At 46.9% G+C, this 243793-nt stretch overlaps 7 protein-coding genes and 2 pseudogenes across 34 annotated transcripts; 4 read left to right on the forward strand and 5 right to left on the reverse strand.

Annotated features, from left to right (window-relative positions):
- Nucleotides 1-5963: 5963 nt before the first annotated feature.
- Nucleotides 5964-6228, reverse strand: LOC118671164 (annotated as a pseudogene).
- Nucleotides 6229-67137: 60909 nt separating this feature from the next.
- FZD2 (frizzled class receptor 2) lies at nt 67138-70222 on the reverse strand. Its single transcript, XM_036341902.1, has one exon. The coding sequence runs from the start codon at nt 69877-69879 to the stop codon at nt 68182-68184; it is 1698 nt and encodes a 565-aa protein (XP_036197795.1). The 5' UTR covers nt 69880-70222; the 3' UTR covers nt 67138-68181.
- Nucleotides 70223-99623: 29401 nt separating this feature from the next.
- GPATCH8 (G-patch domain containing 8) lies at nt 99624-173528 on the forward strand. 16 transcript variants are annotated; one of them, XM_036339553.1, is made up of 11 exons: nt 119465-119543; nt 121952-121992; nt 125677-125694; nt 128801-128873; nt 139226-139287; nt 140543-140587; nt 142563-142630; nt 143275-143361; nt 145861-146004; nt 164011-164141; nt 167366-173528. In XM_036339553.1, the coding sequence occupies exons 7-11, from the start codon at nt 142604-142606 to the stop codon at nt 171249-171251; spliced, it is 4275 nt and encodes a 1424-aa protein (XP_036195446.1). In that variant the 5' UTR covers nt 119465-119543; nt 121952-121992; nt 125677-125694; nt 128801-128873; nt 139226-139287; nt 140543-140587; nt 142563-142603; the 3' UTR covers nt 171252-173528. The 16 variants fall into 16 exon arrangements, with proteins under 16 accessions (XP_036195438.1, XP_036195451.1, XP_036195445.1 ...); XM_036339552.1 differs by lacking the exon at nt 121952-121992 and having other exon boundaries at nt 119463-119543; XM_036339550.1 differs by lacking the exon at nt 139226-139287 and having other exon boundaries at nt 121952-122028.
- On the reverse strand, nt 160575-160692 carry LOC118672558 (annotated as a pseudogene).
- Nucleotides 173529-177275: 3747 nt separating the features above from the next.
- Nucleotides 177276-193464, forward strand: ITGA2B (integrin subunit alpha 2b). Of its 3 annotated transcripts, XM_036339562.1 has the most exons (30): nt 177277-178219; nt 179165-179286; nt 179376-179473; nt 179580-179745; nt 180427-180476; nt 180556-180601; nt 180740-180868; nt 181172-181219; nt 181373-181416; nt 181567-181620; nt 181760-181812; nt 181991-182202; nt 184531-184713; nt 184963-185008; nt 185085-185189; nt 185272-185327; nt 185420-185571; nt 185715-185840; nt 186385-186452; nt 186603-186753; nt 188027-188119; nt 188376-188455; nt 188827-188907; nt 189029-189125; nt 189220-189372; nt 189492-189617; nt 190402-190515; nt 190782-190883; nt 191076-191192; nt 192399-193463. In XM_036339562.1, exons 1-30 carry the CDS (start codon nt 178032-178034, stop codon nt 192456-192458), a joined length of 3120 nt encoding a protein of 1039 aa, XP_036195455.1. In that variant the 5' UTR covers nt 177277-178031; the 3' UTR covers nt 192459-193463. The 3 variants fall into 3 exon arrangements, 2 of the variants coding, with proteins under 2 accessions (XP_036195456.1, XP_036195455.1); XM_036339563.1 differs by lacking the exon at nt 191076-191192 and having other exon boundaries at nt 177276-178219; nt 192399-193464; XR_004972755.1 differs by lacking the exons at nt 191076-191192; nt 192399-193463 and having other exon boundaries at nt 177276-178219; nt 188376-188493; nt 190782-190806.
- Nucleotides 193465-196082: 2618 nt separating this feature from the next.
- Nucleotides 196083-216618, forward strand: FAM171A2 (family with sequence similarity 171 member A2). Of its 4 annotated transcripts, XR_004972778.1 has the most exons (9): nt 196084-196360; nt 199575-199802; nt 200031-200123; nt 203167-203325; nt 203405-203584; nt 203678-203794; nt 203915-204041; nt 204540-206159; nt 212666-216618. XR_004972778.1 is itself a non-coding variant. In XM_036339971.1 (8 exons), the coding sequence occupies exons 1-8, from the start codon at nt 196243-196245 to the stop codon at nt 206008-206010; spliced, it is 2493 nt and encodes an 830-aa protein (XP_036195864.1). In that variant the 5' UTR covers nt 196084-196242; the 3' UTR covers nt 206011-206644. The 4 variants fall into 4 exon arrangements, 3 of the variants coding, with proteins under 3 accessions (XP_036195866.1, XP_036195864.1, XP_036195865.1); XM_036339971.1 differs by lacking the exon at nt 212666-216618 and having other exon boundaries at nt 204540-206644; XM_036339972.1 differs by lacking the exon at nt 212666-216618 and having other exon boundaries at nt 203936-204041; nt 204540-206644.
- GRN (granulin precursor) lies at nt 206638-213414 on the reverse strand. Its single transcript, XM_036339974.1, has 13 exons — nt 213277-213414; nt 210751-210892; nt 210506-210631; nt 210308-210392; nt 209490-209602; nt 209262-209397; nt 209046-209140; nt 208689-208812; nt 208312-208409; nt 207981-208226; nt 207503-207736; nt 207185-207403; nt 206638-207102 (listed from the first exon to the last, which is right to left on the reverse strand). Exons 2-13 carry the CDS (start codon nt 210883-210885, stop codon nt 206965-206967), a joined length of 1749 nt encoding a protein of 582 aa, XP_036195867.1. The 5' UTR covers nt 210886-210892; nt 213277-213414; the 3' UTR covers nt 206638-206964.
- Nucleotides 216619-229233: 12615 nt separating the features above from the next.
- Nucleotides 229234-233450, forward strand: SLC25A39 (solute carrier family 25 member 39). 3 transcript variants are annotated; one of them, XM_036340603.1, is made up of 12 exons: nt 229234-229390; nt 230177-230276; nt 230404-230463; nt 230582-230626; nt 230846-230979; nt 231330-231397; nt 231529-231653; nt 231832-232005; nt 232341-232450; nt 232623-232704; nt 232784-232864; nt 232948-233446. In XM_036340603.1, exons 2-12 carry the CDS (start codon nt 230192-230194, stop codon nt 233061-233063), a joined length of 1080 nt encoding a protein of 359 aa, XP_036196496.1. In that variant the 5' UTR covers nt 229234-229390; nt 230177-230191; the 3' UTR covers nt 233064-233446. The 3 variants fall into 3 exon arrangements, with proteins under 3 accessions (XP_036196496.1, XP_036196497.1, XP_036196498.1); XM_036340604.1 differs by having other exon boundaries at nt 230870-230979; XM_036340605.1 differs by lacking the exons at nt 229234-229390; nt 230177-230276; nt 230404-230463; nt 230582-230626; nt 231330-231397 and having other exon boundaries at nt 230891-230979; nt 232948-233450.
- A 709-nt stretch (nt 233451-234159) lies between these two features.
- On the reverse strand, nt 234160-243450 carry RUNDC3A (RUN domain containing 3A). 6 transcript variants are annotated; one of them, XM_036340598.1, is made up of 11 exons: nt 243087-243450; nt 239163-239278; nt 238665-238798; nt 238407-238492; nt 237569-237658; nt 237375-237455; nt 237074-237239; nt 236804-236961; nt 235898-236035; nt 235681-235787; nt 234160-234723 (listed from the first exon to the last, which is right to left on the reverse strand). In XM_036340598.1, the coding sequence occupies exons 1-11, from the start codon at nt 243191-243193 to the stop codon at nt 234581-234583; spliced, it is 1326 nt and encodes a 441-aa protein (XP_036196491.1). In that variant the 5' UTR covers nt 243194-243450; the 3' UTR covers nt 234160-234580. The 6 variants fall into 6 exon arrangements, with proteins under 6 accessions (XP_036196491.1, XP_036196490.1, XP_036196489.1 ...); XM_036340597.1 differs by having other exon boundaries at nt 238665-238801; XM_036340596.1 differs by having other exon boundaries at nt 238665-238813.
- Between the last annotated feature and the right edge of the window lie 343 nt (nt 243451-243793).

The following is a 243793-nucleotide window of genomic DNA, read 5'->3' on the forward strand; positions in this document are numbered from 1 at the left end:
TTTCCCGCTCAGAGTAAACGGGTTCGGGATTGGCCCGGACGGGCAAGCACCAGCCCGATGATTGGCTAATAGCGTAGTTGAGGGGCGGGGCGTGGAAGGGAAAGAACGCGAGCTTACCGGGTGAGACAAGTGAGGGAACTGGTCGAAAGGTTTGAGAAGTCGATCAGCAACTGGCTGATAATCATAAACCTGTCTTGTGCCAACATTTGATTTTTTGTCCCTGAGCCCCCTCCCCCAACTCCCAGAATCCTTTGGAGCCGCCCGGAGAATAATAGAGCTGTGCCCGTTGACAGAGGGTGAGAAAACTCCTATGGAATTGGGTGTTGTTGGGAAACTCCCGAGGGAGAACCGCCCTCTGTCCTAGGTCCCAGGAAGCGAGGGGTGAAGGCATTTTGGTGTTAACTTTTGAACAAAGTTCATTTCTATATGCCACGGGCAAGCCATTGGCAGGCCCATTTAGAGATGTGGTATCTCAGAGAAAAACAAGTTTTTGTTCCGAGACAATGCTGAAAAAAATGTGTGTGCGTTGAAATATTGAAGATGATAAAAGTAAACACAGTAAGCACCTTTTAGGGTGTTTATATTTAAAACGAAAACTCGAACACTGGCCGGATCGCTCAACTTGGTTAGAACACGGACCCCATACGCCAGGGTTGCGGGTTCAATCCCTGGTCAGGGCACACGCAAGAACCAACTAAATGTCCTGGCCGGTTTGGCTCAGTGGATAGAGCGTCAGCCTGGAGACTAAAGGGTCCCAGGTTCGATTCCAGTCAAGGGCACATGCCGGGTTGCGTGCTGGATCTCCAGTAGAGGGCGTGCAGGAGGCCGCTGATCAATGATTCCCATCATTGCTGTTTCTATCTCTCGCTCTCCCTTCCTCTCTGAAATCAATAAAAATAACAAAATTTAAAAAGAACCAATCAATTAATGCATAAAAGAGTGGAATAACAAATCAGTCTCTCTTGTTTCTTTCTCTCTCTCTCTTAAAAAAAATCAATAAATAAGAAATAAATTAAGAAAAAACAACCAAAAAACCAAAAAACTTGAGAAGCAGTTAAGTGGAAGATGTTCTTTTAACTCAGGCACAAAATAAAAATAGAAAAGGGGGCACGTTTCACTGGCTCATGTTGACCTGATCGTTAGCTTGGATCTCTACTCAGTTTTGATTTTAGAAAGTGGACCAGGTGACCTGGCTTTTCCTACCTCACCCTTTAAATTACTGATGTGAAACTCATTTCTCCTCCTTGCATTGAGAAATTACTGTTCTCTCTGCCTGCCTCTCTCTCTCTCTCTCTCTCTCTCTCTCTCTCTCTCTCTCTCTCTCTCTCTCTCATAGTACCCACAAAAGTTTGAAAAACTATGAATCTTTTAATGTATTTTTACTGTAATAAGATATACATATGATTTACCATTGTAACCCTTTTCAAGTATACAATTCATTGGCACTTAGTGCATTCACAATGTTGTGCAACTATTACCACTATTTCCATAAAAATTTAAAAATATATTTTTCTTCATTTCAGAGAGAGGAAGGAAGAGGGTGAAAGAGATAGAAACATCAATGATGAGAAAGAGTCATTGATCGGCTACCTCCTGCACGCCCCCTTACTGGGGATGGAGCAGGAAACCCTGGCATGTGTCCTGACTCAGAATCTAACTATGATCTCCTGGTTCATGGGTCAATGCTCAATCATGGAGCCATACTGACTGGGCATCCATAAATTTTTTTTATTATCCCAAGCAGGAACTATGTAGCCAATAAACAATAATTCCCCAATTCCTCTATCCCTAACCCCTGGTAACCTCTAGTCACTATGAACTTGCCTATTCTAGGTACCTCATATAAGTGGAATCAAACAATATTTGTCCTTTTGTGACTGTCTTATTTCATTTGCATAATATCAAGGCTCATGCATGTGTCAGAACTTCATTCCTTTTTATGGTTGAATAATATTCCACTATCTGTGTATAGCACATTTTGTTTATTCTTCATCAGTTGATGGACATTTGGATTGTTTTCACTATTGTGATTAATGATGCTATAAACATTAGTGTTCAAATATTTGTTTGATTTTCTCTTTTTTTTCCCAATTATTTTGGACATATAGCTAAGAGTGGAATTGCTGGGTCATATGGTAATTCTGTTTAACATTTTGAGGAGTGCCTAATTGTTTTTTAACAGCACCTGAATAATTTTACATTACCATCAGCAATGCTCCAGTGTTCCAATTTCTCCATATCCTCACCAACACTTACTTTTATTAAAAAAAAAAAAAGTCAGCCTGGCCGGTGTGGCTGTTGGTTGAGCATCATCCATGTACCTCAGTGGGAGGTTGCCCATTTGATTCCCTGTCAGGGCACATGCCCAAGTTTTTGGCTTGCTCCTCAGTAGGGGATGTGCAGGAAGCAGCTAATTGATGTAATGATGTTTCTATCTCTCTCTTCCTCTCCCTTCCTCTGTCTGAAATAAATAAATAAAAACCCAACCTAACATGCTAAATAAAAAAGCCATTCAAGAGGGTGTGATGCAGTATCTCTGTGATTTTGATTCGCATTTCCCTATAGCTAATGATGTTGAGCATCTTTTTATGTGCTTATTGGCCATTTGTATATCATCTTGGAGAACTATTCAAGTCCTTGTTCATTTATACTGTCTTGTTTAGTATTGGTATGGTTTGTTTTGGAAATGAAGATTATAGGACAATTTAACAAAATATTGAACTCATGTGACTACATTAGTAAAGGGAATATTTTTGTTATGGAGCAAGTATTTAGTATATAGTTAGCTTTTCCTTTCAGTTCTTATATATTTTTTTTTGGAAGTTCTCTATTGTTGAACATGTATTTTGAGAAGTGATTGGAATTGGTTTCATAATCTTACCCAAAGATATAGACAAATCTCAGATTAAAGCGAGAAGGCATTAGAAATACTCAAATAGCCCTGACCAGCAATGCTCAGTGATGAGAGCGTCAGCCCACACACCAAAGGGTCTCTGGTTCAATTCTTAGTCAAGGGTATGTACCTGGGTTGCAGGTCAAGGTGTGTGTGGGAGGCAACCAATGTGTCTCTCTCACATAGATCTCTCTCTCTCCCTCTTCCTTCCGCCCTCCCTTTCACTTTTTCTAAAAATCTATGGAAAAAATATCCTCGGGTGAGGATTAACAACAACAAAACACACATACACACACACACAAAAAACCCTCAAATAACTGTTTTATATCTTCCTTGCCTCCATCAGAATTTAAAGTTCTTTCTCCATTTCTTGAATGTCCCTATATAGGAACAATCATGAAAGATTTTTATATATAACTAGAGGCCCGATGCATGAAATTTGTGCAAGGGGCTTGTTCCTTGCAGCCCTGGCTTCGTCTGGAAGGTAGTTTGGCTATCTGGTCTAATTAGCATATTAAGCTTTTATTATTATAGATAAGGTAGATCACATTTCAGTAACCTTGACTCAGCTCAGAATGATGGTGTCCTCTAGTAACAAACCCATTTTTTTCTTGCTATTTTGGGGATAATTAAATGAATCTGAATTTATGATTGGATTTTTAAAAAATATATATGTATTTAAGAACATTCTTTGATAGAACTGGGAACAATTTAAACCTATTTCATCCTGAAAACTTAGTGCAGAAGGCAGACTTTCACCTCCAAAATATATTTAAAGGTTGCCTTCTTCTCCTCCCCCTCCTCCTTCTCCTCTTCCTCCTCCTCCTCCTTTTGCAACTCTGGAAGAAAATGTACAATGTGGTACTTCTTCAGTTACATTAATGAATCCTTTTTATATTTTTACAGTTTTGAGTGATAAAATAAATATAATTTAATTATTCTCCCAAGTAAAACTTTGAATTTAAATAAAGCACTTATTTTTGAAAGGTTAAAGTATATTGTGGGCATAATCTCAGTGCCAAAGAAAGAACTGAATTAATCCTCCATAGAAAGCAATCATAGCATTCCAAGGCAGTGTCCAACTAAATCTCTGCACGATTATTATACATGCTCACATCTGTATTTTAAAAAAGTTTTTTCCTTTTTCCTAAAGGACTAGTGGTCCAATGACTTAAATGAGCTGCAAACCTGCTGTGATTCAAACTTACAGTTCTTCTCAGACTTCTCTGACTCAAGGGACTAAATTCCTTTAATTATTCTTTATGACATTAACTGGGTTGCCAGACATGGTTTCTCAACCTCTAATAGTTTGTTGGGAGATTTACAAAGTACTCCTTTTAGAGTTATTTGCAACTACTTCTCCCTTTTTAGATACTCAAATTAGTGTTTTTCTGGTCCTCTTGCATTATTTTTATAGTTTCTTCCTTTGTAGGAAGTAAGCTTGTTTCTACTTTTTTCCCTTCTGGTTGGATGGGGTTCCAGGTTACTGTCTCAATCTGTGTTCCAGGAAACTTGTAGGTTTTTACATAGTTTGAGATGAGATCCTGAAAGATTTATGCATTTACCTTTGCTGAGTAAGTGTTTCTGCTTGGAATGGGGGAAGATACTTAAGCTGATTAATATTTATCAGAGATAATATTGTTGTGTTTTTCCTATGACAAAATCATCTCTCTTCAAAGGCCAGAATTAATGTTCTTTCTTATCTCTTTATATTTTGATATTTTTCTTTTAAAAATATATTTTTATTGATTTCAGAGAGGAAGGGGGAGTGAGGAGAGAGAGAGAGAGAGAGAGAGAGAGAGAGAGAGAGAGAGAGAGAGAGAGAGATCAATGAGAGAGAATCACTGATAGGCTACCTCCTTCACACCCCCTACTGGGGATGGAGCCCACACCCATGTGCCCTGACCAGGAATCGAACTATGACCTCTTTCTTGGTTCATAGATCCATGCTCAACCACTGAGCCACGCTGGTTGGGCGATATTTTTCTAAATATAGCATTTCTTGAATTGATTTTTATGGGATTGTATTTGATATTTAAACAAAGAATTAGACATTGAACTAGGGTTTTCTTTGTAAATTAAGAGTTCTGAAATCTCTGTTTCATTGCCCTCCAAAACTGAGTTTCTAGTTCTCAGTGTTTGATTGGAACCAGATGTTAGAAAAGGTTCATAGTAGTGCCACCAGAAAAAGACACCATAGAAAAATGTCTACAAATTTTCTTTAGGCCTTTAACTTTCTCCTGAATTTGAGAGATCCCCAAACTATATTTGGGTCTTCTGATATCAATGGACCAGAAAACAGCTTCTTTAAAAAATTTAAAAAGTTAATAAAGATATACCTATATAGAGATTAAAGTGCTTAATAATTTTAGTCAACTACTATGAATATTTTACCAATTAAAAAATTATGATCCAGAATTTTAATTTAGGTCACAAAGTTCAAGGACTTATGAGGAGACCTATTTTTAAAGGTCCATTAAAGCTTTGCACATTGCAATATACCACAGCAAGCAAGCTTTCTACCAAAGGGTAATCAAAGGACATACATGAAAGATATGGATTCCAAATTGGATGATTATATACTCTTACAGTGCAAAATAGATTCTGGATTTATAGAATCTCCCTGAAAATGCATATCCCACCTAATAGTTGCAGTTTTTGAGCAGCCCCAATTTCTATATTATTTTAAGTCTCACATTTTTTTACATTTTTTCAACAAGTATTTATTTATTAATTTATTATATTTCTTTATTGATTTCAGAGTGGATAGGAGAGGGAGAGAGAGATAGAAACATCAATGGTGAGAGAATCATTGATGGGCTGCTTCTTGCATGCTTCCTACTGGGGATCGAGCCTGCAACCTGGGCATGCGCCCTTTGCTGGAATTGAACGCGGGACCTTCAGTCTGCAAGCCAATGCTCTAGCCACTGAGCAAAACCGGCTAGGGCCCAACAAGTATTTATTATTAGTTAAACTATGATTCAGGATCCTAGGGTGGGATATACCCAGGTCCCCCTTTACCTCCATGGGAGAAGGATGGAGGACAGAAAACAAGTGGAATGCAGCCAGTTCAGATCTTCCCAGGAAACATGCCTTCTGCCCAATGGTCATCCTAGGCTGACATCCAGGATATGGGGCAAAGGGACTTATTTGTACACATGCTGTTACCATTTGCACATGGAGACATCACCCCATTTAGCAGTCATTGCCTTCTCATAGTGATGGAAGTCCAGGTAGTTCTGCCAATAGTTCCTGGTCTGGTTCTGGTTGGGGAAGAGGCTGTCAAAAGGGGCAGTCTGGTAGTTCTTGATTTTGGTCTTGATGCCTTCTGCCATATTGCTGACTCCTAAAGACATCCCTGAAGCTGCCTGTCTCACTTTCTATTTTAGCAGTCTAAGGTACTGTGACAGGACCTACGTATAGGTTCATTCTGGAAGTTGGTTTGTTTTGTAAATCACTGTGTTAAATAAGAAGAGGCTGAGTATCTTTATTGGAGTTTGTCAGAGCTAGGAAATAGTTGTTTCATTGTAAATGCTTCTAAAAATGGCTCATATTCTGAGCTGGCCACTAATTAGGCAGGTTTCTCCAGCCCTGGCCTTTCCCAGGACACCTACAAAATTGAAATCTGGAGAAGCTACTTCTTTGATTCCTGCTTTGGAGGCAGAGTAGGGAGGTTTCCCCAGTTGTAAGGCCCAACCTCTGTTTCAAGGTCTTTTACCACTGGAGTCCTAATGTTTTTCTGACTTAATAATCTGGTTCTCTGTTCTCTGTCTCTTTCTCTCTTTTTTTTTTTTTTTATATATACTTTATTGATTTTTTACAGAGAGGAAGGGAGAGAGATAGAGAGTCAGAAACATCGATGAGAGAGAAACATTGATCAGCTGCCTCCTGCACATCTCCCACTGGGGATGTGCCCGCAACCCAGGTACATGCCCTTGACCGGAATCGAACCCGGGACCCTTCAGTCCGAAGGCCGACGCTCCATCCACTGAGCCAAACCGGTTTCGGTGTGTCTCTTTCTCTTTAATAAACTATTTTTTAGAGCAGTTTTATGTTCCCAACAAAATTAAATGTAAAATGCAGGGTTCCTCTTATTCATATATGTACAGCCTACCCCAATGTCAGCATCCTGCACCAGATGGGATATTTGTTACAATCAATGAACCTGCTGCATTCAGACATCATTATCACCCAAAGTCTATAGTTTACATGAGGGTTCACTCTTGGTGGTGTACATTCTATGGGTTTTGACAAATATATAATGACATGTATCAACCACTATAATATCATACAGTATAATTTCACTGCCCTAAGAAATCCCCTGTGTTCCACCTATTCATTCCTCCCTCACCTCCTAACCCCTGGTAACCACTGGTCTTTTTACTATCTGCATATTTTACCTTTTCATATTGGCATCTTTCACTTAGTAATATGCACTTAAGGTCCCTCCATGTCTTTTCATGGTTTGATAGCTCACTTATTTTTAGGATTGAATAATCTTTCATGTCTGGCTGTACCACAATTTATTTATCAATTCACCTACTGAAGGACATCTTGGTTGCTCCTAACTTTTGGCAATTATGAATAAAGCTGCTATGAATGCCCATATGCAGCTTTTTGTACTCATTTGGGTAAATACCAAGGAGTGCTGAATTGTATGATAAAACTATGTTTAGTTTTATAGGAAACTGCCAACCTGTCTTCCAAAGTGCCTATATCATTTTGCATTCCCACCAGCAGTGAATGAGAGTCCCTGTTGCTTCACATTCAGCATTTAGTGTCATCAGTGTTTTTAATTTTGGCTATTCTATTAGGTGTATAATGGTATCTAATTGTCCAGTATTCATTTTTTACCTCTTGTTTTTATGCATTCCTGGCTCCTAATTGCTTCTCTGCTTTTCTTTCTACCCCATCTTATAGATGAGTGGTTCTCAGAGCATGGTCCCCAGACCAACAGCATCAAAACCACCTAGGAACTTTTTAGAAATGCAAGTTTTGGGACCTTGCCCAAACCTACTAAATGAGAAATTCTGGGGGTGGGGCCCAATAATCTGTATTTTAACAGCCCTCCAAGTGATTCTGATGCAAGCTGAAGTTTGAAAATAGTGTTCTAGACCTGCACTGTCCAACATGGTAGCCTCCAGCCATATATAACTATTGAGTTCCCGGAATATGGCTGGAATGCATTGAGATATGCTATAAGTGTAAAATACACTCTAGATTTTAAAGACCGTTAAAAAAAAAAAAGAGTGTAAAATATCTCATTAGTAATTTTAATATTGATTATATATTGAAATTATAATATTTTGAATATACTGGGTTACATAAAATATCTTATTGAAATTAATTTTACCTGTTTCTTTTTAATAGTTACAAGAGGTTACTAGAAAATGGTAAGTCACATATGTGGCTCTCATTATATTTCTAGTAGACAGCATTATTCTAGACCATGAGTCTGCAAACTACAGTCTGTAGACCAGGTTTTTGTTTTGTTGGTTTTTTAAAAATATTTTTATTGATTTCAGAGAGGAAGAGAGAGGGAGAGATAGAAACATCCATGATAAGAGAGAACCATGGATCAGCTGCCTCCTGCACGCCCCCACCTGGGGATTGAGCCCGCAACCTGGGCATGTGCCCTGTCCGGGAATTGAACCTGTGACATCCTGGTTCATAGGTCAATCCTCAACCACTGAGCCATGCCGGCTGGGCCCTACTGACTGTTTTTTAAAAAAATATGTTTTTCCCAGCTGGCATGGCTCAGTGGTTGAGCATCAACCTATGAACCAGGAGGTCATGGTTTGATTCCCGGTCAAGGCACATGCCCAACTTGCAGGTTCCATCCCCAGTAGAGAGGGGGGTGTGCAGGAGGCAACCAACCAATGATTCTCTCTCATCATTGATGTTTCTATCTCTCTCTCCCTCTCTCTTCCTCTCTGAAATCAATAAAAAAATATTTTAAAAAATATACATGTTTTTATTGAGTTTTAGAGAGAGAGAAACATCAATCAATCTGTTGCCTCCCAAGAAACATTGTTCGGTTGCCTCCCATATGCATCCCAACAAGGGGCCAAATCTGAAACCTGGGCATGTGCTCTGACTAGGAATTGAACTGGTGACCTTTTGGTGCACTGGACAATGCTCAACCCACTGAGCCACACTAGCTAGGGCTGGCCTCCTAACTATTTTTATATGGTCCATGAGCTAAGAATGCTTTAAATTTTTAAATGGTTGAAAATATTTTTTTACAAAAGAATGATATTCCATTATATGTGAAAATTGTATGAAATTTAAGTTTCATTGTCCATAAATAAGCTTTTATTGGAATATGAGCAAACTCATTTATTTGTGTATTGTCTATGGTTGCTTTTGCTCTATAATGGCAGAAAAGTATCTGTGACAAGGACCCCATGGTCTACAGTCTAAAATATTTACTATCTGGCCCTTTGCAAAAAAAGTTCCAGACTGCCAGCTGCCACATACTCCCTGTGAGAGGATCCTACTTTATATATATATATATTTTTATTGATTTCAGAGAGGAAGGAAGAGGGAGAGAAAGTTAGAAACATCAATGATGAGAGAGAATCATTGATTGGCTGCCTCCTGCACGCCCCCTACTGGGAATTGAGTCCGCAAGTGTCCTGACTGGGAATCGAAACATGACCTGGTTCATAGGTCGACACTCAACCACTGAGCCACCCAGGCAGGGCAAGGACCCTACTTTTAACTTGCTCCTAACCTTTGCTTAGCTTTTAGGCACAACTGCTTGCCCAAATATTAGTAGTATTTTGGGGTTACAGAATTTGACCTAATGCATTATTTAACCTACAAAGAGGTGAGCCCAAAATGTTCTTGTTTTCCTAGAACTGCACAAGGAACTTATGGATCCAGCAAACGGGAACAGAGATGTTCAATAGCTTCTTTCTCCAAAGGTAGGGCCTTCCTTCTCAGAGGACAAGAGAACCCAGGACTGGCATTTCCATCAGATTGAGAGGTGAGCCTATGATTTAGAGCTGGCTGTTCTATGACTTAGGGCTGGCTGTTTCTTTCCAACTCAGCAACACGCCTTGAATTAAAACACACACACACACTCTCTCTCTCTCTCTCTCCACACCTTATGCCTACTCTCAGCTAGTTTAGTTGGCTTCTGAGCAACTTGTCCTGCCACATATTATGGTTTTTCCACTCCAGTGAAGCAGACGTCTGGATTCCTTTGTGAGCCTCTTGATCCTTATTCCCTGCCACCCGCAGCCACAGCCTTGTTGGCTCAATGAATCTTTATGGTCTCATTTTATAGGATCCCAAAGAAGGGAAGTATGGCTGTGGTTTCCAGAATGTTAATTGATAACAGTTCTTGGCAATAGTGTTCTTTATGACTTTCCCTCCTTAACATGCTCCTTCTACCCATGATATCATTTCTTAATAGATTGCACCAGTCTGGAGTTCTCAATCCCCCCACCCTATCCCATCCCCACTCCCAGTCCCACTCTATGTACATCACCTTCTTCATTCCTTTCTTCCTTGCTCTACTGGTTATATTTAGGACTGTATAAGTTTCTAATATGAACTACTTTGTAAGCAAGCTCCTTGAACACTATTAAGATGTAAATATCAATGATTAAAAGGGACTCACAGAGTTATTGCTCCCCATTTCAACCACACTTCATTGTCAAAGTTAAGGAAAGGTCTTGCCTCTCTATTCATTTAAGAACTCTTTCCTTAGATTCTATAGTTGAGTTGAATTTAGGCCCTAGCCTGAGGTTGGGAAGAGACAGGAACCACCTATCACATAGGTAAGCCCTAAACAAGCCTGGCTTTTCATATGTAGCGCATCGCAAAATATTGGGCACCAAGAGGGAAATCTGTTGGGAGGTTCCCATTGGAAAATAAGCTGAGGATCAAGTGGCCTAATGTTTTATTCCAGCTCTTGTCCAGACAATCTCCAAATTTCTGGCCTTTGTCTTCTCTGGGTTTTACTTTTCACATCTGTAAATAAAGGGTTTGATTCGTCAACCTTTAAAGTTCCAACTCTAAAGTGTTCTGATTCCACATCCCCATCTATCACCTAAAGACGATAAACTCTAGCCTCATCATTCAAAGATTGAGTAATGTTAATGCACTGCCAAAAAGAAAAACTTGTTGAATTCCTCAGACGAGAGAGAGAGAGATTCATTGAACTCCCTCTTAATCAGAATGATCAAGAAATAAAGTATTCCAATGTATTCCATATGTTGGTTAAATGGAAGTTGTTATATACCATATACATATTAGCAAATATTTATGTAATTAGAAAAGAATAAAATACCTAATAGTAGAATTATGATAACCATAACATAAGCGGTTTTTAAATTGATTTTTAGAGAGAGAGGAAGGCAGAGGGATAGATAGAAATAGTGATGAGAAACATTATCAATTGGCTGCCCCCTATTGGGGATCGAGCCCACAGTCCAGGGATGTACACTGACAGGGAGTCGACCTCTTGGTACATGGGACAATACTCAATCTATTGAGCCGCACTGGCCAAGATAAACTTTTTGATTCAGCCTCTTACAGTGCCCTCAGGATAGATTCTGAACTCTTATAATAATTGTAGAGCACTGGGGCTACAGATGAGATGAGACTGGACTCAGTTAACAATATGTATTTCAAATTGCTTCCTGAAAGCTTTGTGTATCATTTTTCTTTCTCACAAAATAGAATACAGCAAAATTCAAATTACTAGAACCACAGAATTATGTAATTTTAGATCTGGAAGGGCCCTTGAGGATCATTTGACCCAATCCTCAAATGTACACATGAAGAACCTCAGAGAAGTCCAGACCACAGAGCTGGGGGTGCCAGGGCTGACTCTAGAACTTGTTGCCTCCTGGAGAAATGGACGTTTATAACATCACAGTCACTTTTTGTGGTTGTTGTTGTTTTTAAATATTTTTATTGATTTCAGAAAGGAAAGGAGAGGGATAGAGAGATAGAAACATCAATAATGAGAGAGAAACCTTGATTGGATGCCTCCCGCACACCCCTCACTGGGGACCGAGCCCACAACCCAGGCATGTGCCCTTGACCAGAATCAACCAAGGACCCTTCAGTCCGCAGGCCGACGCTCTATCCACTGAGCCAAACCAGCCAGGGCGTCACTTTGTTTTTAAGTCTGTAGTAAGGCATCATATTCTTTTCACAATTATCTGCTCATGTAACCACTATCATAATCATCCATCATTGAGATAATTTCCTGCTAGCCAGAATAGTACTGATGTCTTTTGAAAATGATCAGTAAAATGTGAGGCATGTGGGACTACATTAATACTGTGGGGTTTTTTTTAAAGAGATAAAATATAAGTTTTCAAAAGTAACATTTTTAAGTTTACATAGCACCAAATATTTTATTTGCAAAAATTTTCAGTTTTTATCTAGATGGTTTTGGCATCATGTAGATCAGACTTCTTGACAAATAATTAGATATTTATTCATAAATTTAGAAACTACTGTCCTGGGTTTACATTAGTTTTTTAATAGGAAAGAGAGCATAATATATAAGAATACATTTTCTCACTGTCTTTCATTCTCTCTCTCTCTCTCTCTCTCTTTCTAACATATACACACACATATATATCTTCTGGTCAAATAGATTTGGGGTGTGGCCCCAGAATTTGCATGTTTAACAAGTTCAAGGATGATGTTATAATAGAGATGGGAGACACATTGTGAAATAGATAATATTTCACCAGACAATATTTTATGTAGATCTAGGTCTATCTATCTATATTTATTTGAAGTATTTTCTTATGCAAATGTTCTATAACTTATAATAAATTCTAATATTTATTTTATTTGATTATAAAAGTAATACATGCTTGCTTTAAAACACTATAGAAATAGACAAACTAAAATTTTTCTTCCCCTAATCTTCCCACTCCCTTCTAGGAATATCTACTATTAATAGTTTGATATGAATCCTTCCAGACTTTTTTACTTATAATACAAAAAAATAATCAACTGTAGCTTTTAATTTTTTATAAAAATGAGGTTATAGTATAGTGTAATATGATTCTACAACTTACTTTTTTCAACCAACAATATATCTTGTTACATCTATCAAAGTATACACTATTTTAAATGACTACATAGTATTCCAGTAGTATGAATCAATCCTCTATTGATTAACATTTATGTCCCCCCCCCCCCCAATTTTCACCCATTATTTTTTGTTCACTTCTCTTATTAAATCTTAAGGATAAAGTCATTATAGTGGGATTTCTGTATTGAAGAGTAAGTCCATTTAATATGTTGATCCATGAGACAAAAATGCCTTTCAGAAAAGTTATACCATTTTATACCTTTACCAGAGGTGTAAGAGGATCTATTTTCTGGGTATCATAATTTTTTTCTTTATTAATTTAGTAATCAATAAATACTATCTCCTTGTTGGCTTTATTTGTATTTCTTTGATTACTAATGAGGTTAAATATATTCTCATATGTCTATTGACCATTCAGTTTTTCTTTTATAAATTATCCATTCTTATTTCCAAGAAGTGATTAGCTTTCTCTTATTAACTTGTGAAAGTTCTTTGTCTATTGAAGAAGTTAGTTATTTATCATGAGTTGCAAGTATTTTCCCAATTTGTTAATTGTCTTTCAACCTTGGTTATAGAAATTTTTGCCATGCAGAACATACAGAAGTTGCTTTCATTTGTGTGTTTTGTATGTATGGTCAAACCTATCAGTCTTTTCCTTTTGGATTCCAGGGATTCATGTCAAGCCTATAAAAATCTCCCATTACCCCAGGATTATAAAATGTGCTATCGTATTTTCCTTCTAGAACTCTCATGGTTCCATTCTTCTGCATTTAATTCTTTAATCCATCTGGAATTCATTTTGGTATTAACTGAGAGGTATGGGTCTAGCTTTATTTTTTTCTAAATAGTTGGCCATTTGTTCCAATAGCATTTATTGAACAATTCATCTTTTCCCCACTAATTTTAACTGTTTTATTTAGCTAATTTCCCAAATACTCTTGACTCTACTTTTGGACTCCATTCTGTTCCCTTGGTCTATTGTCTATCCCTGTCCCAGTAACACATTGTTTTAATTTCTGTAGCTTAAAATATTTTCTAATAATTGGGAAGCCTACTTCTTTAAAAAAGTTCCACGAGTTTTATTTTTTTAAATAATTCTTTATTGTCAAAAGTATTACATATGTCCCCTTTTTCCTCCCATTGGCCCCTCCAGCCCGACCCTGTCCCCGCCCCGCCCCCCCCTGCCCCCGCCTTCAGCATCCTATTGTCTGTGTCCATAGGTTATACATATGTGTATACCATGAGTTTTAAAATTGAGTTGAGCCCAGCTGGCGTGGCTCAGTGGTTGAGTGTCGACCTATGAACCAGGAGGTCATGGTTCGATTCCCTGTCAGGGCACATGCCTGGGTTGTGGGCTCACATCTCAGTGTGGGGTGTGCAGGAGGCAGCCAATCAATGATTCTCTATCATCGTTGATGTTTCTTTTTTTAAAAAAAAAATATTTTATTGGTTTTTTACAGAGAGAAAGGGAAAGGGATAGAGAGTTACAAACATCGATGAGAGAGAAACATAGATCAGCTGCCTCCTGCACACCTCCTACTGGGGATGTGCCCGCAACCAAGGTACACGCCCTTGACCAGAATCGAACCCGGGACCCTTCAGTTCACAGGCCGACGCTCTATCCACTGAGCCAAACTGGTCAGGGCATCGTTGATGTTTCTATCTCTCTCCCCCTCTCCCTTCCTCTCTTAAATAAAAATATTTTTTAAAAAATAAAATAAAATTGAGTTGAAATTCATGTAACATACAGTTAACTATTTTTATTTATTTTATTTTATTGGTTGATTTGAGAGAGAGAGAGAGAGAGCAAGAGAAACATTAATTTGTTGTTCCACTTATTTATGCACTCATTAGTTGAATCTTTTATGTGTCCTGACCCAGGATTGAAGGCACAACCTTGTGTATCAGGATGATGCTCTAACCTGTGGGAAACTGTTTATTGCCTTCACTATCTGATAAGCATAGACAGAGAACTCCCCAACCCCCCCCCCCCCCAAGGCTGGGTGCCTTTGAAGCCCTAGAAAAGGTCTGAGCTAGGCGCCACCTCTGTTTGTCCAGACAGTGGTAGCTGAAACTACTCCCCCATTTATTATTATGTAAATCCTTGCTGATGGGCTAGTCTGCTTGTTACTAGGGGGTCACCTGCCTAAGGGCTATGCTATGGGTGCATCCCAGATCAATAAAAGCTTGGTGAGGCCTGAGCACGGAGGAAGTCCTTCGGGACTTGCCGCCTGGTCCCCCAATATTGCAAAATTATCTCGTGTCTTTTTCTCTCATTTGTTGTGCGGCTCCTCTTTCAGATACCGAACCCTACTCCGCGCAGAACGTGGAGGGAGTCTTACTCGACACTAACCAACTGAGCTACTAGGCCAGGTCCTAAAGTTAACCATTTTAAAGTGAACAATTTAATACATTCACATTGTCATGCAACCACCTCTTCTTTCTGGTTCAAAAACATTTTTATCACGCTAAAAGTAAACCCCATACTCACTAAGCAATTTTCCCCCTTCCACCCTCTCCACAAATTTTTAACACATACAAAAAAGTTGAATTTTTATTATAAAATCTCAGGCTTCAGGTCCACTGTGTATTAAGGAAACTTAACATTCAAGTTCAAAATCAGAGAAGCCTTACCTGATTAAGGCCATCTTCCATCATACCACTGTATCCCCCAAGGTTGTTTCTGCATCCCCGGTAGCCCAAGGCTCAACTTGGATTCTGTTAATCTGCTGCTAAATTGCTTTGTGATTTTTCTCAAGCATCTGCTACTTGTGTTATTGCTCTTCAACAACCTTGTAAACCTGCTACTTTTTTCTTTTCTCCAGTCCACCCTCATAGCATCTGGCACTGGCTTTACACCGTCACATTCTCATTAAATTATTTTTGATTGATTGTTACCAAAACTTCTGTATTGGACTCAGCAGGGTGTCAGGAGACTGCCTAGAGCGTGATTTAAATGGGAATAAAGAGGGAATTCAACATATGGCATATTACTTTCTGATAATATAATACTACTAGCTGCCATTTATTAAGTGCCTATTAATTGCCCTGTCATACACATTGTCTTGTTTAATTCTTTTTCTTTTAAAGCCTCACCCGAGGACATGTCCATTGATTTAGAAAGAGAGAGAGAGAGATGTGAGAGAGAAACATTGATCGGCTGACTCCGCACATGCCCGGGGGATAGAACCCACAATCTGGGTATGTGTCCTGACTTGCAATAGAACCCTTGACCCTTTGGTGCATGGGACAATGCTCCAACCAATTGAGACATACTGGTAAGGGTTTTCACAGCACTTTCTACCATGCTGTGTTTCCTCCATATATTCTTGCCATCAAGGGCTACCCATTTGTTACTCCAGTTCAGGTTTCTACTTTCATTGTTACAGTCAGGTTTACTTAAAGGAAACAGCTAAGCCCTCCTGCTGAGGTGTATTATTAGGATAGTTATGAAGCACCAAAGAATCATTGCTTCTCTCACACACGCCCTCATGCCATGCCCTGGGTAAGCTCTCAAGTTCATTCTTTGCTTTATTATGTCCTATGTTCTGGATGGAGTCCCATGATGGCTGGCCCAGGTGTTACAACTGTCATCTTGGCTGGAGCTGGAGTTCATAAATAAAGTGGAAGCCAGGCGCAGCAAGCTCCACTGTGAAGATGGGAGACATCATTTTCCTAAGCAGGAGAATCCCGGTGGGTACCGGAGAGCTCCACCTCCTCCTAATCGACCCACACTTGGCATCTCCCTATTTCCTGTCTTCTAGAAAATGTGTGAAACTCAGGGATGTCAGAGAGATCCAAGTCGGTTGCCATACCCAGCCCAGTTGCAGGAAGACAGGCCACCTCTGGGATGGCCTAGTCCTGGGTCTGTGTTCTCAGAGGACAGAGGCCCTGGATATGGAAGTACAAGGCATGGGTTTATGATGCAGCTATGCCGATTAGCAGCTCTTGTGACCTTTGTGAATGGAAAAGACACTTAGTCCTAATAAATTCCCTTATCTGTTAAAAAGTGTTTTTTTAAGGAAAATAATAGCATCTTTCCTACCTGCTTATAAAGTTTTTGTGATGTCATAGTTCTAGTTTGCTGTAAACGATTAAGCCATTATCATCATTTAACTGCTTAATAAAGACTTTGAAGAGGTAATAAGTGATGATAATGACCAAATTAGGTCAAATGGGCTGACACTTTATAAAATGTCTATAAGACTTTTACTTCAAGGGAATATTAAATAAGAGCTAACATCAATAACTATTTTTATTAGATGATCCTTTAACAGCCCAACCTCTTAGATGACATAGTAATTCAGTCAATAATAACAGAAACCCAGACAAGAGAGGTACTATGATTATCCCAAGTACTATGTATGAATGTTCTTTGGTGTGTGTGTGTGTGTGTGTGTGTGTGTGTGTGTGTGTGTGTGTGTGTATGAGTGGGGGTGTTGTGTTACATGCTATTGAGTCAGCTATGACTCCTGGCGATCCTGTGAATGAGTGATGTCCACAATATACTATCCTCAACAGTTCTGCTTAGCTCCTGTAGACTCATGCCCGTGGCTTCTTTTGTGGAGTCAATCTCATAGTTTCTTCCTCTTTTCCTGCTGCCTTCTCTTCCCCCAGCATTATTATCTTTTCCAAAGAACCCTGCCTTCTCATGATGTGCCCAAACTAGGCCAGCTTCAGTTTGGTCATGTTTGCCTCCAGGGATGTTCCAGGTTTAATTTGCTCCAGGACCCACTTGTTTATCTTTCTGGTGGGTCAGGGTATCATAGTGCTCTCTTCAGGCACCATATTTCAAGTGAGTCAATTTTTTTCCTATCAGTCGTCTTCACTGTCCAACTTTGTATCCATAACATAGTAGTTGGGAATATGAGGGTGTAGATGATCTTAGCCTTCGTTTCTAATGACACGTCTTTGCTTTTGGTGATCCTTCCCAATTCTTAAAAATAAAGATCTTAATGCTGTAAGTTTAGGCATCATTAAATCCAATTTCCTCATTTTCCAGATTTTAAAAAAATGAAGCCCATTGAGACAAAGTAATTTTGCCTGAGGCCACACAGCTAATGACTGAGCTGGGGCTCAAACCTAGCTTTTAGTCCTTATGCCTTTCACACACTCATTACCAGTTTTTCACACTGCAAATTGTAACCCATTAGTGAGTTGTGAAATCAACTAGTGAGATATAACCAGTATTAAAAAAAGAACAGAATGGAATAGAAAAGATCAGAGTGCATGGCTGGTGGGAAGGGTTAGTATAGTCTTGAGAAACTTTTGTTTCACTTATATACTTACTAGAGGCCCGGTGCACAAAAATTTGTGCACTGGGGGGGGGGGAAGGGGGTCCCTCAGCCCAGCCTGTGCCCTCTCGCAGTCTGGGACCCCTCTGGAGATAATGACCTGCTGGCTTAGGCCTGCTCCCAGGTGGCAGAGGGCAGGCCCAATCCCTAGGTGCAGCCCCTGGTAGGGCTCAGAGCAGGGCCGATTGGGGAGTTGGGGCGCCGCCCCCTGTCATGCACAGAGCAGGGCGGATGGGGAAGTTGCGATGCCACCCTCAGTCACGCTCAGGGTAGGGCCGATTGGGGGGTTGGGGCACTGCCCCCTGTCACACTCAAGGCAGGGTCGATGGGGAGGTTGCGGCGCCACCCCCTGTCACGCACAGAGCAGGGCCCATCAGGGGGTTGGGGCGCTGCCCCCTGTCACGCACAGAGCAGGGCCCATCAGGGGGGTTGGGGCTCTGTACCCTGTCACGCACAGAGCAGGGGCCATCAGGGGGTTGGGGAGCTCCCCCCTGTCACACACAGAGCAGGGCGGATCAGGGGGTTGGGGCGCCGCCCGCTATCACCCACAGAGCAGGGCCGATCAGGGGGTTGGGGCGCCGCCACTGTCACACTCAGGGCAGGGCTGATGGGGAGGTTATGGCTCTACCCCATCACACACAGAGCAGGGCCCGTGGAGGGGGGGTTGGGGCACCGCACCCTGTCATACACAGAGCTGCAGGGTGATCAGGGGGTTGGGGAGCTCCCCCCTATCAGTCACAGAGCAGGGCTGATCAGGGGGTTGGGGCACCTTCCCCTGTCACTAACAGAGCAGGGCGGATAGGGAGGTTGTGGCCCCACCCCCTGCCACACACAGAGCCGCAGAGTGATCAGGGGATTTGGGCGCTGCCCCCTGTCACACTGATCCCGGTGCTGGGAGGCATATTACCCTTTTACTATATAGGATAGAGGCCTGGTGCACGGGTGGGGGCCGGCTGGTTTGCCCTGAAGGGTGTCCTGGATCAGGGTGGGGGTCCCCACTGGGGTGCCTGGCCAGTCTGGGTGAGGGGCTGAGGGCTGTTTTCAGGCTGGCGGGTGACTGACGCTCCCAACTGCTCCTTTTTTTTCTTTTTTTTTATTCTGGGCCAGCTTTAGCTCTGGCTCCAGCTCTGAGGCCTCTGCTGCTGAAAGCAGGTATCTGGTTTGTTTGGGTTCTATAGTCGAAACACTGTATCAACTCCAGCTCTGAGATCCTGGCCAGGCTGAAAGCAGGTTTCTGGGGTTTTGTTTAGCTTCTATATTTGTAACTATGTTTCAAACTGCAAGCTCAGAAGCCAGCAAGGCAGGCGAGGAACGTTGGTTTCCTCTGTCACTGAAGCAAGCAAGCCTTCATGTTAGCTTCAAGCTGCCGGGCTGTCGGCCACCATCTTGGCTGGCAGTTAATTTGCATATCTCGCTGATTAGCCAATGGGAAGGGTAGCGGACGTATGCTAATTACCATGTTTCTCTTTTATTAGATAGGATACAAGTACTAGAGGCCCGGTGTATGAAATTTGTGCATGGGGGTGGGGGAGTCTCCTCAGCCCAGCCTGCACCCTCTGCAATCTGGGACCCCTCGGGGGATGTCCGACTGCCGGTTTAGGCCCTGGGGATCGGGCCTAAACCGGCAGTCGGACATCCCTCTCACAATCCAGGACCACTGGCTTCTAACTGCTTACCTGCCTGCCTGCTGATCGCCCCTAACTGCTCCCCCTTCTGATCTGGTCCACCCCCAACTGCCCCCCCTGCCATCCTGGTCACCCCTAACTGCCTCCCCCACTGGCCAGGTCGCCTCTTACTGCCCCCCTGCCAGCCTGGTTGCCCCCAACTGCCCCCCCCCACCAGCCTGGTCGCCCCTCACTACCCTGCCAGCCTGGTCACCCCCAATTGCCCCCCCTGCCGGCCTGGTCGCCCCACGCAGCCCGCTGCTCAGTCATTTGGTTGGCTCTGACTAACCCCCCTGCTGGCCTGGTCGCCCCACACAGCCTGTTCGGTCCTTTGTTCAGTTGTTTCGGTTGCGATGGTCACTTAGGCTTTCATATATATAGATATGTTACCTGACTCATATTTAAAATGTATTTCTTGCTATGGGTTATGATTTTTAAAAGTCTAAAAATGGCTACTCTAAAAGGACATGTACTCTGTCCTCGGATTCTTTTTTTTAAAAATCTTTATTGTTGAGACTATTACAGATGTGCCCTTTTTCTCCCCTCATTGCCCCCCTCCACCTGGTTCCTGCCTTACCCCAGGCCTTCACCACCCTATTGTCTGTGTCCATAGGTAATGTATATATGCTTATAAGTTCTTTGGTTAATCTCCTCCCACCCCCTCTTCCCGCTTCCCTCTGAGATTTGTCAGTCTGTTCCATGTTTTCATGCCTCTGGTTCTATTTTATTCATCAGTTTATTTTGTTCATTAAATTCCTTGTTTGTTTATTTTGATTTTTAGATTCAGTTGTTGATGGATATGTATTTATTGCCATTTTATTGTTCGTATTTCTCCTCCTTCAAGAACACCTTTCAACGTTTCATGTAATACTGGTTTGGTGGTGATGAACTCCTTTAGCTTTTTCTTGTCTGTGAAGATCTTTATTATTATTATTATTGATTTCAGAGAGGAAGGGAGGTGAAGAGAGGGATAGAAACATCACTGATGAAAGAGAATCATTGATTGGCTGCCTCCTGCATGCCCCTTACTGGGGTTGGAGCCCACAACCGAGGCATATGCCCTTGATTGGAATTGAACCCAGACCCTTCAGTCTGCAGGCTGATGCTCTCTCCACTGAGCAAACTGGCCAGGGCTATGAAGATCTTTATCTGATCTTCAGTTCTAAATGATAGCTTTGCTGGGTAGAGTAATCTTGGTTGTAGGTCCTTGCTTTCATCACTTTGAATATTTCTTGCCACTCCCTTATGACCTGCAAAGTTTCTGTTGAGAAATCATCTGACAGTCTTATGGGCGCTCCCTGTAGGTAACTAACTGCTTTTCTCTTGCTGCCTGTAAGATTCTTTCTTTGTCTTTAACCTTTGGCATTTTAATTATGAGGTGTCTTGGTGTGGGCCTCTTAAGGTTCCTCTTGTTTGTATTCTGTGTACTTCCTGGACTTATATTAGTAATTCTATTTCTTTCACTAGGTAGGGAAAGTTTTTTGTCATTATTTCTTCAAATAAGTTTTCAATATCTTGCTCTCTCTCTTCTCCTTGTGGCACCCCAGGATGCAAATGTTGGCATGCCAGTTTCATTCTGGGTCAGAGCACCTACCCAGATTGCGGGTTTGATTCCTGGTTGGGCCTGTATGGGAGGGAACCGATTGATGTTTCTCTCTCACATCGATATCTCTTCTCTCTCCCCTACCTCTTCCTTTCTCTCTCTCTCTCAAAAATAAATAGAAGCTGTATCTTTAAAAAACAACAATACAACTTTGGATATGATCCTATGCTCAATGAAAAGCCAATGAAGGGTTTTTAAGAAGGGAAGTGACATGATCCAACTGATGTCTGAGAAAGATTATTCTGGGATGCTGTAATGGAACAGGATTGATGTAGCAAAGAGTGGAGGTGACAGCAAATTGCAGTCATCCCAGAAGGTTGATGATGGCTTGGAAGTAAGTACAGGTTTACAGTTATGAGTACGAGAGGAAGGGAGAGAGAGAGTGAAACATTGATTTGTTGTTCCACTTATTTATTATTATTGATTTCAGAGAGGAAGAGAGATGAAGAGATTGGTTGATTTGTTGGTTGATTCTTGTATGTGTCCTGACTGGGATCAAACCCACAACCTTGTATATCAGGACAGTGCTCTAACCAAGTGAGCTACTGTTCCAGGGCTCCTTAGCCTGATATTTCTAATGTTAGTACCTTTATGCGGATTTTATGGTCAAAGTTCTGGGTTTGGGAATTTTGATTCTTCCATTTGCCAAGTGTGACCATTAGCAAGTTTATTTTACCTCTTTTATTCTCAACATTTCTTACTTTGTTTTGTTTTGAAATCTTTCACATTCATTATTGCCTAAGTTAATTTTCCATGAGAATTCTGTCAGGGAAGTAATACTATGCCTGTTGTGAAAACAGAGGCAGAAGGTTTAGTAATCTAAGAGTACCAAGTTAGTAAATGGCAGTCTTTTTTTCTTTTTTTAATCTTCACCCAAGGATATGTGTGTGTTTTTTTGTTGTTGTATTTTTTTTTTTAGAATAGTTTATTGGTTTTTAGAGAGAGAGGAAGAAAGAAGAGAGAAATATCGATGTGAAAGTGAGAGTACAACATTGATCAGCTGCCTCCTGCACGCCTCCCACCTGAAACTGGGCATGTGCCCTGACAGGGAATCGAACTGGCAAACTTTCAGTGCATGGGACTACACCCAACCAACTAAGCCACATTGGCCAGAGCCAAATAGCAGTCTTTTGACTGTTTGGCTTATGCCTGGCACATAGTAAATGCTCAATAAATACTTATTAGTGTTCTTTCCACTACATTATATTGTCTTTCTTCAGAAATATTTATACACAGTGAGGATGATAATTATCATCTTCTTCTCAGTTCTTATCTCCCCAGGACTTAGCTGAAAATCCCTCATCCTTGATTCTCTTCCCTAAAGTTCTTCCAGTGTCAATAAATAAATAAAGTTCTAGTGTCCTATACCCCTAATTCCCACTCAGTTTCCTATTAGTGCCACATCTCGTTGCTAAATTCTCATAGACCCTGACACAGCACACCCCTTCATCTACCCACAAGCCCTGTTTTCTCCATGTCTTCCTCCCACTAAAGCTTTTCTTCCTCATGGCTCCCCTTCCTTGCTTCCCCATCTAGTCCACATTTAATTCAGATAGCAGGAATGAAGAACTACACCCCTACCTGGGAATTTCTTCTACACTAGAGTGCTTATGTCCAGGAGGTGCCTACGCTTCTAAGGGGGTGGAATTATTACTACTCATTTGTTGGGTGGCTTGGGCAGGTCACATCCCTCTCGAAGCCTCAATTTATTCACCTATAGCAGTGATGGCGAACCTATGACACGTGTCAGAGGTGACACGCAAACTCATTTTTTTGGTTGATTTTTCTTTGTTAAATGGCATTTAAATATATAAAATAAATATCAAAAATATAAGTCTTTGTTTTAATATGGTTGAAAATATAAAAAAATTTCTATATGTGACACGGCACCAGAGTTAAGTTAGGGTTTTTCAAAATGCTGACACGCCGAGCTCAAAAGGTTCGCCATCACTGACCTATGGAGTGGTAAGACGTTATCATTTATCAAGCATTTACATAGGTACATAAGCATTACATATATTATAAGAAATAAATAGCCCTAACTGGTTTGGCTCAGTGGATGGAGCGTCGGCCTGCGGACTGAAAGGTCCCAGGTTCGATTCCGGTCAAGGGCATGTACCTTGGTTGCGGGCACATCCCCGGTAGGAGGTGTGCAGGAGGCAGCTGATTGATGTTTCTAACTCTCCATCCTTCTCCCTTCCTCTCTGTAAAAAACCAATAAAATATATTTAAAAAAAAAGAAAAAAAAGAAATAAATAATGGCAGATGCTTACAAAGCACTTATTGTGTGCCAGTCACTATACCAAATGCTTTGCATGTATTTATTCACTTAATCGTCAGACCATCTTATGAAAATGTTAACCTATTTCACAGATGAAAAAAACAGAGTTCTCCAAATTAAGTAATTTACTCTAGGTCACCCCAGCCAGTAGGTGGTGGAGCTGGGCTTCAAACTCTGGTGTTCTGGCTGTGGAGTCCCTAGCTTAACCACTGCCCTATTCTACCTCTTATTACCTCATAAAATGAGGGGGGGCTAGTTAAAAATAATCCCCTAGCATTTTTATAGCACTTTTTCAACTCTAAAGCACTGTTCACATTTTGTATTCTATTTGATCTTCATAACAACCCTAAGGGTACACATTATTAGTCCAATTTATGGGGCAAGAACTGAGACTTAAGAGGGTCATGTGTCCAAGGGAATACAGCTGGCAACGGCAGAGTGGGGACTCAAATCCAGACTGCCCGTTCCCGGTGCCACAGGCCACATCCTGTCCTTTCTAAGTCTCCTCCAGCTCTAACACCGGCTTTTCTTTCTTCTCTTCAAGTGTTCAGTGAATCCCCTCCTTTGTCAGCTAGCACCCACTTTGTGCAGTACGTGCTCACAAACAGCAGGGGGTGCTGCAGACCGTCACACCAGTACCGCACTGCCCTGCCTCGGGAGCCCCGCTTGGAGGAAACAGCCATAGATAGGCCTGACATTCTCTTCTTTTTAAATTTCTTTATATTAAAGTCTTAGTCAATAGTACTTGTACATGGTATAAAATTTTAAAGCTACCCAGTTTGCTAACCTAGGGGCAATCCCCAAATTTTTCTAATGTTTAATTCTGGAGATATTCTATGTTTATATAAGCAAATGTGTATTTCCCCACACACAAACGGTAGCATACAGACACGCACACATTGTTTTTATTGTTCACACAAATGGCACCATACTACATGCTATTCTTTTTTTTCTAGTTTTTTGAGGTAATTTATCTTGCTGGTCAGTCCATATAATAACTCATAATATTTTTTTAAATATATATTTTATTGATTTTTTTACAGGGAGGAGGGGAGAGGGCAGAGAGTTAGAAACATCGATGAGAGAGAAACATCGATCAGCTGCCTCCTGCACACTCCCCACTGGGGATGTGCCCGCAACCAAGGTACATGTCCTTGACCAGAATCGAACCCGGGACCCTTCAGTCCGCAGGCCGACACTCTATCCACTGAGCCAAACAGGGCATAGCTCATAATATTTAATTGAATGGATAACTCATAATCAAGTTACTAGTCCCCTATTCTTCTCTATAGTGTACAGTTACGAACAAATCTTCAAATTAAAACACTGTACATAGGCCACTGTGCACATGTGCGTTTCTGCAAAATAAATTTTCAGAAGGGAAATCATTTGCCTGCAAATTACACAGATTTGTAATGTCGATCAATATTGCTAAATCGCTTTGCACAGAAGCTACCCACTTATGGCTGTATCAGCAGGATATTTAAGGGTCTGTTTCCTACACCCTCACAGACACGGCATCTTATCAAGCTTATTCATCTTTGCCTATCTCATAGGTGAAAGATGCCTCCTTGTCACAGTTTTTATTGCATTTTTCTTAAAATGAGTGTCCCCTGACCTCTGAGATTCATTCATGCAATCTGTAAGTAATTAGCAGGTGCCTCCTGGGTGCCAGGCACCAGGTTGGGGTATCCTCCTCTAGCTGTTCCTGGGCTGACTTTCACTGTCTTCCTGCCTGCCCGGTACTAGCCTTATCATACCCCCCAATAAGCCATTTTCCTTGCTCGGCCATCCTCACCAGGTCAGGCGGGGTGACCTCGCTTGACCTCTTCTTTAGAGGCTTAGGAGTGAGGAGAATGTAGTTTCTTGCCTTTTCTCTGTTTCTCAAGACTAATTCCTGTAACCCAATTAGGCAAAGCGGAGGGCTAAGGGACATGTGCCTTGAGGTCAGAATTAGCCCAAGTCTTTGGGCTTCTCAGACACACCGAGTCCAATGGGTCAGTCAGTGCTTCAGTTTTCTCATCCTAACCCCTCTAGGTTGTTAGGAAGGTGGACAAAGAGCAGGAACCTGAGCACTTGTCTGTGTTCAGTGGATGTTGTTTGCTTCACGCCTGGCTGATTGAAACTTCCTCAGATGAGGTGCCAGCTAAATGAAAAATGCAGTACTATTTAGATTAAATAGGGAAGACATGAGGTTAGGATATCTTCTATGTATGAGGCTTCTGAACTCTTTCTCAAACCCCCCTTCTTTTGCAGTCCCAGAGTCCTTGGCCCCATTGCAGAGTAAAAGCTTTTTCACCTGCCTCCTCCCAAGGCTATGAATCAGTTGGTCTACAGCTCACGTCTTTCATCCTTGTTCATCTTTGTATCTCTCCTCAGAATAAAGGGGGGACCAACACATGGAAATTTTGAATATCTTCCTGCCTAATAGTTCCCAAGACAGCATCCCTGTGAAGGCCTGCATTATTCTATAGTAGCTTATAATGGGACCTCCAGTGTATCCCGTGCACGGCTGCTGGAGTTTTCCTCCTAAAGCACACTTCTAATCCAGTCACTTGTGGAGGTTCCCTGTGGCCTACTAAATGAAGTGCAAATTCCTTAGCTTGGAATTTAAGGGCCTCTGTGGTGATATGGCTCCCGTCTACCTTTTCAATTCTTTCTTCCACTACCTCATGCTCTGAATTACTCAACGCTTCTCAACTGTGCCCACACTCCACCCTGTGCCTTTGTCCGTGCTGGGCCTCCTGTGCCTAGAACACCTTCCTCTCTGCTCCCCTTCCATCACCCCTTTCATCACTGATTCTCTCTCTCTTCCCGCCTCATCCTTTATTTAAAAACGGGTAGTCAGCTTGGTGGATTGAGCATCATTTCATGCACAAGAGATCGCTGGTTCAATTCCCGGTAAAGGGGGTGCAGGAGACAGCTGATTGATATTTCTGTTTCTCTCTTCCTCTCCCTTTCTCTCTCTCTAAAAAAAGAAGAATTAAAATTTTAAGAAAAACATATTTACGAACATAAAATAAAAATTAGGCTAAACAGTTTTTCAAAAAGAAGAAAGAAAATAAAATTTACATATCTTTCTGGATCCTTCTAAAATAAAATGACCCCCAAAGACTCCTGTTCAGCTCCCCCAGCAGAATATAATCTTTCCTTGCTTAGCTCTCATCAGACTTTGCTTTTGCTTCTCTCTTGACACAGGTCTTCTCTATCTTGCTCTGTCATTCCCATCCCCCTCCCACACCAAGCTCTGGAAAGTAGAACTGGGGGAGACCCATTTTTGTGTCCCCTACAGTTGGTCAATGTTTATTGATGAGGCGTTCTTAAGTCAGAGGAGCCTTTGAGTATGAGAAAAAGTTTGGGACTTGTCACTGCCATGGCTGTAGCCATCCCTTCAGACCCTCCTCTAAGAGGGGTCTTCTATCAACTCAGAGCCTCCCCCCACGCCACTAAAGTCAGGAGATAATGTCAACCTGTACTGCACCCTATCTCCCCCTATACAAACCCTATAGAGAACAGTGGGAACCTGTGCCTCAGGCTTGGGAGAAAAGTGTCCTGTTTGCTCCTTTTCTGAGGGAAGGTAACATGGTGATGAATCTAAGGGACTGAAAGGAGGAGTGTTTGTTAGCTTTGAGCTCTTGGAAGGAGAAATGGAAAGCCACCTCTTGCTCTGACTGGTTTGGCTCAATGGATAGAGTGTCAGCCTGCGGACTGAAGGGTCCCAGGTTCGATTCCGATCAAGGGCATGTACCTTGGTTGGGGGCACATCCCCAGTAGGGAGTGTGCAGGAGGCAGCTGATCAATGTTTCTAACTCTCTATCCTCTCCCTGCCTCTCTGTAAAAAATCAATAAAATATATTTAAAAAAAAGAAAAGAAAAGAAAGCCACCTCTTTCCTTCCCTGCGGCCCTGGTCTCCCCCGCTCCAGCAGATGGGCACAGACACTTATTTGTTAGAAGGCCCGTCTGCATTATTAGGTGGTGATATGTGCACTGGCAAGACTGGAGGAAGACAGCCTGGTCCTTCTCCAGGGCTTTCTTTTGTGCCTTCTGCAGAGGCAAGATCGGTGCCTTGGAGTTCAAATACCCAGTTTTAGTTCTTACTCTGCCATTCAAAATCCAGATGACCTTGACCAAGTCCCTTAATCTCTCAGCCTAAAAATAGAAATAGCTTCATCGTTTCAACCTTCCACATGGGCTGTTCTGAGCACCAAAAGAAAAAATGTACATGAGAGTGTTTTACAAATTATATTTTTTAAAATGTTATTTTTATCCTGCCTGTTGTGCAATGGATTTACAGAGACTTAAAAGATACACAAGATATAAAAGATGGCATAAATTAAAAGTGAGAGTAAAAGCAGAAGAAAAAAAGAGTGAAGACAGCGAGCCCAAAATGAGGTTAAATGCATACCCTGTTTGCTATGGGTGGATCTCAAGGTTGTTTACAGATAACACTGCAAAGTGTTATCTGAATTGGTGAAAGGGGTCACTTGAGTGGTGGTGTTTCAGGGTGTCCAGCGTAGAGATTGAAGGCTCATAGTAGGGCTGACAAATTCAGATCCACTTGAATTTGGAGGCAGTTAGTCCTTCTAACCATCTTATCCATCCCCCCACCCACCCTACACAGCCAGCATTATTTCCCTCTGGGGATGGACTCACCTACCTCCCACTTAGGCACTCATTAAAACACAGCAAACCAGCTTTATTATATACTAGAGGCCGGTGCATGAATTCGGGCACCAGTGGGGTCCCTCGGCCTGGCCTGCAGAATTGAGTTGAAACCGGCTCTCCAATATCCCCTGAGGGGTCCCAGATTATGAGAGGGCGCAGGCCAGGCTGAGGAACCCCACTAGTGCACGATCGGGGCTGGGGAGGGACGTGGGAGGTTGGCCAGCCAGTTAGGGACCGTGGGAGGGCTCCAGGGCATGTCCAGCCCGTCTCGCTCAGTCCCAATCGGGGGGACCCTAGCAGTAAGCTAACCTACGGGTCAGAGCATCTGCCCTCTGGTGGTCAGTGCACATCATAGTGAGCGGCTGACCAGCCTTAGCATATCATTAGCATATTACACTTTGATTGGTTGAACAGCTGACCGGACACTTAGCATGTTAGGCTTTTATTATATAGGATAACCCATACCATAAAGTTCACTCTTTTAAAGTGTACCATTCATGGTTTTTAGTATATACTCTTAATCTTTTGTACTGAACACCATACCCATCCAGCCTTCTTTGCCACACAGACCCTCTTTGCTCTCCCCCTGCCCCAATTCTTAACTCCCTAAGAGTCTGGACTCAAATTCTGGAAAAGTTGCCCCTTATTTCTGGCATTTTCCACATCTGACCCATCTCTTTGGCTAGGCGCCCCCATTGAATCAGTTACACTGGAAGTAATAACTGGGGACGGTGGGGAATGCACAGCAAAGCCACCAGCGTGATCTCCACATTTTGTAGAGGAACGCCCAGTGAGAATCCAGGCAGCGGGAGGCTGTGGGCAGGACCAGCCCAGGGAGCTGCAGTACTTGACAGATCACATTGTTAGACCGTGACTCACTCCCCTCGGCAGTCTGGAAAGCCGAACCTCTCAGTCTGGCCTTCAAAGGAGGGCCGCTTGGGCTGTGGGTGGACCCTCCGAGCAATCCTCCAAGGGCCAGGTTGGGCAAGCAGAGCTGGGACCTCTTAATTGCTGAGCTGGACTGTTTCATGCCCCTTGACCCCACATGAGAATCTCACATGTCAAAAGGCCATGTGTTGGGAGCCTGAAGGGAGAAGAAAAGGTATCCTCTTTGTGCTTTCCAAGAGAGAAGAGGGAGGTGTCTCAGCTCCTGACCCTGCCAGAGATCAGGGCTCTCCTGACTCTTTGTGGGGACCCAGACCCCAGCTCTGGAGTCAGTGACAATCAAGCAGGCCCCCTCCAAGGGACCCTCTCATTATTTTCTTCTCCCGTTCAAGGCTGTTCCTTGACTTTGTGACACTCGCATACCTTTTTCTTCTCACTCCCCTCTCCTCCTACCCCCTCTGGTTTCTCTCCATCATTCTGTTTCCCATTCAGCACATCAGCCCATCAGATCTTTCATAATATAAGGAAGAAAGTAGGGTGGGGATGGAATCTTCCTTTTCCATCTTACTCAGTTGGCTTCAGATTCCTTCTATTTTGAGTCCTCCTTGAAGTACAGATCTCTGACAAAATTGTCTCAGTCCAAAAGCCCGAGGGGCTGTTGAATGTTACCTTGTGCAACTTCAGGCCATCACGCTGTCCTGCTCGCCTTTCGTGCTTGGGCCAGGGCCTGATTGGAGTGTTGAGAGGGTGACCCAAAACTCCTTGTCTGATGGGGGAGGCAGAGTTTGGTCTCTGGAACGCCCAGTCTTGGGGAGGAACTTAGATTAACATAATGAAGGACTATTTCACAGAGCAGTATGTTCCCAACTGCACATCCTACAAAGTGCTGAAGCACTTTGAGATTGATTGGGATGGTGGCAAGAGTCCCTCAAAAGCTCATGAAAGCCCTGGTGGGGACCATCACATGAATATGGTCACAATTTCTAACACTCCCCTAACAAAGCCAAGTGGAGAGTGCCCATTGTCTAGGGAAGTTAATGCTGGGCTGAGTTAAGGTAAGCTGCCCTGGGTTAGGTGTCTTTAAAAACAAGAAAGACGGCCAAATCCAGTAGTCTTTTCACTACCCGAGCCATTTGAACTGTCTTCAGATAACATGAGGAACATGGAGAGTGGGTATGTTGGTGAGTTGGCTGTGCAGTCAAGTGGGAAAACCACAAGATGGTGAGACCTGCTCCATCTAATAAGGGAAGAGGGATGAAGGAGCAGATCCATGTTTCTCAAAATAGTCCTTTCTCTTCTGTGAGAATAGCCAGGTGCATCTGGAGGAGAGAGGAGAGGTTCCTATTTTGTGGGGAGGTCAGCCATTTACACAGCTTGGGATACCATTCCATAGCCAATAATGACACCTGTGTGGTTATTTCTCCCAGTTACATAAGTACTTGGACCAGCTCACTACTCACAACCATTCTATAAGGCGTGTCACTGTTATTACTCCCATTTTCTAAGTAAGGTTCTTTCTGAGAAGTGAAATCACTGGCAGCTGGTTTACTGCAGATTTGGGACTCAAGCCCAGGTCTTCTGATTGTAAGTCTGGTGGTTGTTCCACTATGCTGTGTTGTCACTCCAGGAGGCTGGTGTCTAGGGTCAGTATTGATTCTGAGGTCCTCAGTGTAAGCCCATGTCCTTGACCCAAGGAACTGCCCTGTTCAGTGTATGGGGGAAAGTTGGAAAGGCACATGCTCAGGGCGCAGAGACCTCTGGCCCCTTTCCCAGGCTCAGCAAGCAGTTCTTAGGCTCAGTTTTACACTGCCTCCCACCCCCACTCACACCCTCCTAGCCCCAGCTGACTTGGAAGCAGGGAGAAGGAGGCAAGGCCAGAAGGCTTTTGTTTTCCAATGATGGAGAAATGGCTGAAATCCTGGCATCTCCCCCAGAAGACAGAGGCAGCTCTGGATTTCCTGTTGCTCCCAACACAGGCCAGATAATTGGAGACAGATTTTTGGGCTTGGGTTGGGAGGTGAAGCTTGAAGTACAGTCATCGGGCCTCCTGTGAGTCTGTGCGCGCCTGCTTTCTTTGTTAATACTGAATGTGTGTGTGTGTGTGTGCATCTAAGTGTGTGTGTGTGTGTGTGTGTGTGTGTGTGTGTGTGTGTGTGGTACGCCGTGTTCCTTGTACTTCTTTGTTAGTGTATAGGACTCTGTGCGTGTGTGTGTGTGTGTGTGTGTGTGTGTGTGTGTGTGTGTTAAGAAAATGTGTAAGCACGTGTCCGGGCCTCCGGGAGTGGCTCCCTTGTTTTGTTTTCTGGTTTGTTCCTTTGTGAGAGTCAGTCCAGCCGGGGAGACCTCACTAACTCTTTCAGGATCTTATTACTCAAGAGCCTTAGTGATTAAATGTAAAACAATAATTAAGATTCAAAATAAAAGACAGGAAGGCAGATGGCCTTCAGGGAGAGGATATGAGGGATAGAAACAGCCAGAGTACAGTCAGAGGGAAGAGCAAAGGGGAACCTTCTTATAGGGCAGAGAGTCTCTTTTAGGGGGTCCCCCACTCTCTAATGGACAAAGGCACCACGCACTTCCAGAGGGTTCAGCTCTCTCCACTCTCCTGAGGTTGGGCAGGGGAGGGAGCTGCTATTGCCTTCCTGCCTGATTGGCTACCCTGAGAGGAGAGTCAGGCCCCTTTCTCCTAAGCTCCTCTGTGCACATTTACAAATGTAGGGTCTTTTAAAATATATGTGTGTGTGTGTGTGTGTGTGTGTGTGTGTGTGTGTGTGTGTGTATGCTGTTTATTTTAAGTAGTTAAGGAACATTATAACATTAATTCTATAAAGTATGCTCTAGAGAGCTCCCCAAGCCTGAATTAAAAAAAATTATTTGCCTCTTATATGTGATCTGACCGGGGATCAAACCTGTAACCTTGGTGTATCTGGATGATGCTCTAAACAACTGAGCTACCTGGCCAGGGCCTGTAGTGTCTTATTTTGCTACAAATGAGATACAGACCAATTGGGAAGAAGCCTAAATCATAACACTTAACCCAGCATTGCGTACCTGCTGCATGTCTGACCCTGGGCTTGGGCACTCACTTTACGTACATTTTGTATCAACATATGCACTTACGTATGTAGGTATATGTGTGTGTATAAAACCACTTATGAGCTTGGTATTAGCTTTCTGCAGAGGAAACTGAGGCTTATGATAAAGTAAGGACTTTAACCCTCCACGATTCCCCCAAGTGATAATTCATTTGTTCATTCAACAAACATATACTGATACCTATCTTCATCAAGCACTATGCTAGATAAAAAGATGAACAAGACACAGTTCCTGCCCTCACAGAGGCCACCCTCTAGGGAGGGAATTTTTTTAAAAAATATATTTTATTGATTTTTCACAGAGAGGAAGGGAGAGCGATAGAAAGTTAGAAACATTGATGAGAGAGAAACATCGATCAGCTGCCTCCTGCACATCTCCCACTGGGGATGTGCCCGCAACCCAGGTACATGCCCTTGACCGGAATCGAACCTGGAACCTTTCAGTCCGCAGGCCGACGCTCTATTCACTGAGCCAAACCGGTTTCGGCGAACTTCTCACTCTTAACACTAGAGAGAGGTGGTTGTTGTGGGGCTGAGAACATTTCAGACTGGGGCAAGATTTATTCCCAGGATTAGTGCTTCATAAAGACATTTGAAATAGGACTGGCTGGGGAGGAGAAGACATGGTAGAAGTAGAGGGCAGTGGACGTGTGCTCCGCCCACCCATCTGCTTCATAGCCCAGCATTCTCTGGATGGACATGGCGTCCTTAGGTGGCCGTCCCTCTGGCAGGAGAAAGAAGGGAAGCAGGGAGATGCCCACACCCTCTCCTCTCTGGCCTGGTCTCTGTGGTCCCAGGGTGGCTGGTTGAGGGGTCGGGAGGATAGAGTCCCCTACTAGCTCCTGGCGGCCTGACTCAATTCCCTAGTGCTGCCGACTCAGCGCGCTGCCGCCAGCATTCTCTGGCCTAAATCGCTTCCAGTTTGTTTAGTCAAAACCCTTGGCCCCAACATCAAAGCCCTTTTGGAGTTTCTGGGGGTTGTTGTTCTTATATGGTGTTTATTTCAGAGACGGTTCTGCTGTCACCGGCTGTGCCTGTGTGGGGTGGGGCAAGAGGGGCTGCTGGGGCCCTTGTGTTTCAGAGACATGAAGTGGGCCTGGGGGGAAGGTGACGGGACAATTTCCGTGACGGCTGCCCCCAGGACATTATCTCCCCCAAGCCTCCCTCTACCTGGCACATAGGGGCACAAAAAAGGAGACTGCCTTCTCCTTTGCCTAGGGCCCCCAGATGAGCCTCCATTCCCCTCAAATTTATACCAGACATTTTAGTTTGGGCTTCCAGGGCCAAGCCTTTGCCACATCTCCCTTCCCCCACACCAGCCTTCATCTTAGAGCCATGGGCTCACTCTAGGTAAACAGCTTTCCACTCTCCAGCTCCCAATCTTTGGCCCTCTGCGCTTCGCCTGGATCCCAGCTCCTTCTACACCCCCATGTCCCTTTTTCAGGAGAGCCTTTCCCTGCCTTCTGAAATCTGATTCACTGAATGTGTACTCAACTATTTGTACTCACATTTGGCTCCAGTTACCTCTGGAAGCTGAACTTTTCTTAGTTCTGATCCTGCAAGTTCTAGCAGGTCCATTTCTTCCTGTGACGCGTTCTCCAGTGCCTAGCATGGAGTATGTACACTGAGAAGGATTGCTCTGTCCAGGTGAGGCAGATGGAGAAGCTGCTTTGATGGGGGCAGATAATATAGATGCAGAGTTGGAGGCCTGGTTGGAGGCAGAGCTCCTAGGAGTCTCCCCAGGGAAAAAGTCTGCATTGGGTGAAGAGAAAGCCAACTCCAGGCCTTAGCCATTTGCTAGAACATAAAACAAGGAAAGAAAAAGACACAGGGAAGGGGAGAAAGAGAGAGAAGTAGAGAGAGATAAGTAACGAAGAGAAAGAGAAAGCATAGTAATAGAGCCAGATCTTTGGTAGTCAGTTGTTGAACGCAACAGGTTCTAACAATGCTCTACAAAGACAGAGTCTTCTCTGGGCTGAAGACCTTCTTTCCCAGGGTGTTCCTAGGAACCAGAGGGATCTCCACACCTTCCTTAACCTTTCTCCTCTCCCTGGGCAACCTCATCTGATGCTGTTTTTCTCTCCTATCATCTTCCTGGGCTATGCCCTTCTGACTTCTTAACTGTCCATGCTCTCTCAATGTTCCCAGACAAAGGGCACCTGAAGGCACCAATGGCCATCTTGTAGCCTGAGTCATTGGATGATACTTTACAGCTGCTTGCTGAAAGTGGGACCCCAGCTGGGAGAGATGGAGGTAAAACTAGAAGTGGACTTAGACATCATCCCTTCCATGAGACAATGGGCAAGCTCTGAATCAGAATCTCCTTCACTTTTGCACACAATTGGAGCCAAGAGCTAGGTCTTTACAGGGGCCTTCAGTCTAGAAACTTCGCCAGGCACAGGTGAGTTCCCTGCTCTGTGGACTCTCCCAAAGGGAGCTTAACTGACGGTTCCCCCAAGATGTGCTAATTCAGAATGCCTGGACATAGGCTCCCCATCTTCAAACTAGTGTCTTCAATGTCCTAAGAAGCTAGTCTCCTAATTAAGGAGGATGTAGTTTTAAGTCACTCTTTCCCAGGGTGGCCCCTTGACTCAGTCTTATAGCAGGTGCCTCCCTCTCCACCCTAACCCCTCACCCAATGTCCACTCTGCCTTAGCAGACTGCTCATTAGTTAGTAATGTTAATGTGGCTGCATCTAGTGATTAAAACCATTGGTTGGATGAGGGTTAGTAATCAACATCCCTGGCATAGTTGCTAATCCCTTGGAAATATGTTTTTAATAATCATAGGGGAGGAGGTCAGGGTGGGTGGTCCTGGGAGCTGGGATCCAGTGTCTCCTGTTCTCCCAGCCCTCCGTTCTCGCGGTTTCTCCTAGGCAGGCACTGTGGCATATGCTGGGGTAGGGGAACCACTAGGGAAGACTGGCCAACTCTGCAGCAGATGGAAGTGATGCTTGGTATACAGCTGCTTCTGCTAGTGGGGCAGGGACAGGGATGTGCCAAGGGTGTGGCTAGTATGGCTAAATGAAGTGCTCAGGGTCAAGAGGCTTTAGCCACATGGAAGGATTAAATCTGAGCCCTGTATTGCTCACTCCTGTGCCAAATGCTCAGGGAGGAACCACAGGTTCCAAGGATCCCCTTACCAAAGCAGTCCAGTTCCAGGCCTCCTCAGTCTCTACCAGTCAGAAAAGCCTCGAATCAGAAGGGCTCCATTTCCTTTCCCTCAGGTTTCTTGAGCCTCCTGATCGTCCTATTCAATTGTTTAATTTATGTAATGCCTTTAATAATACATAATTATAACTGTTATATTAACAATATAATAGCAGGCACAGAACAAATGTAAACTCTATATTAATATATTATGTGTAATAATATAATTATTATGGTTAACGTTTTATTGACTGCCTACTTTGTCAGGCCCTTTATATATATTACCTCTTATGTTCATAACACCCTGCCAAGCAGGCCTTATTATCCTGTTTTATATATGAGAAATCTGAGACTCAGAGAGGTTAGCTTGCTCAAGATCATATAACTAATAAGGGGTGGGGCCAGCATAAACCCTAGGTCTCTAGCTAATTTCAAACCCATTCTTTTACAAGCCTAACATTGTAGGAAACTTGAAGAATAAAATAATACATCATCAGTGCTATTAAAACATTGATAATCCAGCTCCCTGGACATGGAGGTGTGCACGTGCATGCGCGCGCGTGCACACACACACACACACACACACACACACACACACAAGTTAGATAACAGCATAAATAGTTTTTGGATGGCTGATACCAGGCAGTGTGGGTGAGGACCCAGCGAGTGGTACTGGCAGTAAATGTCACAGTTTGGAGGAAGGCGAGGCCATCAAGGGCAGCAGGGATCACTGAAGACTTTATGCAAGGAGGAGAGGGATGTAACGGTTAGGTAGGAGTTGGTGATGGGAAAAGCCAGAGCAAAGGTACGCAGTAGAGAATTCAGTGGCAGTGAGTAGATTAGACAGGTCTACTTCCTCCTGATAACTTCTGTCCTTTCATTCACCATCCCTGTGAGCAGGCCTGCCCTTCACATTTGTGGGGCTTGAGGCAAGAATACAAATAAAAGGCCACAAACAAAATTTCTAAATACTTACAAGTTACAAATCAAGTGAAAAATGTTAAATAAGATATATGCTAGCCTCTTACCTTGACAAATCTACTTTCATAATGACTTCAGAGTGTTGCCCTAGAATGAGGTGATGCTACCCCATCCTCACACATACCTACCTTCTCTCTCTCTCTCTCTCTCTCTCTCTCTCTCTCTCTCTCTCTCCCATTTTTAGATATATTTTTATTATTGATTTAAGAGAGGGAGAGAGAGATAGAAAAATCAATGATGAGAGAGAATCATTGATCGGCTGCCTCCTGCATACCACCCACTGGAGATCAAGCCCACAACCCGGACATGTGCCCTGACCTGGAATCGAACCGTGACATCCTGGTTAATAGGTCGATGCTCAGCCGCTGAGCCACGCCGGCCAGGCTACCCACCTTCTCTTGCCAACAACAGTTCCTTTCTACTCTGCTCTGGTGAGGCCAGCTCCCTAGCCCATGTGTGCAAGCTCTGCCTACCCCCAAACATGGTCTTTACAGGCGACTTGACCACCCCTGAGCACTGAGGGTATGCACACTTGCACTTGGCCTGCCCTTGGGAAGATGGATGGGGAAGAGCTCTGCAGTCCTTGAAGCAGTATGGGGCCACTTAGGTAGGAAATTCTGGAGATCAGTGAGGCCCTCAGCTCGGGTGTAAAGCTTAAGGCAGTGATGGCGAACCTTTTGAGCTCGGCGTGTCAGCATTTTGAAAAACCCTAACTTAACTCTGGTGCCGTGTCACATATAGAAATATTCTAATATTTGCAACCATAGTAAAACAAAGATTTATACTTTTGATATTTATTTTATATATTTAAATGCCATTTAACAAAGAAAAATCAACCAAAAAAATGAGTGTCATAGGTTCGCCATTACTGGCTTAAGGGATACCAAAAAACTCAGAAATAAAGATAAATCATATTTAATGCAATATTTTAAAAATAAAAGTTAATGCAGAAGAGCCATAATAAGCAAAATATCAAACTTTTTAAACAAACAAAGACAGGATTTGTATCACTGATTTCTTTTTTCCTCAGACTTCAATATGATCTATTCCACCCTGGGCCAGGAACCTAGAGCATGGTATTAGAAAGGAGAGTGGAGGGGACCATGTAGGCTCTGGGTAGGCACATCCCTTGAACTCTTTGCTGTGTGGGTGGGGAGCTACTGGAGACCCCCAGAACAGGGAACCCCTTGCCTAGAGCCTAAGGGTGATACTTAGGAACTGTGGGCTCCAGGAAGGTGTCCAGCATCTAGCAGAGGATCTGGCATTTGTAGGCCCTCAGTAAATACCTCTTGAATAAGCAAATGAATAGCACTAACTTTTCCAAAATCATCACAGTCCTATTCATTACAAGGTTGCTGGGACAGTGATTCTCAGTGCAGCCCCAGCATCCCTGTCATCATGTTGACTGTGTCAGGGCCATGAGTCAGGAACGGAGGCAGGGAACCTATCAAGACCTTTAGAAGAGCCCTGGCCGGCTTGGCTCAGTGGATAGAGCATCAGCCTGTGGACTGAGGGGTCCCAGGTTCGATTCCGGCCAAGGGCACATGCCTGGGTTGCGGGCTCGATCCCGGGTGGGGGGTGTGCGGGAGGCAGCCGATCAATGATTCTCTCTCATCATTGATGTTTCTATCTCTCTGTCCTTCTCCCTTCCTCTCTGAAATCAATAAAGAAATATATTAAAAAAAAAAAAAAAAAAGACCTTTAGAAGAGACTGAGGGAATCCTAAACGGTTTTGGGAGAAGGAGGCAAGGACAAGGCTGAAGGAGGACCAGAGAGATGGCTGCTAGGAGTCTCATAGGCTCAAAAAGGACAGGGTTTGGAAGGGGGCTAGGGCTTATAATTGAGGGTGGGGGGAGGGAAAAGCTGGCTCTAGGAGGACTGAGGGGCAGGCTAAGGAATGAGCAGGAGTGGGAAACAGGGAAGGGAACTGTGGAGCCTGGCAGGAAGAGCACAGCGTCTGGAAGGAGTGACGGGGGCGGGGAGGGGGGGTGTTTCTGCAAAGTGAATAGGGGCCTGGAGAAGGGGAGTCAAAGCCTCTGAGTGGGGATCCCAGAAGCCAAGAACAGGTCAGTTCCTCAAGAAAGGTTCTGGGCAGGCCCCTCTCCACCGACTCAGGTTACACACTGGTGTTTCCTATTTCAGGCCCTTGCCAATTGCCCAGCCTCCACCCTGTCCTCCCTCCCCCTTGCCCCACCTTCCCCAGGGAGGGACAAACACACTTGATATATGAAGTGTTTCCACCTCCACGCTTGGGAGTCCCACAAAGGCTTCAGTGTGTGGCGGTCCCTCCTCCCCTTCTACCCTGCCCCTCCCCTTCCTCCTTCTGTCTGGGAGTCTGGGAATGCCTCCTTTTTCCCGGGGGTGACAGAGAGGAGGAGGACAAGCAGTAGGTGGGGAGTTTCCTTGTCCTCTCCAACCTCATCACCCCGATAGTGGGTGGGTTGATGTGGGTGAGTGTTGGGGGTTGGGATGATCACTGTTTCTTTGGTTTCCCATTAGGACCAGGCTCCAGAAGTTGAAGTGGTGGTAGTTGGAGCAGAGGGGGGGAGGAATGCCTCTTTGCTTACCCTGCCCACCTCACTCCTTGCTGCTGAAACCTCCACCCACTGGTCAGGAGAGTGCTGCATGTCCCCCTTTTCTCCATACAGGAATCCAAAGAAGAAGAAAAACTGAGTTTTCAAACGCTCCCTGTGTTACAGGCACTGTGCTAGGCCATGTTACAAAAATCATCGCAATTTCTCCCCAGAAAGCTTTTGAGGTGGGTGTTTTTACAGCAAGCGAAATTAGGGTGGTATGGCACAGTGTTTAAGACCATGGACTTGGGCGACAGATAGACCTCGGACCCAATTCCAGCTCTTGACATCATTAGCTCTAAGAATGGAGCAAGTTTCTTTACCGCGCCCCCCCCCCCCCCAAGTCTCAATTTCCCCATCTCTAAGAGAAGGGTATAAGGCTCTTCAAAGGTTTGGTGGAGGTATTAAATAAGACAATGTGCATGAAATACCTGGCAAAAGGTATGTAGTAGAGGCTAGCATTATCATTGCACAGGCCCATAACTGGGGAGAGGGCAGGGAAGTTCGTGAACTTTCCACTGCTTGACAAGGCTGGTCTCAGAGGGCAGGAACCCTGGGCCCAGCAGAGTGGATTAGATGCCAGATAATGAGGGTAGGCAGAGGAAGTATGTGTACAGAAGAGAACTCCCTTCCAATGCCCAGGAGCCCTCTATGAAAGTACAGATGGGGGGCCCTGAGGGACACAGACATCCAATCTCCCACCCACAGGCAGGGGTGGACCCAACACAGCACAGTGGGTGGTCTCTCTGGCCAGCTCCTCCTCTGACTCAGGAGAAGCTGCAGCTGGTCCTGGGCCACACCAGCCACTTACACTGCCAGTCACACCACACATGTCCCATCACTCTAACTCTTCTTGCCACCAATAGTACAGTGGAGAGTGGAAATGGGCACAGTTGAGTGTTTGAAATAATGTTTCATGTGTGAACGAGTGAGGCTATGTGCTGAGCATGCATGCACAGGTACCATGTGCTCATGTGGGGGTATGCGCCTTACATCTTATCTACATGTGAGGGGTGCCTGTATATAGACCCATTTGTGGTCACAAATCCCAGACTCACCCTGGAGCCCCAGGGTGCATGTGTGTGCCATGTGCCAGAATATGTGCTTGTGTCCACGTGTGTGACTGCGTGTCAGACAAACTCCCTGGAGCTGGGGCTCTGCAGGAAAGGTCAGACAGCAGTCTGAGACACTTTTCATGTGTCAGGAAAACCAGGCTCCCCTTTCAGGAAGCCTGCCCAAGGAAAATAAACTAGCCCAGTTCCTGGGGCAGAGGGGCGGGAGCTGGGGATGGGGAAAGAGAAGAAGGTGGCTGAGCTGCTGGAGGAGGTCACAAGCAAGGCAGTCAAATTACACCCTTTGACCCCACCCTATGACCCCATCCTGATCTCTGGAAATTCTCTTCCTTTCACTTTGTCCTAAGGGTGCTTTGTCCTCTTTCTCCTCTTCAGATCCTTTTTTCCCCTCTCCATCTCTTCTCTCTCCCTGCTTTCTTCTATCCCTTCTCTTTCATCTGCCCTTCTCCCTCCAATTTTCTGTCTTTCTCCCCACTCCTATGACTCTTGCTGCCTGTAAGTCACTTATGCTTCTCTCTCACCTCCACTGCAGGAGCCAAAGCCATGAGAACATGTGGTCAGGAATCCCAATAAGCAGCTGTCCATGTGTACAGGTTGTTTTTAACTGTTGTGTTTTGGTGCCAGATTGGCTGCAAGCCCGTGGATCTTTTATATGCCCTTTGGCTAATTGACTGCATCGATTATCACATGTTTATTAAACACCTGGTCTGTGCCAGGCACTGTGGTTGGTTCTAGAGCTATAAAGATGGACAATAAATGGGAAAAACAAATTGGTTCTGCCTCACAGAAATTTCAAACTGATGGGGGAATCAGAAATTGATCAATTTACGCATAATGTAAAATTAAAACAACATTGAGGGTGGCAGAGAGCTTCTAGTGGGGGGATTAACATGGTCAAGAGAATAGGAAAGATTCGCTAAGGACGTGATTAGCCCAGGTTTGAGGGAAAAGTAAGAGCTAACCAGGCCAAGGAGTAGAGGGGGTGGGTGTGAAGAGAAATAGATTACTGCATTATTGTAGGCAGAGAAAACAGCATGTGCAAAGGCCCTGAGGCCAGAGATCCATTTGTGTACTTGAAATAAGGCCTCTGTGGTGAGGACAGAGAGGGAGCCTAGATGAGGCTGCTGGAGCAGTAGCTTAGACCAAGTCATCACACACTGTAAAGGATCATTCATTTGGACAAAAGTCAGATTGACAAAAATGTCAATATATTTTATAATTTTTTATGTAAAGAAAGTATAAATTTATTAAGATGTTTAAAGGATTTTATGTTTTTTCACCACAACACCATCCACACATATTTGAAGAACAATAGCATGTAAACCTGGATGACATTGGAAACTGTGTGCTCTACAGATGATGCTTGGTCACTGATGAATTCCCAGGGCCCCCACAGGTTGAAGGTCACTGCACTGGGGAAGAGAGGAAATAGAGAATCACCTCGGTATGTTGCCAGGGCTTGGGTCAGACAAAAAAAGGCAGGCTTTGCCCTGACCAGTTTGGCTCAGTGGACAGAGCGTCGGCCTGCGGACTGGAGGGTCCGGGGTTCGATTCCCGTCGAGGGCATGTACCTTGGTTGCGGGCGCATCCCCCGTGGGGAGTGTGCAGGAGGCAGCTGATAGATGTTTCTCTCTCATCGATGTTTCTACCTCTCTATCCTTCTTTTTCTCCCTTCCTCTCTGTAAAAAACCAATAAAATACATTAAAAAAAATAAAGAAGAAGCCAGGCTGAGCCCAGCCCTGTCTTCCTGGAGACTCTGACCCTGGCCCTCTGTCCCCAGCCATGTGCTCAGACCTTAACAGCTGGGGTGGCTTGTGCTGTGGGTTGGGGGGACAGGCAGGGGCTTGGAGAGAATGAGACAGCTGAGCAAGAAGAGAAGAAAGAATGGGTAGGGTGCTACTCAAAGGGTAGCCTGTGGACCAGGAGCTCTGCATCATGTAGGAACTTGTTGGAAATTCAAGTTCTCAGCCCTCCCCCTGGACCTACTGAATCAAAATCTCCGAAGTGAGGTGGCCTTTGTGGCAATATGTTTTAACAAGCCCCCCAGGTGACTCTCAGGCACTGCTAAAGTTTCAGAACCAGTGGCATGGAGGGCAAAAGGTTAGTGGGAAGTGCTCTAGGGTGAATCAGTGAAAATAGGAATTGAGTCCTCTATTCACCCAATTATTCAGTCATCCAGCCGTCATCTATTGCTGGATGACCCAAGTGTTTTCCATGTAAGCCTTTCTGGGCTCCTTAGGCCCAACCCCCTCTCTCATCTCTTCCCAGTCTCTGTCTGGCCTCTTATTCTGGATGGGTGGAGAGTACCCCCTCCCCCCATCTCAGCCCATGTGTGTGGGGTGGAGGAGGGGAAGTGTCTCAGGAGGGGTGTCAGGCAAGGCTTCCTGGCAGACCCAGCTGTCCTTTCCAATCCACACTGTCTCCCAGCTCTCTCACAGCAAGCACACCCAGCAGCTGCAGGAACCATCCAGCCTGGCCCACCTCTAGCCCCAGTATCCCCTAGCTCAGGGGAAGTAGAGTTCAACCCGTTCTTCCCTGATGGCTCCTCCCAGACCTCCACAAGGGACCCAGACCCACCACAGCCTGAACCCAGGACATCCACTGAACCCTTCTCTCCTTCCTCACAAATCTCTCTGTCTTGAGGGTATTGGGGAAAGCTGCCACAAGCCATGTTCTCACCCCACTGCCCCTAGCCTGAGCCCAAACTCAGCTGTCAGCTCCTCAGGTCACAGCCCATCCCCACTGAACACCATCCCACACTGTGGGTGGGACCTCATCTCTACCGAGGCCAAGCAGCTGGCTGGACCACCTGCCCCAGGAGAGACCAAATGGAAGGCTGAAAGGAAGGGCAGGGGTGGGGGAGGCTCTGAGGGAGAGGAAGCAGGGGTGAGAGGGCTGGGGCCAGGAAGTCTAGGCAGTTAGAGCTGGAAGGGATCTTAGTGATCAACTAGTGCAGTCTGGACATTTTACAACCCTTCCCCAGAGGGGGAGAGTCAGGGCATCTGTGGAAAGTGCTCTCCCCGCACTGACTGTAGTCCCCTTCATAATGGGTCTTCTCCCAGGAGCTTTCTTTAATGAACTCTGCATTTCTTCTCCCCTGTCACTCATTCTACTATTGATCTTCAGTTCATTAGGTCATCTCACATTCACTCCATGCTTATACTTTGTGTGTGTCTTAGGAGTGTGTGTATGTCCATGTCCTGCCTCCACCATCAGACTGAGGTTTTCCCCAGGACAGAAGCTATGTCTCTACCATCAAACTAGGTGTTTCTAGAGGACAAATGATGTCTCCCTTCCATGTAAGAATAGAAGCTCCCTGAGGGCAAGGCCATCCCGCTTATTAGACTGGGGTTCCATAAAAGCAGAAACTGAGCCTCCAGAATTCCTGTGGGCCTCCTCCTCACCTCCACAATTCTCGTTAACAGAGACAGCCCTGGTGTTAGTCTCTGAGCCATGTAGCCTAGGACCTAAGAGCAGTGAGGCCCTTGGACAAGGAGTACCCTTTTAGAGACTATGCCTGAAATGGCTAGTGGCACTTGGGGACATGACTTGGGAATTCTCAGACAGCTGTTCTCATTCCTTGCCCATCCCAAGATTCCAATTTTTTTTTTCTCACAGTAATTACCAGCCTTGGTGTTCTGTGGTTCCTGTCCCCCGGGGGAAATTCTCAGAAGTGTTGAAAGGAGCTCACCACACCTAAGCTGGAGACCCTGTGAAGGAAGGGAGTCTTGTGGGGAATGAGGATGAGAGGAGAGGCCCTTCTTCCTTCCCTTGGCCAAGGCCTCTGGGAATGGCTGAGGCAGATGACGCCTCTCCAGGGCTCCTCAGGCCCCTGCCTCTCACTGACCTTCCCTCTCTCATTTGCCGTAGCCTCTCCTCAGAATCTCCCTGAAGAGTTGAGACTGTAGTTCAGCAAAGGCATCAAAGCTATCCCTCTCTAAGGAAATGGTCATAGTCTCCCTCCCTGTTCCTCAGAGAGGGCATTGGGATTTTTGTCACAGTTCCCAAGCTACCAAAGTCCTAGTAGAGTTCATTCAGGAACCTTTTTGATATTAATTACCCTGAGCATTCAATAGCCCCAACCCCCAGCCTGAGCTAGGTCTGAGTGAATGCTTAAGAACAAGGGGACCTCGCCCTGGCTGGTGTGGCTCAGTGGATGGAGCATTGGACTGCGGACTGGAAGGTCCCAGGTTCAATTCCAGTCAAGGGCACATGCTCGGGTTGCGGGCTCGATCCCCAATGGGTGGCGTGCAGGAGGCAGCCGGTCAGTGATTCGCTCACATCATTGATGTTTCTATCTCTCTCTCCCTTCCTCTCTGGAATCAATAAAAATATATCTTAAAAAAAAAAAAAAGAAAGAACAAGGGGACCTCAGCTCTGTCCCAGAGGATCCTCCCACAGCCTCATCTCACACTGTGCTGGACCTTATAGTATACAGGGCACCTTTGCAGGTGTCATCCTAAGGACACATACGTAACAGGATAGCCAGCAGGGCTTCCTCCTCCACTCTCCATGACACCGAGTGAGAGCACTTTCCACATTTATAGTGTATTTGCACATGTGGCTAACCTCACCCCTTACTATTAAGGATGACATCTAGCCCTAACCGGTTTGGCTCAGTGGATAGAGCGTCGGCCTGCGGACTGAAAGGTACCAGGTTCGATTCCGGTCAAGGGAATGTACCTTAGTTGCGGGCGCATCCCCGGTGGGGGGTGTGCAGGAGGCAGCTGACTGATGTTTCTCTCTCATTGATGTTTCTCTCTATTCCTCTCTGTAAAAAATCAATAAAATATATATATTTTTAAAAAAGGATGACATCTAATGGTCAGGGTCCTTATTTGCTTTTGTGGACCCAGCAGAGTTTATGGCATATGGTAGCTATTCAAGTTTGTGGGGTGGATGGATGGATACACAGATAGACAAAGGAACATGAATCAGTACAATGGCCCTATAAGGTGCATAGGACAGACCCTATCCCAATTTGTGGCTGTTGTGGATAAAGGAAGGCTCAGAGAGGTTAAGAAATGTGTCCAAGGCCCCACAGCTAGTCAGTAGAGCTGGAACACCATGCCAGGCTTTTTTTGGATTCATTGTACCACTCTTTGTACCATATCCTATGGCAGTGCTAGCTTGGAACCAACCCAGGCTCCCAGACTCTCTACACCCAGGGCCCTGTGTGTGGTTGTACAGGTTGTACACTGTGCTACCACAGGGGGTGCTCCTCTCATTGGAGTCTCTGTTAACGGCATCCCTTGTTGTTGCTGCAGGATATGACCTCTGTGGTGGCCTCCACACTCACTCCTCAGCCTTCTTTGTGCACATATTCAAACACTTGAGGCAACAGGAACTCATCTCCTCCCCTTTTCCTGCAAGCTAGGGTGCCAGCGGGAATGTGTGTGTCATGGTGGTGGTGGGGTGGGGTGGGGGCGAGGTGAGGATCCCTGAGGAGTACACAGTACCCCCTCCCAGATCCACTGTGTGCCTCCTGCCTCCCCAGGTAGGAGCACTTCTGTCAAATTTCACTATGTCCCCTATGTGCCCAAACCCCCAACTCCCCACACACTTTCCCACACACATGTGCACCATGCAAGCGAGGTGCAGGGCCCCAAGATCTCCAGGCTTCTGTCTGAGACTCAACCAAGCAGGGGGCTGAGGGCTGGGAGCTGGCCTCCTGTAGTGGAGTCCCGTCCCCCTCCACTCGTGTGCAGGGCCCTGGCCCCTCCCGGGGAACAAGGCTGGGATTAATAAGCGGCCGGGCTCCCTCCCCTAATGGGCTCCAGCTGCACAAACATTCCCAGAATTCAGAGCCGGCTCTGTCTGGGGCGGCCCAGGCCTCAGCCCCAGCATTCCTGGGCCCCTCCCCCCTCAGCCTGGGACAGCTGCTCCGGAACTCGGACAACTGGCTGGGGATCGAATCCCAATTCAGCTTTTCCAGAGGTAGGGGACATTAGAATGGCTGGGGGTAGCGTGGGGTGAGGAGGAAAGTAGAAGGGAAAAGGTAAGCAACTCTGGCAGGACATCTCAGTTCCTGCCCTACCTGCCCCTCCCCCTCCCGCTCTGCCGCCCAGCCGCCCCCAACACTGCTCACACTCTTAGCAGTAGGTACCAGGGGCCCAGTTCAGTCTTACCTAATTTGTCTCACTAGGCAGTGCCCTTGGCTGGCAATGCCCAGGAGGGGGTGACAGGACAGAACTGGGGGGAAAGATAAACATCTCCCCTTGTGTTTTAAGAGGTCCAGCTGTGTCTCAGATGGAATCCATGGCCTGGCAGGAGCTTCATTCGTACGGATTCTTATACAAGAAGGGGGAGAGGGGTGGCAATAGAGCAGGAAAAAGGTAAGTGGGGTCCTCACCTTCCCATTATCCACTCAGGGAGGGACAGTTAGGGACCCGGTGGCAGAAGTCCTAAGTGGACAAAGACGTGCTGTGGTGATGACAGCTCTGAGCCTGTCTGTCTTTTCTTTCCCACCTCTGGATCAAGGGCCAGGACGGGTCATTCCGCTGTCCTTGCCCAGTTGCCACCCGTTAGGCTAGTTTGTGGGACACTGAGGGCTTCGGTCAGGTGAGGAGTCCTGTGGCTTGTGTTTGTGCAGGGTCCATCTGAGTGGGGGGACTAATGGATAGCATAGGGAGGTGTGTGTGTGACTTTCCCTGTGTGCATATGCCTCAGACCCCAAGCACAGCACGAGCGATTGTGCTAAGTGTGGAAGTGGATAAGTAGGTGTGCACACACGCACATCAGCCTCTGGTATTCAGAAATGCTGAAAGTCCCACACTCACGAGGAAAGGCTGCCTGCTGATCACCCCCACCCCCAGTTGGAAGTGCCCCTACCATGGGCATGTGTTAGAGAGAAGGTGAGAAGAGAAGGAATGGTAAAAGAAAAGAGAGGGCCCTGGCCAGGTACCCCAGTTGGTTAGAGCATCGTCCTGATGCACCAAGGTTGTGGGTTTGATCCCCCATGAGGGATCAACCAGTGAATGCATAAATGAGTAGAACAAAAAAATCGATGTTTCTCTCTCTCTCTCTCTCAAATCAATTTTTAAAAAAGAAAATAATACGAAAGGGAGGTGGGTGAGGGTGAGCCCTGCAATAGGCTGTGAAGGCAGCAGAGGGCATCCACTTGGGAGCTTAGAAATGTGGGGGTCCTGGCCTCATGAACCAGCTGGAGACTTTGGACAAGTGACTTCTCTGACGTGGGCCTTGCTTTCTTTATCTTGAATATGAGAAGGCTGGACTAGTCTCCCCTGAGTCCCTTCTTAGATTCCATTGTGACTAGAGCTGGGTTTGGGGGCACAGGGGAGAAATGGGCTCTGAGCAGGTCACAAGGAGCAGTCAGCAGGAACTGTGAGGAGGGTCCCTGGGTCTTCTGGCCCTGGAGGGGCAATTCTGAGGAAGGCGGATTGTCCCTGCCCTGGGGAACGCCAATTTGTGGGTAGGCTGAGTACACTAGACATGGAGCCATATAACAGCAGATTTTCCCAACTGACCGAGTTCTTGGTGGCATACCTCTGTTAGAGGAAAAGAGGGCCATTGAGACAGCAAGCATGGGGTCAGTCACCCCCTTTCCTTAATGTACGCATGGCAAAGACACACCCTCCCTCCCCAGGCCTCTGCTGAGAAATACAGACAGACCTCTCTGGTCTTTGTCCCCATCAATCCCCTCTAAATCAATCTCTCTCTAAAATCAATTTTAAAAAAAGAATAGCAAAGGGAGGTGGGTGAGGGTGAGCCCTTCAATAGGCTGTGTAGGCAGCAGAGGGCCCATGTCACATCACCCACTTCCTCTTGGGCCCTGCCATTTCTCCATGGAGGTCCAGAGGGGATGGCTGACTGATGGTGTCTGAGCCCTTTGACTCATCATTACCATACATCTCTACCCGAAGCTATAGGACCAGTTCTTGAGATTCAGAGAGAAGGTGAAGTGAGGCCTTCTCCTTGCATAAGTTGAGCAACTGAAGCGTTTTGGTTAGTCACTAAACGTTAGTGGCAGGAACTCAGGAATTGGACTCAATTTAGGATTCTCTCCAAATGAGTCTCATTAGTCATTCATTTAGCACTTAGCAAACAGCTACTTTATCTTTAAAGATAAAGGAGTTCAAAGAAATAACATTTCCCCCAAGGGTATGAGTCAGAAATTTTTTTAAAAAAAATTCCTTCCTAAGAGCGAAGGTGGAATTGGAACCTACCCTGGGCTAACCCAAGGAAACAGTAACTAACCTGCAATTGGATTTCAGAGCAGTTGATGTGGGCACTGGGCAAACAACAGACAAGGACACCTGAACCTCCTAGATAGAAGAAGTTCCGATCATAAAGCTGCAGGTGTTTAGCAGATACATACATACATACATACATACATACATATATATATAAAAATAGACTATATATATATATATATATATATATATATATATATATATATATATAGAAAAGCAACAGACCATGGTATGGAACTCTAAGGTAGAGGTGGGCAAGAAACTGAACTCCTAGCCTCTCTCCCCTACCCCTCCCTATCGCGTTTGGTTATCTGTTGAGTAACAACCCACCCCAAAACTGAGTGGCCTAAAATAAGAACAAATAAGAAAATTTGCTCATGATTCTGCAATTTGGGCAGGGTTTGGTGTGGACAGCTTGCCTCCACTCCCTGTGGTGTTGGCTGAAGCCTGGGCAGCTCCACTGGTCCTGGAGCATCCAAGAGGCTTTACTAATGTGTCTGGCGCCTCTGCTGGCATGGTTGGAGAGCTGGGGCTGGCTGGGCCTCTCTCTTTCCCTTCAGACTCTCTCATCTTCCAAGGCTGTCTCTCTTCCTCTCTTTCTATATAGCCTCTCGCTCTCCTGCAGGGTAGTTGGACTTCTTTACATTGTGGCTAGCTTCCAAGAGGCCAAAAACTGGAAGCTGTTCCAGGCCTCTTAAGACCTAGACCTGAAGTGTCAGGATATCAATTTTGTTGCATCCTCTTGGTTAAAGCAAGTCACAAGGCCACCCTGATTCAAAAAGAGAAAAAAGCAGATGAAAGTACAGGGAAGGCATTATTGGTGGCCAGTTTTGCAGACCATCTACCACATTCCTTCAACTGTGCTTCTCTTTGGTTCCCCTTGGCTCACCAAAGGGCACTCTCCTTCCTGGGTATCATCCTTAACCCATTCCTCTTTCATACCCCACATCTAATCAGTGCCCAACTTCTACTGTTTCTGCTCCCTTGATGACTCTCAAATCATCCCCACAGTTGCTACCATCTTCTCTTACCTGGAATGCTCAGTGGCTTCCTAAAAGGTTTCCAGTTTCCACTCTTGCTTCATTGCCATGTTGTTTTCCACCCTGCAGCCATAGTGATCATTCTATGTGCCAATTGTTTTTAGCCTCTATGCTGCTGAAGCAAGCATCAGCATGACCATTCTAAAGCCACACCTACGGGAAGCTGGTGGGCGGGGACAGGAGAGCCAGGGAGATGGCAATTCATTATGTGCCCTTTTGTACCATGTGTGCACCTTTGCTAAGACTAAAACACCTCTTAAAATTGGACTCAAGCCCAGCCGGAGTGGCTCAGTGGTTGAGCATCGACCTATGAACCAGGAGGTCAGGGTTCGATTCTCATTCAGGGCACATGCCTGGTTACGGGTTTGATCCCCAGTGTTGGGTGTGCAGGAGGCAGCCGGTAAATAATTCCTTTTTATTATTGATGTTTCTATCTCTCTCTCCCTCTTCCTTCCTCTCTCTGAAATCAATCAATATATACATATATATTTTAAATGAACTCATAATTAAATTTAGCCTGGCCAGCATGGCCCAGTGGTTGAGCATTGACCTATAAACCAGGAGGTCAGGGTTTGATTCCCGGTCAGGACACATGCTTGGGTAGCAGGCTTGATCTTTTTCTTTTTAAATATATTTTATAGAGAGGAAGGGAGAGGTACAGAGAGCCAGAAACATCGATGAGAGAGAAACATCAATCAGCTGCCTCCCGCACACTCCCCACTGGGGACATGCCCGCAACCAAGGCACATGCCCCCGATCAGAATCGAACCGGGACCTCTCAGTCCGCAGGCCGATGCTCCATCTACTGAGCCAAACCGGTCAGGCTGCAGGCTTGATCTTGATGTTTCTATCTCTCTCTTCCTCTTCCTTCCTCTCTGAAATAAATAAAACATTTTAAATCAAATTTAATAGTATATAAAATAAACCAAATTCTCATTGAGTCACTTTTCTACTAAAAACCCCTCTATGATGGCCCATGCTCCTAGGATAAAGTTTGAACACCTTAATGGAGCTTACAGAGTCCTTCACCACCTGCCCTGCCTGGCCCTGCAGGCTCATCTCTTCCCACTTTGCATTCTATGCTCCAGCAGAGCAGAACTTCTTCAAACTTCTTGCAGTTCCTTGAAAGCACCATTTTCTCTCTTGCCTTGCAGGTTTTGCACAGGTGACTGCTCACAACACTCTATTGTTCAGGTCTCAGATTAGACGTTTCCTCCAGGAAGTCTTCAGTAGTCCATAAAGTTGGGGTTTGATGCTTCTTCTGTGAATTCCCATAGCACCCTGGACTTGACAAGCACTGTGCTCATCATGCTCTATTGTAGTTACCTAGTGCTTCACCTTGTTCCTCCCTCTAACACACACTTCCAGTGGGGCAGGAACCAAGCCTACCTTGCTCACTGCTCTTTGCTGAGCACTTTTGCCTGGTGAAGGAAAGAAAGGGAGAGAGGAAGAGAAGAAAGGTAAGTTGGTTTAAAAGTGGCGCAGCTCAGGATGTGGTAAGGATTCAACCATGTGGATGGATCTCATAGACATTAGATACAAAAGAGAGCATATTATATTATTCTATTTCTAGAAGATTTAGAACAGACGAAATTAATAGGAATGATAGAAGTCCAAATAGTGGTTACCTGTAGGGCAGTATTTACTGGGAGATGGCAGAAAGAAAATGTCCTATTTCTTGATTTAAGTAGTGTTTACATGAATGTAGACACATGTAAAAACTCATTAATCTGTACTTAAAATGAATTTTATTCTATGTCATATCTCAATAATAAAGTAGAAAGAAGAAAAAAAGAAAGTAGAAAGGAAAGGAAGTGAGGAAGAGAGAAGAAAGAAAGGAAGGAATTATGTGTAGTCAGAAATTCAGTTAACTTGCCTAATTGGTAACAGTGGTAAATTAGTTATAATCTAGGACTGAGGTATAGAATTAAGATCTGGGCAGAAAAAGTGTGTGTGTGTGTGTGTGGTGTGTATACATAAATGTGCATGGAATATGGTAGGAAAGTAATGAGAACAGTTTTACCCATATATTCATCACCCGTCTACCTGTCCCTCCACTGGTTTTCCATACTACAGCATAAAGCCTGGCTTCCTTGATCTGACATTAAAAACATTCCACTGCCCTGACTGGTTTGGCTCAGTGGCTAGAGCGTCGGCCTGTGGACTGAAGGGTTCCAGATTCGATTCCGGTCAAGGGCATGTACCTTGGTTGCGGGTACATCCCCAGTAGGGGGTGTGTAGGAGGCAGCTGTTTGATGTTTCTCTCTCATTGATGTTTCTAACTTTCTATCCCTCTCCCTTCCTCTCTGTAAAAAATCAATAAAATATAAAAAAATAAATAAAGTGGTAAGTTACTGGAAAAACTTATTTTAAAAAAAGAATAAAATAAATTAATAAATAAAAACATTCCACTACCTGCCCCCTGCCCACCTGCCCTTCTAGTATGTTTGGGGACTTACAGGTCATCCCATGTGGCTGGATCTCAGAGTACTAAGTTGTAGGGGAGGCTGTCAAGTTTGACCAGGCAGTCAAGGTACTTTTGGCTTTTATCCTACATAAAGAGAAAATTAGGTAGTTTTTAAGCCAATGAGTGTGTGATGAGATTTGTGTTTTAGAAAGAGAATTCTGGAGGCAGTATGTACATGCAGCTTTTACCAACTGGAATGCCCTTCCTCCCATTGTCTATCTGGCAAACTTCTACTTATTCTTCAAAACCCAAATTAAATGTCCTCTCTATGAAGCTTTATTCATATCTCCAGGCAGAATTATTTTATACCTCTTTTGTGTTGCCCAGGTACCTTGAACCTTCCTCTATTAGCATTTTTCACTAAAATTTTAATAATTCATTTACAAGTTTGCCTCTCCCACTAGACTGAAAGCTCCTCACTGACAGAAATGGTATCATCCATCTTTTTACCCAGAGGGGTGAAGCAGATAAAAGCACATTGAAAGAACAAGTGAACAAATGGATAGATGGATCGAGAAAAGGGTTTTCTTATATCTGTTTCGTACTTAATGTATACATTGTTTGTACCCCCAAATTCCCTCAATGTGCAGTTATTGGTTATCTATTACTATGCAAAAAATTACCCTAAACTTAGTAGTTTTAAATAGCAAACACTTATTATCTTATAGTTTCTGTGGGTCATGAGATTGGGCACAGCTTAGTACCTTTGGCCCAACATATCCCATGAGGTTGCAGTTAAGCTGCTGGCTGGGGTTGGGGTCCCATCCAAAGACTGGACTAGGATAAGATGGGGAAAAGGAGTCTGCTCCCAATCTCACTCACATGGTGTTGGCAGACCTTAGGCCCTCACCATGCAGGAAAGGTGAGGAAAGAGATTACACAAGGACATGAACAGTAGGAAGCAGGGATCATTGGGCACCAACTTAGAAGCTGCTGACCACATGTAGTCATATAGTTTGCTACTATAAATGACATGAGGAAAGAATGGAAAAGAAGGACAAGAGAAATTCCTAGTGTAGGACCTTGAGCCAGGTTAATACCTTTGAAAGCAAAAATCCTGATCTCTGAGATGGTATCAACAGAAATTTTACCTAGCTCTGATGGAAATGAATGTGTGTGTGTGTGTGTGTATATACACACCCAGAAGTCCTGAGAAGGAGTTAGTCATTTGTGTACATCTACAGTGAATGGCAGAGATTGAAACAGAGATTTTTAGTACAGTGGCCTAGGAGGGGGGCAGATATGGTGGTCCAGAGGAAAGGGGTGTTGAGAGAGAAGAATGTTTCATTCTTTTTTTTTCCCTCTAGACTGAGAGTCTGCAAATTGGGATCTGGTCCTGACTTAGCGCAAAGACACTGTGGGGACCTGGGGTTATTCATTTAATCATTCTGGTTCTCCATTTCTTTATCTGTAAAATAAGATTTCAGTCCTGTGATCTTTAAGATCATTTTAATCTCTGTTTTCTACAGTGTAAGATAGGGGTTTAGGGCATGGGCTCTGGTGTCAAATTGCCTGGGTTCAAGTTCAAGTGACCACATTTTTAAGTTGTTTCCTAGAAAAAATTACTTAACTGCTCTAGTTTCTGCATTGTCTTCTTTGGAATAAATGAGTTAATACACGTCAAAAACTTAGAACAGTGCCAGATACATAGTATTTAATAAACTTAATTATTATTAGTTCCATTTGTTTCAGTTGCCTATTGCTAATAACAAAGTGCCCTAAAACTTAGTAGCTTAAGCCCTACCTGGTTTGGATCAGTGGATAGAGCGTTGACCTGCAGACTGAAGGGTCTCAGGTTCGATTCTGGTCAAGGGCATATGCCTGGGTTGTGGGCTCTATCCCCAGTAGGGGGCGTGATTCTCTCTCTCTCTCTCTCTCTCTCTCTCTCTCTCTCTCTCTCTCTCTCTCTCTCTCTCTCTGTCTCTCTCTCCTTTCCTCTCTAAAATCAATAAAAATATTTTTAAAAATAAATAAATAAAACTTAGTAGCTTAAAACAACAACCATCATATTATACCTCACAATTTTATGGATCAAGAATTTGGGTTACTTGTTCCACAGGTGAGATTAAGGATACCTGAGGATATTCAGCTGGTGAATGGCCTGGTCTGGAGGACTCAGGATGGTTTCACCAACATGTCTGGTGTGTTAATAGAGATGGCTGAAAGGCTGGACTCAGCTAAGACTATTAACCAGAGTGTTTTCATGTGGTCTCTCTAGCATGGTGGTCTCAGGACAGTCTGACTTCTTACATGGCAGCTCAGGCAGCTTGAAAGGCAAGGGTTCCAATGAACAGGTTGAAGTTGCATGGGCTTTCGTGACCCAGGCATGGAAGTCACAGAGCATCACTTCCACCATATTCAATTGGACAAAGTAGCCCAGATTCTAGGTGAGGTGACATAGACCCCACCCCTCAACAGGAAGTGTCAAAGAATTTGAAGTTGCCCTAGCTGGCTTGGCTTAGTGGATAGAGCGTCGGCCCGCGGACTGAAGGGTCCCAGGTTCGATTCTGGCCAAGGGCACATGCCTGGGTTGCGGGCTCATTCCCCAGTTGCGGGTGTGCAGGAGGCAGCCAATCAATGATTCTCTCTTATCATTGATGTTTCTATCCCTCTCTCCTTCTCCCTTCCTCTCTGAAATCAATAAAGAAATATTTTTTAAAAAAAAAGAATTTGAAGTTATGCCTACTGGTGTGGCTCAGTGGTTGAGCATTGACCTCCATAGGTCGACCAGGAGTCACTGTTCGATTCCTGGTCAAGGCACATGCCCAGGTTGCAGGTTCGATCCCCCGTGGGGGTGTACAGGAGGCAACTGATCAATGTTTCTCTTGCATCGATGTTTTATCTCTGTATCCTACTCCCTTCTCTCTCTAAAATAAATAAAAATATATCTTAAAAAAGGATTTGAAATTATGTTTTAAAGCCACCTTACTTTTGACCCTCCAGGAAGTGTCTCATGTGAATCCCAAAGGGGTATAAATGAGATAGTCTACCCTCTTTCTCTGACAAGTCTCAGGGATCATATTTCCTGGGACTTCAAGGCAACCAATTCACACACCTTTCTGGAGGTGTGCATGTGTACACTCACATATGCATCCATCCATACACACACACAGAGGCACTGTCACATGGTCAGATCTGGCACATACATATAGCCAAGCCTGTCTATCTCTAGCCATGTCTCAGGTCAGGGAGACCCAAAGTCCTGCCCTAGAATTATTTCCCAGGAAGTTAAACTTCACTGACCATTCCCGTTGGTGTGAGAAGGGGAAGGGAATGTTGATAGGGATGGAATCTAGTCAGTTGTTGATTGGAGAGAGGGCATAGATCCAAAACCTACTAACATTTGGCTTTAACAAGTCCTTTGGTGTATGTGTGTGTGTGTGTGTGTGTGTGTGTGTGTGTGTGTGTGTGTATAAATGTCTCCTTATTCTGATTGGCTCAAGTCACCAAAGAAATGAGATCTGGTGTTGAAAGCAGGCGGGGTTGGCTCAGACATGTACTTCAGGACCAAGCCAGCGTGAGATTTAATTTTTGCTGGGGATCAGCCCAAATCCTCACTTAGATCAGCCCTGCCACTCTCCTTCACATTCGTTCTGTGTCCGCACACTCTCCTTCTCACTGTTCTCTGATCATGCCATGTTCTTCCATGGCTTTGCCCATGTTGTTTCCTCTGCATAGAATGCCCTTGTCTTTTTTCCAGACAATCTCAGTGTCTGCCTCTTTTATCACATGATACTGCAATTATCTGCTTACATGTCCCCTTTCTTCAAGAGTATATAGACCATGCTCTATTCATTGCTGTATCTCCAGTGCCTGGCACGGAATAGTTCTCAATACTACCGGTTGAACCAATGATTAAATGAGCAGCTATTGCTCTCAGAGTCAACACTATTTCCCCTTCACATCTCTGCACTGCCCAACTCCACCCTAATCCACCCAAACTAACTGAGCTCCTATGAGAAGGGGCAAAGGTACCAAAGGCTAGGGTGGATGGTTTGGGCTGGATTCCTGAGGCCCTAGGGAGACTCAGGAAACAGGAAAAGATGTGGTGTTGAGCTATAAGTGGTGTGGCCAGCAGCCCCAGAGGCACTCATATTCTTAGTGGGAAAAGTCAGAGAATCCTGCAAGGTTTTATCAGTGTGGGAGAGGATGTCTTTTTTAAATATATTTTTATTGATTTCAGAGAGGAAGGGAGAAGGATAGAAAGATAGAAACATCAATGATGAGAGAGAATCATCGATGGGCTGCTTCCTGAATGCCCCTCACTGGGGATCAAGCCCACAACCCAGGCATGTGCCCTTGGCCGGAATCGAACCTAGGACCCTTCAGTCCGCAGGCTCTATCCACTGAGCCAAACCAGCTAGGGCGAGGATGTCTTTTTTAAAAAAATAAATCTTTATTGTTCAGATTATTACAGTTGTTCCTCTTTTTCCCCCACCTAGCTTCCCTCTACTCGGTTCCCACCCAACCCCCTGCCCTTACCCCCACCCCCACTGTCCTCTTCCATAACTGTAGGATTTTTGTCCAGTCTCTTCCCACACCCCCAATACCCCCTTTCCCCTGAGAATTGTCAGTCCACTCGCTTTCTATGCCCCTGATTGTATTCTATTCACCAGTTTATTCTGTTCGTCAAATTTTTTATTCACTTGGTTTTTAGATTCACTTGTTGATAGATATGTATTTGTTGTCACTTTGTTGTTCATAATTTTTATCTTTATCTTGTTCTTCTTCTTGCTCTTCTTAAATTATAGCCTTCAGCATTTCATATAATACTGGTTTGGCAGTGATGAACTCCTTTAGCTTTTCCTTATCTGTGAAGCTCTTTATCTGACCTTCAATTCTAAATGATAGCTTTGCTGGGTAGAGTAATCTTGGTTGTAGGTTCTTGCTATTCATCACTTTGAATATTCCTTGCCACTCCCTTCTGGCCTGCATGGTTTCTGTTGAGAAATCAGCTGACAGTCGTATGGGTAATCCCTTGTAGGTAACTAACTGTTTTTCTCTCGCTGCTTTTAAGATTCTCTCTTTGTCTTTTGCCCTTGGCATTTTAATTATGATGTGTCTTGGTGTGGTCCTCTTTGGATTCCTCCTGTTTGGGGTTCTCTGCACTTCCTGGACTTGTAAGTCTATTTCTTTCTCCAGGTAGAGGAAGTTTTCTGTCATTATTTCTTCAAATAAGTTTTCAATATCTTGCTCTCTCTCTTCTTCTGGTACCCCCATAATTTGGATGTTGGTACGCTTGAAGTTGTCCCAGAGGCTCCTTGCACTATCTTCATATTTTTGAATTATTTTTTCCTTTCACTTTTTCAGTTGGGTGTTTTTTGCTTCTTCGTATTTCAAATCTTTGACTTGATTCTTGGGATCCTCTAGTCTGCTGTTGGATCTCTGTATATTATTCTTTATTTCAGTCAGTGTATACTTAATTTCTAATTGGTCCTTTTTCATATCCTTGAGGGTCTCACTATATTTCTCAGAGGTTTCTAGAAGATTCGTGAGTAACCTTATAACCGGTTTTGAAGTCTATATCCAGTAGTTTGCTTTACTCCATTTCTTTCATTTGTGACCTGTTTCTTTGTCTGCTTCCCTGTGTTGATAGAGTGGCTTTGTGTGCTAGGTGTCCTATAGGGCCCAGTGGCTCAGCCTCCCTAATTGCCTGAGGTGGACACTCTTGGTGCACCCCTTTGTGGACTGTTGCACAATCTTGTTGTAGTTAAGCCTTGATTGCTGTTGGTATCACTGGGAGGAATTGACCACCAGGCCAGTTGGCTGTGAGGACCAATTGTGTCTACAATGCGAGAACTTCTGTGCTGGAGACACCCTTATGGGGCAGGACTTGCTTCAGTGGGGCTTTGGTGCTCACTGAGTCTGCCCCCTGAGTGTGTGTCTTATGGATGTGAAGAGTTGTAATCTGGATGGTCTCACTCTGACCACTGGGTAGACTGGCTCTTGGATCTCCAAGGAGGTGCAAAGTCAGCGACTGCCTAAGGCCACCCAGCAGGAGCTACAGAGAGATCTGCAGATTCCTCCTCTTTGTTTAGGGTTTGGAAGTGCCCAGATGAGGCACAGCTGTGAAGCAATGCAGGCTGCTGACAAGCTGTAGGCCTTCTTTTGGAAGCTCTGGGGTTCTCTGACCCAGCTACAGTTTGACAGGTTTTTAGGTGGAGAAAGGCCAAGCCATTCATATGCAAAAGCCTCTGCACACAGCTTGGGTGGGGTTATAAATTGGGTGGGGTGGAGTCTCAGGGAATCACCAGTGTGGAGCAAACCGCAATGGCTGCCAGTCTGCTCTGCCTTGGAGAGGTCCCCGGGGTCTGTGTCCTGCAGCCCCGTGCAGGAATAATGAACGCTGCAAGCACCTCTGTGAGAAAGCCGCCCTCACGTTCCGGGCCGATGCCAGACAGTACAGTTTCTCTCCGTTTGAGTCTGGGTCCCCAAATTCTCGCCTGGAACTGGAGTTCTGAGTAGACAGGAGCTTGTATCTCCCTCCCAATTGAAAAAGACAACAGTGTACCCCGCTGCCAGCCCCTTTCGCGCACGCCTCCGTACCTCCACACTTCCACACCTCTGCACCTCCTACCGGACTCAGTGTGCTTTTCTCTTTCCTTCTGGTGGTAGAATTTCCACTCAGCCAACCTTCCTGTGGTTCTGGATGATATTTGTTTTGTCTGTTAGTTGTAGTTTTAGAAGAAGTCCAATGCGCTATCCATTGCGCAACAGAGTGTTAGTTGTAGTTTTAATGTGGTTGTTCGCGGTAACAAGTTCAGGTGTTTACCTATGCCGCCATCTTGGTTCGGTCCGGGGGAGGATGTCTTAAAGTCTTCATGCCTCAATTGAAATAGTCTGTAAACCCACCTGGTCCTGTTGGGTTAAGTGGTAGGGCCTATTGGGAATATTCAGACCTGGGCCTGAGCCAGCACCTTCTTGGAAGAAGATGATTCTGGCTGCTGAGGTGGGGAAGGTGCAATTGAGATGGAAGTCCCCTGGATGCACAGTGTCTAGCACATAGCATCTTAACTTCCCTGCCCACCCTCTGACTCACACTTGAATGTATAAACAGATGCTCTGGGAATCTTGTTAAAATGCAGCTTCTGATCCAGTAGGTATGAGGTCAGACTCAAGATTATGCTTTTTTAACAAGCACAGTGATGGGACTGTTGGGGAGTGGGAGAGGGCCAGGCAGAAAGCAGATGGAACCACACTTTGAATAGCAAAATCCTATAAAATTGGCAATAAGATCTAAACACTGAGGGCTCAGGGCTCAGTCAGGCCTTAATGGGAGAGGCTGCTATCAGGAATGTAAAAAAATACAGTCCAGGGGATGATGCAGTTGACAATATAAAATAAAGCCAGCCTGACAAATATCTAGTCTGCTTGCCAACCTTTACATTCTTTTTGATTCTGTGACCATGACAGACATCACTAGTGGATTTCAGCACTATCTCCCACTAAACCAGAATTGAATCCAACTCAGAATCCAACTGAACACAATACTCCAGGAAACCACTACCAATTATTACAGTTGGCATGTGAACCAACCCCATTTGTAGTTCTGGTATTGTGGTTAAGAGTCTGATTGCCTTTGCTCTGCTCTGGCTAGCTAGCTAGATGCCTTTGGAACAGCTGCTTCCATGAACTTCAGTTACTTTAATATGCTATAATTTGAGGTAAAGATAGAACTCATTTCATAGTTCTTTTGAACATTAAATGCTATTATGAATATACAGTGCTTAGCACAGAGTCTAGCACATAGAAAGTATTCAATAAATGGTAATTATGCCCTAGCCTATTTGGCCCAGTGGATAGAGCGTCGGCTCTCGGGCTGGATTGAAGGGTCCTGGGTTCTATTGCAGTCAAGGGCACATACCTTGATTGCAGGCTTCATGCGGGAGGCAACCAATCAATGTGTCTCTCTCACATGGATGTTTCTCTCTCTCCCCCTCCTTTCCACTCTTTCTAATAATCAATGGTGAAAGAAATATCCTCCAGTGAGGATTAAATAAATAAATAGTAATTACCACATAGCGGGTGAATGGATTGGCTGTGCAATTAGAGGGGATGTGAGTGGTGGGATGGAAAAGAGGAAGGCAAGGGAGAGAAGAGAGAGGAACAAGGGTTGGGAAGAATGGTGGACAAAGGCTGTGCCAACATGGGGAAGGCTGAGAGACATCCAGCTCTCTCTGGATGGAAAGAAGCTTCCTACTGGCACTAAAGCTCATAGGTTGGAAGGGGTGCATAGCACTTATCATCTTCAGGTATCTGAGTTTAGAACTTCTTATTAAGGAAAACTGTTAACTTAAAAATGGTCAAAAAGAAGACTGTGTCCTTGCAGGTTATCCCTGAGTTTTATTATTGTACAGTTATTTTACAACCCAGACAATTGATATTGAAAATGATTTTTGTCGCCAAAACCGGTTTGGCTAAGTGGATAGAGCGTCGGCCTGCGGACTGAAAGGTCCCGGGTTCGATTCCGGTCAAGGGCATGTACCTGGGTTGCGGGCACATCCCCAGTGGGAGATGTGCTGGAGGCAGCTGATCGATGTTTCTCTCTCATCGATGTTTCTAACTCTATCTCTCTCCCTTCCTCTCTGTAAAAAATCAATAAAATATATTTAAAAAAAAAAAGAAAATGATTTTTGTCCATAAAAATATAAATTGTGTCTGGTGGAGATGCAATTGATTATTGCCCAGTGGATATTACCTGCTTTTACATTAAGCCAATTTATTTCAGTATTCTTTTTTTGTTAATATATTTTATTGATTTTTTACAGAGAGGAAGGGAGAGGGATAGAAAGTTAGAAACATCGATGAGAGAGAAACATCGATCAGCTGCCTCCTGCACACTCCCTGCTGGGGATGTGCCCGCAACCAAGGTACATGCCCTTGACCGGAATCGAACCTGGAACCCTTGAGTCTGCAGGTCGACGCTCTATCCACTGAGCCAAACCGGCTAGGGCATATTTCAGTATTCTTGATGGCCTAGCTATGTTTCTGTTCTTTGAGTTCTCCTTTGAACATCTCACTGGTTCCTTCATTAATGAATGAGTTAAATAAAAATTTTGATGTATTCAGTGTATATTTGTATGAGAGTAATTATTCTGCCTTGTAGGGAAAAAAAGTCTTTAACATTCTCATTAGCAGTGAAGATTAAACAGAAGACTTCCAGAACCCTCTGTCCTGGACAATTTCCCCACATGCTCCAAACACTAGATTACATATGTCAAGTTTATAAGGGATCATCCTCAATTTCATTCCTTGTTTTACACTATCCAAATAGATACATCATGATTCCATGTTTGAGCCTGGACACGCTTTCAAACACTTACATAGACAGCAAGCTTTTTTTTTTTTTTTTTAACAAAACACATACCAAACAGCTCTGGCTGGTTAACTCAGTTGGTTAGAGTGTCGTCCTCATAGGCCAAGGTTGCAGGTTCCATCCTCAGTCAGGGCACATACAAGAGTCAACCGATGAATGCATAAATAAGTGGAACAACAAATCTATGTTTCACTCTCTCTCCCTTCCTCTCCCTCTCTCTCTCTCTCTCTCAAAAAAAAAAAATTTAAAAATGTTAAGAATTTAAACAAACAGCCTGGCCAGCTGGTGTGGCTCAGTTGATTGAGCATTGTCCCATGCACCAAGAAGTCATTGGTTCAATTCCCAGTCAGGGCACATGTCCGGGTTGCAGGCTTGATCCCCAGTAGGGCGTGTGCAGGAAGCAGCCTATCGATGTTTCTCTCTCATCTATGTTTCTCATCGGTGTTTCTACCTCTCCCTCTTCCTTCCTCTCTCTAAAAATCAATAAAAACATTTTTTTAAAGGCTCTAACGTTCATGGGCCCTGAGCAAGGGTACAAATGAAGGCTTGCACATTAAAAACCAACAACTTAAACAAACAAACAAAAGACACATATCAAACAAACTCAGAAGCACTACACCTAATACTTATCCATTCATTCATCCCACAAACTAGATGGCAGTCTCCATGCCGGCAGGGGTTGAATTTGTGCATCTCTAGAGCTTAGCAAGTTCCTGACTTGTGGTTAGCAGTAAGTACACATCTACAAAGCCAACACATAAATGAATAAGCTTAACTAGCATTTATTAAGCACTTACTATGTGCCAGGCACTGCTTTAAACATTTTACTTGAATTTGCTTAATCTCATACCAGTCTAAGCCAGGTAAGTATACTTTCCCTGTTTATAGACAATGCACAGAGAGGTTAATTAACTTGCCCAAAGTCAATAGCTAGCAAGGGGCTGAAGCAGGATTTAAGCCCAGGTAGTCTGGCACCAGAGCCTGTGATCTTGGGTACCTGCTATGTGCCAGGCATATTGCTAGGCCTAGGGAAATAGAGATAAAAGAGCAAACACAGACTCCCTCAAGGAGGTCATAGTTAAGAAAGGAGACGAGCCCTAGCTGGGTTGGCTCAGTGGATAGAGCACTGGCCTACGGACAGAAGGGTCCCAGGTTCAATTCCAGTCAAGGGCACATGCCTGGGTTGTGGGCTCAGTCCCCAGTGAGGGGCGTGCGGGAGGCAGCTGATCAATGAATGATTCTGTCTCATCATTGATGTTTCTGTGTCTCTCTCCCTCTTCCTTCCTCTCTGAAAGCAATAAAAATATATTTTTTTAAAAAGAAAAGAAAAAAAAGGGGATGAATAACAATAAGGGGATGTGTTGTCATAAGCAAGAACACAATGTGGGGACAGGATTGACCTAGGATAATGGCTGTCTACAGAGGGGCCACCTGACCTCATGTAAGTTCTGAGCACCAGTAGCTAATAGCCAGGCTAGGGAAAGGGAAGGGCATTAGGGCCACAGGAACAGTATGTGCAAAGTCATGGAGCATGGTTGGCCTGGGAACATAAGAGTTCCAGAGGCTGGCACTTACAAGTGTAGGGAAAGACATGGGACAGTAGTCTAGAAAAGTAGAAGCCAGATCCAGATCTTGGAAAGCTTTTTGTGCTGAGTGAGGAAGGGGTGGAGCGAGGGAGGGAGTTGGAACACTTCTTGGAGGCCTTGTAGGATTTTAAGCAGTGTTAGAAGCTCAAACCCCACAGTCTGCCCCCTCCCCACCCACATGACACTAAACCCAATACTCAGAATTCCCTAAAAGCCACATTCATCCCCAGAGAGTTCCCTGGGAGGCCTAGACCTAGAGGGAAATTCACTTTGAGTCTGGGACACACCCAGTGCCACCTGGGAGCAGTGGCTGAGAATCCTCTCACCCTTCCGCTCCCACAATTCCTGTTGTCACCTCCCACCCCCACCCCAGCATGGGCACTTCAGGCCCACTCCCTCCTCTCACGTTTCTCCAGAGATGAGAATTAAGCATCTTTACTTCCCTGCCCACCCTCTGACTCCACCATCTTAATCAGCTTCAGAGCCTGGCACATCCTAGGCCCCAGTCAGTGGAAAAAGAATATGGACACCGAAGCTTCCTGGGGGAGCTGTGGCTCTGGGCTCTCCCCTCCCCTCCACCAGGCTGAGGCTGGTGATTAGCTGGGTTAATTACATCCAAGCCATTTCCGATTGGCACAAGCCCACCCACCCACTGAGCCTGTCCAGAAGGCATGCAGCCCAGGCCAGGGTCAGGATGCCAGGGCACCAGCTACCCTGGAAGGGTACCGACCCCTGCAGTGGTCAAATGGAGAGTGGTTTTCCTGCCCCCACCCTCACCAGGACCTCTGCCCCTCCCCTCACCCCAGGTTTTTCTCATCCCCATCCTCCTTTTTGCAAGTCCCCACACAAATCCCTTCCCCTCCCCTCTCCCCCCAGGTTTGGAATGAAATCATGGGGCTCTGAGTTCCGCACGAGGCCCCAACATAAACATTCTGATTGGGGCTAATTACAAGGGCCAGGTTGGGAGGCTGGAGCCTTCAGAAAGCTTGGCTTTCAAACAAAGAACCCAGGGCTCAGCCCCCAGCCCAGGCCGGCTCCTCTCCAGGCTTCATTAGGAATAAGGAGGGGGCCTGGGGCCATAGGCGGTCCTCTCTAAACCCAGTCAAGGGTCTCTGAGCTGGTTCCATGTCCCAAGTCCCATCTTGTCCTTTCTCCAGGCCTCAAATCTTGGCCTTTCCCATATATCCTGGAAGAGCAGCACATCTGCATTAGAAGGCAAGGCAGCCCAGGGAGGGGCACTCAGGCTGTGAGTCTGGGGATGGGGCAGAGGAGGGGATGGGGGGGGGGGGGCGGGCAACGGGGAAGCCAGCTGTGACAGCCCTAGCCCTAATTAGCCAGCTTCAAAGCCAGCTGGAGAGAGAGCCCGCCCACCTTCGTGCCCTGCTCACTCAGGCGGGTAAGACATTTCTGTCCTAATCAGAGGAGAGGGGAAGAAAAACACTGCCCACTACCGCCCCAAAGAGCCTCCGGACGGACTGTGAGCGGGCACCCTGAGTCAGGTAGAAAAACTGGGAGCACAGAAAGTCATTCTATTCTATTAAAACTGCCAGTAACAATAGGTTAAAAAGTCCTCAGGAAATGCACATCCTTTGATCCAGGGATTCTCCTGTATTTTTAGCAGCTTATCTTAGATTGGAAGAGTGCTACAATTTGTTGAGCTTCTACTATCTACTGGCTTCTGTAAATACACCATCTGATCTAATCCTTGCAACAACCTTGCTGGGACAGTTACTATGGCCTTTTTACAGATGAGGGCTGCGACTCAGAGCTAGGCACTTTCTCATGTCAAAGCCTGTACTCTACACATGGCTGGTCTGTGTGTTTGTCTTTCTCCTGTTTCTTTTCTCTCGACTACACATATTACACATTCATTCCACTGCTGCATCTAGATAACTTGTTCCCTGTGAGAGAAAAGGGATTGATGAATAATCTGGTTTGTGGTGTTCCTGGTTTTGTAGGCCTGATGGTTTTCCCTTCTACACACCCTTTCCACAGCAGAGGTGATTAGAGACTGGGGACAGGAGTCTGAGAAGATAAAAGCTGCCCCTTGGAGAACTGGAGATACCCAGTAATCAGGACTAGGAAATGTCTAAACTAGGAATTGGAAAACTACCTTTGGGGCAGGGCATGGTGGTGTGTGTGTGTGTGTGTGTGTGTGTGTGTGTGTGTACAGCTAGAAGGTCCATAAACTCTCTAAAGTTAAATGCAAAATTGTGTGTTCATGGGGGGTCTGACCATTTTCTCCCAGGAGGCCCAAAGATTTTTCAGGTTCTCAGAGAGGTTAGTGGCCCCCAGTTTAAAATCCGTTTAGAGGAGAGGAGGGTAGGTCTAGAAAAGGAAGGGACCCTACTACAGTGAGCAGTGAAATTATCAAAGGACAATGACTAGGAAGTGGCAGGAGCTTGGACTGGGCTCCCCTAGCCAGACATGTGCCCCATGCACCCTGGGACGGCATCTCCCCACTTCTAGAATCCATCCCAGATCTGAGGTCCCCAACACCTCTTGGAGAGGCTTTTGAAATAATCCAGAGGTCAGCAGCTCCAGATCTTACTGATCTTCATTCTTTGGGGATGTTCAGAAAAATTTTGTTTTGGAAAATTTTACTGTCCTTTTCTGGGGCTGGCTCTTAAAGGACAAAGAGTTTGTAGCTAATGGAACTATTTTTTTCAGGAGGGGAGTTTGGGGAAGGGGAAGAAAAAGCCAAAGTCTGATCAATGAGGGAGGAGTCCGGAGACGAGATGCCCTGAATCTTGAAAACGAGCAGCCTTGCTGCTTTGTGGGATGGGAGGGCAGGTAGAAAGCAGCTGTGGTCTGAGATCTGCCCCAGGCCTGGGGCCTCAGGTGAAATGTTTTCCTTCTGGGGTTGAGAAGAACAATCTTTACCAAAATTCTCTCCCTCTCACCCCTACTCAGGGAAGGAAGAGGTCAGTGTTGCTAATCTGCCATCTCCTGCCACGCTGATAGCATGGGTGTCCACTGACAAATGAACCCAAAGCACACAGAGCTGGGATGCTGAGGCCTTAGAAGTGGGAGACGTTCCTCCCCAAATCTTCAACAGAGACCAGCGCTCCTCTTCCCACTGGGTTCCATCCAGTCACTGGAAAACCAACCCCCCCCACACACACACACACACACACTCACACCGTCCCGTCCCCCCCCCCTCCCCCATTCACAGGCTTTCACCATTCTTTCCAGGAGGGGCACTAACAATTTGTTTGTAATTTAACTCTTTCCTGCAGGCCTTGTGGGGTTCCTTTAGAATCCGGCAACAAATGGAGCTACAGCCTGGTGACACCCTACCCACTTATTTCTTTGACAGCTCAGGGAATCTTATGTTGGAACTTCACATACGCCATTAGGGGAAAAGCTGGTTTTAACGTAGGATTTCGGTCACTGGCACAAACGATTTGGGAGAAGGTTATATATTTTGGGAAAGGGGCTCTGCTGAAATCCTCAGACTTCATACAATTCCAAACAAAGCCCCACATACGACTTCAATTACCACCAAACATTTCCAGATCCCCTCCCCCAACATAAACTAACACTGGGAAGTAGGGGTTCTAACTTACTTTCTCCCTTGTCCCAAACACTCAACAAAGGGTAGTAAGGCACCATTTTCCCCATCAGCATTTAGCTAAAAAAGCAAAATCCTGAGCAGGGAGCCTCTTTTCTACCCCATCCCCAACAGAGAAGTTGTGGGTAGAGGGAAGGAGGAAGTGTGGTTTGGTTAAACTAATAAAATGTTACAACCCTGTTAAATACAATTAAAGGGCTAGATCGCTAGAAGATAATTAAATGCACTTTATTATTATGATTATTAGCTTTTAATTTGCACTATTATCAAGAAACAGGAGATGGTGAAAAATTGAGTTCTGTGGCATACCTGTCCCACCCACCCCCTTGGTCCTCAAATCAATCCTTTAGAATTAAAATTCTAAAATAATCCAAATAGTTGAGGGAAAGGATGTGTATTGGAAACTGCAATTCTCATACCAGTGTCAAAGATACTTTAAGAAAGAGTCTTGACTTTTATTTGTGGGGGGTAGGGGGAAGATAAGAAACATCTGTTATAAACATTCTATCAATCTTGTGATATAGAATGTCATGTAAACACTCAACCCCACCCCCACAGTCACAAAGAGCCTGCCCAGAGCCTTCTTCCAAAGCAAAGATACCCACCTCCCTCCCCCCCTTTCTGGACAAGTTTGAAAAGAAACCAGTCTTTTGTCAAAAGAAAACTAAAAATCCCACCAGCCCATCTCAGCCCATCTGTCCCCTCCCTCCAACCCAACCCACTTTTTATTGCTTTTAGAAAAAAATAACCCTAAACAACAAAAACCCACACATAACACCCAAACCACCCCACAAACCTGAAGCTTGAGAAGATACTCGTTGAGAGAGTGGGGTTGAGGCACAGTCTGCTGGGGAAATTAGGGGAGAGATGCAAGGACATCACCAAACCCCAACATTTGTGAGCTAATGCTCCCCCTAAAAATGTAAGGGTTCAGGATGGATACTCAAGGTAGTGTATGTGTGTGTGTGTGTGGGGGGGGGGTTGTTTCAAAGCACACTTCACAAAGCACTTTGGGCCCACTCCAAGGGCTTGGGGCATCAAGTTGAAAAGAAGAAAAATTGAGGAGACAGATCTTCCTGCCTGCAGGGGAGTGGGCCAGCGGGTGGAGACCATTCCACACACGCTCTCCGCCCTCTCCCCACCACCCCACCCGTAGGGTTTTTTTTCCACATCTTCATCTAGGTTGGGAGGGTTCCAAAGATCTAGTGAAGGAAACAGGACAAGTGAGGAGAGAAAGAGGGGGAGGGGGGGAGGGAAATAAAACAAGAATCCAAGTCTTGTTTAAAAAAAAAAAAAAAATCCACCATCTTCCCCAGACCCAGCTTCAGTGAGAAGGCTCACCAATTTGGCTTTAGAAGTTGAATGTAACAAACTAGCCAAACCTCTTCCAGCAGGCTCAGCCCTGCCAAATCACCAAAAACTCTGAACCAAAGTGCGGTGTAGTTTTGAAAGGCGAGAACCCCTTCAACTCCCCTTCCCTTCAATCCTCAGCCCTGGCGCCCATTGCTGTTCCTTTTTTTTTTCTTCTTTTTTTCTTTTAAATAGAAAATATATAATTAAATTTACAAAGACTATTTACAGTTTTAATTACAAACCTGGTGGGGGTGGTGGGCAGAGTTATCTTTAAAAAGCGACCTAAAAAATAAATGGTTTCGATTGTTCTTTATTTAAAAAAATAAAATAAGGAGTCTGTAGGAGCCCCCCCCGGAGAGGAGGAAAGCGCGGTGTGGCCCCGGCCCCTGGGACACCCCCTCACACGGTGGTCTCGCCGTGCCGGCTGTTGGTGAGACGTGTATAGAACTTCCTCCACGAGTGCAGCGTCTTGCCGGACCAGATCCAGAAGCCCGACGTGATGCCCACGATGAGCGTCATGAGGTATTTGATCATGTAGACGGTGAAGTCGGGCGACATGCGCGGCGTGTAGTGCGCTGGGCACGGGATGGCCAGGCTCTTGCAGTGCTGGCTCACCCAAGAGCGCTCCCAGTGCTCTCGGAAGGCCTGCTCGTAGAAGTAGCAGGCGATGACGATGGTGGCGGGCACCGTGTAGAGCACCGAGAAGACGCCGATGCGCACCATGAGCCGCTCCAGCTTCTCGGTCTTGGTGCCGTCATGCTTCATGATGGTACGGATGCGGAAGAGGGATACGAAACCGGCCAGGAGGAAGGACGTGCCTATGAACAGGTACACGAAGAGCGGCGCCAGCACGAAACCCCGCAGCGGGTCCAGGCTATTGAGGCCCACGAAGCACACGCCGCTCAGCAGGTCGCCGTCAATCTGGCCCATGGCCAGGATAGTGATTGTCTTGACCGCCGGCACGGCCCATGCGGCCAAGTGAAAATACTGCGAGTTGGCCTCGATGGCCTCGTGGCCCCACTTCATGCCCGCCGCCAGGAACCAGGTGAGCGACAGGATGACCCACCAGATGGAACTGGCCATGCTGAAGAAGTAGAGCATCATGAAGAGGATGGTGCAGCCCTCCTTCTTGGTGCCCTGCACCACCGTGCGGTAGCCGTCCTCGGAGAAGCGCTCGTTGCACACCACGCGCTCCTGGAGCACGAAACCTGCGATATAGGCCACCGATACCATAGTGTAGCAGCCGGACAGAAAGATGATGGGCCGCTCGGGGTAGCGGAAGCGCTGCATGTCCACCAGGTACGTAGTGACGGTGAAGAAAGTGGAGGCACAGCACAGCACCGACCAGGTGAGGATCCAGAGGCGCGCAAAACGCGTCTCCTCCTGCGAGAAGAACATGGAGCCATCCGGTCTCGCCGGCTCACAGGGCGCCGCGCAGTCGCGCTCGCCCAGGAACTTGTAGCTGAGATAGGACGGCACCTTGAGGACACGCGGGCAGTGAAACGGGTGTTCCAGCGTGGCGTAGCGCGGGGGCGAGCCGCCACCGCCCGGGCCGCCTGGGGTGCCCCCAGCACCCGGCTGCAGGCCCGGCGGCGGCGCAGTGGTGAGCAGCGCGGGCGAGCCGTCTTCGGAGTGGTTCTGGCCCACGCAGATCTGCTCCGCACCGTGGCGCGGGAAGTGCTCGCAACGCAGACGCTCGGGCCACTGGAAACCAAACTTGTTCATGAGCGCCTCGCAGCCTTGACGTGCGCGCTCGCAAATGGAACGGCACGGCGGTATGGCCTGCTCCAGCACGGTACACACCGGCGCGTACATGGAGCACAAGAAGAAGCGCAGTTCGGGCGAACATTGCACTTTCACCAACGGGTAGAACTGGTGCACCTCCAGGCCCGCGTCCTCCTGGTTCGTATGGCCCAGAAGGTTGGGCATGATGGTCTGGTTGTAGGCGATGTCCGTGCACAGCGGGATGGAGATGGGCTGGCAGAAGCCGTGGTCCGGGATGGAGATACCCTTCTCTCCGTGGAACTGGGCCGGCCCCGCGGCGGGCAGCAGCAGCAGCGGCAGCAGCAGGCGGGGCAGGGCGCTGCGGGGCCGCATGCTGGCCGCCGCCCCCCACCCGGCTCCGGGGCGGCCCCCCGCCCCCCGCCCCTAGCCCGGAGACCGCGCGCCTTCCCCGCCGCCGCCTCGCCCCAGCCGCCGCCTCCCGCGCCTCTTTGCAAACTTTGCTCGGGGCCTCAGAGTTGGGGAGGCCGGGCGGGGGAGGGGGCGGCGCGCCTGCCCGCTAGCTCGCCGCAGTCTAACTGAGCAGCTGGAGACACCGCGCACTGCTTTGCTCTCTCCTCTTTTTCCTCCTCCTCTCGCCTCTCCCCTCCCTTCTCCGCCCAGCGACTCCTTTGTGCCTTCCTCCGGCCCTCACCTCGGCCTCTCGGATCCCAATTAGTCGGTTTCAAGGGGTCCCCGGCCGGCGGCCCCGCCCTCTCCTCAGCCCCCCAAAAAAGGGAACCTTGAAACCGCCCCGTCGAGCTCTAAGCACCATCCCAAAATGTGCTCTTGGCCAATCAGATTTAAACCCGGGGACCAGCCCCGAGGGCTGGATTGGTCGATCACAACATAATGAGATCAGAAACCAGATGCCAACAAAACTTTCCCCCCCTCCTTTTGCTTTTTAAAGAGACATGGCATTATTATATTAAGGGCTGTTTGCCCAGCACGGGATTTATGCTGGCTCGCGGAGGCGAGATCCGTGGACACGCATTCCCCAGCACTGCCGCGGACCCAAGCCCCTCGAGTTTGGATCACTTTTCTTCCGGGGGCCAAGGCACTCTCCAGGGTAGGGCCTCTTTAAATCCTTGCCTCCGCCCCTGCTTCTCAACCCCACCTATTCCAGTCCAATTTTACAGATCAAGTGAAAAAATCTCAAGTTAAAGATTTTTTTTAAAAGAGAGACTTTTAAAAAACTAACAGTTAATAAATACTTTACTCTCAGCCCCTTCTCATGGAGTCCAGGCAAAAGTTTCACTTCACCCAATATGTAGACCCCTAGGAGTTTTCCTCGCCCCGCCCCTACACACACCCTAAATAACCCTCTGAAAAAACGAGAGCCTGTCTCTTTAAGAGGCTCTTAAAGGGGCCTGGACTCCGGGGCGTAATTGCCCCGTAGCGAGCACAAAGAAGCCCATTATGGTTCTTTGTGTTCGGTGGCACCTCAAAGTGAGAAAACTTAGGAACTTAGAGGCCCAGAGCTGGAGGGTTTGGGCGGGGGTGGGAGGAGGTGAGGTGAAAGAGAATGGCCGGGAGCTGCGGCTTCTCCCTCCCCCTTCTTCCGAGGCAAATCTTAATTATGCAAAGTAAAGTTTAGTTGCCATAACGAGGAGGTCTTAATCGAAAGTTAATGGTGGGGGGTAGGGGGTGACGGGCAGTTTTAAGTGAAGAGATGACTTTCTTAGGCCGTTTGGGGGAATTTTACTCCTCTCTCCCCGCTCTGCCTCCGCCCCCTAAAAGCTTCCAGATATCTTCTCCTGGGAAGAGAGTTTTACCCAAATCTTAAGTGATTCCACACCAGAAAGGGATGGTGTGAGTGGGGAGGGACGAGGCTGGGGTTGTTGTGGATTATCACCCCCTCCTAACTCTCACCTGGTTTGGGGTGGGTGGCGGTGGCCAGCAGGGTTCCTGCTAGTTTAAAAGGGTTTTCTTCTTTTTTTCCCTTCTACGATTTTAAATTTAAAGGGGGAGGGGATCTGAGGAGGAGAGGAAGGATTTGCATGTAAATCTCCTGGGCCTGGTACTGGATGATGGATCAATTATTTCTATTGTCTCTCCTGAGGGAAGGGGGGTCACTTAAAAAGAAGAAAAACAATTGAGTTTAGAAAACGCCTTTGCTTCTTAGTATGGGCGAAATCCTCCCAGCCTGGTGAGCTATTGCTCCAGTCTAGAAAATGGTTGCTTTAAAAACAAAAGAACAAAACGAAACAACAACAAAAAGAAATGTAAGGAAAGAATAAGAGTGGGGAGAAGGAAAGACATGGTAGTGGATACATAGAATGGATCCAGGTTTGACAGGATTTGATTTTTTTTTTCTTGATTGAATGATATACAGTACAGATTTTCCAGGTTCTTCACAATATGACAAGGATCCTTATTGTATCCTTGAGAAGTTGCCTTTTTGGTACTTTAAGTAAAATGTTTTCCTTCAAAACCAGGATAGTCCACTTTTGTCTCCAAGCCATCTGGGAATGGGAAAGTTGTGCTCTCCTGCCCTACCTGGCCCAAACTTAGCCTGAGGAGCTGGTCCTTCTGCTCTCCCCTCCTACCCTACCCCCTCCAGGGCATCTTGAGAGCTGGTGCCAAGCCTCAGAGCTGAGCAGTGAAAACAAGAATGAATAAGATAGGCTCCTAGACTCCACCTAGGAAACTGAGAACAAATCTCCCATGGAAGTGCAGCATCTTCAATTTCCTTCCATGACAAACTTGTTTTCCTGCCCTAAGGCCAGGCTTGAGTGACAGTTATCCTTCCCCAGCCATCCTCAACACACAGGGGAAGCTGGGGCTGGAAAAAAAGAAATAAAAGACATTCTTTCATTCACTCAGTCTACCTTTCATTCCTTCACACTTTTATTGAGTTTCCTGACTTCGAACCATGGTGGTAGATTGTGGGGGATATAGAGAAAAATGGCAGCATCCTTGCCCTTCAGGAGTTTGTAGCATCCCAGAAGAAAGTGATTCTATGAAGATCTCCCATTTACCTAGCATTTTTACATGAAATAAGAAACCATGGCATTTCATGATTACTCTTTCCTTTCCTGTGAGGGATTTGAGCGTGAACAGGACCAGAACCTGCATCTTCAGACTACAGGCCTACCCACAGCACTTTCCATTTCACCAACTTGCCTTTTGATTAAAGCAGGTCTGTAACTAAAGAAAATTAATAGACTCTCCATTTAAATGTTTCATGATGTCATTTGATAAATATGGCACTTATTTCTCATTTTTCTTTTTAAAATATGTTTGTATGGGTTTTTTGAGAGAGAGAGAAACATCAGTGTGAGAGAGAAACATTGATTGGTTGCCTCCTGCACACACCCCAACCAGGATTGAGCCCCAAAGGGAGGTTTGTGCCCTGACTGGGAATTGAACCCAACAGATTTTTAAAATATGAAACTACACAGCCAAAATAATTTCTGAATGACAAAGATAAATGTCATAATAGTGGAAAAGTACCTTTCAAAGCAAGAAGTTACATGAATTACTACTATTCAATCAGCAAGTTTCCTTGGGTACCTAAGGTAATTGCTACCATTTATTGAATGCCTACTGAGCACTGCACATACATTATGTGTATGCCTACAAAGTAGGTGTTACATTTTGTTTATGGATGAAGAACTTGACCTTAAGTTTCTCAAGGTCATATAGTAAGTAATAGAACTAAGATTTATGACTTTCTCAAGGTCATATAGTAAGTAATAGAACTAAGATTTAAACCCAGGCCTGCTTGGCTCTTAAAGCTGTGCTCTGCCCGGCCGGTGTGATTCAGAGATTGTGCATCCACACATGAACCAGGAGAGTGAGGTTCATTTCCCAGTCAGAGCACATGACCGGTTTGCAGGCTTGATCCTCATTAGGGAGCATGCAGGCAGCAGATCGATTATTTTCTCTCATCGTTGATGTTTCTATCTATCCCTTCCTCTATCTGAAATCAATTAAAACAATTTTTTTAAATAGCTGTGTTCTGTCTCCTAATGTCTATAAGAATTGTGTGCTTTTATGCACTTAACAAATATATGCTGACTGCCAGACCCACCTCTGTTGTATGGAGCTTATATTTTAGTGGGAGAGACATTCATCATACAGTCACTTAAATGGATGTAAAATTGCCCCAGGTTTCAGTGCTTTGAAGGGAAAGTCCATGGGGCTGGAAAAGCATAATGGGAGAGGGACTCTGAGTGGGGGAGGGCAGCAGAGGCCTGTGTGGTTGGAATAAGGAGTAAAGCAGGATGAGGGAAAGAAAGGCCGGCAGGTATGAGACCCATAGGGCCTTGCAGACCTCATGTGTAAGGTGCTAGGTGCAGAAATATGAACCCCATCTCAAGGCAGGGAAAGGCATTCCAAACAGAGGGAACAGCATGTGCAAGGACATGGTGGGTGAAATAAATGCAATGAGAAGGGAGCACAAGTATATAAGTATTTTGGCCCTGTTAGAGCCCTATGTACATCAGGAGAGTGATGGCAGAGGAGGTTTTGAATAAGCAGGGACCTGCCCTGACCAGTTTGGCTCAGTGGCTAGAGTATCGGCCTGTGGACTGAAGAGTCTCAGGTTCGATTCTGGTCAAGGGCATGTACCTTGGTTGCGGGCACATCCCCACTAGGGGGTGTGCTGGAGGCGGCTGATCGATGTTTCTAACTCTCTATCCTTCTCCCTTCCTCTCTGTAAAAAATCAATAACATATATTTAAATAAGCAGGGACCTTATATACCATGTTCACAATCTGGACTCTTGGAGATAGAGATACATACACTAGAATGTTTAGGGAAGGGAATTGGTTACACTTAAGTTTTAGACAGTGCATTTGGGCAGCTGTGAGGAGACACCGGTTAGGAATAGATAGCAAGACTCCAGGTAAGAGATGGCAAAGGCATGATCTGAGCTGTGGCAGTGTACATGGAGAAGAGGGAGAGAAGGGAGGAAGCCCAACAAGGTTTCTGACCAGATGACCTGATATCATTAACCAGGCTAGGAAACACAGGGGCAGGGTGAATAGTGAACGTAGTCAAGCCAGTCCAAACCTATGGTATGTCCAAGGGCAGGTGTCCAGAACACAGGTAGATTTTCTAATCCAGTGCCCAGGAGGGAGCTCTGAGCTAGATTTAGATCTGGTACCTCTAGCCTATGGTTGGAGCTGTCAGAATGGCTAGGATCACCTAGGAACTGGTGGAAAGACCAAAGCTTTGGGGATGCCAACATTTAAGGACCATGAGCCTGATGAGGAAGGAGAGGGGAAAGGAGTGGTAGGGCCAGAAGAGAATGTCACAAGGCTTGTTACTCCTGGTCTGGAGCCTCAAATCAGAATTCTTATTTACCTTGTTTCAGTTATGAGCATTAAGTGATATAGTGTATAGCACTCACTTGATCTGATCCAAAGCTAAAAGTTCGGTAAATAACAACTATTATTTTTATCCAGTAAATTATTGAGCAGATAAAGTCTGCAGAGACCCAGGCTACAGCTTCTGGAAGCTTACAGTCTAGGGGGAGCAACAGTTTGCTGGCAAATCTGGGCCACTATTCTTCCCGAAGAAACATTTCTGGTGGGTCCTGGGCTCCTGCTGTGGGCTGGGAACCTAGGCGTCTCCAGTACACAGTGCCAATGCCACTTCTCCCCCAAATCCTGGGGCACTACTGCCAATCATATCTCGGCTTACAAATCTCATATCTGGGATAATTGTTGAGTGCCCACAGTAAAGATGCTACATACTCCATTCCATGGGAGACACCAGTTAGGAATAGATTGCAGGAGCAGAAATATCAACCTAATAGGAGAGCAGACCAAATGGAAACCTGATCTGGGGCTCAGAATACCCAGGCTGCCGGCTTGGCTCCACCCCATATCTGCTGAGTGGCCTTAGGCAAGTCGTTTTTCCTTCCTTAGTTTCCACTTCCTCATCTGTATAGGAAGATCATAAAATCGTTGATTTCTACCTTTGGGCCAGATGTAGGGGGCTATGGAAATAATATATACGGGCCACTGAAACTGTTCTTGCTTGATGTCACCTGAATAAGGTGAAAGGCCAGTGTGTTACAGATGAATAAAATGACAGCCTGTCAGTAATATCCAGCACACCACAGGCATGCTCAGAGACCACAGGGAACTTCTCCCAACTAAGGAAATCTGGGAGCTCTGCCCAAGGCTCTCCACTCTTATGCAAAAATCCTCTTGTCTCTGGCCTTTCACTTTGCCAAGGGGATGAGATCTGTTTAGGATGGGGAGCGGTGAGGAAGAGAACATAATTTCAGATACTTTGAGATCCTCAAATATTTATTCTTCGAGTAGCAAAATACTCTACTTTGAATGGGGTAGGACCTAGACACATTGTGGAACGTAGGTTTGAGCCTTCCCCAGCCCACAAGGCATTCCTCTCCTCTGTGAGAAACTTCCCTTTCCTGCTCTCTCCCTGATCCTGGCCACCAGGAGCTGGAATCTACCTTCAAGTGAGACTCCAAATTCCCTCTCCCTGAACGCCATCCTCCTTTTAAGCTCTCAGGGAACAGGCCCTTAGAATGGGCCACAGAATAATCAGGTCTAGGAATCCTGGAACCCCTACTTCCTGCTCACTGTAGCCCCTTCAGTGCCCCTCATCCCACCCTCTGCCAAGTTCCAAGGCTGCTCCAGGTACTGGGGACAGAGGGAAGGGGGAGTTAGCAGAGTATAGTTTTGATCCCCTTTATCTCTTCAGCACCCTCCCCCAAGGCCTCTGGATGGCAAAATGAGTCATAAAAGGATTAAACTGATAGAACAGATTATCTCTTAATTAAGGACTTTAATTAGCCCAGGCCTAGGTCAAGCAAAAGCAAAATGTGGGCTGCTCAGAGCAGACTGGAGAAAACAAAGCTGAAAAATGAATACTGAGTTTGGTTAGTGAGGTTCTTAGGGGTGACTATGCCTTGTTGGCCCCCAAAATAAGCATCTCTGGGAATGTATGAGTCAAATATTTTGTCTCATGGAAACTTCTAGAGCCTAAGGCCAAGAGAAGAGGAATGGGAGAGCTTGAATGTTAGACTTGTAGATGTGGAGAGATCCTCAGGTGTGATGAGTGTGGGGGTGCTCACTGGGGAAGGAGGGCTGAGACAGGTTTGCTTTCCAGTTGGGGCCCCCTCCTGCTCCAGCACAGCACAGGATTTCATTCCTGGCTCTGCACCCCATCTCCCATCTCCTACTTGACTTCCTTCCTTCCTTCCTTCCTTCCTTCCTTCCTTCCTTCCTTCCTTCCTTCCTTCCTTCCTTCCTTCCTTCCTTCCTCTCTCTCTCTCTCTCTCTCTCTCTCTCTCTCTCTCTCTCTCTCTCTCTCTTTCTTCCTAGTCCCCTTTCCTTCTCCCAGAATTTCTCTCCTTTTCCTCCAGGCTGGGCCACCTCACCCCCTCCCCTTTCTCTTTCCTGTAACTTAAGCTGTTGTTGGGAGTTGGAGGAACTGGGCTGGTTTGAAAGGAGGCCCCACTGCTTTTCAGGGAGGAATTGAAACCATGGAGCTGGGGGTGAGGGGAGGCAGAGGGGGAGGGGGGCGACTTGAGAAATCAAAGCGGCTGCAGCTCCATCTGGGAAACCAACTTTGATTTACTAGCAAGGACCTGGCTCTCTAACCACCATCCCCCCCCCCACTCCCCGCCCCCCACCCAGCCTTGCCCACTCCCCCTTCTTCCCTGGACTTTGCTTTGTGGTGTTAACTGGGGGGTTGGGGGGGGCGCTGACTCCCTCCCCCAGCCTGAAAGCCTGTTTTTGTCCTGGGAGAATCAGCCCGGAGAAGCAAGGCCTGGGGGACCCTGGCTAAGCTGGGCTGCAGATGCTTCTAAAGGGGGCCCTGGGTTTCAGGAGCTGGGTGTGGGAAGGGACCCTGGGGAGGAGGAAAGCCCCTGCACTCAGGCGGCCTGGCCCCACAGCCTCAGCCCTGCTCTGGCTTGAGGCGACCCACTTCCCCAGATATATGGGGCTGGGGTATCCAGAGGAAGCCAGGACTTCTTCATCTGTCTATGGCCTACCCCTCAGAACTGGAGGCTTGGGACCAGGAGTAGAGAGAGAAAAAGCCAAGAACAGAAAATTACTGATTTAAAAAAAATGAAATTCTATTTTAATAGATTTTTTTTTTAAATTTAAATCCTCACCCAAGGATATGTTCATTGACTTTTTTTTTTTTTTTTTTTTTTTTTTTTTTTTTTTTTTTTAGAGAGAGAGGAAGGAAGAGAGAGAAAGAGAGCAGAACATCGATATGAGAGAGAAACACATTGCGCCCCAACCAGGATTCGAACCCCCCAGGGCTTCATAGATTCTTTTGTGTTGCAATTCAGTGTGGGCTACGGACAACACTGGGTTCCAGTGGGACTAAGGCCATTTTGGATGTGCCACCTCTCTCCTCCGTTCCTCTACTGTCCCGTTTCTGTTTCACCTTGCTCCTTCTCTGTCAAATCCTTAAGCTCCTCAAGGTTTAAGGTGGTCTCTAATGGGAACTCTGCAATCAAAATAGGGCCCTGAATGTCAGTGCCAGGGCTGGAATAGAGAAGAAAGTGGGCATGACTGAAGGCAATGCTTGTGCATGTTGTTGACTAACCACCTAGTGCTCCTCAGTGGAAGGGTGATGGTTTAAATCCCTGAACTCATGGGTTCCAGGCAGAGCCCCTTCCGCCCACTTCACTGGGTATTTTTCAGGGTTCAAGCATTCAACCTTCAGGACTAGCTTTGAGGAAGGGATCAATTAGGCATGTGCCCTCCACAAATCAAACCTTTTTAGAGCTCGCAGCTCTATGTGAGCTCCTACCCTACGACAATGTTCTTGAGAGCTTAGGGTCCATGCAGTAGAATCATGGAAAAAGGGTTGCTGGGATAGGGTTCGCCTATTAGGAATTCAGATTCCTGAGTCCTCCCAATGATCTGAATTTATAGTCCCCAAGTGATTCTTATACACTATGACTATCTGCTTTCCAGACCACTCATTTAATTTTCAAAGCCCTGGTTAATCCTGGCAGCTGCCCAGTCCTGCTCTGTCCCCTACTCCAAACTCATTCAACCACCTTTCAAAATAAAACCCCAATGTATCTGCCCAGCATGAGCTTCTGCACTCGCCCTACAGTAGTGGACAAGATGAACTGAATCCATCCCACTTCCTTCTAGGTAAATTCCTGTAAAGCAGAGGTTGGAAAGCCAAAAATCTCATCTCAGCCTCTTAGCAGCTAGAGTTCTAGATGCAAAAGGCATTCATTTGAGACTTGGAAGGTGGAAGGGAGATGAGGCCATGTTCTTGCTGTTCTGGCTATTTCTGCTGGTAGAGAAGGTCCTGGAATGGGGTTTTCCTGGCAGCAGCACCCAGTGTTCCGTGACAGCAGGAGCAGCATGGCACTGATTCCTATGGGGCTATGGGGTTACATCCTTGATCTTAGTTCCAGTGGCAGCCTCCTGATTCTCCCTGCCTGCAGGGAGCTCCTACTGGAGGGTCATTTCTGTGGCTTCATTATAAAGTCTACTCCTCCAGTTCACCCAACGTTTTTGCAAGCACCTAATTCCCTGTTGGCTTAGTCTACTCAGGCTGCCGCAACAAAATACCATAGGCTGAGTGGCTTACACAATAGGCATTTATCACCTCAGTTCTGGAGGCTAAAAGTCCAAGATCAAGGTGAAGGCCTTCCTGGCTTAGAGAAAGCAGCCTTCTCGCTGTGTGCTCACATGACCTTTCCTTGGTGTGTGAGTATAGCAAGAGAAATATCTTTCTCTTTTTCTTCTTATAAAGCCATCAGACTAGGATTAGGACTCCACCTTTATGGCCTCATTTAACCTTAATTACGTCCTAAGAGCCATATCTCCAAATACATTCCAATTGAGGATTAGAGCTTCAACATATGAATTGAGGGGTGCACAGTTTAGTCCTTAGCACCTGCGCTAAATAGCCTTCTGCATAAAGCACCTAGAATGGTTTCTGTTTCTTGTACCAAAACCTGACTTTACCCATGAACTAGACAGAGCAGAACACTTGGTACTTACATACTCCCTGTCCTTGCCCCAGCGGGCTGTTTTTAGGATGCCCTTCTACCATTGTAAATCCTTTAAGGCTCCTTCTTTGTGGTGCTTATCTGATCCTATTCCCTGCCTCCTTTCTCTGGGTTCATGCTTATGGCATTTAGCATTTGGTATTTGTTATTTATGTATGTCTAACCAGCCCCACTCTCAACAAGATACTCTTGAGGGCAGAGGCTATGTCTTAGTTTTTGTGCACACCCTAGTGTCTATAATAGGTGATATATAGTAGGTGCTCAGTAAACATTTGTTAAGTGAATCAATGTTCTCTACAGGTAAGGCAGGGCCTGAAGAACTCCCTACGTTGGATAGTCTAGAGCAGCGGTTCTCAACCTGTGGGTTGCGACCCCTTTGGGGGTCGAACGACCCTTTCACAGGGGTCGCCTAAGACCATCGGAAAACACATATATAATTACATATTGTTTTGTGATTAATCACTATGCTTTAATTATGTTCAATTTGTAACAATGAAATTGGGGGTCACCACCACATGAGGAACTGTATTAAAGGGTCGCGGCATTAGGAAGGTTGAGAACCACTGGTCTAGAGACTCAAACATCCTGCCTTGGACAGACAGCCAGCCTGACTCCCTGACTGCTTTGTCTACCTCTGGAACCCACGCTTAGGAAGGGGAGAAGCTAAACTCTGAGGAGGAGAAATGAGCAATCCAGGTTTCTAGGGTTCAGGTTTCAAGCGTCTAGTTTGACAAGATTATCCAGTTCCTTAAAGCCATATTAAATTCCAATCTGAGAAGGTGTGAAGGAAAAATCAAATTTAACATCATGGGGAGATCCCATGAAGTGGACCAAGGAGATCTGAGTGCTTGGGCCCTGGCTTTGGTACTTACTGGCCCTCTGACCTTCAGTGAGTCATTTCGCTTCTCCTTCTCTGAGTATGGGCTCCCTACTTCCTTACTGCATCCCCTGGACAGGTCACTCAAGCTCTTCGAAGGTCAGACCCTTCATCTCTAAATTGCAGATGTTAATCTTCCCTCTCAAAGCTTTCGGAGAATCAGATGAAGTGGTAAGTGAGCAATCACTTCGATTAATGGACACTCAAGTCTTTTGTACTTGTTTTTCCTCCTCTCCCTAGAACAGGTAGAGGCAGCGGGAGAGGAGGTTTTCTAGGGAAATTGGGGCAGATGACAGACTTCTCAGACCAGAGAGCTTCAGGAAGCTTTCCCCCCCAGGGCTTGGTCACTCTGGTTAACCCCTAAGGAATTCTGTGGCCTGAGAGCTGGCAGAATAGAGGGATAAATATGCTAATATTTTAGTTAAATTCAAAATCTACAGGTGAATTCAGTTTTGGGGACAGCAACACAAAGTCTCTTTGAAGCTGGGGCTGACCCAAGTCACTCTCCAGGCATCTCTTTGGACACCTTCCCCAACTCTTCCAAACATCTCTAAGCATCCCTGAAGGAGAGAGGCTGACTCATTAGGAAGCAAAGAGATAAACACTTTAGCTGGTCCTTCTGAATATCTGCTTTTGTTGGGAGGGAACTTAATGTTGAGGACAGAAGTGGGAGAAGCAGGTCCTACCTTGTGGACGGGAGTCACTGAGAGGAGAAAGCACTTCTCTCCTCTCCAGGAAGCTTTCCTTCCCTGCAGCTGGTGCCCCAAGGATCCCCCCCCCCCCCCCATCCCAAGCCCTTTCCTTAGAGAGAGCCTGCTGAGCCTGGAATGAGAAGAATCTGAACTACAAACAGACCTCCCAGAGGCACCCCCAACTCTCCTCTAACCACTCCAAGCCAGCAAAAGGCTGGCTTCCTGGAGCGGAGACTAAGAGGCAGGGCTGGGGTTTGGGCTGTGGAGAAGGGGCCTAGGTGGGGGTACTCCTTTCCTGGAGAGGGAGGGGAGGAAAGAAAGGACTGAGGCCCTAGCTGGTCTGGCTCAGTGGATGGAGCGTCGGCTTGCAGACTGAAGGGTCCCGGGTTTGATTCCGGTCAAGGGCTCATGCCCGGGTTGCGGGTTTGGTCCCCGGTGGGGGGCGTGCAGGAAGGAGGCAGCTGATCAATGATTCTCTCATCACTGATGTTTCTATCTCTCTCTCCCTTTTCTTTCCTTTCTGAAATCAATAAAAATATATTTTAAAAGGGGGGGAGGGAGAAAAGAAAGAAAGGAACTAGGCCATATGAGGACCATATTTTCTAAGCCAAAAATCATAACCAGTAAAAGTATACTTGCAGGGACCATGGGTTTTGGGAGATGAAGTCAAGCCTGTCCTAAAATAAGCTAAACTGTGTTCCCCACCCTAGGAGTGAAAAGCAGTCACCCAACTATAACCCAGGAGGAGAGAAAGAACCCCATCAGTTCCCTCCGCCTCTCAGCCCCTCTTTGGCCGCTCTGCTTGGCTTCTCTCTGCCTATCTCTCAGTCAGTGGTGGTGGGCCAGGGAGGGGCTCCCAGGCCCTGCTGGAGCCAGGCTCCTCTGGTCCTCAGTCTGGGCTGCATAAGTGAGTCTGAGAAGGCTGTGAGTGAGCTCTGAGGAGCTGGGGGCAGGGCCTGGAATCAGGGGAAAGATGGAGAGACCAGCCAGAAGGACTGAAGGCACAGAGCCAGAGGGGGCCCCCTCCTGCCTGCCACACTTCCCCAGACCCTGGACTCATGCCCACTGTCCCCCTGCTAGCCCCCCACCTGGACCCAGCCTGGGGCCTTGATCTGAGTAAGCCAGGGCTGTTCGTGCCCACGGATGGCCAGGCAGTGTAGTAGGGGGGGAAGCCCTGGGGAGGTGACCAGGGAGGAGAGGCCGCTGGAGCTGGAAGCTGCCTTAGGCAGGATGACCTCTTTGCGGGGGCTGCTCTCTCCAGCTTGTATAACATAGCTCCTGCCAAGGGTGGTATAGAAAGGCACAGAGCCCTCAGCAGGCTGGGGAAGGCCGCTGAAAAGGCAGCTTATTGGCTTCCTGCTGGGTGAGATGGATTAGGGGCCAGTGGGGAGAGAGCCAAGCAGGGAGAAAGGCACTGGCCCAAAGCCAGAGCCCCTTGGCCGAAGGCCCTCTGGGATCAGGAGCCCCTGGGTGTCTGGCGGGGAGGCAGGTGGGGTGGGGGGTAGCTCTCTCCACCTGGCCAAGGAGCCCAGCCAGGGCGACATACTGGAATGAGGAGATACTATGGAGTCCCCAAAAGAGAAGGAAGCAGGAAGGGGAGAAGACACTCCTGGATGAACCAGCAAACTGCTAGTAGGAAAAGGAGGAGGAAATGGAACGAACTGACTAACCCAGCTGTTTCACCTGGGTCTTCCTCCCTGCTGCCCCCCAGAGAGAAGGTTTCATCTCAGAGGTTCCCAGGGTGGGCAGGACTGGACAACCCTTCCTACTCTCCAGCCAGCCCTCTGCTTCTCAGGGACCCCGATGTGGAACAGAATGAGGGGAAGCCAAGATAAACGGTGCAACAGAAACACTGGGTGGTGTCTGGACTGTGACAGCCAGGGCTGGTTTCACTCTGGCCTTGGGCTCCATTGTTTGATCTGAGAGATGGGGTCTCTGAGGCCACACGGTGGAGTGGGATGAGCACTGGGGGAGGAGCCATGGGGATCTGACTTCCCCTCTAAATTTTGATGTCGCCAAAAGAAAAAAATCTATTCCATGTAGCGTATTGTCAAGAGCTGACGTGCATTCTGGAAACTGTAAAGCGCTATAGGAATGTGAAGTACCAAGATGTCATTATCCCTGGAGATGAGAGAGAGAGAGAGAGAGAGAGAGAGAGAGAGAGAGAGAAAGAGAATATGGATGTTCCCAGAAAGTGAGAGCACACTGAGAACCAGGGACTGCTATGTAGGGTGCTTTCCATTTCTTTCAAGGACTTTGAGAGCATGGTATCATTGCCCCCCCCCCCCCCATTTTATAGATGAGAAAAGTAGGATGCAATAGATTGTGTAATTTCTTGCCCAAGTTTATAGAAACTCATAAAAGGGGCATCCAAATTAGAAGGCAAGACTCTCTGGCCCTAGCGGTTTGGCTCTGGATAGAGCGTCAGCCTGTGGACTCAAGGGCCTGGGTTTGATTCCAGTGACGGCCACATGCCAGGTTGTGGGCTTGATCCCCAATAGGGGGCGTGCAGGAGGCAACTAATTAATGATTCTCTTTCATCACTGATGTTTCTATCTCTCTCTCCCTCTCCCTTCTTCTCTGAAATCACTAAAAATAAAAAGAAGGCAAAACTCCCTGGTCTTTAAAGGTTATGTAGCCCCAGGCTCTGGGAGCATTATTCCTACATTTAGAGGATTTCTCCTGAAGTTTGATTTCTTCTCCTCCCTGGCTGGGCTCAAGCAGGAAGCTGACTTGACTTGGATCCTCAAGACCCTTCCCGCTCCCCATAGTACAAACTGCTCTAAGGGTGGGCAGAGTGGATGAGGAAGACTGAAAGGGAGCCTAGCTGACCAGATAAGGTACACGTGGCCACTGCGGCCATTCTCTGGGGACAAAGGGCTCTGCGACGGGTACTGTTAGCTCTGGGCATCGCCGGATCAGAGCTGCCCTGTCTCCCAGCTCAGCTGAGCCAGCCCCCTTCTTTGTGCTCAGCTTTTTCCCACAGCCTGGCAAGGGGGGTGCTGGGATCCCAGGCCCACCCCCTCCTGCTGGGAAGCACCCCATCAAGCCCCACCATAAAAAGCTTGAGAGTGGAGGAGGAGGAGGCCTCGGCACCCTTCTCCCTCTCTGGGGAACAAGAAGCTTGCTAATGGGTTGGGCCCCTTCTCCAGCCCCTGGCCCCAGCCCTGGCTCCCCCAGACAAAAAGCTGCTTTACATGAGAAGAGCAGGCTGGCCTGGCCTTACCCGGGCACTCAAAGAGGCGGTAGCCCCTGACAGCCGAGAGACTGCCCCTTCCCCCACACCGAGGCCTCATTTAGTTGCAATTAGCAATTCTTTGCAACCCACGGGGCTGAGGGGACCAGCGCCCTCACCTCCCAAACCTGGCCTCTGGGCCTCAGTTCCCTGTCTCCCTCCTCTCTCCTCCCTCCCTTCAGCCCCCTTCTCACTGCCCCACCCCCAGCTCTTGGACGAGTATGTTGGCTTCCTTGGAGTTGTCCAAGAATTGAAGCACCCAGAGGGGCCAAACCAACAGTGGGGGTGGGGTGAGGCTGAGCTGCCTAGGCTGCGGGACCCCCTCTTCAACCCACACTGCCCTTTCTCTCTGCTCTTCCCACTTGCCACCCCCTCTCAAAATCAGGCTCAGTGGAGGGGACAGATGGAAGGAAGAGAGGTTTTTAGATATCTGAGGATAAGAGAGTGGTATAGGGCATGGGGGGCACGAGGTGGGGAGACTCTGTCTCAGATAAAGTCAGGACTCACCTCTTTTTCTTCTTCCCTGGCTGGCCTGACCCTTGATGTTGCAATTTGGGCTTCCCCTTTATTCAGGGGGTCTTAGAGTAGGACTGGGGGCCTGGAGCCTTGATGCAACAGCAGCCAGGCAGCTTGGAAAATGAGAAAGTAGAGATAGAATCCCAGGGCCCCTTTTAGGCTCCCACAAATCCACTCCTTGGTGTCTGGTCTCCACAGAGAAGGGGTGGGGGTACAAGTGAGGGAAGGAGAGGGGAGAGGTCTCCAAGGCACTTATCCCCCTTTTTCATTGTTTAAAGTATTACACATGTCTCTTTTTTCCCCATTGAGCATCCCCCCGCCCTCCCCAAACCAAGGCCCACCATACCCATTAGTAGTTTCCAAAGTCTCTGGTGGGCTTTTTCTGTCACCACCAGGGGGAGTCCTAGGTACAGAGGGGGCTCTCAGGTCCAGTGGGGATATCCTGCCAGGTCTGCACACTTCCCTACACCCACTGGACTTCCTTTCCCCATGGAGGAGAGTGAGCATCCCTGGCTGCAAAGAGCCCATACTCGAAGGGGATTCTGTCCCAGCTTTAAACGGTATGTGGGGGTGAGATGAGATATCCAACATGTGGTTCAGCAGGTGATCGAGGGACAAGGCAAAGTTAAGGGACTACGACTCCCCTGGAATCACCTTAGCACCCTCTTCCCTGGGGGCTCTTTTGGGAAGAGTTAGGGATTCCTGGTTGGAATGGTGGTGGTGGGGCATTTCCTAGGGGTCTTCGGGATTTATGAAAGGAATAGGACAAGGGTTACTTAAAGGCAGAGAAGAGGTTCATGGTTGAGTTGAGATGAGCTGGGCTGTTTCGGGTGGTCCTCTCCCCATTTTCAGTATTGATATTACACTACCCAGGTAAATGTGGAGGGGGGCATAGCTGAAGCTTGAAGAGTAAGAAAGAAATGTCTGGCCCCTTTATCAACCTCCAGTGGGCTCTCAAAACTCACCTCCTTAGACCCTCACCTCGGAACCAGGGAGGAAACTGAGATTAGATGGAGACCCCAGGTGGTTCTAGGGAAGGAATCACTTAGTGTTGTTTCCTGTGGAATTTGCACATAAACCCCCCTTTTCCTTCAGAAACCCCCCAACCTCTGGAAAGAAAAAGTGCCCCCCAAATGAAGAAGGAATGTGAGTTCCCACCCAGAGCGTAAACAGGCCAAAAGGAAAGTGAGGTCCTTGCCCCGGGGGAGGGAGGCGGAGTTGGACTCCTCTCCCCTCCACCATCTGTCCAAGAGGAGTTTCACTGTCCGCCTGGATTCCAGGCCCTCAGAAGGGCCAGGGGAGGCTAGGTACCCGGACACCTGGGATCCTGTCTTCTTCAGCTGCTGAAATGCTTGGGTCTCTAGACCTACAAAGCTTGTGAGGCCCTCATGGCACCTACCTCCCCTGGGAGGAAAGAATTTAATGGGGGTCAAGTGCTGGAGCTCCGAGCAGGAAGCAGTTGTGAGCCAAAGGCAGGAAATGCTCCTCAAGAGCCATCCTCCCACAGCCAGCCGCCTTTGAGTAGTTTGTTCACTGCACGCCCCTCCTGGAGCAGCGAGGAGGGAGGACCTGGGAAGGGGAAAGAAATTGGGGTGGAGAAAGAAGGAAGCAGGGCCTGCCACTCACTGCCCCACTGCCCGCCCCTCCCTGCTAGAGCCTCTTGCTGGCAATTTCCCCTGTCCCTCCAGGCCCTTCTCAATCTTGGGTGTCTGAAGTTCCATCCTGCAGTCAAAGCCCCCCCCCCCCCCCACACACACACACACGTCAGAGGTCTACCCCCTTGGCTCCCTCTACTTACCCTGGGAGCACTAGATGCCCCATCCTCCCTGGTTGACTAGGGGCGGGTGGGTGGGGGGGCTCCTCCATGGTGAAACTTCCCTGGTTTCCTATGCCACTTCGTCCTCACTTCTCAGGACACAAACCACACTTTCCCTTGCTTTAGAATTATCTGAGATCCTGTCTGTCTTTCCACTGCGCTGAGGGCTCCTAGAACCCGACCCCACAGAAATAGAAGGTGAGTCACTTATGCCATTTAAAATATTCTAGTAGCCACATTTTAAAAAGTAAAAAGAAGCAGGTAAGATTAATTCTAATAACACTAAGTCTTTGGAGTTTAGCGTGTATTTTACACTTATAAGCACAACTCAGTTTGGCTTAGTCCTGTGCTCAACAGTCATGTAACTAGTAGTTACCATATGGGACAACACTGTATTGAGCTCAGGAATGGAGGCCCAGGTCTACACTAAAAGTCCAGGTAGCATCTGTTTAAAAAGCCCAGTTGTTGGAACAAGATAGTTTGAGCTTGAGTACTAGTTCAACCACTGTGTGACCTTAGATAGGTCCCTTAACCACTCTGTGCCTTAACTGCCTCATCTATAACATAGGTCTAATGAGCACCATAGAGTTGTTGTGAAGGTTATGTGCATACAACAACAGCTGGCACACAATAGGTACTTAATAAAGGTTGTGTTGTTCATCTGTGTATGCTGCTAACATTGGCCCCAAACAGTAAACTGGAAGACTAAATGAAACAATTAGTCCTTTGCTCTGCAGCAGATTGAGGCAAAGTCAGCTGGGTGGAGTGAGATTTGTCTGGAGAAGTTGGAACAGGACTGAGAAGGAAAAGGCTGTGGGTGGCTGGCAGAAAGCTCCTTAGAGGGCCAGGTTTACAGATGTGCTGCCATGGAATTTGGAAACAGTAACAGAGCAACATAAGGCTGGGATGATTCATTGCTGAAATGAAGCTTCTGGGGTTCAAAGTAGGGAGGTCTGGAGCCCTGGAGCCGTCACAAAAGGCCTCACAGAACAGGGTGAAGTTTGGAAAACCAGCCGGCAGCGGGTGATCGGAGTTTGCAGAGTGCGGGGAGGAAGGGACTAGTTGAGACAAACGGTTTGATTGGAGTCAGGCCCACCCCCTTGCCAGTATCCTCCCTCCCTCCCTTAGAAGAGGATTTCCTCGAGGGAAGGGTCTGAGGGCTGCATTTTGAGGCTACAGCGCCCTCTGCTGGATTTGGAGACCTGGGCAGCAGCAAAAATGAGTGGTGCTGTAGATTAGGGGAGGAGGGTGACAAAATTCTGTGCAGGGAAAATTCTGTGTCAGATACAGACCTTCCTCATCGCCAGACAGTCCTGAGAAGTTCACACAATCAAAATACCTTAATAAAAATGTGGGAAATTTATGCAAAATGAGCAGTCTCTGAAGGTAATTGCCCATCGGATCATCATTATTTGCTCAGTTGTTGAAGATAAATGTGTACTATATTAATTTTACCTCATAATCCTTTGGAGTTATAGTGCTATGAGTTTGAGGCAAATAATAATAATAATAATAATAGTAATAATAATAACAATAATAGTAGCAAATGCTTATATAGCCCTACTTTGTGCCAGGTACTATGCTTTTATTATTTTATAGATGATGAACTAAGGCACAGAGAGGTTTACATCACCTGCCTAATGTGACACAGCTGACAGATGACCAAGCCAGACTGCACACTCTGGCTCCAGAGTGTGTGCACGGAAACACCATCCCCACTACTTCTCTGAGATCATCGAGACCATTTCCTCCCTTACGTGAGAGATGGTGCGTCTGGGTCAGTGATGGCGAACCTATGACACGCGTGTCAGAGGTGACACACGAACTCATTTTTTGGTTGATTTTTCTTTGTTAAATGGCATTTAAATATATAAAATAAATATCAAAAATATAAGTCTTTGTTTTACTATGGTTGCAAATATTAAAAAAATTCTATATGTGACACAGCACCAGAGTTAAGTTAGGGTTTTTCAAAATGCTGACACGCCGAGCTCAAAAGGTTTGCCATCACTGGTCTCGGTGCTCCATGAATCTAGACCTTTCTAGTTCTGATTCTGATTCTCTGAACACTGCTCAGTAGTGTTTTTTTAAAAATCGGGGCTAACATTTGTTGGTTTTTGTGTGCACTAAATACATGCCAGGCACTGTGCTAAGCACGCTCTTGGGTGACCCCACTGAAGCTCCGTTATGGCCCTATGAGATGATCATCTTTTACAAATGGGCAGGTGTGTTTGTTTTCTAGAGCTACATAACAAGTGACCGCAGATTTAAAGGCTTAAAGCAACACACATTTATTATAGTTTCTTCTTCTTCTTTTTTTTTTTTCCTAATTGATTTCAAAGAGAGAGGGAGAGAGAGAGAGAGATGGAAACATCAGTGATGAGAGAGAATCATTGATTGGCTGCCTCCTGCACGCCCCCTACTGGGGACTGAGCCGGCAGCCCAGGCATGTGCCCTTGACCGGAATCAAACCTGGGACCCTTCAGTCCGTAGGTTGACACTAGACCAGCTGAGGCTATTATCTCATAGTTTCTATGGATTAGAAGTCCAGACATTCTCATCACAAGGAGAATTTTTTTTCTTTTTTTTTCTTTCTTTCCTTCATATTGCATCTGTATGAGAAGATGGATGCTAGCTGAAACTTTTGTGGTAATCATTTCACAATATATGTAAACCAAACCATCATGGTGTATGGCTTAAACTTATACATTTATGTATGTCAATTATTTCTCGATAAAACTGGGAAAGAAAAAGGAAGTTCAGGCATGGCTTATCACAGTGGTCGGCAAACTCATTAGTCAACAGAGCCAAATAGCAACAGTACAACGACTGAAATTTCTTTTGAGAGCCCAATTTTTTAAACTTAAACTATATAGGTAGGTACATTGTTATTAACTTCATCAGGGTACTCCTAAGCTGGCCTTTGCTAAAATAATAATAAAGCCACCAACACAAAATAATTACAATTCTTAAATTGATGACAAAAATACCTGTAGGATTTGCAGCTGGTTGGAAAAATACAGGTAATTTTATGCTTCGAGGAGGTACTTTTGTCACCCGCACGCGATTTGCAGACGCGACTAGCACTAACCACTGCACAATGAGACTGCTGCCTGAATGGCTCACTCAACTCGTGCATGAATCGAGCGCGCCTCCCCCACACTGCGTATCCCAGGCCCGCCTGCGCCGCGTCTCCCGTAGACTCGCCCAGGCCGAAAACCGACTTCTGCGCATGGGCCACGAAGTTTCAATCGCACTGTATGTGCGCGCCCGCACGTGGTATTTTGTGGAAGAGCCACGCTCAAGGGGCCAAAGAGCCGCATGTGGCTCGCGAGCCACGGTTTGCCGACCACTGGCTTAGCGGGTCCTCTGCTCAAGGTCTCACAGGTGCAATCTAGGTGTTCTTATCTGGAGGTTTGACTGGAGAAGAAATGTTTCCAAATTTAATCAGATTATTGGCAGAATTTTTCCTCCAGGGCATAGGACTGAGGATCCTGGCTTCTTGCTGGCTGTCGGCTGAAGGCAGTTCCTTTCTACCTGGAGAAAAAGCACCAGTAGAGAGAGAGAGTGTGTGTGTGTGTGTGTGTGTGTGTGTGTGTGTGTGTAAAGATATTTATTCCAAGGAATTGGCTTTGGGCGCTGGCAAGTATGAAGTCCACCCACATTACCAAAAATAATCTCCTTTACAAAATATCTCCACAGCAACACCTAAGTAAGGGTATGATTAAATAATTGGGTACTATAGATTAGCCAAGTTGACACATAAACTCCTAACATAGCTGCTTGCATCACCAAGCCAGCAACTCACTCTGGAGTTGGGAGTGACATCCCACCCCCTTTGCCACTGCTGCATTAAAACCTTCTAGCCCCAGAGGACCCCCTTCCCAGAGCTGGAAGCTGTTGGGAGAGGGAGCTTCTAGTCTGGAAACCCCATTTCTGAGATATCCTGGGAGCAGATGAGGAGTCCCCAAGGCCTTTGCATTGCCTCGGTACGACGGTAGGTGGCAGCACACACATTCTCGTTGCAGCCCTGGGAGCTGTGCGCGCACTTCCGGGTTGGGCCAGGACCTAACAAGGCACAAAGGAATGCGGTTGCCTCAAGTTGGACCTCCGTTCAGTCCCCAGTGCCCGAAATAGAGTTCGGTAAACAACCTCCCCTCCAACCCTCTCCCTGTCTCTCTTCCTCTGGGCATAGTGCTAGGCAATCCCCAACGAATTCCAGTTTTGGGTCCGGTACTGCTTCCTTGCCTGCTTAACCTTTGCCCTTTCGGTACCACCGACTGAAATGCTCTCCCTTTCATTCCACTCTCCTAACCATTATCAGCTCAAATTTTTGTGTTGTTCCTGTTTTTTGAATTGGTTACCAGGATCTTAAACTTTATATATGACAATGAGTGCCAAGAAAGTATGACAAAGAAAGTGAGCATTAACACAAGCATAGCTTTAGCCAGGTTGCCCAATGGTTAGTGCATGGGCCTGCATACTGAAGGGTTGCGGGTTCAGTTCTGGTTGGGCGTTTGAGGAAGGCAATCAGTGGATGTGTCTCTCTCACATCGATGTTTCTCTCTCTGTGTCTCTCTCCCTCCCTTCCATTCTCTCTAAAAAAAAAAATCCATGGAAAAAAATATCCTCTGGTGAGGATTAACAAAACAAAACAAAAAAACAAGCGTAGAATTCTGAGTTCAGAGCCCTGTTTGACAGGCCTGTGCCTCTGCCTGGAACTGTCTGCCCCAGTTTACAATACCCTGCTCTCAGCTCAAATGTCACCTCTTTTAGAGGTGTCATATGATTGTAGCTGAATTTAAAGTAGCCTCACCCAGTTCCTCTCTATTGCATCACCCTCTATCGCATCATCTTCCCAGTACCTGGCTGTATCTGAAATAATCTCACTTATTTGTGTATCGTCTGTCGTCCCCCAGCCCCCTCGATGAACGCCCTTCCTGTCATGCGCACCTCAGTATCTCCAGCATTCAGAGCAGGGCTGTTTCAGGCTGGGCACATAATAAATATTTAATGAATAAAGGAATGAATATGCTGAAGAATGCACTCCAAGAAGCTGGTCTAGCATATTGGACACCTCCCACATGGCCAGCACGTTTTCTTTTTTCGCCTCTGAATTATATTTTCATGCCTTTGGGCATCCTGAATACCATACGCTCCTTTATTCTCACTGCCTTAATTCGATCCCAATTCACACACTTAAGTTCCTGTCTTTCCTCTGGGTGAGCGGGGATGGACAGGCCATGTTTGAATCTGATTATCTGTGTGACTGTAAACAATTTATTAGGCCTCTCTGAGCCTTGCTGCCTCATGTGTTCGATGAGGATAATTATGCTACCAGCTATTTGGATTATTTTCAGATTAAATAAAATGACACCCACAAACTGCATGTAAATACTAAAATGTTTAAGAAATGTCACTGTTACTAGCTTAAGGGAGGCAGTGATGAATGGGAAGGCTACAGGGTCTGGTCCCAGCTCTTCACATTACTATCTGTGTGACCTTGGCCAAGTGACTCTACCAGCCTGGACTCCCTGTCCGTTCCCACAAAATGGTTGTGATAACAGTGACAGCTATTGCACAGCATTGGGATCATCAGGGAAAGTTCGAGATGAAAATATGAGGTGTTCTTACTTTTCCCTGACGGAGCACGGGGAGGGGATCATAGTAGGAGCCCAGGGACAGCCCCTCATGTGGCATGTGGTCACTAGGGGCCTGTTCTCCTTTGCATTGTATCCCGGGCTCCCCAGGAGACAGAGCTAGTTCCACCCGGCCCAAACAGAGACGGCTCTTGGTTTCACCATCTAAACTGCCTCTCTCTCTAATGAGAAAGGAACAAAAGTCTGATTTCACAGATAAGCAAGTTACCTCCCCACCCCTGACCATGTGGTTTTGTTGTTGTTGTTTTTAAAGCTACCCTTTGTGACTTCCAAAACATGCAGGTTCCAGCTGACAGGGTTCAGAATATGTTATCTCCAAATGTGGCAGTGTGACATCTTGCATATTTCAAGCTGAAGGAATTTAAGAAATGGCATGTGCAGGACTTTCTGACCTTCCCCTGAAGCAGGTCATAAGACCTTCATGTGAGAAGTGCCTTCGCTATACCAGGAAGAAAGGAGCATCCTTATTCTGAAAACTAAGGGACACCGAGAGCAATCTGAATGAACAGATCTTGCTTGCTAGCTTTCTCCCAGTTTACTATACTTACCTCATATTCTCTGTCCTGTTATATCTCTCTACAACGTTCATATCTTTCTACAATGTTTCAACCTAGCTTAAAACCACTCAGGTTTAAGCATTTCTTTAGGTTCTCATTTCCCTATGAAGGCTCCCCTATCACTTAAAACTTATATTATGTAAATATGTATGCTTTTCTTTTGTTCATCTGTCTTTTGTTACAGGGGTCCCAGTCAAGAATTTAAAAGGGTAGAGGAAAAAGATAGTTTTCATCTCTGGCCCAGCCCTCTACCCATGCTTATTGATCCTACACATTTTTAGGCTGGAGGTTCATAGAGTCAGTCCCACTCTTGCCATTTGTCTACCAAGAGTCTGACCTTGGGTGAGGGTGAGGGTGAGGGGTGGGAATGTCTGGAAGAAAAATGGCAATTCTATATTCTTTCCTTAGTTCTTCTTACCACCGATTCTTGTTATTTGGAGCCAATGACTTTCAACTTTTTCTTAGCTCTTTTTTTTCTTCCTTATTTTAATCATGCTTATTTCCAGATATTTCTTATTTCTAAATAATAGGCTCATACCAATATTTCTTGATTTTTTTTAAAATGTAGACATTATCTATTGAATTCCTATTATGGAAGATTTAGATCTCTCGAATTATTGTTCCTTTGCCACACCCCCACAATATACTTTTATCAAACATTTCTATTAGATCAATATTTATTCCTTATATTATTGTGATTGTAAATATTATTCACAGTTAAATCATGTTGTATAGTAGGCTTACTATGATCACATTTTTTTTCATATAATTTCCACTCATGAACTTAATGGCCTCTCCCCCCATTTGTTTAGTTTTGTATATTCTTTTTTTAAAATATATTTTTATTTCAGAGAGGAAGGGAGAGGGAGGGAGTGTTAGAAACATCAATGATGAGAAAGAATCACTGATCCGCTGCCTCCTGCATGCCCCACACTGGGGATTGAACCCTAAATCTGGGCATGTGCCCTGACGAGGAATAGAACTGTGACCTCCTGGTTCATAGGTCCATGCTCAACCACTGGAGCCACACCAGCTGGGCAAGTTTTCTATATTTTGATTCCTCTAGAAATATTCTATTTCTATCACTGATTCCTCTCCCCCCCCCCCCCCCCACACACACATTCTAGAGAGGTGTAAATCTCTCTTTCAAACCCACTAGATATTCCATCAGATTTCTTTTTGCCAACACCCTTCCTAGGGCCTCTGTCCTCCCGTGTCCTCCTGTTCTCATCCGGACTGGATTTTTTTTTCTTTTAGGCCTGCTCTACAGTTGTTATCCTGCAATGTCTCTACACTGTCACCCTGGGAATTCTCTTTGCCTTTCTGTCAGGTTATATCTCTGCTTTCTGGGTCTCAAGTCTCCCCTTTTCTTATCTTACTCCTTTGTTTTGCTGTAGAACTTTCTCTAGTGGCTTCCAAAGAACGAGTACATGGGAAATACTCTTTTTGAGTGCTTGCAGGTCAAAAATATCTTTTTCCTCTTTCAAGTTGATGAATAGTTGACTGGATATAGATTTCTAGGTTGGAAACCTTCCCCTCTTAGAATTTTCAGGCCATTACTCCTTACTCTCCTTCCCTCTGGTGTTTTAGAGACGTCCAACATCATTTCAACTCCCAGTCCTTTATTTGTGACCTATTTTTCCTGTTTGGAAACCTTCAGGAGCTTCTCTTTGACCCATGTGTCCTGAAATTTCACAACACTGTACCTAGCAGCAAGTTATTTTTAATTCATTGTGTTGGGCCTTCTCAATTTGGAAACTCAGGCCCTTAGTACTAGAAAATGTTTATATTTTATATATATATATATATATATATATATATATATATATATATATTAGTGACCTGGTGCACAGATTCCTGCACATTGAAAGAAAATTAATTAAAAGGTGGCCAGCAGGGTGGGACTGGGCGAGATGGACCAGACACGCCCTGGAGCCAACCTCCCCTGTCCCTCCCCGACCGGCCTCACCTGGGGTGGCACAGTGGCTCAAAAGGCATCTGCGGAGTGAGTGGGGCACTTCCAGCAGGTGGGGTCCCTCGGCCTGGCCTGGATCGGGCCAAAACTGGCTCTCCTACATCCCCCAAGGGGTCCCGGAGTACAAGAGTGCACTCTGCAAAGTTGCTGTTGCACAGGGTGTGGGATGCAAGTGTGCAGTAAACCAGATTCGGGCTGACAATGCCCCAGCAACAACATAACTCGTGGCCAAAGGTGGAATTGTGTGGCCCTGCAAGGAATGGGGCTCCTTCCTCTCTAGTTTCGGGGTGCATCACCCGAGAACCGCCACTGCCAAGTCACTGCAGTTCGGCAGCTCCTGCATTGAGCGTCTGCCCCCTGATGGTCAGTGCATGTCATAGCGACCAGTTGGATGGTCAGACACTTTAGCATATTAGTCTTTTATATATAGATATATTTTTTATTGTTTAAAGTATTACATATGTCTCCTTTTCCCCCTGATTGACCTCCCTGCCACTCCCACCCCCCTATATATTATATCTTTAGTATTCTCTTCCTTCCATTTCCCCCGTTCGTTCTGGAAATTCTATTATTCAGATATTGACTCAACCCTCTTATCTGTTATTTCCCATTTCCCCTCTTATCCTTATTTGGTGACCACTATGTGCCGTTCATTATTCTAAGTGCTGGGGATCTAAAAGGGAACAAAACTGAGAAAAACCCCTGCTCTCATGGAGTCTAAATTACATTTTAGAAAGCAATAAGTATTATGGAGAAAAATAAAATTAGGGAAAGCCCAGCTGGTGTGGCTCAGTGATTGAATGTCAACCCATGAACCAAGAGGTCACTGGTTCTATTCCAGGCCAGGACGGCACATGCTGGGTTGCAGGCTGGATGCTCAGTAGGGAGCATGCAGGAGGCAACTGATTGATGTTTCTATCTCTCTGTTTCTTTCTCTCTCTCTCTCTCTCTCTCTCTCTCTCTCTCTGTCTATCTTTATTTCTCTATCTCTCTAACCTTCTTCCTTTCTCTCCCTCTAAAATCAATAAGAACATATTAAAAAATAAAATTAGGGAATGATAGGCAGAAAGAACAGCATATACTAGTACCTAAGCCAGTAAGTGGAGCAGGCTGGTGCAGGAACAGGCCCATGGGATGAAGGTAAAGCCTGGAGTCAGTGTGTCCAAAGAGGTGGGAAGCAGGATGCAGAGAGGAAATGAAGTCTGAAAGGGGAGGTGGAGGTAGGTGGCCTTTTCACTGTGAATGATAGGGAAAGCCACTGAGGTTTGGAGCAGGGGACTGATGTGATCTGACTGACCTTTTTACAGGATCACTGTAGCTCCTTTCTGAGTGTAGGAGGTCAAGATGGAAGCAGAGCACTTAGTAGCTATTGAAATAAAGAGAAAGTAAAGGTGACGTGGTCCACCTTCTTACTGTTTTCTGGGAGATTTCCACAACTTTATTTCTATTCTATTGAATTTTTTATTTCTGCTTGAGAAATTTGAACTTCCAAAACTTGCTTTTTTTTCCTTCTTATTGAATTTATTGGGGTGACACTGGTTAACAGAATTATACAGGTTTTAGGTGCACAATTCTACAACACATGACCTGTACACTGTATTGTGTGTTCACCACCCCAAGTCAAGTCTCCATCCGTCCATCACCATTTACCCCCCTATAACCTCCTCCACCCCCCACCCCCCATTTCTGGGCCATCAACACACTGCTGTCTGTGTCCATGAGTTTTTTTTCTCTTTTGCTCTATCCCTCCTTTTAATCCTCACCCAAGGATTTTTTTATTTTATTTTATTTGAGAGAGAGAGAGAGGAAGGGAGAAGGAAGGAGAGAAAGAGAAACATCGAGGTGAGAGAGAAACATCGATCAGTTGCCTCCTGCATGCACCCTCACCAGGGATTGAATCCTCAGCCTGGGTATGTGCCCTGACCAGGAATAAAACCTGCAATCTTTTGGTGTAGTGGATGATGCTCCAACCAACTGAGCCATACCAGCCAGGGACCCAAAGTTACTTATTCTTTTTTTGCATCCCTTGTTCCCTGATGTGATCTTATAGTTTCGAGAATACTGATTATAATTCTTTTAAAAAGATCTTTCATTGTTTTGTGTGTGTGTGTGTTTTGAGAGAGAGAGAGAGAGAAAAACATTCATGTGAGAGCAAAACATCTATCAGCTGTCTCCTGCATGCCCACTCCTGGGGATTGAGCCCACAACCCAGGCATTGGCATGTGCCCTGGCTGGGAATGGGACTGAAGTGCACAGGAGGATATGCAACTGACTGAGCCACACTGGCCAGGGCTGATTATAATATTTTTGTGGTTTCTTTTTATGCTTCCATTATCTCTGACTCCTCTGAATTCCTTTTCCTGTTTGCTTTTGGGGTGGGGGTGTCTTTATCTTTCTTGTTACAGGTTTCCTTCAAATGTCTGATAATCCTTGGCTACCCATTCTTTTTATTTCTTATTTTTAAATATATTTTTATTGATTTCAGAGAGGAAGGGAAAGGGAGAGAGAGAGATAGAAACATCAATAATGAGAATCATAGATCAACTGCCTCCTGCACACCCCCTAGTGGGGGTCAAGCCCACAACCCCAGGCATATGACCTTGACCAGAATTGAACCTGGGACCCTTTAGTCCGCAGGCCGATGCTCTATCCATTGAGCCAAACCAGCCAGGGCTTGGCTATCCATTCTTACATAACAAACAACTGAGTGGAAGCTCTGTGTAAATGGGGTACTTGAATGATGGGCTCTTCTGTGGACTATTTGGGCAGGAACATGACCTTTATGTTGAGGAGACCCTACCCCTCACTCCATTTTTTTGGTATATGTTTTTTCTCTGTAAGCCAATTTCCTAAGAGGGACTTTATGGCCTTTTGCTGGGAGAAACACCACTCTCTGACCATAATGTTGGCTGTTACCGAATCTTCCCATTTTCAGCATGGTCTCTCCTTCCTTAGCTGTGCCAGATATGTTAAAGTCTCTCTGGTTTAGCTTTTCCCAGCAAAGGAGAGCCCTCCAGTTTGCTGGGCAAGGGATTTAGATTCTAACTGCCCTCCAAACTGCCTTGTAACCAATCCTGTTTTCAGTCCCACCTACACCCTCACGGTACCTGGTGATTCCAATTCCTGAGCATTTCTAGTACTCCTCAGCATTAATCAACTTGTTTCCTGGTTTCCCCACTCCAGAACTTCCGCTTTCTCTATTCTATTAAAGCCATTTCCATTTACCTATGCTTTTCAGCTTCCAAAATGTTGACATCTCTTGTCTGCTATTGTCCCTTCTTCAGGTCTCCGTCTATGTGAATTTATGCTCTTTTCATCCTTTACTGTCATTTTAGTGGGGCTGGTAAAGGGAAATGGGTAGTTGTGTCATGCCTCATCAATCTGCCACATTTACCCTCAAGTCTCTTTACAATATATAAATTGTGTGTTCTGCCTCTCCTAGGTAGAGAGCTCTTTTCACCACTTAGAACTGTATTCTGCTTGGACTGGGGTAGGATGAGGCAGAGGGTAACAAAAGAAGATACACACCCTTCCTCCAAAAAATTACATTTCATTCGATTCTCTCAGGGTGGGTAAGGGCCATTTTTCCATTGTGTGATTTCTCTCAACTACTTTTTTCAAAAGCAGGGAAGTCCTGCTACCCATTCTGTGTTTTATGTATTTTGGCTAAGAGAGCAAGAGGGCTGGGTGGGGTCCTCAGGAAGGTCATAAAATAGGAAAAATTGATTCATAACCCATACAAAATTAGTGCTGGGCATGGGCAGTAGAGATTACCAAATCCAATTTCCTTACTTCATGAAAAGGAAACTGAAGCCCAGACAGCTTTAGTTCATTTGGATCAACTTTGGTCACTCAAGAAGTAACTCTACTCAAATGATCGCTTGAAAAATGCCAAGTTCTTAACAGTCATTGGGTCTTTGGTTTCCTCTGCCCTAAGGCGTGGACCCATCGCTGTTCCTCGGGGAAAAAGGTCGTTTCAGAGGTCGTCCCGCTCCTCACTGTACCTAGTTTTACTGCATGTAGCACTCGTTAATACCTGAAATTATGTAATTATTTTATTATTTATCTGATAGTCCTCACTGGAATGTAAGCCCTATGAAAGAAGTTATCGTTCCTGTTTCGTTCACAGTTTAATCCTCAGGAGAACTGGGATTTGAAACTAAGAAGTCTGGCTCTAAAATCCGCGCTTTCAGCCACTATATTGTGCTGCTAAGCAAGCAAAGGCGGCCCTAACCGGTTTGGCTCAGTGGACAGAGCGTCAGCCTGTGGACTGAAGGGTCCCAGGTTCGATTCCGGTCAAGGGCATGTACTTTGGTTGGGGGCACATCCCCAGTGAGGAGTGTGCAGGAGGCAGCTGATCGATGTTTCTAACTCTCTATCCCTCTCCCTTCCTCTCTGTAAAAAATCAATAAGATATATATATATTTTTTATTTTTTTTTAAAGAAAAAAAGCAAAGGCGGAGCTTCTGCAAACACAGGGAAGCAGGAGGTTAATGAAAGCTACACACAGGAAAATCAGCAGGTGGAAAACATCCGGAGGCGTGCATACCGCGCCCCCTGTGACCTTTCTCTCCGGAAGCACTTGCCCTCCCCGGCGCCAGTGCGCACGCGTTGTACCCGCGGTCGCCCCGGGAGGTGCGCTGAGCGGACCACGAAAGGGAAAAGTTCCGCCTCTCGGGCTGAAAGGCGCATGCGTCTCGGGGGGCTCCGATTAGGACCCACCTTCTCGCTTCCTCCCTCCCTATCCGGCGCGCGCAGGGTGGGCGTGGGAGGAGGCGGGGAACTGGGGAGGGGAGCGAGGGGGCGGGTGTCGCGGGAGAGAAGGAGCGAACCGGAGAGCGTCGTTCTGAGAGCAGTGAAGGCGGCAAGATGGCGGACCGCTTCTCCCGCTTCAACGAGGACCGAGACTTTCAGGTAAACACGGGCGTCGCCGAAGATCCGGGGGAGGCGCTGGCCGAGCTGAAACCTTCTTCTCCTCCGCTCCTGGCTCTCTTTCCGTCGAGGTTCCGCTCCGGCTTGCCAGCCGGCTCGCTCTTCTCCGCCTCTGATTCCTCCGGGGGCCTCCAAGCTTGAGTCGAGGCCGCATCTAACCCCGTATTCTCCTGCCTCTTAGACTCAGGTCGCCGGGTTTGCGGCTTCGGCCTATTTGGGCTTCGGAAGCCCGGCCTGACCGCTGGCGGGGTCCGTGCTTCCCCGGGTCTCCCCTGCCTGCCGAGGCACAGGGCTGGCTCCCCGGGGACAAGAGGGTTGGGTCGGAGGGTTTGGGAGAATATTACTAGATCAGAGCTTCCGAACCCCTGGGTTTTGCTTGCACGGCTTTTTTTTGGGGGGGGGGAGGGGGACGGACGGACGGAGAGGGTCCTCCTCTTTTTAATAAATAAATTACTTTCATTGTGTTTCCGATTCCTCACCCGCAAAAGGGTGCTTTAGTTGTTAGACGCCTTCTTAGTAAAAAAATTGAGATTTCCCGGGCCTGTTTTGTTATTATTCTTAGGCCGTTATTTGGGCCTGAAAAACAGTAAGTTATAGGACGTGAGTTTCGCCCCAAATTTTACCTCGAAAGGAGATTCGTAAGAAGCAGAATGATAATGGACTTTGCATGCGTGTGATAACTAGTGTCCAAAGCTCGATTTTTCTTTTCAGTTGCAAATACCGTATAGAAAAATGCCCTTGTGCTGGCAGGCATTATTGAGAAAAAAAAAATAAAGGCAGATTAGAATAACTCATCTTTCGGCTGTTTAAAATACCTTCCTGGTGAGCATTACCACAGAAATCTCGGCAGTTAAAAGGGATTTAGTAGAGATAGGCTATTCCTAGGATAAAATACATCCTCAGAGTCTCAAAGAGACCACTGCATGACTACCGCATATCCTGGCAACAGCAATTTGAGTCGGGATGAGCCTCTCAATTCTTTTCCTGCTGCAAATCTTCCTCGAAGTAATATAGGGAATATTCCGGATAGGTTTCAGAAGGCAGTTTGAAGGGTTTGGATTCCCTGAGGTGATTGGGTTGGTAAGTAAGCAGGTTAAACCAACACTGGACAGTTTAGTGCCTTGCACGCTTAAGAAGTTTTGCAGCAGTGAGGGACCTGGGCTGTAGGGAAGCCTGCGATCATGCGCCTGCTGTACCGCTCGCTGCAGCACAGCACAGGAGCTCAGGGTGTCTGAGGATGTGTAATGCGGGCCGTTTGGTCCCCGGGAAAGCTGGTTCTTTAGCAAGCACCGGGACACAGGAGTAGGCTGCAAGATGTGTGGGCTTTATTAGTAATTTTTAAAGGGACATGTCGATACCGAACACCCTCAAGTGCTTTTCAGAGGAGAAAATTTCAAGGTGACCTAATAAAATTTTAAATAGATAACATGAACAATTGAGCTTTGAGGGAAAATGGCTGTCAACCACATAATTTCAGCAGACTTAAACAAACAAAAACAGGATTTCCAGGGCCTTGAAAGATTTTGAAAACTGGATAGCCTCGTATGAATGCTGTCACCTGAAAAAAAATTGAGAAAGCCTCTACCTTTTCAAGTGAGATGACTTTCTTTTTTTCTTGATGCTGAGGATACTACATGTATTTTAAGTATATTTTCTCGTAAATTGGAATAACCAATTCGTGCTGTATTGAGTCAGCCAGGGAAATGTTGGGGTTTTTTTTTAATCCTCGCCCAAGGATAGTTATTCCATTGCTTTTTAGAGAGTGGAAGGGAGGGATGAAGGGGGAAGGAGTGAGAGACACATCGAATGTCACCCCCCCACCTGTGTGTCCCCTGACCCGGGCAGGTATCTAACCTAAGTGTGTGCCCTTGACTGGTAATCAAACCTGGGACCCTTCGCTGCAGGGGCCGACTCTCTAACCACTGAGTAACACTGGGCAGGGGTTGGTTTTTTTTAAAGTCAGATATCCTAGTATTATGAGTGGGTAAATAGGGCATTGGGAATGAAACCTTTTAGACAATTACAAGATGTTAAAAATTTTGTAAGTTATTGTGCTAACATTCCAAAACATTCATTTAAAAATAAAGTAGTATTTTTTACTAAAGGGAAAAGTATAGATAGATTTTCATTAATGATGTCCTTTGATTAAAGTTATTGGAGAGAAAATGTAATAGGACACTCCTGCATATAATATAGTATACCAAACATTTTGAAGGTCAGGTTATTCAAAATTAAATATGGCCTCCTTTTAAGATTTTAAGTGATAAACAAGGTGAAGCCACTGAATACATTTGAAAACAAATCCAAAGTAGGTTTCCAAACACAGTACACAGATCCTGTTGCTTTAAACAGATCTTACAGTAATGGAAAATTTTTCTGTGCATCTTCTCTGGTAAGTTCTAGATGGCTATCATTTTCTTTGCCAATTTACCATCAAGTGCAAATTTTGAAGACAACATCAAGTTGTCTTTTGAACTTAGTATGGAGTCCGAGGTGGGTTCACTATTAGATTTTGTGAACACCTAAAGTTTCAAAGGTGTGTCAAGTATAGTGAGGAGCATAACTGTGGTATGCCACTTGAAGTACTTATGAATATAAAGAGTAATTATTATTAGGGATATACAGTTAAAAGTTTTCTAAATTAAATTTATTGGGGTGACATTGATTTATAAGATTATAGTGGTTTTAAAAGGCTTTGATAGCTTTATAATAATAAACAGGTACTACTCTACAGACTACATGTATTATCTCAATCTTCACAATAACCCTATGAGATAGCTACTATTACATTTTCAAATGAGGCAGGTGAGGCAGAGTTTTAAATACTTTGGCCAAGTACTGGTACACAGCTGGTTTGGCAGACTGTGGATTTAGACTCTGGCTTTTTAACTCTTGAACCTGTGCTCGGGACCCTTATCTCTACTGCCAATTATATGTTTTGTTTTTTGTGTTTTTTTTAAATATATTTTATTGATTTTTTACAGAGAGGAAGGGAGAGAGACAGAGAGTTAGAAACATCGATGATGAGAGAAACATTGATCAGCTGCCTCCTGCACATCTCCCACTGGGGATATGCCAGCAACCCAGGTACATGCCCTTGACCGGAATCGAACCTGGGACCCTTCAGTCCGCAGGCCGACGCTCTATCCACTGAGCCAAACCGGTTTCGGCAATTATATGTTTTATATAACTAATTGAGTCATCAACTGTGGAGGATAAATTTATAGGTCACAAAGAACAAATGAGCTTTTAGAGAGGTGATTCAATTAATTTTACTCTGTTCTAGTTTGTTCAGATCTGTTGATTTCCCAAGGACTTCTAGGGGGACTTCTGTTGCACTGTTATAGAGGATATATTAACTGTTGTTTTAATTTAGACATTCTTTTGTGTAGCCTTTTTGAGTGGTATTTTATCTTTGGAAATCTTTATGATCTATGCTGATTTTTTTTAATGCTGTAAAGAGTTTTAACTACTTTAAGAATCTGTCCTGTTTCTGAATGAGACATGCCTTCTGCCTACATTTATCAGATTAAGGCATATTTATTCACAGATTGAAATGTAATGCAAACTAAGGGAAAATACATACTAAAACTTAGAATATAGATGTATTCAACACTTTGACTAATAGGTTCACTAAAGAAAGTTTTATTTGTACAGTGACTTACAGCAGTAACGTGTTAAACACACAGCTTAGCATTTAGTTGTTGCACAGCTATTAATGGTAATGCAGCTCAGTACTAGTGAGGAACTGTTCTTCAGTTTGTATACCTAGAAACATCAATAATGAGAGAATCATTGATCTGCTGCCTCCTGCCCGCCCTCTACTGGGGATCCAGCCCATAACTGGGGCATGTGCCCTGACCAGGAATCCAACTGTGACCTGACCTCCTGGTTCATGGGTCGATGTTCAACCACTGCACAACACTGGCCGGGCTGCACTAGATTTCTACTGAAAAGGAGCTATGATAATAGTGAGTGGTAAAGTAATGAGAGAAATACATATTATCTTAAAGGTCATAATTAAACTATAAAAATTACCCAAGAACTTTATATACTCTGTATAAGTAATCATGGTGATAAATAGCAATAAGTCATGTATTACTTTTATGTAAAAGTTCATAGGATTCCTCCTTGTGTTTCATATATGATATCAGGATGTGACCTTTAGATAATTATTTGAGACCATTAAATGAGGGTGTTTACAGTTTAACAATACTTAGGTCACAAAAGTGTATCAGAATATTTTCTTTGTGGTACTATAGAGTTGGCATTCTGATTAAAGTAGGCATGCTAGAGATGATACATGGGCAAGTGCTTTAATCTCTGTTTTCTGGGTCTCTCTCCCATCATCTGAGAGAGAGAGATGCCACTAGCAGTGAAAATCAATGTTAGCTTTGCTTGAGATACTAAAACTGAAGCAAAATCATAACTATTCTCTTTCTTGTGCATGGTAGGTGGAAAGAATTGGAACAAAGGCCATACAGATTTCAAAATACTGATGATGAATCAGCATGATTATAAACAAATTCAGAATTATTGGTTACTATATTCTCAGGGGATCAATAGTGACCAAATAAGGTCAGCATAAGGAAAGGCTCCCTGGTGATGATTTGAAGGGTAAAGGATATATACATTTAAGATAGAAGGCACTTAAAAACATGGAACATATCAAGGAATAACATCAGAGAGAAAGATATAAGTTGTACTGTTGGGAGAATGGGGTTGACAAGAACTGTGCTTATGGGGCTTCATGTGATGGTATGCTTGCTTGTTTTCAAGGTAGGCATGAGAGACCAGGAAGAAACAGATCTAGACAGATACACTTACTATTAGGCTGATTATTATAGGGGCTGTTCTAATGCCATCAACATTATAGAAAAAATAGCTGTCGTGTTGTATTCTTTACTTGTATTCTGTATTTGTCACACAATTCTCATTAGAGTACTGCAGTGATACTTTTTTTAAATCACATTTTCTTATCTCTTTAGAAGTTATATAACCAGAACTAAAATTTGTGACTTACATTTATAAAAACAACACATATATAATTAACTATTCTGATTTTGCTGCTTCATGGCTGAGATAAATTTCCATATAATTTCTCTCCATTTGGGTACATGGTAAAATGAAACAAAAAGTTTTCTGGAGGTGGTCAAAATTACCATTTTCTGAAAAGGAATAGCAGAAGTTCATGAGATCTTGAATTATGGATTTGAAATCCATGTAGAGGTTTCATCTTTGTTCTTGTGATTTAATAAGTTTCTAATATTTTATTAATGAAAATTGATTCCAGCTTGAGGTAGACATCCAGTTCTTGAATTCTATTAAAATTCCTTCCCTGAAACAACTTGGTACTTTTGATTGTTTGTATGTCTGGCATTAATTCTCTTTTCATATTAGCATTGCCATTTAGTATTAAGTGAAAGCTGACTCATGGTAATTACCAAAGGAATTACAAATGACCACCACAAATACTGAAAGAAGTCATTGATTTGCTATTGCAGTGAATACCAGAAGATGTTGTAATGGTTTTTCCCATTTATAAAAAGTGAATTGTCCATTTAATTATGGAAGTCTAATCAGATATGCTTAATGCATATTGCATTAGTCAATACAAAAATTTAAATATGCTCAGGCTGAAAGACAAAATACTGTATTATCTTGCTTATACAAAATAATTTCCTTGGGATTTAACAAATACATTTAGTATTTTATACCTAATTTAGGAATGTATTGAAGAAAAGGTAGTTAAAATTGCTTTGGCATTGTACATAGGTTAATAGCACATAGTGTTTTAGTAAGTGCTATAGATAGGAAGAAATTACAATTAGGGCCAAAACACAAGTTTCCTGTTAATTTGCTTTAATTCTTTTTTCTTCTTCTTTTTTTTTTAATTTTTTTATTTTTATTGACAATGTTGAGGTCAAATAAATCTTGCATTGTGTGTCACTCAAGCAACCAGAAACTATCTTTGTAATAGTACATTTGATGTCATCTCACAAGGTATCAATTATTTATTGTCATCCTTGCTTTTGGCAATTGCATTGATTTAAAAGAATTTCAATTTATCTCTGTGCTTTATAGAAGTGAAATACAAAAGTTTTAAAAGTTGAAATAGAAAAAAGTCATTGATCATGTTTGTGGCTGACATTTTAAATAATGATTGTTAGAAAAGCCAGTACTCATATCTCATGTAACATTATTTTTCCAGAGTTGATGAGGGAACAGAAGCCTCATTTTTCACCCTTTTTGTAGGCAGTACTGATCAAAAACCAAGAAATGAATTTCATACTCTAGGTCTTGACTAGAGATGAAATTGAGGCTGATGCTTGTGGATTATATGCTGTACTATCAGTAATTTCCCTTGTTGCTATGAGTAATATGAGATATCTTAATAGAAAGAATGAAAGTGGTTGAAAATTTAGATGGCTTAAAAGTATTAGGGTATCATCTGCACAAGAGATACCAAGGATATATTTACCTCGAGATTATTTTCTAGAATATAAAATAATTTTTGAAAAGATTGTTAAAACTATTTTAATAGTAGTTGTACAGAGAAGTATGTATATGTCTGGGGGAGTTCATTAAATGGTGTTTTTCAAGGAGCTTTTGTTATAAATGGAGAGAGAACAAAAATAACAATAATACTTAGTTTATTAAGACCAACATGATTATCAGATGAATAGTGTAATGCAGAACTCTAAGGCAGGGGTCCTCAAACTTTTTAAACAGGGGGCCAGTTCACTGTCCCTCAGACCGTTGGAGGGCCGGACTATAGTTTAAAAAAAAACTATGAACAAATTCCTATGCACACTGCACATATCTTATTTTGAAGTAAAAAAACAAAACGGGAACAAATACAATATTTGTATTTGCATGTGGCCCGCGGGCCGTAGTTTGAGAACCCCTGCTCTAAGGAATGGAGAGAACCCTTAAAGTCGGATGATTGGGCATGCCTTTATGAAGAGATTAGCATTTAAGCTGGTCTTGAAATATGATGGGAGTGTATCCTTGCAAAGGAAAAGAACGGGAGGCATTCAGTTGGAGAAAATAGCCAGGGCAAAAGTACAGAAGTGGAACAAGCAGAATTGGTGTGTGTTTTTTTAGGACAGTGAATAAACTTTTGGACATAGGGGAAAAGTGGAAGTTAGGGCTACAAAAGTAAGTTTAATTTTAATGCTTTCAGCAGGAATGTACTAGCTATTAGGCTATTTAAACGGGGATAGACTTCAAAGCAATTTTTCTTCAGGGAATATTAATTCAGGTATAATTGTGTTAGATGTTGCTATACATACAGTTAAAGCTGTGATAACCAGTTTCCATTAGTCAGAGTAAGGGCAAGGGAAGAGGGTGTATACAAGTTAGTGATTTTAATAATGAACTGTCTGATTTTAAGCTTGGCAGGGAGATAGGTGAGGATTTTGGTGTTGAGGGGTAGGGGCGGAGTGAAAAGTTGGATTAATGGATTGTAGGTTCTGATGGGGTTTAAGAATTGGAGTGGAGGTATTAGAGCAACGGCTCTCAACCTGTGGGTTTCGACCCCTTTGGCGGTCGAACGACCCTTTCACAGGGGTCGCCTAAGACCATCCTGCATATCAGATATTTACATTATGATTCATAACAGTAGCAACATTACAGTTGTGAAGTAGCAACAAAAATAATTTTATGGTTGGGTCACAACATGAGGAACTGTATTTAAAGGGCCAGAAGATTGAGAACCACTGTATTAGAGGAGAACACAATGTTTGAAATGGAGATTATGGAAAGGTTGAGAATATTGGTAATGACATTGAGAGTGAAATGGCTACATTAGAATGGACAACAGGATTTTTCATTATAAGAAAGGAAATTAAGGAACTGAGGCACCAGGATATTGTAAAATCATCTGACCTGGATATTAGAATGGTAATGCAGAGGAACCTCGTTTCTCAAACCTAATTCGTTCTGGAAGGCTGTTCAAAACCGAATCATTTTTTCTCATTAGAAATCATGTAAATTGAATTATTCCAAACCCCCAAATGATTCCCTATTTTAACTTTTCTTACGTACAGTACACGTCTGTTGTACTGTTTCATCTATAAATGAACACTTTAAAAACAAAAAGGACATGAAATGTAAATGAAAATTTAACAAAAATGAAAATGTTAAAATAATTATAAACAGCAACAAAAGCAAAAAAAAAAAAAAAAAAACCAACACAGCACAATATCCTGAGATTTTAACAGTGGTAAATTGACTCATATTTGCGCATTCTCTCTTTTGTCACCTGAGAGATGCGTGACTCATCATACAGGTAACAGCATGAAGGGTTGTCAGGTTGAGAAGTAAATTGTTCGAGATGGGAGATGTTCGAGAAACGAGGTTCCACTGTATTGTATAGTTGTATACTGTTACGGTTTACTAAGTGCCCTTATATACATTCTGTCTAATTTTTCCAGTAACTCAGTAAGATAAATGGAATAGAAGTAACTCCGGCCCAGATAAGTTATTTTGCCTACTATAGAGCTGGGTTTTGTACTTTAATATTCTGATTTCTTTTGTAGTGTCCTTTCTGATTTGGTATATACTTCGGCCTCTTTTCAAGGAGATGAGTGCTGGTATTGTCTACAGAATATAAAGCATTGTTTCTCTTTAATACATAGCAGTATTTTCTACCAGTTAACTAACTGATAGGACATAGTTGGTATGCTTATCATTAAATATATAGTTTTTCCAGAAACATTTCAGTGTTATAAGTTTAATTGATTGTTTAAATCAGTTAATTTTGTTCATCTGTTCCAGTACAGAGTAGCCAGAAGAGGAGAATGGTACTTCCTAGAGACTGTCAAATTAGGGTACTATAAATTTATTCTTGACCATTATCAGAATCAGAAGTTTTAACTGCTGTGATATCTAGTGATGAGAACATCAGCTACTACTTGTTGAGTATATATTACATGCTAGGCTCCGTGCCATGGCATTTGGATATATTTCACCTAAGTAACCATCTAAACCAGGTGGTGTCATTTTAGAAATGAGAAAATAGGCTTAGAGAAATTGAGGCCACACAGTTAGTAAACTCAGATTTGAACTTTGATCTCTCATAAGCTGTGACTTTTCCTGTGGTTCCTGGTTGTTTCAAGAATAAGATCCAAACTCACTAACTTGGTTTATAAGACTTTTAAGCATCCTGAATCTCTTGTAATAGGTATATCTCTTTTCCCCTCATCTTGCCATCCAACAGTTTCTGTTATCTGGATCAGCTAGGCTTTTCCGTTATTCTTGTTTTTGCGTATGTTCCTACCTGTCTGGAATTCCTACTATTCATTCTTCAAGACTCAATTTGATGTTATCACTGACATCTTTCCTAGGCAGAGTTAGTTGTTTCATTTTCTGTGCTTGCACAACACTTTGGCCATATTTCAGTAATAGCACTTTCATTAGTAAACAATACAGGGTGCTTACTCTATTAGGAACTATGTTACGTATTTTCTCATATAACCCCCTAGTAAGTTAAGTTCTATTGTTCCCGTATTACAAATAAAAAACATATCCCCATTCACATAGCTAGTTGAAGAGATAGCTTTCAGGTAGTTTGGAACTGGTCTCAGCCTTTAACCACTGTGATGTTTTAACTTTTCTACTATATACTTTCTTATAATTTATCTCATCTCACTGAACTTAAAACTTCTTGAATGAGAAGCTTTTTTGTTGTTGTTGTTGTTGTTGTTTTTCATTTTTTTCCAGCATTGAGTTGGGGTCTGGCACTGGAAGTTGCTCAGATATTTGAGTTAATGGTTAAGTAAAGGCAAGTATATATGTAGGCTTAGTAGAGGCTGAGAAGAATGTCCAGACTAGAGATTCAGCTTCCTGCTGTGCTGTGGATTATTTCTGTGATATCCTATAAAACCAATTGAGGGATATATCAGGTATGGAGGTTGTGTTATAAGTAGTTACAATCTCACTGTATTATGTATTATATATAACTAGAGGCCCGGTGCATAAAAATTTGTGTACTCGGGGAGGTAGGGGGGGGGTCCCTCAGCCCGGCCTGTGCTCTCTTGCAGTCTGGGACCCCTCAGGGGATGATCACCTGCTGGCATAGGCCCGCTCCCGGGGGGGTTGGGCCTAAGATGGCAATCAGACATCCCTCTGGCAGCCCGGCAGCCCTCGGGGGATGTCCACTTGCCAGCGGGGAGCAAGCCTAAACTGCAGTCGGACATCCTTAGTGCTGCTGAGGAGGCAGGAGAGGCTCCCACCACCACCGTTGTACTGGCAGCCATCAGCCTGGCTTATGGCTGAGCAGAGCTCCTCCCATGTGAGAGCGACCTGACTACCAGACTACCTGACTACTCTCCTGCATTGAGAGTCTGCCCCCTGGTGGTCAGTGTCTGTCATAGTGACCACTCATTCCCAGTCTTTATGCTGTTAGGGTCAGTTTTCATATTACCCTTTTACTATATAGGATAGAGGCCTGGTGCATGGGTGGGGACCGGCTGGTTTGCCCTGAAGGGTGTCCCGGATCAAGGGGTCCTGCTTGGGTGCCTGGCCAGCCTGGATGAGGGGATGATGTCTGTTTTCAGCTGGTCACACCCCCTTCAGGGTGGGGGTCCCCACTGGGGTGCCTGGCCAGTCTGAGTGAGGGGCTGATGCCCGTTTTCAGGCTGGCGGGTTACTGAAGCTCCCAACCTCTCCTTTTTTTTCTTTTTTTTTATTCTGGGATTTATTTACCTTCTATGGCTGTCACTGGAGCTGAGAGCCGGCTTTAGCTCTCAGGCTCAGCTCCAGCTCTGAGACCTCGACTGCTGAAAGCAGGTCTCTGGGTTTGTTTGGGTTCTATAATTGTAACACTGTTGTGGTCCTGCTCATTCCAGCTCTGAAGGCTGAAAGCAGGTTTCTGGGTCTTGTTTAACTTCTATAATTGCAACCTAGTTGCTTAGAGTGCAAGCTCAGAGGCCGGCAGCGGCAGGCGGGGAACCTTGGCTTCCTCTTTCACTGGAGCAAGCAAGCCTCCTGTTCGCTTCAGCTGCCTGGCTGCTGGCCACCATCTTGGTTGGCAGTTAATTTGCATATCTCGCTGATTAGCCAATGGGAAGGGTAACAAAGTTACGGTTAATTACCATGTTTCTCTATTATTATATAGGACTAGAGGCCCGGTGCATGGGATTCGTGCACTGGTGGAGGGTGTGGCCTGTGCGGATTGGCCCCACTGTGGGAGCACCGCTTATCCCGGTCAGCCAAGTGGTTGTGGACCCACCCTCTGAGCGGCTGCTCCCTGGTCTGGCATCTTCCGTGGAGCCGGAGCACTCGCCTCTTCAGGGGATTCGGTTGGGGCCGGGCCCAGGGACAATAGCACTGAGGGGTGGTGGAGTAGGCCTCAGTCCCACAGCGGCCACGAACCTGCTTCCCAGCTTCCAGGGTCAGCTCTGCGAGCCTGGCGGCTGCGGAGTTACACAGCCTGCAGGCATCTGGAGGAGGCAACAAGGATCAGAGGAGGAGGAGCCTGGGGTGAGAAGGCAATAATCGAAGCCTGGGTTCCTGCCCGTCGGCCCAGGGTTTGCAGTGGGAGCAGCTGCGCATCCTGGTCAGCCGAGCAGCGCTCCCACTGTGGTAGTGCACTGACCACCAGGGGGGAGCTCCTGCATTGAATGTCTGCCCCCCTGGTGGTCAGTGCACATCATAGTGACTAATCGGTCGTTCCGTTGTTTGGTCATTGGGCTTTTATTATATAGGACTAGAGGCCTGGTGCACAAAAATTTGTGCACTCGGCGGGACGGGGTCCCTCAGCCCAGCCTGTGCCCTCTCGCAGTCTGGGACCCCTCGGGGGATGACCACCTGCTGGCTTAGGCCCGCTCCCCAGGGGGATTGGGCCTAAGATGGCAATCAGACATCCCTCTGGCAGCCTGGGAGCCCTCGGGGGATGTCCGCTTGCCAGCGGGGAGCAGGCCTAAGCTGCAGTCGGACATCCTTAGCGCTGCTGAAGAGGCGGGAGAGGCTCCCACCACCACCACTGTACTGGCAGCTGGCAGCCTGGCTTGTGGCTGAGCAGAGCTCCCCCTGTGGGAGCGCACTGACCACCAGGGGGCAGCTCCTGCATTGAGCGTCTGCCCCCTGGTGGTCAGTGTGTGTCATAGTGATCAGTCATTCCGAGTCGTTCTGCTGTTAGGGTCATTACCCTTTTATTATATAGGATAGAGGCCTGGTGCATGGGTGGGAGCCGGCTGGTTTGCCCTGAAGGGTGTCCTGGATCAGGGTGGGGGTCCCACTTGGGTGCCTGGCCAGCCTGGGTGAGGGGCTGATGGCTGTTTTCAGGCTAGCCACACCCCCTTTAAGGTGGGGGGTCCCCACTGGGGTGTCTGGCCAGCCTGGGTGATGGGCTGAGGGCCATTTTCAGGCTGGCCAAGCCCCCCGGCGATGGAAGCTCCCAGCCTCTCCTTTTTTTCTTTCTTTTTTTATTCTGAGATTTATTTACCTTCTATAATTGAAACTTTGTAGCCTTGAGTGGAGCTCAGAGCCGGCCAGGGCAGGCGGGAAGCTTGGCTTCCTCCATCGCCAGGGGCAACCAAGCCTCCTGCTCGCTCCAGCTCTGTGGCCACAGCCGCCTGAAAGCAGGTATCTGGGGTTTATTTATCTTCTATAATTGAAACTTTGTTGCCTTGAGTGGAGCTCAGAGCTGGCCGTGGCAGGCGGGAAGCTTGGCTTCCTCCATCACTGTAGCAACCAAGCCTCCTGCTCGCTCCAGCTCCGTGGCTGCCGACTGCCATCTTGGTTGGGTTAATTTGCATGTAGTTGCTCTGACTGGCTGGTGGGCGTGGCTTAAGGTGCAGTGAAGGTACGGTCAATTTGCATGTTTGTCTTGTATTAGATTAGATAGGATTAGCACAATCATCTTTTAGTTGTGAATTTCCTTTTGTGTGTTACATTGTACATACACTTGCTTTTCTATGCAAAGTTTGTTAAACCTCTACATAGAGATCTATCATGTCAGCCAATGGTAAAAGAAATAATATGCATTGCTATGGTTCCCAGAGGAATTCTTAACTGTTGTCTCCCTACCTTTTTTAATGCCTCAAGAATTGTTCGCTCTGTCTTGCATGCATTTCTGAAAAAGGTTGATTTCTCTGTGGTGTTTTTAAAAATTACTAATTTTTAAATCTAGTGCTCTTTTGGAAACCAGTCCTTTCTTCTAGTCAAATTATCCATGTCAAGTAGATATATTTTCATACATATGTGTGATATGCTCATACCCATGATCCAATGTAGTATGTTTTCGTTTTCTTTTTTTAAAAACAATAGTTTATTGATTTTTAGAGAGAAACATTGATGAAATCTCCTGCACGCCCCCTACCAGAGATGGAGTCTGCAACCTGGGCATGTGCCTTGATGAATCAGCAACTTTTTGATACATGGGGTGATGCCCAACCATCTGAGCCACATTGGCAAGGGTTGGCTGGTTGGCTTATTTATTTGTTTGTTTATTTTAGAGAGGATTGGAGGGGAGAAACATCAATTTGTTATTTCACTTATTTATGCATTCATTGGTTGCTTCTTGTATATACCCTGGTGGGGCATTAGACCCGCAACCTTGGCGTTTCAGGACAATGGTCTAACCAACTGAGTTACCAGGCCAGGGTTCCAATGTAATATGTTTTCAAGTTCTTAAGTTATTTGCTGAGATTGCTAGCCAATTATTTTTCCTACCAATTTACATACAATTAAATTTCATGACTGAATTTATTCCGGGTTATTGATTGGCCTCAACAGTGTTTTTTAAAATAAATAATTCAAAACTAAAATGAAATAATAATTCATTACTTTGTACCTTTTTAAACCTCACAGCCTATGCAGTAAAACTATAGTGTAATCATCTGGATTTTACAGCAGAGGAAACAGGCCTAGACCTAGAGAGAGGTTTGGTAATTTGCCCAAGGTTATACAGCTGACAGATAGTAATTATGATTTCTGGTGTCTTCAGCTTCAGAGATCTTTGGTTTTTATAATAATATACTGGAAGTTGTTGTAAATCAGACTATATCGTTATGAAAACAGTAGTGAAGAATTGGGGTTTTTGAGGAATTGACCACAGTGGTGTTCTGTCCATTTTCTAAATTGAAATAAATTTTAACTATACAAATAAAATGTCACCAATAATCCACTAGAATGTCCATTTCTTTTTGGATAGTTTTTCCTACAGAGACATTTTTCTGAATTGTTTAGGGTAATAGAACAATTAGTTTATTTGGAATGAGTAAGGGAAAGGAGAACAGAGATGGAGTCTCTCATTTATTTGATGTCATGGAGGATTGGTTTTGTTCATAGATGGAAGCTATCCAGTTTAGCTCTATCTGCAAAATACACCTTTTTTTTTTTTTTGTCCATGCCAGATGAGATCAGCATCATATGTTTGGAATTTAGAAAGTCCAGATTATAAGCAAGTATGTTATTTGAATTGTGAGGTAGGGCTATGACTAATAGATCCACCTTGTGCCCACCCAGGATGCTCAGTGGTTGAACATTGACCCAAGAACTAAGAGATCACCGGTTCAATTCCTGGTCAGGGCATATGCCCATGTTGTGTGCTCTATCCCTAGTAGGAAGCATGCAGGAGGCAGCCAATCGATGTTTCTATCTTTCGATCCGTCTCCCTTCCCCTCTCTCTAAATTCAGTAAAAACATATTTTAAAAAATAGATCCACTTAGTGACATTAGACCATGTCTAAAGGAATAACGGTAAATACAGTACAACAGGTAAATGTTGGTGGAGAGATTTGGAGTGGAGAGAGAAACATCTATAAGATGCAGTTTAATAGAGCCAGGTGTGAAAAAACAGGGTTAGAATGAGTAGTAAAATATACTGCCAACGAACCTAGTTGGTTAGAGCATTGTTCCAGTACACCAAAGTTTCAGGTTCAATCCATGTTCAGGGCACATACAAGAAGCAACAAGTGCATTAAACAAGTGGAACAGCAAATCATTGTTTCTCTCTTTCTAAAATCAGTTAAAGTGTGTGTGTATGTACACTGCCAAAGATAAAACTACTTTGATGATACCTAGTCTAATGGGAAAAATCAGACCGGATTTAAAACCTTAGTCTGTATAAGCCTTGTGTTAATAATTGATTTATTCATCAGAAACTTTGGATCCACTGACGTTGACTATGAGTAATATTTTTCATTAAATTTTTAAAATAAATTGTATTAAATTTTAATAGCCATAGGAAGATGGAAGAGATTATCACCTCTTTTATGGTCTTAAATATTGTGTTTTGCTATTTGAGGTAGTGGGCTGTTGATTGTGATTTTTAAAGAATTGCGCTGATAATTTCCTCTTCTCTAGCTTTAATTTTCCCTGTTAGTTACCATGTAGTTAATCAATGGAAAAGGTCTGGCTGTGGGATTATATGGATTCCCAAATCAGCACATACATGGATAAATTTAGGGCAATCTCTGTCTCTTTATATTTAAATGATCACCACAGCTAAATTTGTAGTACAGAAGTTTCCACATTTGTCCTGTGCTTGGAAGCAGAATCCTTGACCTGTAAGAAACTAGAGCTACTGTGTATTTTAATGATGTGCATGTCAGCTAGGTTCTATTCATTTATAATTAGACCTGCTAGGAATTGAAGCTTTTTTTTTTTTTTTTTCTTTTTAAGAGAAGAGGCAGTTGAAGGGAATTCAGCTAGCTGTATGTATAGTGTGTGCATTTTTAAATATTTAATGCATTTTTTTAGAAAAGTGAATTTACTTCTTGTTTGATCCCTTTGAATTTAAATTTCTGATCAGCATAAATGAAAAGCTATTTCAATTCAGAAAGCAGGTAGTGTTTAGAAAGGGAAGAGTTCATTTAGACAATGGAAAAAGTGTTCCAAGGAATCATCATTAAAACTAAATTTTAGGAATGCTCTAACATAGAATCTGTGAATTTTCACTAGAATGACCATGTCCCAATTTATGCCTTTTGTCCTGGTATAATTACTACTAACACTCCCTCTTACTCTCAAAGTGCCCTGGTTTTTCCAATACATTATCTATATGATCATCTTAGCTCTAAATGGAAGTTGAGAGATCTAAATGAGGTTTTGAAAGCAGGGTAACGAAATAAATAAATAAATAAATAAAAAACTTCAAATCCCTGTTGAGGCCTTTAGATCAGATGCAGTACTGACTATTTTTGGAAGGAATGATCTTATTAAGCCTCAGTTGATTAGAATGACTTGAAAAAATTTGTGAGGAAGGGAGAAAGGCAAAAAATGAAGTATTTATCACTACCACCACTGCTTCTATACTTTGTGCCCTTGGGGTTGAAATCACATTTTATATTTATTTTTTCTCCTCTCTTTTAAATTTTGTTTTATGTTTTGCTTTTTTAGTACAGCATTTAAAAGGGACAGATGAATAAAAGGATTCAGAGCAAAAAGTAAACCATTATACAAGCATTTTTACCTTACATTTCCAAAGAGTAACATTTCCAAAGAGTAGCATGCAAACGTATTTTTCAGCACTTTGATTTTTCTCTGAATAATATGAGTGGGGATTATCCCATCACAAAAAGTCTTTTGTTTTTATTTTAAACTCATTTTAGATTTATAGTTGCAAAAATAGTATATAGTTTTGGTTTACCACTCACCCAACTTTCCCTACAGCAATATCTATACAATAACCTTAATATAATGATCAAAACAAGGAAATTAAGTTTGGTACAATAATATTAACTAAACCATACATCTTATTTTTTAATTTTACCACTTTTTTCTCTAATGCCCCTTTTGTGTTCTAAGATCCCATCTAAGAAAATCACTGCCATAGGCTAATTGATATGAACAAGAGTTAAGTTCCTATGGCATTGATTGAATTTAGTTGTTTTTTTTTTTTGTTTCTAATCTGTACTAGTTCCTCAGTCTGTCCAGGTCTTTTTTTTAAAATATATTATTATTATTGATTTCAGAGATGAAGGAAGAGACAGAGAGAGAGAGAAACATCAATGATGAGAAAGAATCATTGATCAGCTGTCTCCTGCATGTCCCCCACTGTGGATAGAGCATGACCAGGAATCAAACGGTGACCTCCAGGTTCATAGGTCAACACTAAACACTGAGCTATGCCGGCCAGGCTGTCCATGTCTTTTGTGATAACTAGGTTTTTACTAACTCTGCTTTCTATAGAGAATATTGTTTCAGAATCATGGAAGCAAGGTTAACTTTTTTTTTTTTTTTTTTAATCTTTGGGTTTTGTATAGTGCCGTGATGGCGAACCTATGGCACGCGTGGTCAGCACATGTCATAGTGACCGGTTGTTCAGTTCCACCATTCGATCTATTTGCATATTAGCCTTTTATTATATAGGATTACCAAAAATGTACTAACATAGTATAATATCACAAAAGTTGTAGGAAATATTAAAAATCTGCAAATAACAGGATTACTTCTGTTATATTTTTTATTTTTCCCCTTTGTATTTAACTTAAAATTAACATATTTTTATATAGCTTTAAAACTTTTATGGCTCCCTAATTGTGGCATAAATAGAATAGTATTAAACTCTCCCCCATTGGACATTTGTTTCTATTTCTTTATATATTAGAGAAATGCTGTGGTGAATATCATCTGCATTCTAAATTTGTAATCTCTGTGGAAAATGTGATAGTCATCTTCCAGTGTTCCTTCCCCTGGCCAGTTTTCCCCCTGGAAAAAAAGAAAGTCACAGAGTAGCATAAGAGAAAGAAAGAGCATGAAGTATGAAGTTATAGCAATTTGGATTTGAAATTTGGGCTTCTGTACTTACTATTTAAGTAACTTTGAGCAAATATCTTACATCCTCTGAATTCTTCATCTGAAAATGGAAATAATGAATGACACACCTACCTTGTTTGGTCATGTGGGCATTAATTGAGATGAAGCCTGTGAAGGACATAGTGCCTGATACCTATTAACAGGTGCTCACAAGATAGCTTTACAAATGTACTGTTCAGCAAGATTAAGGAATAAATTGTTAAAGTTGAGTTTCTCTCTCTCTTTGCTTCTTTTCTAAACAAATCTTTATTGTAGACTGAATTAGTGAAAATACCAGGAGGGTATTTTTACTTTTTAATTTGTAAAAAGTGTTGGTTTGCTTGAAAAGATCATTTGATTAAAATTTTTGAATCCACATGGTTCATTGTCCTTCATTATTATTTTTTCCATCTGAATTGATCAGTTTTTTAAGTTGAAATTTATTACAGTTGAAGTTACAGTGTGGATGATTGGTAGCTGCCTTTTAAAAATATATATTGCTAACTTTTCAGTGGCAAAAGAGTGACTCTAGTGTCAATTATTGAGAAGACTGGCAAAAAATGAGCTTAGTTTGTGGCCTGTTACGTTTGATGTATAAGATTTTGGAAAAAAATTTTAGTTCCAGAACTTTTTCTTCACTACCATACATTTTAGCACCTAATTATTCTCTAATGTTTAACCATTATATTGAATTTTGGGGGTTGGAAGAGGTAAACTAGACTCAGTTCTTGTCCTAAAAGACTTTACAGTCTGATGAAACAAGCATATATTTATGGTACAGTGTAGCAAATTATTTTACAGCTCTATGGTTACAGTTTATTCAACTAAAAGTTTGCCTTGAAAAAGCAAAGTATCTTTTTGTTAGGTTAACATTCAAATTGTCATACCATTCCACACTGAATTAATTTAATTTAGGCTAGACTGAAGTGTAATCTTTTAACTTTGGTCAATTCAGGACTCACAGATCCTCGTGCCCTTTACTTTGTAACAAGAAGGGAGCCAGAAAATTGATATTCTGATTTAAAGCCAAATTACTAGTTCTTCCTTTCTGATGAGAAAGAACCTCAAGCTGTCTGAACCTAGCTTCATCTTCAATTCAGCTGTTTTGATTTATTCTAGTTGCAGTGATAACTTGCCTGATTATGGTCACATATAGCATTATACAGGCTTGTTTACCTCTTGACAAATCATTTAAGGAATAGCTGCATTTGAGATACTTTGTCAAGAGATTGTGTTTTTTAATTCCTTGAATCTTGGGAGTTTAGTTTTGGTGATTGAAAATGGAATGTTTTGCCGAAACCGGTTTGGCTCAGTGGATAGAGCGTCGGCCTGTGGACTGAAAGGTCCCAGGTTCGATTCCGGTCAAGGGCATGTACCTGGGTTGCGGGCACATCCCCCATCCCCAGTCGGGGATGTGCAGGAGGCGGCTGATCGATGTTTCTCTCTCATCGATGTTTCTGACTCTCTCTCTCCCTTCCTCTCTGTAAAAAATCAATAAAATATATTTTTAAAAAAAAACAGAAAATGGAATGTTTTAACAGTTTCAGTAAAAAGCACTGTTACCAACATTGAACAGTATTATATCAGTTTTATTTGCATTCTATTACTATGACATATTTTCTTTAGTATACGATTGTTTATGAAGAGTAAAACATAATATGGCCCTTTGTTTTTAAGATTCTGTAGTCTTCATAATATAGTCAGTCTAAGAAAGCCAGTATACCAGTGGCTGGTAGTGTTTTAGTTAATAATTTCAGTGCTTGCCATTGAAAGAAGAGTTCATATTACTATGCTCCTAATAAATTGTTTAGATGTTTTAAAAGTCTGAATTTGTGCCACAGTTTCGATTGTCTACTACAAAAGAATGAAAAGTTAAAAATAACCCCTCCTTTGATTGCTTTTGAAAAAATAACTGTAGTCTTTTTTTTTTTTTTTCAGGGTAATCACTTTGATCAGTATGAAGAAGGACATTTGGAAATTGAACAAGCATCACTTGACAAGCCTATTGAATCGGTAAGATGATCAGTGCTTAATTTTGGGTCAAAGCTAGTTAGTTAGTTAGTGTTCGTGTGACACTTGATGTGAATGAAGTTAAACTTATTAATAACTTATAGTACAGTCTAGAGTTGTTTTCTTGCATGTCTGACAATAATCAAAGAGAATTTGGGATATAATTTAATACATTGGGTTATCAGTCTGAAATCTATAATTTATAATTTTGATGAAAAAATATCATTTGGCCCATACTGATATTCCATTAAAGATAGCAAGTTAAAAGTTTAGTGTTTTGATAAATTGAATAAAGGAGTAAAATGTATTTTGATCCTTTAAAAGCTTTACCTTTCCTGGGCAACACAGTCATATAATGTTCTATTAGGAATAGTTAAAGACTAACACATTTTATTTACCAGACAGACTCTTGTAAAACATTGTAAATTTGGTTTCTGTAGCTTAAGAGATGTCTGGATTTTGTCAAAAGTTGATTATTCCTATCTCTTTACACAGTTTAGTTTTGGATATTGATAACAAAGCAATACAACAAGAAGATTTCTCTTTTTTACTCTTAAATTTTTTAAAATCTTAATTTTTGAACATTGTTTCCATTTTGAGAAGCCCTTTATTTTCAGAATACATAGTCCATTGTTAAAATGTCTAAACTTGTCAGTATTTAATATTTCTGCTTAAGTGTACATACTGAATAAGGGTTCGGTGAGTTCAGCTTGAATGAAAAATAATCAGAGAGGGAAACTTAATCTTGATAACAACAGTCAAGACATCCCCTCTCTCCCTTTAAAATACACTAGCTTTTTCACCTCCCGCAGGAAAATAAGGCAATTTAGAGAGCACAGATATTGTAACTTTAGCTTTTATTTTCACAACTATAACATAGTAAAGGATCAACATATATTTATGTTCCTAAATTAGGTTGGTGTTGTGTGTTTGTGTGTGTGTTTAGATGTTTACAGAAATTTACACAACTTGGGGTGTTCGACATTTTTCTTCCACAGCAGTTGGCCCATATTAGCTAAGCAGCCATGAACTGGTTTGTATTGCACGGTCTGCCTTTTTTTAATTTCTTCTCTAGGGTTTCTTTCTCCCCCACTTCCCCTTATTTCTGTTCTTCTGGTCCAGTGAACACTGCATATAGTACCTTCTGTCTTAACGTGCTGGCATGATGCTAGACTTAGGCATGGCAGTAAATGATGACGCATGTGATAATGCTGCAGAGGGAGAATTCACATCTGATGTACTGAAAGCCCAGTCTTGTGTTTTGACTTAGGATAAAATGCCAAGCCCATTTTGCTCAGTTAAAAAAAATCCTGAAGTTTTTGCCTTGTTCTGTATCAGTTTTCTATTTTAATTTAAATGTTTCTTTGGGTCAAAGTTTAAGAATAGAGAACTGTCAGAAGCAGGCTCAAGTACCATTATTCTGCATGGTTGATTAATATAATTCTGGGGTACTCTGACTTAACAGTAGCAGACATTTAATTAGACTAAATTTGCAGCCTAGTATTATCACTTTACTCAACAAAGATTTTTTAAAAGCACTAAATTAAATGATATATGACATTTTTAAAGCTTTCTTTTAGGACTAATTTTAAGGGTTTTGGGACATTCATTCCTTTGGCATGTGAGACTAATGATCTTTTTCCTCTCACACTGTCCAGGATTTTTTCTAGCACAGGTCGTAGGGATACCACTATCAGAAGACAGTCTGACTGAATAGTCATTGTTGAGTAATGTCCGTGAGTAGCAGTGGAATTGTTATATGCCTTATTTATTAAATAATAGTGTCTTCTCCACTTAAAATAGTAAATGATATAGCACTCAGACTGGATATTTAATTTTTTATAAATAGATGTATGATCAGAGATATATATTAATAAATTATACTTCTAATATAAATTTACTCCTAAAATACATAAATATATGCATTATTTGTGCTGTGGTAGTTCAGACAGGAGGAAGAGGAGCTTCATAGCCTATATTATGCTAGATAAAGATGGGACACATAAGATAGGGGAATTTTATTTCTGTTATCAAATCATTTGGAGATAAATTTAAAGTTCTTAAAGACACTAAAAATAATTGGCGTTAAGTGTGGTGTGTCTCCCCTCACCCCCCAACAAAGAAGTGCCCTCTAACCTAAGGAATCCCCACCAAGTACATATATATTAGTTTTATGACTGGCTGAGTATATTGAGTTGTTTTATTCTTAGGGGGGAAATGGTTGCTTTTAACACACAGAAAGAATATCTATCTGCTGAATTAAAATCTTTCTCTGCAGCAATATCTATTGAGAGGTGCTGACTGTTTTGCTACAGCATGCAACTCAAAAGTGGCTGGAAATATGCAGCTTTGGGAGTCTACAGATCATTGCAGGAGCTAAAGGTCTAGTCATTTTTTTTTATTTAACAAAGGTAATCTGCAGCAGCTGGTAACCGTGGAAGTCTCTGCACAGGTTTGTGCCAAGAATATGCCTGTTTGAAGGGTTATTGTGAGTATAGGATTAAAGCTCTTTTTGTTTTGTAATAGGGTAAATTTGTTGCAAACCAGCAAGATGGGAAATGAAACACAAAGATGCAATAATGCATTATGCTTTCAGTAAACTTCTGAAGCTTAAATTTGTTAATGAAATGATACAGGTATTTTAATTTCAATCAGAAAATGTTGAAAACACTTAAAAATCTAACATTGGTAAAATATTTAATAATCTTCATTATAAAATCATATTTCAGCCAACTAAATATCTTTGAGTAAAATTTCTAGTCAAGAATAAAATACTGTTCTAAGAAAATTATGAAAGAATCACTAGACAACTTGATTGTACTAGTATGAATTAGAGAGAAGGTGGAAAGTATTAAACATTTTACCCTTATTACAAAAACTTTTTAAAAGCTTCAATTTTAAGTTACTGCTTAATGAAATTTTTAGGTCCCGGCCATAATAATGATGACTGTCACATACTTAAAGATAAAATATTTAGAAAACAAATAAAACTTAATCTAAAATCATAGATAGCCCAGTCTAGGATTTCACCATAGTTCCCAAGAATTGATTAGTGTGATTTAGGACATATGGTCCTTTATGACTTTTACTATAGAAAGAAGATGACAGATCAGAAGGGAGAGTGATTATAAGCTATTCATAAGGCAAAATGCCTGCATCATAGACTTAAGATATGTTGTCATTGTTGCAGTTGGAACTAAACTACCCATCAATCATTAGTTGGTCTTTTTTCTACCTGACTGATTAAAATCCTATCTTTATAGTTGTCAGGTTAAACAAGCAAGTTTTTAAAATTAATGTAAGTTTTTAAACTCCAGTTGCTGATGTTCATTTTGCTCACTAGGGTTTTAGAAGTCTATGTATAATTGGTTTTGTCCTGTTAAATATCTGTTTAGATCTGTGGACTCCACTAGTTCCAAACTGTAACTCTGTAAGACTGCTGATTTGACATTTAGCAGTGACCATATGTGGACTGCACTATAAATAATGTGCTTCTTGGAGCTGAATGGTGTAGCATTACTATATGGCTTTTCTCTCCAGTCTTCATTGTGTCATCTGTAGTGAGCTATAGATTTTTTGTTTTGGGAATTTTTACAACTTGTTTGCATGGGTTCACCTAGTAGCATTTGGTTTTTGCTTATAGAGTCTTTAATACACAATCAGCAAAACTTACAATCCACTCAAGAAACTTAACCATTTTTGTCACTGTTTATATAGACTAAATGTTATAAATTGAATGTGGCTGTCAACTAAAAGAAAATTCAATGTGGAATTAATATTCATCCAGTCATTGGCATAATTTTATAATTTCTCTTGAGACATGATTAATATTCTATTTCTTGATATAAAAATTTTGAATGAGCCCCATATAAAAAAGTAAATTTTTATGTGTTTTGGCAAACTCCTATTATACAGATTGGTGGTCACTATTGCCAAAATAATTATTGTTACTTTGAATGATATACAGCTTTATGAAGCAGAGCAGTTCCTGGGAAAGTTTTCTACCTAATAGTTAATAAACAGAAATGTTGAGGAATGACTGAAACAATTAATAATGGGTGTTTTATTTGTTTATTTGTTGTGTTTTCAGTATATTGGTAGTTTATAATACATTTTTCTTTCAAAGATCTTATTTAAAAATTATATCCTCACATATATTGGAGGGGAACAAAGGATAAAAATGTAGCATTTTAATTATACATTTAAGTTTGTGTGTCCCCCTCTCCCCCTTTTTTAAATTGGTTTCAGAGAGGGAGAGAGAGATAGAAACATCAGTGATGAGAGAGAATTATTGATTGGCTGCCTCCTGCACGCCCCTTATCGGGGTTAGAGCCTGCAACCTGGGCATGTGCCCTGACTGGGAATCGAACTGTGACCTCCTGGTTCATAGGTCGACGTTCAACCACTGAGCCACGCAGGTTGGGCAAGTATACATTTAAGTTTTGAACTAGAAAAAAAAGTTTTAAAAGCTAACTAAGGTAAAAATAGTTTGGGTTTTCAGCTTAGCTTCAGACTTTTAAACCAGAATTAAGAACTGTTCATGCCTAATCAAAGAAAATGCCACCCTGCCACCATTTGGGAGTCTTGTGCATAGAGAGTAACTATTAGGTTATGGAAAACTAGCTTTTTGTCTACCACCCTTGAATAAAATTCAGTTGCTTTATTAATTATTTTAAAATTAGTATTTCTCTGTAGTTCTTCCATGTGCATTGAAATTAGGCTGTCATGCCCCCTTGTAAACCAGCTGTTAAAAAAAGAAAAAATTTCCATTTATTTTTGGTTCTATGAGATTATAATTAAATTCCCAATTATATATTACTTTAAAAAATAATACATATATTTTTAAGATTTTTAAGACATATTCTCGCTTTTAGAGCGAGAGAAAGGGTGAGGTAGAGAGAGAGGGAAACATGGATGTGAGAACAAAATATCGACTGGCGGCTACCTCTGCATTCCCCCTACTGCGGACTGAGCCTGCAGTCCCGACTTGTGCCCTGACCGGGAATCAAACCAGCAGACTTCTGGTGCATAAGGTGACGACCAACCAAACTGAGCCACATCAGCCAGGGCCACATTATATATTTTATTTAAAAATAAAAAAACTGAAAGATACTTTAGTCACTGTTAGTGACTGAAATAGTAATTGTTACTATTTTAGAAGTTAAATTTATTGCTCATTGCTCTTGTTATGTCTAGATTACCTGTTTGGGCTATAAATAACATCCATGAGAATAACTGGCAAAATCACAGCCCTAAAGAGAAAAAGTAGATTAATTATTTTCACAGGCTGGTGATTGAATCCCTTGTTCTTTTACAGTGAAAGTTCCATGAACATTTTTATCATTTCAGATGTAGATAAGTCTGCTTTGTTCTACTTTGTATAAGGCTTCTTGGTGTGCCTTCCTGTGTTACCCATCCTTAAACCTATTGGATTTTTGACAAGTGTTTATAAAACTTTCTTTTTCTTTTCTTTTTTTTTTTTTTTTTTGGTAGGAAAAGAGACCATACTGAATACTAACCCTTTCTGCAGTCATAGAGCTTCCTATTTTCCTCCAAAAGCAGGTAGTCTGGAATGATAGGAAAGGTCCAGATTTTCGCTATTAGTCATTCACTAAATTTAAGCAGTTGGTGGATCTAAGAAGTTCTTGGATATATGTCTGTTGTTTTTGTTGGCTTTGTTATAATCACAAGGACATAGAGTAGCATATTAATAATTTTAATATAGTTCCTGACATTTCATTCCCTAGTCATACTGGGAAAGTAGATTTAATTAAAGAATAGTTTTCACCTAAAGTTTTAGAAGAGAATGGCCACTACCATTTTGTATCAGTAGCTTTTTTGAGAAGGTGACAGCCATCTTGAGTGGTTTTGTAAAAGTGGTGCTACTGTGTATAACCCTAAATTTTTCTTTTTTCTCCCTTTAACATTTGCTTTTCCTTTCACTGTTGTCAGTCACAACACGCTGCTCTTGAACCTCTCAGCTGGTCTTGACTCGTGAATTTACTTATGCTTTCACTCTTTAGTATATACATTAATTGCAAGCAGTGAATTGAAAACAAGACAAAAAAAAAAAAAACGACCATTAGTGAATGGACAGTTTCTTACTTTGTGTTACATTTAACTGTTCTTTTGACAGCCCAGTTTTTAAAGCCAGGTTCGTATGGAAATGCTTTCACTCCACTTGCACTGCTTTTGGAAATAGCATACTGCTTCATCTGTCTGTTTATTTTAGTGCATTCATAATATAACACAGTCAGCATAATGTCTCATCTCCACTTAGCCAAAGATTGAGTTTTTTTAAATAAAAAAAGGGGGGCAGCAATTATTGTCAGCATGGTTTAATACCCTAAATCTCTGTGCCAAGTACAATTCTAACTTTAGCCTGTTAAAAGATTAAACAGTAATTTAATCAACTACTTAATCTTAGAGTCATTCTGCTTTCTTTGTCCTTTCTGTAGTTATTTAGTTGTAGGAGTTATGATATAAAATAAAGATTTTATGTACAGGTAAGTTTATTTTCATAATCGTATAATAAAGGTCTCTACCTTTTCATATTTTGCTAACACTGCTTGTACTAAGACTTTTATTTTTTTTCTTCTTTTCTTTTTTTAAAATATGTTTTTATTGACTTCAGAGGGAGAGAGAGAGAGAGAGAGAGAGAGAAACATCAACGATGAGAGAGAATCATTGATCGGCTGCCTCCCGAACGCCTCACACTGGGGATCAAGCCTGAAACACAGGCATGTGCCCTTGGCCGGAATCGAACCCGGGACCCCTCAGTCTGCAGGCTGACAATCTATCCACTGAGCCAAACCGGCCAGGGCTGTACTAAGACTTTTAAATGTTACTTACTTTCTTTACAATGAGGTTATTTATAAATACTTAGGCACACAGTACTGGTTAAGGGGATGCTTTTCCTGACATTTCATTTGAGAGGAGAGAAGGGAAGAAGAGGCAGCAGTGTTAGATTAAGTGTTTGTGATGTTTAATAACAGAAGTTATCACCTCGGCAGCATTTTCTAATTCTTTCAGTTCCTAGCAAAAAAATTTCTAGTGACCTTTTGTGTATCATAATGACTTAGTGTGTGTGTATTTTTTAAAGCAGTAGTATCTTTTGTTTTAGAAACAAGTTTTTCATTACCTTTTTAAAAAATATATTTTTATTGATTTCAGAGAGGGAAATGAAGAAACATCAGTGATGAGAGAGAATCATCGATCCGCTGCCTCCTGCATACCCCATTCTGGGGATTGAGCCCACAATTTAGGCATGTACCTCAGCTGGGAATAGAACCATGACCTCTTTGTTCATAGGTCAATGCTAAACCACTGAGCCATGCCAGCCAGGCTCATTATCTTTTGCTTCATTTTTGTTTTTATAAAAGTCTCCTGATCTCTTTCTTTCTTTCTTTCTTTTTTAAATTGACTTTTTATTTTTATTTATTTTTTAATATATTTTATTGATTTTTTACAGAGAGGAAGGGAGAGGGATAAAGAGTTAGAAACATCGATCAGCTGCCTCTTGCACACTTCCTACTGGGGATGTGCCCGCAACCAAGGTACATGCCCTTGGCCGGAATCGAACCTGGGGCCCCTTAGTCCGCAGGCCGACACTCTATCCACTGAGCCAAACTGGTCAGGGCTAAATTGACTTTTTAGAGAGAGGGCAACATGGATGTGATAGGAAAACATCAATCAGCTGCCTCTGGCATGCTCCCTACTGGGGATTGAGCCCGGTATGTGCCCTGACTTGGAATGGAACCAGCAACTTTCAGTGCATGGGATGATGCCCAACCAACTGAGCTGCACAGGCCAGGGCTCTCCTGATCTCTTTTCCTCCATCAATGAAGTAATCAGCTGCTGAGCCCTGTTTTCCAGTTTGTATGCTGTCATAAACTTGTAGAAGGAAATTGTCCTTTATAAAAAACACAAAAAACATTGGGGAGCCTTAATCTTCCTCTTCTAGCTTTCTCTCAGAGAAGGTAACCATACAATAATTTTTTCTTTCCTCTATAACTCCAAAGAACATTTTATTATTGATATGGAGCTAAAGATAAAAAGCAGTTTCATATGAGATGTTTGATTTTTATATAGAGATTTATGGTTTTGTTAGCTTTATAAATTGATTTCAGGAAATAATGAGGTTATTTTCAAATGGTGATACCAGATTAGTACTTTAAATTAACTTTAGTAGATATAGAACACTTTTAAAATAATTTTTAAGTGTCTTCCTCTGGATAAGCAGCATCTTTTTATCTGACACTATTAATGGTTATTTTAGCTTTGTCTCTATACTGGACAGTATTTGTAAAAACAAAGAATTGGACAAAGGTATGCAGAGGTTTCTAAGATCTTGACTCCTTACACAAAAGCTGACATTTAATTGTTGTTTCTGGTGTCTTTTCATACAATTTACATTGAAATACCTTTTCCTGTGTGCTTCTAGGTAGATGAGACATTATGTATATTGGTTTTTTCCCCCCTACATGCACTAATGGTTCTTTACTGTTAACTTATTGCTAGGCCTGTTTCATTCTAACATTTTAGCATTTTTGTTAGATTACATGTTGAAATGCATCACTCAGTCTGTGCTTGAGCTCATTTTATTTTTCTGTTTAATCAATTTAATTTCTTGTTTACTAACCTCACTGTTTTTTCGGTTTAATATTGGCTGCATGCTAGTTAAATATTTACATTTTATATATATATATATAAAAACCAATCAAGTCTAGCCTGGATTTTGCTCTGATTGTGTTTTCATTTCTAGTGGTGGGGCAGTCTTACACTTACAACTTACTTTGTACCATGAAAGCCTGACACACAAACAAAATAACTAAACACAACATAGATTTTCTTTAAAAAAAAAAAATAATCTTAAAGTGGTGCTGTCTAGGTGGTGGATATGATTGTATAAGTACCTTGATTTTATGCTTTTTTAATGTTAGTTTTGAACTTCATAAATGTATTCTTCCCTCTTTACCCCTTCCCGTTTTTCTCCTTTTTAAAACGTTATGTACAAAAGTTGCCCGGCACACCATCAGAAAGGACCTTACCCCCTATATTATTTTCATATGAAATACTAGCCAGCATTTCTTTTTACATTAATGTCCCTTTATTGGGAACATTTACCCCTTATTATTAGCACCTTTTTGCATGCATATATGTAGACTTATCTCTTGCTCATCACCTGTTTAATTGTCACTAGGAAGGGAAGAATATATTATTGGAATATTTTTGGTTTGTCTTTCTGTTCTGTCTGTCAGGATAATATTGGACATCGCTTACTCCAGAAACATGGGTGGAAGCTGGGCCAGGGATTGGGAAAATCTCTTCAGGGTAAGTTTTTTAAATGTACAAAAAAGAAAGAAAGAAAACAGTGTTTCTGATGCAGATCTTGTGCCTGAATATATTTGTTGTCCTTTTTAAAAAACTGTTTGTTTCTTCCCCCTTTCCTCCCCCTCCCCGCCCCCCAAATAGTCTGTTTTTCTTATAACAGTATTTTAAGTCACTATTAAGCTAATAATTTGTAAGAGTAAGCTGCTGTGTTATGAATACTTTCTGGTCAAAAATATTGTGTATGGCTCCACCTGTTTTAAGTTTTTTTTGGTGGAAGTAGTCAGTGAGTGGAATAAAAGAAATACGTAGTAGCAGGGTGTGCTTTGTGTCATTTAGTGATGTTGTATTGTGGCTTCAGTATTTTAAAGAGATCCATTCAATAGCAGGTTTTAATTTTTGTGCTACCCTGCCCCTCCCTCATTCTCCCCGTAGCTGGTTATTGCCTTGGCTCTTTTTCTCTGCAGTCATAGTCTATGTAGTAGTAGAGAGAAAATTAACCCATTTTATCTATACTAATAAAGGATAATATGCAAATTGGTCAGGATGCCCTCACAGTAAAGACCGAACAGCAGGCTATGTGGGGCAACCAGGCCGGCAGAGGGGTTAGTGAAGGATGAGAAAACGACTAAACAGCCTGCTGCATGGGGGCGATCAGGCCAGCGGGGGAGGGAGGCAGTGAGAGGTGACCAGGCTGGCAGGCAGATGTGGTTAGGGGTGATCAGGCTGTCAGGGGGTCAGTTAGGGGTGATCAGGCAGGCAGGCAGGTGAGCAGTTAGGAGCCAGCAGTCCTGGATTGTGAGAGGGATGTTCGACTGGCAGTTTAGGCCTGACCCCTGGCATCAGGCCTAAACCAGCAGTCGGACATACCCCGAGGAGTCCCGGATTGGAGAGGGTGCAGGCGGGCTGAGGGAACCCCCCACCCCCGTGCACAGATTTCATGCACCGGGCCTCTAGTATGAAACATAAATGGAAATAGAGGTTTCCTATGGTTCCCTGAGCAGAGAGGCCATTTCTCAGGTTCCGATCAGACTGTAGAAAATGTATGGCTTAAAGTTTCCATTGCATTTATTTTTTATTTTAACTATGCTAATCATTTGGATAAAAACAAAATACTTAATATTTCTACTTCTGAGTTTTTGCTAGTTGGAAACCAGCCAACTTCATACACCTTTTTTTGCTCTCTGACATTCAAGAGCTATTGTTTATTCTTTGTTTTTGTTTTATTGTTTGCACATGTGAACAATACCTCAGAAATGATGGGGAATCATTGTACTTCTATATCTGAAAGGGATCTTTGGGGAGAGGTGTGCTACTGTTGACAATTTTTTTGCATTTTGGAAATGGAATTCCGTAATTTGAATGGGAAGTCTTAATGAACGTGTGTGTGTAAAGGACTCAGAGGAATGATGACTAGGGAAGACTTCAAGTGAAGTCTTAAGGAGGGAGGATAATAGCTATTACCAAATATAAGATGGTTACATTTGGCAAAGAGTAGGTATGGCTGGCTGGATCAGAGAATGCCCATGGGACAGTGGATTTTTATACTTTTTTTTTTTTTTTTTAGCATAATCTCCAAAATTTGTTTAAATGTTGAACCTTAATATATAAAGGGGAGGAGGAGAAACTACAGTTGTTTTGGTTGAAGTAAAGTTCTAGGTTGCCAGGACTAGTTTGGAAACCATATCTAGAGGGCAGTAATGGGAAATTTGTTCAAATAGGCACAAATCTAGTACTGGTCGAGTGTTTACTATGTGCTAAGCACTTAACAGATATCTCATTTAATTCTTAAAACAAGTCTGTGAGATAAATTACTGTTGTTCCCATTTTGCAGAACAAGAAACTGAGGTTTAGAGTTGCCAAAGAATAAGCAATCAGTAAATGACAATACCAGAATTCAAATTTTGGTCTTTCTGACTCCATAACTCACACTGTTAACTAGTACACTGGATGTAAAAGCCTTTAAGGCCTCTTCAATTTGGAACTTTATTTTGTAAGCCAAGGGCAATTTTTAAAAAATATATATCTTTATTGATTTCAGAGAGGAAGGGAGAGAGAGAAATATCAGAGATGAGAGAGAATCATTGATCGGCTGCCTCCTGCATGTCCCCTACTGGGGATTGATTGAGTCCTCAACCCAGGCATGTGCCCTGACTGGGAATTGAACCGTTACTTCCGGTTCATAGGCTGACGCTCAACCACTGAGCCACCACATCTGGGCAAGAGCAATTTTTGATCAGAGGAAAGGTATAGACTTTATAGCAAGAAATTTTAAAGATAATGTAATCAAGATTTATTTTACAGATGAAGTAATTTAGGTTTAAGGTTCCAAAATATGTTAGAGATAGTGCTGAAACCAATTCCAAATTTTCTGATATTTGAGCTGTTCTTTCAATTATACCAACCAGAACATTTGCATTACAAGTTAAATACTAATCCGGTCAAAGTATGTCTGAAGATGAAGATGGAAAACCATTTAGAATATTTTTGGGGTTTTAGTTAATGGTCTAAGATATAGTGATAGCAATGGAAATGGAAAGGGAGGTATAAATATAAAGGATAATAACACAAATCAACTATGAAGCACAGTGTACAGTCAATTTATATATGTCTAATTAGCAAAACCTTGTTCCCTGGGTTTAGTGTAAATCTTTTTTTTTAAATCCTCACGCAAGGACATTTTTTCCATTGATTTTTTAGAGAGAGTGGAAGGGAGGGAGGGAGAGAGAGAAAGAGAAGCATCAATGTGTGAGAGAGACAGAGAGAGAGAATCAGTTGGTGGCCTCGGGAATCAAACCCTCGATCCTTCATTGCACAGGCCAACACTCTAACCATTTATCCACACAGGTCAGGGCTAGTGTCAATCCTTTGTAATAAGGATTTATTAAATATTTACAGAGTGTTCATGGGTTACCTAACTTAAAGTCTTCTTTGTGGTGGATATCATTCCTATTTTACAGATAAGGAAACTGACAGTCTGAGCAATACTAAAGACTAGAATAGCCCTAACTGGTTTGGCTCAGTGGATAGCGCATCGGCCTGCGGACTGAAGGGTCCCAGGTTCGATCCCGGTCAGGGGCATGTACCTTGGTTGCAGGCATATTCCCAGTAGGGGGTGTGCAGGAGGCAGCTGATTGATGTATCTCTCTCAACGATGTTTCTAACTCTCTATCCTTCTTCTCTCCTCTCTGTAAAAAGTCAATAAAATACATTTTTTTAAAAAAAGAGTAGTATAATTGTGCCAAGCCCTATGCTATAATTAATATGCTCTAATGGATATAAATTCTGTTTCCTAGAAAGATGTGATGGTGGTGAGAAATGCAGGTACTACAGAACTGAAATATACAGTAGTTAATTCTGGCCCAAAACATTGGAGATAGCTTTGAATATGATATTTTTACCTTAGGGCACTTGAAGCAGTCGTTTGTATTCTTCATGATTAATATAAATTTGTATATATTCATTAGCAACTTGAGGCTAGATTGAGCAGTAAGAACCTTGCCCTCATTTTTAGGGATGGTTGGTAATTGGTCTCTAGGGAAAAAGAAAATACTGTAATTTCCTCACTTACATTTTCTTTACACTTTAGTAGAGGCCTGGTGCACGGGGTAAGGTCCCTAGGCCTGGCCAGCCATCAGGGTCGATCTGTGGGACGACCAGCGGGGCAATTGGGGGATCCCCACTTGCACCCGCCTTGGCTGGCTTGGGGCCTGCGGGCTGGGGGCAGCTCCTGCGTTGAGTGTCTGCCCCTCGGTGGTCAGTGCACATCATAGTCATTCGGTCGGTTGGTCAGTTTGCATGTTAGGCTTTTATTATATAGGTTCTTTCTTTCTTGTGGCATTTTTATGCTCTACCTTCTATAATTTATGTTTATGTATCTCTTAACCTTCATTAGACTATAAACTCCTAAATGATAATTGCTATTCATTTACATCAATTATCTGTTGTTGCTTTTCATGTTTTTTATTCTGCATACATTTATTGAATCCTTAGAATGTGCCAGATCCGTACTAATTCTTAGGAGTTCAAGGATTAATATATAGCCTCTGCCCTCCAGAGGCTCATGTCTAATAGGGAGACAAATGTAACAAATAAATGGAGTGCAGTATAGTTGTGAAGTTAAAGGTACAGTGGGGGCTTCAGAGCAGATTGAACATGTGGAATTTCAATTTATTTCTTGAATGATTTAACAAGTGAAAAAATCACAGAATGTGAGAATAAGGAAGCAAGCAACTACATCACAACTTTTTTAGTAAATACATGGAATCTCCTCATTCTTCCATATAGAAGCACTGATGTTTTAAAGTAGGATCAAATGTAAATATGAAAAGAACACAAAGTAAAAAGTGTATTTTATAAGAAATTTATTTTATTAATGAAAAAGGCTAAAAAAATTTTCATTAGAATGGCTACCAAAATATGACAAACAAGTTACATATTTAGAAAAGAGGACAGGGCGTGAAGCAGGACATTTCATTCTATAAAACCTTTGCTTTTTAAATTATACAAATTCTATTCTAAATGAGATGTTTAATATATATATTTCAAATTAATATTTATTAGTAAGCATTAACCTATTTTGAGGGGGGATAGAAATAGAAATAACTTCTTGATAGAATCTGTTCCTTTGGTTTGCATAGTTGTAAGTGTTGGGTTGAATTGAATGGAGATGATTACTCATAAGAAAGTCTGAAGACTGGATTTGATCTTTCTCTGCTATTTGAAACATCTTTTTCCCCATACAAAGATGCGTGGGAACATTGTTAATTTTACTCTCTTAGTTCAGACACACAGGAATTAAAATTTGGAGGCATTTCTTAGGGGCTAGCTAATCTGTTTGAATCCCAGAATTTTTCATTGTAAGCACCAGAGACTTTAAAGTACAGCTAGAACCTGGAGAAAGACAAGGAGTGATAGAAAATTATTAATATTTTAAGAATACTTTAGAATTTTGGTTCTCTATAAACATTGAGCTCTTTGAAACGAAGCATTAGGTTTTATCCATCATTTACTTCCATCTCCATGGTAGCAGGTATAGAATAAACACTCAATAACTCATAAATCTATTATTCATTTAAATACAAGAGAGCTCTGACTGGTGTGGCTTAGTTGGTTGGAGCATAGTCCTATACACAAAAAGGTCATGGGTTCAATTCCCAGTCAGGACAAGTATAGGAGGCAACCAATAGATGTTTCTCACATCAATGTCTGTCTGTCTGTCTGTCTGTCTCTCTCTCTCTCTCTCTCTCTCTTTCTTTCTCTCTTTCCCCATCCCTCTCTCCTCTACCGCCACCCCTCCCTCCTCTAAAATCAATAAAAATTCTATATAATAAAAGGGTAATATGCAAATAGACCGAATGGCAGAACAACTGAACAACCAATCAAAGCGTAATATGCTAATGCTATACTAAGGCTGCTCAACTGCTCGCTATGACGTGCACTGACCACCAGGGGGCAGTCGACCAGTCACTATCATGTGCACTAACCACCGGGGGGCAGATGCTCCGACCAGTAGGTTAGCTTGCTGCTGGGATTTGGCCAATTAGGACTGAGCGAGATGAGCTGGACATGCCCTGGAACCCTCCTGTGGCCCCTCCCTGGCCTGATCATGCACCCGTGGGATCCCTCAGCCTGGCCTGCAGCCTCTTGCATGACCCCTCGGGGGATGTCAGAGAGCTTGTTTCATCCCAATCCCGCAGACCACTCCCTTTGGGAGGGCGCCAGACACAGGGCTCATGGCTGGTGAGTGCAGCTGTAGGAGTGCAAGCCTCTCCCGGGGCTGATTAGGCGCGAGCCCACAGCAGGCATGGTGGGGCTGGGATGAGCGGGAACGGCAAGTAGAAGCTGCAGACAGCGGCGTTGGACTGCGGGTTTCGGCCTGATCTTTGCAGGCCACCCAGAGGGACCCCACCAGTGCACGAATTCGTGCTCCGGGCCTCTAGTAATAATTATAAAATAAAATACAAGAGATTTTCTTTTGTGGTAAAAAAAAAATAATGTAAAATTACCATCTTAACCATATATTTTTGTTTTTTTAAAGACTGTGTGTTGATTTTTAGAGAGGGAGGAAGGGAGAGGGAAAGAGAGCAACATCAATTGGCTGCCTCCTGTACATCCCCCACCGGGGCGGGGGGGGGGGGGGGATGGATTAGGGTTCAAGACCACAACCCAGGCATGTGCCCTTGACCTGGGAATGGAACTGGCAATCTCCTGGTGCATGGATGATGCCCAACTAACTGAGCCACATGGGCCAGGGCTATCTTAACCATTTTTTAAAAATATATTTTTATTGATTTCAGAGAGGAAGGGAGAAGGGAGAGAGAGAAATATCATTGATGAAAGAGAATCATTGATCGGCTGTCTCCTGCACGCCCCCTACTGGGGATCGAGCTGGCAACTCCAGGCATGTACCCTTGACCGCATGTGCCCTTGACCGGAATCAAACCTGGGACCCTTCAGTCCACAGGCTGACATTCTATCCACTGAGCCAAATCAGCTAGCGCCATCTTAACCATTTTTAAATTCACATTGTTGAGCAAAGCCCATCTGTTTTGAATGGCTAGTACAGTGTCTTCACCCTTCAAGATGAATGGAACCCTTATTCTGTTGCAACAATAAGGGCTGATTTTAATTGTCTTATAAATGGCTCTTTATTTTTTTTAGTGTCATTCTACAGTGTACAGGCATTGTGCTGGTTTCTCTTACATAACTCTTTCTGTAATAACCACATGATTTGACCTAGAATATAGCCACATTTATGGCATATTGAGATAACTCATGACAGATTTTTTTCATTGAACCAATCCTTTGCTATAAATAACCACTGAAGAAAATCTTGTTCTAGTGAAAATGATAATGCCACCTTAGTTTTGCACTTAGTCAATGCATAGAATTTCTAGACTCATGACTTTTTAAGTTCTTTGTGTTTACTAGTTTACTGTTAACTTTCAGTTCTTTTTATTTGATTTTAGGGCTCTAACATCTTTAACATTTAAACCTGATAACTTCAGGATATTTTGTTAACGTTTAACATTATTTTGACCCAGGCAAGGTTGTTGCAAAGAGTGCCAGTTCTTGGGACTACAGTGCAGATATCTTGTCACTAGATAGATTGGGGAATAGGGCATGCTGACTCAGGAATGACATTATCTGTGGCAAGATAGAAAATTGTACTTTATAAAGTGGGTTTATTTTTGTACTTGAATTTCCCTTATAATTCAGCTTTTGTTCTTCCTTAGTGTTTATTAAAATATTTCAAAAGTTAAAAAAGTAAGAATGGGGTCTGATATTATTTTATATCTCATTCTGTTTATAAGGTTCAATCAATAAGACAACCAACAAATATTTATTGAGCTAATAATATATTTTAGCTATATCAGCTATTACTATCATAAGCCATGGATAGAGTAGATCAGACATCATTCTTGCCCTCAGGGTTACTTTGCTTTTTATTTTTATTTCTTTAATTAATTTTAGAGAGAGAAAGGGGGAGAGACACAGACAGAAAGACAGACATCTATTTGTTGTTCCACCTATTTATGCATTCATTAGTTGATTCTTGTATATGCCCTGTCTGGAGATTAAATCCACAACCTTGGCATATAGGGACAACACGCTAACTAACTGAGCTACCTGGCCAGAGCAAGTCTTGTGTTTTTTATTGTTGTTAATCCTCACCCGAGGATATTTTTTTCCATTGATATTTAGAGAGAATGGGAGGGAGAGGCAGAGAGAAAGAGAGAGAGAGAGACACACACAGACATCAATGTGAGAGAGAGACATCCATTGGTTGCCTCCTTCACTCACCTGACCCGGGCTGGGGATTGAACCTGCAACCCACCAGGTATATGCCCTTGCCCAAGAATCAAACCCAAGACCCTGCAGTGCTCGGGCCGATACTATAACCACAGAACCACACAGGCCAGGACCAAGTCTTATTTTTTAATTACTGTACACCTTTGAAGATTTCTTAAGGCTAGAGACCATGTGTAGATCACTAATCAGTTGTGAAAGTTTATTCTTATATTATTATTTATTAATTATAGTATTATTTTCCATATGAACAACTGTAAAGCTACTTTTGCCCCACTGTGTATACCTGAATGAGTTTGAGACCCATTATGAACATGTTCGTTCTCTTGAGTCAACAAATATTTTTTAATTAAATGCCCCTCTATCCTAGATACTGTGTCAGTTATTTAGGATACAAACATAAGTAAAACTGAGAGCATAAAAGTGTTTAACCAAGGACCTAACATTGTTTTTTCCTCTCCCCTAAGTCTCATGTTTTGGATTATTTACTCTGAAAGTTTATTTATTAAATTGATTTTTCCATTTAAAAAATAAATTGATCTTAGCATAATGGTTAGCATGAGACAGCCTTCAGTGAGGTGATATAATTTTTCACCAAAACAGTCCTAACTGGAGTAAAAATATATTTCCTTTAGGTGGTTTTTATTTTTTTAATTGAAAGTGCTCCTGAATTCCCTTTATTACCTCTCCCAAGGTTTGACTATCTTATGTCATCCCTGGGTGAGATATCCTTTCCTGGTTTAACATTCTGATTCCATAATACTAAAGTCTTTTTGCCCCTTCTCTGTCCCTGTTCATTGACATAATAGATTATATGATTAAACTTGAGCTACCTTATCCTAGAAAGCAGCTCTGATACTTTGGAAAGATGAAAGGATGGAGATTCCTGCAGGTCATAGTTAAACTGTGCCCTTAGAAAACATCTATATTTGCCCAGCCAGCATTGCTCAGTGGTTGAGCATCAACCCATGAATTCTATCTCTATCTCCCTTTCCCTTCCTCTCTCTGAAATCAATAAAAAAAGAAAAGAAAGAAAGAAAACATCTGTATTTGAAAAATCAAATTAATCTAGTTGTATAGATCACTAACTAAGCTATGGCAAGAATATAATTAGTTTTTTAGTACTGGAAAATTTGAATTCTGTTTTGAGTTGGAAGTCTCTTTCCCACCCACCCCCCCTTTTTTTAAGTAGGGAATAATTAATGTGCCTGGTGTTTTCAGTTAATGTTTATTGAGAGGTAGCATAATTATGTTCAGTTATCTCAGTGATGCTAAAAGTAATCATTGTTTTTATGCTATGAAGACTATCAGTTTCAAGAGAAGTTTGCAAAAGTGAAGCTTTGTTTTGGACATAGATGTACCCTTTTTTACTCACTGTTTCTCAAAATTGTATGTAATCACTATTTTAATAAATGAAATTATATTTAAATGCACTAACATATAGCTTACTATAGAGACCTATTTTGGATAGTTGTGCAAGTCAGAGAATAGTCATCCTAGTTTTGTGTTACTCTTGATTTTCACATATGTATTTAAGTCGCTTAAAGTGAGAAAAAAAATAGATTTAAAGATGTTAGCTCAGTTTTATCAATTTAATGGCCTTTTAGAAAATTTACTTTATTTGGTTGCTTTTATACTTATTTTTGCTTTATTAGGATTAGATTTTAAAAACAATTTTAAACATCTTCAAAGGACAATTTCAGACATTTTTAAGCCTTCGAGTCATATATGCATTGGCTCTACAAATGTTCTGTGTCTCTCCCACTCCTCATGCCAGAAGTTTAAAGTGGTAATATTAAATATTTGTAATAAATATTTGTTGTTGAATGAATCTTAGTAAGTGAAAGGCAGTAGAGATAAATTACGTTCTTACATCTGTTGACTATCCAACCAGTTTTTAATCACTTTGGAAGCTTCAGTTCTAATTTATTTCTATAGGAAGCCATGTGCCTTCAGTGTAGGTGATTACCAGATTTTGGTTGTCCTTTAATATGTTTTTCCCAATTGTTCTATTCCTGGATTTTGTCTCTTTAAGAGTGGTGTTTCTTAAAAGAAAAAAAAAATAGTATTTCTCTACATCCCAGGTCTTTGGGGCCAATTTTGAAGATTGGTATATCTTTAACTGTTTTAAAATCAAAACTAATTCATGAGGGATGGTTCTCAGAAACAGAGGGCAATCAAAGGATTTTTATTTTTGGCCTTACTCTCCAGTTATAAATCATATACCTTTATATTTTAGCAAGAGATACATATATGAACATTTAGCATTTTTGTCATTGTAGAAGTAAAACTGCCTTTTAAAATATAGAAAGTACAATTCTAGTTGGTCAATAAAACATGATTTAAAGTTTTTTCTCTTCAAAAAAATTTTATTGAGATTCAACATTATATTAGTTCTAGCTGTACAATATAATTTTATATGTGTATATATATTTAAAGTTTTTATTTAAAAATATGAGTATCAGTTTTTCCCTCATTACGTGAATTCAGTATTGGCACATTCTAGATTTGATATGCTTTCTTTTTTTCTTTCCCCTCTCTAGTTGGCCAGATCAAAGTCATAGCATCTATAGATCTTTGGCTGAGGAAGACAATTTCTTTGTAGGAAAGTATTTAGTATTTTGATTGAAGTTCCCTTCTTTGGAGTGAAATAAGCAAAATGTTCTTAATGATTTTAAGAAATATTTGCCCCCTTCAAAAGAAACCAAGAAATAGGGAACCTGGATAGAGAGTTCAATTTATTTTTAAAAGAAGTTGAATTTTCTAGAGAATATCATATTAACAAACATTCAGTTGCTACCTACCTTTTGAAATTCATCACTGAGTTGTTATTCATGTGTTCCACCGTGGTGTTCTTTATGATAGGATTTATCATTGATCATAAATGAATAAATTGAGGGGATTTTTTTTTTTTTAATGCTATAACTTCTTCCTGTATGTCTGGAACCTCTTAATCGAAAAAAATTACTACTTGGCCTGGGCAGTAATGTCACTTTCAGATTGTTTTTAAAGCCAACCTTTTTCTTTTCTGTGAGTCACTTCTGAGTGGACTAACTGAAATTTGATAGCCCTTTTGATGCCACTTTCTCTGGAGTTCCTGGTCTCATTCAAAGCTTGACTTTGTTGTATGCAGAAAGATGTTGGCAGGCCTGGGAAGAATTCATTAAAAGACAACAAATTCCCGGGTTTCGGCACCAAAAGAAAAAAAAAGACAACAAATTCTAAGGAAAACTAATTCAAGAGTTTTACTCATTCATAGCAGAACTCAAATGCACATAGTTTTCTAGGCACTGAAGATCTAAGGTTATTTTCCAGACCTTTTACTCATATCTATATATGTATCTATATCTATAGATATCTATATCTATAGATATCTATAGATATAGATACAGATATTTTTTTAGGAAGGTCTTGATGACTCCCCTCCTGCCCCTCAAATCCTCTTAGCTTTCTTTTAGTGAAGCAGATGACTTCATCACTGTTCAGCTGATCTTTGATATTACTTCTTTAAAGAAAAGTCCCGCCTTGGGCCCTGAATACTGATTTAGCAAAATGAGTAGTTAAATGAGAAATTGGAAGCTAGAGCTAGTTCTCTCACTTTGAAAGAACACCTTCTCGCAGCCCCTGCATAATTAAAGAGGAGGTTGTTTATGTTCTCAAGTAGCAGCACAAAAATCTCACACCCTGGTCCAGTATGAAAATAACTGCTGTAGCACAAAGTGCCCTTCCTCTGTCCCCAGCTGAAATTGGGGGAGGGACAAAGCCCAATTGTTACTTTACCCCCTCCCATCTGCCTGCTAGAAGGCCTGTTTCCCACCCTAATTGGTTTCTGCCTAACAAATGGTGTTTCTTTTTTACAGCATTATGATCCTGGACTTGTTGTGGTGATGGTAAACTTAGCAGTGGTAATTTTTTATTTTCAGACTGAATACTCCTTTTGTCATCAGTGCACCAATATGTTAGGCTTACTTTCTCTGTTGTAGCCTTCATCCTTCTGCTTGGTCTTTTTCATTTTCCTTTCCTTTCCTTATGCAACTTGTCTGATCCTCGTTCATTAAAGGGTAATGTTAAGAAGGGATGTATCTGTTTGTGTTAGAAGTGAAAAAAAAATCAGTTAAAACATTAAATTTTAATACTGTCAAAAACTTGATTTCCCCACAATGTAATGGGCACTAGCACTTGCTACTGCAATTTATAAATAAATTAAAACAAACTTTGACTGCCTTAGAAGGCAAAAGTACTAATGCAGAGTTTATAAACAGGGGTTTACAGAGCTAATGAATTTATACCAAAACTTTCTTGATTCTTGCATGACAAATTCTGACAGACAAAAAAAGATACCAAAACAACAAAAAAGTAAATTTCCTTTGTTATTTATTTTTTCAATTCTTTCATTGGACCATTTGTTTTTACCAGTAAATCCCTGGTTGAGACGTTATGAAAGTGATATTGCACCTAGGAAGTCATTTTTATAACCTGTCTTAATTTGGTCCTTTTGCTAAAGATTGCAGTCACTGCTTATTTATTATACCATTGGGCATAAGGTAATAACACATTTTCATTTTGTTTAACTGGCAGTCTTTGATAGTATCTAAAAGAAGGCTGTATTTTAGAACTTTTTTTCTGGCATTAGAGGCTCTTTATTTACTTAAACTTTTTTTCACTATAATAATTATTCCTAATTATCTCCTTATTGTTTAAAACATAGTGGGATATTGGTGATAAGTAAACTTCTGAATTTGTTTTTATTATTATTTTTAATAAAAACTAATCCCACAGTTATAGAGCAACTAGGTGCAAGTGGTTGCTGGTCCCTTTGAAAACAGTTTCTTCTTTTTTGTCCAGGACCAAACCTAGTCATAATCATGGCATCTGTTACTATTTTTTTAATTTGATTTTGGTAATACCTCAAATTTAGCCTGACAAAACTTAACTTTTAGCCCAAAGGTATAATATACATGTGTGTATAACAAAAACAAAAAAACCAAAAAAAAAACAATTGTTTACACCAGGCTGAGTGAAATGATGAGGGAAGTAAACATTGTGTTTTTTCACTAAAGGTGTACAACGGATAAGGTAAGTCCTCTTATCAGTGGGCTTACATCACAATAAACAGCGCAAGTTGTGATGTAAAACAGCTGTGGTAGTAAAGTGCTTGTCTGCCCCATTTTGCTTTGTTTGGCTGGTTATGAGTGGATTAAATATACATTTTTTAAAAATCTTCAGCATAGATCGACTAGATTAAAGTCAATTTTCTTCGCAACTAGTCCTTTTCACAGCTTACTGATTACCACAGGCAGTGTTAAATCCACTTTGGAAAATGGGACCTCAGCTCACCAGTTCAAAAGAAACACTGTTCTTTGTTTCTATTTAAATTTTTCGTAGCCCCACTGAACTGTACACCATCTTTTGAAAACAAAACAAAAAATATTAAACACACTGAGTTGCAATTACAGTTTTCCTGAATCATGTTTGAAACTGCTTTTTTGATTTAAGCATGTCAGTTGAAATATTTATTACCAGTTTTAAAAGTGTGTATGGGAGGATGTCAGTGAACAGTAAGAGTGAAGTGATTCTTGATGAAAAGTTATTTTAAACCTCCTGGGGCCATTGCTTAGAAATGCTTTGCATTACATAATTTTGTCATACTAATCTGGAATTATTCTCACTGGACGGACAATTAAGGTGGTTAATTGGGCTTAAACTGGGAGAGGTAGGTTTGGTTGTAAGCTGTGAGAATGGCTTGTGTTTGGTTCACTGTAGCTTTCTGGTCTCTGCACTCCAAGGCAAGATCTCTAACCACCCAAACCCAATGTGTAAAGTGAGCTTTTGGCTTGGCTTAGCTTTGCATCTTACCTTGATTATGTGTTCCTGTTACAGGGAGAACAGATCCCATTCCAATTGTTTTCAAGTATGATGTCATGGGCATGGGTCGCATGGAAATGGAGGTAAACTGATCTCATAAGCTCACTTGTTTTATGGAATATTTAAAATTGATATTAATTCCAAATTCAGATGCCAGTGCAAGAATACATTTATTAGATCGAATGTAGTTTTAATATTTTTCTTGGAAACTTAAAATTATATTTTACATTTTTACTTAGTGCTGCCATTGAGGTAGGTAGGTAAGTGGCAAATAAAAACTGTTATAATTGAGGCATAAAGAAATTCAGTGGTTTGCCCAGGGTTATGCCACAGACCCTGGTACTCATTTCAATAGGCAGTGTTGCTTAACTCTTAAAATATTTGCTATGGTAGAAGATTTGTCCTTATAGAGATGTGTATAGCTGTGGTATCTTCATTGGCTAAAATATTTTCTCCATTTACTCCTAATTCTTTGACATAGACTGCTGAATTAAAGTCTGTTATAAAAAAAAAAAAAATGTGCCTGTTGGGAACCACCAGCATGAAAGGATTAATGAAATTTTCTACATGCTATTTTCTCTGTAGGTGACAATAAAACAAGAGGTTACTGAGCAAAATACAGAGCTTTTTATTTTCATCCAGTACTGTAGTTTGTGCAAATGACTTTTTAAATTGCTAATTGGGGATACTTTAGGAATTAAGACTAATTATATCTTATTTTATTAAGCTCGATTATGCCGAAGATGCTACCGAACGGCGCCGTGTCCTAGAAGTGGAAAAAGAAGACACGGAAGAATTAAGACAGAAGTACAAGGTACTTAAATGAAGCTTTTCTTGCATTTGGGGTATTCACACTGAAAGATATTTTCAGTGAAAAGGATCTCTGTTAACAGCATTTGTTTGACATTTGGTGGTGATTAGTAGTCTCAAGTTTTTAAACTTTCCTATTTATTGCCTTTGTAAAAACTACAGAGTTAATAATACCCACTTCATGTGTTTGTTGGGAAGATTGATTGCATCTGTGTTTGAAAACACAGTGCTTCTTAATAGCAGTAAAAATTATTAACTTAAGAGTCTTTGGAGAGGAGGGAGTCCTTTGAGAGCTTGATACCTTTTTTTTTTTTTTAATATATATTTTATTGATTTTCCACAGCGAGGAAGGGAGAGGGATAGAGAGTTAGAAACATTGACGAGAGAGAAGCATCTATCAGCTGCCTCCTGCACACCCCCTACTGGGGATGTGCCTGCAACCAAGGTACATGCCCTTGACTGGAATCGAACCTGGGACCCTTCAGTCCCCAGGCCGACGCTCTACCCAGTGAGCCAAACCGGCCAGGGCAGAGCTTGATACCTTTTGATAAACCTTTTCTCTTCCTTTTTTTGAGCCTTTTCTTTTTTAATGGGTGAGATGTTTTAAGAGTAGCAAACAGATTGAGAACTTCATTCAGTATTTTTCTTTTTAAGGGACTAACTTATAAGAAAACTGCATCTTAGAACATGTTATAATTTAGCCTTCAAAAAGACTGACCAGGAAACATGTTTTTCAAGATGTTCTAGTATGCCCAATCTCTACCATAAAATAGGTAAATTTGTAAATAAGAAGCAGGTTTAGCTAAGGTTATCATAAAAACTGGTTTGGTGCCCGGCTAGATTGAGGATTGACCTATGAACCAGGAGACCATGGTTTGATTCCCAGTCAGGGCACTTGCCTGGGTTTTGGGCTAGGTCCCCAGTAGGGGGCATGCAGAAGGCAGCCAATCAATGATTCTCTCTCTTCATCGATGTTTGTCTCTTTGTCTCCCCCCCTCCCTTCCACTCTTTCTTTAAACACACACACACACACACACACACACACACACACACACACACGGGAGCCCTAGCTGGTTTGGCTCAGTGGATAGAAGGTCAGCCTACAGACTTAAGGGTCCCAGGTTCGATTCCAGTCAGGGGCACATGCCTGGGTTGCGGGCTGCATGCAGAAGGCAGACGACCAATGGTTCTCTCTCATCATTGATGTTTCTATCTCTCTCTCCCTTCCTCTCCGAAATCAATAAAGGTATATTAAAAAAAAACAACTGCCCTAACTTGTTTGGCTCAGTGGATAGAGCATCAGCCTGCGGACTCAAGGGTCCCAGGTTCGATTCCGGTCAAGGGCATGTACCTTGGTTGCGGGCACATCCCCAGTGGGGAGTGTGCAGGAGGCAGCTGATCGATGTTTCTCTCTCATCGATGTTTCTAACTCTCTATCCCTCTCCCTTCCTCTCTGTAAAAAATCAATAAAAAATATACTTTAAAAAAAAAAAAACAATGGAAAAATATCCTCGTGTGAGGTGTGTGTGTGTGTGTGTGTGTATAAAGTAAATCCTCACCCAAGGATATGTTTTTATTGATTTTAGGGAGAGAGGAAGTGAGCGGGAGGGAGAAAGAGACAGTTGCCTCCCATACACACCCCAACCTGGGATCGAACCCAAAACCTGGGTATGTGCCCCAACCAGGAATTGAACCCATGACCTTTTGGTGTACAAACTGACGCTGCAACCAACTGAGCTAAACTGGCCAGGGCTCTGAGAGTAGTTTTGATTCTCTCTGCCAAGACTCAGATCTTGGGACCTCTCCAGCCCTCTTGTAGGTTCTTTTGCTTATTACATGAGACTTCTCATGTTTAGCTCCCCCACCTGACTAAGACCTTAGTGCCACTGTCAGCCATTGTCCTAAGGAGAGCCCTTGGCTATCACAGCTCTGATTTCAGCTTAAGGTCATAGTTGATTTTTTTGTTTTGTTTTGTTGTTTTTCTTCTTCCATTGCCCTTCTCGGGGATTTACTTTTCTATGTTTTCTTCAATGCAATAAAAATGGTTTGTTATATCTGATTGGTTGATTTTTAGTTTTTGAAATATATTTTTATTGATTTCAGAGAGGAAGGGAGAGGGAGAGAGAGATAGAAACATCAGTGATGCAAGAGAATCGTTGATTGGCTGCCTCCTACTGGGGATCGAGCCCACAACCCAGCATGTGCCCTTGACCAGAATCGAACCTGGGACCCTTCTGTCCTCAGGCTGACGCTCTATCCACTGAGCCAAACTGGCTAGAGCGATTGGTTGGTTTTTTTAAGCCAGGGCTAAGAATCGGGGATGCCACAGTAAACTCATTTGAACGTTTATTTGAAGACAACTGTTAGTACAACCACACACAAATTACCCCACTAAATTTATGAAAAACCCTTTTTTTCTCTTCAGGTAAGACTACTACTTTACAACATTCACTTTAAAATTCTACCAAGTTCAATTTTTGTTTATATTTTGTGGTTCTTACAGGATTATGTTGACAAAGAGAAGGCAATTGCTAAAGCGTTGGAAGACCTCAGAGCCAACTTTTACTGTGAACTCTGTGATAAGCAATATCAGAAACATCAGGAGTTTGACAACCATATCAATTCCTATGATCATGCACACAAGCAGGTAAGGAATAGTTATTTGCTAACAAAAGAAAAAGATACTTTATTGTTAAAACAATTGAATTTTGAGTGGACCCAAAAAACTTGGAGACTGGTTTCTTGTATCTGCCAGTTTTTATATGAAGTCATCTGACTTTTTTTTCCATGACAGAAGTCCTGACATAGACCTCCCCCTTCCAATTTATGTAGAGTGAAGAATTGTGAACTTCATAAATCTTGCATAAAATTTTTGGTTTGAGTGATTTCTAAATTTGTATTTGATTTGGTAATTCAACTAAGGATTGCTGGGAGCTTTTCTTTCCCCCACTTTATGAATTTGTGAAACTTTGAACAGTTATCCCAGGCTGGTTATTTCATCTTCTGTATAGAAGAGTTCTTGCTTTATTAGGTACTCTTTCCTATCAGTAAATCATTTTGTTATACTCTTGGAAGGTAGATAAATCTTGAGAAGGAAAATAATATTAGATGCTATCTTTAACAAAAAACTGATGCTGCTCCTAGGCGGTTTGGCTCAGTGGATAGAGCGTCGGCCCTCGGACTGAAAGATCATAGGTTTGATTCTGTTCAAGGGCCACACGTACCTCGGTTGTGGGCTCAGTCCGCAGCCCTGGTCTGGGCCTCTGCAGGAGGCAACCAATTGATGTGTTTCTCTCTCTCTCTGTCTCTCCCACTTCTTTCCAAACTCTAAAAGTCAATGGAAAAATAACCTCGGGTGAGGATTAACCAAAAAACAAATGAAACAAAAAAACTGATGCTACATGTTGAAAAGCTTGCTGAAAAATGAATTACACTTTCTTTGCAATCTTTTTTAAAAAATTTATTTAGGGGGGGAAAAAAACAGTACCTAATGAATTACTGGCATAAAGAAGGCAGCAATACTCCCAGGGGATTTTAGAAGGAGGAAATTAATCTTTATATCTACAGCACAGTTCTGGCTTATTAAAGAATTGTGAGCCATTTGATCTTGGGTGACTTTAGCATAACTTTTTCAGTTTTGGGGGGGTACATAGTTGTATTTGTTAAGTTTGTAAGATTTATGGGCTTTACTGGAATGCTCTTGTAAGCTGAACCTGTTAAACCAACATTTTTTTAACTGTTGCTTTATTTTTCAACCAATGAAAGATTTCAGAGCACAGGTAAAAGGCAGGCTTTGACTAAGCTTTACTTTTACTACCACAGGGATACTTTTCAAGCTGGTTGAAGTATTATACTTTATGCAACAATCTCTTCCACATTTAACCACATCTAACCAATTCAAGATTCTTTTACTGATAGACTTTTATTTAAGACAGATTTTCAACATTTTATACACGTTTGGACATTATTTTAATATATTGTTAGCTCTGCCTGATTTGAAGAAGAGAAATTGAAAGAGCATAGACAGGATGGGGTAAAAGTGGGTTTATAATTGTGAGTGTGCAAAACACAGAATTTATTATTTTTAAATACACACATATATGTTATTGATTTCAGAAAGGAAGGGAGAGAGAGATAGAAACATCAATGATGAGAATCATTAATTGGCTGCCACCTGCACGCCCCCCACTGTGGATCAAGTGCACAACCTAGGCATGTGCCATTGGCCGGAATCAAACCTGGGACACTTCAGTCTGCAGGCCGACGCTCCATCCATTGAGCCAAACCAGCTAGAGCCAGAATTTATTCTTGTGTTATTATTTATTAACTAGAGGCCTGGTGCACAAAAATTTGTGCACCTGGTGGGTGTGGGGGGTCCCTCAGCCCGGCCTGTGCCCTCTTGCAGTCTGGGACCCCTCAGGGGATGTCCACCTGCTGGCTTAAGCCCGCTCCCGCGGGGGGGGGGGGGGGGGCAGATCGGGCCTAAGCTGGCAGTCAGACATCCCTCTGGCAACCTGGGAGCCCTCGGGGAATGCCCACTTGCCAGCGGGGAGCAGGCCTAAGCTGTATTCGGACATCCTTAGTGCTGCTGAGGAGGCGGGAGAGGCTCCTGCCACCACCACTGTGCTGGCAGCCGTCAGCCTGGCTTGTGACTGAACAGAGCTCCCCCTGTGGGAGCACACTGACCACCAGGGGGCAGCTCCTGCATTGAGCATCTGCCCCCTGGTGGTCAGTGTGTGTCATAGTGACCAGTCATTCCCAGTCGTTTTGCTGTTAGGGTCAGTTTGCATATTACCCTTTTATTATATAGGATGGAGGCCTGGTGCATGGGTTGGGGCTGGCTGGTTTGCCCTGAAGGGTGTCCCGGATCACGGTGGGGGTCCCACTTGGGTGCCTGGCCAGCCTGGGTGAGGGGCTGATGGACATTTTCAGGCTGGCCACACCCCCCGCGACCCAAGCTCCCAGCCTCTCCTTTTTTTCTTTTTTCTTTTTTTCTGGGATTTATTTATCTTTTATAATTGAAACTTTGTAGCCTTGAGCGGAGCTCAGTGCCTGCCAGAGCAGGCGGAAAACTTGGCTTCCTCCATCGCTGGGGGCAACCCATGCCTGCTGCTTGCTCCAGCTCCGTGCCCGCCACCATCTTTATGACTGAGTGACAGAGTGATGGTTAATTTGCATATTACTCTTATATTAGATGGGATTATTATTTCCCATTTGAGCAACTGTAAACCTGCTTTTACTCCACCCTGTATATGGACAAGATATATTGGCAGTTGCCTTACTCCTTTAAAGAATGATCTGCCAAGAAAGAAGAATGCAACAGTGAATAATACTTAGTAACTTTTGCAGCTTTTCAGTGTATATATAATTCAAACTTTGGGGTTATTTTTTATGGATTTAAGAAAGACATTTTATGCCTAATTATATATTTATCTTTTTGGGCTCTTGAGAATTTCTTCAATTAAGTAGTCTCTGTGATTAATCAAAAACATTCCAGAAGAAACGTTAGGGACCAAGTGGACATTTAGAAAAGTTACATTTTAATTGATGAGAAGTCTCTTGAGTAAAGTTTTAATTATAAAAGAATAAACCAGGAAAAATGTAATTCAAATTTGAATAATGCGTACACTTGCCTTTTAAGGGGGAAATCCATCAAAGCAAAAGCTAAAAAAATGGATTTACTATTAAATGTAGAACTAATAAAATTCACATTGACAACATTAATATGATGGATGATAATGTTTTAGTGGTATTTCTTTCAACTTGAGAGAAGTAGAGATTGCTACAGTTCTGGTTCATTTGAATTTGACCTGTTTATTCTCCTGTGCACTTTGGTTTGACTTCGTTCTCTCATCACTTTTCCTATTGCAGTGGGAGATTTTGTCCCCCAGGGGATACTTGGCAATGTCTGGAGACATTCTTATAAGTACCGCGCGCTAACCGATTGCGCCACTGGAGCTCCTGGAGACATTCTTTATTATCACAACTAGGGGAACAGGGTTACTGTCATCTAGTGGTGGAGGCCAAGGGTGCTGTTAAACATCCTACAATGCACAAAAAAGTTCCTTGCAACCAAGAATTACCTGGCCCAAAATGTCAATCAGCAGTGTTGAGGTTGAGAAACCTATTCTATTAGGAAGACTAAAAACTTTCAAATGTATATGGTTTTGTGATATCATTTGGCCTTTGCTTGGTACAAACAAATCTCTATCATTTTAACTCCCCAGTTATCAATATTTATAAAGTGCTCATTTAGATTATCTCAAATATTCATTTATTACTCTTTTTTCTATATCATCAAAATGAAAATACAAAATTAAGGATTTCTTATAGAGAATTTATGGACTACCTTATCCATTAATATAGAGTACTAGAAGCTCAGTGCACGAAATTCCTGCACAGGTAGGGTACCTAGTGGCTGCCAGCTGCCAGCCAGGACCTTCCTTTGTTCCACACCGCCGCCTGGTGGTCAGTGCACATCATAGCATGCGATCAAACTCCTGGTCGGTAGAACTCCTGAGGGGACACTTTGCATATTAGGCTTTTATATATATAGACTAGAGGCCCAGTGCACAAAAATTTGTGCACTCGGGGGGAGTCCCTCAGCCTGGCCTGTGCCCTCTTGCAGTCTTGGACCCCTTGGGGGATGACCACCTGCTGGCTTAGGCCCGCTCCCATGGGGATTGGGCTTAAGCTGGCAGTCAGACATCCCTCTGGCAGCCTGGGAGCCCTCAGGGGATGTCCACTTGCCAGCGGGGAGCAGGCCTAAGCTGCAGTCAGATATCCTTAGTGCTGCTGAGGAGGCAGGAGAGGCTCCTGCCACCACCGCTGTACTGGCAGCTGTTAGCCTGGCTTGTGGCTGAGTAGAGCTCCCCCTGTGGGAGCACACTGACCACCAGGGGGCAGCTCCTGCATTGAGCATCTGCCCCCGGTGGTCAGTGTGTGTCATAGTGACCAGTCATTCCCAGTCGTTCTGCTGTTAGGGTCAATTTGCATATTACCCTTTTATTATATAGGAGTGCCTGGCCAGCCTGGTGAGGGGCTGATGGCTGTTTGCAGGCTGGCCACAGCCCCTCAGTGTGGGGGTGCCCTTTGGGGTGCCTGGCCAGCCTCGGTGAGGGGCTGAGAGCCGTTTGCAGGCTGGCCATACCCCCTTCAGGGTGGGGGTGTGGGTCCTGCTGGGGTGCCTGGCCAGCCTGGGAGAGTGGCTAATGGCAGTTTGTAGGCTGGCCAAGCCCCCCAGCGGGGACCCTCACCCCATGAGGGTGTGGCCATGCTGGGTGAGTGGCTGATGGCTGTTTGCAGGCTGGCCACAGCCTCTTCAGGGTGGGGATCCCCACTGGGGTGCCTGGCCAGCCTGGGTGAGGGGCTGACGGCCATTTGCAGGCTGGCCACAGCCCCTTCAGGGTTGGGGGTCCTGCTGAGGTGCCTGGCCAGTCTGGGTGAGGGGCTGAGGGCCGTTTTCAGGCTGGCCAAGCCCCCCAGCGGGGACCCTCACCCCATGAGGGTGTGACCATCCTGGGTGAGGGCTGATGGCTGTTTGTAGGCTGGCCACAACCACCCAAGCTCCCAGTGGAGGCTGGCTGGAAGTAGGTATCTGGGATTTATTTGTCTTCTATAATTGAAACTTTGTTGCTATGAGCAGAGGCCACAGTCGGCTCAGAGCAGGGGGAAAGCTTGGCTTCCTCCATCGCCCAGGGAACCAAGCCTCCTGCTTGCTTCAGCTCTGTGGCTGCCGGCCGCCATCTTGGCTGGTTTAATTTGCATATAGTCACTCTGATTGGCTGGTGGGCGTGGCTTAGGGCATAGCAAAAGTATGGTCAGTTAGCATCTTTGTCTTTTATTAGTGTAGATAAGTATCTATGATCTCTGGTCTGGGGGTGAAAATTTTTAGCTGGTGTAATTAATGTTGAACGCATGTTAGCTTATTCTTCCACCTTGATCAAAAGCATATGTAAGGTGTAAAAAAAAGAGCCCTGGCTAGTTTGGCTCAGTAGAGTGTCGGCCTGTAGCCTGAGGGGTCCCGGGTTCCATTCTGATCAGGGGCACATGCCTGGGTCACAAGCTCGATCCCCACTAGGGGCGTGCAGGAGGCAGCTGATCCATGATTCTCTCTCATCGATGATGTTTTTGTTTCTCTCCCTCTCCTTTCCTCTCTGATATTAATGAAATCAATAAAAATACATATTTTTTAAAAAGAAATTTTTTAAAAAGATGTATGATTTTGTTAATTTTGTTTATTTTTGGTGGCATATTCTTTATTTGGTTGAAATATAGGCTTTTTCATCTTTCTTTATACTGCTGTCTTATTGGAAGTGGTAGAATCTTGAAACAGAATACTATAAATATAGAAACAGAAAAACAGACAGCACTAAACTTTTGTATTGTTACACTTTTCCCTCCACTTAAAATTTCTAAGGAGCCCTAGCTGGTTTGGCTCCACGCATAGAGCGTCAGCCTGTGGACTGAAGGGTCCCGAGTTCGATTTAGTTCAAGAACACATGCCCGGGTTGTGGGCTCAACCCCCAGGAGGGGGTGTGCAGGAGGCAGCCAATCAGTGATTCTCTCTCTTTAAACATTGATGTTTCTATCTCTCCTATCTCTCTCCCTTCCTCTCAGAAATCAATAAAGTATGTAATATAAAATTTCTAAGGAGCCTCTAATTGACTGTGATACAACACAGTTAAATAACCCCTACGAGAGGTAGGTCCTATTTATTATTCCTCTTTGATGGACATGAACTTACCATACAAGTGGACCTACCATTTTCCAAATTTATGCTTTAAAATCATAAAGACACCCTGCCTTGTCTTCCAGGAAGGCACACAGGATTATTATGAATCTAAGATAACAGGTAAGTACATCCAACCCTGTGCTAGTAATCCCTAGTTTGCATCTTCCATCAAATTTTCACCGTTAAAAATTTTTAGGATGGGCAGGATTCTGAACATGCCCATATCTTCATTAAGTACAAATAATCTCTCAAAAGGGGGCTACGGAGTCACCCTCATTTGTGGGGTTTTTGTTTTGTCTTGCCTCTCACTATTCACTAGTTTTTCGTCAAATTTTCTAAGGCATTTTGTGAAGGAAGTCATTAATACACAAATATCAAGACCCAGCTTGATCTTCAAAGATGAAAAAGCTAATTGGATATTTTGGCTTTTTTCAGCAGTTTAACCCTTATTTTAAAGTAATCATTTCAATACATTTTGAGGTCTTAAAGGATATGCCTTTCCATTCTTCAAGAGATAACCCAGTGATTCCTTTTTTATATTGTAAGTTGATTCTGATATGCCTGAGTGCTCAGTAAGTATTAAAAGATATCTTCTACCTTTGTTAACTTAAGTTAAAGTTGACTTTGGAACTAAACATTTTTCCATCTCTACCTGCCTGCCTCTTTAATTATTTTGCATATCTTTTTTTAAAAAACACATCTGGCCCTAGCCGATTTGGCTCAGTGGATAGAGCATCCACCTGCGGACTGGAGGGTCCCAGGTTCGATTCCGGTCAAGGGCACATGCCTGGGTTGCAGGCTCGATCCCCAGTAGGGGGCATGCAGGAGGCAGCCGATGAATGATTCTCATCATTGATGTTTCTCTCTCTCTCCCTCTACCTTCTTCTCTGAAATCAATAAAAATATATACTTTAAAAAAAAAAAAGACTTAAAAAATAAATAAATAAAAACACGTATGCTAATTGATATGACAGTAGAAACCATTTTCTTTAGTTTTCAAATGGCTTAAATTTCAAACTCCAAAGAACATTTTCCCCCCCAGAGGTAAATTTACAGCAGCACAGCAACAGTCAGTGCCTTATTTTTTTGTTGTTTTGCTTTTCTTTCTTGGTGCCTTGTTACCTACTCAGGATTTTTTCGATCTTACTCTCTTATTTGTGCCACTAAGGGTCTCCTCACTAGCCTCTAGTACAGTGGTTCTCAACCTTCTGGCCCTTTAAATACAGTTTCTCATGTTGTGACCCAACCATAAAATTATTTTCGTGCCCTAACCGGTTTGGCTCAGTGGATAGAGCATCGGCCTGCGGACTCAAGGATCCCAGGTTTGATTCCGGCCAAGGGTATGTACCTTGATTGTGGGCATATACCCAGTAGGGAGTGTGCAGGAGGCAGCTGATTGATGTTTCTCTCTCTCATCAATGTTTCTAACTCTCTATCCCTCTCCCTTCCTCTCTGTAAAAAGTCAATAAAATATATTTTTTTAAAAAAATTATTTTCGTTGCCTGATCGGTTTGCCTCAGTGGATAGAGTGTCGGCCTGTGGACTGAAGGGTCCCGGGTTCGATTCCTGTCAAGGGCATGTACCTTGGTTGTGGGCACATCCCTAGTGGGGGGTGTGCAGGAGGCAGCTGATCAATGTTTCTCTCTCATCGATGTTTCTGACTCTCTATCTCTCTCCCTTCCTCTCTGGAAAATCAATAAAATATATTTTTAAAAAAATTATTTTTGTTGCTACTTCATAACTGTAATGTTGCTACTGTTATGAATCGCAATGTAAATATCTGATATGCAGGGTGGTCTTAGGCAACTCCTGTGAAAGGATCGTTCAACCGCCAAAGGGGTCGTGACCCACAGGTTGAGAACCGCTGCTCTACTAGATAAACCAGAGACCATAAATTATCCCACAGATGTCTTTTGTGTGGCCCTTGTGATGGTAGTTTTTTCCGCTTTAATTTCACTTGGTTCCCAATTTTTAAAAATGAGACTATAACCCCGCCAGTTTGGCTCAGTGGTTGCTCGTTAACCTGTGATCCAGGATGTCACAGATCGATTCCCAGTCAGGGCACATGCCCAGGTTGTGGGCTCAATTCCTAGAGGGGTTCGTGCAGTAGGCAGCCGATCAATAATTCTCTCTCATCATTGATGTTTCTAACACTCTCTTCCTTTCCCTTCTTCTCTGAAATCAATAAAAATATCTTTTAGAAGTAAAAATAAATAATAATGAGACTTATATAATTCAGGCTTTGGCTTATTTTGAAAAATTAAGATATCTGAGAACATTAGTTATACATTTCAACGTAACAGCTGGCTAAAACTAGTAGTTGCTATCTCATCAAAAAGGCATGCATATGCACTAACTCTCCAATTAACTCTGGTTTCCACTTCATCTTTCCTCTTATGTCAACTTCTGTGACTCATTATATCACTTGCCAAACTCCTCTAAACATTTGAGTTTGTGACCTAATCTTTCCCTCCTGTCAACACAGAAGCTCCCACAGGTTCTAATTGATACTGGGAAAGTAGCACACTGAAAAGCTACCTTAGCGTTGGGTCTAACTTTCTTGCAATTTCATAACCATCAGTGGTAGTCTCATCCAGTTATCAAAATCTGGTATTATAAAGCAGCTTTAAGAAAATTCCTTTAACTTGTAGAATCAATATCTCGGTCAGAGGAAAGAGTGCTTTCAGCTGAATAACTTCATTGTGAAAACCCTGATAATTTTTTACATTTTTTGAAAAGACTGAAATCTTATTTAATACGAAGGTCTGTTTTAGCTATAAAAGCAGTGGTTTCCTGAGCTTTAAATAGCTGAACTAAAACAAATTAAGCCTATAGCAATCATCAGTAACTTCTTGATTCTAAATTGTAATAGAACATATTACTATATGATTTAGTTAACTTGGTCTAAACTGTTACAATAACTTTTTGATAGCATTGCATACTTTTAGTTGACTACTTCAGTACCCAGTAATGTGTATTATTAAGGACCAGAAATTTAGAGTTTTTCTCATTACAGAATGAAATAAGTTATGACTTTAAATATTTTCTGAGAAATGTCATGGTGATCATGAAAGGAATGATCACTTACAGATTTCATTCAACTTTGGAGGGGGTCACTTTCCACTTGAAGTCTCATTGTTTCCTGGTTGGATTTTTGCCTTGCAAGATATTTTACTGCATTCAGTCCTCTGTGTACTTGGCACATATGACATCAGGAACAAAAGCACATCAAAACTAGTTGTACCTCTGGCAAGCCACTGCAGCTCTAAATAAATATGGACTGGGTTCCTCTTTCAGTGGTACTTTGATATTCAATTGGGGGTGGAAGGGAACAACACAAAAAACCAAGGCAAGAGAAGGTGATTTTAAAGCTAAAATAGAAAGTAGCAAAACCACTAAGATCATATACCAATGAAGATATTCCATAGGTACTCTATATTTTGGGTCTTTATAGAATGTTTATCCTTAGAAAACCATAAATTATTGTAAAGATGTGAAATAGGTAAAGAAAATTTTGTAGTATTTATGAATCCCAAAGCTTCATAAATGTTGACTTAGCACAATTTACCTCTGAAGAGATTTTACTTTGAAAAGCAAAGCAATTGTGAAGAGAAGTATACATCTTAAAACTTGACGATGTCATAAGTTGTGGGGGGGGTTGTAATTAATTAATTAGTTAATTAATTAATTATTTATTGCAGAGGGGAAGGGAGAGGGAGAGATAGAAACATCAGTAATGAGAGAGAATCACTGATCGGCTGCCTCCTGCATACCCCACACTGGGGATCGAGCCTGCAACCCAGGCATGTGCCCTGACTGAGAATCAAACTGTTACCTCCTGGTTAATAGATTGGTGCTCAACTGCTGAGCCACACAGGCCGGGTAAGCATGTTTTAGTTTAATAACCTATAGCAGAGAGATTAAAGCTTTAGGTTCGGTGATACTTTGTACCACTCTGGATGTCATTTTCTTTGGGAATGTTTTGCTTAATAAAAGAATTTACGTCCTTTGGCCAGTCTTCTAAAAATTGAGCATGAGTAGGCTTTTCACCTGTTCGGTCTTACTTACCACTTCTACTTTTGCTGGGAATACACGTCTTGCACCCAGCTATCACAGCCTTGGAAAACTCTGCATCTGTTTAGGGAAGCTGTCTGCCTTGTGAGCAGAAATAACCCTAAAACAGACCTTCTTGAGAGCTAAGGTTGCTGGTAAAATCCTGTATTCTCTCACTATGTATTTCTCACTCTGTTCTTCATCTTGGCACACAATCCATATTTGAGTAAAAATGATTTTACCTTATTTAGGTTCTTGGTAATTGAGACCTTAAGCAAAACAACATAAAACAAAACCAATTTTACCATAGACTATAATATAAACAAGCTAAGTTCTTAGAGTACATTTCTTGTCACAAAATACCACCAAACTTAAACATTGAAATAAATGTGAGAGCTATACATACAGTTAAGAAAGATTAATAAAAACAAAGAAAATAATTGTTTTTCAATCTGGTTTGAAGGTAATGAGAGCCTCTCCCAATAGCTCAGGGAGCAAGGCCAGCATACACCCTAGACAGGATATCCTTCCATTGCACTGTGCACCCATACACACCCTCACACTCACTCAGATAGGGACAGTGTGTAGACACACCAATTCATCTTATAGTGTGGGAGGAAACGAGTATCCAGAAAGAAAAAACAAAACAAACACGTAGACATGGGGAGAATGTGCAAACTACAGACAGTAACCCATGCTGGGAATTAATTTTTCTTTTTTCCCTCTCATTAACTTTATAATGAAACTACATTATTCAAGGACCTGCTTATATTTTTATCACACTGTTGCACTGGTGGAGATTCTAGACTAAGGCTGTATGTTGTATTATAGTCAGAAAAGTTAAAGTAACTTAAGGAATAATGAGTTTATGAATGACAATGCTGAAAAGAGCTCTGAACTGGGATGCTGCTATTCCATTTGCTTTGAGCTCAAGCAGCTCTTATGAATTATAATCCTTCAAATTTTACATAGAGGGCAAATCTTTGCCTCCAGATAGGACCTAGAGGGCCATGTAGATACACTTAAAACTCATTATCCACAGCCCTGGCTTGTTTGGCTCAGTGGATAGAGAGTCAGCCTGTGGAGTGAAGGGTCCTGGGTTTGATTCCAGCAAGGGCACATGCCCAGGTTGTGGGCTTGATCCCCAGTAGGGGGCGTGCAGGAGGTGGCTGATCAATGATTCTCTCTCATTGATATTTCTACCTCTCTTTGAAATCAATAAATATATATATATTTTTAAAAACCTCATTATCTACAAAAACACAATAGCATACCATTTCACAGGTACTAGGATGTCTAAAATTAAAAAGACACATTAACAAGTGTTGGAGAGGATATAGGGAAATTGGAACTCTCCTACATTGTTAATAGTGTTGGAAAACAGTTTGGCAATTTCTCAAAATGTTAAATATAAAGTTACCATATGGCCAGTATATACCCAATAGAAATGAAAATGTATGTCCACACAAAAACTTGTAACAAGATTGTCCATAGCTGTGTTATTCATAATAGCCAAAAGGTAGAAACAATCTAAATATCCATCAACTGATGAATGGGTAAACAAGTGATATATCCCTGCAATGGAATATTATTCAGCAATTAAAAGGAATGACTTACTGAGAAATCCACTATGCACAAACCTTGCAAATATTATGCTAAGTAAAAGGAGCCAGTCATAAAGATGCCCATATTGTATGATTTAATCTGTATGAAACGTCTAGAATAATCAAATCTATATGGAATGTAGGTTAGGTTTCCAGGGTCTGGGTGGAAAGAGACAACGGGGAATGACTGCTAATGAGCATGGGGTTTCTTTTGAGGTAATGGAAATGTTCTAAAATTAGATAGTGGTGATGATTGCACAACTTGGGATGTACTATTCCCACCTTATTTTATACTTTAAATGGGTAAATTTTATGGTATGTGGATTATATTCCAATAAAATTATTTTTAAGACCTCATTTTTCCAGCTTAAGAGTGTGTGTGTGTGTGTGTGTGTGTGTGTGTGTGTGTGTGTGTGTAAAATAAAGCAGGCACACCTGGTATTAAAGAATATACCGTATGTTTAAGGCCTTTTGCTGAATTCCTGAACATAACAAAGCAAGCATTACACAGTGATTTTGTGGCATTAATTTGATATTCACCAAATAATATTAAGAGTCATAGTGTTACAAAATAACTGGGCATAAAATGTAAGTATTGCCCTAAATGACTAATTAGTACTACTCTTAAAAGAATGTATACTTTTCTTTTTCCCTCTGATTTTTTCAGTATCTATAATCAGCATTAGTGTTTAGTTTTTTTCTGTTACCAAACATTCGGTTTTCTGTGTTACTGAATAAAATTCATTTTCATCACTTAACTGATATGCACGTGCTAAAAGAAAGAATTTACATCTACTATCTAGCAATTTGGACTTCCTTAATCATTTAACTATAATCTTCCTTCTCTACGTACTGTAATGCTGAGACTCTGTGTTCTCTCCTGGTGTTTTCCCTCTCTCACCACATAGGGATGTTCTGGATGGTCTCATCCACAGGCATCAAACACAGACTTGAATCAGAATAACCTGGCCAAGTAACAACTATAGTATGATTACTCCAGTTTGGGAGAGAAAATCCACATTAATGTTATGTTATGAGAGTGAAGCAGGAAACAGTGGGGAGAGGAGGCCATGGATTTGGGATATGCAGGATTGTTAACGTAGAGGAAAGGGAGTGGTTAAGGGTCAGAAAAGGCCAGATTATGCTTAGCCAGAAAGAGATTGAGGTGCATACAATCACCCCTTCTTTACTCACTGTTTCCCATCTCTGTTCATAACCAAAAAATAATACAAAAAAGTATATGTATATGTTTCCTCTCCCAACAACTCATTTTAAAACTGGACATTTGATAAATGTTTATTGAGCATTTCTTGTGCCATAGACAATGGTGTGTGTATATTGCAGGGTTAGTAAAAAAGGAAGTCCCTGTTCTGGGGAGAGGGGTGGCTGTCTAGTAAGAGAAAGATAATCCTTTGACCCTAAAGAGACAAAATCAGGTTTTCTCTTTAAAGTTGAGTAAATATTAGAACATAGGAATTTAAGTGGCAATAGGAAATACTCTCTGCCTATTTTTTGATGCCTGAAATTTTTTTCACATGGAACTATCGTTTTTATTTTTTAAATTGAGATAACAGGTGTAAAATACGTGTAAGATTTATTCCTAGTAAAGTATACTCAATAAACTTATAGCATCAAATTTTGTTTTGATAGAGGAAAGAAGAGTAGCATCAAAAGATAACAAAAAATATTTTATTAGACTCAGACCTTAATATTTTGTTAGGGAAAGCTGTATAGAAATATCTTTATCTCATTCATTCCCCACTTAAATACAGTGCCATGCCTTGCTATTGACATTCCACATTATTGATGATGAGGGCAAATTTATCACCCACATTAAAAACCTGGTAAGATTTACCAGATTCGAATTTCCCTGGTTTAATTTGTTTATAGTTGGATAGTGGAGCAGGAGTTTATTTCTGAAATAGACTTTTTTTTTTTCTGCCAACGCAGTGCTATTTAGCTGTGTTTAAAAAGCAGGAATGTTATTTACATTTGAAGTGGTCTTTAGCCCAAATAACCATAGTTATTATGTAGATGGGTATTCCAAGCACTGGGTTGTTTGTTAAGGTCTTCCCTCTACTGGTTTTTTGAGAATTTTAGTGGAAACCCCAGCTACCATGTGATTCAGACTCCATGCGAAATGTTTCTTCCCTTTGTGCTCTATGCCACAAATGTATACTTGGAAACATGCTATTGGTTTTTTGCAGGAAAACAGGATCTTCAAAACTTTTCATTTGAATGGGGTCCATCTCCTTTTCTTGAATCAAATATTTTCCAGCTAAAAATGGGTTATTTGGCTTAACTTTTTATTAATAATCATTAATAGTTCAAGAAATAAGCAAATTTATCAACAACTCTTCAGAAAGTATAGTTTATAATTTTAGAGCTAAGGGCATATATTATATATTGGCTTTGTAATAAGCTTAAATGATTAATTATACCATTCAGATTAGACTGTGTCCCAGTTTAGAGTCTAACTTGAACTTTTGTTTATGATATAGAATTTGCTCAGCCTTTGAAAAGAGTTTTGGGTTGATGGCACATCTATAATTTTGTTCTCCTTCCATGAGCTCTTTCTCTTCTCTTATAGATGTGTTGCTTTTCTAGTCTCACCTTGAAGAAGTTATCTGAAGTTGTAATTCTCTTTAAAACTTAAGAGGAAAGTAAAAGTATAATCACAGAGAGAATTTCATATGGATATTCAGTGGCAAGTGAGCCAGGCTTGGTAGCCTTTTAGGATAAAATAGGCATCTTTGGAAAACCTGACTCTAAATTAGGGTCTCATACCTTTTTTTTTTCCTTTGCTTTTTCTTTTTCTTTTTTTCTTTTTGTCAGTAGTGGAACGATTCACCCTTTTTACTTGCAAAAGGGGAACAGAAAGTGACTATATTTCTTTAGGGCATTTACAGTTTTCTTCACCTTAAGAAGAAACTGAATAAAATGGGGTTTGTATCTTTCTATAAGAATTACTTTTTATTTAGGAAATTGAGAAGTTTCTGGTCAGGAACTTTTTTGGCATTTGGCCCAGTTCTGTCCAGAAGAAAAAGGGCTTAAAATTTTAGACTTTTTGATTCTCTAAAGAATGAAACTCCTTATGATAGAGTAATAACTAGGAAAACCTTATTATATAACCTGAATCATGTCCCCACTAGAGATATGAAAACATTTCATAATCAAAATTTTCTACATATGGTAAAAAATTATATGGGGAAAAGTCAAGGATCCAATGTTTAAGCCAAATTATTCGCCAACTACTTAAACCTTTTGTAGACTTAGTATTGCTCTGTGTACTTCAAGGTTGATTATAAAGATAAGCCTAGTCCTTGCCCAAATAAAGATGAGGGGGAGAGTCAGTACTGTGCAGTTTTGACATTCTACGTGCTTTACATTTATTTTGACAATCTCATAAATCTGCAAATAGCCCTCTTTTCTGATGAGGGAACTGGAGTTCAAAAAAGGTAAAACCACTTGGCTAGTAATTAATGGATTAGAACCCAACTTTTCAACTCTGAAACTTTATCCATAAACCTTTCTGAAAGGTAGGAATAAGTGTAGTCAGAGCAAAGTATGTTGGTTGCTAGATGAGTGTTACTACAAAGTGCTAATAAGACAGTTCAGAAAGAAGAAAAATCCTGTCTTATGAGCGATCAGTAGAGACTTTGGGAGGGATCATTTAGTTTGACCTTGAGTAGAAAGGAGAGACTGAGTTAGGAATTCATTTTTATTATCAGAATGCCCTTATCTGAAAGAGACCTCCAATATATTTTGGGTTTGAGGCAGTTGCTAAGCCCTGTCTCTAAGGTTTGGGTTAGAATCCTAGGGTTCCCAGTTCTACTTTTGAGACCCCAGACTTGACTATAAAGTTAGTAAAGGTGATAGGAGTATTTGCTGCACCCTATATAGTACCAGGATAGCTTTGCATAGAAGGTGATGCAACTTGGATTTGTTTTTATTGACAGCATCTCATTTTCTTCCCTTCCTACTCCAATTGTGTTGTGGTAGGAATTTGAGATAGAGTATCTTCAGGATGATGTGGACATAGTCCTATCTCCATCAACTTCAAGGTCACACAAAGTGGCTTACTGAATAATTGGCTCTATGCACTGTCTGACTTATCCTGGAGACTCCAGACTTCGATAAAATGCTCATCCTTTTATTTATTTTTACTTTAGAGAGAAACATCGATTTGTTTTCCCACTTACTTATGCATTTATTGGTTGATTCTTGTACGTGCCCTGACCAGGGATCGAACCCTCAATCTTGGCAATGCTCTAACCAACTGAGCTACCTGGCCAGGGCAAAATGCTCATTCTTTTAGACAGTGTTCTATAGTTTGAAATAACTCCTAAAAGTGATGAGATATTTGTAAGAGGGAAGGAAATGAATAGACACCCGTAGATTTTCCAGGCATATTGGGTGGCTGAGAGAAAATAGCAGATGTGAAAAAAGCATACATTCATTCTGTTAAGTGTTTGGGGAGGAGAAAAAACCAACTAGATCTGACAGGCTCTAGTAATCATATAATAGTTCTGACAGGCTCTTCCTCTCTGCTTCATTTTCTTCAGAAAGAGGAAATTGGAATCCATGTTTATTTAAAATATTTGATCATCCATCTTAAAGTGGTTTTTATAAAAATCGTAATTCTGGGCAACTAGCCTCAGTAAAACAATTTTGCCAGCTGTTGGTTACTTGAGCGTCCTCAAAATAAAGGTAAATGAAAATAAGACTAACTGCTTTTAGACAGCAGTGGTCTTTCCTTGAGTTCTATAACCATTTTTTTCCTTAAAAAAAAAAAAAAAAAAAAAAGGCAGTACTTCCATTTATATAGGAGGGATTGTTACTATGTCAAGTCTGTGTAAACGTACACATGTATGTGTTATACAGGAGCTTCCTTTCTTCCCACCCCTTTTAGAGTTGATGGCTTTGTCCCTGATTGTTCAGTATAATAGTTTGCAGATTCACTAAGAGAGCTTGTGTAGTAATGCTTGCTTTATTTTTTTTTTCTCTTCCACTCTTGTTTTATTTTACTTTTTTTCTTTGTGATGTGACATTTTCAGCTGATGTATTGAAAGCAAATCCTTCTAATTTGGGAGCCCAGATCACAAGAGTGAGTTTTTCTACTAGTGTCTTTAGCTGTACATCTTTCTTTGTGTGTGTCTTTCCACCCTTTGCCCTTCCCAATTCAAAAATACTCAAAACACATTTCATAAATACTAGCTAAGAAAATTCCTCTGTCTGTTGAACATCGTGACTTTCCACAAAGCAATGTCCACTTTATATTGGGTCAAATTCTTTTTCCCAATGCTGTGGTAAAAACATAGGCTAATGTATGTGTTTTGGTTTCTTTTGGTTTTAATGTTAGTGTGTTAAAAATAATTTTAGTTCTGTCTTCATTGCAGATAGATATGTCTGGACTCTGTTACCAGTGTGTCATAGCACTGTTCTTTTTTGGTTCTTGTTCTTTTGTTTTAAGGAAAAATATATAATAGCTTCTGAGGATAAAAGACCCATTCTTTTATTAGGATTTTAAGTAATAAATTCTTTGACTTATCTCTATTCTCCCTTCTCATCCCCTGGATGTTCCTCTCAGGGCCATGAAGCAATGAAAAGCTACACATATTACTGTCTAATTTCACCAGAATGACCGGATGAAACATGGTCGAACTGGTGAGCTCCGAACATGCTAGTAGCATTGGAAAACGGTTTGTTTGATAGTCACAGGAAAACTGTTCATGCTAAAAAGAAATAATAGCACCTTTTTATGGTGAAATAAAAGTATGCTTTCTATTTGTTAGTTCTGATTCAAATAACCTCCCCATGTAAGCTGTACATTGCTTTTTAAGATCTTACACCTGGGTAACTTTCTGTACTAGTTTAACCCCTTTCTGTTTTCTTTGGCTTGTGTTATTACAATTTATCTCATGTTCTATTTGTCTGGTTTTGCATCCTGGAAGAGCAGGTGATTAAATAGTCCCTTTTCTTTCTTCCTAGTGTTCTAAAATTTGCTCATTGCTTCTGACATCATTTAAGTTTTCCCAATAAAGCAAATGGTATGCTGTCTTAATTAGAAATGCAGATACTACAAGTGTGTTACCCAAAGTAATCAGCCATTGTGTTTTCTATTACCAGAAGAGAGTATAACAATGTATTCTACACTAGCACTATAACCATTGATTGAGGGTAAATTTTAAAGGCCTTGTTTTCAGGATCCCCAAGTTACTCTAAATCACCCACCCTCTGTTCCCTTCTTTTGTTACCCCAGAGATTGAAAGATCTCAAGCAGAGAGAGTTTGCTCGAAATGTTTCTTCAAGATCCCGCAAGGATGAGAAGAAACAGGAAAAAGCCCTTCGGCGTCTCCATGAGTTGGCAGAGCAAAGAAAACAAGCTGAATGGTGAGGACATTTTCTCTCAGAGAGTCTATGGATAATTATAATCCTTAAGATTTAAGAATTATAATGCTTAAGTTTTTTTTTGTTTTTTGGTGTGTTTTTTTTTAAATATATTTTATTGATTTTTTACAGAGGAAGGGTGAGGGATAGAGAGTTAGAAACATCGATCAGCTGCCTCCTGCACACCCCTACTGCGGATGTGCCCGCAACCAAGGTACATGCCCTTGACCGGAATCGAACCTGGGACCCTTGAGCCCGCAGGCCAACACTCTATCCACTGAGCCAAACCGGTTAGGGCAATGCTTAAGTTTTTAATAGATTCCCTCTTTCAACCTAAAAGCATATCGATACTTAGAGTATGATATACTGATTAAGAAGATGCTCATCTGAGGCCATATTCTACAATCTGTGTGATCTTAAATTATCTAACCTCTATGCCTCAGTTTTCTTATCTGTAAGATGGAGATGGTAATAACAGTCTAATCTCTATAGTTGTGAAGAGTGATTAAGTTATTACATTAAAAGTGCTTAGTACATATAAATTACGCTCAATAAATTATACACTATTATTGTTCCTATCTCCGACATTCATTCTTATGTAGAAAAGCACATTTGTTACATTATTATTTTATAACCAAAAAGTACCGCAGCACAGATTCAAGTGTAGTAAATGCCTTTAAGTACTATAAGTTAGTACTAAACACTATGAAACCTAGGGAATGCTCTGAGGTTCCTGCTTAACAGTTTGGAGCTGGTATTTTGCCTTCGGTGAAATTTTTTCCACTTAAGGCTGAATTTCTAAGCAATTAGACTTTGGGGACCCAGTCTTTAAGCATCGGAAGATTTGTGAATATATGCTCAGTTAGAAGGACTAGACCCCCCCATGTTTGTTTGTTTGGTTTGGGTTGAGTTGATTTTTTTCTCCCTTTATTTTGTTATTTTTTTCCATCATCATTTATCCCCCATATAACCTCCTCCACCCCCCCCCCCACCCGTGCTTGTTCTGTTTTTATTTTTTTTATTTTTAATTGATATCAGAGAGAGGAAGGGAGAGGGAGAGAGAGATAGAAACATAAAACTGCCCTCCTGGTTCATGGATCAGTGCTCAACCACTGAGCCACACTGGCTGGGCCCCATGTTTGTTTGTTTTTTAAAATACATTTTTATTGATTTCAGAGTGGAAGGGAGAGAAAGATAGAAACATCAGTGATGGGAGAGAATCACTGAATCATTGATAGGCTGCCTCCTGCCCTCCCCCACTAGGGATTGAGCCCACAACCTGGGCCTGTGCCCTTGACCAGAATTGAACCCAGGGCCCTTCAGTGCGCAGACTGACACTCTGCCCACTGAGCCAAACCAGCTAGGGCCCCATGTTTATTTTTAATGGTTGACCAGGACCAAAGGAAGGAACTGGTTACAGTTATAAGATAAACTGATTGCTCCTATTAAAAGTTTACAGCCTCATTCCTGGACTTACTAGGTTTATTTTTGTCTCTGGATCCTGTTTTACTTATTTACTTCTCTTATGTTTTGGAGACAGAGGACGGGAGAAAACACATATTAGTGTAAGTTTTGAAACAGAATTGACCTGAGCCCTAGTGTTGAGTTAAACTGTCTATAGATTTCTTCTTTGGCAGCTCTTTATGTAGTAAAACAATTCCTCTTGTACATGTTGCAAGGGTACCTCCTTAAAATATATATAACAGACCACTTTCTAGTTCAGGACATTTTTTAATACATGTTTTTCTTCAGAGGTGACTTTCCTCAGTTTTACAAACAGCTAAACAATGACTGAGTAATCTCTTGGGAGAATAAAAGAAAGTTTTGAACCCTCATCAGATATTTAATTGTCCTAGGAGTAATGCATGACCCCATAGTAAGTAAATATTACTGAAGTAACATGGCAAAGACTAAGCAAATATCAAAATAAGTCCCTTTTTATTCAGTTTGAGGTTTTCTTTGCTGTGTGGTAGGTTTTGTGACACAGTGTAAGTATCTATTGCTATCCACATCTGTTGGGTTCCTATCTTCCGATAGTAAGGGATACCACATTATCCAAATATATTTGATTCCTGAATTTAAGACAGCTAGTAGGTAGAGTTCAGATAACGAGGACTTAAAATAGGTATCTTAGTTCTTCAATTTAGCTTGAGAGATGCCTTTATAGTTCACATACTATAAAAATTTCCAGCATACAGGGTTTTAAAATGTTGGCTTTGAGGCTCCTCAATGTTCCTGTTTTCAAACCTGAGAAAGTCCTTAGTAGCATCGTGATCGTTGTATGTAATGCCCAGAAAGAATCAAAGCCAAAGCAGCTGGCCGGTGTGGCTCCGTGGTTGAGCATTGATCCATGAACCAGGAGGGCAGTTTAATGTTCAGTTCCCCGTCAAGGCACATGCCCAGGTTCTGGGGGCGTGCAGTAGGCAGCTAATCAATGATTCTCTCTTATCATTGATGTTTCTACCTCTCCTGCTCCCTCCCTCTCTGAAATCAAATTTTTTTAAAAAAAAAATTTTTTTTATAAGTAAATGCTTAGATGTGGGGCCCAGGAAATAGGCACAGACCCTTCATTTCTAAAACAGACATACTAGCCACAGACCACCATAGAGTAGTAGCACTTTGGAGGTTCTGATAATATTTAACTCAGAGAACATGCACATTTAAAAAAAATGAAATTTGAAAGCAGAGAAAATTAGGGTGTTGTTTTTTTAGCTGAATAGAACCTTGTGAATAGATGTTCAGCCATACATTTGATAGCATACTGATGGGTAGGATGATACAGTAAGAAATGAGCATGGATACAGGATGGGTAGACTTTACCAGATGATAATGATAAAATATTTTAATTTTAGATACCTTAGGAAGAAATAGTAGTAACTGTCTAGTTTTAGAAATGTAGCTTGAGTGTGTGTGTGTGGGGGGGAGGTTGGGGGTTAATGGGGGGGATGAGGACACATTTGTAATACCTTAACTAATAATAAAAAAGAAAAAAGAAAAAAAAGAAATGTAGCTTGATAGATTAACAGTATGAGATTTTGCCTCACCTCAGTGAGAGTTCCCTTCATTAACACAAGGCTAGGGAATGACCACCACTCAGTGTCTTTTAGACCTACCTGTAAAGAATGATAGAACATGAGGTATTTTAGAGGAAGCATGAAATGTACTCCTAAACCTGTTTTTTGTTGTTGTTGTTTGTTTGTTTTTTATTTTTCTAAACCAATGTGTAGTGCACCTGGAAGTGGTCCTATGTTCAGACCAACCACAGTGGCTGTAGATGAAGAAGGTGGAGATGATGATAAAGATGAATCAGCTACAAATAGTGGCATAAGTGTCCCTGCCACTTGTGGACTAGGATCTGAATTCTCCACAGATAAAGGAGGCCCTTTCACTGCAGTACAAATCACTACTACCACTGGACTGTCACAGGCTCCTGGGTTAGTCTCCCAAGGTGTCAGCTTTGGCATTAAGAATAATCTGGGTACCCCATTGCAAAAATTGGGAGTGTCATTTTCATTTGCCAAGAAGGCTCCTGTCAAACTCGAATCAATAGCATCAGTTTTCAAGGACCACGCAGAGGAAGGAACTTCTGAAGATGGAACAAAAGCTGATGAGAAGGGGTCTGACCAAGGACTGCAGAAGGTGGGAGACTCTGATGCTAGTAGTAATCTCGATGGCAAAAAAGAGGACGAAGACCCTCAGGATGGAGGGTCCCTTGCCTCAACATTATCTAAGTTAAAAAGAATGAAGCGAGAAGAAGGAGCTGGGGCAACAGAGCCAGAGTATTACCACTACATCCCCCCAGCACATTGCAAAGTAAAACCTAATTTTCCCTTCCTCCTCTTTATGAGAGCTAGCGAACAAATGGAAGGTGGTGATAATACACACCCAAAGAATGCCCTAGAGAGCAAAAAAAGCAATTCTCCCAAGCCTAAACGCTTAAGCAAGGTGGCAGCAAGCCAAGGAGCAGAAAAGACTGTTAGTGAGTTCTCGGAGCAGCAGGCGGAAACCAGTGTGGCTGAGCCCTCAGAACCTGGAAGCAGAGCTGAAACCAAGAAGGCTTCAGGAGGGGACATAAGTGAGCAGAGTTTAGAGAGTCAGAAGTCTTCAGGTATTCAGATGTGTGAGCCTAACCCTTCTAAAGAAACCTCTCAGACCACTCCACCAGGAAAAGAAAGCCGTGAGGGACCCAAACATCCTACTGGCCCCTTCTTTCCAGTTTTGAGCAAAGATGAAAGCACTGCCCTCCAGTGGCCATCAGAACTATTAATTTTCACCAAGGCAGAACCCTCCATTTCATACAGTTGTAACCCTTTATACTTTGACTTTAAACTTTCAAGGAACAAAGATGCCAGAGCTAAAGGGACAGAAAAGCCAAAGGACATAGGAGGCTCCTCAAAGGACCATCTCCACGGCCTTGATCCTGGTGAGCCAAATAAAAGCAAGGAAGGAGGAGAGAAAGTAGAACATTCCTCAGGAGATAGAATAGATGCACCTGCTTCAGGATCTTCCTGTCGCGGCCCGAATAAGCAGGAGCCTGGTGGCAGCCATGGATCAGAAACAGAAGACACAGGGAGAAGCCTTCCTAGCAAGAAGGAACGATCTGGGAAGTCCCACCGACACAAAAAGAAAAAGAAGCACAAAAAATCCAGCAAACACAAACGGAAACACAAGGCTGACCCAGAAGACAAAAGCTCTAAGGTTGAGTCTGGGGAGAAGTCTAAGAAGCGCAAGAAACGAAAACGGAAGAAGAATAAGTCAGCCCCTGCAGATTCCGAACGGGGACCCAAACCAGAACCCCCTGGGAGTGGTAGCCCTGCTCCACCAAGAAGACGGCGGCGAGCCCAAGATGATTCCCAGCGGAGATCCCTCCCAGGTGAAGAAGGGAGCAGTGGCAAAAAGGATGAAAGTGGAGGTGGTGGCAGCTCTCAAGATCATGGTGGGAGGAAACATAAAGGTGAACCTCCAACTTCATCCTGCCAGCGAAGAGCTAGCACCAAACGGAGCAGCCGGTCCAGCCATCGGAGTCGACCCAGCAGTGGAGATGAGGATAGTGATGATGTTTCATCACGCCGGCTGCACCAGAAGTCTCCATCCCAATACAGTGAAGAGGAGGAGGAGGAGGAAGAGGAAGACTCGGGCAGTGAGCATTCCCATAGCCGCTCAAGGTCTGGCCGGCGCCATTCCTCACACCGCTCCTCCCAGCGTTCTTACTCAAGTAGCTCAGAGGCTTCTTCAGACCAGAGCTGCTATAGTAGGCAGCACAGTTATTCTGATGACAGCTATAGTGACTATAGTGACCGATCACGAAGGCACTCAAAGCGCTCCCATGACTCTGATGACTCAGACTATACCAGCTCCAAGCACCGGTCCAAACGGCACAAATATTCATCTTCCGATGACTATAGCCTCAGTTGCAGCCAGTCCCGAAGCCGGTCTCGGAGTCATACCAGAGACCGCTCAAGATCCCGGGGCCGCAGCCGCAGCAGTAGTTGCAGCCGCAGCCGGAGCAAACGGAGAAGCCGTAGTACCACAGCCCACAGCTGGCAGCGAAGCCGCAGCTATAGCCGGGACCGCAGCCGCAGCACCAGAAGCCCTTCCCAAAGATCAGGCTCTAGGAAAGGATCATGGGGTCATGAGAGCCCTGAGGAGAGGCGTTCTGGTCGTCGAGACTTCATTCGCTCCAAAATCTACCGCTCCCAGTCTCCTCATTATTTCCGATCAGGTCGGGGAGAAGGCCATGAGAAAAAGGAAGATGGCAGAGGAGATGATAGTAAAGGGACAGGCCTACCCTCCCAGAACAGCAGTGTTAGCACAGGAAGGGGATCAGAGAGTGACTGCAGCCCTGAAGATAAGAACTCTCTCACTGCCAAACTTCTACTGGAGAAGATCCAGTCAAGGAAAGTGGAGAGGAAACTCAGTGTAAGTGAGGAGGTGCTGGCCACCCCAAATAAAGCTGGGCTCAAGCTCAAGGACCCCCCACAAGGTTACTTTGGGCCCAAGCTCCCCCCCTCTCTTGGCAATAAGCCTGTCCTTCCACTGATAGGGAAACTCCCAGCTACCCGAAAGCCCAACACCAAGAAATGTGAAGAGTCTGGCTTAGAAAGAGGGGAAGAGCAAGAACAGTCAGAGACAGAAGAAGGGCCTCCAGGTAATAGTGATGCCCCATTTGGACATCAGTACCCCTCAGAGGAAACCGCTGGCCCCTTATCAGACCCACCTCCAGAAGAGCCAAAATCTGAAGAAGCTACTACTGCTAATCACCCTGTGGCTCCACTAGGCACCCCAGTGCACTCTGATTGCTTTCCTGGGGACCCAACCATCTCCCATAACTACCTCCCTGACCCGAGCGATGGGGACACCCTAGAATCCTTGGATAGTGGCAGTCAACCAGGCCCTGTGGAATCTAGCCTGCTGCCAATAGTGCCAGAACTTGAGCACTTCTCCAGTTATGCACCTCCCAGTGGGGAGCCTAGTATCGAGTCAGCTGATGGGACAGAGGATGCTTCCCTGGCCCCCCTGGAAAGCCAGCCCATCACCTTCACCCCCGAGGAGATGGAGAAGTACAGCAAACTCCAGCAGGCTGCACAGCAGCACATCCAGCAGCAGCTTCTAGCCAAGCAAGTAAAAGCCTTTCCAGCCTCTGCTGCCCTGGCCCCAGCCACTCCAGCCCTGCAGCCCATCCACATTCAGCAGCCGGCCACAGCCTCTGCCACCTCCATCACAACTGTTCAGCATGCCATCCTACAGCATCATGCTGCAGCAGCTGCTGCTGCCATTGGCATTCACCCCCACCCTCATCCCCAGCCACTTGCCCAAGTACATCATATTCCCCAGCCCCACCTGACCCCCATTTCCTTATCCCACCTCACTCACTCAATCATCCCTGGCCACCCTGCCACCTTTCTCGCTAGCCATCCCATTCACATCATTCCTGCCTCAGCCATCCATCCTGGACCCTTCACCTTCCACCCTGTCCCACATGCTGCCCTCTATCCTACCCTCCTTGCCCCACGGCCTGCTGCAGCAGCTGCCACTGCCCTCCACCTTCACCCACTTCTTCACCCCATCTTCTCAGGTCAGGACCTGCAGCACCCCCCTGGCCATGGCACATGAGTTGGGGGATGAGAGCCCAGGTAGGACCAGGGAAGGTGACCCATAAGTCTTCCCTTGGGAGTGTTGAGCCATTAATACCAGCAAGTAGAAGCTGGGATGGGCAGTGTCTGATAGCCAAAGAATTGGGTTTTGGCTTGCAGGGGTGGTTTTAGATTTGAGGTTTGCTTTGGATTCACTATCAGGGATTTCCCCCCCCCCCCCCCCTTTCCTTGTATCTCTCCCCCTCCTGTGTTTCTAGACTAGGAAACACTAGTAAGTGCTACCCACCCCTCTGTAGCAACATTTCCAGATGGTCAAGCTTATATGCTCCCCTTCTCCCTCTACTGTTTAACCTCTGCTCTTCCCTTCTATACATTTTAAAACATTTTTCTCCTCTCTGGCCGGCGGGTTGTCCATCTGATCCTGCCTTCCCAATGTCTGACCATCCCTTGGTGACCTTGTGTTCCCTGGGTGAGGTGGAAAGGGAGTCAGACCTGGAATCAGATGCTACTCTGTTTTTGGATCCACTTCCCACATAAAGAGCCACACGTTTGGCACTGATGGCCTCGTGTCCCTCATCCCAGAAGAGACATCGGACTATCCCAGAAAAGAAGATCCTATCATGATTACAAGCTATGCGGAACACAGTTTCTCATGTGCTTTCCCAGGGAGGAGCTTGTATGTCTGAAGGGTGTATTTTCTTCTGTCATGTTGATGTTTCCTTCTTAATTTATAGGATTTTTTAACGTAAAAAAATTGCACTGAACTCTGTAAACGCAAATGCTGCTTTTTGTAGCTCATAAAAAAGGTTCCATATTTGTAGTATACTGCAATAATATTTTTTACATCTAGCTCTTTAAGTGATCCTTGTTCTGGTGGCTTTGTGTAAATATGTTTGCCTAGTTGAATTAAGAAACTAAAGGTTATAAGATGAAAGCAAAAAATAAAGTATTTGTTTTCTGCTAGATGCAAAAATGACTAAGCATGTATATTTTATCAAACTCATGTATTTTTTGAAGTTATGAACTATAAAAATGTCAGAGCAAAAAAAGAACATTGTTTAACATTTTTGCTGGGACAAAATGTTCAGTAATTTGCATTAAGTGGTGCCCCCGGCACTGGGATGTTTGAACTAATGGGCATCAGTCAGCTGGGGGGTTCAGAGGAATACTCAGTTATGGTGGTCTTCTTCATATGCTTTGTTTTTGTTTTTTACAGAAAAACAGGTGGGCCCCACAGAGGAGGAAAACATTCAAGAGCTTTATTTGAAAGCAGTGAGATTCAGAGTGATTGGGGATTTCTGATGCCTTGTTCTAGGCAGTCCATTTGCCTTCCTAGTACTTAGCCTTCTCTGATAATTTTTTGTTTTTTAATGTGCCTTTTTGGTTGGCTAGAAACAAGTAGAAGTAGACTGGGGGATGGTAGAGTTCCGTTTTCTTCCTCCTCTTGTTGGGACATGAGCACATTTATAGATACTGCAAATTCTTTTGCTTCATAGTTTCCATGCCTTCAGCCCAGTTTAGCTTAAGCAGTGAAGATTCCTTTTCTCTTCTGTGACACCATGGCACCTACCAGAGGAAATACCACCTCAATTCCTCTTCCTCTTCTTGCTTTTCACCCAGGTTTTCAGACCTAATTAACACACTGACCCTAAAGTGTTTATATTGCACTTCTCACCATCTTTAGTGTAATTAGCGGATCCCTGTTTGGCATTTCCCTGCCTATTCCTGTGGCTAGAATTGGTTGGGTGGTCACCTGACACGAAAAACAAACCCTACTTACCTGGGCCAAGGCTCTGTGTTCTGCCTTTCTTCTCGAATTCCCAAATGGAAAAGGTTTTGAGTTTATGAGAAGCAAGTGCTGGACAAACAAGGCTCTTGACTGAGCCTCCTACCTGTTTAGTGCTCCTCATGTGGTTCAGAAGCATCACTTTTTTAATAACTAGCACTGGAAAAATGAAATGTCTTTGATGTGAAGGGACTCATTTTTCTTTGCTTTCATGAAGCCCGTGTAAATAATTTAAATAATACAGTATTAACATTTTTGTGCTATTTCCCTTCCCATTAGCTTGTAGATTGAGCCATACTCTGGCTGCCTCTGTCTTCCTAGGGGCAGTTTTCTTTAACTTTCAGAATAGTGATTTCAAAACTTTAAAAAACGTAAAGAAAAACAAAATAGCCTATCCTTCCTTACAAGCATAACAGATTGTATTTAACTTTATCGCATATGATAGAGATATATATGCTGTAAAATTAGGGAAAGGAACTTTCTAATAAACCAATGATTTGTGGAAACTTAGCAGAGTCTGTTGTGATTGTTGCCCCATCCATTCAAGTTGGGAAAGGGTGGAGTTAAGGGTTACAAATAACATCTTGTTTGAAGTGATCAAGGGATAGACTCTTGAGAACCAGTTTTTTATGATGTTTGGAATTGTGCTTCTCAGAGCTCAGGCTGCCCAAGTAGAGAGAAAAGATGATGATGTGGGAGGACGTATAGTAAAGTTTCTCAGTCTTTGGTAGGTGCTTTGGAATGTGCCCCTCTTTCTCACACGAATTTTCTATTTCTGCCTTACCTCTTAGGTATGTAATCTCTGTGTAATAGGGTATATGGCATGTAGGTGCTCACTAATAAGTAAGTGGGTTGGAATTTCTGAGTTTGATTTTTAAGATTTTGGATAAACTTCAGGGCAGTGGAATTGCAAGAGTCATCTGCCTGGCTTTTGCCCTCCAGAAGTAGTTCTGTATATCAGAACCAGTCTTCAATTATTCTCCTCAACCCTTTAATACCAGTACAGTACTTGAGAGCTACCTGGTGAAAGGAATAGGCCTTGTTACTGAGCTGATAAAAGCCTCTACTGTATCAAAAAATCACAAAAAGGAAAGGTCAGCATCAAAGCTAGCCACATAGATATGCAGGGATAAATTAGTTTCCTCTCTCTTCCTCAGTCTTTCAGGAAGGAGGAGTACAATGTCTATTTCTTTCCTACTCATAACAGCTGTGTTCTCCCCTTGACTGAAGAGAAGCTATTCAACATGAACCTTGGGTTGGATGCTCAGATCTGCCTATTTTCCTAAAATAGCAAAATTCCTGCCCAGAAAGAAAGGATGTTAAAAAAATGAAAAGTAATGTTCTGAGCAGGCAAGGTGCCAGTGAAAGCAGCAGACTGGCCTGTAGAGAGTGCTCTGTGCAGCTGCCTGCCTCCGCCACCTGGGCTTGCAACATGGACATGCCTCTTCTGTGCCCTCAGTGACTAATCCAGGCCTTGTCAACCATTTCCATTCTTATTTACCAGAGACACCTTCACTTCCCCATTATCAATTCGTATCTGAATGTCTGCAGCATTTCCTGGCCGACCTCCCTGACTCTTAGGATATAATTCTCTGTCCCATATAAGCTTACTGGCTTTTCAGAATCTTGAGTGCAGTTCATTTTGTGTTCACTGCTCCCCAATAAAGTTAGAAGTTCTGGGAGGACAGGGATTGATTCTTTTTTTTTTCTCTTTCTTTAATTCCTTAGAGGGTTTTACAGAGTTGAACACAAACATTTTGATTATATGTCCAAGAAAGATTTGAGCAAAGTAAAATACTACTAACTGGGGATTTTTATGCATCAGAGTTTAGAAAGGAAACCAAAGGTGATAAAATGTTTTTCTTTATACCCACTTCACCTAGCTCAGTGCCAGGCACATAGTAGAAGTTAATAATTGTGGACTCAATGAAGTCTTAGCAGAACTTTGAATTCATTGAGGGATCCTAGCACTGTTGACTGATGGGATGGAGAAGTGGGAGCAGTGTGTCAGCAGCACTCCTGCCTACTATCTCAGAAAGGAGACTAACCCAGCTCTGACCCCAGAGGAACTCCCAGAAGAACAGAATTCTTCTTGAATACCACACTCCTCTCCCTTCCCAATTCCAATGCTCCACCTGTTCCCAATTTTAGTTACTGGTACCACTGTCCTACCAGCCAACAAGGCACCAAAGCTTCAAGTTACCTGACACTTCCCCAGCACATCCAGTTACTGATTGTGTAATCTCTGCTGTCTCCCTTGTTCCTGCCATCTGTACCCGGGTTTAAGCCTCATCCATCACCTTTAAACCAAGAGGATTGCAGTTGCTCTCCATCTGATCTTCCCAGTAAGTTCTGCCTTTTCCAGTCCCTTCTATCCACAGTGTAATCGTCCAAATCGGAGCACAATTAGTATATCTCTTATTGTCTGACTTGAAAAATCTTCATGATTCTCCATCTTCAGATTAAAGTTCACATTCCTTGATAAGGCATTCAAGGACTTGGAGTTATTTGACCCCAGCCTTTCATTCCACCCTAATGCCCACTCTGTCCTCATGCTCCAGTCCACCCTATCCTAAGTCAACTACTTGCCCTTCCCTATAATTGACCTTTATGTCCTACCACTCTTAAAGAGATTCTCTGACAAGAGTGTAATGGATAAGAACATTGATTTTAGCCCTAGCCGGTTTGGCTCAGTGGATAAAGCATCGGCCTGAGGACTGAGGGTCTCCGGTTTGATTCCGGTCAAGGGCACATGCCTGTGTTGCGGGCTAGATCCCCAATAGGGGGCGTGCAGTAGGCAGCTGATCAATGATTCTCATAGATGTTTCTCCCTCTCCCTTCCTCTTTGAAATCAATAATTTTAATATATTTTTAAAAAACATGATTTTAGCCCTGGCCTATTTGGTTCAGTGGCTAGAGTGTCAGCCTGCAGACTGAAGGGTCCTGGGTTCAATTCCAGTCAAGGGCACATACCTCGGTTGCAGGCTCGATCCCCGGATCACTTTCGGGAGGCAACCAATCGATGTGTCTCACATCAATATTTCTCTCTCGCTCCCTCCCTTCCACTCTCTGAAAATCAATGGGAAAAACATTCTTGGGTGAGGATTAACCAAGAAATAAATAAAATCCTTTGGAAACAAACATGAATTTAAGCACAAACATATTTGAATCCACACATTGGCCGTGTAAACTTGGGCAATTTGCCTAAAACTCTGTGCCACAGTTTTGGCATTTATGAAATGGGCATAATAGTACCTATTTCATAGGAGTTGTTACGAGGAATATATGATATAAATGATTTCAGCTAGACATAATCACCCTTTTCAAAGCATGCTTTACTCTTCCTCTGCTGCAGTTGTGTGTTCATGTCTTAACTCCCTCTTTAAAGATCCTTGGTCAGGGACCTTTGTATCCCTTACTACTCAGTGCCTTGAACAGAATAAATACTTATTTAAAAACTTTAGTGAAATGTGACTTAATTTGGGGCTACACAGTATACACCAATAATTATAATGCCGCTCAGTTGAGGTCAGTGGGAACGTGGTAGGTAAGTATAAAACTGAGTTAAGTATTCATTCTAATAGATGCATTACATGCCTACTATGGTCCTGGGACTAAGAAATCAGTGAAGGAGGCCTGGACTAAAATTTAAGGAGCTTCTAACCTAGCAAAGGGCAGGATTTTGAGCTTTGTGCTGAGATGGTGAATTAGGAGAAGGGAGGAGCCAAAGGGTTTCCAAGATAAGATGGTTGCAATTGATCAGAAAATATAGAGCAAAAGGAGGATGTGGCCATGTTCCTGTTCCCCTGGCAGATCCTGAATTTCCTTCCTGAGAACCTGTCTTTGGGGGGAGACATGTAGTGTCAATAAGACTTGGCACTCCTCTTGCTCACATCCACAGAAAATGACCTTGCCTTTCTACTCAAAACTATTCCTTCTCTTTCCACATGTTTGCATCTTCCATGCTCAGTGCACGCTCCATTCAGTCTGCCTTTCAGTAACACCTATTACAAGTTGGGCTCTCGGCTAGGCCCCAGACTACAGTAAAGAACCTTGCTCTCCAGGGATTCATGGACACGATCCAGTGAACAGGCCATGATAAACTGTGTTAATTCCAGGGTGCCAGCCTGAAGAGTTGGAGGCGGCTTCCTGTTGGCAGTGACCCCACTAGAATCGGTTCTTGATGATTGGACAAGAGCTCTGTCACCAGAAAGAGTGGGGGGGGCCTGCTCTCTACTGAACAGCTGGTGAATAATCACAAAGCCTATGAGCCAGAATACCCTGATCTGACTCCACTTTATCCCCATCTCCCTTCTCCCTTCAACCAAGACCCATTCACCATCCCTTCCCCAGCCCTGGCTGCACTGCTTGACCACATTAAGACTTGGCCTGAGATGGAGGAAGAGTGAGGAAGCTGCTGCACCAATGTGACTGACTGAAGCTGCCCAAAGCCCTAAAAGGAAGTGGATAGGTGCCTTATCCAAGAGGGTACAGCAGCCCAGGTCTTATCAGGAGGCAGCAGCTTCCTTACTCCTTCCCCCACTGTTAACCAAGTCATTTTGTGCCACAGCAGTGCAGGCAGCTGTGTGGGAGGAAGAGGGGCCATAGAACTGGGGGCTAGAGTGGAGGTGTACAGACCAGCTAGTTCATGGTTTTACTATCCCAACCAGAAAGCCATGATGGTTAGACTTGCATGGTGGTAGTAGAAATGGCGTGAAGATTCAAGAGAGATAGTTGAGAGGCAGAACCAACAAGACTTGGTGATAAACTACTCTCAGGAAAAGGGAGGAGTCATGGCTTTCAGCCATCAGCATCCACCCCCAGGGTGGCCTCACCTCCTTCCCTTCCTGGCAATCTTAGAAACCAAATGGGTCCAGGGCCAACAGCCCTGTTTTCTGCCTACTGTTCAGTAAGTGGCTTCAGGTTTGATAAGAAAAGACTTCCTGTGGTGGAACTGAAAGGAAGAGGAAGGAGTTAGTCCATTCCTTCCAAGGAGGTTGTGGGAGAAGGAAGATGGCCAGAGCTTTGTGTCCACTTCATGCCCTCTGGCTTCTGGAGTGGGTGCAGATGCTCTTGGGACCCGGTGCTGCCCCTCCAGCCTGGGCCTTGAACCTGGACCCAGTGCGGCTCACCTTCTACACAGGCCCCAATGGCAGCCACTTTGGGTTTTCACTGGACTTCTACAAGGACAGCCATGGGAGGTAAGCCCTGGGGGAAGTTTGGGTGTTGGGAGAGAGAAAGATTCTCCCACCATTACTGCTTCTGTAGACCTCAAGTTCCCCATTTGTGATAGAGGTTGGGCAAAGTGACTTCTAGGATCTATTTGGCTGAGTGCTTGTTAGGAATATTGGGGAGGAACCTGCTCAGGCGAGGGTATCAGGAGGGGACACCAAAGAGGAGTTAGGCATTGAAACTACAGCAAAAACAAAGGCAAAACAAAAGTTGATACCTTATTTTTTTCTCCAAGGGTCACTTGTATGACCCACTCCACTGCCATCCCCTCAAAATACAGAGAGAAGTGCGAATGTCTTAAATTGACTTGCAAAACTGTAAAATGATCTACTCACCTTGCTTTTCCACTCCATTTCCCTGATCCCCATAAAAATTATAGATATTTGAGAAGAAGCAATAGAACATTAGTGCTTAGGATTAACCAGGCTGTGAGATCAGATTGCCAAGATTACAGTCCTGGTTCCTCCTCTTTATAATAACTCCGCTGAGCTAGTTCCTTCTGGTGCTACCCAGCTTTGGGGAGTGGCAATGGAAGACGCATTCAAGCATCAGCCCCCGGGTGAATTTCCTCCGCTGAAGAGAGCCACCTCCCCCAAAGTCAATCCCCTTCCCAATGTGACCTACAACTAATGACTGATCAATGAGGAATACGGAGGGAGGTGAGAGGTGTGAGGGTCCAACCAGAACTCCCAGGGTGTCTGTGTGGCCCATGGCTGTCATTGGGCTTGAATCTAACCTAACCCCTTCCCCACTTTTGCTTTTCCCCTTCTATCCACCATAGTGGTCTCATGGGCACTACTTAATGTGACCCAGTGTCCCCCAAGGCACACCCCCCTTCAGGGTAGTGCTCCCTGCGCCGCGGGCACGGGGGTACCCCAGAATCTGCTCCGTGCTCACGCATTTTTTCTATACAGCTTGGCCATCGTGGTGGGCGCCCCGCGGATCCGAGGCCGCAATCAAGAGGAGACTGGCGGCGTGTTCCTGTGCCCCTGGAGGGCCGAGGGCGGCCAGTGCTCGTCTCTGTCCTTCAACCTTAGTGAGTCCCAGGCACCGAGGGGAAGGGAGGAGCTGCGGGGAGCGCGCACAGCTGGACTTCATCGCCCCATCCCTCCTTGTGCCCTCCAGATGATGAGACCCGAACAGTAGGCTCCCAGACCTTCCAAACCTTCAAGGCCGGGCAAGGACTGGGGGCGTCGGTTGTCAGCTGGAGCGACAACATTGTGGTGGGCAACGCGGGATGGGACACCCCGAGAAGTCGGGGGCAGGGACACGTTAGGCGGGGGCAGGCCTGAGTCCGCCTCCTTCCCACTCTCCTGTGGCCCTGCCCAGGCCTGCGCCCCCTGGCAGCACTGGAACGTCGTAGATAAGACGGAGGAGGCCGAGAAGACGCCCGTGGGGGGCTGCTTCCTGGCCCAGCTGCAGAACGCGGGCCGCGCGGAGTTCTCGCCCTGTCGCGGCAACACCATGAGCCGCGTGCACAAGCAGCAGGAATTCTGTGAGCTCCGCCCAACGCCCGGCCACTGAGCCCAGCCCTTATTCCCGAACCTTCTCCCATTCTCCCAGCACCGCGGGCCTTGCTCTCCGCGGCCCGGCGCCGGGCGCCCAGCTCCCAGCAACGCCTCCCACCTCACCAGCTACCCGCAGACTCAGGGCCACGCCCCTATGTCACCCCGTGGCCCGCCCTGCCCCAGGTTCAGTGCCCGCTTTTACTTCTTTTCTTATTGATTTTAAACAAAGGGAGACAATCATGGCGTGCTGTTCCACTTATGTACGCATTCGCTGGCTGATTCTTGTATGTGCCCTGACGGGGATCCCACCGGAACCCTTGGCGAAGGGGGAGGATGTGCTAACCAACTGGGCTACCCGCTAGGGCCAGTGCAGCTTCGCCATCCGCCCGGCTGACCCCCCTCCTTGCCCCCTGCTGACCCTCCTCCTTGCCCCCTGCTGACCCCCCTCCTTGCCCCCTGCTGACCCCCCTCCTTGCCCCCTGCTGACCCTCCTCCTTGCCCCCTGCTGACCCCCCATTCTTGCCCCCGGCTGACCCCCCTCCTTGCCCCCTGCTGACCCTCCTCCTTGCCCCCGGCTGACCCCCCATTCTTGCCCCCGGCTGACCCCCCTCCTTGCCCCCGGCTGACCCCCTCCTTGCCCCCGGCTGACCCCCTCCTTGCCCCTCCAGGGGAAGACAAGCGCTACTGCGAAGCGGGCTTCAGCGCCGCTGTCACTCAGGCAAGTCGCGGGCCTGCCCTGAGGGTCGCGAGGGCGGCTCCCAAACAGGCCCCTCTCACCTCCGCCGCTTCCTTTTCAGGCTGGAGAGCTGGTGCTCGGGGCCCCTGGCGGCTTCTTTTTCTTAGGTACGTGCCCACCCGTGTCTGTGTCTCTCTCTCTCTCTCTCTCTCTCTCTCTCTCTCTCTCTCTCTCTCTCTCTCTCTCTCTCTCTCTCGGCCTGGGAAGACCCCAGAAGTTCGCATCCCCTGCCCCTCGCACCCCAGGGCTCCTGGCGCGGGCTCCGATCGCAGACATCTTCAGGAACTACCACCCGGGCACCCTCTTGTGGCACGTGGGCACCCAGCGCCTCACCTTCGACTCCAACAAACCAGAGTACTTCGACGGCTACCGGGGTAACCCTGGCCCCTCCTGGGCTGCCCGCTCCCAGGGTCTCACCGCCGCCCCGCCCCCGGGAGCGCGCCCCAGGCCCACTCCCGCCCGAGGCGTCTCCATCCTCGGCTCCCGCAGCCCCCCCCACCCCCCCACCGCCCAACTCCCACCCTCCCCCGGCCTTCCCGCTGGCCTCGGCCCCGTGGCCTCCGTGTGGCGGGTCCGTAAAGCAGCTCTGAACTGTCCACGTGCGAGTCCCCTCCGTCCGCGCCCTCCGCCCCGCCCGCTGCGCCCCCGCAGAAAACTAATGCGCGTTGTGTCTCCAGGGTACTCGGTGGCCGTCGGCGAGTTCGACGGGAACCCCAACACAACAGGCAAGGAGTCCATTTAGGGCGGGGGCTGGGGAGCCAGCCCTGGGAGGGGCACCCCCGGCCCCGCACCGAACCCCCCCCCCCCCCCGGGTGCGGAAGGATGGGCGGGAGGCAGGGCAGGGCCGGAACTCACTGGCTGGGCCCGGCTCTCCCCAGAATATGTCTTCGGTGCCCCCACCTGGAGCTGGACCCTGGGAGCCGTGAGTGCCACCTGCCCCGCCATTCGGCACCCCGAAGCCCCTGACCCTACTCCTAAAGCTGACCCCTCCCCCCCAAACCCTCTGCCCGGAGGGGAGGCTGCGGTGGTGGTGGTGGGGGGGAATGGCGCCCTCACGTGGTGGTGTGCGCAGGTGGAAATCATGCTCTCCAACTACCGGACGCTGCACCGGGTGCACGGAGAGCAGGTGGGGGCCGCTTCCTGGTGGGGGTGCCCGAGGCAGGGGCGGTGGGGCCCCAGAATGTTCCGCGGGGAGCGGGGGGCGATGACGAAGGGAGGCTGAGGGGTGTGGGGCGGGAGTTAGGGTGCGCCTGGCTTTCCTGCAGGTGGCTTCGTATTTCGGGCACTCGGTGGCCGTCACCGACGTCAACGGGGACGGGTGAGGAGGGGGGCGCCCAGCCCTACCCAGTTGAGCCCCCAGTTGCCAGAGTCGTGAGCTGCCCTCACTCCCGGCGACCCGCGAGGGGGGCGGGAGGGCGCGGATGGAGAGAGGGGGGCTCTGGCCCGCGGCAGCCCGGAGCCACCCACCCCCACGTAACCGCGCGCCTGGCCCGCAGGAGGCACGACCTGCTGGTGGGCGCGCCCCTGTACATGGACAGCCGCGCTGACCGCAAGCTGGCCGAGGTGGGGCGCGTGTACTTGTTCCTGCAGCCTCGGGGCTCCCACGCGCTGGGCACCCCCAGCCTCCTCCTGACTGGCACCCAGCTCTATGGGCGATTTGGCTCAGCCATCGCGCCTCTGGGCGACCTCAACCGGGACAACTACAATGGTAAGAGGAGAGGGGCCCCACCGCTGCCCGGGGGTAGCAGGCACAGCAAAGACCAGGGATTTGGCCTGAAGGCCGCAGGAGCCAGGAAGAGCTTTAAGCAGAGAGTTAACGCAGCCCAAGTCGGATTTGTTCGCATTATTCCAGGCAAAGGAGTTGGGGGGACGGGGAATCCTTCGCTGCGCTGCCTGGAACTCGGGCTGGGCAGCAGATCTGGGAGGTGATGTGGGAGGATGTCAGCAGCTGGTCTCTGGACCTGTTTGATCCTGAAGGACTTGCCCACATTAGGCAGACAAATCCAGAGAACAGTGAGTGTAGCTCCCCACTTCCGCCAGGGAGGTCTGAGTGGAACACAGGGGCTGGGCGGGGAGGAGGGTCCTTGGCGCCTGTGAAGTGAGGAGAGGCCCAGGACGGAGCCCTGGGGAGCAAGAGCACTTAGGGGACCCCCAGAGGAAGTGAGTCTGGAAAGGAGACAGAGCACTGTCCAGAGGGGTCGGAGAGAAGATGAGATCTGATGGCCCAGAACGCAAAGGAAGAGATTCCTCTGCGCAGAAGGAAGGAGGTCAGAGGCTGACTCAGGGCTGGGTAGGGACAGAAAGCAGAACGCCATGAGGCAACCTAAGAATGGAAATGAAGAATTGGAGGCAGCCAGTGCAAACAGCTCCTCCAACCAGTTTGTGAAAGAGGAAAAAGATGATTACTGAGAGGAGGGTCGAGCAAAGGCTATTTTAATGTCAAAGCATATGGAGTAAGGTGAATGTAAGGAAACCGATCTGTGGGGAAGAGGAGGGAAGGAAGAGCGAGCTGGAGGAGGGTCCCTTCGATGCCCGGGGGGTGCGGGTGGGATGCTAAGCCCAGCAGCAGGGTCAAGGAGGGACAACCAACCCAAGGTCAGATGGGAAAGGGGGGAGTGCGTGTGGAATTGTAGCACAGCCCTTGGGCTGCTTCACTTTATGAAGGAAGTAGTGGGCTGGGAGCTTGACAGAACAGAGAATGGTTGAAATAGGTGCTGAGCAAACCAGGAGAGAACGCTGCGCAGACCCCCACCCCCACCTTGCCTGACTGCTGGGCAGTCCCTAGTGGAGACTGTAGATCAGGAACTCATTTCCTTGTGCCCTGCTCTGGTGGGGGTCTGGCCAGGCTTGCCCCAAACTGGCGATGGGGCAAGATGGCTGAGGAAATGGTCAGGAAATAAGTGAAGAGATGAGGAAGCCAAAGGTCAGGAGAGCGTGGAGGCCCAGGGCCTGGGGACTCAACTGTGGTCAGAGCGGTTGATTTAGGTAAAGTCTGGGTAACTTGGTCAGAAAAATCAATAAAGGTTTTTAAAAGGGAAAAAATACTGCATAGAAGACAAAGCAAAGACAGTTACAACATATGGATCAAAGATCCTGAGTCCTGTCGCATGCAAAAAACACAGATTAATAAGATTATGATGAATAACAAATAAATTTTCAAGAGTGGTCTTAAAAGTTATTAGTGATGCCCCGGTCAGTGGGCTCAGCTGGTTGGAGCATCAGCTGGTGCACCCGAAGGTTGTGGGTTCAATTCCGATCAGAGCACACACCTAGGTTTTGAGTTTGACCCCCAGTCAGTTTGAATATGGGAGGCAACCCATGGATGTTTCTCTTTCACATCGATGTTTCGAGTGCCCTCTCCCCCACCCTCACCCCCGCTTCCTCCCTCTCTAAAATCAATAAGAAAAGATTTTTTAAAATATGTTTTACTGATTTTTGAGAGAGAGAGAGAAACATTGATGTAAAAAAGAAACAGTAAATGGTTGCTTTCCATGCGCAGCCTGACGGGGGATGGAACCTGAAACCTGGGTATGTGCCCTGATCAGAAATAGAGCCAGCAACCTTCTGGTGCACAGAATGACATTCAACCAACTGAGCCACACTGGACAGGGCGAAAGAAAAAAAAAGTTTAAGTTATTAGTGATGACAAGCCCACGGTGTGACTCTGGGCATGCATGGTATAAGGGCAAGCGGAATGGGGTGAAGGTCCCTAAGGAAAAAAGGAGGGGAATTTAATAGGTTTTGGTTACTGAGTCTTCTGGGACTCAGTTTTCTCACCTAAAATAGGAATAACGATGCCTCATTTTCAGTATCAAATGAAATCATGTCAATACGTTTTTCTGAATAGATAGGGCTGTTACTGTTTTTATAATAATCCTATTTGATGGGTCTCTCTCTGACCCAATTGTAAACTCCTGGAAGGCAGGGCAGCTGCCTTCTTGACCCAGATCTGTGTATTGCTCTCCTGGTCCCCTGGGGTCTGCCCCTGGAGAGACTGGAAAACAAACAGCCACTCTCTTGCTGTTGTTCCTTCCAGATGTTGCAGTGGCCGCCCCCTATGGGGGCCCCAGTGGTCGGGGCCAAGTGCAGGTGTTCCTGGGCCAGAGTGAGGGGCTCAGCTCCCGCCCCTCCCAGGTCCTGGACAGCCCCTTCTCCACGGGCTCTGGCTTCGGCTTCTCCCTGCGAGGTGCCACAGACATCGATGACAATGGATACCCAGGTGCCCTGGACTGCCCCCAGCTGAACAAAAAGGGCCCTTGAGCATTAGCTGGAGATGCTGGGAGACACAGCCAGGGGCCTGTGCCTGACCCGGCGCCCCACTGAGAGCTCTGGCCTGTCTGTGGGGCTGAGATGCCAGGGAGGGCCCGGTCAAACCTCCAATGGGGGAAGTGGTTTGGGCACCTCTGGGAAGATGGGGACGTCATGCCCTCTCTCATGACCAGTTCTGACCCCCTTCCAATATCTACAGACCTTTTGGTGGGAGCGTACGGGGCTGACAAGGTGGCTGTGTACAGGTGAGACTGACTCCGGGGATGGGCTGGGGAGGGGCCCAGGAAGGGCCACAACAGCAAGCCTGCCCCCTCCCACCAGAGCTCAGCCGGTGGTGACGGCCACTGTCCAGCTGCTGGTACAAGGTTCGCTGAATCCTGCTGTGAAGAACTGTGACCTGCCCAAGACGGAGACGCAAGTGAGCTGGTGAGCAGACGGAGGGCGTGGGCCAGGCAGGATCTGGGATCTCAGGGGCCCTAACCCCTGAGCCCCACTCACATCTTTGCAGCTTTAACATCCAGGTGTGTGTAGGAGCCACTGGACACAATGTTCCTCAGAAGCTGGGTGAGTGGCAGGGTGGGCACAGGAGGGAGGTGGCCTGGACTCCCCTGGAGGCTGGCCAGGGAGACCTTGACCCTCCCTGCTCGCCCTGTCAGGCCTAAATGCCGAGCTGCAGCTGGACCGGCAGAAGCCCCGCCAGGGCCGGAGGGTGCTCCTGCTGAACTCGCAACAGGCGAGCACCACCCTGCACCTGGACCTGGGGGGGAGGCACAGCCCCATCTGCCACACCACCACGGCCTTCCTCCGGGTACGCCGGGCTGGGGATGGGCAGGGCTGGGTGGCGAGCTTGTTCATCCAGCCCTGGGGTACGGGCCGGGCGCCGTGGGTCCGGGGGTGGTCAGTGGTAGGGAACACGGTAGCCAGAGGGCCTGATTCTTGTCCCCTCCCTAGGACGAGGCCGACTTCCGGGACAAGCTGAGCCCCATTGTGCTCAGCGTCAATGTGTCCCTGCAGCCCGAGAAGGATGGACTGGCGCCCGCTCTTGTGCTGCAGGGAGACACCCACGTCCAGGAGCAGGTGAGGGTGGGCAGGGACAGGCCGGACAGTCAAGCTTAGGGTTAGTGTCCGAGTTGTAATATGAACCCCAAACCTCGATGTCACCTCTAATCTCTAATGTCGCTCTAAACCCTAATGAAAACCCCAAAACTTCAGTGTCGCCAAGGGTTGATGTCACCTCAAACCTCTGATGGCACCACCTAAACCAGTGGTTCTCAACCTTCCTAATGCCGCGACCCTTTAATACAGTTCCTCATGTGGTGGTGACCCCCAATTTCATTGTGACAAATTGAACATAATTAAAGCATCGTGATTAATCACAAAAACAATATGTAATTACATATGTGTTTTCCGATGGTCTTAGGCAACCCCTGTGAAAGGGTCGTTCGACCCCCAAAGGGGTCACGACCCACAGGTTGAGAACCGCTGACCTAAACCATGACATTGTCCCAAACCCCAAAGCCCTGATGTCATCTCAGCACTCCTTCATTCTCAGATCTTCTAATCCCCTAACTTCACTTGCCCCCACCTTACCCACACACCCCGATGTGCCTGCCCCCTGTAGACCCGCATCATCCTGGACTGCGGGGAAGATGACCTGTGTGTGCCCCAGCTTCAGCTCACCGCCAACGTGTGAGGAGACCTCCCACTCTCCCCTCCCCTGGCCCGCTCACCGATGACACCTCCTCCCCACCTGGGGTGTCATACACCAACACGCTGTCCTCACCCCCTCCTCCCAGACCCTGGGCCTGGGCACAGCCTCTTACCCCTTTCTCCCCACAGGACGACGGGTGCCCCGCTCCTCATTGGAGCCGATAACGTGTTGGAGCTAAAGATAGATGCAGCCAATGACGGGGAGGGGGCCTATGAGGCTGAGCTGGCCGTGCACCTGCCCCAAGGTGCCCACTACATGCGGGCCGTCAGCAACGTCCAGGTGAGGCCCCCACCCCGGGGGATTCCTCGGACCTGAGAGGTGTAGGCCTTCTCCCACCTGAGAGCCCCACTTCTCATGCTTTGTGTAAGAGCTGTGATCTTTTATTTTTTTACTTGGAAGAGGAGTACTTGCTAATGGTCCAAAATTCAAGAACTTGATTGTAAAACCCAAGTCAAAATGGCTCAGGAAGCCCTGTACAGTGTGGCTCCGTTGGTTGGAGCATCGCCCTGTACACCAAAAGGTTGTGGGCTCCATATCCCGTCAGGGCACATACCTAGGTTGCATGTATGGAAGGCAACCAATCGATGTCTTTCTCTCTCTCTCTCTCTCTCTCTCTCTCTCTCTCTCTCTCTCTCTCTCTCTCTCTTTCTCCCTCTCCCTCTCCCTCTCCCTCTCCCTCTCCCTCTCCCTCTCCCTCTCCCTCTCCCTCTCCCTCTCCCTCTCCCTCTCCCTCTCCCTCTCCCTCTCCCTCTCTCTCCCCGTCTTTAAAATACATTATGTATGTCCTCCAGTGAGGATTCAGAAACAAAAAAAGGCTCAAGAACTAAATATTAACAGGAACCTCTGTTAACATTTGGTCGATCTTCTTCTAGTCTTTTTTCTCAACATCGACAGACATACATTTATTTGTTTGTTTGTTTTAGAGAGGGAGAGAGAAACATCAATTTGTTGTTCCACTTTTTTATGCATTCATTGGTAGATTCTTTAAAAAAAGGAAATATCTTTTTTATTATTTTTTTATTATTATTGGTTTCAGAGAGGAAGAGGGAGAGATGGAAACATCAATGATGAGAATCAATTGGCTGCCTCCTGCACACCCCCTACTGGGGATCAAGCCTACAACCCGGGCATGTGCCCTTGACCTGAAGTAAACCCAGGACCCTTTAGTCTGCAGGCTGACACTCCATCCGCTGAGCAAAACCAGCTAGGGCCATTGGTTGATTCTTGTATGTGCCCTGGCCAAGGATCAAACCTGAAACCTTGGTGTATCATAAGGACACTCTAACCAACTGAGCTACTTGGCCAGAGCCACATATTTCTTTTATTTTGTCGGGTAGTTTATAACAATGGGATCATAGTCTATGTAATGTTTTACATTATGATAAAGTGCTAGAGTGATACATAAAGTAGAATGTCACAGTCCCTTGTGTTCCCACCCCTAGAAGCCCTCCTCCCACCCTGGCACAGAAGTCTTTCCCAGGCTTTCCAAGGAGTTTCCATATGTATGGGCTGCTCTGTAACCATCCTCTTTCTTGAAACTACCTCCTGAAAGGGCTTTGAGAGGCTGGTCTGTAACCAGAAGAAGGAGAACGAGACCAAGGTGGTGCTGTGTGAGCTGGGCAACCCCATGAAGAGAAATGTCCGGGTGAGGCCGCTGAGTCTTGGGTGCTGGGTCTCCTCCACCAGGGCCTCAAAGGCAGCTGGGTTTTAGTGGCTGGGTTTGGAGTCAGCCCGGGGCCGGAATCCTGGTCCTCCCACTCCCTAGCTGTGCGATCTTGGATGAGTGGGCTTCTGAGTAAGACAGAGTTAATAATGGTGACCGTGGAGATGAGGCCTGGAGGCCACATGCAGTGTTCAGAGTGGGCATCTGTGCAGTGACTTTGGCCCTTCCGGTCTCTCAGGCAGGAATCACCATGTTGGTGAGTGTGGAGAACCTGGAAGAGGCTGGGAAGCAAGTGTCCTTCCGGCTGCAGATCAGGAGGTACTGGACTGGGGAGCACCTGATGCGGAGACACGCAGGTGACCTCCTTGCAGAAGGGTCTCCTGGGATGCTGGCTCTTCAGGCTTCCCTGTCCCCTTTCCTCCTCAGAGACTTGTTTCTGAGTCTTGGAGCCCAAAGAGAAGTTTTTTCCTAGGTTAACCTTGGTGTGGGTGGCAAAAAAGAAAGAAAGAAAGGAAGGAAGGAAGGAAGGAAGGAAGGAAGGAAGGAAGGAAGGAAGGAAGGAAGGAAGGAAGGAAGAAAAAGAGTCAGGTCTTCCTGAGCCTCTGAAATCCGGGCCCCGCCCCCAGAGAGCTCTGATGTCCACTGGGCTGCTGTCCCTGACCTGCTCCTCCTCATCCCCTCCCCTCCAGCAAGAACAGCCAGAATCCAAACAGTGAGGAGGTGGTGCTGGATGTGCCAGTCCGTGCGGAGGCCCATGTGGAGCTTCGAGGGTGAGAGGCCGGGGAAGGATAAGGGAGACGGCAGGCCGAGTCCTAAGGCTTGAGGGGTCCTGGGGGGGACTCCCACAGCAAGTTGGGGTCAAGCTTATGTTGGGAGCTTGGGCCCCTGCAGGAGCTCCTTTCCAGCCTTCCTGGTGGTGGCGGCGGAAGAAGGCAACAGGGAGAACATCTCAGACACCTGGGGCCCCAAAGTGGAGCACACCTATGAGGTAGGGAGGAGCCCTGGGCCCAGGCTGGGGTGGGAGGGTCCCAGGAACTACAGTCCAGGCGCTGAGCCACCTAATACTCTGCCACCCTCACCAGCTCCACAACAACGGCCCTAGCACTGTCAGCGGCCTCCACCTCAGCATCCACCTCCCTGGCCAGTCCCAGTCCTCTGACCTGCTCTACATCCTGGATATACAGCTTCAGGGGGGGCTTCAGTGCTCCCCACAGCCCTCCCCCAACCCCCTCAAGGTGAGAGCCTGGGTGGAAGAAGGAGCTGCGGGGGAGTCCCAGCCCATCAGCCAGGGCTCCTCCGGGAGCGCAGGGCGACGGGCAGAGTGTGGGGTCTGACAGCTGCCTTGCCTCCCCAGCTGGACTTGGGGGTGCCCACCCCAATTCCTTCCCCCGCTTCCCGGGGCCACCACAAGCGGGATCGCAGGCAGGCGTTCCTGTCAGGGTCCAAGCAGCCATCGAGGCTTCAGGATCCAGTTCTTGTGGTGAGCAGGCTCTGTGGTCTCCAAATGGGGTCTCTTCTCCCTGGAGCCCAGGGGCAGGGGGGTGGGAGGCAGAGGGGCCGAGAGTGGCGTGGGCCTCAGGGTGGCCGCCTCAGTCCGTTTGTGCTCGTCTGTCTAGGGCAGGGCGGGGGCGGGGGGCACTTGCATTTTTTTAAGATTCCCAGGACATTGAAACGAATGAATACAGGCCAGAGCAGGGTGCCAGCATTCTGGGTATTGAATACTGTCTGATGGCCCGCTTTTCCCGCCCGCTCCCTGGATCCCCGGGACTGTGTGAACAACTCCATCTAGAGCAGTGGTTCTCAACCTTCCTAAGGCCGTGACCCTTTAATACGATTCCTCATGTTGTGGTGACCCCCAACCATAAAATTATTTTCGTTGCTACGTCATCACTGTAATTTTGCTACTGTTATGAGTCATCATGTAAATATCTGATATGCAGGATGTATTTTCATTGTTACAAATCGAACATAATTAAAGCATAGTGATTAATCACAAAAACAATATGTAATTGTAGATGTGTTTTCCGATGGTCTTAGGCGACCCCTGTGAAAGGGTTGTTCGACCCCCAAAGGGGTCGCGACCCACAGGGTGAGAACCGCTGATCTAGAGAGACCGTCTGAAAGTTGGACCTGGGGCCCTTCCTGAGGCCCAGGCTCCCTGACTGCCCCTCCCACACACGCACCGCCCCCCTCCCTCCGTGCTGGGCCCCTGGGATGAGGGGGTGCGGTCAGGAGGGGCTGGGACTCATTGCACATCCCCTCAGAGCTGCGACTCGGCGCCCTGTACTGTGGTGCAGTGCGAGCTGCAGGAGATGGAGCGCGGGCAGCGGGCCATGGTCACGGTGCACGCCTTGCTGTGGCTGCCCAGCCTCCGCCAGGTGGGCATGACGTCAGCGGCGGGCCCTCTGGGGGCGGGGCTGAGTGAGCTTTGGGGAGAGGCGGGGCTTTGGGGAGCGGGCAGAGAGTGAAGACCAGGTTTACTTTGTTTTCTTTTTTTAAAATTAATTGTTTATTTGGGGGGGGGGGCTACTTTGAAGGGGTTGAGATTAGGGCAGGGGCACGCTCCCCCAGGAGGGAGACGGTCAGGCGCTGGGACTCCTGCAACCAATAGGCCTGTGTGAACGGCTTCCCCCATCCCCTCCAGAGGCCCCTGGATCAATTTGTGCTGCAGTCGCAGGCTTGGTTCAATGTCTCCTCCCTTCCCTACACCGTGCCCGCCCTCAGCCTGCCCAGTGGAGAAGCTCTGGTGAGTATGGGAGAATGTTGTCAAGGAGATGGGCAGCCCCTGTGTCCTGTGGGGCAGGATGAGGGCGGGGCCTCCCTGGGCCTGAAGGGTGGGACTGGCAGATGGCTGGGCTAGGTGTCGCCACCCCACGGGTCTGAGGTTTGGAAAAGCCAGGTGTCAAGGTGACTGAGGACAGGCCCCGGTGTGTCCCAGGTCCAGACGCAGCTGCTTCGGGCCTTGGAGGAGCGGGACGTCCCCATCTGGTGGGTGCTGGTGGGCGTGCTGAGTGGCCTGCTGTTGCTCACACTCCTGGTCCTGGCCATGTGGAAGGTGAGGCGTGAAGGGAGGGGAGGGTCCCTAGTGGGCAGTGACTTGGCCCTGCCCACCCTCACAGGGAGGCAGAGAGAGGCAGTGGTCCAAGTGGTGACCCAGCGCCCAACTGATATACATCTCCATTATTATTTTTTAAATGTATTTTTATTGATTTCAGAGAGGAAGGGGCAGGGGAGAGAGAGATAGAAACATCAATGATGAACCCTAACTGGTTTGGCTCAATGGATAGAGCCTTGGCCTGCGGACTGAAGGGTCCTAGGTTCGATTCCAGTCAAGGGCATGTACCTTGGTTGCAGGCACATCCCCAGTAGAAGGTGTGCAAGACACAGCTGATCAATGTTTCTAACTCTCTAGCCCTCTCCCTTCCTTTCTGTAAAAAATCAATAATATATATATTTTTAAAAAGAAACATCAATGATGAGAGAGAATCATTGATCAGCTGCCTCCTGCATGCCCCCTACTGGGGATTGAACCCACAATACGGGCTTGTGTCCTTGACCGGAATCAAATCCTGGACCCTTCAGTCCGCAGGCCGACGCTCTACCCACTGAGCCAAACCGGCCAGGGCTACATCTCCATTATCAGACTGTCGTTCTCCAGGGGACCTCTTCCCGGGACAGACTCCTGGAGGAGGTGGCTCCTGGGATGCTAAGTCCTTTAGACCCGTTCACCCCTGAGAGGAAGTCACGGGGAGTGAGTCCTGCCTCCAGGAACTCCCCGGCTGCTGTGGAGGACGGGTTCACCTCCTCCCTGCCCCTTGTCAGGTCCGATCCAGACCCTGCTCCCTGCTCCGTATGAGGCCCTGGTGGGCCCCTCTCTCCTCTGTGCCTGGAGAACAAGTGGGCTGGTCTCAAGCTCACTCAGGTGCCAAGCCCTGGGAAACGTGGTGCTTTGGGGGAAAACCACACTTTAGACTTACAATAAATTAAATATATCATCATCATGCACCTGAGTCATATAGAGACACAGTCACCAGTATTTAAGAAAAATTCAGGGAAGAAAAAGCAAAACATATTTTTCAATTGTTACATGTATTATCCCTAAATGGGGAAAGGCCTTCATTTGTGCAAACAGTGGGGTCCATATTTTGTGCTGGTCCAGGAGAGGACCTCATGGCTGGCTGGTTTCTAGCGTAATTGCTTCTTCCAGTGCTGCTCTGGGGCCTAAGGATCATCTTTATAACCTGGCCCTGTGCACCCCCAGGTTGGCTTCTTCAAGCGGAATCGGCCTCCCCTGGAGGAAGATGATGAAGAGGAGGAGTGACAGTGCAGCCCAGGCTCTATCCTACAGGAAGGCTGGGCGTGATCCCCGCTCTGCCCCTTCTTCTCCGAGTGCCCCCCAACTCTGCTCACCCCCAGGTTGGAGCTGTTCCATGGAGGCCTCCTGATGTCTTCTCCCTCCCATCAGAGCTGGGCCACCCCCTTTCTTGCTGCCTGATAAAGAGGCTGAGCCCCAACTCAGTGTGCTGCTTCCTCTTGGGGTCAGGGGAGGAGAGGGAGGTGATATTTGGAGTGGGGATCTGGGGCTGCTAGAAATATGAGCAGACAGCATCTGTCAAGGCAGAGGTTGCAAATTACTGTCTTTGAGGAGTGTCAGGGAGTAGAAAGTGGGGGTGGAACAAGGGAGAAAGGGTGGCAGAGCCTCCGGGTGAGGCGGGAGGGGGGTGGAGGTGTTTGAGAATGGCTGGGAGGATGGCAAAGTCGGCAGGCAGGGTCCCTGATGGGCAGCTTTAAACACTTCTTTAATGATTTTGAAGAGATAAACACCAAGAAAAGAACATGTTCTCCTTCACTCTCATTTTTTAAAAAGGCCTTTAAAGCTGTGTTCAGAGTGAGAAGGGGCAGAGAGGGAAGCTGACTGAGCCCTCATCCTGAGGAAGGCAGTGTGAGGGAGGTGTACTATTCCTTCTTCCCCACCAAGGAGAAGGGTCTTAAGTTAGGAAATAGGCACCAGGCAGGAAGGCCCCAGGAGGGAGACACTGAGGTCAGAGTCGGGAAGTAGTGGTCGGGGATCCACCAGGAGTCCTGAGGGATTTGTGGATTCATGTTCAATAAACATTTATTGAGCACCTACTATGTGCCTGGCACCATTCCAGTGCTGGGATGGAACAGGGAACAACAAAAAAGTCCCTGCCTTCATGGAACTTCCATCCAATCAGGGGCAAAGGGAAATAAATCCTATATACTAAAAACTGCAAATTGTCCCCATAACTGGGAGTTCGACCAGGGGGCAGGGCCGGCTGGCCAACCGCCCACAGCTCCTCTCCCTGGCCAGCAGCTGGCAGCCCCTAGGGACCCTCTCTGTGCACGAATTTCATGCACTGGGCCTCTAATAAATCCTATATAATAAAAGGCTAATATGCAAATCGACCGAATGGCAGAATGAGCCGTTGCTATGACATGCACTGACCACCAGGGGGCAGATGCTCAATGCAGGAGCTGCCCCCTGGTGGTCAATGCACTCCTACAGGGGGAGCGCTGTTGAGCCAGAATCTGGTCTCATGGCTGGTGAGTTCAATGGTGGTGGTGGGGGCCTCTCCCACCTCCACTGCAGTGCTAAGGATGTCCAACTGAAGGCTTAGGCCCGCTCCCCTAAGCTGGTAGTCGGACATCCCCCAAGGGCTCCTGGACTGCAAGAGGGTGCAGGCCAGGCTGAGGGACCCCCCCTCAAGTGCACAAATTTTGTGCACCAGGCCTCTAGTAAATAAATAAATAGTCAGTGGTGGTTAGTGATAGGAATAAAAATAAAGATAGGGCGCTATGGTAGAATTATGTGGGTGTTGGGAGCAGGCTGACTTTACAGGGAGAGTGGTCGGGAAAGGCCCCTCTCATGAGGTGAGCAGAGCAATGAATGAATGAGCCTAGCGGCTGCAGGGAAATAAAGTGCTCTGGACAGAAAGAGCAGCCAGTGAAAAGGCCCTGAAGTGGGAGCAGGCTTGACGTGTTCAAGGAAAGGCAAGGAGGCCCCTGGGCTGGAGGCAGGTGAGGGATCCAGGAGGTGAGGTCAGTGGTGGGGGCAGGCGGGAAGCACCTGTGACCAAGGAGAGAACTTTGGACTTGATGCTAAGTGTTGGGGGAAGCCTTTAACGGACAGACTTACCTCACAAGAGCCGCTCCCAAAGGGGAAAAGGTAGGTTCTGAACAGACCAGAACAATTTGACATCCATGCATGGCAAGTTCCAGAACAGGCTTCTAGTTGGGAGGCTGAATATTTAGGAAAAGATTGAGCCAAGGCCCTTGAACACCAGCCAAGTTCCCAGTCCCTCTGCCATTGCAACTGGATGGCCCCAGACGATCTATCTCGATCCAGCAACGCATTTCGCATTTGCCTTTACGTGCACAAGACAGACATGTGAGCTGGACGATGGAGACTTGGATTGAAAACGGAACAATGTTGATGAAGCTGAAGCATGTCTCTGTGGGGGTGTCCCAGAGCTCCATCCCAGCCCTGGTACTGTCACGAGGCCCTTCACCCTGCAGATGGCGGCGGGCTGAGCGGGAGCTCCACACGCTGGGTGACTGGCGCACATTCAGGCAGCCCTGACAGATTGTGAAGTTGGGTTGTAACCAACAAGATGAAAGTCACTAGGGATGAGTGCTAGATCCTGTGCTGAGGTTCCAACAATTTGGTTACATAAGAATGGGAACTGGGAAATCTGGTTAGATGGAAATTTACGAGAGCGGGGAAGGGAAAGGAAAGAAGGGAAGGGAAGGGAGGGAGGGAGGGAGGGAGGGAAGAAGGAAGGAAGGAAGGAAGGAAGGAAGGAAGGAAGGAAGGAAGGAAGGAAGGAAGGAAGGAAAAGAAAAAGAAAATATGGTGGTTTTGTCCACAGTCTCAAAACAAGGTCCCCTAATTTCAGAATTCCCAACCAGGAGAGAAGCCCATGTTCCGGAGGTCCTTGCTCTAGGTCTCCAGTCCCCTGCAGGGCAGCACATTTTGAGAAAGAAAAGGTAACAAGCCAGAGAGAACAGGGAGAGAGATGCCAGATCAGATGAGGATTTGGCCACCCAGAAACTGAGTGATGACCATCAGAAACTGGAAGGAAAGAGAGTGTGGCTGGGGCTAGAGGGCCGGCCAAGTTGGGGTTCAATGGCTGAGGAAGAAGGAAAAGACTCAGATTGTCATCCATGAAGCAGAACCAGTGAGACCAGCCGGAGATTCTCAGTGCACAGGCAGGCTGTGCCACCTCTAGAACTTCCTAACGGTTATGATAGCCCATCAGTAGATCGTGTTATCTGGGCCAACAGCAGCACCTGGTCAGACATGTGCTAGACCCTGTGCATCATCCCATGTAATCTTTATAGCAACCCCACGAGGCAGAGACTACAATTCTCACTTCAGAGGAAGGCTGAGTAACTCGCTAACGGCTTACTAAGAGGCAAGAGCTAGACAAGACCGGGACTGATTCCCGGGGGCTGCGCCCTATCTCCCCTGCACTGAGGGGATGTTTGTGCGAGAGAGGGGAGCAGTAAAACAGGGCAGTTCTTACACTTTGTGGAGACGCTCATGACCATGGCTCTAGGCACCCAGCCCCCGTCTAGGCCCAGGGTGGCAGCCGAAGCCTGAGCCCCCACCCAGCCGGGGTCTGGAGCGAGGAACCCGCAGGGGGCTGCGGAGCGGCCATCACCTATTTGAGTACCCACCTATTTGAGTGTGTTGCAAGCAACAGCCATCACACACACACACCAAAAAAATATGCACCAAATTTCGGGAACCCTGGAACTTCAAGCACCCAGGCGATTGGACCCCATTCGGTACACTCCCTTGCAGCTCTGGGTCTGGAGCACAGGATGGTGGCTGCGGGGTGGGCTGAGCTCAGGCAGGAGGCGGGCGGGGCGGGGCGGCGAGGGGGCGGGGCCGGGAGGACCAGCGGGTGGGGCGCCGCCGGCAGGGGGCGCTGGCGGCGGCTCCGGGCGGAGACAATCGCGCTGAGCGGCCGCCGCAGCCAGAGCGGGAGCCCGAGCCGCGCGGAGCTGGGGCTGAGCGGGGCCGGCCGAGCGGGGCCGGGCGGGAGCCATGGGCCGCTAGGGCCGGGCCGAGCCCCGCGATGCCGCCGCCGAGTGGCCCCAGCGTCCTCACGCGGCTCCTACCGCTGCTGGGGCTGCTGCTCGGCGGCGCCTCCCGCGCTCCGGGCAAGTCGCCGCCGGAGCCCCCCAGCCCGCAGGGTGAGTCTCGCCGGGAAGGGCAGCGATCGCCAGCCTGCGCCCCCACCCCCAGGGGCCCCGCCCGCAGCCCCCTCTCGGCGGCGCTCGAGAATGGGGGGCTGTTCCGTGCCCTGGATTGGGGTGGGGTAGATGGGCGACCTGGGTTCGGAGCTGGCGGGGGCGAGGGGGACCTCCGGGGAGGGGGTCTCGGGGAGACACAATGGGGAGGGCGGGGGTCCCCGGGCTCTGCGCCGCCGCCCACCTCCTGCCTTGTTTTTCTCCCTCCTGGTCCGCGAGGCGCTGCTGCCTGAGCCATTGTCTGCCGAAGACACCCGCCCAGGGGCGGGCTGGGGCGGGCGCCCGCTCCGCAGCCCCCTGCGGGTTCTCGCTCCAGACCCCGGCGGGGTGGGGGCTCAGGCTTCGGCTGCCACCCTGGGCCTAGACGGGGGCTGGGCGCCTAGAGCCAGGTTTGACGGGGGTGTAGGGAGGGGGAAAAGGGGTGAGGCTAAGGGTGGATTGACTGTTCGAATGGGGTTCTTCGCCTAGAGCCTGACAGCCCCCCAGGTTTAGATTTGGGGGTGCACCAAAGAAACGCTGCTTAGCCCATGAAAGAGAAGGGGCTGAAGTTGGGGGGCTCTGAAAAAAGGGGTACATGGTGATTCCTAGCTCCAAGCGCATGGCAGGGCTGTGGTGGCCGAGCCTGCTGAGCTGGCTAGCTGACTGTGGGCAGTGCCGGCTGGGAGGGCAGGTGCCGGGTCCCGGCCATTCCTGTCCCCAGTCCGAGCCCCATCACCCCTCCTCATCTCACCTCTCCATCCCTCTCCGGGCCCAGGTGGGTGTGTGAGGTGGGGGTGGGGTCGGCTTCTGCAGCGGAGAGGGTGGGAGAGCTAGAGGATTACTTCCTCCCCTGCTTGGGCTCTCCGGGTACTCCACCCACTCCAGCCCTGCACCCCCACCTAGCCTCCTGCCCCACCACCCCGCCACTGCCCTCCCCTCTCCTGCCTCTGGGCCCCATCCCTGTCTGAACCTGAACTGGTGCTCTCCACTCCTCACTTCCCCACCAAGGAGCTGGCAGGAAAAGCAGGGTGGGGGAGTCTCCATGAGGGAAGTGGGGTCCGGATGAAGGGAGGGGGTCGGATTTCCTCCTGGAATGAGGCAGGGCCGAAGCCAGGAGAAACGGATACCGTATGGAATGTCAGGCATTGAGGAATGGGGAAGGTTCTCCTCTGGCCTCAGTCTTCCTGGGAGACAAGAAGAGCTTTGATGGCTGGGAATGGGTCCCATTTTCTCCGAAAGCTTTTCTCCAGCCCTGTACCCCAGGGGAGGGGCCCAGGGAATGGTCTGGAATAGAGCCAGGAACAGGGTTCTCCCAGAATGCTGTCTGGAAGCCCAGCTGATGGGTAAGGGGAAGGAAATCCACCAGGCACCCCCTCAGCCCCCAGTTTGGCGCTGGTGCCTTCTTCAGGCCTTACCTACCCACCCGTTTTGTTCCCTGGGCTCTCTCCCCTTTTCTTGAACCCAAGGCATTCTGTCAAATGACCATAGTCCCTAATCCTGGGTTCCCTTTTCCCAGCTGCTCTGTCCAGCTGCTCCTAGCCTGGGGTGGGGGTAGGGAGTAGCCAGGCCCTCTAGCTTCTCAGAATTCCGACTCGGAGGTGGAGGGGGGCTGCCAGTTCCCAGGGGAACCAGAAAGGAAAGGGTCGGGTGTGTGCACCCACCCTGCAGAAGTGGGCTTTGGCCGGGAGAGGACAGGGTGGTGGGTTCAGAGCAGCTGGATGGGATGCCAGGGGCAGGCGCGGCACTGGCCCTGGGGTTGGAAGCCTGAGATACGACACCTGTCACTGTTGAGCATTAAGCTCCACCCATGAGGCCCCTGGACCTTCCCGTGCCCTGTGGCCCTCAGCCTCCCTTTGTACCTGGACTCCCCTAGTTTTGTGTCCAGCACCCAACCCACTCCCACCTGCCTCCTGGGGCTCATACTTGGGTCTCTGTACCTTTCCAAGCATGACACCTTCTCCCATTGTGAGCAGCAAGGTAGGGGTGAGGCATGCTCTTGAGGAAGGGGCTGCACTGAGTGAGAAGGGGTCGATGGTGCGCTGGATCAGAGAGGCTGCCTGGAAAACCCGTGAGAGCAAGTCTAGGCCTGGTTCCTCCCCCCATCACCCCATCTGAGAGCAGGAGGCCTGCAGGGCCATGGCAGCGAGACCGTCCATGGGCGAGGGGCAGAGTTGGCTGGAGAGCGAAGGACTTGGGCTTCCCTTCCCAGCCCCCTCCATACCGGCTTCCCTTGGGCCTGGGTCTCCCCTCCCCTCCCCTCCCCCCAGGCTCTTTCCCTGGCCAGGGCCCCAGCTCCCTGCCCATCTTCTGGGAGGAATGAAGGAGTTACCGTGGTGACTGCCTGTAGCTGACCAGCTGGGAGGGGGCCAGCAGTACACTGAGGAGGAGGGGTCAGGAGGTGCTTGTCTGGGTTTCGGTTGGAGTGAGTCCCTAAATCTGAAGAGAAACAGGTTTGTGCAAAGCGTCCTAGGAGGTGGATGAATGATGGGAATGACCAGTTCCCTGGAGTCCGCTTCTCCGTTTCTTCCCAAGAACCCGAACCCTGACCCAGCACCCCATCCCCTCTTCCAAATGGCTGAATCCTGACCGCTCTCCTCTCCACTTGTCGCCTCTGGTTCTCTACTTATTCATTCTTTCTCAGCCCCCCTTCCCTCTCCTCTCCCTGACACCAGCCCTAGGGTCCGGCGGTTAAGAATTTAGGTCTAGAAGTCAATACCCAGGTTTGGACCTCCCACTTAACTGTAGTACAAATATATAAACTCTTGGAGCCTCAGTTTCTTTATCTGCAAAATGGGCTAAGAGCATGTCTTACCGAGTCTAATACATCATTGACTGGAAGATGCACCATTATTGCATGTACCAGTAAGAAAGGGAAAAAATGCTGCCAATTATAATTATGACAACATCAACCATAGGCATAGTCTGAATTCAGAAATGTTAAAATGTGGACAAGTGCGTCTGTTAGACTCGATGAAATAGTGCCAACTACCTCACAGGCTGATGTGACGTTTGAGGGCTCTGTAAATGCTAGCTTTTATAATGTCTTATCTAGCCTTGCTCCCAACCCACAGCCCCCTCTTCTGATCTTGAGGCGCCCCCCCCCCCGCCCGCCCCCCCCTTCTCTCTCCCTCCCTTCCTCCTCCTCCTCCTCACTCTCCTCACCTCATCTTGTCCACAGAGGTCCTGATCAAGGTCCAGGTGTATGTGAGCGGGGAGCTGGCGCCTTTGGCCCAGGCCTCAGTGGATGTGTTTGGGAATCGTATGCTGCTGGCTGCTGGCACCACGGACTCAGAGGGCGTGGCCACACTGCCCCTCAGTTACCGCTTGGGCACCTGGGTGCTGGTCACTGCTGCCCGCCCTGGCTTCCTCACCAACTCCGTGCCCTGGCGCGTTGACAAGCTGCCCTGTGAGTGCAGGGGCAGGTGGAGGGGGGACAGCAGCTGACCCCATCAACCCCTTCCCAAAATAGTCCTTGGGGGCGGAGGGGGTAGGCTTTCCAGCAGCTGCTGCCTGGCCTGGGGTATGCAGAGGGGGCTGAGGGAGGATGAAGTCACTAGGATTCGGATGGAGGGAGTACCCTGCCTGGGTGTGGGCAGGGGCTTTCTCTGGAGCTAACAGGCCACCCCTCCTGCAGTGTATGCGTCAGTCAGCCTCTACCTGCTCCCCGAGCGGCCGGCCACCCTCATCCTCTATGAGGACCTGGTGCACATCCTCTTGGGTTCTCCTGGTAAGCCTCCCTCCTACCCACCCCCAAGCTCCTCTTCCGGCCCCCTGACCTGAGACTAGAGAGCCCTGCTCTTCCATACTAGCTGGGTGCCCTTGGGCAAGTCACTTAACCTCTGAACCTCAGTGTTTTCATCTATTAAGATGTGGGTATTGATAGCATCTGCATCATCAAGGACTGAATATTATCAAGGATGCAAAAAACAGCACAGAAGGTGGCCAATAAATGTTCGCTGTTACTGGGGCTTCTCGTGGTTTCTATTCTCCCTCTACTACCAATAGCATTCCCACTCCCTGCCACCTGTGTCTTCAGCGGGTCACCGAGTCCTTGCTGTGCACCTACTGGGTGCGTGGCCATGTCAGAAGACCATGAGAGGGTCGTTCCAGGGTACTGACCACCGGTGGAGTGCAAGGCCTGGAGCAGTCCTGCAGTGGCCCTCGTGTCATTCAGCTAAGACTGACGGCGGCACCTGGGCTGGGCCAGGCCCTGTGTCTGGTGCCGGGGAGCCGTGGGAAGGAAGAACAAACCCATTCCCTGCCTCGTGGAGTTCACAGACAAGTAGGAAAACACGCAGACAGGTTGTCCCCGGAATAATTACAGAGCAGGCAGGACAGTGGAGGAGAGGGTGGCTGCATTCAATATGGAGAACACCCTAACCTGTGAGTGTGCCAGGAGGAGAGCATGTAGTGAAGGGAGCTGTGGGATTGAGTGGACTTGGGAATGGAAGAGGGAGCAAAGGCATCTTCACTAGAAAGGAAGGCCTGGGGGAATCTTCCAGATGCAGGGGCAGAAGGGAGAGGGATTGTGGTTGAGCATCGACCTAGGAACCGGGAGGTCATGGTTGGATTCCCGGTCAGGGCACATGCCCAGGTTGCCGGCTGGATCCCTGGTGAGGAGCATGCAGGAGGCAGCCGTCAATGATTCTCTCTCATCATTGATGTTTCTCTCTCTCTCTTGCTTCCTCTCTGAAATCAATAAAAATATAATTTTTTAAAAAAGAAGGGGGTGCTCTGGTCTGGCTATGCAGAAGGGGCACCTAGAGCAGACTGGTTGATGAAGCCTGGCAGAGGGGAGGCTCCATCTAGCTAGCACTAGGGAGCCACACTGGGTTGTGGAGTGAGAGAAGCCCCTCCTCAGTTTATATCCTTATCCCCCAAATTACTCATTTGTTCATCATCGTTTCTCTGATCCTGAACCAGAGGCTTCTAAAATTTCTTTGGAGGTTTCTTTTTAAAAATGTCTTTCTTTTATTGACTTCAGAGAGGAAGGAAGAGGGGAAAGAGAGAGAGAAACATCAATGATGAGAGAGAATCTTTGATCGGCTACCTCCTACACGCCCCACACTGGGGATCAAGCCCGCAACCCAGGCATATGCCTTGACCGGGAATCAAACCATGACCTCCTGGTCCATAGGGTCAACATTCAACCACTGAGCCACCCCGGCCGGGCTGGAAGTTTCTAAAATGCCAAAGGAGCCCAGCCGGTGTGGCTCAGTGGTTAAGTGTCCACCCAGGAACCAAGTGGTCATGGTTCGATTCCTGGTCAGGGCACAAGCCCTCGTTCTGGGGGCTCAATCCCCAGTAGGGGGCATGCAGGAGACAGCTGATCAATGTTGATATTTCTCACGGATGTTTCTCTCTCATCGATGTTTCTAGCCCTCTCCCTTCCCCTCTCTCTAAAAATCAATAAAAACGTTTAAAAAAATCAAAATAAAATGCCAAAGGAACCCTTTATTGCTTCCTAGCTTAAAGCCTCCCTCAGCTCCCACTGCTTCGGTATAAAGCCTAGACTCTTCCACTCCCTGACCACGCCCACTGGAACCTGACCTTCCACTGCCTCACCTCCCCCCACCTCCCAATCCAGTCACCTGGAGGCCCCTGGTCAACAGGCTGCTTAGTGCCAGGGGCCTTGCTCCTGGCAGTCCTGCAGGTTCCTTTCCCCTTTCATTCCTGGCTGTCCTATCCTGCCAGGTGCCACAGGGCCTTCGGAGCTGGGCGGCCGAACTCCTGGTGCACCTGCCCCCGGTATTGTAATAGCGAGGGGGATAGAACCGCGGTGACCGATGTGTCCTGGCTTCAGTCAGGCTCCAGGATGGTGACCTGGGCAAGTTACTGACCTTCTCCCGCCTCCATTTCCATCCAATAAAATAGGGTCCATGATAAAGGTACCTAGTCAGGGGCTGTTGTGCTAATTACAGGGGTTTTAACATAGATAACCGGCTTAGAACAGTGCCCAGCATATCAAAGCTTAACAAAAGTTACTATTACCTTATTGTATCAGAATTCCGTTTCACATCCTCTCCACCCCAAGGCAGGCAGACAACACGCAGAGCCTAAGCTGTCTAATGCAGTAGCTACTAGCCACAGGTAGCTATTTAAATTTAAATGAATTAAGAATCGATTACATTTTTCAAAATGAAAAATAAACCCAGTTCCTGAGTCACACTGCACTGGCCACAGTTCAAGTGCTTGGTAGCCATGTGTGCCTGTGGGCGCTGTAATGGGCACCACAGACGTAGAACGTTTCCATCTACCACAGCAGAAATGGGCACCCTCACACCGCACCACACTGGACTGTGAACTTGAAGGCTGGGAACCTGCATTGTATCTTATTCATTTTTGTATCCCCGGCACTTAACACAGTGCCTGCCGCACTGGAGACAGTAATTATTTGAGGCCCTCAACCTCATCACTTTACAGGTTAACTAGAGGCCTGATGTTTGGAAGGTCGTCCGGAAGGACACCTGGAACGTCATTCGGCTGTCCGGTCTAATCAGCATATTACGCTTTTATTATTATAGATAAGGAAACTGCTTCAGAGAGCAACTTGCTCCAGGTCACACAGCCAGGACTAGGGTTCTGGTCCACATTCCTTCCAAATTAACATTCTACGACTGCCCAGTTTTCTCCCAAGTCACCACCCTCCCTGGCCTCCCCAGTGGCCTGACCCGCTGGCTCCCCCTCTCCTTAGATACTTGCTTTCCACTCTGGTCTCTGGGCAGCCTTGCCCCTGGCCAGGCCACTGCAGCCCCTCCTCTCTCCATCAGGTGCCCGCTCTCAGCCCTGGGTGCAGTTCCAACGGCAGGCTGCCCGCCTGCCTGTCAGCTCCACCTACAGCCAGCTCTGGGCCTCGCTCACACCTGCCAGCACCCAGCAGGAAATGCGGGCTTTCCCTGCCTTCCTGGGCACCGAGGCCTCCAGCTCAGGTAGGCTGGGTGCCAGGCACAGAAGGGATGTCCCCCACCTCGAGGGCTTACCCCTCAGCTCAGTGTCCCCTTCCCCTAGGCAATGGCTCCTGGCTGGAGCTGATGCCCCTGGCTGCCGTGAGCGTGCACCTGCTGACAGGCAATGGAACAGAAGTACCACTCTCGGGCCCCATTCACCTGTCTCTGCCTGTGCCCTCGGAGCCTCGCGCCCTGGCTGTGGGCACCAGCATTCCAGCCTGGAGGTTTGACCCCAAGAGTGGTGAGTGCCTCAGGGAGTTGCCGGGGCTGGAGTGTGGGGATAGAGACTTAGATGGGAGGACATTGACTCTGATGCAACCCCTGCTTCTCCCAGGGCTGTGGGTACGCAACGGCACCGGTGTGATCCGGAAGGAAGGCCGGCAGCTCTACTGGACCTTTGTCTCCCCCCAGCTGGGGTACTGGGCGGCTGCCATGGCCTCCCCCACGACTGGTGAGAGTGTGGTAGGGGGGACAGGGGGCAGTAGGGGAAGGGGAGGCTGGCAGAGTGGATTCCTTCTGAAAGGCAGGAAGGGCATCCACACCTGGAACGCTAAGCCCTTGCCTGGCACAGGGCTGGTCACCATCACAACAGGCATCCAGGACATCGGCACCTACCATACCATCTTCCTGCTCACCATCCTGGCAGCCCTGGCACTGCTGGTGCTCATTCTGCTGTGTCTGCTCATCTACTATTGCCGGTGAGTGATACCCAGACCCCACCTTCTCTCATCCCATGCAGACGGAGGCCCACCCTATGCCTGGCCTTGTGTTGGGTGCTAGGCCTCCAAAATGCACATATGCACATGCAGACTGAAAGGCTGGTGGCCTGAGACAAGTGGGAGGGAGGAGGCAGGACCGGCAGGGCAGGCCCCTCCAGAGACAACCAGCCCAGCTCTCACCTCCATGGGGCCTCCGGCTCGCACATCCTCCCAGGTTCTCACCGCATCCCTTGCATCCCCTACTGCGCAGGCGTGCAATTTACCCGAAAGGGACCCAAATGGGCACAGCTGCTAGCTGGACCGCCCACAGACATACAAGCTCTTTCCACAAACTTCTCCCAGGTTGGCTGGATGCCTCAGTCCCAGGCATTGTCCCGATCCTTCCAACTGTGTCCACCCCTCATCTTGCAGCTGTGGGTTAGGGAGCTGCTCCGACATGGCCCTTTCCTAAGGACCCGCCTGCCTTCTCCTCTCCAGGAGGCGCTGCCTGAAGCCCAGGCAACAGCACCGCAAGCTGCAGCTCTCCGGGCCCTCCGAGGGCAACAAACGAGACCAGGCCACCTCGATGTCCCAGCTCCATCTCATCTGTGGGGGGCCCCTGGAGCCCACCCCGTCGGGGGACCCCGAGGCGCCTCCTCCCGGCCCCCTCCACTCCGCCTTCTCCAGCTCCCGCGACTTGGCCGCCTCCCGGGATGACTTCTTCCGCGCCAAGCCGCGCTCCGTCTGCCGCCCGGCCGCCGAGCCTGCAGGTGCCCGCGGGGGCGAGGGCTCCGGGCAGAAGGGCGCCCGCTCCGTCGAGGGCCCGGGCGGGCTGGAGCCAGGCCTGGAGGAGTACCGACGGGGGCCCTCCCGGGCCACGGCCTTCCTGCCGGAGCCGCCCTCGCCGCCGCCGCCCTTCGAGCACTACCTGGGCCACAAGGGGGCGGCCGAGAGCAAGACGCCCGACTTCCTGCTGTCGCAGTCGGTGGACCAGCTGGCGCGGCCGCCGTCGCTCAGCCAGGCGGGGCAGCTCATCTTCTGCGGCTCCATCGACCACCTCAAGGACAGCGTCTACCGCAACGTCATGCCCACCCTGGTGATCCCCGCGCACTACGTGCGCCTGGGCGGCGAGGCGGGAGCCGCGGGGGCGGGCGACGAGCCCCTCCCGCCCGAGGGCACGGCCCCCGGGCCCGCACGCCCTTTCCCCCAGCCCGACTCCCAGCGCCCGCTCATGCCCGGTCACTCGGGCGAGGGCGGCGAGGGCGGCGGCGGCGGCGGCGAGGGCTGGGGCGGCGGGCGCTCGGCGCCGGTCAGCGGCTCGGTCACCATCCCCGTGCTGTTCAACGAGTCCACCATGGCGCAGCTCAACGGGGAGCTGCAGGCGCTGACCGAGAAGAAGCTGCTCGAACTGGGCGTGAAGCCGCACCCGCGCGCCTGGTTCGTGTCCCTGGACGGGCGCTCCAACTCGCAGGTGCGTCACTCCTACATCGACCTGCAGGCGGGCGGCGGCCGCAGCACGGACGCCAGCCTGGACTCGGGCGTCGACGTGCACGAGGCGCGGCCCGCGCGCCGGCGGCCCCTGCGCGAGGAGCGGGAGCGGGAGCGGGAGCGCGCGCCGCCCGCCGCCCCGCCGCCGCCGCCGCCCGCGGCCCCGCGCCTGGCGCTCAGCGAGGACACGGAGCCCAGCAGCAGCGAGAGCCGCACGGGCCTCTGCTCTCCCGAGGACAACTCGCTGACGCCGCTGCTGGACGAGGTGGCGGCGCCCGAGGGCCGAGCGGCCACGGTGCCCCGGGGTCGCGGCCGCAGCCGCGGGGACAGCTCCCGCAGCAGCGCCAGCGAGCTCCGGCGCGACTCGCTCACCAGCCCCGAGGACGAGCTGGGGGCGGAGGCGGGCGACGACGCGGGCGACAAGAAGAGCCCTTGGCAGCGGCGGGAGGAGCGGCCGCTGATGGTGTTCAACGTCAAATAGCGCCGCCTCCGGACCCGGCACCGCCCGCGGGTCTGGCTCCGCCCCGCCCCGCCCGCCCGCCCGGGCCTGTCCCCGGGGTGCGCACCCCAAGGGAGTTGCGGGGGCACTCGCTTTGAAAGGTGCCCAGAGGCCTGCAGAGCTGTTCAGTGGTATGTGCTGGGTAATGGCTTGGGAGGGACCCCATGGCTGCCTCCAAGAAGGCGGTGGGAGGGGTCCAGACCCCCCATTGGGAGGTGCTGGGGAGGCGGGCGGGGTGGGGGGCAAGCAGTGCCTGTATAAACGGTGTACATAGAAAGTTCTATTGTGAGAAAGCAGGAGGGGCAGCCAGGCCTTAGCTGCTAGTATGAGGGCTGGGAAGGGAGGGGGAGTTCTCTGTGGACCCCTGGGAAGGGAGGGGTGCTGCTTGCTGACTAGCCCACCTCTGGGCTACCAAGTCACGGGGCTAGTGGCTGGGGGGCTCTGGGCAACGGGATAATGTGATAGGACCGCTGTGGGCAGCAGCAAATATAAAACTGGTGAGATGAGCTCGGTGTGTGTCTGTGGGGCTGAGGGAACTGGGTGCTGGATGGGGACCCTTGCTCAGGGATCTCCCGGGGAAGGCAGGCAGGGCAGCCAAATCAGACACTATTAAGAAAGTGTACAAACTTTATTGGAGCACATACACACACACACACACACACACACATAGAAGCACACCTGTGGAGAGGGAAGAGCACCTGGCCACAGGGTCCATAGAAATTGAGAGAGAATGGCAGCTGGTAGCGTGGCTTTTGCCACAGCTCCCCGTGTGACAGGGAAGGCCTTAGATGGAGACCCCACCTCAATGATGGGGGACGCAGAATGGAGAGTCCAGGAGAATTTGGTGGGGGAGAGGTGACAGGGAGGCCTGAGCAGCGGGTGCCCTCCGAACAGGGCCCCGAGGGCTGTAGAGTGTCTTTGGTCCCCAGTCTCTCCTCACAGCAGCTGCCTTGGGGCCGGATCCCTCAGAGGAGTGTCCCAGCGCAGCGTCTCCTTGCGCAAACACTTGGTGCCCTTGGCCCCACAGCGGAAGCCAGCGGGACAGCAGTGACGCTGATCGGCACAACAGATGCCCTGGATGGTCAGAGGAGGGTACGAGGGTTAGGGCAGGACCTGGCCAGGCCCAGACCAGACCCAGGGGAGGGATGGCACTGACCTGGCGGTAGGGACAGCAGGCCCAGCTCCCGCGGCTGTCTCGGCAGCAGGTCTGGTTATCGTGGCAGAAGTGCCCCTCTCCACACTCCACGTCCCCCACACCCACATGAGGGCCGAGGGGCAGGTGGGCGGAATCCACCTCCTTCTCACAGGTTCGGGCCTTCACATTGCAGGTGTACCCATTGGGGCAGCAATGCTGGCGATCCTCACAGCACACAGCCTGGGGTGGGGGTGGGGGGGCAGAGTGGCATTATGCTCTTGTCCCCTCCACCCCCGGGACTCAGCTCCCCACTCCAGGGGCAGGCAGGTGGACACTCACGTGGGGCAGCTGGCAGCAGGCCCAGCTCTTACTCAGGCTTGGGCAGCAGGTCTGCCCCACTGGGCAGCTGGTGTGCTGGTCACAGTCCGTGTCTTTGGGTTTGGACAAGGAAGCCCGGTAGGCAGGCACCTTCTCCAGTCCAGCCACGATCTGGTTCCCCCGCTGACACTGCCCCCCAGCCAAGCATGTGTAGCCCTGAGGGCAACAGTGCTGGTGGTCCGAGCAGCAGACAGCCTGGCGAGGGAGAAAGGACAGAGAGTGATCTAGGAAGCTATACTGTGTGGGACGAGACACTGAGCCCCTATCCCATTCTTCTGCTTAGTCCTTCCAGCTGGGAATGAATTCTGAGAGCTGGTGTGCCCCTGTGGGCCAGGCAGAGAGCAGAAGAGCAAGGTAACAGGAGTCTGGCCACCTGCCCAGGTCAAGACAATGCCCCCCGCCCCCCCCCCACCACCATGCGACCCCAGTACCCATGCACCTCTGGGGCAGGACAGCAGCCCCACTCTCCAGACGCAAGTCGGCAACAGGTGGTAGAGGAGGGGCAGCTGGTGACATTATCACAGGGGACATCACTCTCCATGGCTTGGGGGACTGGCAGGCTGAGGTGGGCTGGGGCCTGCTCCATCCAGGGCAGCTGGCGGCCTTCCTGCATACAGGTACCCTTCTCTATGTCACACGTAAACCCGGCTGGGCAGCAGTGCACGTGGTCTTCACAGCACACAGCCTAGGGTGGGTAGAGAAGGGGCAGTAGGCACAGGGGCCTAGTTTGCTGCCCCCCTCAGCCCAGCCCACCCACCACTCCTGGGTACCTGGACATACGGGCAGCAGCCCCAGGCTCCCGTCGGTAGGCGGCAGCAGGTGTAGTCCTCTGGGCAGCTCACCTCCGTGTCACACTTCACCTCCTGCACTGTGGGTTGGGCAAGGAGGACAAGTCAGCAGTAGCACTGGGGACCGTCTGGAGGTCCTACCCTTGGTGGGCTCCACAGCTGGAACCAGATGTTGAGGATGGAAGGCCACCCCTGGCAGGGATCCTAAAGCGAAGCCCAATGAGGAGAAGAGGGGGCTGTACCTGCCCTGGCCCCTCCAAGCAGCCACCAGTGCCCGCCCCCATATCTGCTCCTGGAAGAGCCTGGTGGGAAGCTCCTCCTCCTGGGGCAGGTGGGAGTCTGGGGCCTGCTTCTGGTACCTGTGTGTGCTGGCAGCTTGGTGAGGAGGTCCGTACTGTTCTCCTGGAAGAGGCACTTCCCCTGGGCCAGGTCACACACGGTGTCCTGGGGGCAGCAGTGCTCGTGGTCGGAGCAGCAGATGGCCTGGGTGAAGGCAAGGGTGGGTCTTTGTGGCTTCCAGTCTTACTTGAGCACAAGGAAGTCAGGCTGACAGCTGGCACTGCCCCAATCCCCCACTAGGGGGTAGCATACATCCTGAGCAGCCAGGCTCCCAGCAACCTGTCAGCCAGCCTCAGGCCCCTGCAATCCCTGCAAGGTAGGTGTCCAGGCTAGGTGGCTGTGGGCACATAGCCCAACTGGCATAGCCCCTCACTCACATTAGGAATTGGGCAGCAGCCATATTTCCCATTAGGCAGCTCACAGCAGGTAGAATCGTCAGGGCACCGGGACTGTCCATCTGGGCACATGATCCCTGGAAGGGGAGAAAGGTGTGAGGGGCAGCCAGGGTGGAGGGGAACTTTTCCTCGGCTAGAAGCCAGGCAAGGCCTCTCCTTACTCCCAACCCCCAACCCGAAGTTCACCCATCTCTTCACCTGCTCTATTAGCCCTTTGTGCTGGGATCTTCTTTGCCAGGGGGAGGGTGCCCGTGGCGGTGAGGCAGCGGGTATGAGCCAGGTCACAGGTGGTACCACGGGGGCAGCAGTGCACCTTGTCTTCGCAGCAAGTAGCCTGAGAAGAGAAGGTCCTGACTGTCTTTGCCCCTCCAGCCCCTCACTCTGCTCCTGCTGCCCCCCTCCCACCCTATCTTCCCAAACCTGTACCTGGGGTATGGGGCAGCATCCCCAGGAGCCGTCAAGCGTAATGCAGCACGTGGAGGAGTTGGGGCACTCGAACTGGCTGCCGGGGCACTGGACAGCACCCAGGGGGTTGGTATCTGTGGACAGGATGACCCAGATTCCACCAACCCAGTCAGTGGAGGTCATTGCCTCCATCACTCAAGGAGCTGCTGGCACCAGGGCCTACACTCCCAGCTACAGGGGGTTGGGGGGCTGGCACTAGGGCTCAGGTACTTTTTTTTTTAAATCCTCACCCAAGGATATGTTTTTACTGATTTTAGAGAGAAGGGTGAGAGAGAGAAACATCAATGTGAGAGAGAAGCATCAATCAGTTGCCTCCTGTACACGCCCTGACTGGGGATCGAACCAACAACTTAGGTATGCGCCCTGACCGCGAATCAAACCTGCAATCTGGGTGTACTACGGGCTGATGTTCCAACCAACTGAGCCACCCGGCCAGGATCCCAGGCACTCAAACCACTCTCCCACAAGCCAGGTCTTGCTTCAGACACATGGCACGGGACAGGGGCATCCATTGACTGGGTTGGCATTAAACCAGCCCAATTTGGCCTCTCCCCACCCCTGCAGTGCCTGGCTCTAGGCCTGAGGTCCCAAGTGCTCTCCTTCCCCTCCCCGCCCCAGTGCTGCCCCTCTATCCAGAGCAGGGCGGGTGCTTAGTAGAGATGCCACACAAATGAGGACATGAGAGCAGAAATCAGGGTCACCCAGCCAGCTGGGCTCCTGGATGCTCCAGCTCTACATGCCACCCATCTGCCTGCCCTCCATCCCCACCCCTACTGCACCTGATCTTCGGAAGCAGGACTGCCCATCAGCACTGCAGTGGAAGCCCCTTGGGCAGCAGTGGCGGCCATCCCCGCATGACACGGCCTGTGGGACACAGAGACAGCTGCATTGACTAGGCCCTCTTGCCTGGGGCGGAAGAGTGTAGGAAACATGTGAACACAGAACTGAGCCCTCCATCGAGCTAATGGTGCCCTCACCTCTGGGAAGGGGCAGCAGCTGGAGGTCCCCAAGACAGTGAGGAGACAGGAGTGGCCAGGAGAGCAATGGGCATCAATCCGGCAGGGTCTGCCCAGATGCCTGCTCAGCGCTGTGGGCCATTTGTCCTGGGAAGAGAGGAGCGGATAAACCAAAGGACAGAGTCCGGCCCCTTCCTCGGGCCCACCCAACATGACCTTTTGGAAAACCCCAGCTGCCAGCTCGTGCCTGGGCTGAGGGCACTCACCAGGGGATTGCAGCAGCTGTAGCTGGCTCCTCCCGGGTCCAAGCAGCAGGCCACAGGGCAGAGTTGACCATCTGGGCACTGCGTTCCAGCCACCAGCCCTGTCACTAAGGCTGCCAAGCTCACCAGGGTCCACATGATCCACCTGCAAAGTACCAAGAGGCATTTGGCAACTAGCTTAAGTCCATGCCACCCTTGCTTCTGGGGCCAGTCTCCCCCCAGGCCCAGGCCTGGGACTACCTGAGCCTCCCCCACAACTCCTTATCCAGGGAGGAAGCAAGATGTGGGGCCTGAGATTCGCTTCCTACATGTGTCCTGTGTGTGTGTGTCACACATGCCGGAGTGCGTGTACACCCATGAACGCGAATGCTGACATGAGTATGTGTGAATCTGTGTCCCCAGCATGTGGCCTATCATGGGTGAATGTGTAGAAATGTGGTCATGTAAGAGTCAGGAAGATTTGTGGGTTTTGTGGGTCTGACCTGTGGGACTGGGCTGCCTCTGGGGTGTGGGGGAGGCATCAGTAGTCATGGGAAGACACACTGGTGCGAGGACCGAGTCCCCTCGGAAAAAAAGCCAGGGTTTCACTTCCCCAGCTCGCCCCTCTGAATGTCTCCTTGCCTGATACTGTGTTCACACCTGCACCCCGCTAAGGCCTGTTGGTGGGGGAGGGGATGTCACAAGACAACATGGGAAACCACGGGGTTGAGAAAAGGGAAGTGGAATCTGGGCTACCCGCCCCAGAGGCCAGTCACAACCTGCTCACTGGCCATCCCCCTCCTCACCAAGGGAAAGGGACACACAGGCTGGGTCAGCCTTTGAGACACTGTGTCCAAAGGGCCCTCAACACCACCAGGACCTTTCAGACTCTCCAAACATACCCTCCCTGCCCTTGCCAGTATCCTGGAGCCAAAACTCAGCTGCACATGAAGAGAGACCACAAGAGCCCATTCTGGAGTCAGAAGAAGGAACCAGCTTCGGTCTAGGGATGGGGCGCAGCCTCTCACTTCCTAAACAACTTTCCCCCAAGCTCAGCCAGCCCCACTAGTTCAAGGGCGGGCCCAGCTGTTACCCTGCCTCGAGGGGCAAAAACAGTGTTTGTTGAGCCTCTTGGGAGCCAGGCTAAGCAATCTACATTTTCTTTCTTCTTTGTAACCACCACCCAGAGTAGTAATTATCACCTTTACTTCCAAAGGAGGAAACTGAGGCTCAGAGATGCTAAGGAACATGCCCACGTCATATATCAAGTCCTAGAGGTGACAGGACTTGATGGCTCCAGAGCATATGGGACCCGGGTTCATTTCTCGCGGCACCACGCACAGTGCCTGGGAATGAATCACAAGCCCCAGGAGGGGTAGAGGCCTGGGGTCCAAGCAGAGGGAGGGGACAGAAGCATCTCCTGAGCAGGTGGACCAGGCAGGGCAGAAACAGGGAGGGCAGAAGCTGCCAGGATACAGCACGGGTCCTAGTCCTAGAATTGCCACCACTGATGATTATATGAGAGCCTCCAAAGTTGCCCCCTCCACAGCTCCTGGCCAGGTAAGGATGAAGACGACTGGTCCTAGACATCAGCCCCTTGCACTCTCTCCTCGACACCCACAGCCCCCAGGCAAGGGATCTACAGCTCGCCCCACCCACTTCTTGGCTTAGGCGTGCCTGTACAGCTGTCAAAGTATTCAGGTCCCTAATGATTTCTTTTCCTTCCTGGGTATCCTGAGGTTAGGAATGACAGTGTATGTGTCTACTGAATACACATGCAAGCACACACCCTCAGGACCAGAGATGGGGCAGGTGGGAGCCCAATTCCTCGCAGGTGGGTTTTGAGAGGCGGCCTCTCACCCCACCCCACCCACACGGCCAAAACAGAGAGGGCGAACCGGAGCCTCTCCAAGCCCCCATCTCTGTCATCTTCCACTAGGTGGCGCCCCCCAACTCTGAGTGTCAGAAGCAAGAGATTCCCAACATTTGAACTAACCCAACCTCGAGGCGCGTGAGCAAGGAAAAAAGTGGCTGAGAGGCGGAAGTTAGCTTGTCCTACCCGACAAGAAAGGAAGTAAGACAGAGCCAGACGTAACCACTCCCAAGCCCTTGGAGGAAGCCAAGCTCTCCAGACTCACTTCCAATCCTCTGAGCTCCGGGACTAGGAAGGGCGACCCTCCCGTTCCCAGGCGCCGTGGAGACGACCGACCTACCTACCTACCTACCTACCACCACCGCAACCAGACGGGGGAGGCGGAGTCGGCTCAAAAACAGAGCAGTCCCTGCTTTGCGGGAAGGGGCTGCAGCCCGCGGGAACGCGAGAAGGTAGAGAAAGAGCGTCCCTTCTAATGGGGGGTCACTGCCATTCTGCTTAGATTGCCACCCTTCAAAACACTCCCTCCAGTGCATCGCAAACCCCCAAAGACGACACTCTGAGCGTCTTCTCTTGCCTCCCGAATTGAACTCCGGAGGAACCTCAAGCACCCACGTCCCTGTGGCCGGGGCCTTGGAAAAGAGCGGGCGAGAGGTCTGCACTGCCGACCGCCTTACCTGCGTCCTGCTCCGCGCTCGCTGGGCAGCAGCAACCCCGCTGCTCACTGAGCCGGGCCTGGCAGCGCGATGCCCCGCCCACCTCAGTTTCCATTGGCCAGGCGTCCGGGCTGTCGAGCTCCCGTTGGCTACTCGTCGATGTAGAGGCGGGGCCATCCTGGAAGGCCGTGCTTCTTTTCTACTCAATTCACTCCCTCCCCCTTTTCTAGGGATCATGTGATTGGAGAATCATGTGATGGGCGCCCTGGCTTGCTCTTTGCCTGGTGGTTTGCCCGAGGTGAGCCAGCGCCCGTCTGCAGACATTGGCAGCCCAAGGAGCTGCCCCTTCGAGTGTGCGTTTAAGGGCGTTTGCGGGATGTTCGCTTCTGGATTTGGGACGCTTGTCCATCCTGTTTCTAGTCTATTCAACAAACTCAGATTGAACTTTGGGCTGAAAGAGAGTTGTGAGGGCAAGGATAAACCACTCGGCCCTTTCCCCAGGGTGCTCACCGAGGCCATGGGGTGTCGGAGGGAGACAGACTCAGATTCTACCTAATTTAAGGTACACGGTCGTGTGCCAAGTGCACGGTGTGTGTAGGGAAACGGTAGCAGGTTAGCTCTAAGCGGGAAGAAGAGATTTAATTCCACCTTGGGGGCACCTTTTTGAGCTGATCTGGGAAGGTTTGAACGCAGGTGGGATAAGTTGGATGGGATTGTTGGAAAGAGCATTAGGAAACGGGACGGAAAGGGCAGCCTTGGGCAAGGCTTGAATGCCAAGTTCAATGCAGTGGGGCTTGAAGAGTTGCTGGGTGCCTGGTACAAGGCCAGGCAGGGGGATGGATGCAGAGTGGGAGTGGTTTTGTGGTTTCAGGTAGCGCTGCCTTCCAGGAATTGACATGGCTGGTGAGGAGAGAGAGATGTACCACACAGAACAGGTTAGCCAACAATAGGAACCAGACTGTTCGGTGCCAAAGGGCCTAGCCCAGGCAGAGGCTGGTGATGGGGGACACAGCAGGAGAGAGGAGAGGCCCAGAGGAAGCCTGGTGCTGAGCCGTGGAGGAAGGAATGGAGAGTGCTGTAGGCTAAGCCAAGAGCTTGAGCTGAGGGTGAGACTGGGGTAGGGACAAATCCAAGTCTGGGTAGGGAAGGAGCGGCTGGGTTGGGGAATGGTGTGGCAGTGGTGCTCAGCCCGGGGCTCGCGAGGGACCAGACAGTGGATAAAGCTCCTGAGAACCGGGACTATTCTGCACACTGGTGATATTAGGGGCAAAAACAGAATATTGGTGGCTAGCTATAGTTATAAGAAATATTAATTATGCTCTTCTGTTCACCAAGATGGCCTTGTTCTGATTAAAGAAAGGACATTCTAACCTGGCTGGAAGTTGTACGCCCCCGGGACTCAGGTGTCAACCTGGGACCTCGCAGTCAACCTTGGACCCGAGTCAACCTTGGAATGCGGTCCATTCTCATTCAAGAACTGCCTATTTGCTCAGCCGGCATCACTCATCATTGATGTTTCTATCTCTCTCCTCCTCCCTTCCTCTCCAAAATCAATTAAATATATACAGATATTTTTTAAATGGATGCAGTGAACCTCCACTTCCTTGGAGGGTGTATAGGGCCCCTGAAGACTGCAGAACCTCCCCCTATTCCTCAAGAAACACTGCAGTATCCTTACACCCTCCAATTCAGGAATCTCTCTATCTTTTTCTGCTTTTTGCTTTTAAGGAGGGAGAATCATTTTGTGATCGGGGAAGCAAAACAAAAACAAAACAAACAAACAAAAAGAACCAAAGTTCCAGAGCCACACAGAGATGTGCCCTGTTCGCTGAGCCCTCCCAGCCGCCTTCACCAGGCCTTGTGATTTTTAATGGTGACAAAGTCAATTGACTGTAAATGTGACGGCTTATTTCTGACTCTCCGTTCTATTCCACTAAACCCGGTGTCTGTCCTTACGTCAGTTCTACACTGTCTTGATTACTATAGCTTTGTAGCAAGTTTTGAAATTGGGAGAAGTAGGAGTGCTCCAACTTCTTTTTCAATATATATATTTTTTATTATTAATTCTGAGTCCCTCGAATTTCTATGTGAATTTTAGGATCAGTTCCTGCAAAGGAGACAGTTGAGATTTTGATAGGGAATGCACTGAATCTATAGGTCAATTTGAGGTGCATTGCCATCTTAACAATATTAAGTCTCCCTATCCATGAACATGGGATGTCTTTCCATTTATTTGTTTCTTTATGACAGTTGTCAAGAATTTCATGCTATAAATGTTTTATAGTTTCCTTAATAAGTATCATGGAATGAGCTTTTATGTGTTTCCACTTTTTTAAGTTTTTCTTTTTTCTTAAATATATTTTTATTGATTTCAGAGAGGAAAGGAGAAGGGAGAGAGAGAAACATCAATGATGAGAAACATTGATCAACTGCCTACTGCACACCCCACACCGGGGATTGAACATGCAATCTGGGCATGTGCCCTGACTGGGAATTGAACTGTGACCTCCTGGCTCAGCCACTGAGCAACACCAGCTGGACTGTGTTTCCAGTTTTTTGAAGTTACCAATAATTATGCAATGAATATTTGTGAACAGGTATCTGAGTGCACGTGGTGGGGTTAAATGCCTAAATGTAACATCGCTGGGTAAAGGGTCTGCATATTTGAAATGTTTATGACAAATTCCCTTAAAATTTTCCAACTTACACTCTCAGTCATGGTGTTTGAGGGGCACTTATTTCCCATTTACTTGCCAACTTTGGATATGCCAGTTTAATTTTTTTTTTTTTTTTTTTAGCCAATCTGTCGAAGATATTCCCTGGTTGTTTTATCAGCATCTCCTTGATCTCTAGGGAAGCTGAGTATTTGTGCGTATACTTATTCTGTTTATATATTTCTTCTGTGAATTGCCTGTTCTTATCTGCATTAGTCAGGGTTCTCCAGAGAAACAGAACTAATTGCTTGTGTACGTAGAAAGAGATTTATTAAAAGGAATGGACTCACATGATTATGGAAGCTAGCAAGTCCAAAATCTTTGGGGTAAACCAGCAGGCTAGAGACTCAGGGGAGCAGATGGTGCAGATGAAGTCCAAAGGCAGTCGCTGAAAAATTTCCTCTTGCTTAGAGAAGCCAGTTTTTTTTCTATTCAGCCCTTCAACTAATTGGAGATGGCCCACATTATGGTGGGCAATTTGCTTCGGACAAAATTTATCTCTTTAAATATTCATCTCATCCAAAAACACCCAAAAAGTTGACAGATAAAACGATCTCCTTATCCTTTGTTCATTTTTCTACAGTTTGTCTTTTTCTTATTGAACTGTGGAAGTTCTTTATACATGCTGGATATTATATATGTTACAGATGTCATTTGCCTTTTATCTTTGTTTATGATAACTTTGTAGTCAGGAGTTGTGTTATTGTTATGTCATCGGAAATCTAGCAATCAATCTTTTCCTTTGTGACTTCTGCCCCCCCCATCCTCCCACTCCCTCACCCACCCACCACCCCCCACTTAAGAATTTACAGACATGTGCTTCCTGGTCCATTTCTATTCCTGCTGTAGCCCCAGCCGAACTGGATCTCAGAAGCCAGTCCTGGGCTGGATTGAGGACCACAAGTGACAGGAAATGCCACTCAGGAGCCCCTGGATGTGTCCCTCTGGCTAAGAGGTTCCTCTAGGGCAGTGATGGCGAACCTATGACACGCGTGTCAGAGGTGACACGCGAACTCATTTTTTTGGTTGATTTTCCTTTGTTAAATGGCATTTAAATATATAAAATAAATATCAGAAATATAAATCTTTGTTCTACTATGGTTGCAAATATCAAAAAATGTCTATATGTGACACAGCACCAGAGTTAAGTTAGGGTTTTTCAAAATGCTGACACGCCGAGCTCAAAAGGTTCGTCACTGCTCTAGGGCAGTCCCAGGGTGGCCTTCAGAGGTAGTGGTCTGGATAAAGGGTTGGGGAGCTCCCCTCTCACTTCCTCATTCCACTTCTCTCAGCCTCTGCCTGTGTCTTCCAATCGCCTCTGCAGGGTTTTCTTCATTCAGAGTGACCACTGTTCTGACCCCAGAGTCACACCTGCCCCAGAGCAGGGGCCTCTCCCCCTGAGATCTTGGGTTGCCCAGTTAAATTTGAATTTCAGATTAGAAACTCTTTTTTTAGTATAAGAAGGTCCCATGCGATATTGGAGACAGACTTACACTTAAAAATTACTCATGGTGTGTCTCAAATTCAACTGGACAGCTTGAATTTTTATTTGCTAAATCCGACAGCCCTGAAGACTGAGGTTGGAGTGGGGCACGGAAACAGCCTCTCCCTCCCTTATTCTTACTCCTTCCCCTTCCTGCCTGACTCACCTTGGGATGAGCAACTGTTGCCCCAGTTCCGGAGGCGCCTGCCCTTCCTCATCATCAGGCACCTGACTGGTGCCCGCGGGGCTGGGCTAGGCCCTCCCGTCTGTCCGGCTGGCGGGTGTGGGGGAGAGGAGTCTGAACCGGGCCAGTGTCCTGGCTAGAGGCTGTGGAGGGATGTTTGGCAGCAGAGGCACTGGATACAGTCAGGAGACCTGGGTTCCCGCCCCAGCACAGACTGAGCTTTTGCAGTGCCCTTGGGCAGGCCTCCTTCCTTGTTGCTGTTTTTTCATCAATTATTATTTTTATCAAAGTCTGACATGCAAATAAAATTTTAGACAAATTATCACATGAAGTAGCACTCTTGTCCTCTTTCCTTTCCTGCTCTCGACATCCACTTTCCAACTTTTCAACAGTGTCTTCTGTGAGTTTCCCCTGCATCTGTAAATCAGCGTGCGGCTGAGAATTCTTGATTGGCCTCTGGCCTCGGTGTGTTCATCTGGGCAGTGAGAGAGCGTTACCCTGCTCCATGCCAGCTGGGAGGTTCAGAGCCTACAGTGAGCTGCAGCCACTCCACCCGGCCCTGGGGGTAGGCCCATATCTCTCTGCTTGAAGAGTGATACCGGATGGTATCTTTAAATCCAGTTGTGAGGTATGGAATGCAGGGTGGGGGTGGAGGGAAAGGGGAGGGGTGTGTGAGGAAGGGGAAGGCAGGTGGGAGAAGCCTGGGAGGGGAGTCCTTTCCTTGGCTCTTCCCAGGCCCTGGCCGGAGGGGCCTCCAGGGTTCTCCGCCCCAGATGCTCCCTGGAATCACCTGGGGAGCGTTTGTAGCCCCAGAGGATCTGATGTGCGGGTCTGCGGCCCCTCCTCCAGCTGAACACCCCCCCACCCGCCCCGCCCCTGCTTTGCAACGGGAACCTGGTGCTGGTGAGGAAACTCTGGGTCCCTCTTCCTCTTCCAGCTATGGGATTGGGCTTATTCTCTGCCTCGTTTCCCCGTCTGTACATTGAGGCCACTGACAATGAGGCCCTCCCCGCCACGGCCCTAGCACAGGATCGGAGACAAGTACATGCTTGTGGAGGGGGGAGTCCCAAAAGTCTAAATGCAGGATCGATTTCAAAGAACTGACATGTATAGTTTTATTCAAATTCAGAAGAGCTTTAATAGGAGGAACTTACACACACACACGGGCAAAGCAGCTGCTTGCTGCCAGGGGTGGCCGGCTGTGCGTCAATCCACCCCGCCCAGGACAGGCTCTCTTTCTCATAGGCGGTTAAAAGCATATGGTGGGTAGTCACAGACCACCAGTGGGAACAATGCATTTCTGGATTAGCCGATAACACCAGGCAGTTTTCCACACACTATATGCATTCATTAACCCCTGGGGCCTGGCCTTTCTCTTTGCGCAGCATTCTGGCTTTCTGGGTTGTCAGCCAAACCTGAGGCTACCGAGAGTTAAACAGTCACAGGTTAAGCCCAGGCCGGTTTGGCTCAGTCGATAGAGCGTCCCAGGTTTGATTCCGGTCAAGGACACATGCCCAGGTTGCAGGCTTGATCCCCAGTAGGGGGCGTGCAGGAGGCAGCCGATCAATGGTTCTTTCTCATCATTGATGTTTCTATCTCCCTCTCCCTTCCTCTCTGAAATTAATAAAATATATTTTAAAAAAAATAAACAGTCACAGGTTAAACAGAGTCCAATATTTCCCAGATGCCTTTGCTGCTGGAGACATATTGCATCTCTGAGCTCCCCTACCGCTCTCAGTAATGAAGCTACTGGGGCCATCATTGTGGTGATTCCTCCCCTTGGGCCCTCCCAGAAACCCCTTCCCCTTTCCCTCCCCCGCCCCCACACACACCTGGTAGATTGCCCACCTGTCCCTGGGCCCACCTTGCCCTCTCCTCCCTAGCCCTGGCATACATGTCCCTCCTCCTAGAAACCCACCTGGGTCCCGCATGTGGCTGCCCTTTCCCATTCTGCTGGCCTGATGTCACCTGGGGCAATTTGCACCCGGTCCATTTCAGACTCCTGTGCAGGGTACCCCTCACACTGGAACTGTCAGGCTCCCTTAGCCAGACAAGGGCAGAGGTGGCAGTGATGGGGTCAGGTGGGGGGAGACACAGGGTAGGATGGGTCTAGCTGACTTCTCTTCTCCCATCCAGATGTGGGGGCATCTGCCTCCTACAGGAGAGAGACAGCATTTTGCCTGGTTAAAGCTTCAGTTTCTTATGTTCTGAGGGCAGTGGGTGATCAGTGGGGGCTGACACTGATCCCAGGGAGTCTCCAGGAAGCCGGAGTGGCCCCCAGGACAGGCAGGCGGCAAGTGGCAGCAGATGGCGGGGGACGAGAGTCAGTTCTTTCCTGGAAACCTGGACAATGGGCTGGGATCTGAGCAGAAGGCCCGCGTCATTGCCTGCTGGTCTCAAATTCCAGCTCTGCCTCTTACCAGCTGGGCGACTTCGGCTTATTCTTTGACCCGAAATGCCCAAACTGTCATTTCCTTCTCCATCATTCCTATATTTGAAAGAATTTTTGGCAACCAAATTGCATTTACTCAGAGCTAAGGACCTCATTTTTCTGTTAAAATCGACAAAATCAATGATATAAAAATCAGACCCCACTAGAGTGAACAAAAGAAAATTCAGCCAAGGTCTGACCAACACTCCCCAGCTGCTCCAGGTGCAGGCCCTGCCTCCCGTGTCCCTCCCCCAGAAGGGGTGGCCTCTGGTCCTGGAAGGCTTGGGGTGGGGGGGAGGGGGTGTTGATGGCCCAGCCAGTGCCATGCCTCCTGATGGGTACAGAGAGCACCCTTCCCCACCCCGTGTCCTTTTCTGAATCTGAGGATCCCCTGAGGGCACTACGCCCCTGAATGGTTGCTACACTGCTGGTCAGCTCCACAAGTTGGAGGCCAGCTTTTGTCCAGGGCAGCAGCCGAGAGGGCGGGCCTTAGAAGGGGAAGGTCAGCTTGGGGGGTGGGCACTAGTAGTTGATCTTTGGAGCTGGGCCTTAATGAGCTGAATCGGGATGATGTATTGCATGCCTGCTCCGTACACGTCCCTGAGTTCTTACAACAGCACTGCAGCCCCGGCCAGTTTGGCTCAGTGGGTAGAGCGTTGGTCTGCAGACCAAAGGGTCCCGGGTTCGATTCCAGGCAAGGGCACGTACCTCGGTTGCAGGCTCCTTCCTGGCCCGGCACCTGGTCGGGCCTATGCAAAAGGCAACCCATCGATGTATTTCTCTCACATCGACGTTTCTCTCTCTGTCTTTCCCTTTCCCTTCTGAATATCAATGGATGGGTGGGGATTAAAAAACAAAACAAAATACTGCTGATTATGATCTCCATCTCACAGATGTAGGAGGCGCTGAGGGTCTTATCTCCCAGCTATTAAACAGTAGTGTTGGTGACTGAGTCCAAGTGGGTCAGACCCCCCCATAGCTTTTCCCACAACACCAGTCTCCCCTGAATACTGACAACAGCTCAGTTCGATCCTCCCCACAGCCCACCTCGAGCTCTCCTGGCCCTTCTCCATGCAGGCTCCCTACGGGTCAGGGGATGTCCGCTCCAAGATTCAGTTTCCTCATCTGTAAAATGGGTACAAAGTAATTCCCACATGCCCTCTACATGGTCATGTGAGATTCAAATGGGATAATGGGTGTGAAGAGACTTTGTGAACTGGCACATTAAAAAAGGGAGGAGCCCTAGCCGGTTTGGCTTCTTACTGTGTTAGCCTGAGGACTGAAGGGTCCCAAGTTCGATTCCGGTCAAGGGCACATACCTCGGTTGCAGGCTCATCCCCTGCCCTGGTCTGGGTGTATGTGGGAGGCAACCAAAGGATGTTTCTCTGTCTCTCCCCCACCCTTCCGCTCTCTCTAAAAATCAATGGAAAAATATCCTCAGGTGAGGATTAACAAAAAATAAATACATAAAAAAGGAAGGAATTGTTTTAGGACATTAAAGGGGTTTCTCTTGCTAATCTGATCATCTGTCTCTGGAGACAGCCCTCCCCACCCAGCTCTGAGAGGTCAAGTCAGAGTCATGTCCAGGAGCCCGAGGAGAAGCAGCTGCAAGGAGGGTGGGAGAGGAGGAGGGAACCGGCCTCTGGAGCACCCTTTCCCTTCACACATCTCATCTGTCTAAACCAGGGGTGGGGACCGTGAAATCCTTTGGTCTGGCCCTGCGAAGGCATTAGGGGTGAGTTAATTAAATGTTTGACCAAAGATAGCAGGCTGAGTTTTAGGTTGATAATTCTGTACGGCCCCTGAATGACGTTATAAATATCCAAATGGCCCTTGGCAGAAAAAAGGTTCCCCACTCCTGGTCTAAACCTAAAGCTCTCAGCAGTCCTGGGAGGGAAGTAGGACCAGAAATACTATTTTATTTTTATTTTAAAGATGACGAAACCAAGGCCCAGAAAGGAGACAAGCTCCCCCAGTCAGTCAGCAGGGAAATCTGTATTCACATGCACTTCGGGAGACTTTTACTCAGCCTCTTATCTTAAGATGAGACGCTTGCTGCTTTACTTGTTATCTGTGTTTTTAAATAGTGGGCCCCGCTAATGTCTACGACTCACACTGTGCCAGGTTCCGCACGAAGTTCTCCCGTAATCGCTGACACAACCTTGCCAGGCAAGTGGAGTTATCATCCCCGGCTTACAGTGCGAGAACGAAGACTCAGGGAGGTTCAGCAACGTCACTGAGGTCATGCGGTTAAAAAGACATGAAGCCAGGAATTGAAACCATCACAATATTTTTCCATGTAAATTACTGTGACATCTGGCCCCTCATCTGAGCACTTCCTTTCATCCCAGTCTGCTCCCTCCTCCCTTCCCTTCACCTTGAGTTAATCTCCAGCAATGTTCCCTGACCCCCTAGGTCTCCCTTTTTTTAGGCCATCTCCGGCCTCCTCTATCACCGACCTGTCCTGCTGCCCTCACAGATGTCACTGCTGTCTCCGACTGACTGTCTTATTTACTCATTTCTTTGTCTCCTGCACTAGACAGTGTGAGCAGGGACCTGTGTGGCTTGTTCTCGGCTGTCGCCAAGTTTCTACAACAGCATTTGGCACACCATCAAACACTTGAAAATTAAAAAGAAAATAAAGAGAGAGAAATGCTCAATAAATCAACAGAGAGATCAGCGTGGGAGGCAGAGAGAGAGGGGTAGCCAAGCCTTTGGTCCAGGCCCAGCTGGGATAGCTCCTCCTCGGTTTGGATCACGGTGACCGGGCTCAGCCTTGGCATGGCCACACTGGTCAGGTGGCCAACACACTCCAGGCAGCCTTGGTCAAGCTAACAAGCAGAAACGGCATCCCCAGACGCAAGGGCACTGCATGGGACTAGACGGCGCTTGGCAAGCTCACAGTCCTTCCTGAGGACCTTATATGCTCGCCTTAAATACATTGTCAGAAATTAAATTCAAAAACAATATAATGTTCATATGCACAATGTTTTAGACATCTTATACACTTCAGATAGTGTGTAATATTTATACATATAATATACCGTATAAAGTGTTTTTCACATCATATACCGTATAAATCAGGGGTTCTCAATCTGTGGGTCGCGACCCCTTTGGGAGTCAAATGACCCTTTCACAGGGGTCGCCTAAGACCATTAGAAAACACATATATAATTACATGTTGTTTACAGTAGCAAAATTGCAGTTATGAAGTAGCAACAAAAATAATTTTATGGTGGGGGGTCACCACGACATGAGGAACTGTATGTATTTAAGGGTCGCGGCATGAGGAAGGTTGAGAACCACTGGTATAAAGTCATATAGAGGAAAAATAAAAAGAAAGTAATTTAAACTAAAATAAGATGTATCTCCGTATGTGAAAGCTCAGGCCCCGCTCCATGGGAGAACAGAAGCTTGCAAATGCACACGAATCACTGGTGTTGGAAAAGCAGAGCCATAAATGGAGACTCGCGCTGGAGTGTCATGTCAGCAACTCAGCTGGCAGGGGCCAGGTGGTCCCAGGGACACAATTTCCTAAAATTGTGAATGAGCCTTGATAAGGTTTTAATGGACACAAAGTCAAATCTTCCCTAGGGTGGCATGGTAGTTTTATTCCTGGGAAATGCAATGTACTTTAAAAAGCATTCAGAAAAGATGTGGGTGGCCTGGCCAATGTGGCTCAGTGGTTGAGCATGGACCCCTGAGCCGGGCGTCACAATTCGATTCCTGGTTCGACCCCCAATAGAAGGCAGCCAATTAACGACTCTCTCTCAGCATTGATGCTTCTCTCTCTTCTCTCCCTCTCCCTTCCCCTTTCTCTAAAATCAATAAAAACATACGAAAAACGAAAGTAAAACCAAAAAAAGATGCGGGTGAAATTGACCCAGCTTCCGGGTCAGGTCACCAACAGGTTTCTCACCCGTGTGATTGTCCAGAAAGACAGGGGGGCCGAACCGGTGTGGCTCAGTGGATAGAGCGTCGGCCTGCGGACTAAAGGGTCCCAGGTTCGATTCCGGTCAAGGGCATGTACCTGGGTTGCGGGCACATCCCCAGTGGGAGATGTGCAGGAGGCAGCTGATCGATGTTTCTCTCTCATCGATGTTTCTAACTCTCTATCTCTCTCCCTTCCTCTCTGTAAAAAATCAATAAAAATATATTTAAAAAAAAAAAAGACGGGGAATCTGAGAGGTGTGCAGGACAATTCCGTGATGTGTCAGACTGTCCTACCGTGACAGGGCATTGAGCACACCTATCCTGCCACCTGTCAGACACCAGGGGCCCCAGTCTGTGACCACAAACAACCTCGGCAGTGCTCGAAGTGTCCCCTAGGGGGCGGCAGCGCCCCGGGCCAGAACAACGCCTGGCACTCTCCCCGGCGCCCCGCTTTATCACAGCCCTGCCCTTGAGACTGTCCCCATCGTGGTGTGGAGATGTGCATCCCTTCAGACCCGTGGAATTCCACAGCATTGTGCTGTCACAAACCGGCTGCCGGAGAGGTGGAGGCCTTTCGCACATGCGGAGGCCGAGGGGCGGAGGAGTTCTGAGACGTGGCCTGCGGGTCACAGCGTTTGGGCAGTCGGAGTTTGGATAGCTGTGGCCAGAAACGGCCTTCCACGCGGGTAGGTAGTGAGAGAGCTGGTCCAGAGCTCCGGGAGTCAGCCTGGGGGGAGGGGGTGCCAACGCCAGAAAATCTTAACCAGGACCCTTCCCCTCTGGGGGTCACCTCCTCAGACCACACCCAGGGCCCCCCTAGTAAAGCCTCGGGTGTCCAGAAACGCCCCAACTCGGGCCATGGGCGAAGGGAAAGTAGGAAGGCCTTTCCCTAGACAGGCTGATCCTGGCTATGATATTATTTCTTTTCTTTAACCTTCAAAAAAAGACAGCTTCCTTCCTCTTCTGGTTCTATAAGCAATACAGGGTGGGGCAAAAGTAAGTTTACAGTAGTGAGTACAAGAAACAGAGTTTATTCTTATTTTTTAATATATTTTTATTGATTTCAGAGGGCAAGGGAGAGGGGGAGGGAGAGGGAGATAGAAACATCATTGCTGAGAGAGAATCATTGATCAGCTGCCGCCTGCACGCCCACACTGGGGATGGAGCCCGCAACCTGGGCACGTGCTCACGGCTGGATTCAAACCTGGGACCCCTCAGTCCGCAGGCCGACGCTCTGTCCACTGAGCCAAACCAGCTAGGGCGAGTTTATTCTTGTCTTACTTATTAATTTTTGTATTACTTTCCATAGGAACAACTTTTAAACCTACTTTTGCCACACCCTGTATGTCTGTATTTCGGAGGGGGAAATCCCTTTTCCCGCCAACTTTTTATTTTGAAAACCTTAAAAACTTCAGGAAAAGTGTGCAAGAATGGCACAGTAAGCGTCTACATACCCCTTCACCCTGACTTCCCAGTCCACATGTTGCTACATTGGCATTGTCCCGTGTGTGTTTTTCTGAGCCATTTGGGACTACGTTGCTGACATTCAGCCCTAAACTTTTCAATGTGCATTTCCTAAGAACAAGGATGCCCTCCTACAAAACCACAGCAAGGTGATAAGAAATTTAACATTGATAAAGTGATGTCTGCTCTACAGGCCTCATTCAATTTTCTCTAGTTGTCCCCGTGAGGTCTTCTATCACTCCTCCCCCTCCCTGACCTCAGGGTTCGATCAAAGACCAGACTTGCCATTTAGCTGTGAGCCTGGGTTTGGGTTTCTCCTCTTGGGCTCAGTGGTCCCCAAACCCTTGGCCCTGCCTCCAGGAAGGCAGCTGTCGGTGGAGACAGTGCCGGCCCTGAGCTCAGAGGTGTTGGTGGGATCTGTAGGAGGGAGCCCAGCCTTACTTCAGCCCCATAAATATTTTCCTGGGCCTTGAAGATGCCAGCTGGGGGGGATATTGCCCCTGCCCCAGGGCTGCCCTGGAAGATTCAGCCTCATAATAACTACCTTCTGTTTATGTTGCTTTCCCAGTGCTGGGCAAGGACTGGCCCATCAGTCCCCACTGGGACCCTTGGGGCTGGTACCATTTTCTCCCTTTTTACAGTTGAAAGGAGTTTCTGTTTTCCCATCTGATGAGGAAGCCAGTGATGGCCATGTGGGGCCACATGATAACTCCGGCAGGACCACGGGGTGTGACCTGTGGCCACGTCAGCCGGGACAGTGGCCGCCTCCTCCTCGGGGCTCTAGGCTTGCTCCTCTGGGCGGCAAGTCTAGCCAAGGCTCTAGAGCTTCATGGGCATCTCAAGGCTCCGGCTGCACCCTGCGGCCACCATGATCGTCCTTGGGAAATGCCCCCACTGCTGGTGATGCCTTCTAGAACTCCTCCCCTCCCTGAACTCAGGGCTCAATCAAAGGCGCGACTTGGCGTTTAGCTGTGAGCACGGGTTTGGATTTTTCCTCTTGGGCTCAGTAACCTCGCCCACCTGCCCAGACTACTGCCCCCGTGTGTGCTTTCGTCACACCAGTGATGCCCCAAGGTTTCTCGGGCTCGAAGCATTCACCTGTGCGGGAAGGCAGGGACGTGGTCTGCTCAGCTCTGGGCCCCCGACAGGGGCCGCAGAACTGTTGGTGGAGTCTTCACATGGCTTTTACAGACATGACTTTAGCCAAGAGTGTGTACGTTAGGCAGGACAGGGGACATCGTTTCTATTTTCAGATGAGGAAACTGAGACGCAGCAACAAATCTCAAAGGCATCCTATTGCAAGAAGAAACCCAGGCATGAAGTGCAAGTCCCTCATTCTACTTCGGGGGAGACAGGCCCAGAGGTCACTGGGTTTGACTCATGGCTCTGCTGCTTTGCAGCTGTGTGACCTTGAATCTGGGAAGGAAGGGGTATGAGGAGTGATAGCTATCTGTGCCTGCATTTGGAGGTAGAAGTAGCACCAGAAACAGAACCTGGTTGCTCTCAAGACCCTTTCCCAAGCTTTCCGTGCCGCAGGTTCTGGGAAGCAATCAATAATAATAAAAATAATAGTCGTTGAGTGCTTGCCGCCTGCCAGACAATGGTCTAAACATTTTACAGCCACTAATTCATTAAATCCTCACCTAGGACCTGTGAGGTAGGCGCATTATCATCCCCATCAGCTCGTTTTTGTAAATGGGGAGAGTAAGGCTTCCGGGCGTTCAGGCACTTGCCAGCGGTCACACAGCTGCTGCAGGAGGAAATTGGGGCCAGGTTCTTGCCTCCCAGGCGCTCTGATCTTGAAGCAGACAAGTGGTGCTGCCAGACACACGCTGTATTTCTTGGGGTTCTTGGGGCCCGAGGCCTGAGCAGATGAAACAGATGAGCGGGCACGGCGGGGATCAGAGCCCTGGGTTGAGAATGAGGTGGGGCGGGAGCTGCTCTGGACTCAGGCAGGCGGCGTTTGAATTCTGACTCTTTCCCTTGCTGGCTTTGGTGCGATTTGACCTCTGGGGGTCTCTGTTTTTTTCATTTGTAAAATGAGAAATTGCAGGAGAGCAACCTGGGTTCTGCTTCACACTAGACGAGAGTCATTACCCGAAAGAACCTCAGCTTCCTCCTCTGTGAAATGGGAGAGTAATCTCTGGGCTGGTGGGTGTGTAACTAACTGTTGGGGTAAATCGCAACTTTGAGGCTGTAAAGGACCTTAGTAGAAGATGCGTTTTCTCCGTTTTCTCCTGAACCAACAGTTTATGCAATGATTTTGTCTTATTTCAGACCTCAGTTTGGTTTGGGAAGGAGATGGAAAGGGCGCCCTCCCTCCGGCCCTTTATTTTATTTTCCCTTATTTATTTTATATTTTATTTATATATTCGTTTTCCTCCGGCCCTTTAGACGAGCGGCCACTTCACCCGCCACAGCTGGCCTTCTCCACGCCCCCGAAGTCGGCCTTCCAGGCAGTGGGAGATCGCGAAGCCTTTCGCAGGGAAAGCTCATGGTCGGCCCCTGGGGACCCACGTGCTCGCCTCGCCGGCGCCGGCTGGCTGCGCCGCTTCTAGGTCTCGACCCGACCATTGCTCGGAGGCAACTTACGTCAAAGTCACGGCCAACCCTTCTTAAAGGCACAGTCTCTCCCCAGGCTGCACAAGAGTTTTAAAGACGGGGCAGGTGGTGGAGTTGCCCGGGGAGAGAAACGTGTCTCCCTGACAAGTGGGATCAGAGACGGAGGAGTAAGATTTAGGCCCATCTGCCACCCCGCGAGGCAGGGTAGCCTGGCCGATTCCAATCCCGAGCTCTTCGAGCCTCAGTTTCACCAGCTGTAAAATGGGGTGAAAAATAACCTACTTCTAAAAGATTTGAGACTTATGCCCTCACCGGTTTGGCTCAATGGATGGAGCGTCGGCCTGCGGACTGAAGGGTCCCAGGTTCGATTCCGATCAAGGGCATGTACCTTGGTTGCGGGCACATCCCCAGTAGAGGGTGTGCAGGAGGCGGCTGGTCGATGTTTCTCATCAATGATTCTGACTCTCTATCCTTCTCCCTTCCTCTCTGTAAAAAATCAATAAAATATATTTAAAAAAATAAAAGATTTGAGATTTAGAAGATATAACCGTGTGAGAGTGACCAACACGAAAATGCCGGTCCTCTTCTGCCTTATGCGTCCTCTTCGTCCGAGGCCCGGAGCGGCGCTGAAATGCCCCGGGTCGCGCGGAAGTGGGACGGAGCCCAGGTTAAGCCAGGTTGACCCGGGCTCCCCGCTTCCGGACCCGCCTTTTCTCTGTCCAGCTTGCCAGCTCGTCTAACCCCACAAGCGCTCGGAACCCCCCAGTTTGTCGAATGGTTTTGGAGCCGAGTCTCAACCTGTCACATGGGGATGATGCTGGTTCCTGTCTGATGCGTCCGTCCCCGTGAAGCTGTGAAAACCCAGCCCGGCGGGCAAATGCTCGCCATCACTCTCCGATTGTCCGCGGCTTTGGAACTGATTCAAACCCCCTCCGCCCCCCGCCGCCACGCAGACTAAGCCCCTGGGGGGGGGGTGCATTCACGCTGTCAGGCGAGTTATTGAGGGTGTGGGGTTCCGGGTGCAGCGCTCGGCCAGGACTAGCTGTGGGGAGTGGGGGGGGGGTGGTGAGAATACGCTGTCGATGCGGTGCAGCCGGCAGGGTACTAGCTGCTCCCGGCACAGGGCTCCGCTGGTTCCCGGGAGGCCTCGGGGGGCGGGGCCGCGCACTCCGGGCGCGCAGCCGGTCGGCCCGTGGAGGCGGGGCCTCGCGGCGGGTCCGGGGGCGGGGCGGGCTCGGCTCGGCGGCCTGCCTCGTCGGCCTCGGAGCGAGGCGAACGCGCGCGGACCCCGCACCGGTCGCGGACCCGCCATGGGCCCGCCCGACCCCGGGCTCCGCGCTGCGCGAGTACCATCCTAAAGCCAGGTGGGCGGGGCGGGGCGGGGCGGGGCCGGGACCGGGGGCCCGGCCAGGGGCGGGGGACGGAGAGGCGTCTCGGGGGGTCCCCAGGAGCCTGAGCCGCGGCTGGGCTGGGGGCGCGGCGTCGCGGGCCGTTGCGGCGGCCACGTTGGCTCCACCGGGACCGGGAGTGCCGCCGAGGGGCGAGCACAGACCCCGCCTCCCCGTTCCTACGTCTCGCGCTCTCGGTCGCGTCCCCCGGCCTGTGATTTTGGGGGAAAAGAGCCGAGAGATTGTCCTCATCCTCGCCCCGAGCCGAGCCCTTCCGGCCGGGGACGGGGTGCGGGGAAGGCTGGGCGCCCCGCCTGCCGCCCGGAGAGAGCGGGGGCTCGCACTTGCCCTTCACCGCCGCCCCTCCCCCCCCCACGCTCGGTGGCTCGTGGCTGGCAGGTGCCGGCGGGGCTGTAACAGGGGCGCCGGGCGGGGGGGACCCCGGGGCCAAACCGGACGCCCTGGCGGGGCGGCGCACAGTCGGCCTGCGCGGGAGGCTGGGTGAGCACCTGGCAGGGGCCGCTGCTGCCCATGAACTGACCGGTGACCAGCCCGGTGTCCTCATGGCTCCCCGAGTGACCTTGGGCGGTCGCCTCCCCTCCCCGAGCCTCAGTCTGCCCGTGGGCCGGGCGGGGGGACAGGGACGGCTGTGAAAGGCGCTCCCCGCAGTGAGAGAGTCAAGTCGGCGAGCGCCCGGCCTCGGTCCTCTCGGCCTCTGGTTGCCGGTGGGTGAGCTGGAGCTCCCGGAGCTTTGTTTTGCAGAATTGAAGCTACAAGATGGCTGATCGGGACCCAGGGGGCATCAGCCCCCTCCAGCAGATGGTGGCCTCAGGCGCCGGGGCCGTGGTCACCTCCATCTTCAGTAAGACCCCCCGGGGAGGTGGGGGGCGGGGGGAGGGGGCAGCGGGGGAGGGGAGAGGGGCAGAGCCTGGATGAGGTGTCCGGAGTGGCGCCTGGAAAGGAGTGTTCAGACCCGCCCTCTCCCCTAGTGACCCCCCTGGACGTGGTGAAGGTCCGCCTGCAGTCTCAGCGGCCCTCGGTGACCAGCGGTGAGTGTCCAGCCCTGGAACCGGGAGGGGGCGGTGCCTGCGCACAAGGATCTCCTAGAGGTGGGGTCCCTGGGGGAGGAGGGGGTCTCCTGACTTGAGGGGCCGCCTTGTGTTTTAGATGCGATGCCTCCCGCCAGGCTCTGGAGCCTCTCTTACACCAAATGTGAGTGCCTCTGGCCACGGGGAGCCGGAGGGTCCGGGGAGGGAGTGCCCCAGCTTCCCTGGGGCCCCTGAGCCTGGCAGCCATGGGCTAGCACGGGCCTCCAGGTCCTACCAGCCACCCTCTGCCCTGCACAAGAACACCCCCCTGCGGACCCAGCCTCTGCTGGCCCTCCCCGCAGGCTCCAGGGCCATGGCGCTCAGTGTCCCTCCCCTCCCCCAGTGCCCCCCTCTCTCCGACCCACAGGGAAGTGCCTCCTCTACTGCAATGGTGTCCTGGAACCCCTGTACCTGTGCCCAAACGGTGCCCGCTGTGCCACCTGGTTTCAGGACCCCACTCGCTTCACCGGCACCATGGTGAGGAGCAGCTGTGCCCGCAGCCGGGTCTGTCAGAATTCCCGAGGGATAGATGGCTGGGCAGCAGGCCCAGGAAGGAAGGAACACAGCAAACATGTGGCAGCCCGTTCGGTTGGGGAAAGGCTCCCCTGAGGAGGTAGTGCCCTCCATGTGGCTTTGAAGGGTGAGCAGCAGTCCACCTGGAGCCAAATGGGGACTTGCCTGAGGGCTGAGGGCTGCCGCCTGCCAGCAGGACCCAGGGCTGTGGGCAGAGGCGAGGGCATCGGGTGAGGGCCCGGCCTGGGCCAGCCCCTTCACAGGCCTTTTTCTTGTTCGTCCTTCCCGTTCGGGGCTGATGTCCTTATGGCCAGGATGCCTTTGTGAAGATTGTGAGACACGAGGGCACCAGGACCCTGTGGAGTGGCCTCCCAGCCACCCTGTGAGTACCCGTCCTGCATGCTGTCTTCCCTTATGCCCTGCTGATCTCTTGCCCCCCTGTAGGCTGGCTGGCTGGGGCAGGGAAGTCCGGGGGCGCTGGAAGTCCCAGCTAACATCTCTTCACACCCCCAGGGTGATGACTGTGCCAGCAACCGCCATCTACTTCACGGCCTATGACCAACTCAAGGCCTTCCTGTGTGGTCGAGCCCTGACCTCTGACTTCTGTGCACCCATGGTGGCTGGTGCATTGGCCCGCTGTGAGCACAGCCCTGGGCCCTTGATCTCCCTTTGGCCCCAGCTCTGCCTGAGCTCAGTCCTAGCTCCCAGCTTCACTCTCTGCCCACTTAGGGGTGGGGAGATGTCTTGGGCTCCCAGACCCTGGGGCAAACTGCCATTAGGACCTGTGAGCTGATACCTCCCTGTTGTTCCCCACAGTGGGCACTGTGACTGTGATAAGCCCCCTAGAGCTGGTACGGACAAAGCTGCAGGCTCAGCATGTGTCATACCGGGAGTTGGGTGCCTGTGTCCGAACCTCCGTAGCTCAGGGCGGCTGGCGCTCACTCTGGCTGGGCTGGGGCCCCACTGCTCTTCGGGATGTGCCCTTTTCAGGTAGGCACCAGGGGGCAGGGGATATGGGGTAAGGGAGCCCTTGGATGGTGCACAAGAGGTCTACAGCCCAGTCCCAACTTTGATATTACTGACCTTGAAGTCACTGAACTCCTCTGAGCCCTATCGCATCTGTGAAATGGGCTCAGTACGCAGGGTATTTGCCCAGGTTTTCACGCGATAATTCCTGCAGAGAACCTGTTAAGAAACTAGTGTAGCAAACAGGCCTCTTAACTGGGAGGGAGTGGTTGTCCTGGTATAGGTCAGTGGAAGAGGGTGGTATGGGGCCCACCCTTTGGCCTTCCCCATCTCTAATGAGTGTATCCTGTGCCCCCAAGCCCTGTATTGGTTCAACTATGAGCTGGTAAAGAGCTGGCTGAGTGGGCACAGGCCAAAGGACCAGACATCGGTGGGCATCAGCTTTGTGGCTGGTGGCATCTCAGGAACGGTGAGTTGACTGGGCTGGGGGTGAGGCTGGCAGAGGTGTCCTTGCATGGCAGTGCAGTAGCTGCCTGTTGAGAGGCAAGCTCACCTTCCCTGGTGATAAGGCTGGCAGACTCAGGCTGGGTGCAAGGGATGGGGGTCCTGGGAATGGAGATGAACCCTCCCCTCCCCACCAGGTGGCTGCCATCCTGACTCTACCCTTTGATGTGGTGAAGACTCAACGCCAGGTTGCGCTGGGAGCCGTGGAAGCTGTGAGAGGTGAGGGGTTTGGCTGGCGTGGTGTGGGGGCAGGTGGGGGTCCACGTGAGGTCTTACTGGGTCATGCCTGTGTCTGCAGTGTCACCTGTGCACGCCGACTCCACCTGGCTGCTGCTGCGGAGGATCCGGGCCGAGTCCGGCACCAGGGGACTCTTTGCAGGTGAGTGTCTGTGTCCAGGCCCTGGTGAGGTTGGGGTCCTCTGGGACCCAGCCTCTGACCCCAGCCTTGCCCTCCCACTGCAGGCTTCCTCCCAAGGATCATCAAGGCTGCCCCCTCCTGTGCCATCATGATCAGCACATATGAGTTGGGCAAAAGCTTCTTTCAGAGGCTCAACCTGGAACAGCCGCTGAGCCAGTGAGAGGAGCGCGGGGACGAGGGCCCCATCTCTCCCGTGGATGGCGTGGGGCAGGAGGAGTCTGAGCCAAGTGCCTTGTCCTCAGGGGAGGGGCCTCATTTTCCCCTCCCCGCTCAGCCCCAAGGGTACCAGCCCCTCTGTCGGGCCTGCCCAGGCCCCCATCAGACAGCTTTCTTCCTGCTGGTCCTCATCCCAAGCCCCAAGGATCATCACTTTTCCACCCAACCCCCCAAGTTCAAGACCAAATCTGTTAACTCTCTCCTCCCCCTGCCCTCTTGCCCATTTTCCTGTGTTCGTTGTAGCTGGGCCTGCCCCCCAAGGCCCACAGAACCCTGGACCTGGCCAGTCTGAACCTACTGCTGTTAATTCATTGAGTGTAAAGATGATGAATTTTTCTCCTGTGTCTGTGACTACAGGGGCAGGGGACACTGGGGTTGGGGGAAGCAGGACTTGGTGTGTGATTTGTCTAAAGGAGTTTGGAGGGATCTTGGTGGGTATAGGCTTTGGCTGCCTGGGTGATGCTCATGTAAAGGACCCCCCAGTTTAGTGAGGACCCAGAGTTGGGGGGGTGGGGTCAACAGTAACATTGATAGTGTTAGGGCCAGGGTAGAGGATGGTGAGGCATCTCCCCAAGGGCACACTTGAGTATGACAGGAGGGAGGGTTCTTCACTGCCAGGCTTTGGCCTAACGGGAGGGTCTGTAACTTTGGGCCAAAGCTGAATTGTGCAGGATGATGGAGGAGGGCCCCCCCAGGCCTTGCCTCCACACCCCGCCCCCCCCCCCCCCCCCCGTTCAGTCTCTTCTGCCTGGAGTTGAGCAAGTTCTTAGAGTGTCAGGTTGAAGGGGTATTTACGTGTCTTGGTCCTGCTCTGGGTGGACTAGTACTCAGGACGCTTCATACAGAAGTCACCCACTCCGGAACCATCCTGACCCGCCTGCTCCCCAGGGCGCACTCTGATTCTGTGGTGCAGCATCTTGTTGGTTGTGGGCTCAGCACTGGTTCTGCCGTATCCTGCCAACCTCAGGACAGGGTCCTGTCCCAGCCCCCACAAACAAGGCTTCCCTCAGTCCTCTGGTTTTTATTTGCCTGGTCCCCTCAGAGCCCCTGCACTGGGGGCTGAGGAAGAAGTGACTCCAGGGAATGAATACAGGACAGACAGGAGAGGTGGGGGAGATGAAGGTGCTGAGGCTGGGCCACCAGCTCCTGAGGAGGGTGGGGAAGATGGGGAAGAGTCCCAGGCGGGAGCAGCCAGGCATCACAGTCACCAGAAGCGTGGAGCAAGCTTTCCCAAGGACTTTGTGGCCTTGGCGACCCCACCTTCCTACCCACCAGGCTTCCCTTGGTAACCCTGCTTCCTTGGGCAGGAAGCTAAAACCAGAAGCAAAAGGTTTTGTTGCCAAGAGACACCTGGCTGGGTGGGCAGCGGTCTCTGGCAGGCGGCCTGGATGGGGGGGGACTCTGAGGAAAGGTGGCAGGTGGCTATGCCCTGGCAGGTGGGGCTGGCACAACCCACACTGTTCAGCTGGGGCTCAGTGCTGGGCTGCCCTCAGGACTGTCGCTCACCAGGCACTCGTTGGATTTGAAGCTCGCCAGGGACTTGCAGCTGGGGATGGAGGCCAGGGAGCCGCAGAGGCCCAGCATGGAGGGCGTGGGGTCCTTCCCTGGGGAGAGAGGGTGGGTGAGGCCAGGCCAACCCGTCTGCCTGGGTCGGACCTTGGGATCAGACTACCCCCCACCGGGAGACGCCTCATTTCCGCAGCATTTGCCATCTCCGGTAACCTGGTGGAGCACCTGCCTGTGCCACGCACAGCACAGGGAACACTCTTGTAATCGTCAGTGTGTGTTTCTGTCTCCCCGAGGTTCTCCCTCTCTCCGTCCGTTTATTAAACACATAGTGAGCACTTGTTCTGTTCCAAGCACTGGGGGTACAGAGAACGGACTAGACACAGTCCCTGCCCTCAAGGAGCTCACAGTCTGGTGGGGAGACTGACACGGACAATCACAAACAGTGTGGCAGGGTCATGTTCACAGCCTGCCTTGTCTCGAGATCTAGGGTCATCCAGTCCAGTGGTTTTTAGAAAAGACATGACCTCCAGGCACCGGGAAAACTAGGGCGGGAAACCAAGATGAGGCCACGGGGAGGGCAACACAAAATGCATGCGTTGAAGTCCTGGGCATTCGCGTGAAGGGAGCCACTAATTTGGCTCAGAGCTTCCTGGCAGCCGAAGAAAGAGGGGGAAACAAGGGTCAGGCACGTGGTTCACAGAGCGCATGAAATATGAGCAAATTAGGCAAAGAACTCCCCGACCATTGGAACCCCTTGAGGAAGTCATGACAAAAAGCCACTAGGCCCTCACCACCTGCCAAAACGATCACTGGTCAGCATCCCCACTTTCGGATGAGAAGGCTCAGCGGTGTGAATACTGACCAAGCTCCACCAGAGGAGGCGCAGCTGGGGTGTGCACTAGGGGCTGCCCTACACCCCAAACCAAGCTCTTAATTGCTGTGCTAACCTCTCTGGAAGGGCTGAGTTAAAGGGAATTGACCAGGGCCTGACTACAAGCCCCAAGGCCAGAGCCCTTCCTGGAGGCATGCTGGGTGCTGCATGGGGGGCTCACCGATGGGGCCCCAGGGCTCCTCATCCTGTTTGCCCTCTCCCAGGCGCTGGGAGTCCGAGCTCAGACTGGCTTCAGCTGACAGCCGCTCCGTGCTCATGAAACTGTGTCTGTGACAGAGCAGAGAGCTGGTGTCTGGGCAGAGGCTTACCGCCCCCCAGGCCCCTCTCCCCTCAGAGGGCCCAGCACTCAGGCCCACGCGGAGCCCAGCTGTGCTTACCTCCGGTACAGCTTGGGGTTGCTGACACCCTCAGCCCCATTGAGCGTTCCCAGTGATGGCCATTGGTTGACCAGGGGCGTGGTGAGCTCCTTGGAACCCTGGGCTAGGGGAGCGTGGTCGCCAGGGATCAGACCTGTCCTGGGATGGGGAGGTGGGGGTCAGGCTGGCTGGGAGAGGGGACAGAAGTAGGGAAGGGAGTCTCAGCAGGGGGGAGGGGTTAGGGTTGAAACCTGGGTAGCAGAAATGGGGACAGAATGTTGAGGATCAGTGGGGCAGATTCTAGAAGCCAGTGGAGAGTACTGGGGGTCAGAGAGGTGACAGGGATTGGTGCCCTCAGGTTGGGGCCAGAGGGAGTAAAGGGTGTTGTGGGAGTCGGAGGAGACTAGTGTAGGAATTCTGAAATGTAACTAGTGGGGGTGGGGGCTTGGGGAATCATGCCGGGAGGTCATAGGATGATGAAAAGGTTTAGTGGGTAAATGTCAGGGGTGGGTAGGAGTGAGGTCAGGGGTCACCGTGGGTGAGGACAGTCAGTGGGGTATGTAGCACATCAGAGGGAATAATTCAATGACATTCAAGGTCGCTGGGTAACAGGTCCTTGTGAGTAATGGGTAATGTTGGGGCCCCTGAAATAATGTTGGGTGGATGGCCCTTCTAGCTGATGTCGGGTAATTGAGATGAAGTGGGGAACGGGTTTTTGGAAGGGTCCCAGGATCTTAGTTGAGGATAACGCAGAAGGTTCCTGGGGAGACTTCAGGATAGAGGATGGGTCAGTGGTTTGATGCTGGTGGTTGGTTGAGTTGGATGCAGGTATCAGGACAGGTGAGGTTGGAGTCAGTGGGGGTGATGGGGGTTCCCTGGGGTGATGTGATGGGGGGGCGGGTCAAGGGTCAGGGCGGCGACGCTCACAGCTGCTCCTGCAGCTCCAGGATCACGCCTTCCAGCTCCCGCTTCTCGCGTTGGTTCTGCGCCGCCGCCTCCTCCAGCTGCAGCTGCAGCCGCCGGTTCTCCGCCTCCAGGTCCTTCAGCTGCGACTCGCGCAGACGCACCAGCTCCTCCAGGTAGCCCTGCGGGGCGCCGGTGAGGGTGAGCCCGCCGTCGGAGAGGAGGGTCCCCGGCACCGCCAGGCCCGCCCCCCCTCCCCTGCCCCCAGCGGCCGGCCACCCGCGCCGCGCACACCTTCTGCGCGTAGACGATGCGAAACTTCTGCTCCATCTTGTGCCACTTGCTGTACCAGCTGTCCTCGTCGGTGACGAGCGGCAGGTACGGGTGCTCGGGAGAGTTGTCCTCGCTGGTGCTGCTCTCGGCGCTGTGCCGCTCCTCCTCGTCGGTCAGGTAGTCGTAGCTGGCGGGAGGAGCAGGGGGCACCGCAGGCTCGCCCGCCCCTGCATCCCGCGCTGCCCCCAGCCAGCCCCCCGCCCCCGGCCCGTCCCTCCGCCCGGCATCTGCCCGGACCCAGCGCCGCCATCCCGCTCCGCACCTCTGGGTGAACTTCAGGTAGGGCGTGTAGTCGATGACCACGGGGGTCTTCCCATCCAGCACTTCACCCTTCAGGCAGAAGCTGGGAACAGAGCCCACGGGGATGGGGTGGGTATGAGGGTTGGGGGTGTGTACGTTCGTGAGTGGGGACACCCCTCCACAGCCACCACGCTGGCCCCGACACTGAGGCCCCACCTGAAGTCTATGGCGCTCAGCCCTATCAGCATCCCCGTGAGGACCGTGGCTTCCTCCCTCAGCATGATGGCTCCTGAGTCATAGAAACGCCTGTGGGGAGTGGTGGGGGTGGAGGGACTTAGGGTGCAGCACGCTCCCTGGAGCCCGCGTCCCTCGGGATCTCTCTGGTTGGTTTACCACAAACCTTTCTTAGAGGAAGGAGGTATCTGCTTCCTGCTCATCCCTCAGGTGTGGGTCTTGGTCTCCCTCAGACTGGGGCCCCCTGGGAATAGCACCTGTGTCTCCCACCTATTAGAACGTGTGTCCCCTGAGAACAGACTCTCCTCAGTCTTCTGAACTACCCGTTTCCCACCAAGTACTGAGTCACCCCGATCCTTAAAGTCAGGAAACACACCATTCCCCACTGGCACATGTCGCCTGAGGTCCTGCCCCTGCCCTGGGGCCCAGTGCAGAGAATGAAGCTCCGCGAGCTGGGACTCTGCAGTCCCAACAGGCAGGGCTGCTGTAGGACACGGAACAAGGCCAACAAGTGAAACGATACATGGTTGAGACTTGTCCCGATGTGTGTCTGAAGGTAGAGACGTGTGAGTCTGGTGCTGGGAAGTGATGGGGATAATGAATTTTATTTGGAAGAGGTGATGATGGTGCCAAAGGTGTGTATCCTGACTGCAGACCAGGCTGACCTGTGGACAGACTGGGAGAGAGGGAAACGTAGGTGCATGCTGGGAGTTGTAGTGCAGCGAGGAAAGGTTGCTGCAGGAAGTTAAGGATCAAGTGTGTTTAGAAAATGGACATGCACACTGGGACCTGTGGTCTGAGCTGCCTGAGAGGGTCTGACCTGGTGGTCCGGGTGTCCCGCAGGGCTGTGGTGATGTATTCCGACATGCGCTTCTCCATCAGTGCGACTCGGATCCATGCCCGGCCCTGGAAAGCATGCTCACCTTTACTGAAGGGACTCGTGTGTGCGCCATTGGTCTGGACCTGCGGCTGTTCTCCCCGTCACCCATGGCAGAGGTGAGGACCAAGGAGCAGGCAGTTCCCCGACACCCAGAGCTTGGAGAAGCTGCCCTGGTCCTGCCCGTTGCCAGCCGCTCACCTTGGCTCGGGCTGTGCTGATGTTCTCCATGTTCTCGATGCTGCTCACACAGTTGTTGGGCACTTTGTTGCAGGCCAGCCGGATATAGTCCCAGAAGCCCCGCTGCCCATCTGAGCTGAACCAGCTCACGGGACCTGCTGGGGCACAGGCTGAGCCAGGGCAGGGAGGGGGCTCAGCGAGACAAGGGAGCTTAGAGAGGACCCATGTAATGGGTCACACACATGCATAAGTGTAAGCCACGCACATACATAGTGACTGCCCCAAACATGTGTGCACACACATATGCATGTACACAAAGGGCACATCCCTATAACTGCATGTCCAGAAGACCCCTTCCCCTCTTCCTAACTCTGCACGAGTTTCTGTACATGGACCAGAATTGGGACCAGGGCCAGTGATGGGGTTCAGAGAGCGCAGAGTAGATCTGAGTGGAGTGGCCGGGAGCTAAAGGATGGGGGTTGGGAGAGCTGGGCAATAAGCACAGGAACCTGGGCCCACCTTTGAAACGGTGGCTGAGGATCTGCTCTAAGATGGCTGCAAAATTCACAAACTCCTCGGATGAGTCATCGATGGGCTCTGCTGTGTACTTCTCCAGCAGTGTTTTCACAGAGAACCTGGGTGGAGGGTAGGAGAAGGGGCAGGGGGGTGTCGGGTGAGAAGACAGGGTGATGGTGGCGGGGGAGGGGCATCAGGCAAAGAGAGGGACAAAGGGCAGAGAAGAGGTCATGAAGAGCATGGATGTAGCGGGGTGCCAGAGGGAAAGAGGGTGGGAGACAGGTGAGAATAGAGCGACCATAGAGGTGCTGTGACATGGGCGTGCTAGGGCAGCAGGTGGGAGACTGATTGACAAAGTGGGTGACAGGAAGGGTGACAGCCAGAGAAAGGAAGCTTTGGGAACAAGGTATGAGAGGGGGTGAAACAATAGGTAGCAAGTCCAGGCACCCAGAGCGGAGGCTGTCCCAGAGCCCCTCCTTGCCCACCCTTTGGAGTTGCATTCCCAAGTACATGTTGGGGGTCAGTTAGGAGTTAGAAGCTGGTTTGTACCCCTGCACTGAGCTGCCTTCTGCTTTTGCTGGAATAACCTTCGGTACCTTCTGGAGGGGGGGGGTCACCTGTGCCAGGGCTGTGAGTTGGCACTGAAAACATGGGGTGTGGGTATGCATGGTGACCAGGTGGGCTCTCAGCACACCAAGCGCCCCCCCCTCCCGTCCCCTTTCCTTCTCAGCTTAGCCGCCCACACACCAGCTGCCCAGAACCAGGAGGTGCAGAGCTGGGCTGGGGGAGGTGCAGGTTGTGGGCCTGACAGACAGGCTGGGTGGGAGGGAGCAGTGGAAGGGGCCTTGGGGGTCAGAGAAGGAGGGAGTCAGGAAAGCCAAGGGAGCTGAGGGACTGGAGCCCAGCAGCGCCATCCGCCTCTGCAGTCCTGCTCAAAGCCTCAGCTCCCTCTGCAATCCCTACTCCTAACCCCTGCATCTCCACCTGCCGTGCTGCAATGTGTGGGGCAGGGCTGAGGGCACGGGTCCCAACATCCCATATTGCCCTGTTGTGGGGGGCAGAGCAGACACAGGGGCTGCTGGAAACTGCCCTTCCCCCCTAAGCTTATCACGCCCTGTAATTAGCCAGGCACTGTACTTTGCAGTATCATCTCATCCATCCCTACAACAGTCCTGGGAAGTAGTTCCTCTTATCATCAACCTCATCCCCAGTTCACATAGAACAGTGATGGCGACCTATGACATGCGTGTCAGAGGTGACACGCGAACTCATTTTTTTGGTTGATTTTTCTTTGTTAAATGGCATTTAACTATATAAAATAAATATCAAAAATATAAGTCTTTGTTTTACTATGGTTGCAAATATCAAAAAATTTCTATATGTGACACAGCACCAGAGTTAAGTTAGGGTTTTTCAAAATGCTGACATGCCGAGCTCAAAAGGTTCGCCATCACTGACATAGAAGGTAACTGAGGGTCCAAGTGGTCGACGGATCTGTTCAGAGTCACATCACACAGCTTCTGAGGACTCAAGTAAGTATGTCTGATTCCAAAGCCCTTGCTCTCTCTGCTATATCTCGGTCCCCTGGTGGCTGTCAACTTCCCAAGGACCTGAGCAGCCCCTGCCTGCTCTGCCCTCTGTCCTCCACTCTGTGCCCCAGCCCTCGGGCACTGGCATCCTTGGCTCTCAGGCCAATGGCACAGCTGGGTCCACGGACCTTCCTTCCTTCCCTTTGGACTTAGAGCTGGTCTGGCTTGAGCTCAGAGCCAGGTCTGTGTTGGGTTGCACTAGGGGAAGGCAGCCTGGTGCACTCCAGTCCTGTTTCCTGGTGATACCCACGTGGCTTTGGACAAGTCATTTCCTCTCGCAGAGGCCCATCGTCTCAGGTGCAAACAGGAACAGTATGACCTGCCTCATTAAATGTTGGTTCAGGTCCCAGACAGGACTAGAAGGTGAGTGTGTGTGATCCTGAGGTGCGGAGAGGCTGGGCCTTAATGGGAAGGTCGGGCCTGCCAGGAGGAGCCTGTGTTGGGGTGTTATCTGGGCTTCCTTATGCAGCCCCCACACCCTGCTGATTTCTGATCATCTGGGTCAGACCACAGTGGGGGCCTGGGGCTGGCTTCAGCATCGCAGCATCTATCCTCAGGGGTGCTGCAGAGATGGCCATCGCCCCCGGGAGCTCCATGGTGTGCTCCCTGTTCGGAGGTGCAGTGGCTGCTGCAGGTTGCCATGGAGACAGGGAGGCCAGGGCCCAGGGGAGACCTCAGCTTGCTAAAGGGACCTGTTCTGGGAGCTGGAGGCAAACCACGTGACAGTGATGAGGCAGCCGAGGCCCGAGGGGTTTCCTAGCCTTTGTCATGCCCCGAATCTCCCCAAACTCTCTCTCTCACACCAGCAGCTCTTAGCTCATTTTCAACCCACCAGAACCTCTGCTCTGCAGCCTAGGCCAAGGGGAGTTCCCCCTCCCCCACACACTCAAGAGGCCCAGCTGTCCTGGCTGGCAAGAGAAAGAAGAGGAACCGAGGCGGTCAGGAGGGAGGAGAGGGACGGGAAGGGTGTCATCAGGACAGGGCTGCTGTGTGCCAGGCAGTGGGCTAGACTCCTACAGGGATTATGTCATTGCCATTCCTTGGCATGGCTGTTACATCTGTAATGGGGGTGATGAGGCACCCAAGACCCGGAATGAGTAGAAGACTTCACCACAGTTGCACAGCTAATAACTGATGGAGCAAGAGTTTGAACCTAGGACCATCTGGCCCCAAAGGCAGAAATCCTGGTTTTACACCACACTGGCAGAAGTTGAGGTGTGAGGGCGGAGGCAGAGGTCTACACTTTGTACTCATCCCTTCTATAACACGTCAGGCATCTTTAAGAGGCTTGATGTGCACGGCACTGTGCCAGGCACTAGGGGTCTAGTGGTGTGAGACAGGCGCAGTGTGGCTGGGTGTGTGCCCAGGAACCTGAAGGAGCTACAGGACACAGTAGCCGGGGCATCAGGTGGGCACTGATTCCTGTGTACAGGCAGGTGGAGCTGGCAAGGAAAACAGCTGAGAGGTGGCACGGGGGTGGGGGGAGCAGGGAGACTGCAGGTGACGGCAGCTGGCATGGGGATCCGAGGAGAGATGAGTACAGTGAGGGCTGAGGTAGAGGCTGAGCTAATGGCCATGCCTGGCTTCAGAGCAGCCCAGCAAGGGTGAGTCCCTGCAGGCTGCAATGGGAGGTTCACTTCCTGGGCCCCAAGAAAGCGGGGGGATCTTCTCACCACTGCAACAGCCCACCCTCAGGGACCAATGGGCCTGCCCTCCCAACCTCCTCGCCTTGAACCAAGGAGACCCAGGTTTCTGCGGCCAGGCCCTCAGTCCTTCCCATAGCAAGGGCAGCATTCCCCGCCCTTCACTGGATGAGTTCAGGGTCTTCGCCCACAGGCCCTGTTGACTCTGCCACAGGTCGGAGCTGCCCAGAGAAGGAGGACACCATTTCTGCTTCAGGATTGAGCACTGGAAACCCTCCCAGAAAAGCCGGCTCCAGAGAGGCCAGGCTATTGGTGGGAACGCGGGGATGCCTGGAGGGCAGTGATCGCCTATCCTGCCGCCCTGTCCTCAGCAGGGGAGCCAACCACCACCCTCCCCCTCGCACCGTGTCACTTCCTGGTTCTCACAGGAAGCTGCAGCGCCAATTAAACACCCCCCACCCTCCGGGCCTCAGGCTGGGCAAGGCCTGGCTTGGCCTAGAAGGGTAGGAACCAGGCCTCCAAACCCCCTCCCGGTCTGGGCCTCAGAGGACGGTGGACGCGCTCCTCTGAACCCTGTGCCACCTTCCTTGTCTCCGCGGCTGCCGTGCATCCTCCCGCAGGCAGCTCACCCCGGTTTCCAGAGCCGGCCCGACCCCGCTCCCCGCCCGCGCCCCCCGCCCGCCAGCAGAGCCCACCTGCACACGGTGATCAGGTTCCTACGCTCCACGGCCACGTTGCGGGAAGACGCTTTCTTGGAGGACAGCCCCAGAGCCATGGTGGTCAGGACAAAGCTCGCTTCCATCCAGATGTGCAGCCCCTGCTGCCGCTGCCAGCTGCCCCTTACCCCGCCCGGCACCCCGGCCTCCCCGCCGGATCACGGCTGGGCCTTCTGCCCATCGGGGCCCCTCGACCCCTCTACGGCCATCCCCCTGCTACTGCGCGGGTACCGGCCCCTAGGCTCCCTCCCCAGGCGGCGATTGGGAGCAAAACAAGGCCGGGGAGGGAGCTCTCCGAGGTGCTGAGCCGGGGCCCGTCACCCCCTCCTCTAGCCGTCTGCCCCCCCCCGGCCGGTGACGTCACGGCCCTTGGACTCCGCCCCCCGGCAGGCCAGGGACCAATCCGCAGAGGAAGCAGGAGTTCGTGGGGGAGGGGAGAGGACCAGGACCTGCGGGAGGGCGGAGGGGGTCCCTGGAAGAGGCAGCGATTGGAAGGAGTAAGAGGGGGTATCTGGCCTGTCCCCCACCCCCATATCCAGAGCCCGGGACCCCTCGTCTTACATCTCTGAGCTCCTCTACTCCCCAGTGTCTGACCTGCGGTCAGCGGTGTCGATCTCAGATTTCACCCTGGGTAATGGAGGTCCTCACCTGCTGTACCTCATCCCAGCACCTCCCTGCCCTTCAGT

The sequence above is a fragment of the Myotis myotis genome, unplaced genomic scaffold (assembly GCF_014108235.1).
Source record: "Myotis myotis isolate mMyoMyo1 unplaced genomic scaffold, mMyoMyo1.p scaffold_m19_p_17, whole genome shotgun sequence".
NCBI lineage: Eukaryota > Metazoa > Chordata > Mammalia > Chiroptera > Vespertilionidae > Myotis > Myotis myotis.

What these genes read in the sequence shown, in the direction of transcription:
- FZD2 (XM_036341902.1), bottom strand. Translation starts at nt 69,879, where the DNA reads ATGCGGCCCCGCAGCGCCCTGCCCCGCCTGCTGCTGCCGCTGCTGCTG.
- GPATCH8 (XM_036339545.1), top strand. Translation starts at nt 99,720, where the DNA reads ATGGCGGACCGCTTCTCCCGCTTCAACGAGGACCGAGACTTTCAG. An exon ending in TGGGTCGCATGGAAATGGAG is followed by an intron (nt 142,631 to 143,274) that starts GTAAACTGATCT and finishes TATTTTATTAAG; the next exon opens with CTCGATTATGCCGAAGATGC. An exon ending in ATGATCATGCACACAAGCAG is followed by an intron (nt 146,005 to 164,010) that starts GTAAGGAATAGT and finishes TTGTTACCCCAG; the next exon opens with AGATTGAAAGATCTCAAGCA.
- ITGA2B (XM_036339562.1), top strand. Translation starts at nt 178,032, where the DNA reads ATGGCCAGAGCTTTGTGTCCACTTCATGCCCTCTGGCTTCTGGAGTGG. An exon ending in CAATGTTCCTCAGAAGCTGG is followed by an intron (nt 185,328 to 185,419) that starts GTGAGTGGCAGG and finishes TCGCCCTGTCAG; the next exon opens with GCCTAAATGCCGAGCTGCAG. An exon ending in ACACCCACGTCCAGGAGCAG is followed by an intron (nt 185,841 to 186,384) that starts GTGAGGGTGGGC and finishes TGCCCCCTGTAG; the next exon opens with ACCCGCATCATCCTGGACTG.
- FAM171A2 (XM_036339971.1), top strand. Translation starts at nt 196,243, where the DNA reads ATGCCGCCGCCGAGTGGCCCCAGCGTCCTCACGCGGCTCCTACCGCTG. An exon ending in GGAGCCCCCCAGCCCGCAGG is followed by an intron (nt 196,361 to 199,574) that starts GTGAGTCTCGCC and finishes TCTTGTCCACAG; the next exon opens with AGGTCCTGATCAAGGTCCAG. An exon ending in CATCCTCTTGGGTTCTCCTG is followed by an intron (nt 200,124 to 203,166) that starts GTAAGCCTCCCT and finishes TCTCTCCATCAG; the next exon opens with GTGCCCGCTCTCAGCCCTGG.
- GRN (XM_036339974.1), bottom strand. Translation starts at nt 210,885, where the DNA reads ATGTGGACCCTGGTGAGCTTGGCAGCCTTAGTGACAGGGCTGGTGGCT. An exon ending in GTCCTGCTTCCGAAGATCAG is followed by an intron (nt 209,603 to 210,307) that starts GTGCAGTAGGGG and finishes TCCTGTCCACAG; the next exon opens with ATACCAACCCCCTGGGTGCT. An exon ending in CCTGCTGCCAGCTGCCCCAC is followed by an intron (nt 207,404 to 207,502) that starts GTGAGTGTCCAC and finishes CCCCCACCCCAG; the next exon opens with GCTGTGTGCTGTGAGGATCG.
- SLC25A39 (XM_036340603.1), top strand. Translation starts at nt 230,192, where the DNA reads ATGGCTGATCGGGACCCAGGGGGCATCAGCCCCCTCCAGCAGATGGTG. An exon ending in AGCCGTGGAAGCTGTGAGAG is followed by an intron (nt 232,705 to 232,783) that starts GTGAGGGGTTTG and finishes CTGTGTCTGCAG; the next exon opens with TGTCACCTGTGCACGCCGAC. An exon ending in CACCAGGGGACTCTTTGCAG is followed by an intron (nt 232,865 to 232,947) that starts GTGAGTGTCTGT and finishes CTCCCACTGCAG; the next exon opens with GCTTCCTCCCAAGGATCATC.
- RUNDC3A (XM_036340596.1), bottom strand. Translation starts at nt 243,193, where the DNA reads ATGGAAGCGAGCTTTGTCCTGACCACCATGGCTCTGGGGCTGTCCTCC. An exon ending in AACCTGATCACCGTGTGCAG is followed by an intron (nt 239,279 to 243,086) that starts GTGGGCTCTGCT and finishes CCCTCCACCCAG; the next exon opens with GTTCTCTGTGAAAACACTGC. An exon ending in CTGGAGCTGCAGGAGCAGCT is followed by an intron (nt 236,036 to 236,803) that starts GTGAGCGTCGCC and finishes TCCCCATCCCAG; the next exon opens with GACAGGTCTGATCCCTGGCG.